Here is a 286682-nt window from a genome sequence, read left to right on the forward strand (position 1 = left end):
CACACCTCCAGGCGAGTTGCCCAACACAATGCATCTGAAATTCTCCAGGTGCAACTAACACTAGGTAAGACTGCAATCCAAATTGTAGCTTGCTACAGATCCCCCACCATGCCCCAAGGTTCTTACTACATCTTTCTAAACATACTGGAAAATATTAAGATACAACCAAACACCCTAATACTGGGTGATTTCAACTACCCTGCCATTAATTGGGAAAACTACTCGGGTACCAACTCCTTTTCCCAATGGTTCTTGGAATTCATAAATTCCAACGCCCTGAATCAACTAATCCATTGTCCCACCAGGGGCTCCAATATCCTAGATCTGGTCATTACCAACATGGGAGATAGATGCTCCACACCAGTGGTCACCCCCTCATTGGTCAGGTCTGACCATAAGCAAATCACCCTTGACATCCACATCCCACCCCCACCCCCCAGTAAGAAAACCTGCTTAAAAAACTTCTCCAAAGTCAACTTCATGCTACTGAAGTCAGAAGTGACAAACTTCACAACACCCACACAGACGGGATCTGGAAGTTCGACTGCAGAATCCTACACTAAGGCAATGACCGAGCACATCCACTCGTGCATGAATCGTGCCATCCCAAATAGAACCAAGATGCTCTTCTCCAAAAAAAGGAAGCCAATCTGGTGGTCCCCTGCTATAAACAAACTATACAACAGAAGGAAGAAACTGTTGAGGAAAAGAGGAAAATCCCAGGATGCAAAAAACTCCCTCACCAGCCTCAGTAAGAAGCTGAGATCCCCTCATAAAATCCTCAAAAGCTAGTTACAAAAATAAAATTGCCAAATATTCCAAAGAATCACAAGGCATGCTATAGTTATGTTAAGAATCTAAATGGCAATGCTCAGATCTGCTCTGAGCTACAACAGAATGGCATTAAATATACTGATCCCAAGGATACTGCCAATATCCTGGCAGATCAATTTAGTGCCAACTTCACCCCCCGCTCACCCCCTAAAGGGCCCATCTCAATACCAAAAGATTGCCAAATTCTGATAATCACGGCCACACAGGTAGAAACTGCACTCTCCAAAGCTAAGAATAAAGCATCCATGGGACCAGATGACATTCCAGGCTGTGTACTACATGAACTACAAAATGAACTGGCACCTCACCTAAGTGCCATGTTTAATCATAGCCTCACCTCAGGCTTCGTGCCCACTGAGTGGCACACAGCTACAGTTATCCCACTCCACAAGGGAGGATCCGCCTTGGATCCCGGGAACTACCGTCCCATCAGTCTGACAAGCCTGATCTGCAAAGGCATGGAACACATTATCATGGAACTTATAAACAAAGACATTGGCAACCTTCAAACACTGGACCCCACCCAGTTTGGGTTTGTGAAGGGCCGATCTTGTCTCCTGAATCTGATTGACTTCTTCGCATCAGTCTCCAGAGCTGTGAACGAGGGTAAGGCGGTCCACACAGCCTATCTGGACCTCGCCAAGGCCTTCGACACCATCCCCCACTCTGGAATCATAGATAAACTTACTAAGCTGGGCATAAATCCCTACATCACTCGATAGGTTGCCAACTGGTTTACTTACAGAACCCAGACTGTAAAAGTAGCCAACTCCAAATCCAGCTCCAGACAAGTGACAAGTGGAGTACCTCAGGTTTCAGTCCTGGGACCACTCTTGTTTGGCATCTACTTCTCTGAAGTACAGGCCAACACTAAGGGACTCTGGCTAACAAAGTTTGCAGATGACTGCAAACTGGGAGCCATTACTGAATCCCCAAATGATGTGGATATTCTACAAAGGGCCTTACAGAAACAGATGCCTGGTTCCAGAGCCATGGGATCAAGCTTAATGCCAAGAAATGTATAGTTATCCCCTTTGGAAAAAAAACATGTACCCATGAATTACCACATAGGTGGCAGGACACTAAACATTGAAAGTGTGATGAGAGACTTAGGGACACAGGTGGACAGTGGTCTCACTTTCGATAACCACATCACCATAACAGTCAGGAAATCCTTCTATGTGGCACACATCATCACTAAGGGCTTTTCACCCAGAAAAAAGGAGGTCATTGTCCCACTGTACTCATCCCTCATTAGACCCATTATAGAGTATAATGCCCCATTTGGTATGCACCTCACAAGACATCTGCAACAGCTGGAAAGGCCACAGAAATACCTCACTAAAAGAATCACAGGCCTAAAGCAGATGCCATATGCTGACCGTCTAAAAAAACTCCAGCTATACTCTGTGGCATATCGTCTACTCAGAGGCAATCTCTGCTTAACATACAAGGCCATGTCAAACCCTGAGCTATTGGACATGCCCCACTTAAAGAAATCCCAATCCCTCAGAACCACATGCTCCACGGATCTAAACCTTATCATCACAATGAACAAAACATGCTGGAGGGATAGGTTCCTGACCCAGAGACTCCCCATACTCTGGAACAGACTGCCCATACATGTCAAGCATAGCGCCTCATTGGCCCTCTTCAAAAGGAACCTTGATGATTGGATGGGAGATAGGAAATTCACCCCGGGGATCATGTCAGTTGCCCAGCTAGACAGGGGCCCAGAGAAGTAAATATTGTGGGAAGAAATATCCAGGGAATTGTTATGGCTAGGCTTGCATAGGCCTTAGGGCCGATAGCTTAGTACCAACCTATGAACCTATGAACCTATGAACATAAACCCAACATATTACTCATAGGAGACTCCATTGTGAGACACACAGATATGCCTCTCACCAGGTTGGATAAGGACAAAGTCAAGATTACTTATTTGTCAGGTTCCAGAATCCGCCATATCACACATGCACTCAAGTCTGTCCACAACAGGTACTGTTATGACTTTGTCCTAGTCCATGTCTCTGTGAACGACTTCAGACGTACCTCCCTGGACTATAGGAAGACAGACTTGATTGAGCTTGCTGAATAAGTGTCCCATGCAGGTATGTTCCTAGGCTTAAGCAGCATTCTACCATCACCCAGAATAATGCCTCAACAGAAACAGAAAATGATTGACATTTAACAATTGGCTTACTTTCTGGTGTCATCCCAGGGGGATCCAGTGCCTGACAGCCTGGAAACATATGACTGGCAGACCACGCTGCTTTGCTAGAGATGGCCTGCATCTGTCTCACTTGGGCTTCAGGTTTATGGAAAAGGCCCTTGCCTCCCCCATAGTGCCTTTTTTAGGGAAAGTCATGAGGTTGATACTACCAACATAAAACTCTCAACAAAATGCAAATTAAAGGTCATGCTGCTAAACGCTAGGACTTTAAACATGAAACTGCACTCATTGCAAGCATTCTTAACCCTGGAAGATGCTGACATTTGTGCAGTCACAGAAACCTGGGTCACAGCTGTGGAGAGCAACACAACTTACCTGGTCACTCATCCTATCACACAGCCAGACTGCAAAATATGGCCAGCAAAGCCAAAGGAGGTGGAATATAAATATATACTAAACAGACACACACCTCCAGGCTTGTCAAACAGTCTGATGCACACAAGACACTCCATGTGCAATTACCTCTTGATAAGACACCTATTCAAATTATAGGTAGCTACAGGCCCACATATGTGACTCAGGATGCCCACTCCACCTATCTTGACCTCTACAAATCTATCAAGATTCAACCCTTTACCCTGATCCTGGCTGACTTTAATTAGCCAACTATAGACTGGAAAAACTACTCAAGCCAGAACAGAAAAGCACAGAGATTCTCCCATTTTATAAATGCAAATGCCTTGGGACAGCTACTTGATACCTCCACAAGATGCAATACATATCTTGGACTTGGTAGTAACCAACATGATTAACCACTGCAGCACCCCTATGGTATCATCCTCCCTGGCAAGATCCGACAAAAAAGCAGTCACTTTTGATATCACCATCTCCCCTGACTCCCTTCTAGCTATGGTAAAAAGAAAAAATCTCCATAGTTGATTACAACCACGAGGGAAGGTATAAACAGCTGTGCAGCCCCCTCCCCCACTGTAAGAACAGGCACCAATGTCCAAATGTACACCAAAGTACTATATGAGCATATATATACAGATGCATGGAATCAGGAATACCTAACAACATCATCCACCACAAGGAAGAGTAAGCCTGTCTGGTGGACATCTGCAATAAAGGAACTATATAAAAAAAGAATAACATTCCTGTCCAGGACCAAGAAAGAGCAGGTGCCCAATTGGAAGCAATCTCTCCTTAGCCTGAACAAGCAAATAAGAGCACCAGTGAAATCCTCTAAAGGCAATCTCGAGTCCAAATTCCCCACATATAATAGAGGCAATCATAAGGCCATCTCCTCATATGTTTGCAGTCTCAAAGGAAGCTCCTAGATCTGTTCAGACCTGGTGGTCAAGGACACCACATACACAAATGCTGTAGATATAGCCAATCTACTGGCTGACAGATTCAGTGAAAACTTCTCCCCTCTGTCCCCTCATCAGTAAATCAGGACATCCCAAGTACCTTCCCCCCACACCTTATCTCTAAGGAAGAGGTCATCACTGCCCTCTCAAAGGCAAAAAAGACAGCCTCCATGGGACCCAACAACATCTCAGGCTGCATCCTGCATGAACTCAGGCATGAACTTGCAGCACCATTAGGCACCCTAGTCAACCAAAGCCTGAGTACTGGCTTTGTTCTAGCCGAGTGGAGGACAGCCACTGTCAACCCTTTACACAAAGGTGGAGCATCCACCGATCCAGGAAATTATAGACCCATTAGCCTAACGTGCCTGATCTGCAAGGCCATGCAACTGATTATCATGGACCTCATTAACAGGGATATTGGCAAACTCCAAATATTTGACCCCACACTGTTTGGCCTTGTGAAGGGGAGGTCTGTTAAATTATTTGGTTGACTTTTTTGAGGCAGCCACCAAAGCCATGGATGAGGGAAAGATGGTGCACACCACCCACCCTGACTTGGCCAAAGCCTTCAACAATATTCCCCACTTGGCCATAGTAGATAAACTTGGTCAACTAGGCATCAATCCATATGTTACCATATGGGTAGCAAACTGGCTCACTGATAGAACCCACCTAATCATATTAGGGGTAGCCAACTCAAGCAGTAGACCTGTAACGAGTGGCGTACCCCAGGGATCAGTCTTGGTGGCCTCTGTTATATGGGATATAATTCTCTGACGTGCAGGCCAAAACCAGTGGCCTATGGCTGACAAAGTTTGCAGATGACTGCAAGCTGGGCACAGTCATCAATTTCCCAAGTGATGTGGATGTCCTCCAAGAAGGTCTCACCCAAACAATTGACTGGTGCCAGAAACATGGCATCAAACTGAATGCCAGAAAATGCATCATCATCCCCTTTGGGGAGAGTGACATCCCCACATATTATCACATTAAAAACAATGTCCTACGTATACAATCAGTAGTGAGGGGATGTGGCCACCCAGGTTGGTAGCAACCTGACCTTTGACCACCATGTTGCTTCCGTTGTACGGAAAGTTTTCTACATGGCCCACCTCATAAGTAAGGGTATGTCATCCAGGGACAAAGAGGTCATAAGATCCATGTATTCTACACTTATAAGGCCAATTATTGAGTACAATGCCCCCTTTGGCATGTACCTCACAAAGCACATGCAGCAGCTGGAAAGGCCACAGAAGATCCTCACTTGGAGAATCCAGGGCCTCAAACACCTACCCTACACAGACAGGCTAAAAGCACTGTCCCTCTACTCAGTTTAATACAGACTCCTCAGAGTTGACCTCTGTCTGGCATACAAAGCCATCCCTATCCTGCCTTAATGGGACTGCTGCATATCTGGAAGTCAAGCTCCACTTGAGCAACCTGTAGGTACAGTATCAACCTGGTCTGTGATATCAGTAGGACTTGTTGGCATGACAGATATGTGTCCCACAGACTCCCCCATCTGTGAAATATACTCCCTGTCCATGTTAAGCAGAGCGACTCAATAGCTCTTTTAAAGTGCACCTTGGATAACTGGATGGGAAACAGAAAATACACTCCTGGGATTCCACCTAAGTCCCTGCTGGACAGGGGCTCTGGGTGCTGAGATGTCTAAACATGGGCTACACTCTTGTCTGCTATGGTTATAAGGGCATCAGGGCCAATAGCCTAGTAACCTCCTATGAACCTATGAACCTATAAACAAATATTTGTCAGCGGTTCACCACATTACTCTATACTGCTCTGCCACTGACATACCAGGAAATCACAGTGCTATGTAGAATATACCACACATATTATGGAAAACTCTGCTCAGTCCAATGCACTCTAGGATACCACACAACCAGGAGATCCCCAGCCAGTATATCACTGAGGTATTGGACTGTTTACACAGCGTCATCAGCCATTCAGCTGTAGCCATACCTTTTAACTGCCCAGGTTTTCACAGAATTTCCAGAGTTTTAGCTCATATTTTTGGTCTGTTCCTCATAAAATTTGTATTTTTCTGGTAAATCACTGGGATGATCTGAGGATGTATGTCAGTAAATAATGACATACATTTCAGTTTCAGACCACATATCCTTCAGAAAATGTATGCTAAAACAAACCTTGTTACTCTAGCAACTCTCTAAGTTTATAACAGCAATATGTAAACTATGTCCCTATTTCTGGGCCATTGTCACCCCATTTTGACAGGCTTTGTCCAGGTTTCTTGCACTAAGAGGCTGACAGGTATGGTTGTAGCACACAAAACCCTGGACCGGAGTACAGCTATCTCTGAAATTGACTCCCACTCCTACTATAGAACATCATACTGGGCATGCTCCTACACTTAGAGAATTACAGCCCATGTCTAAACCCACATTGGATTATACAACTCTATTGTGCATATATGTCTTTGCATACAGACAGCTTTGTACACCTTAACTGTCTCTCCCCCACCCCCATCACACAGGATTACCCTCAGATATCTGTAGGTGGCCTACATGTGATATATCTGCATCTGTTGAGTCTGACACACATTCATATATATGGGCAACATATACAAATACATCAATCATGCACAGCAAAAGACAGGGGTAGAGACAGACAGGCAGTGACAGAGACAGAGAAGGAGACACAGAGCGAGAGAGCATCATAGAGAGAGAGAAAGAGAGAGAGAGAGATACCCTGAAAGGCACAGAGTGATGTCCTGCTGCAGACAATCGCACACCAGTTGTAACTAGTGGCATATGCCAGTATGAAGATGAGCTCCATTGTGTAATATTAGTGAGGTAGTGGTTGTATTCTGACATCACCTGTCTTTGTGTGTGTGTGTGTGTGTGTGTGTGTGTGTGTGTGTGTGTGTGTGTGTGTGTGTGTGTGAGAGAGAGAGTGTGTGTGTGTTTGTAGGTTAATGTATTTTGAGGCCTTTCACACCCAGTACACTTCCCATTGCCCTACTTTACAAGGCCTGCTGATGTCATTGTCATTCACCTTAGAAGTACCTTTGGACACTCTGCAGCTCTATACGCTATGTGGCGCATTCAACAACTACCTAACACTATAGTACCAATAACTAGATAGGTAGGGGTTCTAATCTCAGCACTGGCAATTTTGTGTGTGTGTGTGTGTGTGTGTGTGTGTGTGTGTGTGTGTGTGTGTGTGTGTGTGTGTGTGTTTGTAGGTTAAAGTATTTTGAGGCCTTTCCCATACAGTACACGTCCCATTGCCCTACTTTACAAGGCCTGCTGATGTAATTCACCTTAGAAGTACCTTTGTACACTTTTCAGCCCTATAAGCTTTGTAGCATGTACGATAACTATGTAGCACTGTAGTACAAATAACTAGATAGATAGGGGTTATAATTTCAATACTGATAACTGTGTGTGTGTGTGTGTGTGTGTGTGTGTGTGTGTGTGTGTGTGTGTGTGTGTGTGTGTGTGTGTGTCTGTTCCACTCTGTTGCCTCACCCATTGCCAACCTAGTCAGGGCCCCTACAGATGTCATGCACCTTACAAGCATAGCTACACATTTTCTAACACAAAGGTACTGTGGCACATGCAATAGTCATGTCAGTCTGTATTGTACATAACTAGATAGGTAGGTCATCCAATTGGGAAGTGTCAACTCTGTGTGCATGTGTCTTTCAGTGCATGTCCACATGCAGCAGTGTGTATGTGTTCCAGATGGCTCTACCATGTTAAGGCCCTGTGGACCCCCCATTGGCAATCCTAACACCCCTTGCAATTGTCACCCACTTGAACAGTAGTGGCAGATACTGCAACACTATAGTAGCTCTGTGGTGCTTGTGTTATGTATATAGCACTATCATTTGTAAAACTAGGCAGACAGAGGTTCTACTATCAGCAAGGGCAGGTCATGAGTGTGTGTGTGTGTGTGTGTGTGTGTGTGTGTGTGTGTGTGTGTGTGTGTGTGTGTGTGTGTGTGTGTGTGTGTGTATCCTTTTGCAGCTGTCTGTGTTATGGCCACCGGCATACCTCTCAACCCCTTACAGAAAGACATCTGGTTAAAGACATATGGAAAAGTGGGCCAAAGACCAAACATTGAACACAACCATCACATATCACTGTGACACTCATGAAAAGTAGATACAAGAACAGGTTGTGCATTTCAATGCACTTTCCAAAGGGTAGGTGTTGTTACATGATAATATCCATCATTAATCTGCAATGTTAGTCTGTCATGATTTTCCAACAGTTTGCCAGAAAACCACAATGTTATGACAGACGGAAAGAAACTATGTCAAACATCAGGACAATCTGGAGACATATGCAGAGGTCACAGGTATGGCCACCATCTGTACCACCCTGCAGGGTGCAGTCCATGTTTGGCAAGGTGTGACCTGTGACAACAACTGAAAGAATAAAGAGGTTCTGAGAGTGTAGGACAACAAACATTTCATACAGTTGTCTACTGATTGCATAGAGCAGGTATTGCACATCGAAGTACCTTAATGTTATGACAAATAGCATAAGCTAAGGTAATGTCACACAAATAAGGTGTCATATTAGCAAATCAAAGCAAGTCCTGTGTGTTCCATTTGCCGTGGGTATGGTATGTCCTGCCAGCTTTCACATTACAAGATGTGTCCGCCAGTCCACATTTGATAAGGTGACAACCACAATCTGTGTTGCCTATGTGTGTGCAACATGTAGATATGTGAAGGCCCTGTGACTACCTGCTGCCCCCAATAACCCACATGTATATAGGCATGAATGCTAACTGCCACCACCCACATACGTAGGTACAGCCTAAGGCTGTGTCAACTATAAGTACTGTGCAGTCTGCCATTGAGCCATAAACTGCTAACACACTGCAGTGGGCTGTACAGTGGGTATGGAATGGTGTCAAGGTCCTAGCCTCAAGCTGAATGCAGACAACAGTGTCAGCATGCCATGCAACAAGGACATGTCCCCAGTATTTCCACATCAGCACCAACACCATAAACACACAGACTGCAATGACAGACCTGGGTAGTCAGGATGGCAACAATGCTGCATGCAGGCAACAAGTAGTGGCAGTGGTCAGGAATTGCTTGTATGTGGTTCACCACATAGGTAAAGGGACCTTATCCAGACAAAAGGTGGACATTACCTCTGAATAGTCCTCAGTCAGTACACCAATAAATTAGCAACATGCACCTATGCAGACATCTGCAGAAACTGTAAAGGCTATGTTAACAGCCACAAAGGTCAGCCATGGCACTCAACACCTGTTCCACGCAGACAGTCTGTAATCATACTGCCCCACTGGTTACTGGTCAGGTTGTCCACAGGTGTCTGTGACATGCCAAGATGGCAATGTTGTGCTCAGCCCTGCCCCAGGTACGACAATATAACTCTGTGCACATTACCAGCATGACAGGCTTGACTCACATATGAGATATCAGAAACACATACTGGAGATCCAGGTTTGGCTACCAGAGCCTGACTTGTGTCAGGACTACACTCCCCAAACATGTTAAACACAGTACCATGCATACCCTCATCAACTGCATCAAGGTTGAGTGGATGTGAAAAAAATACCTCTGTCCCTGGGGTTCAAACTATGTCCAGCAATAATCAGAAAAAAACAGAAGCAAGTGGTGTCAAAAGTCACAAATAACATCCAGAAAAGCACACCACAAAGGAAAGCACCCAAGAGCGTAACTCTTGTGCAAGAAGGCAATCTTTAATCCAAATGAATGCACCGACCAGTACAAATATGTTTTCATCCTCAACAGACTTCATGAGATAACCCACACAACTCTATCCTCTCTAATATATGTACTACTGACAATATCACAAACCAATCACAGTTCTTATTCAGTCATCCCTAATTAAAATAATAAAACTTCAATGAATGACCTAAACGTCTCAAAACACATCAAAAACATATAAAATGCTTTTAAAAGTCCTATTATTAATACATAAATAAAAACATCAATAAATAACCTGTCAAACAATTATTCTAAAATTGCTAGTGCTGTAAAAATTCTCATACATTATTCACCCTTTAGTGGACATTTAAAATATGACAACTCTTTAGAAAAGCTTCATGTCAAAAGACAACAGAGGTTGTCTTCCTAGTAGGAATATAGAGATTTTGGTGGACTCTTTTTTACAATTGTAACTCCACAGGTGTGATATATTTGCCTGTTTGTGGTCCATGTGGGGCATTTTATATTGGAAAAACTGAAAGGAGGTCAAGAACCCATATTTATGAGCATTATGGGGTATTAGTACTAAAAAGGATAGGAATGCCCTTTATAAACACAGCAAAACCCTCAAAATGGCAACGTTCACGTTTTTTATTCTAGAAAAAATTCCTGTGGACTTGAGGGTGGGGCATGGGAAGGCAAATTGAACTATAGAGAGCTGTTTTGGCAAATAAAACTTGAGGTCAATAGCTTCCCTGGTCATATTAATATAGCCTCAGTGTTAAAATTAAGGGCTGCTAAACTTTAAGTACTAATGAGTACTGGCAGTTCATTTATTTTTTAAAATGAATCTGTTCAAAAGTCAATATTTGTTACTGCAGGAAAGCTGGACAATGGAGGGACAGGGGGCCACACGTATGGACAGTACACAGCTCTGAGTAACCTACACAGTGCCTAGTAGAATAGCAGGTTGTGACACATCAGTTTAGCGCCATGATATAAAGGCTGCCACGTTACTGTGTCAGTACTGACAACAAGTCATTGGGCGCCATTCATGCCCCCTGGAATGACAAGGTTTCACAGAATGCCCACATCTATGCCTCATATATCTGTTCTGCTTGTCATAACATTGCATTTGCCTGGCAAACTATTTGCAAACCAATAAAGGTTGATGTGCAAACATGAATGACAGACAGTTGAGATGCAGATGTCATACCCATAAGAAAATGCAAGCTAATACAAAACCATTCTACCAACTGTCTACATTTGGAAGAGCAATATTAAGACCCTGTCCCCATGTCTGGGCCTTTATCCAACTGTTATATATGGGCCTGTCCAAATGTCTGTCTGTAAGAGTTTGAGAGTTATGGCCAATTTGTAGCCTTATAATAACAGTGCAACACAAACCATCTGACAATGATGCACAACCTGCCAAACAGGTACAGCCAGAGGTGTGAGGTCTATAACCCTGTGTGTGATGTTACAGCTTCTGCCCCACTCACACCATAACTACAAATACATAACAGCAGCAACTGTGGACAAAGGCTGTGACTGGACTACAGAAGGACAAAGAGACACATATAAGGGGAAGAGGAACCACTGGCCAGACAAACATAGAATGTGCAGACTAGAACAATTTGTGCTGTAACACAGTTCCCTGCAGTGTATGGAGTCAGTAAACAAATGTCTGTCAGTGCTTCCTCACATTACTCTATACTGATCTGCCACTGACATACCAGGAAATCACAGTGCTATGTAGAATATACCACACATATTATGGAAAACTCTGCTCAGTCCAATGCACTCTGCACCCATGCCAGGACATGACTCAGTTAATAAGGATAGCACACAGCCAGGAGATCCCTCAGCCAGTAAATCACTGAGGTGCTAGACTGTTTACATAGGTTCATCAGCCAGTCAGCTGTAGCACGCAAATCCTGGACCGGAGTACAGGTAGCTCTGGTCTGGAGTCCCACTGTTACTGCTGAAGGTCATACTGGGCATGTTCCTACACTTAGAGAATTACAGCTCATGTCTAACCCCATATCTGACTATAGAACTGTGTTGTCCGTATATGCCTTAGCATACAACAGCTATGTACACCTTAACTGTCTCTCACCACCCCCATCAGAAAGGATTACCCTCATCTATCTATATGTAGTACATATAAGATATATCTGTATCTGATGAATGTGATATACATACATATATATATAGGTAACATATACAAATATTACAATTATAGACAGGCAGACACAGAGGGAGAGAGAGAGAGACAGACATAGACAGAAAGAGACAGGAAGAGACAGGAATAGACAGAGAGAGAGAGAGAGAGAGAGAGAGACACACCCTGAAAGGCATACAATGAGGTACTGCTGCAGCCATTTGCACACCAATCGGTAACCAGTGGCACATGCAAGAATAAACGTAAGCTTCATTGTCTAATAATAGTGAGGTAGGGGTTGTAATCTCACATCACCTGCCTTGTGTTTGTGTTTCTGTATCTATACAATTTACAGCAGAATACACATGCCCAACAGGCCTATGTCTGTGCAATGGTTAGCCATTTTATTGCCCTGATACTAGTGTCATCCACAACAGTGGCCTACCTGGCAGCAGTTACTGATGTCATCCACTCCAACAGCAGTGTCAGGCACTCTTCATATGAATCAGCCTTGTGGTGCATGTGATAAGTATGTAGTACTATAGTGGTGACAGTTAGATAGGTAGTCGTTCTAATCCCAACAGTAACAAGTCAGTCTGTGTGTGTGTGTGTGTTCATGGATATTCCATTGTGGCTGTCTGTATTTGCTGCCTATGTGTGTGCAATGACAACACATTTTAAGGCCTGTTCCACCCTATTAACCCACCGTTGCACTACTGTGTGGGCCTGTACATGTCATCCACCTTAGAAGCAACATTGGATACTCTACAGCCTTATAAGCTCTGCTGTGGCCCATGCAATAAGTACATAGCACTATAGTACATACAACTAGCTAGGTAGGAGTTTTAATTTCAACACTGATAACTGTGTGTTTGTAGGTTAAAGCATTTTGAGGCCTGTTCCACCCAGTAAAACTCCCACTGCCCTACTTTACAAGGCCTGCTGATGTCAATCACCTTACAGGCACTGTTGTACACTCCTTACTTATATAATCTCCGTGGTGCATGCACAAAATACATAGCAATATAATACATGTAACTAGATATGTAGGGGGTTCTAATCTTTCAAGTATGTGTCTGTGTTCATAGGTTAAACCATTCTGAGGTCTGTTCCACCCTATAAACCACCCACTGCCCTACTTTACAGGGTCTGCTGATGTTATCCACCTTAGATACAGCATTGGACACTTTGCAGGCATAAAAGCTCTGTGGCGTACTCAATAAATATGCAGCACTATAGTGCAATAAACTAGACAGGTAGGGGGTTTAATCTCACGACTGCCAACTGTATGTGTGTATGAAGCATATCCCCTGTGGGTGGGTGTGGGTTGGTTATACCCTCATGACACCCCCATTGCATTAACTGACATGGTCTGCTGATGTCATCAACCCCAGATGCATTTTTCACACTCTGCAGGCCATACTTCTCAACTGTATATGGTTTTGAAGAATGTCCAGATGATTGCCTCATATACTGTGTGTCATAAACGTATGGTTTCCTGGCCAATCATTGGCAAAGCATTAAGCTGAAGTCAGACAATAATAACTGACATCAGAGTGTCAGACTTTATACCCTTTACAAAAGTAATATTAATATGAAACTGGTTCCCCTATCAGTTATGAAAAGTAATTTTAATATGAAACTGGTTCCCCTATCAGTTATCTACATTTGTAAGAACAATATGTAAAACCTGTCCCTATTTTTGGGCCTGTATCACCCCATTATTGAAGGTGTTGTCCACATGTATTGTTCTAACAGGTTGAGAGGTATTCCCCAGGCATATCAGCTCCATGGCATATGCATTAAGGACATAGCACTATACTACACACAACTAGATAGGTAGGGGGTGTAATCTTTATACTGACGACTGTGTGAGTATGTGTCTGTGTATGCATATCCTCTGTAGCAGCACGACTGTCTTGCCTATGTGTGTGTGTAATGCCTATACCATTTTGTGTGCCTGTGCCACCCTGTTAACCCCAGAATAGTAGTGGCAGGCACTGCAAACTGTATAACCTCTGTGGTTCATGCACTATGTATATTGCACTATCTTATGTATAACTAGCCAAGTAGAGGAGCTACTATCAACAAGGGCGGTTGATGAGTGGGTGTGTGTGTGTGTGTGTGTGTGTGTGTGTGTGTGTGTGTGTGTGTGTGTGTGTGTGTGTGTGTGTGTGTGTGTGTGTGTGTGTGTGTGTGTGTACATATGTATATCCCTTTTTAGCAGTGTATCTGTGTTATGGCCACAAACATACCTCACATCCCCTTACAGAAAGATATCTGGAGAAAGCCATACAGAAAAGTGGGAGAAAGCCCATATATTAGGATCAATCTTTAAATATTGCTCTGACAAACATACACAGGAGATATCATAACAGGTTGTGCATTTGTATGCATTTTCTGAAGGGTATGAAGTCTGACAGGCAAATATCTGTCAGTATTGTGTAATGTCAGTCTTTAATGAATTCACACAACTTTGCCAGAAAACCACAATGTTATGCCAAACAGAACAAAAATATGTGGTAAACATCAGGACATTGTGAAAACATCTGCAGAGGTGGGGGGTTATGTCCACCACCTGTCCCACCATGCAGGTTGCAGTCCATGTTTAGCCAGGTGTGACCTGTGGCAACAACACAAACAATACAGAGTTCCCCAGAGTGTATGACAAAAAACATCTTCTAAGGTTGTCTACTACCTGCATAAAGCATTTACTTCACATCAGAAGCACTTTACTGGTATGAGAAATAGCATAACCTATGGTGATGTGACAGAAAGAAGCAGTCATATTGGAAAACAAAGGGAAGTCCTGTCTGGTGCACTTGCCATGGGTTATGGTATGTCCTGCCAAGTGTCACAATACTACAAAACGTGTCTCACATTCCACATTTGATAAGGTGACAATCCTACCCTGTGTTGTCCATGTGTGTGCAATATGTAGACAAGTGTATACACTGTGAGTAGCCTCCATCCACAATGACCCACATGCATGAAGGCATGACTGCAAACTGCCACCTCCCACGTGTGTAGGTACTGCCTAAAGGTGTGGCAACGTTGAGTAGTGTGTTGTATGTCATTGACCCACAAACTGATGTTAACACACTGCAATGGGGTCATACAGTGGGTATGGAATGGTGGCCAGGTCCTGGCCTCCAGCTGAATGCAGAAAACAGTACCATTGTACTATATGGCAAGGACATGGACCCACTATTTCCCACATCAATGACAACCCCATAAATGCACAAACTCTGTTGACAGACCTGGCTACTTAGGTTGATAACACTGTTGCATTCACCCATGAAGAAGTGGCAGTGGTCAGAAAATGCTTGGACATAGTTCACCACATAGGTAAAGAGAATGCATCCAGACGTGGACATTACCTCTGTATAGTCCTCAGTGAGTACAACAATACATTAGCAGCATGGCTGGTCTGGTATGTACCTATGCAGACATCTACACCAAATGTAAAGGCTATGTTAACACCCACAAAGGTTATCCATGGCCTTCAACACCTGTGCCATGCAGACAGCCTCGAATCAGTACTGCCCCACTCAGTATTGGACAGAATGTCCACAGGAGGGCTGTGGCATGCCTAGATGGCAATGTTGTGCTCAGCTCTTCAACAGCTACCCCATATATGCCAGTATAACTCTGGGCACATTGCCAGCATGACAGGCTTGAATCACATATGACACAGCAAAAAAAATAGCTGGAGAGACAGGTTTGTCTCCCACAGGCTGCCCGGTGTCAAGAATGCATTCCCCAAAAATGTCAGAGTACCATGCAGATGGCAGGGGCAACAGATGCTGATAGATGATTCTGTTGGGGATAAAGTACTGAATAGGCTTGTAAGGGACCCAAGGCCATTATTGTAGTAACCTCCTCCATACCTATGAACCTGTGATTCTACAGAACTCCCAGGTGACATGTATCAAGGGTAGCATGCTGTGTCAAGTGGTATCCATGCAAGGTACACTGTCTGCCCCCATTGTCCCTCACATACTGTTCCACACATACACACCTAGGTAAACATGGACATATACAGCCATACCTTGGCAATGAAAAGGTCTCTGTGTTGCCACTCCATCATCCTCAGCTCCTGTAATGGCAGAAGCCCACCATGACTTAAGACACACTGATACCTAGAATGGAAACAGAATAAGGTCTGTTAGACAACAGTCAGTCAGCAGTACTAACAGTAATAAAGCATCATGGAACAAAGGTATGTACACTTTGATGTGTACGCATGAAAATTGCCGACAGACAGCACCTTACAGGCCATAACACTACTCACTACCATTACCTGTACTATATTCACCCTGTGCATCAGACACATATTAACATGTCCTTGCATTGATGTTATGGATAACAGGGATGTGGCACAGGTATCATCACAGAGACAGGGTGAGGTGTGGGGTTGACAAAGGCCTAGGCTGTGCCATACAGTTGATATTATGTGTGTGTCTGGAGGGGTTCTGGTTAGCTGGGCCATGGAGAGGAGCTGTGTGGGTCTGTTGGTGACCTGCATGTGACAGTTATGTGTGAGTGTGTGCATTCTCACAATCAAGCCATGTGCTAGCCCTACATGAGGGTATGTTGGACTGCCATGGACCATACATAGCAGAATGTACAGTTTACTGTCGCTGGCTACGAACACAGGAACTGGTTCTGCCACGTGTGGCACTGGCAACACCATGCCCAAGGCTAGATGTGGTACTACTTCCTGACGGTGACCAGGGTCTGCTGGGTCTGTGTCCGTCACAGGACCACCCAGGATTACATGCCAATGGCCTGCCATGTTGTGGTGTGGACAGAACCCTCAAATCAGTAGTGCTGGTGGTACTGCTACTACAGGAGTGTGACTGTGCATGACCATGTGGGCTTTCAGCTGATGTTGTTGCTGACCTACATCCACGTGCCCAATGCCCTATTCTCACCACATGTTCAAGCAGACATTGCACAGTTAAGGACTGACAATGTCTCACCCCACCGTCTATCCACTATATCAGCAAAATGATGTAAGGCATCACCAGTGCCATGGAGGGTGTCATGCATGCCAGGCAGTGTGTCATCCATGACCCTGAGCATCATCTGGGTACTGTTCACAATGTGCCTGTGCCTCCATGATGGACAGAAACATGCATAAGGTGACACATGCTGTGACACCTCTGACAGGTGCTGGATGGGCATCAGTCCTCCTTTGAGCACCCCTGTCAATCTCCCTGGGTGGGACCTCACCAGATCTCTGGCTATGGCTAGTGTCTACAGTCATAGATGCCATAGTCCCCACACTCCCCTGTTCAATGCCACCACCCTCTGACTGCCCAATATCTGTGGCTGCTGGGGACTGAGTATGTGTTGGCATACTGACTGTGTGTGGGGACATTGGGGCTGGAAGTGTGATGTCAACCAGTGGGACAGATCCAGCCCCCAACAACCCTACCTGTGCCTCAAAGTGGTCACCATCATCATCAGAGTCTGATAACACACTGACACCAGGTTGTGAGGGTGACACACTCCAACCTGCACAGTCAGCTGTGAGGGGAAGATAACATGACTACATGAATACCTGCACAAAAATGTTTGCTGATACACACACACACACACACACACACACACACACACACACACACACACACACACACACACACACACACACACAAACACAGGTGAGGTGCCACAAAGGCAGTACACACAACACACCTTCTGACTGATGACATGGACAGCACAACACACAATCAGACCATGACAGACACACTCTGGACAGGCCCTGAACAACATGCAGTGCAGCTACATGCAGTTAATGTTGGTAGTACTATACACCTGTGAGATACATGACAAGTCAGAGTATGGGATGGACCTTAACCTAACACACAGTGCACCCGTTTACACAATAGTAATGCACTCATGTATAGCAGATTGGCTGCAACTAAACAAAACTACTTGTTAATATGTTACAGCTCCTTCAGATATGCTACTGTGATTACCAATGTGATGCACTGCACTGAACCCCACCACAAGTGAACATGGTTGTATTACAACATGGATATGCTTAACAGTCATGTGCATGGCAAAATGGCAGCCCTTAACATGCCCAGGGTATAGGTGAGCCATTAAATGACAGTTCCACACTCTTTGGCCATAGGTTGATGTTCCCTAGCCACACTAGAGGTACCTATGGATTTGTGGGGGAGAGATATTGTCAGGACAAACACATGTGGCATCGGTGCAGGATAATATGTGCATTTATCAACATGTACAGTACAAGCTGTGATACTACCCAAATTTCTGACATTCACAATATGTGTGACGTGTGTGCATTATACATCCCCAGCCACAAATGCTGATTGACCTCACATATGCATACAGGTATGCAGAAGCTGCCACTATGAATGCTGCAATATTAACGTGATGACCACTGGAGGCATACCTGGATGCTCCTCAGCTGTGGAATCTGTGTCACCTATCTCCACAACATATGTACTGATTGTTTCCTGTGAGCTGGTGGCTGAACCCAGGTGTGCCAGGAACTCCTGTGTGGCTGACAGTGGTGGTTGTGTAGCAGGCCTGCCCCCTGTGCCAGCACGGTCCCTGACCACAGCTGTACCCTTTGCCATGCATGTTGTATGACATCAGTAGCATGTTATTGGACATGTATGTAGCTCCTTTTCGGTGGCCCACATCATTCACTGCTGCTACCAGGTCTGCCCACAGTGCAGCACTTTGTTGCTAGTTGTGGCAAAACCTTGACAACAGCACCCGTTGATGGAGTCTCAGGAGATCATGAATTGCAGTGGCCTCAGCTTCTGAGAAGGGTGGGTTGTGATGTCTGTACTATTCACCTGACAGATATGAACAGGGGAACACATCACAGGACTGCATACATTGCTCACCATTATGTACAGACCCTGCACATCCACTTTTGCTAGCACTATCCACTGCTAACCCCCACATCATAACCCTGCCATCTATCAGCACAGTATGTCTTGTTGGCTAGGCTTACATAGTCTCTTGGGCTGATAGCCTAGTACCTACCTATGAATCTATGAACCTATGAACCTGTTCATAGCCTGTCTACATGGTCTGCTGTGTTGTCAGCCTCCTACTGTATTAGTAATCACGTGGTCTGTAGGCCCACCCCTTAGGTCTCCCTGGCCTTCCTCCCTCAGATTCTGGACTATATGGCTGACAATGTCCTACAGTTTCCCCAGCCAGTGTGATTGATATGGGTGTCCTGGCACTATGTACCACCTGCCTCATGTGCACAGATGGACAGCCATCTACAAACACTAGCAAGGAACACACTGTGTGAGAAATGCAATGACAGTAGTAACCTGCAGTCCATGCTCTATCCCTGTCAAGGCACACATCTGTGCCCAAACAGGATGTCAACACAATCAGTACACCTCACACACCAGCCGTTACCTACACAACACACAAAAACATCTGCAGTGGTCCTCAACATACACATTCACAAAGAAAGTGGATCTCCGAGGCAGAGTCACACATGAACGGCACAGCCATACACAGCACATACCACACATGGACACACACCTGTGTCTCACAGCCACACAGGCTTTAGCCCATGTCAAACATGCTACACATATGGAACACACTGGTGTGCCTCTGAGCTGGCTGTGTATGTGGATGGTCATAGTTACTTGTGTGTCTCATGGCAAGCTCCACCATATTGCATACGCAGTGCTGTCTTTCACCAAAAGGTACTGTCATGGGACTGTCACAGTACATGTTAGTGTGCCTGACCTGACATGTACATGACTGGACTATATGCAGTGAGACATGAGTGAGCACACTGGTTATGTGTCACAGGCAGGTATGTCCCTAGCCTTACACTGCATTATGCTGTCACCCAACAAGGATTCCAACAAGGCATAAATCAAAATAATGTTAACATTGGTATATTCGCTATGTTTTGTTAAATACATCCTCACCATTTCTATACCTTTGTCATTAGGAATAACAGTAAACAGTGAGCAAATATCCATGGTGACAAGGTAATGTTTATCAATCACAGTGCCTTGATCTAAATTCTCATACAGACTCCGCAAAACATGTTTTGTATCCCTCAGTACAGATTCTGTCTTATCTAACACTGGTCTTAATCTCTGCTCCACAAATAGGGAAATATGTTCTGTTAGCCATCATATGCTGGATACAATGGGTCACATAGGGGGGTCTATATGGATGTTTGTGTATCTTAGGCAAGCCATAAAGCATTGGTACAAGTGGGTGTTCTACCAAAAGAAGAATGTAAATCCCATAGCTGATCTGTCTGCACATCAACATATCATCAAGGTCAGATTGTACATTCTTAATAATCTTATCAACATTGCTATGCTGCAATGATGTATATGTAGTGTCATCATTTAACATTTCATTCATCTTTTCAACATAATAAATTTTATCCAGTATTACAGTTGCCCAACACCCCCCCCTCCCTTTATCAGCAGGGCATATAAAGATCTGATCATTCTGCTGTAACTGCTCAGTGCTACCATTTCATTTTTGTTTAAATTATAAAAGTGTTTACTCTGTGTAAATCCTCTTCTATAATTAACAACATCGCAGTCACAAGTCCTTAAAAAGGCTTCTTGCATTGGATGCAACTGTGGTACAAACAAGCTACATTTCTTCAAAATTCTGTTATCTCCAGATTGCTCACTTTCATGATGTAGATACATTAGCATTGCCTGTCTAGTAAAAAGTCTCAGATCCAAAATTCTCTCTGAAACATCAAACTGCATTGCTAGAATAAATGACAAACCATGTTCCAGCACTGCTAATTGATATACTGTCAAAGCAATAGATGATATATTCCAAATGAGTGACTGCTGTGTCAGACCCATACCTTCATGTTGGTCATGTTCTGTGGCTACTCACCTGAAGATTTGCATCTCTTCATACCCCAACTCTGAGAAAGAGGCCCTCGCATGTAATCAAGTTCCTTCAGGGGAATGGGTAGGGAAGGAATGTGGAAAAATCCCTCAAATTCCCCACTGCCAGTTGGTTGGTAGCTACTTTCATCTGAACATCAGGTGGCTTAGCTGTTTGGCTGTTGGCTGTAGAAGCACCCAATCCATGTGCTAGACCGGAGCCTACTTGACCAGTAGGCTCGTTCACCTTTTTCCAATTTCTCTGCGGTGATTCACCCTCATCTGCAGATTGATAGCTGGATACTTGACCCTTCTATGCTCGTGCCTTGGGCCAGGAAAAAATGTGTCCTTTGGTAAAATAAGCATAATCGCTTTCCAGATTCCTAGTTGTTATCACAATGATGAGGTTGATGGGTGACACAAAATGGGGAGGTATTATCATTACCACCAGAAAGTGCATGTCAGGGTGACACATAATAGGGGGGTATTATCACCACTACATAATGAGGTCCAATGGGTGACACATAATGAGATTGTATTATCATCAGCATATGATAAATTCCAATGGGTGACACATAATGGGGAGGTTATTATCATCACAAACTGAAAGTGCATGTCAGGGTGACACATAATCATAATGAGCTGAAAGTTCATGTCTGGGTGGCACATAATGGGGGGTATTATCATCAGCACATGATGAGATCAGATGGGTTACACATAATGGGGAATATTACCATCACCACCTCAAAGTGTATGTAAGGGTGACACATAATGGGGGGGGTATTATCATCACCGGATGATGAGATCTGATGGGTGACACATAATTGGGGGGTATTATTATCATCACCTGAAAATGCATGTCAGTCTGACACAGAATGAGGAGTATTATGATTGTCACATGATGAGGTCTGATGGGTGAAACATAATGGGGGGTATTATTATCATCACCTGAAGGTGCATGTCAGGGTGACACATAATGGGGGGTAATATCATCGCCACCTGAAAGTGCATGTCAGGATAACACATAATACTCCCTATTATGTGCATGTCAGGGTAACACATAATAGGGGGTATTATCATCACCACATGATGAGGTCGGATGGGTGAGAGATGATGAGTGGTATTATCATCACCACAACTTGAAAGAGCATGTCAGGGTGACATATAATTGGGGAGGTATTATCATCACCACCTAATGAGGTCGGATAGGTAACACATAATGGGGATTATTATCATCTCCACCTGAAAGTGCATGTCAGGGTGACAGATAATGAGGGGGTATTATCATCACCACATGATGAGGTCTGATGGGTGACACATAATGTGGGAATATTATCATCACCACATGATGATGTCAATGGGTGGCACATAATGGGGAGTATTATCATTACTACCTAAAAGTGCATGTCAAGGTGACACATAATGGGGGATGTATTATCAACATTACCACCTGAAAGTGCATGTCAGGGTGACACATAATGGGGGTATTATCATCACCTGATGATGAGGTGTGCTGGGTGACACATAATTGGGGGGTATTATCATCACCACCTAAAAGTGCATGTCAGTCTGATACAGAATGCGGGGTATTATCATCACCACATGATGAGGTCTGATGGGTGACACCATCTTCATTGTGCCTCTGCTTTAATGAAGTGGGAGTTTGATATTTTGAGTGTTGACAAAGTGATATTCGATAATATGGGATTTCGACAAAGTCAGGTAGACCCATATATATATATATATATATATATATATATATATATATATATATATATATATATATATATAGATGTGTGTATATATCTCATAGTTACATCTATTATATATTTTTGTAGAAAGCTGCTTAGGAAAGGTGCTATTTGTTTTAATTGTATTAACCTCAGAGTTAAATCTTTTAAGTATTTTTGTATAAAGCTGCTTAGGAAAGGTGCTATTTGTTTTATTTTAAGCCTCCCGGGTCCAGCGAGTTTAAGTGGAGTCACTAGCGGCGTTTGATTGCTTATCTAGGTATTTAATCTCATAGTTACATCTATTACGTATGTTTGTATAAAGCTGCTTAGGAAAGGTGCTATTTGTTTTAAATTGTATTAACCTCAGAGTTAAATCTTTTAAGTATTTTTGCATAAAGCTGCTTAGGAAAGGTGCTATTGTTTTACTTGAAGCCTCCTGGGTCCAGAGATTGTAATATCTTCCACCCAGTGAATGCGCACGTGGAGCCACTAGCAGCTATTGTTTTTTTTTTTCCCTTTTACCTAGGAAGGCTTTAAGAAAATAAGATACCTCTTCAAGTTTTAGTGTTCAGGAATGGCGCTTATGCTTATTGTAGCCTGCTGGATCTAGCGACCATCATATTTTTAATCTAGTAAAGGCTTAACTGAGTTAACGCCACACCAATTAGAGTTTGAAGATCTCTTGGTTGGTGGGTTGTTCCCTATAGGATTATAGCTGCTTTAGCACTGCGTCTTATGTTTTATCTTAAGGCCATAGTTCTAGCGACTATTGCATATTTGATTAATGATTACCTTAGCTTTTTGACTTCAGAACACATTTGCTATGGATTATTTAGTATAATTAGCTACCCCCTGTTTATAAGTGATGTTTTTGAGATATGTTTAAGACTTATCTAAAACCTGATGGAACTAGTGACTATTCTCTTCCTGCCCAGTGAATGTGCAGTATTTTAACACCATAACTTCCTAGTCTACAGTTCATTGATAGAATTGCTAAACCATATTAGGTAACAGTTGTTAGAAACGGCGTTTAAGTTTTATTTTAAGCCTACATGATTTTTTCTGTTATGTTTTCTGTATGCTGATTTGTATTGGCCAGAGTTACCTGGCTGCAGCAATTCTTTTTTTGTGATTATACTGAGACTAGCCTCACTACTGTTTTACTACATTAACTTGTGGATTTCAACTGTTCAATTGCTAGTAGGCAAAAATTGTTTTACTTTATTTGCTGTTTACAACAACCCAAAGCATAGTATTTTTTTCTAGTGTCTTTCTAGGATTCTTACTGTAATTTTAAGGCCCTTGTTACTAGAGCCAATTGCTCCCCTGCCTGCTACAGTATAATATTTGTATTTTACTTCATTAAGGTGTGTAAAATGATAGTATTTTTGCTTATGCCTAACACTCTTACTGCATTTTTAAGCTCTTTCTAAAGAATGATTTTTTTTCTTTTCACTACAGCTCTTTTTCTCTGTCCCAAAGTTCCAAGCTCCTCAACCTTGCACATCCTGAACTAGGAAGCTAAACACACTGCTTGAAGTAAAGGAACCCAGTAATAATCTCCTACTGCCTCATCTAACCACCTCTTATCTCTGTACCTTCCAAGAAAGGAAGTCAGAAAGTATGTAATTTTTCCTACAAACCTGGCTACTATGCGTTTACTGTAACTACTACTTTCTAGCAGACTAAGGTACACTTCCAATCCTAGGTCAGCCAGCAGCCATATCCCCCCCTCTGCCCTCTGTCCCCTCTCTCTCTGTACAATTTATAATGTATTGCCTGCAATACTGTGTCTTCCCTATCCCATTTAAGGTATTCCTCCTATATACAGTGTTTTTATTTCCAGACACATAGGATTTTCAAGTATATAATTTTCCTACCACCTCCATAAGGCTATTCCCGGTGCCCAGACCTTTCCCCTCTAATTTCCACTATCATTTCCCATAGTAAACTGTTTTGTCTCTTACTGCCTCCATTATGGCATCTCCTGACGCTATCCAGACTGGTAAATTAATCTCTCCCTCTAGAATTAAGCATTTCACTGACTGATTGTTTTTTTTTTCTATATGCCAAACACTTCTCTTGTTTCTACCCGCTCCGTTCGCCCTGCGAGCTCACTCTGCTCCCCTACCCTACCCCCAAATTTCACCCACCCCAGTGCACCTGACCTTATACTTCCTTAGCCACACCCCCAACCATAATCTACTAATTACATCTCCTCCCAACTCTATATCAATTAACAAACTTTGGCTCCTTTTGGCTCCACCCCCAGTGCACCTGACCTTATACGTTCTTAGCCATACCCTCAACCCTAATCTACCATTTACATCTCTACACAACTCTATATCAATTAACAAACTTTGGCTCCTTTTTGGTTAGCCTTAACTTTCACACCCACCTTGTCCCTCAATCCCTCCACAAATCACAACTAGTCTTCAGTTTCCTCTTCCATTTAGCCTAACCTCCTCCACCCTACATCTCCCACTATGTATAACCATTGTAGGCCTTTTCACCTTAACATGCTTTTTTTATCCATTGGGCTCACCTCATTACTTATATCTCATTGCCTAACTTCCTATGAATCCCCAGCTTTTGCTACATTTCTTCACCTCCCAAGACAAACAAGCCCTCTCTCTTCTATCACCTCCCTAATACACTGTAACATAACATCCTGTTCATCCTTCATTCTACCACACTTTCATAGACTAACCCATATTAAATATCTCCAAATGAAAAAAGGACACCTTTCTCTCTGTAAAATGTTCAAACTAATATGTAACCCTCAAAACTGCTTACTACTGCACGGTGATATCCACCCAAACCCTGGTCCTAACTTCACCACTCCAAATACTCTTTCAGCCCCTACTATCACTCCCCTCAATGTCCCAAACAGTCTAAACTCTCTACTTATAGGTCACCTCAATATAAGAAGTGTTAATAATAAAATTACCCAGCTACATGCCCTATTAGACATCTATTCCTTTGACATCTTATGCCTTACTGAAACGTGGCTCAAACCTACAACTAAAGACAATGACATTCTCCCTCCTGGCTATAACATTCTCAGACTAGACCATCTAAATAAAAAGGGAGATGGAGTAGCAATACTGTTCAAATCTGAACTGAAGGTGACATCATTAGATTTACATCCTCCACCACCTAACAATGCAGAAATGTTAACGTCAAAGCTCCAAATTAATGCTAAGAAATCAATATACATTATCTGCTCTTACATCCCCACTGGGAACAATATCACTACTCTAGAAAATACACTAAGCTGGCTGTCCATGTCCCTACCACAAGAAACCATACTCCTTGGTGACTTTAATATTGATTGGAATAGTTGTACCTCTGACACTCCAACTACACATATAAACCTCTTTGGCTTCCACCAAACCATTACCTTCCCTACCAGATCCCACAAGCCTAGCAAAAACAAACTATATTAGATTGGATACTAGTAAATAATGACCCCCATACTTATCAAACAGATATACTCCCCGACAATATTAGTGACCATTCTCTTACTTACATCTCTAGATAAAAGACTCACATTCATACTCTAATAGCTTTTAGAACTACCAGAAACAAAAAAATATTTCAACCCAAGTAATTTTCAAGCTGAACTCAAAGCTTGCAGTTGGTCTCTGCTAAAATACCTACCTCTTGACGAAGCCATTTCATACTTTAACAAAAGATTTTTGCAGATCCTTGAGCACCATGCTCCCACTTGTACTGTTAGAACAAAAAATAAACCAGCCCCCTGGCTGTCTAAGGACACAAGCCTAAACATACGATTAAGAAACAAACTCTGGTCCAAATGGAGAAAAACTAAAAACCGAATTGATCACCTAAATTTTAGACAAATTCGTAATACCACTAAAAAATTCATAATCCTGGACAAAAAAAAAACTACTACCTCAAAATTCAACAAAACCAACAAAACAATCCTCAAAGGTTCTGGTCAGGTATGAACAAACTACTCCACCCAGGACAGTCCAAAACACCTACCCCCTCTAATCTAAGCCAAACTCCTCCCAACCAAATTGCTGACACATTTAACAAATTTTTCTCTGAAACAGTTCAGTCTCTTGCAACTACCTTACCACCTATTACCACCACTAAATTTCCCACATCAACCAACCCACCCCAGTCTTTTAACCTTCACCCTATTCCAACATCTTTAATACATTCCTTGCTTCTTAAACTTAAACCATGTACACCATCAGCTGATCTTCTCCCAGCTGAATTCCTGCAAATTGCAGCTGGTGTACTTGCCTACCCTGTTTCTATCCTAATAAACAGAACCATCTCTGAATCATACGTCCCATCCATCTGGAAAATCTCCTATATCATCCCTCTGCATAAGGGAGGTACCTCAAATGAATTATCAAACTTCCGCCCAATAGCCCTTCTCTCTCCCCTTGCAAAAATTATGGAGAGATGTATCCACGGCAATTACTTAGTACCTCTTACAAAACAACCTACTAGTTGACTGCCAACACGGTTTCAGGTCACACCATAGTACTACAACAACTCTCCTATCCTTTACAGACTGCACTAATAAAAACAGGAATACTATCTTCTGCACTCTTCTTAGACCTCTCAAAGGCCTTTGATATGGTTAACCACCAACTATTGATAGGTATACTTGAATCACTCTCCCTTGATCATCAACTAGTAAAATGGTTCCAATCCTACCTTGAAAACAGAATACAAGCTGTCCTGTGGGAAAACAATCTATCTTCTCAGCTTCCTATCACCCTTGGTGACCCTCAAGGATCCATTCTTGGACCTCTCCTTTTCACAATTTTCATTAATGATCTAAAAACCTCCCTTCCCCAAACTACATGCATACAATATGCAGATGATTCGACTCTGATATGTGCTGCATCCTCCCCTGCAAAATTACATACTAACACGCAAACAGTCTTTACTTTAGTTGAAAACTGGTTCCATCAAAGATGTCTCCTCCTGAACCCGAAAAAAACTAAATTACTACTATTTACTCCCACACAGAAGTCCCCCTCGATCAATTTCATAGTGAAATCAAACAATGGCACAGAAATAGCCCCTGAAACTACCACTAAACTCCTCGGTGTAATAATAGACAACCATCTCAACTTTGACACACACATTAACTCAACTATTAAATCAGTAAATAGAAAACTTGGATTCCTCTATAGAATCAGACCATTTCTTACAGAGTCAGCAAAGATTTCAATTGCCCAAACCCACCTCATCTCCACCCTACTCTACGCCTCCCCTATCTATATGAATCTATCCAAAAGCAACCTAAATAAACTAGCAACCGCCTACAACATAGCCAAATTTGCCACTGGCGCTCCTTTCCATACTCACCATTGCCTTAATCTTAAACTTCTAGGATGGCTGGAAGTACAAAACCAACTAGTTTACCAGCAACTCATTTTTATTCACAAGATTTTACATCATCCTACAAATACTCCCATACTATGTAGCCTAGTTAATTCTTATAAAAACCTTCCTACCCTAAGATCTGCTAAAAAGCTACAAGTTGCCACCACTAAATCCTTTAACAAATCTGGGGACTGCCTATTCTCAAATGCAGTTGGCAATACTTGGAACAAACTTCCAACTGAAATAACATCCCTTACCTCCACCAACCTTTTTAAGAAAAAATTGAAAAACACCATTAAAACCCAATGGCTTTGCCCCTGCTCCAAGCCTGACTGATACATTGTGCCTTCTTTCTATTTCTGACTCCCTAATTTAATTCTTTTTGCTGAGACTTTTCTACCTTCTATATATGACGTGATTAAACATTTTTTCTCTTGTAACTCCCACTGTGCTATGTAAATTTTTTATGTCCTCTTTTTGTTTTGTTTTTTTCTTTATATACTCATATATTTAATTGTATATATATTTTTTTATCTATATAAACTGAATCAAGAACAATTTTCCTTGTATACTTTCCTAAATGGTAGTAAAAAAAAAAAATAGTTTTTCTGCCATAATTATTGCTGCCAATCAATTTTATACTGACGTAATTATTTTGTATATCCGCTTTTTTGGTGGACTATGTAATTATTTTTTATATTTCTACTGTTCTTGTGGACTATTTGTATATATATTATATATATATTTTTTCTTTGTAATGTCTCAGAGCTTTTCTCCTCAGGGATCTACTGAAAATGGACATATATCCAGTTAGACTAGCCCAGTCAACAAATCTTAAAATAAATAAAATATATATGAAACCCTTACCCAGTTCACATAATGGTTAAGGTCTTCACCTGCCATGCGCAAGGTACAAGGTTCTGCCCTGACCTCCAACCAATGCCTATTTGGAGTTTGCATGTTCTTCCTGTGATTCTGTGGGTTTCCTCCCACCTCTGAAAAAAAAAAACATGCTAAGTGCTTCCAACTCAAACTCATCAATGAATGGCACTGTGAGCAGCAGCACAGACTCAATATGGTGCCCTATAGGGGGAGGAGTTGTACAGACCAAGCGCTCTGGGCATCTACTGTGGTGCACAGGATCCTAAGGATAGGAGGACATGGATCACAGATTGCACACAGTGGCAAGGCTAGCCACTTGACAATGTAAAAATAGGGTTGTAGGTGATTGGTCATGTTGACTAATGTTGCCAAATGGCATAGGTGGTTACCGGTGATAAGTGGGTTGAGGACCTGGCCTACTCCGACCTATGCCAGGAACCCATTGCTAACCGTGGGAGGGGTGTATGTGACCCTATTGCCCAGTGTGTGTTTGCCATAAAGCCCAGCAGCCCTGGGTAAATAAGCTACTGGCTGACCAGTGCCTAAGTTGCCCAGCCTGGGTTACTTGGGATAGCTCTGTTGAGGAAAAGCTGGACATAAAACCATTCAACCTGCCAAACATGAACTAAGAATTTCTACACTTAACAAATTCTTCCAGCCGTGCTAAAGTCCTGCTTACTCCAAAAACAGCAATGCAAAAAGAAAAGTGGCAGGACACTGCTGCTTCACAGTAAAACCTTTTAATAAAAAACTTTAAAACAATATAATCTGGAAACAGATAAAAGTGAAGAAGTGAGCGCTTTCGGGTTACACCCTTCATCAGACATCAAATACTTTTCACATCTTCTTTTTATACAATAGTCAACCAATAAACTTCTTCAAAATTTAGTGAAGCACACGCCTATTCAGAAGTGTGGGTTTTAAAGGGATAACATCATTAAGGCCAGGGGGTATATGTGCCATTAAGTCTATAATCCATTTGGTTTCATCCAGGGCTGTCTGCAACTTAACATCCCCCCCCCTGGTTGTTCAACCTAACATTGACAATAACTCTAAAGGAGAAACTATGTGTTGGATATTCATGTGTATGCCTATATAAAGCATTACTGTCATCCCTATTCCTTATACTTCCAAGATGTTGTAGGATTCTTACCTTAAACATATTTGTGGTCATTCCCACATAGAAACTTAAACATTTTGTGCACTCAGCCAAATAAACCACATTAGGAGTCCTACAGGTGGCCCTACCTTTAAACACAATATTTTTGCCTGTTGTTCTATGTACGAAATTGACCTCCTTATTGATATAACTGCATGCTTTACACATGCCACATGGAAGTGTCCCTGCCGTGCTCTTAAAAGGCCTATCCACTTGAAGACTTTTCTCTTTACATAAGAGGTCACTCAGATTCCTGTTCCTTCTATATTGGAAATGGGGTCTGTTATCAATAAGCCCCTTTAAATTTGTGTCACTAGTAAGGATATTCCAATTATTTTTAACAATTTTACAGATGTCACCAATATTACTTCCATAGGTGAACATCATCTTTGTGCCTCTCAACGGTGGGCCATCCTGCATGCTCTCTATAGAAGTCAGGTCCTGATGCCTTTTAAGCCAGGGTCTATATTTGGTCTGCCTATAAACTTTACTGTCATCTATGGCATTCCTAACCATGTTCTTCCCATAGCCTCTCTGCTCAAAATAACCTGTAAGGTTAACTAATTCTTGTTCAAATTGCGTGTCTTCTGTATCAATCCTTGAGGCCCGACTCACTTGTCCTTTGACAATATTGGGAAAAAGATGGCGCGGGTGCATGCTGTCATAAGACAGCAGGGTATTTAGAGAGGACAGTAAAGGGGCTGTGTCTGACCAAGTTTGCAGATGACTGCAAACTGGGTGCAATTATTGAATCCCCAAATGATGACAGTATACTTCAGGAGGATCTTACGCAGACCAACAACTGGTGCCTTAGTCATGGTTTCAAACTGAATGCAAACAAATGCGTAATCATTCCCTTCGGTAAAAACAATGTCCCTTCATACTGTCAAATTAACAACAATACTCTATGTACCTATGAGGTGGTAAGAGATCTGGGATCACAAGCAGACTGCAACCTTAACTTTCACCACCATGTGTCTACTGTAGTGAGAAGAGCTTTCTACATTGCACACTTGATTAGTAAAGGCATCAACTCTAGAGCAAAGGAGGTTATAACCCCTCTATACTCATCACTAATCATGCCTATAATTGAGTATAATGCCCCTTTCAGCATGTACTGTACAAAGCACCTGCAGCAATTGGAAAGACCTCAGAGGTTTCTAACTAAGAAGGTCAAGGGACTCCAGCACATGTCTTAAACACACTGACTAAAGTCCCTGTCACTATACTCAGTATCCTATAGACTTCTTAGGGGAGACTTATGCCTGGCTTACAGAGCAATCTCCAACCCAAACCTAATTAATTTGCTGCACACCTGTAAATCAAATGGGACTAGAGTTACCCATTCCAGGGATCTAAATATGACCTGCGACTTCAATAGGACGTGCTAGAAGTACAGATTTATCTCCCAGTGACTGTCGCGTCTGCCAATTCATGTGAAGCAGAGCACCTCTATGACACATTTCAAAAGGAACCTGAACGAGTGGATAGGCACCATAAAGTCTTACCGTGGATAGGCACCATAAAGTCTTACCAGGGATAATGCACACAAGCCTCCTGGACATGGGCAGTCATTACTAAATACAGTTGTCATTTTGTGTCAGCACATGAATAAACAAGTCTTCATGGGTTCTGTTTAAGCAGCTTCATTCTATACAAACACATTACTGTAAAGGTTCATTGACTATGACTAACTTATATACAAACTAACTGCTGTGATCATACATGCTCACTCACTGGCTGCTTTTACAAAATGGCACTAGGAATTGCAAGTGTCTGGAATTTCTACGTGCACGCAAAGCCTTACATGCTTCTTAAAGACATAGCACACACACGCTACACTCTGATCTACATCCTCTCTCTTTGAGAAATAGATCATGCAATTTGTCATGAGATTATTTATCATGCAGAAATCACAGAGAATCTAAAGACATGCATTATACAATATTATACAATGACCCCCCCCCCCATTAATATTCCAAAACGTGCACGCTGATTGGTCAGTGTGCCCATTGTAAATCAGACCTATTCTAATGGAAAAAGGTCCGGTCGCCCGGACTTTTTCCATTAGTTTAAGTCTTTACTTTTTTTGTGTGTTAGGCAGCAACGGAGAATGGAAGAGCTCAGTTGCTGTAATCTCGCTATGTTAAATGAGTTTAACATAGAGAGATATCTTAAAAAAAAGCAACGGAGATCTTCCTTTCTCCATTGCTTCCTCTACACACAGCTCTGATGCACTGCATAAGCATACGCATGCGCAGTACGTCAGAACTGCTCCAGGATACTGGACAGCTTCAGAAGGGCAGCATGGAGGTATTATACAATGCCATTATTTAAGAAAAGTAAGTATTTTTTTCTTAAATAATGTCATTCTATTATTTATTATTTATTTATTTTTATTTTACATTTGTTAACCGGGATAGTCCAACTGGAGACAAGTCCATTTTCAGTGGAGGCCCAGGGAGAAAAGCTCCACATTGCAAATAATTGACACTTAAGTATGTAGTTACATAGAAATCAACACATTTAAGAAATCACTAACAATTTATAATCAAGGTTCCATTATAATTGAAGCAAACATTGTGGGTTTATGGTAGTCATACAGAGATAACATTATACATGTTAGAAGTGTATAAGAGAGAAAGACATGTATTTCAAGGTTGAATGTAAGAATGCTAGTTAAGATAAAAGGTGGATAGCTAAGAAGGAGAGTTTTTGTGAATAGAATATAGAGGGGGAGAAGAGTGTAGGCTCAGAATGGGTAGGAATCAAGCTATATTCCTGATAATAGGATTCTAAAGTTTGTAGAGAAGTGTATGTTGTTTGGGTTGGGGAAGGTTATTAATGGGTATTTCACCTCTGTGAGCTAAGTTTATCTTACCTTTGTCATAAAAAAAATATATATATATATATATATATATATATATATATATATATATATATATATATATATACATTTTTTTTTAGTCTAGGTGGAGACATGGACATAACTATGTATTTTCTTACCTATTTGTTATTTTTTGGTTAGTCTGGGTTAAGACATGGACATAGCAATTAGCAACAGATCAGGAATAGTTCCATTTTTAGCAGTTATAGATTCACTATCCTAGCGAGTTGTTGTTAAAGATTGAGCTGGCCAGGGATGAGGGACAACATGAATTGGGCATTACTAGACTTGGAGAAAGCATATGACAAGGTCCCAAGAAAGCTAATCTGGGCAGTGTTGTGGTGGTTTGAAGACCAAGAAACATTGGTAGAATTAGTGCAGGCTATGTCCAGGAACCCAATGACTCAAGTACGAACAGTGTTTGACCTCACACAGAGGTTCCCAGTGGGAGTGGGTGTACACCAGGGTTCAGCTCTGAGCCCACTGCTGCTCATACTGGTGATGGACTACATTAGCAAACAGGTTGGAGGGGTCAGATCAGCAAAGTTGCTGTATGCAGATGATGTGGCATTACAGGCAGTCTGAGCAAGAACTTCAGCAAAGGATAGGGGAATAGAATGCAAAACTAAAGGTACTTGGGATGAAACTAAGCAGAAATAAGACAGTGGTAATAGCAGCAAACTGGGGAAATCAGAAGAAGATGAGAATTGAGATAGAAGGGAAGACAGTAGAACAGGTTAACAGTTTCAAGTGTCCGGGAGAGGTGTTGAGGAAAAGGGAAGTCTGAATGAAGAGTTCAAAGCTAGAATCAGAGAGGCTGCAGCCAACTGGCAAAGAGTGTCAGGTGTAGTCTATGACAGAAGAATGCCAAAGAAGCTGAAAAATAAGGTGTACAAGACAGTGGTGCAACCAGTACTACTGTATGGTACAGAAACCTGGGCAGTAAAGGCCGAGCAGATGAAGAAGCTAAAGGTGATGGAAATGAAGTGCCTGAGAAGGGTGGTATGATGCATTCTGTGGGACAGATGAAGAAATGAGGACATAAGAGCAGAAGCCAAAGCAGCTCCAGTTGCAGAAAAGATCACAGAGAACAGATTACAGTGGTTTGGACACATGCAGAAAAGCAGAAGACAATCTGGTGAAGAAGATTTGGGACAGACAGAAAGAAGGTAGGAGGAAACGAGGACATCCAGCAAAGAGCTGGATAGATTGCATGAATGAAGATCAGTGACAGTCAGGCGTGAATGCCGAAGAAGGCAGGAATGTGGCATTGAATCAAGAGAGATGGCGACAATTAACACGATTCCCTGACTCCATGTAGAAAATGGGAAAAAAAGGGGGCTGATGATAATGATAATGTTTACCCTTCCAGATAGGAGCAGTTGCCCAACTTGGCAGCTGCACCAATAGGTGTTATCTAATATGAAATTAAGGTTACCCATGCTGAAGCACTTGTTACAACCTGTATTCCCAAGTACACTGATTGCAATCTGTTCTTTTTCTATCTCTAGTTCCCTCCCAGATATGGAAAACTGCTTGCATGCTTTCTATAAATGTTAACTTTTATCCCTAAGAAAAATAGCACTGTCTACCATTAAATAAATGAAATAAATTGTGCATTGTTGTATTAAAGTATGCAGGCTGCTAGGAAGGCAACTACTTGTTTAACTTACTTGTTTCGCACATTTTCAAATTTGATTTATTTTTCACTGGATTACCGAATGTTACATTGTACCTTGCAGAATTCATCCAGCAAACTGTGTTCGGACCATAATTGCTTGCACATGCAGATTTCTCATCTCCAAGTTAAAGTATTTAGTAACAACAAAAATGGATGGCTTGTAAATTCAGAAAATAATTTTTGTAAACATTACTAAAACACACTGCTCAGCCCACTCATGATTAATTGCTTGCACCTATAGACTTGTTTCCTTCTGTAAGTTTTGCTAATGGAAAAAATAACTAATGACTTTGTAAATACATATAAAACAATAGATTTTCATGCCTTTCGTCATTGTTAAGTCAACAAATCAGTGGCACATTGAACAGAATCACCATCTCACAGTAACTGATTCTCTACTTCAGGTTTCACTGTGTCAGTATGGGTTTTGTTTGGGTGCTCTGATTTTCTCTAACTTCCAAAGATGTGGCACATTCAAATTGGATTTCCTCCAATTTGCTTGTAGGGAAAGCATGTTTTGTGTGTATGTATGAAAATAACACCCATCAGTTTTATCTGTGGACACACACATTATAGTATGTCAGAAACATAACTCTTGTGGCTAGCTGATAAAAAAAAAAAACAGTTAACAAGAAATTGCCTTTCAAAAATATAAAGCATAAAAGTGATCACAGGATATATAGATACTTAGATTTTCTGTGCGAGTTTGTGAATGGAACTGATTGATTCCAGCTGTTGCTTGAGCAGAGGTAAATGGTCATTGACCTGTCATAATATAACCTCACTATTTGTTTCCTGTAGTACCCCCTCCTCAGCTTTGTTATCACCAGCTGATACAGATGCTGATTCTGGCCATGCACTAAAGCCTACAGTTCAGATTCTGTTCTAAGTTTATTCTGGTTTGATACCGCTCTTTCTATGTAATTTGATACCGCTCTTTCTATGTAATTTGATACCGCTCTTTCTATGTAATTTGATACCGCTCTTTCTATGTAATTTGATACTGCTCTTTCTATGTTATTTGATACCGCTCTTTCTATGTAATTTGATACCGCTCTTTCTATGTAATTATTTACATGCTTGTACAGGGTTTTCATAAACACTTTCACATAGGCCACAGTATTCTCTGGGTATGGGATGGCTTGGAATTTATCCATGGTATCGCTTAATGGGAGGTTGTTAGCCTTGAAAAACTTCTTAGAGGTTCTCGGGGTTGCTGGAAGTTCAGGCTTTATATTTATTGACCACTTTGTGATTTGATCTGACCAGTAAGAACATTACAAAAAGGGGGGAGGGGGGGTGTAACATTCCCTCAGAAGTTCAGGCCAAATCTAAGGGGCTGTGTCTGACCAAGTTTGCAGATGACTGCAAACTGGGTGCAATTATTGAATCCCCAAATGATGACAGTATACTTCTGGAGGATCTTACGCAGACCAACAACTGGTGCCTTAGTCATGGTTTCAAACTGAATGCAAACAAATGCGTAATCATTCCCTTCGGTAAAAACAATGTCCCTTCATACTGTCAAATTAACAACAATACTCTATGTACCTATGAGGTGGTAAGAGATCTGGGATCACAAGCAGACTGCAACCTTAACTTTCACCACCATGTGTCTACTGTAGTGAGAAGGGCTTTCTACATTGCACACTTGATTAGTAAAGGCATCAACTCTAGAGCAAAGGAGGTTATAACCCCTCTATACTCGTCACTAATCATGCCTATAATTGAGTATAATGCCCCTTTCAGCATGTACTGTACAAAGCACCTGCAGCAATTGGAAAGACCTCAGAGGTTTCTAACTAAGAAGGTCAAGGGACTCCAGCACATGTCTTAAACACACTGACTAAAGTCCCTGTCACTATACTCAGTATCCTATAGACTTCTTAGGGGAGACTTATGCCTGGCTTACAGAGCAATCTCCAACCCAAACCTAATTAATTTGCTGCACATCTGTAAATCAAATGGGACTAGAGTTACCCATTCCAGGGATCTAAATATGACCTGCGACTTCAATAGGACATGCTAGAAGTACAGATTTATCTCCCAGTGACTGTCGCGTCTGCCAATTCATGTGAAGCAGAGCACCTCTATGACACATTTCAAAAGGAACCTGAACGAGTGGATAGGCACCATAAAGTCTTACCGTGGATAGGCACCATAAAGTCTTACCAGGGATAATGCACACAAGACTCCTGGACATGGGCAGTCATTACTAAATACAGTTGTCATTTTGTGTCAGCACATGAATAAACAAGTCTTCATGGGTTCTGTTTAAGCAGCTTCATTCTATACAAACACATTACTGTAAAGGCTCATTGACTATGACTAACTTATCATACATGCTCACTCACTGGCTGCTTTTACAAAATGGCACTAGGAAGAATTGCAAGTGTCTGGAATTTCTACGTGCACGCAAAGCCTTACATGCTTCTTAAAGACATAGCACACACACGCTACACTCTGATTTACATCCTCTCTCTTTGAGAAATAGATCATGCAATTTGTCATGAGATTATTTATCATGCAGAAATCACAGAGAATCTAAAGACATGCATTATACAATATTATACAATTACTCCCCCCCCCCCATTAATATTCCAAAACGTGCACGCTGATTGGTCAGTGTGCCCATTATAAATCAGACCTATACTAATGGAAAAAAGTCCGGTCGCCCGGACTTTTTCCATTAGTTTAAGTCTTTACTTTTTTTGTGTGTTAGGCAGCAACGGAGAATGGAAGAGCTTAGTTGCTGTAATCTCGCTATGTTAAATGAGTTTAACATAGCGAGATATCTTAAAAAAAAGCAACGGAGATCTTCCTTTCTCCATTGCTTCCTCTACACACAGCTCTGATGCACTGCGTAAGCATACGCATGCGCAGTACGTCAGAACTGCTCCTGGATACTGGACAGCTGCAGAAGGGCAGCATGCAGGTATTATACAATGCCATTATTTAAGAAAAGTAAGTATTTTTTTTCTAAAATAATGTCATTCTATTATTTATTATTTATTTATTTTTATTTTACATTTGTTAACCGGGATAGTCCAACTGGAGACAAGTCCATTTTCAGCGGAGGCCCAGGGAGAAAAGCTCCACATTGCAAATAATTGACACTTAAGTATGTAGTTACACAGAAATCAACACATTTAAGAAATCACTAACAATTTATAATCAAGGTTCTATTGTAATTGAAGCAAACATTGTGGGTTTATGGTAGTCATACAGAGATAACATTATACATGTTAGAAGTGTATAAGAGAGAAAGACATGTATTTCAAGGTTGAATGTAAGAATGCTAGTTAGGATAAAAGGTGGTTAGCTAAGAAGGAGAGTTTTTGTGAATAGAATATAGAGGGGGAGAAGAGTGTAGGCTCAGAATGGGTAGGAATCAAGCTATATTCCTGATAATAGGATTCTAAAGTTTGTAGAGAAGTGCATGTTGTTTGGGTTGGGGAAGGTTATTAATGGGTATTTCACCTCTGTGAGCTAAGTTTATCTTACCTTTGTCATAAAAAAATATATATATATATATATATATATATATATATATATATATATATATATATATATATATACACATTTTTTTTTAGTCTAGGTGGAGACATGGACATAACTATGTATTTTCTTACCTATTTGTTATTTTTTGGTTAGTCTGGGTTAAGACATGGACATAGCCAATCCCTGTTTAGATATATCTTTAGGGATGTTTTAAATTGGGGCAGGGAGGATATAGTTGTTAGTTCAGCAGGAAGTAGGTTCCATTTTTTTCCAGCAGAGTTGGAGAATAAAGATTCACCAGCTGAGTTGTTGGCTTTGGTTGTTTGTACTAGCATTTTGTTAGATGAGCGGAGGGATGCTAGGTTGGTGTAGGGGGTAATAATATTAGACAGAATGGGAGTACTGGTAGGTAGATAGAGGGTTTTATGTATAACTATGAGTTGGTTATAATGGAGCTGATTGGGTAGTTCTAGCCAGCCTAGTTTGTGAAGATTTTGACAGTGGTGGGTTCTATAGGCTGACCCTGTGGCAAATCTAGCTATATTGATATAGGAGGTATTGATTTTGTTGAGGTTTGATTTACTTAGATTTGTAAGGATGGGTGAGGTGTAGAGAGAGCGTGTATAATAGAAATAACCCACTTCTGGGTGTGGGTAATGCTGGATTTACCCACGATTGTCTTTGTTTGGCCACTCGGGCTTCGCCCTCGTGACCAAACCACACCAACTGTGGGTAAATCCAGCATTACCCACACTCAAGCATGGGTTATTGCTTAACTAAGTACACACACACACACACATCTATATATATATATATATATATATATATATATATATATATATATACACACACACACACGCACAAAATCAAGTCCAAGTTGCTGTTTATTTCACACTAGGCTTAGAAACCCGTCCTTATCGTGTGACATAAAATTGGGAATCAGATTTAGCAAGTGGAACAGTCTCTGCAAAATGGGTGACTTGTGGAATGTTCAAATTACTTTCTGGAATAGGATCAGACTTTTGAACACATTCTGGTCTGGAAACAATGTCTGACTTAGTCTTTGACTTAGAGTCTGCATCACAGATACAATGTTGTGATTGCAATGATGATGATTCTGGTACACCCTCGGAGCTTACCCAACAGGATCTTGGCTAGGCACAGATGCCTATTATCTGTCCTATTCGATCAAAACATTTAATTGTCTGAACTTGTGCCATCTCTCCTTCCCTCAACGAATGAAGTAATCTGCTCGATCTGTAATAACTAGATTTATGGATATTACACTTCTTCAACAATTGAGCCTTGATGGTTTTATTGTTCTTAGAGTTAGGCTGTAATAAACTTGATGAAATAGGTAGCGTAGTTCTAGCTTGTCTGGAAAGCAGTCTTTGAGCAGGTGAGCCAAGAATATCGCCACAAGGTATGTTTCTGAAATTAAGTAAATTCAAGAATACATCGCTATTGTCACGCATTGACTTTTTAAGTAATTGCTTTGCACTCTGTACTTCTCGTTCAGCTAGACCATTGGATTGAGGGTATTCAGGACTACTAATGACATGTACAAAGTCCCATTCTTTTGCAAATTTCTGAAACAACTTGCTAGTGAATTGAGTACCATCGTCAGAATAAAGTTTGTGTGGACTACCATGAACTGAGAAATGACGTCTTAACTTAGTGATAACAGCTGTTGAGGTTACATTTGGTAGCAGATCAGTCTCAAACCAATTAGAGTAAAAGTCTACCCAAAACAAATAGTGTTCCATTCAAAGATAGTTGGATTTAGCTGAAGCGGTTCTCTTTGCAAATGCACTTTCATACTATTACATACGGGACAAGAAAAAAGAACTCTAGCAATGTCTTTTGATAAGGAAGGCCAAAATACTAGTTCTCTTGCCCTTCTCTTAGTGGATAATAAACCTGGGTGACCACGATGCAAAATCTGAATATATTCTTACTGTAAGGAAGCAAGAACAACAATTTTAGGGCCTTTGAAAATAATGCCATCTTCCATCAACAATTCATCTCTGTAAGGAAAATACAGGTGCACCTCAGGTGATACACTAGGTTGTTTTGATGGCCATCCGATACTGATGTAGTGATTTAAGCTTTTGTGAAATTGGATCAGTCATAGTGTGATCTCCAAACTCATCAAATCTAGTGGTAGAAAAATTACGTGCTGACATTACATCAAAGTCAAAATTTGAGCATCACTCTTTGTAATCATGCATAAGCTTCTTTAAAATGGTAACTAGAGGATGATGATCAGTTTCAGTTTGGATAGTTGAACCATAAATATAATCGTGGAACTTGGAACATGTTAAAACTATTGCCAAAAGCTCTTTCTCAATGTGAGTATATTTCAGTTTGAGTATGTGTCCTGGATGCATAGGCTACTGGTCTGGCCTCTTGAAGAATAACTGCATGAAGACAAAATTTGAAGCATCAAATGATAGAACAACTGGTTTATTCACATCAAAGTACCTTAATGTAGGGGGGGGGGGGTAGCAATTTTCTGCTTAAGGTAATCAAACGTCTTTTGATGATGTTGCAACCATGACCATACAACATTTTTGCAAGTTAGTTCTTTCAAAGGTGCTGTCATCTCACTGAAATCTGGTATAAACTTGCCTTAATAGTTGACCATGCCCATAAAATACCATAAACCTTGCACATTATCTGGTGCTGACAACGCTAAAATAGCTGTTTGTTTGGTTAGGTCAGGTCTCAAGCTGTACTTGTAAACAAACGTCCTTCGTAGGTTACGTCTGGAAGTCTGAATTTGTACTTCAGAGGATTAAGCTTCAAGTTTACTTCATGTGCTCTGTCTAGAACTTTCTTGAGGTTTTTGTCATGCTCTGCTTTGCAATTGCCTCCAACTAATAGATCATCTACTATTATGGCACAAGGATAACCTGAAAACATTTGTTCCATTGCACGCTGAAAGACTTCACGTGCAGAATTTATTCCAAATGGCATCCTTAGGAATCTATATCTGCCAAACGGAATACCAAAAGTAGTTATAAATGAGGATTTGTGATCAAGCATCACTTGCCAAAATTAACACTTTGAATCTAAAACAGAAAATACAGTGTCATTTGATATTAGAGCTGCAACTTCCTCAACTGTGCGCATTGGATGATATGGCCTCTTTAATGCTTTGTTCAAATATCTAGGATCAATACATATTTTGATTTTGCCTGAGCCTTTCTTGTGAGCGGCTACCATGGACGACACCCACTCAGTTGGTTCTGTGATTGGGCAAATCACACTTTGCTGCACCATCTTATCCAACTGAGCTTTGACTTTATTTTTGCATTGCTATTGGAACTCTTCTTGCTGGTCTGACTACTGGAGTGACCTCGGGATCTAACTTCCTAGAATATACAACTGGAAGTTTGCCCAATTTATCATCGAAAACAAAGGCATACTCTAAAAAAATGGATTCTGAAAAACTTGAACTTGGAACTGCACTCACATGATGAACTTCTTTAGCAAAAGAAAGCAGATTAATTCTCAAACTATCTTTGAGACCCAGTAAAGATTGCACTGGTCATTGGACTACATAGAATAATAAGTTGTAACAGTTCTCAGTCAAATAACATGAAAGTATTACTGAACCTTCGGTTTGAATTTCTTCACCTCCATACGCAGCAAGTCTTGCACTGCTGGTTACATTAAGTTATTCGTTGGTTCTCACTTTTGCAGATGTGTCTGCTGATATAACATTGCACTTTGATCCAGTGTCTACTTTGAATGGATTTCCCATTTATCCTAACCATACAAAACACTTCACTCCTTGTCAATAAGTTTACTGAATCAACTCTTTCTCCCAGTACTGATACACCATCCAGATAAAAAATCGGACTGTTTCGGCTCTACTTGATCAACATACTATTTTGTATGACCTTTCTGAGTGAGGCTTACTTGATTTGCAAAACTTTTGAAAGTGGTTCCGTTTCTTACACTTGTGGCATTGCTGACCATATACTAAAGACCTCTCTTTTAGACTCACGATTTGCACCACAATTGCGACAGTTAACAATAAAGCTAGATTTGGATTTTGCTGACTCACATTTGTGTTGCACTGAGCTGGCGGTGGAGCTTGCATTTTTTCCTAGAACTTTGGAAAGCTTTGTACCTTCTTTGGAAACCCTGTGGCTGCCTTTTGCTTAGGCCTGTTTCTGCTTCCCACATGTTGCATACTGTCTGTGTTTGCTCTGGAGCTAACTGAAACCATGCTTTTGTCACTTGCAAACATGTTCGTATGTCTTTCTGTCATCTCATGGATCTGACAAATCTCTATATCTTTGCTTAATGTCAAATCACTGTCATGAAATAAAATCTTTCTCACTGCAGCAATATTAATACCACACACAAGTCTATCCTTTATCAGCTCATCTTTCAAATCACCAAACTGACACATTTTATCCTTGTTCCACAAGTCAGTTATATAAGCTGCAAATGTTTTCCCTGGTTTCTGATTTTCCACAAGTCAGCTATATAAGCTGCAAATGTTTTCCCTGGTTTCTGATTTCTTGTGTAAAACAAATGCCTCTCTAATGTAATGTTCATCTGGGGGTTGCACATTTCTCTGAACTTATGCTTCAAACACTCGGGGTCTTCTCTGGACTCAGCTTGCACAACAATATGGCGGTCTGCACCTTCACCTTCATATACTCCTGGTGCATATACAAATGAATGTTCTCTTTCTATGGCCTCAGATCCTGCTAGATTTAGCAAAATGAATGTCCTTGTGCGTGTACCTATCTGCATAAGCTGCTTGTATAAAAATATCATACTCTTGTTCAAATATTCTCCAGTTCTCTGCAATATTCTGATCAAACACAAATGGCTGAGGTTTTCGAAATCTGTCTGCCATATTAGCACATACCAGCGAAGGGTCTTGCAAATATGTACAAATATACACACAAATACACATGTGCATAAGTAACTGGCATAAACACAATTTGGTCAGTGCTTTTGTGCTCTGTACCTGTACTTTCTCTCTTTAAGCTTATTGGAATTGTGCGAATGAATAACCTTGCAGTGTTTTCAGTTAATTGGACTTTGCAAAATAAACCTCTCGGGCTTCTCAATGCTTTATTGCACTTTACAAAATAATTTTTCAGATTTCTTGATGCTTCACTGTGCTTTGCAAAATAGTTTTTAGGTTTCTCGATGCTTTATTGTACTTTGCGAAATAACTTTTGAGATTTCTTGATGCTTTATTGTGCTTTGTGAAATAACTTTTTAGAGCTATCACTACTTTACGAAACTCTGTCAAATAGCTTTTTGAATTTTTTAATTCTTTACAGAGCTTTATGGAATAATTTCTCGAACTTTGCAATGCTTTATGAAATCTTTGATAGGTAAAGGCAGAAATGCTAAAATCATCGACTTTTGGAATTGGTAAAGGAAAAAATGCTAAAGTCATTGATCACCACTCACTATGCTTGCGAAATCTGTAAAGACAGAAATGTTAAAGTAATTGCTTGAAATTTTATCGATAAAGGTAGGAATGCCATAGTCATGCACCATCACTTATCAAAGTCATCACTTTAAGAAACATTTGAGAATTACAGTGCAACTGAGCAATTCATGAGCACTGTAATACTCTTGTAATCTCTTGTAAGAAACTCCTTTTTCTTAATGCAAGAAACACATCAATCAACTGCACAATGTGAATAGTTGGAATTTTGTTGCCCAAATTCAATATCTTTTGAGGTATGTACATTTTGCAAATGACGAGATGTAATACACTGAAATACCCCCAAAATGGCGGCACCTTGCCTGGCAACTCTTTACAGTACAAGAAGCGCTCTGTAATGGAAGCATTTTGCGATCAGACACACCCAGCACAAGAACTTCAAATAATCATGCTTTGACTGAATTACACGAGATCATTGCACTTCACACACAGTGAACTCTTTGAAGTACATGCACAGTAATAAGCACACACTATAAGCACTTTTACACACTCTGAGATACTTCAGGTAACTTTCATTTTGCCTTTGATACAATATGAAGTCGTAGTTATGCCCAAACATAGCAGTCACCTTGCTTTATTTTTGCTTACTGTGCTCTTTTATTTTTCGTATTATATTCTTTTTGCTCATTTAAACCCTTTTTCTTTTCTTTTTAATTTTTGCCCAATGTACTTTCTTTGTGCTTGTTTTACTCTAAACATACCCAATTCTGCCTTAAACATGTTCGATTTGTACTTTAAACATGTTCGTTTTGTCAAATACCTTTATCTTAAACATTTTCTTTAGTTAAACTTTTTGTGCCTTCCGCTTGCCTGATAATGTGGCTTGTGCCCTTGTAATGTCTTTTCTTACCTCTTTGCATTGAGTAAATAATTTGTATTGCTTTTTATTACCTCTGATTCTTTCTAGTTGCGTTTGCACTGTTTCTTCTCGATTTTTCCTTCGCTGTCATCTCTACATCTCATGGCATCAAATGTTCTTCTCTTTTCCATCTTGGTTCTGACACAATGTCACTTTCGTGTTAGTAGACGAATAAATGAGCCTTCATGGGCTCTATTTAAGCAGCTTTATTCTATACAAACACATTACTGTAAAGGCTTATTGACTACGACTAAATAACTTATATATAAACTAACTGCTGTGATCATACATGCTCACTCACTGACTGCTTCTATAAAATGGCACTACGGACTGCACATGTCTGGAATTTATATGTGCATGCACAGCCTTGCATGCTTCTTAAAGACATAGCACACACACGCTACACTCTGATATACAACAGTCCTGGGTATTGACTAGCATATCTGTGGTATTACATTGACATAAAACGGTTAGGCTTGAAATGACCTCTGGGTTGATAGCCTAGTAACCTCCTAAGATCCTATGATCATATTTTTGAGTGCCAGATCCAGGATATTTGCAACCCTAGTAGGCGTGCAGACTAGCTGTTCCAGGGTGTTTGCATTAACAAAATGCAGGAATCTTTGAGCCTGCATGTTAGTGGTTGTGTATGATTGCAGTTTACGGTGGGATAGATGAAATCAGCCATGAATATGGTGTCGGGCTGCATTGTTAGACTCCAGTACTTTCAGGTATGTGGTATGTTTATCCTGGGTGCTAGACAGGTACCAATAACTAGCAAGTATATGGCACTGGATTTTACCTAAGGTTAATTGGACATTGCTTAGCACAAACCTGTCATATTATTTGACCATTCTTGAGGTGTGCTTACTTTTAATGTAGATTGATACCTCCTTGTGCTGTAGCTGATCTAAATGTGTGGAATGCATTATAGGCCTGCACTGCCAGGCTGCTTTCCCTGGCTTTAAACCATGTCTCAGTAACTGCACAGATGTCAACACTCCCAAGAGTGATGAGTGTTTCCTGGGATTGGAAGTACTTGTTGAGACTCCTGACATTAAGCAGTAACACCTTTAGTTTATCTTGAGTAGAATTTACTATTTTGCAAGGTTTATCAGACTGGCATTGTCTAAAAAAGGCATTATAGAGGTGGATGATGTTTGGCCAGGTATTTGTGATGTTACCAATTTTGTGACCATATAGATGGCCACTCAAGATAGGGTAATTTAAGGTATTGTACACTAGGTTGAGGCATACCACAGAAGTCAGTGAGACAGAAAATAACATAGGGTTTGAAGGCATTCCGCACAGGTGACAGAAATTGGTCCTTTGATTTTCTTAGTGGTGAGCAGTTGGTGGTATTTCAAAATGGATCGTGTGCCTGGATAAGTACATATCAAAGGGTGTGTTATGTTCTCTCACGGAACTAATATGAAAGGAGTAGACATGTGTCAGTGGCTCAACTCAGACTATCGAGTATTTTCCCCACACCAGATACTTGGATTCATTTTCTTATACTGACACTAAAGTACAGTATAGGAGGGTGCTTTATTGCTTTGAGTGTTGTCCTTCAGATGAGAAGTTAAACTGAGGTTCCATCAGTCTGAGTTGGTTGTAGCAGGGGTGAATGTAAAAGATCCCATAGCACTCACTGAAAAAAAAGTACAGTAAGTTCCCCAAGTGTTCTGACCAAATTTCTTCAAGTCAGTATTAATATAACCTGGGGTCTCCCCTTAAAAAGAGGGCACTGGCCTAGTGGGACTAACCCAGTCACCAAAGAGTAAATAAATGAATGACATCTCTAGACCTAGAAGAAATAGATTTGGCAATCAGCATGGTTCAGTAGAAGGATTTTCTAAGGGCAGTAGATATATGGTGATCGAAGGAGAGCTCATTGTCCAGAAAAGTGTTCATTTCCCTAACTGCTTTGAGTGGGGTGTCACTTTTGTGGTATGTGCATGGGTGTTTTCATATTAAAGAGCATGTTTTATACTTGAGATATTTGTTTCTCTGGTTTGTTTGGTTTTATAGCACTATTTTTACCACTGTGGTTCTATTTGGCTGCCTCATTGGGTTTTTTTCTTTGATTTGTATGCGCATAGATGCTCATTTTTTTCATAGAACATGGTATACCCTTCTTAGCATTTAAGTTTTAGTCATTCTAATACTATGTGTTTGTACATGTTATATCACCTTGCAGGATCAGGGAATTCTATGGAGAATTGATGATAGCTCTAAGTTTGAAATAACCTGTGAACCTAGCCAACAAGAGACTCCTGACATCAGCTTGGACATAGGGAAAGTAAATACCCACATAATCAGATGAGTCCTAGGGGTCAGTCCCACTCATAGTGAGCTTTTCAGAGGAGACAATCTGTCCCCATCCTGATTTGTTATGTTCTGCTTGTGAGCCACTTCTACTAGTCGGAAGGTAAAATTAGGATTTACATTTACTTTGATTAGATTATCTATAATGTCTTAGTGTTTATTGGTTTGGAAGATCTTGGGTAGGTCAAGGTGCATTATGTGTATAGATTTTCCCTTGTGCAATGCTTCTGTGACTTATTTAAAGAAATTCACTAGACTAAGCAGCCAGGATCATCTTTTCACAAACCTAAACTGGTTTTGGTCATGGGATTGTAAGCTGTCAATATCTAGGTTTATGAGATCCATAATGATGTGCTGCATTATCTTGCAGATAAGGATAGTAAGGTCTATTGGTCTATCTCTGCACATCTGACACAAAATCATTTGAGAGGCTGAGGTATTTTGTACTGATAAGGAAACATCCCAGCACATTTTCAGGGCTTCCTGAACCTTAAGTCTGAGACAGCATTTAAAACTTCCTCAGAGTTGATCTTTGGGGTGTATGTATGATGTCATGTATGAAGAGGCTGGGAGAATGGACTAAATTTAACTTATCAGCTTATATGTTGGGTATGTCCATAGGGGCGGAGTGGGAAATTCAGCACAGTATGCTTGGTATTGGTCTTCTACTTTCCAACAGCTGAATAAGGACCATGACTGTTATTGCTAGAGGTTGTAGCTTTCAGTTCATACTTGGGAACAAACTGAAATACAACAAACTAAAGTTTTTAGAACAGATTTAACATGTAAGAATGAGGACTTATTTTCTTTTTTCATACAGGTTCTTTATACTAACGTTCCACCACAGGGGTTTCCTGGTAAACTTGGTACTCTACTTGTCTGATTAGTATAGATGTCTTGATGTAGTTACTAAGGTGACACTAGAAACTCTCTGCAAGTGCAGAGATTTTGGCTACTTGGGTGTTGAAGGACAAGGGCTATTGAACCACTTCAGGTCTTTAGCTCACTTCAGTAGCTTAATCTTAGTGACATCCCTAAAGATGGTATAAACTGTGGTCACTTTTTTGGGGGTCTTTACCATGAAGGTTACTGAATAGTGGTCAGATCTGACAAGTGGCTATATGTGTAGAACACAGTGGTCTTTTACCTGAGATGACCAAGTCAAGTAAATCTGATGCCTTTTTAGGGCGGTGCACTATTTGATTTAGTACTAATGACATGTAAGAAGTGTTGTTTGTATATTTTGTACTGGAGTATGTCTTCCTGTTTAAAAATGGATAGTTGCAATCTTCAAAAAATAATAGTGCTTCATTCAGTGGTGAGAGACTCAAGCTTGTTTAGATATGCCTCATGGGTAGTATGTATCATTGAAGTGGGGTTTGTAATTTGGTATGATATGATAAGGGATCCTGTTTATAGTTATGAGAATGTAGAAGAGTTTAGAATCTTGCTGTACAAGGCTAGATGTGATAAACTTGCAAAAGCATAAGGACACACCAACACCTGTAACAGAGACACCTTCAGTAGAGGACTGAATGAATGGAATACATTTAATTTGTTGTGTTATCACTGCACACATGCTTCAGTGATGATGCAGATGTCAGTACTTTCTTAGGTCAGGAAGTCTTCTAGGGAGGGCATTTTCTGAGGCATCAAGCATTGAGCAGTATTACTTTTATACTGTCCAGATTTGGTCTGGCTCAGATGGCATCTGGAGCAGACTACTGCTGTTTGAAAAAGCACTTTGCTGGTAGAAAAAGTGTCAATATACAAAACCCTGCAGGATAGTGATGCAGGCCATCCCTTACAAAGTAGTGATGTCTTTGTTGGTCCAGAGGTAGTAACTGTTGACCATCTACTTCCAGGCAAGCATATAACACCCATTTGTTAACCACATAGGCCCAGTGGATAGATAGTCCCTTTTCAGGGGAGAACACAAAGCAATGTCTGGTTAAGTGACTTGCTCAAAGTCACAAAGCAGGCAAATGAGGGCTGAGGGACTCAAACCGTGTACAAAAGGAACAACAGGTCAGAGCCTTAACCCTCTGCACCAACTGCCAGGCTTAGCACATATCTGATACCCTTGGAATGACACCAAAATCTGACCAGTTATTCAAGTCAGTTATATTTGGTTTATATTGTGGTAAAAGGTAGGATGATACTCAAACTTAGTTATATATCATCCACATATGCATACTCAGACAGCCCTACCATGTGTCCCTTCATACAGTCAAAGAATATGTGCATCTGGTTGTTCACACCCACATGAACATCATCCATGTGGTATATGTGCCTAGGGTTAAGTGCTTTGAGTGACTAGTAACCTGTCATATCCTTGTGCCTGAGAGGCAGTTTACCATCAACATTTCTTTGTTCAGCCTAGTGAGCTGTGTGCTTGCATTTCTCACAATAGAGTACAACTATTACTCGGGCATTTGCATGCATGGTGGGTGATCCAAGAAGCCTTAACTACTTATGTATACCCTTCTTGGATGGTGTGTTAGATGGCTCATTACATGCAGCTGCTAAAGTTTCTTTCTGCTGTTGAGGCAGCTGTGTTACAGGCGTATGTGTTTTACTTGCTGTATGTACCTAACAGACAAGTGCAGGTAATATAACTGAAATAAAAAATAAATATAGAGTGCCTTGCAAAGGGATTTCTAAATTTGCCCTAACTAATGGGGAAATAGAAGTAAAATATGATTATAATAGGCTAACCATTCGGATAGCAGGAAGGAATTCATATGTTGGCTAAATACTTGGTAGAGGAATTACCAGCAGAAAGATTTTTTTCTTTTTCAGGGTTCAGCCTGTCCAAATGCCTATCAGTGGTATAAACAACAGATGTTAATTGAAAGGAGCCTTATCATATAATGTATACAGTACATCTGTTTCTCTTCTCAGCTCTTTAATTTCATTTTCCCCTCCCATCATGCCTTGTGCCATTTAAATAGTTCCCCTGGCAGCTTACACCATCTTTCTAGCCTCTCCTAGCTGGTCAGCTCTGGTGGTGTAACATATCCTAGCTTGCTATTTCTACTGTAAATACTGGGCTTAAGAGGATACATTTGATGCTATAGGTAATACCGTTTACTGTATGACTCACTGGGCTTCTTCTGTTATGAAAACTGCTTTTTTTATAACTCCAAGCTTCACTATTATTTGTTGCTGGCATTTGCTGGTGCAATTCATCTGCTGCTTGTGATGGTTTGAGGGATTTGTACTAGCCTAGGAGCTAGATTATCCTATTATGCCTCTTGCACATGCAGAAAGCTTATATTGAAGCACCAGTACTATTTCAACACAAAATTGACAGTAATCTGAAATAGGTATGGGTCTGCTTTCCTAGTCAGATTAAGCATTGCATCTAAGTGGTCGCTACCTTTCTATCGCCTGGTAGTCTCATGTAAACAGCAAATTCATGCATTTATGTGGTCACTATACTTGTATGGCTTGATAGTCTCATGTAAACAGCAAATTCCTGCATTTAAATGGTTGCTATACTGATATTGCTTAATAGTCCCAGTTAAACAGCTAACTTCTTCTTCTAACAGTTAATTACAGGTATTTCTTTTCTAATCACAGCTGTTAGTTGCAACTTGCATTGCAACCTCAGCTCCACAGTGTCTCTAACTTTGGATATTGTATTATCTAGGTGAAAGATATGCGCATCATTGAAAGCTGTTTGCAGGCTTTGTCAGCAGTTTACTGGTATAACTGTGCTACATTGTATAGGTGAAAGCTATATGTAATTGTGAAAGTGGTTTTGCACAGTTTACCTGCCTACAATTCAAACTTTGGTGCATACAAAACATAGCTTATCATACAGAATTCCATAGGAGAAAGTAATCGTGCTTGAGAATGTAGTTTTCAGGTTTGGTATTTCTATTTCAATCTCAACCTTGGTGCATTCATTATTCTAAAACTGCCATACATGTCTTCTCTCTGTATCCAAGAATAATGGAATTTGTGGAATTGTGCAAGATTGTATAAGCTAGCTTGTTTCTAACTTTTTCTTTACCTCCTACTGTCTTTCCTTCTCTCTGTACTGTCCTCTTTTTTAACCAACTGCCTTTCATTTGCATTCTGCTGTCCTCCACACACCTAAAGCTCTTCCTCCCTGACATCCACATTTCTACCTACTCTATTCCAACTTGTTTACCTCAGAGCAAACAAGATCTCTCTTCACAAACTTCTCTCCCTCTTCCCTCTCCAGGCAAGAAAACTATTCCAATGGCATGGACTCCCCCCTGCCCAGAATACAGAGATAATCTGCTTACTCAAGCCTGACTAATATCTATTTTACTACACAATTGTTGAATGTACATAACCTTGCTTAATTTGTACGCCAACTTTGCCTGTATTATATCATAGCAAGAGTACAACACTGGACCAACCCTACCTTTCTTGTTTGCCGTCTACTCTGTTTAACTCTTTACATCTTCGTTTGTTCCCTATTTTTCCTACCAGCCATGGTAGCAACAAAATAATCCCTCCATGCACCCACTCAGCTCTCATCCTCCCTTTACTTCTCTCACTTATCTTTTCACTCAAGGTTATCAAGCAGCTACAATATGGTTTCCTGTGCACTGCTCCAACCTGCTCCATTCATCCTTACTACACTCGGGCTCACTTTGCTCCCCTACCCTACCCACATTCCTACCCACCATTGACTACATTATATTTATAGTTGACTAAGCTCTTCCCTCCTCTAAGCACCTCCTCTTCCTTCCTCTACCAACCAATCACTCACTTGCTGCTTCCCTCCTTACCTAAACTCTTCTATCAACCACTACCCTACCAAATTAACCTTTCAACTGCTCTCCTCCTACACTCCTCCTTTAACCTCTTTCCCATCCTTACTCCTCTATTTTCTTACTTCACGTTTCACCTTAACTACTCTCTACTCTCAAATTCTAATTATCCACTACTTTCCCCCTTTAACCACTACCTTTCATCTACTTAACTCCTCATCTGCACTAACTCACTGTCTTTCTACTTACATTCAAACTGTCTGGCACTACCCCCCTTTCCTCTTTTTCTCCACCCCACCAAAGTCTCTTTCCTCCATATCTCACCTAAAACTCTCAACATACCTCTTCACCTAAACTCTCATCGCCTCCACAACTTCACTCACACTCATACTACTTCCCTCTCACAGAAAGCCTCTCCTCTCTAAACTCTTCTCACCCCCATCATGTTCCTTACCCTAATCTTTACAGCTTCTCTTCTACTACTCCTATCCTATCTCTCCTCCTATCACATCCCTATTAATCCCTTCCACTACTCACCTACCTCCATTCAATACACTCTGAACTTGCAAACCCAGTACTCTTTTACCATATCTCCAACACTATTAACTACCTTCAACCCACCTCTTCCTAAAATCAACCCCTCACCCCCACACCATCCAAAAACTAAATGTAAATATCTCTACCACCCCTTAAACTCTCCTTCTGTACTCCACCCATACAAATCTACACTCCTTTCAGCAGACATCCACCCTAACCCAGGCCCCCTCTCCTGCAACACTTCCGCTTACCAACCTACTCACCCTAGCTCCCTTCTGCCTAACTTTGCATCTAAGCATCTAACGTCCCTCTCTCTTAACATTCACAGCATTCTAAACAAAATCAGTGAATTCCATGCACTGATGGACAAATATTCTCCTGATATAATAGCTCTCACGGAAGCCTGTCTTAATCCGCACATCTTAAACAAAGAATTTCTTCCCTCTGGCTACAACATCATTTGACTTGACAAACCTAAAAAGGAAGGTGGAGACATTTCCTTAATATACTCCCAACACTTCAACCTGTATCGTATAGCCAACCCATCCCCTCAGTTTCTCCCTGCAGAACTAACTGTGAACTGCAAACTAAATGATTACAAAACACTTACCCTAGCTGCAATATATATTCCCCCTGGCAACAATATCCCAGTATTAGAACACATTCTCTCCTGGTTCACACACAATATACCCATCACACATAATATGCCCAAGAGAACTACACTCCTAGCAGACATCATCAGTTGGCTGTCCCCTACCTCCAACTCCCCTAGCTCTAACATCAACCTTCATGGCTTCTCACAACTCATCACCACCCCTTACCCATTTCAACAAGCCAACCAACTCATGCTCCATCATAGACTGGATCTGGGTATCAAATCCTGTCTGATATACCATCCTGAGTCTCTACCAGATTCCATTAGTCACCACTCTCCCATCTGCATCCAAAGATTCATTCCACACCATCTACGGCCTCACAAATTTAAAGATTGCTGTAGCCTCTCAAACTTCCATCCTGACATACTAAATAGCATACTCTCCTATATAAAATGGTAGTTCCTATCATACTTACCACTTGATGATGCAGTACTAAAATTCAGCAACATTTTCTTAAGCATACTATACTCTGTCACACCTCTCTGGAAAATAAGAGTTAAATCTCTCCACTCACCGTGGTTATTGCAATCCACTCATGCTCTTATGCAGAAAAGAGACAATGCCTGGAAACTCTGGACTAAGACTAAATCCCCCGTCAACCTACAAATCTACAAAGAACTCCACAACCTTACCAAAAAAAAAAAAACAAGTCAATTATGACAAGAAAAACTTTTACCTCAAACTTCAAACAACCCAACATAATAACCCCCAAAAATTCTGGAACTATACCAACCAAATCCTGCACCCTGGCAACCCCCATAGCACCTAACCCTTGTCCAAATAACACCCCCCTTGAAACTGTCACCATATTCAACTCCTACTTCACTGACACTATCTATAAATTAATGCAGGTCCCTAACGCCTCCTATCAGGCAGATCCCTCCACTCCCTCAACCAACAACCCCTCTCTGCAACCAGTTCCCACCAGCTACATAAAAAAGGCTCCTACTTAAGCTCAAGCCATGCTCTACATCTTTGGATAACATACCTCCATCCTGCCTTAAACTAGCCGCTAACTCCATAGCCCACCCCATCTCCATTCTTATAAACTGATCTATAAAGTGAATTCACTGTATTCTTGATCTGGAAACAATTTTTTACCCTACCTATCCATAAAGGCGGCAACTCCACGGAACTTGCTAACTACCAGCCCATAGCAATACTTTGCACCCTCTCCAAAATACTCAAAACATGTGTACACAAGCAACTCATGGACTATTTACTCCAAGAAAACTTACTCACTACCACACAACATGGATTTTGTCCCAACCATAGCACTACTTCTACCCTCATCTCATTCATTAACTCAATCTCCCTAGCCAGAGACAACAACAAACTTACTTCTTGTCTCTTTCTAGACCTCTCCAAAGCATTTTATACTGTTTCTCATCCTTGTCTACTTTCCAAGCTCAACAGCCTCAACTTTTCCAGTACTACCATTTCCTGGTTCTCTAGCTATCTCTCTATCAGACAGCAATCAGTTAAATGTCTCTCCACAATGTCTCTCTTTCTCCCCATAAAAATTAGAATTCCTTAAGGGTCAGTCCTTGGTCCCCTACAATTTAATATCTTCACTAATTACTTACATACTTCCTGTCCCTACTCCTCTCTTATATAATATGTTGATGACTCCAAGGTCATCTCTACCTCTGACACTCTCTCCGACCTACATGCCCTCACCCAAAACTCCTTTAGCTCTATTGAAAATGTCTCTCTAATAACCAACTCATCCTAAACCCCAAGAAGACCAAGCTTCTTTTATTCCTACTAAAATCTCTCACACATCTTAAACCTTCCTTCTCTATTACTTCTCTTAACAACACTGTCATAAATGCAGAAACTCACACCAAACTGTTTGGAGTTACCATAGATGACCGACTCAGATTCAACCTTCATGTCCACCATTTCATAAAGAAAGCACATGAAAACTTTGGCTTACTTTACAGAAATAACAAATTTCTCACAAAGGACTGTAGGTTCTCTCTTACCCATGCCTTCCTTCTCCTCAATCTCCTTTACAGTTCACAGATATTAAACAACTTACAAGCCTCTCTTCAAACTAAACTTGAATCTACCTGTAACAAAGAAGCAAGATTTGCTGCTAACCACATCTCAGCTACACATCACTGCCAGTCCCTTAAACTGTTAAACTGGCTAGAGTTCCCCCACCAACTTCTTCTCTCCCAACACCCTATCATTCATTCTATCTTCAACAGGTCCTCAGCTTGTCCTTCTATAGCCTCACTCATCTCACTTTATACTCCTTCCAGAACACTTGGAAGCTCTGACCAACAACTTTCGGAAATTTACAAGCCCAAAAAATCTATCGGCCAAACTCACTACAGCTACACTCCTGCCCTAGCTTGGAACAAGCTACCCTTGCACATCAGAAACTTATCCCACAAACATCAATTCAAAAAAGCTCTAAAAGAACACCTGCTCATTGCCTGGACCTGTCACTGTAAAAAAGCTCAGTCTAAACCACCCTCCCTAATTAACACAACTCACTCCTACCCTTAGTGTCCTCTGGTACTACTTCTTTTAACCTCTCTATTACAGTCTCCCTTACACTCTCCCTATCGTAAACCTACTATGTTTACAACTACTCTTTTAACTTATACAACTAACGAGCATTATGCTGAATTCTGATCAACCTGCCTTTGAGAAATGTATACCTACATGTTTAACTTACCTCATTTTTGCATCTGAACTCAAATGTTCATACTTTCTAGACTGTGTGGATTTAATTCTAATGTATTGTACTTGTGTGTATTTATTTCTTTTGGATACATTCGTATAACCTTCTTGAATACTAAACAATGTTCATTCTGTAATGTTCTCATTCATGCTGTGTATGTAACATTGTTTTGTTCTTCTGTGGAGCTTTTCTCCCAGGTCCTCTGCTGTAAAAGGGCTATAGCTCAGTCAGATTTTCCTGGGCAACAAATGTCAAATAAATAAATAAAATTAATTAGCAGTAAACCAAACAAATGTTTTGCTGGAATAAAATGTGCACACGTATGTGCACTCGTACACATACACACACACACACACACACACACACACACACACACACACACACACACACACACACACACACACACACACACACACACACACACACACACACACACACACACACACACACACACACACACGTGTGTGCCTATGTGTGACTGTCAAAGAATGAACTACTTGGGTACAAACAAGAATCTACAGTACTCTTCCACTGGTGCAATAAGCTTTACAGAAAAGTGATGTAACCTCATTCAGGAAGAGACTATAAATAAAAGCAGCACACAGAGGAAGCTGTTACGATTCCTGCTATGCCAATAACCCTTCCCGAAAGATAGTGAAACTTGAGCTCTTACTTGAAAAGCTGTCGGAATATAAACAATAGGATCACATGATTTAAGTACCTATGAAAACAATTAAACAGTTGAAAATTTGTGGCACTCTCCCTTTAAAAGTACTTTAATACCTCAATTTTAAAAGACTATCTCTATAGACTTCTTTCTACTTTAACATCACATAAGTGCTTTCTACCATCACAACATATTTCAATATTAAAATCATGCAATTGAAGCTACTGATAAAATGAACACTTTTTAGGCAAGCTTGTACGCTTTTGCTTTATAGAACAGTTGGCATATTGAGTACAATTCAGATCATTGTATTAATCAGATGTATTCTTAATGCTAAACCCCTCTTAGATGGCTGTTTTGTTGCATAAAGCCTAGTGAAATTATTAATTTGCCATTCATTGCTGTATGCAATGTCCAGTGAGTACATTTTATTGCAGTACTAACTGAATGGTTCTGAAATAATGTGTTTATGCATTTAGACTGATATCACATTGTCATTAGTTTATGTGCTGAAAAATAATATGAGAAGATATTTGAATGACTTGATATTGCAAACGACAGCCACGTCTATTTATTGAAAACAGATATGACCCATTTGACAGAAAACTACAAGTTTTACAAAGAGCACAAACATAATATGTGGCAAGATCATGTACAGTGTCCTAACTCAAGAGTTAATGAGCAGTGTATAGGTACACATGCACCCTATTACTGATTGAAACCTCCTATACATTAGCCTTGAAGAGCATTATCCTAACTCAGGAATACTTGAGAGTTACGAGCAGTGTATAGGTACACATGCACCCTACTACTGATTGAACCCTCCTATACATTAGCTTTGAAAAGCACTGTACTGAGTTCCACTCCTGCCTAAATATCATTCACTGAAACTGCAAGAAATTGTTTACTTCTGTAGCTGTTTATGTCCTCCATCCCTGTAGGTGATCAACAAAGAAGTTCTCAGAAGTGCTGGCACAAACTCTGGGAGCTATGGTTTTATAATTAAAGAATACATATATGGTTTGATGCACTAACAGCCTGCGCACACTGCACCAAGCCACAGGCCTCCAGGAAGTGCAGCGATAACTTGATTTTGTATCTTCAAGGTGAGAACTGTGACGCTGCCCAGTCAGTAAGTACTGCAGTTGGAAGAATGCCAAAGAGCAATTCTTTTGAATGTTCAGAAAATAATTAAAAAGCTACTGAACTTGCTAAAAGGAATAAGTGAACATCAGAACGACCATATAGCTTGATCAGCCTGCTGTTTCACAATTCACTGCATGTAAAATTTCTATACCTGTGATATTTATATAAATTTTTATAACATAAAATTCTTTTCACTAAGGTGACAAAACTTTTGATTTATTGTGGATCTGCTTCACACATCCACTTTTTTGGTAACTGCTGGCAAAGTTCTCCTGAACTTGTCTATAACAAGTATTTCCATCATGGTATCTTTACTATTAAAACCCTATGGGTCTAACCACAGTTTAATAATATGCTTTTGTTCAAACAATTCTCTTCTTCCAGTTTTGTTACTAAATAAATTCCAAACAAGAGACTTAAAGGTTTGAGTCTCAGAAGTGATTCCCACAGTTGCTAGCAGCTCTTTGATACTTTATCATAATCACTATAGTATGAACTAGACATATCCATGTAAAAATGAGGATCACCCCCGTGAATTGTGCTGCCAGTGTGTGAGCCTGTCTGGAATTATCTCAGCCCTCTTCATTGGCTATTCTCTTGAATGTTACTATCTAGGCTTTGAGGTCTCCTTTATTGTTTAGTGGCTTGAATGAAGGTACAGACCTCATCTGAGCTACCTATTTGGCAACCACTGATACTCTCTTGGCAGTAGTTGCCATCAGCTTCAGCAGCTACTCTACTGTAGTTTTCCTCAGGGACTCCGTTTCCCCAGGCTCTCTGATACACCACTAGATTGTTGAGCAGCACAATCCGACACCAAAACATAGGATGAAAAAAATTCTTTCTACCCCCTAAAGGAAATTATAGTCAGCACTGGGTGGCAAAAGATGCAATTGGAACTTCAGGGTTTGCAACTTAAGTTTCACTTGCCAGCTGCATCCACTAGATGTGACACTTTAAGCAGTATATACTCAACATGTTCTTACAAATAAGTAGTTTTTTTGTCCAAACATTATGAGACAAGTTTTACCTGGAGCAATAAAATAAAGTAGTAGTTCAGGAAAGAGGTAAGTCTATTAAAATGAGCACTTCAGTCACTCATCTGCACTAGTGGCATCATTCTCATCAGGTACAAACAAAACATTTCTGTGCTGAAATAACTCAAAATGTAATGCACAAAAACAGAAAGTAAAGGCTTGGTCAGCAATCTTAGGTAATGACTCAGAGTTTCTGTCACCAGGACTTTCACTGGTACTTGGACATGATCTAGGTGAATTCCTTTTCTAGGTTATCTGCTCTGGCCTCAGTGCTTCTCTCCTTCTGCAGATATTCTTCAATATTATCTGGTTTCTCACTTCAGCATCTTTACAGCTGCTTCCCAAAACTTCCAAACTGCTTGAAAACAAGGTGCAAACTTGCAGTCCATTACCTTTCTCTCTCTGGTAATGTTGGTTACAGGAACTAGTCCTTATTTCCCTTCCTAACCATGATTCCCTTGTGTATCTGTTTCTCCACCAGATAATACATCTACTTCCCTTATAGCACTAGTTCAATCTAAAAAAACATATGTAGCACACCCACAGGTGTAGCTGAAGAGATATGGGTTCCTTCCTACCTGACTTTGGTGACACCCCTATTAGGCCCAACACACCAAGGTGGCAAAAGGGACAGAATTTATTCTAGGTGACATATCTAATTTAAAAAGGTAATAGCACAACCATAAACAAATTATTTCAATAGTGGACCAGTTAGCAATGAGGCAAGGTGAGATATGCATGCAATGAAAACATACATTCACCCTCTTCCCCAGAACTCAACAGAAGATGGTCTTGACATTCAAACATGCACAAACAAGGCAATATCAATGAGCAGTAAAGCTTTATAATGCAGCAATACAAACATAGGGAAAAATGCAATGTCATTAAGCAATAAAAGAGTCATAATACAACAATACAGATATGAGAAAATGCAATGCCATTGAACAGCAAAATTCTTGAAGGCATCAGTACTAACACGAGCAAAATGCAATGTCATTAAACAATGAGGATTTATAATGCAACAATACAAATATGAGAAAATGCAATGTCACTGAACAGTAAAGATTCTTTAAGGCAGTAGTACTAACATAGAAAATGCACTATCATTGAACAATAAAGATTTATAGTGCCACAATACAAATATGAGAGGATGCAATGTCATTTAGCAGTACAGACACCCTCTACCCCCTTGATCAATGCTAAACAGCTAAACTATGAAACACTCTATTATACCCTGTTCACTGTCCAGTGACTACTTACAGTATGGCTGCCAGCATGATGGGGCAGTTGGAGCTCATATGGGTTGCAGTTATTTGTAATCCGCAAAGCACTTGGGGGGAGAACCACAATCTTATAAAAATATAAAATGACAGCCAGAGCCTCTCACCACTCTGTCAAGAATATCCTAGTGGCCAGGCGCCGTGGTTCCTCTTATGAGAAAAGTAGGAAATCATGTACCAGAATTCTGGTAATCATCTATGGATTCTCGGTAGTAGGCCCAAGGGAACTCCTTTTCTTGCTGAATCATAGCAGGCGTGGAAATACTGGTTTCAGACTTCTCTCCTGATTCCACAAAATACCATCATCCAGGATTTCAGCAAGTGACAGACACAATCTGCTACTTCACTTCCCTGTCCCAAAGCACTAGAAAAGAAAATCCAGTCATGCTGCAATGCCCTTTTTTCCTTCAGCTAAGTGTTTCAGTCTTCCCTCTTTCAGCTAGTGTTCCAGTCTCTTCTTTCACTTTCGAAATTGTCTTTTATATTCCAGAAAAGGAGCTCCACCTTGTGGTGTAATGCAAAACTAATCTATTACTTCTACAATTAAATACAGTGGGAGCTACACATACTAGTGCCTATTTTATGATTCACCCAGATTTCATACTGATGGACACTATGCTACTATACCTATATATATATATATATATATATATATATATATATATATATATATATATATATATATACACACACACACACACACACACACACACATGGGTCTACTTCATTTGCCCTAACTTCCGATATATGTATATATAAACAATTATCCAGCACTCTGTGATAAAATGAACTTTTATTCCCCTGTACAGATGGAAAAGCAACATAAACCAGTTCCATGTATAAGTGAAAGTGGATTATCTTGTTTTTCCAACTGCATAGTGGAATAAAAATTCATTTTCATCATGCTGGAATGCAGATTTATTATTTTGTTATGTGAAATGTTTTTTTCCATGCACCTGGATTTGAAACTATTCTGTGCAAAATTTTTTATAGGTATATGTCTATCTATCTATCTATCTATCTGATCACAGTTCACTACAGCAAAGTGCATGACTCACACTTGATCAATGCCACCACTTCAAAACCCACAGTAACTCAAAAAATAATAAAGACTCTACATGGTTAAAAAAGAAAAACAAATAAATGTTTTTTTCCTGATAGCTAAACTCTAATCCTAACACTACCTACATTTTTTTGAATACTGATACTACTAGTGAAAGAGTTTTTCTAAGTTATTGTGTAGGGTTAGGGGCAGCGGCAGGGCAAGATTTAAAGCCAGTATGTATGAGCAAGATAGTCAGGAAGGTTTTGCCTAAGACACATGGACACACAGAAATGCAGCAAAAAACATGGACATCACTGCAACTATCCCCTAATCCTACCCTTAAATGTAACCTACACACACACACACACACACACACACACACACACACAGACACACACTCGCAAATGCGCAGACACACGTAGACACGCACACATGCACACATGCACACACACACACACACACACACACACACACACACACACACACACACACACACGCGCGCGCACATACACAAACTTGAAAACAAAACTCCAACCAACCCTACTCCAATCTGACAAAGGACTTAGAAACACATGTAAAAAAAATCTTATCATCAAAGATAAAAAATCATTCTTCACCTTCAAACACTGCAGCCCTCATACTAACCCCCCCAAAATTTTGGTCCACTGCAGTTTTGGTTCGGAAGAAACAGCTAAGGAATTTTGCTCGGAAGGTTTGACACGCACATCACATTCAATGTCCAGTTCTTCAGCAGGCATATTGTCTACTTTTAAGATCTCCTCTTGTATAACTTCACTTTCGTTTTCCATAACAGTATGACTGTCCCCAGCACTATTTTCTGAAGCTTGCATAGCAGGGCCTCCATCAGTATTAGGTTCTGCAAGAGGCACAGAAACATTACTTAGTTTATTGTTAGGTCTGGGCTGTTCAAAATGGCAAGGAATGAATTCCGGTGCATTTACATTGAGATTACAGCCCACGGGGTCTTGAACATCCTCATAAAAAAGTTCACTAAAACCCCAGTCATCATCACTGTCCTCCTCTCCTTCAGCAGGAGGAAGCATAGGTTCTTGAATATAGTTCCTCTCTGCCTTAGCCTTCTGGATCGCCTTGAGTTAGGCTTTCACTGAGCCATTCTGGGTTCTGGATTCATGAGTCTCACTGATTTTGCCAAAGGAATTAAGTTGTTTCAGTGCTAGGTTTTAATGTGTCCTTCTTTCCCCTCAGGGCAAGCTTGGTAGACAGGGATATTAGGTAGCTGAGAACAAATTATGTAAATCTCAGATCCCCAGCGGTCAGCTAGTTTATGCTTTCCTTGTCGTCCCAAATTTCTCAAAAGCACTCTTTCTCCTGGCTGCAAGTCATACATCTTTACTTTTTTGTCATAGTAAGCCTTGTTTCACTGATGTCTTTGTCCTGCTCATTTTTCAGCAAGCTCATAAGCTTGTCTGAGGTTCCTCTTGAGTCTCTCCACATAACTGCCATGAGATCGCACTGGTGTATCATCAGCTGTGACTCCAAAGGTGACATCAACAGGAACACGAGCTTCTCTTCCAAATATTAGGAAGTAAGGCGAGAATCCTGTAGCATCATTTTTAGTTCTGTTGTAAGCATGCACCACTGTGGCTACATGTCTACTCCATTGACTCTTCTTCTCAGCAGATAGTGTCCCCAACATGTCTAGCAAAGTTTTGTGGAAATGCTCAGGCTGAAGATCCCCTTGAGGATGATAAGGAGTGGTGCAGCTTTTTTGGACTCCCAACAGAGTGAGTAGTTCATGGACACGCTTGCTCTCAAAATCACATCCTTGATCACAGTGTATTCTTTTTGGCAGGCCATAGTATACAAAGAACTTCTCAACTAGTAGTTTTGCCACTGTAATAGCTTTCTGATCACGAGTGGGAAATGCTTGAGTGTATCTGGTATAGTGGTCTGACACCACCAGCACATTACTGATCCCGCCTTCATCTGGTTCAATGCACAGAAAATCTATACAGACCAGTTCCATGAGTCCACTACTTTCCATTTGACCCAATGAGGAAGCTCTGGTCAGCAGAGTCTTTCTCTGAATGCAATGAAGACATGTACGACAATAATCCTCAACATCTTGCTTCATGCATGGCCAGTAGAACCTGTCTCGTACCAGACCCATAGTTCTGTCATAACCAAGATGACCATGTTCATCATGCAATGACTGGAGTACTACTTCTCTATACTTCTGAGGAAACAACAATTGCCATTTTTCACTGCCGAGTGCACTTGGAGATCTTCTATACACTAGTCCATTCTGTATCTGGAGTCTGTCCCATTCTTTGGCCAAAAGTCTTGCCAGAGGATGAATATCCATGCAAAGCATATTAACTTGTTTCTTCTCTAAAGCAGCTACCACCAGCTGACCTAAGGGGTCTTCTCTTTGATCTCTCCTGAGGTCACTGTTACTCAAAGCTGGTAGCGATGAAGCCTGCAAAGTGACCAGATTACAGTAAGCTTGGGGTATGCTTGCTGCAGACAGACCCAATTTCTGGGCTCAACATTCAGTGTGTTGATAACAGGCTGCAATCTGACACATAGTTCTCACCCCTGGCATTGGAATTTCCACCCATTCATCGTCGGGGTGTAAGTCTCCCTGAGGTCTTCTGGACAGACCATCAGCATCTCCATTTTCATGTCCTGGGAGGTATTTCAAACTGAAATTATAGTTGCATAGAGCTGCCATCCATCTGTGGCCAGTAGCATCTAGCTTTGCAGTGGTCTGATTGTATGTCAGAGGACTGTTGTCAGTCTGCACTTCAAATTCAGCCCCATAGCGATAGTCATGCAGCTTGTCCACTACCACCCACTTTAAGGCAAGGAATTCCAACTTGTGTGCAAGGTAGTTTCTTTCTGTGGGGGATAAACTCCGACTGATAAAAGCCACATGTCTCAGCTTCTTGTCATACTCCCGGTAAAGGACTCCTCCTAGGCCATCCCTGCTAGCATCCACATGTAAAGTGTATGGCTTTGTTGAGTCAGCATATGCCAGCACAGGGGAATGTGTGAGGCAATACTTAAGCTGTTCTGTTCAAATGACTCTTTGCACTCAAGAGCCCAATGACTCTCAATGAGTTCTTTAGAACCTATCGGTCCCTTAGGCTTTTTCACAAGGATATCTTTCGGAGCAAATGGTTCAGGGGTCTTGCTATCTTTGAAAATCCTTCTACAAACCTTCTATAGTAACTGCAGAACCCCAGGAAAGATCGCAACTCTGTGATAGTTTTGGGTCTGGGCCAAGATGTCAACACTTCGACTTTGCTGGGATCTGTGGATATTCCATTTGTAGACACTACATGCCCCACATAGGTCACTGAAGGTTGGAAGAACTTGCATTTGTCCAATGACAATGTCAGGGCATCCTTCTCAATCCTGTCCAATACCTTCACCAGTCTTTCTTCGTGCTCCTCTAGGGTCCTCCCAAAGACAATGATGTCATCCAGCTAGACTAAGACTTCCAGGAGATGTATGTCTCCAACTGTTCTTTCCATAATTCTCTGGAAAGTTGCCGGTGCATTTGATAAAACTTGAGGTAAGCGATCAAACTCAAAAAATCCCAAAGGGGTGATGAAAGCAGACTTCTCTTTATCTTCTGGATGCATAGGGATTTGATAGTATCCACTCCTTAAGTCTAGCACACTGAACCACTTACTGACCACCAGGCAGTTTAGAGCATCTTCAGTCTGGGGAGTTGTGTACTGGTCTGGAATGGTTCGCTGATTAAGAGTACGATAGTCAACACACATGCGAATTGACCCATTCTTTTTCCTGACAATGACAATGGGAGAGGCATATGGACTTCTTGAATTATCCTTGTGGCTTTTAGTTCTTCCAAATGTTTTCTTAAGTCCTCCAGGTCTCCTGGGGCTACTCTTCTGGAACGTTTCCTGAAAGGCCAGTCCTCTTTTACTCTTATTCGGTGTTCTGCACTTTTTGCACAGCCCACATCTAGTTCACTAGTAGAAAAACATTTTTTCTTTTTCATTAGTAGCTCTTTAACTCTGGTTAGCCACACAGGGGGCATAAGACCACCTCCTATATCAATATCTTCCAGCTTCAACTTGTTGGCTCTGCTCTCATTCCTTGTCAATACAGAAGCAGGTAAGAGAGTGGCAGCATAAACATTTCCCAAATGCACTTGTGAATGCAGGACAATGGGAGTACTTCCTTTATTTTTCAACCCCACAGGCAAAGTGTCATAAGGATGCTTTAACTTGTCTGCAGGCCAAACATCTGGGGTAGTTCCAGCCCCGGTGGCAAGTCACTTTCTGGATCCATTTCCATCATGAGATGAGAGGAAACTGTTTGTCCACACATCCTCACTTTGGATCTCAAGCAGGTGACCTGACCAGGATGAAGTATATGCTCTTTCCCAGACAGGGGTCCACACATGACCAATTTCTTCTTTCTTACTATCCTTCTCCCTTTGAAGGATACAGAAAACTTGTCTCAGAAGAGGATGCAGTGTTGGGTGTTCCTGGGTCAACTGAGGCATTAGCATTCTTCTGACAAGGTCAGTATTTGTCGCCACTAAAACAGATGATGAATCCTTTCCTTTTGTCCTGGGGCACACAACAGCGAGTGTTTCAAAAACTTCTGTTGACCCAACAACCGAAGTGAAAAATTCTAACTTGAGTGAGACATAACCATCATAAGAGACCTTCGTATCACTTAACACCCAGATCTCCAAATCTTCTAACTTTTCAAGTGGCAAATGCTTTAAATATTTTTGGTAGTAATCTCTGTACAGAATGGTGATTTGTGCACCAGTATCCAACAGTGCTTTACTATACACCCTTTCTATTTTTACTGACATGACAGGGGACAGTCCATGTAGGCCATCGGGTAGTTTCTGTTTATGGTGTTGTTCAGCTGTACGGCAGTCAGCATGTGGTTGAGATACCACCGGTTGACCTAGCCATTTTAACGGATAAGATTCTTGCTTAGTAATACTTTGCCGTCTCAGATGCTGAGACTTTGGCTGAGATGGCTTTCCAATTCAGTTGTTCACCTCAGATGAGCTACAAGTGTGCATAGTAGGTAGATTCTCTCCCCTATTACAAGGGTTAGTGTGCAAAGGAGCTCTCGGATGCTGTCTCTTGATGTTAGATTTTATGGAGCTCTATGTAACTGGGCACTCAGCTGGCTCCTTCACTGAGGCCCTTTGAAGTTTCCCTGCATTGCACTAGCCAATAATAGTTTGTTCACTCTTTTCAAGTTCTCTGCATTAGGACACTGTCACTTTATATGCCCTGCATCTCCACAGCAAAAACAAAATCCAGTAGGAACTCTGAGCATTGGGTGATTCGGTTCTTCCCTGAGTCCTTTTGTGGGAGGTTCTTGCTGATGTATTCCTCCCTTCAGCTAACGTTACCACTGCTTTCTGCAATTCTGCAACTGTCTTGCTGACACTTGCATCTGCAATGTGACACCTCTACATTGCGGACACGCTGGGCCACAACTCCTGTTTGAGTAGTGAGCACAGCTATAGGCTCCTGCTGGTGTTCACTCACTGTTTTAGTTGCTGTTGAACACTGACATTTGGCTTCCAACAGGGCTTCCTCTTCCCTCACCTCTTTAACCAACTGAGAATAAGTTAGAGGCTCTTCCCTATTTCTCATCCTCATTTTCCACACAATGGGGTCCATAACTTGAGCTCCCTGTAAAATTTGTCCGATCCATGCTTGGTCAGCTACGTTCGGATCTATCCCCTTCTTTAGGATGATCTGGTGGAGCATTTTATCTAATCGCTTAATGTAATCAAATAGCTTCTCACCAACTTCTTGGTATGTATGTTCAAACTGATACAGTAGGTCAGCAGCCCTCTTGATCCTTCCAGACACATCCTGCAGTACTCCTAAATAGTCCTTGGCCATGCAATCTTGCTTAACCATTCTTAGGTTGCATATGGTATCCACAGCTAATCGCTTTAGACTTTCAACTATCCGCTGCTGTTTCTACGATTCTGGGATATCCCACTGCTCTAGGACTTGTGAAGCCTGATCCATCCAGGATTCAAAATCTTCCTCTCCCTGAGGTGTGAGTTGTTTGCCAGAAAAGAAACGCAATTTGCAGTAGCCAAACCCAGTGAATGGCTGTGTAGGCTTTAAGCATTTTTCTACAATACTTCCCAAAGCATTGTGATCTGTAGTGAGAGTAGGGAACAGGTGGAAGAGACCCTGGAGAGATGGAGATATGCTCTAGAGAGAAGAGGAATGAAGGTCAGCAGGAATAAGACAGAATATATGTGTGTGAATGAGAGGGAGGATAGAGGAATGGTGAGGATGCAAGGAGTAGAGGTGGCGAAGGTGGATGAGTTTAAATACTTGGGGTCAATAGTTCAGAGTAACAGTGAGTGTGGAAGAGAGGTGAAGAAGAGAGTACAGGTGGGATGGAGTGGGTGGAGAAGAGTGTCAGGAGTGATTTGTGACAGACGAGTACCTGTAAGAGTGAAAGGGAAGGTCTACAAGAGGGTAGTGAGACCAGCTATGTTATATGGGTTGGAGACAGTGGCATTGACAAAAAGGCAGGAGTTTGAGCTGGATGTGGCAGATTAAAGATGTTAAGATTTGCACTAGGTGTGACGAGGGTGGACAAGATTAGGAATAAGTATATTAGAGGGTCAGCCCAGGTTGGAAGGTTTGGAGCCAGAGAGGCACAATTACGTTGGTTTGGACATGTGCTGAGGAGGGATGCTGAGTATATTGGGAAAAAGATGCTAAGGATGAAGCTACCAGGTAACAGGAAAAGAGGAAGGCCTAAGATAAGGTTTATGGATGTGGTGAGAGAGGACATGCAGGTGGTTGGTGTGACACAGCAAGATGCAGAGGACAGGAAGAAATGGAAACAGGTGATCTGCTGTGGCAACCCCTAATGGGAGCAGCCGAAAGAAGATGATGATGACTTCCCAAAGCATTCAAAACTTCAGGCCCTATAGTATTTATGGGTAGTGAAGCTGCAGCTTCTGGTGTAAGGTTCTGACCTGCTTGGATAGCTTCCACAGGTATTTTCTCTGTTGCTGAGGTAGTGCGCTTCTCAGGGATTACCACACGGACTGCACTCTCACCTGAAATTTGTACACTCGAAGGTATGTGCTCATACACGAAAGGACTTTTCCATTCTAATAAGGCCAAAGTGCTCTGCTCGGTAGGGTCCACAGTGCTGTCCAACAAAAATTCACGCCCCACAACTGGCAAGGATCCTGTGACAATGTATTTGCATATCAGTCCATGTGACCCCTGGCAACACCAGAACTGGGAAATGCTCTGACTGATCAATGTGCTGTTTGCACCACTTAGCGTCTTCTTCTGGGTTCATGTTTCTGCTGGATTTGCTTTCCACATGCACAAGGGAATAGGGTGGAGTCCAAGGCAGTACAGGCAATCCCAGACGAGCCCCCAAATGTAGCGCACCAGCAAATGTAGCTGAAGAAATATGGGTTCCTTTCTACCTGACTCTAGTGACACCGCTATTAGGTCCAACACACCAAGGTGGCAAGAGGGGCAGATTTTATTCTAGGTGACGCATCCAGTTTAAAAAGGTAATAGCACAACCATAAACAAATTATTTCAACAGTGCACCAGTTAGCAATGAGGCAAGGTGAGATAAGCATGCAATGAAAACATACATTCACCCTCTTCCCCAGAACTCAACAGAAGATGGTCTTGACATTCAGACATGCACAACGAAGGCAATATCAATGAGCAGTAAAGTTTATAATGCAGCAATACAAACACGGGAAAAATGTAATGTCATTAAGCAATAAAAGAGTCATAATACAACAATACAGATATGAGAAAATGCAATGTCATTCAGCAATAAAAGAGTTATAATACAACAATACAGATATGAGAAAATGCAATGACATTGAGCAGCAAAATTCTTGAAGGCAGCAGTACTAACACGAGCAAAATGCAATGTCATTGAACAATGAGGAATTATAATGCAACAATACAAATATGAGAAAAAGCAATGTCACTGAGCAGTAAAGATTCTTTAAGGCAGCAGTACTAACATGGCAAAATGCATTATCATTGAACAATAAAGATTTATACTGCCACAATACAAATATGAGAGGATGAAATGTCATTTAGCAATATTAACACCCTCTATCTCCTTGATCCATTCTAAACAGCCCAACTATGAAACACTCTTTTATACCCTGTTCACTGGCCAGTGACTACTTACAGTCCTGCTGCCAGCATGATGGGCCCAAGTTGGAGCTCAGATGGATCCCAGTTATTTGTAATCCACAAAGCACTTGGGGGGGACCACAATCTTATAAAAATATAAAATGACGGCCAGAGCCTCTCACCACTCTGTCAAGAATATCCGAGTGACCAGGTGCCGTGGTTCCTCTTATGAGAAAAGTAGGAAATCATCTACCAGAATTCTGGTAATCATCTATGGATTCTCGGTAGTAGGCCCAAGGGAACTCCTTTTCTTGCTGAATCATAGCAGGCGTGGAACTACTGGTTTCAGACTTTTCTCCTGATTCCACAAAATACCATCATCCAGGATTTCAGCAAGTGACAGACACAATCTGCTACTTCACTTCCCTGTCCCAAAGCACTAGAAAAGAAAATCCAGTCATGCTGCAAGGCCTTTTTTCCCTTCAGCTAAGTGTTTCAGTTTTCCCACCTTCAGCTAGTGTTCCAGTCTCTTCTTTCACTTTCGAAATTGTCTTTTATATTCCTAAAAAGGAGCTCCATCTTGTGGTATAATGGAAAACTACAGTCTATTACTTCTACATTGAAATACAGTGGGAGCTACACATGCTAGTGCCTATTTTATGATTCACTCAGATTTCATACTGACTGGCACTATGCTACTATACATATATATATATATATATATATATATATATACATATATATATATATATATATATATATATATACATACATATATGTGTGTGTGTGTGTGTGTGTGTGTGTGTGTGTGTGTATATATATATATATATATATATATATATATATATATATATATATATATATATATATATATATATATATATATATATAAATATATGTATATATAAACAATTATCCAGCACTCTGTGATAAAATGAACTTTTATTCCTCTGTACAGATGGAAAAGCAACATAAACCAGTTTTATGTATAAGTAAAAGTGGATTATCTTGTTTTTCCAACTGGATAGTGGAATAAAAATTCATTTTCATCATGCTAGAGTGCAGATTTATTATTTTGTTAAGTGAAATATTTTTTACCATGCACCTGGATTTGACGCTATTCTGTGCCAAGTTTTTTATAGGTATATGTCTATCTATCTGTCTGATTACAGTTCACTACACCAAAGTATAAGACACACACTTGATCAATGCCACCACTTCAAAACCCACAGTAACTCAAAAATAATAAAGACTCTTCATGGTTAAAAAAGAAAAACAAATAAATGTTTTTTTTCCTGATAGTCAAATTCTAACCGTAACACTACCTACATTTTTGAATACTGATACTACTAGTGAAAGCTCTTTTTCTAAGTTAATGTGTAGGGTTAGGGGCAGTGGCAGGATGAGATTTAAAGCCAGTATGCATGAGTAAGATAGTCAGGAATGTTTTGCCTAAGACAGATGGACACACAGAAATGTAGCAAAAAAAACATGGACATCACTGCATCTATCCCCTAATCCTACCATTAAATGTAACCTACACAAACACACACACACACACACACACACACACACACACACACACACACACACACACACACACACACGTACATACACAAACTCCAAAACAAAACTCCAACCCCTACTCCAATCTTACAAAGAACTTAGAAACACATGTAAAAAAAAATTATCATCAAAGATAAAAAATCATTCTTCACCTTCAAACACTGCAGCCCTCATACTAACCCCCCCAAATTTTGGTCCACTATCAATAAGATTCTCCACCCTAGTACCCCTCCTACCCCAAACCCCTTCCCTCACAATACTGCCACAGAAAATGCTACCCTATTTAATAAGTATTTCATAGACACAGTTCAAGGACTAACTCAACACTGTCCCACCCCCTCTTCCCTGCTCCTACCTTACAGACCTGCTTCCTCTAACACTTTCTACTTTCATCCTCTTCCCATTTCCTTTATCAAATCCCAATTAAACAAACTCAAACCCTGCTCTCCCTTGGTTGACAATCTCCCCCCTCACTTTCTTAAAATTGCTGCCAGCTCTATTGTCTACCCTATTTCTATCCTTATAAATCACTCTATTAACGAGGCTCTTGGCCCCAACATATGGAAATCCTTTTACAAAATCCCACTCCACAAGGGAAGTAACTCCACTGACCCATCAAACTATCCCCACTATAGCTATACTATCTCCACTATCCAGGATACTTGAAAAATGCATTCACTCACAGCTACTCAAATACTTGCTTGAAAATAATCTTCTATTCCCCTCCCAACAGGGTTTTAGACCTCACCACAGCATATCTACTGCACTTCTGTCATTCTCTCAAACAGTGGCAGACGCCCGTGATAATAATCTACTTCTCTCCTGTCTATTTCTTGATCTCTCCAAAGCTTTTGATACAGTCTCCCACTCTAAACTGTTAACTAAACTTTCAGACCTTCACCTCTCCTCCCTCTCCATATCCTGGTTCTCTAGTTATTTATCTAACAGACTTCAATCTATAAGCTGGCAAACCACCACCTCTCCTTTTCTGCCCATCACACTGGAGTTTCCCAAGGCTCTATACTGGGTCCCCTCTTGTTCAACATTTTTACTAATAACGTACACTCTGCTACTAATCTCTCAACCCTTTTACAATATTCTGATGACCTCACCCTCATAACTACAGCCAACACCATCCCTGAACTCCTTTCACATACCCAGAAAAGAGAATTTGTGTGGACAAAACTGATATGGAGAGTGAAGTAGACAATCTGGAACAACTGTTTTTGGACAGAGGCTACAAGAGATCCAACATTTGTAAAATAAAAGATGAAGTTTTTAATGGTACAGGAGATTTTATCTCTGGAGAGAGCGTGCCATCTAGAGGATTAAATAAATAGTATTGGAAAGGTAGAGTGCATTTTGTCACGAAGTATGCCAATGACAATAATAAGGTATGCGACATAATTAAAAAGAATTGGCATTTTTTTAATGGCAGATAGAGATACAGGAACACTCAGAATTTGAAAGTCTCTTATGTAAAGAAAGACAATAGGGGTTGATTCAGGGACGTAAGTTGGGTACGTTTCATTGCATGAAATGTAGAATGTGTGTTATATGTAAGACTCAACACTATACTCACCCTGTTTTGAATTTTGAGTATGACATAAAACACATTCAATAAAGTGCGCATTTGATCTGTTTATTTATTTTATTTATTTTACATTTGTTGATCAGGATAGTTCGACTGGATACATGTCCATTTTCAGCGGAGGCCCGGCGAGAAAAGCTTCAATCTTACAAACAGATAAAGACAAGCAAGTTACAGTATATGCACAAACATATTATATTAACATACAAGTTACAGTCTCACATTTCAAGCCTATGAAGAATACAGTTTATATTCAGAAATATATACAAATATATTACAGTTTCTCTTATCAAACCTATAGGTCAGCTTATATACAGAGCATCTGCAAGGATGTTACAGTTTCTCTTTTCAAACCTTTTAATGTAAGAGGTTAGTCGTCGTGAATAAAAAATTGCAGGGATATGGAAGTAGATGAGGCTTTAGTCAGGGTTAGAGCAAGGACATAACCAGTGAGTTTTAAAATACTGGGTTAGATTTTTTTTTTAACTGATTAAGGGAGGGGTTCAGAGTAAGGTGAGATGGGAGCAAATTCCAGGTTTTGCCTACCGAATTTGCAAACAAAGATTCTCCAGATAGGTTGTTAGTTTTAACAGATTGAACCAAAAGTTTTGTAGTGGAATGAAGTGGCCTAGCGATTTTGTAGGGATGGATAATGTTTTTAAGGGAGGGCGTTTTTTCTGGATGGTTATTAACCTTGAATGCTACAGTAAGTTGATTATATTGAATTAGCCTGGGGAGTTCTAGCCATCCTAAGAGGTTTAGGTTTTGACAATGGTGTATCTTGTAGGGAGTTCCTGTGGCAAACCTGCAATTTGATTGCAGCAGCTAGAGAGTTTGCTGAGATCAGTTTTGTTCACGTTAGTGAGTATTGGCGAGGCATAGAGTAGAGTTGAAAGCAGATGGGTACAGGCAATGGCAATCCTAGCAAGAGGGGTGAGAAAAGGTTTGTTTTTGTATAGGGAGCCAAGTTTTTTTATTAACGGTTTTAATAGTTTGGTTTACATGCATATCATATTTGTGGTTGTTGTCTATTATAACACCCAGGAGTTTGGTATACATATCTGGTGAGATTATGGTCTCATTGTAAGATGTTATAGTAAACGAAGGGGAGAAGAGCAATAGCTTTGCTTTATTAGGGTTTAATATCAGCTGTTGATTAGAGATTCAGTTTTCCACCATATTAAAGTTTTTTTGCTTTAAGCTAAGGAGATCTGTAGGGGTAGAGGCTGAGCAAATCAGGGTGGAGTCATCGGCATATTGTATACAGGTTGCATCTGGGATTACAGTGTGGACATCATTGATAAAGAGGGAGAAAAGTAGGGGACCTAATTTGGAGCCTTGAGGGACACCAAGGGTAACGGGGAAAAGAGTGGAGAGTTTGTCCTGCCAAAGGACAGCCCACTGTCTTCCACTAAGATAAGATTGAAACCATTGTATGGCATGGTTGTTTAGGGATATTTTATTTAGGGTAAGTAAGAGTAGTTGGTGGTTAACCATGTCGAAGGCCTTAGAAATATCAAGAAACAGGGCAGTAGATAGTTTGTTGTTGTTATGGCTGGAATTTATGACATTAGAAAAGGAGAGGAGAGCTGAGGTGGTACTGTGCTGTGGTCTAAATCCATGCTGGGAGTTGGCCAGAAGATTATGTTGAATAAGGTAGTGTAAGAGTTGTTTTTGGATATGCTTTTCCATAATTTTAGCCAGGGGGGAAAGGATAGCTATTGGTCTATAGTTTGACAGCTCAGTGGAGCTGCTTCCTTTGTGGAGTGGTATGACATGATATTTTCCAGATAGAGGCTTCAGTTATGGTTCTGTTTATAAAAATAGAGACAGGGTATGCTATAACATCAGCAGCTTTTTACAGGTAGTCTGCAGGATGGAGATCAACTGAAAGGGTGATTGGTTATAAACCCAGACACACTGTGGAGCAAACTGCTTTTCAACCATATGTCAGTCATCTATATCTATATTTATATTTATCTCTATCTATCTATCTATCTATCTATCTATCTATCTATCTATCTATCTATCTCTGAGCACAGTATATTTGGTCAAACCTATCCATTGCCAATTAATTTGTTGGTGTCAGAATTGTTCATATCTTTGGCTTGTCGAGAGCAGCAATAGCAGAAGTGGTGAACATCATATGTAATGCAAGTGGTGTATGATACAATGCTGAAATGTCCAGTTATGGCACTGGGGTTAACGATATGTGTGTGCATGTGTGTGTGTGTGTGTGTGTGTGTGTGTGTGTGTGTGTGTGTGCGTGTTGGCTAGAGCAGGGACAAGTAATGATGGTACACGTTTGAAGAATGTTTGTGTGTGTGTGTGTGTGTATGTTATATATATATATATATATATATATATATATATATATATATATATATATATATATATATCCACAAAAATGTGACAGCACTCAATAGAATAAAGTTAAATAATCCTTTATTAGGCAATGAGCTCCAATCTCACAGCACACTTATTATCAAAGTTTTCACATAAAGCTTTGTCAATATTGTGAGAAAAGTGAATCAATCTCTTAAATAAAGATAAACTTGTCACATGACCAATGTTTTGCCAGTCATCCCATGTGAACAATAAAAAATATATAGTGACATACAATACTGGAATATCATGAAATGTATTTTGTAATATTATTCAAAGCTAAAAGACAGACAAGGAGGTTCCAAGCACTAAAATGTAAACACACCAAACATCTCATTTCAACAACAAAAAGTGGTCCATATATTATGGCAAGAAAATATTTGGATAGTATGTTAATAAATTATGTTCAGTTCATCTTAAATTTGGGAAAGTGCTTCTCATATTTGAACTGTACCCCAATATCTATCTATCTATATATATGTATGTGTGTGTATGTATATATCATATATATATATCTATATATATATATATATATATATATATATATATATATATATATATATATATGTATGCATATATATATAGTTCTTATGCATTTGGTCAAATGTACATTTCGTTGACAAATGCAAGGTGTGCTAGAAATTGTTGAATGTTCATACAGACGAACACTGGTCATCTCGAAAGTATGTTTCATTAAGACAAGTAAGTGGGGCTTGGAAGGAGGTGAGAGCAGTTCTACTTGTTTAGGTGTTATAGTTAGGTTCAGTAAGAGCATAGATATTGTGTATGTGACAAAAGGAGGTACTGCCAGCCCAGCTATCTGGAATTTTGTAAGTGGTTGTGTGTCATTCGTGAATATCAACATGATTCATATGCTTGTGTTACAAATGTATTAGAACTGTATGCTGTCTGTATATCAAACTGCTGGTACTGAAGTGTGTGTTAAAAGGGTTTGTAAAGTACTGAGCTTAAAGATGCAGCCACAGTGTACCCTAAAAACATCATTAGCCCCTAGAGTAACCTCAGGCCACTTCGCTCATAACAGACTGCTGGGTCAAACATTCAAAACCAGTAACTCAGCTGGGGACTCCCTGTTTGCCAACTCTGCCGGCAAAACTTGGAACTCCCTTCCTACTGATCTTACTCTAGTATCCTCACTAACTCAATTCAAAAAAAGTCTCAGACAACATTTTAAGACATACTGGTTATGTCCTTGTTCTAATCCTGACTAGCTCCTTTCTATAAATTGTGCGCCAAACAGTACTTTATACTACATACAAGCTGTGACATAATTGTTAGTTTAGATACTTATATAAGTTTAATAATGATCGAATGTATAACTTGCTTGACTGCAGAGTCTGTAAACTGTTTGCAACATGTATTGATATTATGATTTTTCCTGTATTATTTTTTCTGTATGTTGTGTTTGGAGATTTTCTCCCCGGGCCTCCGCTGAAAATGGACATGTATCCAGTCGGACTATCCCAGTCAACAAATGTAAAATAAAATAAATAAATAAATGTATATAAAGTATTGTAACTGTGTAAATGTAGATATTTTAACAGTGGGAACTGGAACACAAAAGGTTAACTTGCAAAACGTCAGAAAAATAGATGAAATTAAATGATTTTATAACTGCACCATAAAAGATGGTTTCAATGCAGCAAGGAGACAGGATGTCTAAAACTAAGGAGCCTTCTGCACTGTCTTGTAAGTGTTTTATTGTATTATGTCTTCCAGCAGCTGCAAAGATCTAGCGGCTATGTATTTTTCACAGGTAGATGATAAAGGGTGGCAGTTTCTAGCAATGGGGGTTTAGCTTGGGAACTAAAGTCAGATGACAAGAAGTGATGTCATTCTGCAAGCTAACCCAGCAGTAATATTTGAGATATTAATTTAAGAACTCTCTGAGGGAGACATAGCATTTTACATTTTGTCTTTGACCTGACAAGAACATCCACTCACCATATCTGCCAGCTCTGCAAGTAAGTTAACTAGGGTTTAGTAATTACTTTTAGTTACAGTCAGGAATATAACTGAGCTTAATTTAGATTTTTTTATTTATTTATTTGAGACTGTCCTGCAAGGTTGTTTTAAATATTCCTGTGATTTTGAACTCTGATGTAACTGTGATTGCTTACTGAGTGTTTTCTTGTTCTTTTATTATTTATTATTAAATATACTTAAATTTGTCATTGTGGCTGATATTTGTGAGACATATTTAAGCTCTGAGAGTACTTGCATATTTATTTGGTGACGCTGTATGGCCACTCCTAATAGCCTTCCTCTTGGTCAAACTGCCCTTTGGATTAATAGTAACATTACACAGTAAGATTGGACACCCTTTGTTAAGGGCCTTAAAATAGCTGATAAAGAGTTGGCTGGTGGCAATAATAACTACCTTATAGTCTGAGCAAAAGGGGTCATAGCTATACCTATGCCAGACTTCCCCAGAAGTGTGTGTGGGTGTGTGTTTTTGTGTGTGTGTGTGTGTGTGTGTGTGTGTGTGTGTGTGTGTGTGTGTGTGTGTGTGTGTGCGTGTGTGCATGTGTGTGTGAGTGTGTGTGCGTGTGTGTATGCGTGCGTGTGTGTGCGTGTGTGTGTGTGTGCATGTGTGTGTGTGTGTGTGTGTGTGTGTGTGTGTGTGTATGTATAAATCAAATCTCAAAGAGTGTGTGTGTCAGCTACTTGGGCAGGGACATGAAGCACTGGTTGGACAGAGAGGGTGCTGGAGGTCTTGGCTTGGCCACTCAGTTGAGATCTCAACTCTATAGCTGTGCCAGTGGGGACTCTTATTGGGGATCTGGAGAAAGAGAGAGAAACCAGCCTCAGACTAACTGTGGTCTCTGTGTGCTCTTAAGGGAAATTGCACTGGATGCAGAGAGCTGCATCTGGAAATACTGTGTATGTAACTTGTCATCCTCCCAATGTGTACATCCCCCACTGTTGCCAGTGGTGAAGATTTAAGCTCCTTGATTAATGGGTCAGTGGTAGGGTGTCACAGTGTATTTGTTCATGTGTCTGTGTTTATATTTTAGGGTCAAGTTTAGGCAAGTAAAAGCTGCACATTAGAATGCAAGTGACTGTATTTTAGGGTTAGGATACGCAATAGATGAGTGTTTGGATGCAAGTTTGTGCATATTTTATGGTAAGGGTCAGGATTAGGCAAGCCAATAAATGTGTGTTTAGGTGCGACTGAGTGTATTTTTGGATTAGCTCAGGGGTTTAGGTATGCTAATAGATGTAAATTTACTAGAGTGTGTGTTGGCACATTTTTGGGTGTCCAAGTATGTCTTCTGTCATGGTTCATAGGTTCATAGATAGGTACTAGACTATTGGCACTAGGGCCTATATATGCCTAGCCAAAAACGTACCCGGGCTTTCGCCACCCAAGAAAATTACTTTCCTGTGCCCCTGTCGAGCAGAGCCACAGAGGTGATCCCTGGGGTGAATTTCCTATTTCCCATCCAATCATCAAGATTTTTCCTGAAGAGTGCTAATGAGGAGCTTTGTTTGTTATATATAGGTAGTTTGTTCCAGAATATGGGAAGTCTCTGGGACAGGACTCTATCCCTCCAGCATGTTCTGCTTATTGTGGTGACAAGGTTTAGGTCCCTAGAGTGTGTAGCTCAGAGGGATTGGGATTTCTTTAAGTGGAACATGTCCTACAACTCTGGGTTTGACATAGCCTTGTATGTTAGGCAGAGATCGCCTCTGAGTAGGCGATATGCGACGGAGTAAAGCCGGAGTTTTTTGAGACAGTCTGCGTAGGGCATCTGTTTGAGGCCAGTAATACTCTTTGTGAGGTATTTCTGCGGCCTTTCCAGTTGTAAATGTCTTGTGAGGTACATACCAAAAGGGGCATTGTACTCTATAATGGGTCTAATGAGTGATGAGTAGAAGTGAACAATGACCTCTTTTTTTCCTGGATGAGAAACCTTTTGCGATGAGGTGTGCCACATACAAGGATTTCCTGACTACTGTGGCAATGTGATTATCAAAGGAGAGACTACTATCCACCTGTGTCCCAAGGTCTCTTATCACACTTTTGGTGTTAAGTAGACTACCACCTATGTGCTAGCTCATGGGTACAGAGTTTTTACCAAAGGGGATGACAATGCACTTTTTGGCATTGAGCTTGAGGCCATGGCTTTTTGACACCAGGCATCTGTCTCTGTGAGGCCCTTTTGTAGGATGTCCACATCGTTAGGAGTTTTGGTTATGGCTCCTAGTTTGCAGTCATCTGCAAACTTTGTTAGCCAAAGACCTTCTGTGTTAGCCTGTACTTCAGAAAAGTAGATACCAAACAGGAGAGGGCCCAGGACTGAACCCTGTGGTACTCCACTTGTCACTGGTCTGAAGTAGGATATGGAGTCTGCTACTTTCACAGTGTGGGTTCTGTCAGTGAGCCATTTGGCAACCCATCTTGTGACATAGGGATTTATACCTAGTTTAGTGAGTTTATCTATAATTCCAGAGTGGGGAATGGTGTCAAAAGCCTTGGCGAGATCTAGATAGGCTGTGTGAACCATGTTACCCTCGTCTACGACTTTGGTGACTGCTTCAAAGAAGTCTATCAGGTTTAGGGGACATGATCTGCCTTTTACAAACCCGAACTGGGTGGGGTCCAGAGTTTGGAGATTACCAGTGTTTTTGTTTATAAGATCTATGATGATACGTTCCATGGCCTTGCAGACCAGGCTCATTAGGCTAATGGGGTGGTAGTTCCTGGGGTCTGTAGTGGCTTCCCCCTTGTGGAGTGGGATATCTGTCGCTGTGTGCCATTCAGTGGGCATAAAGCCTGAGGTGAGGCTATGATTGAACATGGTGCTTAGGTGGGGTGCCAGTTCATTCTACAGTTTATGTATAACACAGCCTGGGGTGTTGTCTGGTCCCATGGATGCTGTGTTCTTGGCTTTGGAGAGTGTGTTTTTTACCTGTGCAGCCGTAATTACAGGAACTTTGCATTCTTGCGGTATAGAGATTGGCCCTTTAGGGGTGAGAGGAGGGTAAAGTTAGCACTGAACCTATCTGCCAGGATGTTGGCAATATATCAGTTGGTTCTGTATATTTAGTGCCATTGTGCTGTAACTCAGAGCAGATCTGAATGTTGCCATTGAGATTCTTGACATAGCTATAGAATGCTTTGTGGTTGTCTTTAGAATCAGTGGCGATTTTGTTTTCGTAACTAGCTTTGGAGGATTTCATGAGGGATCTCAGCTTCTTACTGAGGCTGACCAAGGAGTTCCTCCAGTCATGGGATTTTACTCTTTTTTGCAACAGTTTCTTTCTTCTGTTGTAGAGTTTGCTTATGGCAGGGGACCACCAGATTGGCTTCCTTTTTTTGGAGGATAGCATCTTTGTTCTGTTAGGGATAGCACAATCCATGCACTCGTGTAAGTGCTTATATAGTGCATTTGTGTAGGATTCAGCAGTCGTACCTCTATTGTCCTTCTGCATGGGTGGGTGTTGTGAAGTTTGCCACTTCTATTTTAAGAAGCGTGAAGTTGGCTTTTATGAGATTTTGTAAGGTGAAGTATGGGGTTAAGTGTTGGGGGCAGGGTTAGGATTAGCACTGGCCCGCTGCACTATCTTAGTAATGAGTACTAACCCTAACCCTGTCCCTGCCTCCAGCACTAACCTTCATTTTAACTTAAAAAAAATCCTATAACACTACAAGTACTCAGACAAATTTGAGGGTAGTGTATAGGAGGGTTTAGTGTAATGACTGGGAAACAAAATAGTTTTCCTTTCTTGATCTTTTGCAGGTTAGTTAATCAGGGGTTTGATGTTTATGTATGCTCAGACTTCTAGATGGTGCTATTTACTTTTGACATTAAGTATATTTGATCATACATAATGGAAATGTATGTATGCATGTATTTATATATATATATATATATATATATATATATACATATATATATATATATATATATATATATATATATATATATATATATACATTCTCCTATTTTGTCTTTTATTGCATTTATTGAGGTTTTCTTTGCCTATGTAAGTCTGCAGGTCTGTACTGCATGCTGCAGCAAACCATGTTGAACATATACACTGCATATCTATGCATTACACTTCTCTTTTTCTTGTGTTTTGTGGAACACCTTTACAAATACCAACCAGATGTAGCACTGACCTATGAACTATAATGATTGCAGGCTTTATTACTAAAATATAAAATTCAATGACGCATAACATGAAACTAACAAGGACACGTACAATACAACCAAGCAGTCCTTTCTGCACTCCTTAATTTTTTAAAAACATATCTCAGAATTTTTTCATCTGCTTATAAAATATATATTTTGTGTCATTACAGTGGGATGTAACGTCACCGAATAATATTAATCTTTAAAACTGTGAATATTCTATTTACTATTAAAAATGTGGCTTACTGTAAATGCTATTAGTCTGTTAACATTCAAATGGAACAACATAAGAAAGTTCCTCAGCTGGGCTTTTTTTTCCTGATTAAGCACAGTTTGATTCTAAGGAATGTATTTAGAAGTAAGTACTGATTAGCTTGCTTTGCTTTTGCTCAAGTTATGATAAAATTAAGATAGGGCAGCAGAAGGCATAGTGTTGTATTTATACAAGCTATTAAATAAACAAGTGACTTTGCCTTTAAGATCTAACTACATCATGATGCATGCCTCTCAGAAAAAAAAACATGCAGAGGTTTTCCATTTGCAGATATTTTTTTCTTACAGAGTAGTCACTGAAATATGATTCTGTACTTATGAAACCTTTTGTGGTCTCCAGTGTGTTGCCTTCAGATTTAGTTTAGAATTTCCTTCACCTTGTATCAAATCTGCCTGCAGTAAGAAATGTTTACTGCCCAAAGCTTCATACAGTATCACATGACTGCTGTAGTCAAACTCCTGAACCAGGAAACTGATCCTCAGTTTCATTTCTCTCAGAGTTGCTCTTTCCTTTTCTAAGTCCAAAAAAAATGACCTCCTATGGAACTTTCTTTACAAAGGAACAGTTTGTCTGTTCAATTTGTTTGGAAGTATTTAGGGATCCTGCTACTATTCCTTGTGGCCACAGTTTCTGCATAGCCTGTCTGAAAGCATACTGGGATCGAGGTGATCGTGAGAGTTTGTACCTTTGTCCTATCTGCAGAGAAGTGTTCAAGCCCAGGCCAGCTCTCCGCAGGAACAACATCCTGAAAGATGTTGTGGAGCACTTCCTATCTTTTCAGCCAGAGGTCAGTCAAATCTCACACATTCCCACTGATGATGACATTTTCTGTGACTTCTGCACTGATGTGAAACAGGGAGCAGTCAAGTCTTGCTTAGTGTGCATGGCTTCTTACTGTGAACAGCACATACAGTCCCACTATCAAAAGGCTGTTCTGAGGGCACACAAGTTGGTGTGTCCCATGAAAGATTTTGAAGGACATCAGTGCAAACTTCATGCTCGACCCCTGGAAATGTTTTGTCGCACTGATCAGGCAAGCATCTGCTATGAGTGTTTGGGTCAAGAACATAAAAATCATGAAACAGTGACTTTGGAACAAGAAAGAGCTCTAAAACAGGTATGCGCTTTTCTGCCACATTTTCTAGTTACAAATAGTTTTCTGGAGAGTATTGTAAAGCTGCATTTGGCTGTTTGATCTGATTGTGTAAAGATTATGTTTTAAAATATCTGTATGATAAAACAGAATTTTAAAGCAGAAAGGAAACATTAGAACTGTGTTAAATGTCTTTGAAATGGGTTCAAAACAAAATACTGTTGATTTTTTTTTCTGTTATGAAATGGGTATTTTAAATCATATGTGTAGTATTAAGGATTAAATTAGTTGCTGCAAGTCTATTTATTTGTGTAATAAAGTATGACAGGTAGTTATTTAGCAAGGTGACACTCAGCTATGCCTTGTGTCACACTGTCTGTAGGAATTGATTAACATCAACATTAGAATAATCCCTGGAAATACTCTACTGCCATATTTGTAATTGTGTCTGTGGTTTTAATTCAGACTCTTACTTGGGGGAACAAAGAGAGATAAACAAGTCCTCTTCATGTCTTAGGGCTAGAGTTTTAGATTTAGGCGTAATATTAATGTTTCAAAGTTAGGGTTAGTGTTTTAAGATAAGGGTTAGAGTTTTAGGGTAAAGGTTAGTAGTTTATAATTAAACTTTTAGGGTTAAGGTTAGGATTTTAGCTTTAGAGAAACTTAAGTTCCTTAGATTACATTTCCTAGGGGGACCACAATAGTGAAGCACACCACCATATTTCTCAACTGCCCAGAATTACAGATTGTCCAGATTTTTGCTTCATATATTTGTCTGTTCTGGTAATGTTTGTGTTTTTCTGGCAAATCATTAAGAATTGCAGTCACTAAATAATGACAGACATTTGACTTTCAGGCTTCATATCTTTCAGAAAATGCATTCTAATACAAAACATGTTATTCTACAACTTTTAACAACAGTTTATAAGAGTAGTACTTAAAATAAATCCCTGTTTGGATTTATTTGTAGAATAAAAAATAAAAAACTTAAGCACTTTCACGATAATTCCTATCGCTTCATCAGACCTGATGTCTGATGAAGCGATAGGAATTATCGTGAAAGCGCTTACATTTTTTATTTTTTATTCTACAAATAAATACAAGTTTGTTAGTGCAAGACTGGTGCATTATAGCAATAACCCATGCCTGGGTGTGGGTAATGCTGGATTTACCCACGGTTGGTGTGGTTTGGTCACGAGGGCGAAGTCCGAGTAACCAAACAAAGCCAACAGTGGGTAAATCCAGCATTACCCACACCCAGAAGTGGGTTATTGCTATTATACAATGACATTATTTAAGAAAAAAAATAATTCATTTTCTTAAATAATGGCATTGTATAATGCCTCCTTGCTGCCCTTCCGCAGCTGTCTGGTATTCTGCGTTAGTTCTGATGTACTGCGCATGCGTATGCCTATGCAGTACATCAGAGCTGTGGGCAAAAGCAACGGAGAAAGCAAGATATCCGTTGCTTTTTACAGACTGTTTCGCTATGTTAAATGGGTTTAACATAGCGAGACAGCTTTAAAAAAAGCAACGGAGCCATTGCTTTTTTAAAGCTGTCTCGCTATGTTAAACCCATTTAACATAGCGAAACAGTTTGCAAAAAGCAACGGAGAAAGCAAGATCTCCGTTGCTTTTTACAAACTGTCTCGCTATGTTAAACGCGTTGCGAGACAGCATTAAAAAAAGCAACGGAGGATGTCCGTTGCTTTTTTTAATGCTGTCTCGCTATGTTAAAGGAGTTTAACATAGCGAGACAGTGTGAAGCAACGGAGATCTTGCGTTCTCCGTTGCTGTAAAAAAAGAGTTATAGTAATGGAAAAAGTCCGGGCGACCGGACCTTTTTCCATTACTATAACTCTGATTTACAACGTGCACGTTGACCAATCAGCGTGCCCATTTTTTGAATATTAATGGGGGGTCGTTGTATAATTTGTTTGTTTTACAGTTCTGCTGATTTTGCACCTTTCCCTACCCTGAGCCATTTTGTTGGTTTCTGTTTCTATTATTTTGGATTTGTCTAGAATTCTTGAGCAAAGACATTTAGAGGCTTGCACAACACTTTTTTTTACTTTTTTTTTTTCCATTTCACACCAGTTCTCATAAGTGGGTTTAACACATGTACTCAATTTAAAAATTCTACTAAGTAAATGAGTCACTGCAAATAACCGATGCCATGATATTAATAAACTGAGAACACTGTCATTAAAGAGCACAAACATCAGTATAAGGCTAACCTGTCCAGATGATTTACATGAAAATTTACAGTACATTTTTTTCATACTGTAAGCAATAATACTGCAGTCAGGATTCTTGGTGCTTCACTTCTCGTATGAATACGTTCATTATATCCTTGCTTTATTTACTATAAATATGTTAGTAACATACCTCTCAACCTCTTAGCGCAAGAAATCTGGACAAAGCCTAACAAAATGGGGGAGAAAGGCCCAAAAACAGGGACATATTTTAAATATTGCTCTTATAAACTTAAAAAGTTGCTAGATTAACAGGGTTTGTTGACACATTTTCTGAAGGATTTGAAGTCCGATACTCAAATGTATGTCATTATTTAGTAACATCAATCCTCAGATCATTCCAGTGATTTGCAAGAAAAACACAGATTTTATGAGGAATAGAACAACAATATGAGGCAAAAATTTGGATATTCTGTGAAAATCTGGAGAGCTGAGCGGTATGATTAGTAAAGAATTAAGTTTCATTATTTGCCGGAAGGTTAATATCCTTATGTTGTTATGTTTATTAAGAATACTATACAGTCTAGTTACTTGTATACATTACATTATTTTTTTCTCTTAAATGTGTCACTGAATGCAGGCTGTGTGCACAAGTAAATAGTGCAGGCGTTAAGTCCTTAATTGAAAATATCCACATAAGTTACAAATATTTATGCTTTCATATAGTCAGAAATGTTTTTGCAACAGTTTACACATATAATTACCTGTGTAGTTATGTTTCCCATTTTCTTTTCTTTCCTAAGGTAGCATGCACCTTTTTTGATATCAGTTCTGTAAGAATGAATTTCTGCTAGCTTTTCTCTGGTTAACATAACAGAAAAGGCCATTCTATAGGCAAAGGTTGAAGTGACCATCTGCCAGGCTAGACTGAAGAGATTTATGTGATGAATGAGGTAGTAAAGGGGGGGGAGTTTTTAACCGTTTAAAAATAAATATACATAGTAAAAAGTAAATAATGGCCATTTCTAATTTGTCTGTGTATTGTGGCATCTGAGCTTAGAGCCGCGGTGGTGGTGCTGCGGTAGCGTTGTCGCCTCACAGTAAGACGCTGTTCGGTTCGATTCTCAGCTAGAGCGTCTTCTGCGTGGAGACATGCGTGAATGGGCATACCTTCGTTGAAGGTTGTGCGTCAGGGCTGGTAACTCGGCACATAAAAATCAACTGCCAATCATTAGCAGACCGGAGTTCTGCTGTGGCGACCCTAACCGGGAAAAGCCGAAAGACACAAACATTGTGGCATCTGAGCTTGCAGAATGTAGTACCCATTAATGGGATTGTGTCTGTTAGGATTGCTTTTAAAAGAGGGTATGTTGTGGAAGTAAGATACAGAAAAGGTAAGTATATTAGAAAGAGACAAGTCTCTATAGCAAACAGATATGTTTGAGGGATATAATGACCACTACTAATGCAAGAAAATAGATTCCTAACCTCTAGGTGTAGAGGGGACTATATGAAGTTTCCACAAGGTGACCAATGATCACAGTTTTTCCAGGACAGTCCCAGTTTGGAAGTCTCTGTCCTGGAATCCCAAACATTGTCTTTGGGACACAAAAATGTCCCAGTTTAGACCACTCAGTCTGAATGGTGACTTGCCTTCCCAGGGTGGCCATTCCCCCTGCATTCCCATCCTAAGCAGCTCTGGGGACTTTGTGATTTTTCGGGGATGTCTTTGCTCTGGCAGGAGCCATCCAGGCCCTGTTACCATCAGTCACTCCCTCAAGGACTTCCATCGTGGGGGGTTTGCTTGATCCCACTCACCCAGGTAGGAGCTCTCCAGGCCCTACACCCATCTGCCTGGTGCTTCCATACTGACTTTTGTCAAGACCAAACCCTACAGTCCTCCCCTTCGACCTGGCCAAGAGACCTTCCCCAGCTGTGGCCCCCCATGTCAGGGGACTTTGCCACCTGCATGTCTCCTGCAGGCTTGCCAGATTGTGCCAGATCGCTCATGCCCTCGAACCCTCTCAGGGGAGCTTCCCTCCAATCCCGTCCACTCCTCCGGAACTTTCCTCGGCCGCTGAGGGCCAGATCCGCTCTCATGAAGGCTTCAGAGTCTCCCTGCTTTCCCATCCAGAGCAGCTCTGGGGACTTTGAGATTTTTTAAGGATGCTGTCAGTTATGGGGTGAAGTTGGATGCCTTCGCCCTGGCAGGAGCTCTCCAGGCCCCTCTGACATCCACCCTGGTGCTTCCTCAAGGACTTCATCATTGGGAGCTCTGTCTGACCCCACTCACACAGACAGGAGCTCTCCAATCCCCGCTGCTGTCTGCCCCAGTGCTCCCTTAAGGACTTCTGTTGTGGAGAGCTCTGCCTGATCCCACTCACCCAGGCAGGAGCTCACCCAGGCAGGAGCTCACCCAGCCCTGCCACTATCTGCCTCTCTCCCCCTTCCAGACTTCTGTCCCAGATGGGGCATGGTCCGTACCCCCTCACCCAGGCGAGAACTGTCCTGTACCTGTCACTTTCCATCTCTCTCTCTCCCTTCCAGACTTCCATCGGGACTGACCCCTCCACTTTTACCCAGGAAAGAGAGCTCTTTTCAAGGGATACATATCACCTAACTGCTGCCAAATCATGCAGTGTCATGCGTGCTCTTGGAGTCTCTCAGGGGATCTTCCCAACCTCATGGAACTCTGCTGAGCCACGAAGCCTCAGACTGCCCCTCAGCCAGACTTCTGTGACACTGGGTCTCCACTTAACCTTACATCTAGGGCTTTAAACCTCACAGGGGAGATGGCCCTGGGTCCCCCATCTCTGCAGTTTTTGCGGCACACCTCACTCTCTCACCCCCATGGTGCCAGGCGCCAACAAATGTGCATCACTTCAGGCTTCCTGGCATGTGGCCTCTTGCCTCCTGGGTCATGCTATTTTATTTTTATTTTACATTTGTTGACCGGGATTGAATTTAAATTGACTTATCATAAATCAAGGATAGTATTTCTCGATGTAGAAATCATTAGGAATCAGGATAACACTCTATCCTCCAGGATGTTCAGAAAATTCCCTGAATTTAACTCAATATTACATGCTACCAGCTTCCACCCACAACATGTCATCCAAAATATACCAAAATCCCAGTTTCTTAGAGCCAGGAGAATCTGTTCTAGCCAACAATCCTTCCTTGATGCCCAAGATGATTTGACTTGTAGATTTATTAAGAGGGGATATCGTCCAGGTTCGGTACATCTTGCTAAAAGATCTGTGTCTAGCTTAAATAGGGAAGATTTATTAATATATAAAGATAAGAGCAATTGCCAGCAGTTGCAACCTTTACGTTTGGTAACTACATACGGACGTAATACACAGGGCTTTAAAAACATCATACAGAGACATTGGAACATTCTTAAAGTTGATTCAAAACTTTACTCTGTGTTGCCAGATCATTGTTCTTTTTCATTCAGAAGGGGACAAACCATTGGTTCAAAATTGAGTCATTATAAGAGAGTGGGTGCAGATTTTTCTGAACCAATTCAGCGGTCTATTTCAGGGAAACCCATTGTTGGATGTATTCCCTGTGGGCATTGTTCATTTTGCATTCGTGTTTCACGCACTAATGAATTCACCAGTAAAAATACCTCACAAGTTTTTGACATAAAGTTTTGGGCTAACTGCAATACTGAGTGGGTCATCTATTTGGTGACCTGCACTTGTTCTGCTTTCTATGTTGGAAAGACTTCTCGAGCTTTCCGTTTCAGAATTTGTGAGCATTTGAGTGACATCAAAAAGAAACGTATCAGCAATGCTTTATACAAACACTGTTTGCAACATGTATCTGCTTCATACAAATTTGTTGTTATTGATTGTATTAGGGGGAAATGTAATGATAAACAGTTCTGGCAGGAATTACTTAGCTCCAAGGAGAAAAAATGGATTATCAAACTTGGAGCTTTGTTTGCACCTGGTCTTAATGACCAATTGTGAATCCTGTGTTTGGATTGGACCGTGTGTTGGACCAATCCATATATATGTGTATGTATTGTGATATTCTGTTTTTTCATTTTTGTATTTCTCTGAAGAAGGCTCAGAGGAGCCGAAACCGGTTTGGAAATTAATCTTGTTAATAAATGCTTTTTTGATATGGTTACTACCAACACTTGCTGGCTTTTTTGTTGGTTGCCCTCCACTTTTACCCAGGAAAGAGAGCTCTTTTCAAGGGATACATATCACCTAACTGCTGCCAAATCATGCAGTGTCATGCGTGCTCTTGGAGTCTCTCAGGGGATCTTCCCAACCTCATGGAACTCTGCTGAGCCACGAAGCCTCAGACTGCCCCTCAGCCAGACTTCTGTGACACTGGGTCTCCACTTAACCTTACATCTAGGGCTTTAAACCTCACAGGGGAGATGGCCCTGGGTCCCCCATCTCTGCAGTTTTTGCGGCACACCTCACTCTCTCACCCCCATGGTGCCAGGCGCCAACAAATGTGCATCACTTCAGGCTTCCTGGCATGTGGCCTCTTGCCTCCTGGGTCATGCTATTTTATTTTTATTTTACATTTGTTGACCGGGATAGTCCGACTGGATGCATGTCCATTTTCAGTGGAGGCCCGGGGAGAAAAGCTCCAAGGGTAAGCAGATACAGCATTACATAATACCAGCATTACATATTACAAACAGACTATTTACAGAGATTACATAAGTAAGCAAGTTAAACAAGTTCCACAGGTTAGAGTTAATCCCGAGTGTAAGTCAGGATTAAATTAAATTACACAGTAAACTGGTTAACAGATTTTTACACATTCTAGATAGAGTTAACCAGGCTTGATACATTGACATAGCCAGTTAAGTGACAAATGTTTTTTGAGTCTAGTTTTAAATTGACCTAAGGTGGAAAGTAAGGTAATATCAGCTGGAAGAGAGCTCCAGGATCTACTTACAAAGTTTGCAAAGAGAGAGTCACTGGCTGCGTTATTAATTTTGGTAGTCTGAATTAGTAGTTTGTTAGAGGATCGAAGCAGTCTAGGATTGTTATAGGGGGTGATAATATGTTTAAGTGCAGGAATATTGTCCAGATTATAGAGGATTTTATAGGCCATAATCAGTTGGTTATACTGGATTAGGCTGGGTAGTTCAAGCCACCCAAGCTGATTTAGATTGATGCAATGATGTGTCCTAAAAGGCAGCCCAGTGGCAAATCTGGCAATGTAGTTGTAGCAAATTGAGAGTTTGTTAAGGACAGTCTTGTTTAAATTCGAGAGGAGATGGGATGCATACAGAAGGGCTGAAAGAAGGTGAGAGCGAGCTATGGCAATTTTAGCTGGAGGGGTTAGGAAGGCTTTTATTCTGTAAAGTGACCCTAGTTTTTTATTGATGGTTTTGATAGTTTGGTTAACATGTAGGTCGAATTTTAGATTATTATCTATGATGACACCTAATAGTTTTGTAGAGGGGTCAGGGGAGATTATTGTGCCATCATTTGAATTTATGGTAAAGGTGAAAGCGGTAGACCTACCTGTTGGTGAAAATAACAGCATTTTAGTTTTCTTGGGATTTAGGATCAGATGACATTCAGAAAGCCAGTTTTCTATTGTATTAAAGGTGGTCTGGGTAGCTGACCATAACTCTACTGGAGATGTGGCCGAGCAAATCAGAGTAGAGTCATCAGCATATTGGATACATCTGACTTTTGGGATGACAGTGTAAAGGTCGTTAATGAAGATGGAGAACAGCAAGGGCCCTAGTATAGAGCCTTGTGGTACTCCAAGGGTGTTAGGTAGAAGTTTAGAGAGTTTGTTCTGCCAGAGAACAGCCTACTGTTGACCATTCAGGTAGGGTTGAAACCATTGAAGGGCTCTAGTATCTAGACAGAAAGTTTGCAGGGTGTGGATTAAAAGTTGGTGATCAACCATATCGAATGCCTTGGAAAGATCCAAGAAGAGGGCTGAGGATATATAATTATTGTTGCGATTATGGTTTATGGTGTTGGTAAAGGCTAGGAGGTTTGAAGTAGTGCTGTGATGAGGACGGAAGCCATGCTGAGTGTCTTCCATAAGGTGATTCTGGATTAGGTGTTGCATGAGTTGTCTGTGAATACATTTTTCCATAATCTTTGCAAGTGGAGAGAGTATAGCTATTGGCCTATAATTGGAGAATTCAGTAGAGCTGCCTCCTTTGTAAAGTGGGATTACATAGGATATTTTCCAGACGGTGGGAATTTTAGCTTCTACTATGGTTCGATTGATTAGTATTGAGATGGGGGTAAGCAATAGCATCAGCTGATTTTTGTAGGTACTCGGCAGAGAGTTGATCAGCAGAAAGTGTAGTTGGTTTTAATTTTTTTGATCAAGGTACGGATAAGTGAAGTGGCGACTGGTTGGAAGCTGATTGCGAGTAGGTTTCTAGGGGTGCTACTTTCAGGACCAGGGGAGCTAAGAGGTAATTGGCTAGCTAGGGCTTGAATTGTCTCAGTAAAGAATCGGTTAAAACTGTCAGAAACATCTTCAGGAGTTTTATCAATGGTAGCAGCAGGGATTGGGGTTGAAGTTTGTCCAGGATGTAGTAGATTATTTAAACCTGCCCAAAACTTCTAAGGGTTATTTTGATTTACTGTGACATCCCCACAGTGCCTGCTGAAGGCCGGGAGGCCAACCTGCCTGCCCCAGTGTGAGATGACATGGCTGCCCTATCTCCACTCCCATGGGGGCTGGGAGAATGGGATTGCAGACCTGGCTTCCCGGGGTGGCCCTCAAGTGTCCCAGTTTAGGTCCTGTAACAAAATGGTCACCTTGAGTTTCCATGATAGTTTGTGTAAAGGAAGAAGGCTGAGTTGTGAGGCTGAGGTTGAGAAGTGAAAGAAAAGAACCCATTCTGTGCATGTTCTTAAGTGAAACAGATGTTTGAACTGTGAGTGAATACTATAGACACAATGGAAAGTTGATGGGGTTTATTGTAGTGCAGGGACACAGAGAGACAGAAGTCTGTCATCCCAAACACCATTGTGGACTACCTAATGAATAAGGCACCATACAGTTTAAAACTGTTTTATCAATGGGCAAAATAGTTAAGCCAAGCTGTTATTTTATTTCATGTGTCTATGTTAAGTCTTTAAACTGCATTTAAGGCTGAATTATTGATATAATTCCACTTGAAATGCTACAGCGGTGGCTGTAGGTGGCAAAAGAATATATATGTATGTATCTATGTATCTCTATATTTTTCTCTCTCTCTATCTAATATATGTATATATGGCTCCCTATTACGCTGTCGCAGACTCAGGTTGTCGAATGCATCTTTATTGAACTGAAAAGCGCAAAAAGGCAAAATAGCGAAGCAGCTTTTCAGCAAATTCTTTCCCTGGGAAAGAATTTGCTTGGCAGCTTTCGCTACTTTGCCATTTTCGGCACTGTAGTGCGATCTCAGAGTTGGTATACAGGTTCATAGGTTGGTGCTAGGCTATCAGCCCTAGGGCCTATACAAGCCTAGCCATAACAATTCCCTGGCTATTTCTTCCCACACTATTTACTTCCCTGGGCCCCCTGTCTAGCAGAACGACTGACGTGATCCCCGGGGTGAATTTCCTTTCTCCCATCCAATCGTCAAGGTTCCTTTTGAAGAGGGCCAAAGAGGCACTCTGCTTGACATGTATGGGCAATCTATTCCAGAGTCTGGGGACAGGCCCCCACGTTAGGGGTTGTAATGTTTTACAGCTTTTTTTTTTTTTTTAATTTCGGAACAGCGATTTTTTTTTCCCTTGGGAAAAAAAAATCACTGTTCCAAGGTTTCGATGCTGTAAGCTTTCACTTAAATGGGGTCGATTATGTGTCGTTCGCTCTTCTGAGTGTGCGATATCATAATATAGACCAGTATATACACACGTGTGTGTATATGTGTCTGCGACTTTTTCTAACTACTTGCTCTGCCTGAGTTTTTCTCCACCCTGAAAGGAATGAAAGCCTTCGGAGTAAATACTACTTGTTAATGATGTAGTAGGGAACCTGTAGTGAACTGAGTGCGCATTTTCTTGAGTGGTGAGTTGATAAATTGGGGAACTGTTAAAACCCTTGTGGCTTTGCAGGCATTTGATCTAGGCAAAGAGACCATCATGACTGTTAGTTGTTTTAAAGAACTATTAAAAACTCTGGTGCCTATATCAAAATTAATAAAAAAGGTTCCTTATAGCAGTGAAAATGGTTCCTTCTCTTGGTGAAACTTTCCTTTGAGGCCTATACTTGAGTACAGTGAAAGTATACTTGTTTTTTCTATTGATAATAATCTTATAATACAAAGCCAAATGCTTGTACTTAAAGTTTATCTAATCTGCTCTCCTCAAAATTGAAAAAAAAAAAAAAAATCAAAGCTTTGGTAAGCTATAAGGTTTTAGTGACCTTGTCTGCAGCTCTTCATGTAAGATGTGGAGGCACTGACCAACATCTGTATTGCCTTCAGCAATAGATATTGATAGTGAACCAACTGTCCACCTCACTGGGGATCAACAAATTTATTGCACCTCTGAGGAAGCTCAGAAGAGAAGTGATGTGCTGGTTTATTCAGTGGTTTTTCAGAGACAAACAGCTACAGAAAAAAAATGATTTTGTGATGAATGTGCCAGAATACTGCCCTTCTGTCTAACTGTGGACTTGCTGAAGGCTTACACAGACCACAAGTATGCTTATGCACACAACTACCAGAAACTGAAAAAAATATTTTGACTAGGACTGCAGCTTTACTCAAGGCACAGTCACTTGCATTTCACACTATGGACAGACTAGTAAGATCAAAACTGGGTAATGAACTGTATATTTCGAAACTGTGGCTAGATCCTAATGTAAATAATATAAATAAAATGTTGAAATGTTGGCTGTAGATAAATTTAGAAGAGCACTCCCTACCTAGCAAGTTAGGTATTTCAAGATAACCCTGTGTCTTCTGAACAAAAAGTAGTGTTTCTTAGCAGAATATGTGTTGTTAACCGAAATCGTAAGCCTTGAGTCAGACATGCATGCTGCAAGGGCTAATAAGAAGCCATCACCTAAGTATGTTTCTTTTCCTGTCAACAAGAAAAAATAAGTGCTATCTGAGTTGGTTTGGTTTAAATATTCTAGAAAAGGGTACATAACAAAGTAGTACAGAGTTACTGACAGCAGTACAGCTCGTGCAATAACTGTTACTGCTAGCCAATAACCTGTACCTGAATGCAGATTTATGAAATGGGATAATGCTGAACTTTTAACCACTAGATATATCACATACAACGTCTGCTTTTTGCCACAGTACTGTGACTAAACTTGCTAAATGTAATCCTTTGATGGAGGAGAAAGAGATGAAAGTGTTGTTTGATTCAGGAAGCATGATGACATTAGAGAGTATCAGTTATGTCTTCAAGCATAAAACATCTGGTAAACAGAAAATTGAAGTAATGTGTGTGTGTGTGTGTGTGTGTGTGTGTGTGTGTGCGCAGCGTGCAGCGTGCGTGCGTGTGTGTGTGTGTGTGTGTGCGTGTGCAGCGTGCGTGCGTGTGCGCAGCGTGTGTGTGTGTGTGTGTGTGTGTGCGTGTGTGTGTGTGTGTGTGTGTGTGTGTGTGTGTGTGTGTGTGTATGGAGACAAAAGGGAGCAATCTGTAACACAAACAGACATACAAACCCCTTTTAGGTAAAGTGTTACACTTCGTAGTTCTCTAGTCCCTAAGTTAACATATAATGTGATAAATGGCCAAGAATTTCCCCAGTTCTAAGAGCTACAGAAGTTATAAGGGAAACTTCAATGAGATATATTGCCAGAAATACATATCCCAGTAAAGAAAGGGAAATGGGAGTGGAATGCACAAAAAAACTAAGATTTGTCTCTTGGCGAAAGGGTTACATATATCTGATCATGAGTCATGTCAAAAGCCTCCAATTATTGAGGTAATAATCAATGTGAGTGCAAGCAGGGAAGGGTCCTAATTAAGAATACACTAACAGATGTAGGTGTAGAATATACTCCAGTTGTTAAAGTTTTGGAGACTTGGGAAGGGGCCCATTGTCGAGGACACATTAATGGATGTAGGTGCAGAACTTGAAGAAGAGATGGTTGAATCATATGCTGAAGAAAAGTCAGGGACCTGAACAGAGTCTTGAGCTTCTCCTTGCTCCAACAGGCAGAAGGATGGAGAGAAACAGAAGCAAGACATTAAGCGTGTAGAAAAATAAGCTGACTACTGAATTAGACAAAACGAAAAGCACAATTGTGTAAGTAAACTTACCATAAGAGGTGATATTCAAATACTCACTGCTGCAGTAGCCCAAGCTATATCTTGCTAAGGATATAAAAGCTGGACAGCTACCAAAGCTTCAGAGCACTTTCCACATACCCAAAGCATTAGTCAGCTTGAGATGAGCTAGCTAAAAGTCAGGTTTTGGAGTTTTCATGCCAACAGAGAAAGGGAAGTTACAGCCCTAAGAAGGACAGTACTATGAAAATAAACATAAATGTTCACACCCTGGCATAAAAAAAACATACAGAAATAAGAAGGATGGAGGGTGGGAGTGGTACTGCAAAAGTAATTATTCGAACATCCACTGTTATGTTACATTTACTTACACAACAGTACAATATTCTACATAAGAATTGCTGCTCCGGTAGCCTAAACTATGAGTAGATTACCATAGCTTAGATAAACTGGAAGGAGGAAGGGTGAGAGTGCAGGAGCTACTGCAGAATGGTCTTAGCAAAGCCTGTCATTGACCTGGACAAGGAATCTTGTTTATAGTGCTTTGTAAAACTATGCACAGAGGACCGCATTGCTGCTTCTAGAATATATCTAGAATCCAACACTGTCCAAAAAGACACAGATGAAGCCAAGGCCCTGGTAGAGTGAGCCTTAACCCTGCATAGAATAGTTTTGTTGTGGTGGGTGTAACAAAAAGTAATAGCATGAGACGGCCATTTAGAAATAATCGTTTTTGACACTGGTTGTCCTGTTTTTTTTTTTACCTTTACAAGAAATGAACAACTGATTGGAAGTTTTGAAAGATTTTGTTCTGTCAAAATGGTATTCGAGTTGCCTGTGGACATCTAAGGTCTGCAGTTATTCTTTCTCACTCATTTTTAGATTCTGAGAAGACAGGGATATGGACAGCTTGGTGTAAGCTATGCTTTGATACTTCTTTAGCTATACAAGAAGGATTAGTTCTTAAAGAAAGCCTGTCTTTGTTGAAGGTGAATTAAGAGTGACCACTCAGATACTATTCTTACAGAGGTCAGAACCATAAGTAAGACTGTTTTCCATGTCAAGAACCTGAGGTCCTCCCAATCAGCTTGCTCAAATGGAACAACAGTTAGTTTTACTAACACAAAAATATGATCCGAAGGAGGAGGAACCACCTGTTTTCTAGGAGGCTTCATATACAGCACTCCTTTAAAAAAAATTTAACATGAGACCGCATTAAAAGAGAAGGATCCATGGTCAGACATGCTGAAATGGCCAACAAATGAATCTTAGCTGAGGACTAAGACTGGATGCTAACTCACACAAATACTCTAGAAAAAGAGAAAAACTGGCCTTGAATGGGTGCTGGTTATTTTCTTGGCAGCAATAAGAAAGCCTTTTCCATTTGCTAAAATATGATTTTGTAGTAACAGGTTTTCTTTTCTGCTGTAATACCACTTGCAAATTCTCAGAAAATAAGCATCTAAAAGGTAATAAGAGTCTGTTATCCAGGCAGTTAGTTACAGTTGTTTGGGGTTAGGATATATCGAACACCCTTGGTCTTGTGTGAGTAAATCCAGTCTATGAGGAAGCTTGTAGTAATTGTCCCTATTTCCAGAAGAAGGGAGAACCACTGTTGCCCTGCTCATAAGTGAGTCACCACAATGATTTTTCCGGTGTCCTTCTGAATCTTCAGAATTATCCTGGATATTAGTGGAAAGGTTACATTCCTGTCCAAGGAAAATAAAAAGCATCTGACTTCCAGGTCTTTTTGCATGATGTCTTGGAGAAGAATCTTGCCAATTGATTGTTCAGAGAGAAGACAAATAGACCTACTTGGGAAACTCCCCACAGCCGGATGAAATCTTGGAAGACCCCCTGATCTAGTTTCCATTCATGAGGTTGTGCCCTTATCTTGCTCAGCTTGTCTGCCACACGGCTTTGCTCTGATGCAATGTGGGATACCTGCAGAGTGAGATTGTGCTGTGAAGCTATATCGCAAGCTAACATGGCTAACCTGAAAAGGGGATATGACCTGATTCCCCCTTGGTTGATGATGTACCATATGACTATGGAAATGTCTATAACAACTTGAAGAGATGCTGGCAACTAAAGATGGTTCAAAGAGTTGAATGCCATGATCAGAGCAAACATCTGTTTGATATTCATTGATTCTCTCCTTGATGTCCCATACACCTTGCACTTTTATTTCTACTGAATCTGCTCCCAAAGCAACGTCTGAGGCATCTGTGGTGATAGGCTGCTTTGGAACAGGGGAGGGAAAGGGAAGACCTGGATTCAAGGATGTTTATTTTTCCACCAAGTGAATTCTCTTCTGAGAAACCATAGAACTGGGATTTGAAAAGACAAAGGATTTTGGTGCTGGGACCAAAGAAATGTCAGGCACCATTGTATCTTTCTCATGTGGAGTCTTGCCAGAGTATGAGAATCACAGATGCCACAAGATGCAAAATCCTGAGGTATTGCCTTGCAGTGAATGAAGTCTGAGTGGAAAGCCTTGTAAAAAGATATATGGGTCCCCTTCAAAACATCTAAAACTCATAACATCTAATTTCATAACATTGAGACCTGAACATCTAAAGCCCATACTATTGAATTTCATAACATCTAACAGTACAAATCACATGAAAATAACATCCTCTCCACATATAATGATATATAATGACACCAAACTACCAAACACTTTTTACTATGTTTCTGCAGGGGGGCTTGATACAGTGAGGTTAGGAAATTAACTTTTTTCCACTGTAGTGCGATCCTGGAGTTGGTATATTTAATTTATGGGGGGTGTCCACATGGGGGGTGCAGGGGGTCTTGCCCCCTGCAGAAATGTAGTAAAAAGTGTGTTTGGTAGTTTGGTTTCGTTATATGTGGAGGGGATGTTATTTTCTTGTGATTTGTAGTGTTAGATGTTATGAAATTCAATGTTATGGTTTTTAGATGTTTTGGGTTTTAGATGTTCTGGTCTCAATGTTATGAAATTAGATGTTATGGGTTTTAGATGTTTCAAAGTAGACCCATACATATATATATATATGAGAGAGAGAGAGATGTTTGTCTTGTGTGTAGCTCACACTTTGAAGGAGTCAAAAAAAGACTTTTGAATGTTCTCTTGGAACCCCAGCTTGTGCAAAACATCTTGAAAAAGACTCTCTAAGGGTAAGCAAGTCACCTGGATATCAAAAATGTGGATACCCTGTAGCCTGCAGTGAGCTATAACTGAAGCTGGGCACTTTGTAAACACTCTTGGTGCAGTGTGTAGTCCAAAGGATAAGGTAGAGAACTGATGATGTGATCAAGACACAAAAAAACTTTAAGAAATGCCTAAAGTCTGGATGAATAGGGATGTGATGACAAGCGTCTTTTAAATCTTTTAAATCTATCATTACTTGGAAACTGAAGTGACATAATTTTCAACTTGGGCACTATCACAATCAGGTTTAGGAAAGAAAGAAAGATCCTGAACTAGTCTCCAAGCATTTTCTTTTGATGGCACTAAAAACATCCTTGAATAAAAAACGTTTCCTCTCTTAAGAAGGAGGAAGTGTTTCTGTCACTTCCTGGGACAACTGCTGATGAAGGACAGGTGGAAATAAGACTCTGGTGTGGCTGATGACAGTTCCTGACCCCCTTACTCCATGGTAAAGCTGTAACTGTTCTGTACAAAATGTCTGACGTTGCATGTTTTGATTATACTGCTGTAAAGAAATGTCTTTAAGAGCTGTTTAAACTAACACCTGAAATATATAGGAAAACGTTTTGTGAGCACAGATGCAAGGCAGATGAAAGTGTGTGAATATGTTGCGGAATTGAGCACTTATTCCATAGGTGGGTGAGTGGATGTCAGGTCACCACTTTTGAAGGGCTGGCAGACTTTTTGGTGAGGGAACAAGCCCTTAGCACTTTGCCTGAGGACATGGGGATCTGATTAACTGATAGACAATGTGCTACTTCAGATGAGTTGGGGAAGAAGGGAGACCTATACCTGGCAAGCAGGGCAGCCCTGCACAGGAAGGGGACCCCCCAGTACTGCTCATGGTTTTAAAGGAACCCATGGTGGGCAGCACAGAGTGCCACAACAGAATCTGCCAGTAGCAGGGGAAACCACTAGTCCAGGTACACATCCAGGAGCTAGGGTTAAATGTTTCGAATGCAAATAGTGGGGCCATGTGGCTTACAGGTGTCCACAGAGGCAAGGTGGGGAACAAAAGGTGAGGACGCCAGTAAGTCGGAAAGACAAAATGCCAATAGTGGGTTGTCTTGAGACAACAGGGGTACTAAACTACCATCCTGCAGATGTTCTGAGAGGGAAGGATTTGGATGAGGCAGTATCATGTGCTTATGCAGTTACACAAGGTCAGGCTAGGAGACAAGCATGTGGGTCTGGTAGCCTGGGGAGACTCAGACAGACTGCATACTTGCAGCCAAGACTGGTGAGGTGGTTACTTCAGCAAGTAAGCTATGCTGTAGCAGTGAGACTAAAGGTGAGCCACAGCTGCTTGTGGGTGCTGATGGTCCCTTGGACAGGGTGACTGCAAAGGTAGAGGTGAGTAGTAGTACCCAGGCTGACAGTGAGGCACCACTGTCAGAGGATGCCAGACTTCCTGTGGAAGGGGAGCTGGGAAGGGTTACAAGGCATGAGTTGAGACAGGCTCAGTTCTCAGACCCTACATTGCAAGGCCTGAGGTAGGTAGCTAGGGAGGCACCTGATTCTCAAGGAAAGGGGGAATCTGTATACTGGGACAAAGGGTTACTATGCAGAGAGTGGAAACCCTGAGGAAGGGCTAGAAGGTGAGAAAATACAGTAGTTGGTAGTGCCTAGAGCATACCGTCTGGCACTTCTAGCCATAGCCCATGATATTCCCTTTGCAGGTCATATGGGCATAAAACGTACAAAGAGTCATATTATGCAGAACGTTTATTGGCCTGGAATTTCCAGAGATGTAACAGGGTACTGCAGGACCTTTGAGTAGTGCCATAAGGTAGGCAAGGCAGGAGACAAGGTGAGAGCTTCTTTGATGTCTTTGCCTGTGATTGAGGAGCCATTTCAGAGGGTAGCTATGGATATTGTGGGTCCTCTGAGTACCCCAAGTTCCACAGGGAAAAAGTATATCCTAGTGGTAGTGGATTATGCTAGACGATACCCTGAGGTGGTAGCTTTGTCCTCCATTGAGGCAGAGAAGGTGGCAAATGCTTTGTTAGAGATCTTCAGCAGGGTAGGTTCCCAAAAGAAATACTGTCTGACAGAGGTGCCAATTTCATATCAGACCTGCTGGCTTGTCTGTGGAAGTCCTGTGGGGTGAAGCACATGAAGACCACCCCCTACCATCCCCAGACTAATGGTGTTGTTGAGAGGTTAAACTCTACAATCAACTCCATGCTACGGGCATTTGCAGATCAGTTTAAGTGATAGTGGGACACATATTTGCCCATCTGTTGTTTGCTTCCAGAGATGTTCCCCAGGAGTCCACAGGTTTTTCACCTTTTATGTTGCTGTATGGGCATAGGGTGAGGGGACCTCTAGATTTAATTCAAGATGAGTGGGAAGATGAGTGCGAGTCTCACAAGGCGTCTGTTGTGGCTGATGTCCTAAACCTCAGGACAAGGCTCAGGGAACTCATGGGCTTAGCCCAGGAGAACCTGGCAGAAGCCCAACAATAGAAAAAGGTGTGGTATGACAGGAATGCTCAAGCTAGAGAGTATGCTGTGGGGCAGCAGGTAATGGTTCTCATTCCTGTCACACACAACAAGCTGCAAGCAGCTTGGGAGGGACCCTACAAGGTGGTAAGAAAGGTAAGTGATGTCAACTTCATGGTGGAACTGCTAGGCAGACAGCAGGGGCACAAATTGTACCATGTTAACATGAAGAAACCTTACCATGATAGGGAGGCCCTTGTGCTGAGCATTTGCAGAGGATTGCAGGAGGAGTCTGAGGGAGATCTGGGGACTGATCTCCTCAGTGAGGCTCGGGCTGACACCTCAGTGGAAGGGGTAGCAATGTCCCAGCAGCTGTCTCCTACCAGGTTCGAGAAATTCAAGCAGTGTTGCAGGAATTTGGGGACATGTTCACTGGGAAATCAGGGTGCACCCACCTGGTGCAATACCAGGTGGATACAGGACCCCAGAGGCCTATTAGGCAGGCCCCTTATAGGGTGCCTGAGAGAGTCAGACAAACCCTGAGGGAGGAGGTACAGGAGATGTTGGAACTAGGGGTGATTCAAGAGTCCAACAGTCCCTGGGCCTCCCCAGTGGTGCTGGTGCCAAAGAAGGATGGCAGCACCACGTTTTATGTGGATTACAGGAAATTATATAGTCACAAAGAGTCGGATGCTTACCCCATGCCTAGGACAGATGAGGCTCTAGAGCAGCTGGGTGGGGCTAAGTATCTTACAACCATTGATCTTACCAAGGGTTACTGGCAGGTGCCCTTGACTCCCAGTGCTAGAGAGAAGTCAGCCTTTGTGACTCCTTTTGGCTTGTATGAGTTCACAAAGATGCCCTTTGGGATGAAGAATGCCTCAGCGACTTTCAAGAGGCTGGTAGATCATATCCTAGTAGGAACCATGGGGTGGGAGCTGTACTTAGCCAGATTTCTTCAGGTGGGAAGAGGACCCAGTGGTTTATCTCAGTTGTAGGCTCCAACCCAGGGAGGAATGCTATGCAGCTGTAGAGAAGGAATGTCTAGCCATAGTGTGGGCACTGCAGAAACTCCAGCCTTATCTGTATGGAAGGAAATTCACTGTTATGACAGATCACAACCCCCTAACATGGTTAAACAGAGCTAGCCAGCAAAATGCCAAGTTACTAAGATGGAACCTGGGGTTGCAAGCATATGATATGTCACTGCAGCACCGCAGTGGGATTAGCAGGGAATGGGGTGAGGTACACTCAGATAGACCTAACCCTCTCAAGCGGCGCTTCTCAAGGGTCACTTGAAGAACTAGCTTGAGTTCTCTGGGGGGGGGGGTGTGAAGACTGGTAGAGATGGGTGAAGGCTGCCAGCCTAGCCAGATAGAATTTTATAGATAATTATATCATTTGTAAATATGAATATGAATCACAGGCTTGTTGTCTTAAATGAAAAAAAAAATGCTGTTACAAAAATGTGGCAACAGTGCTCACTACTGACCCAGTAAAAGCATGTTGTGACCCTCTGATCTAAAGTCGGCTCCAGTCTGGCTAGATGAAGGCTTCCTGCCTATTGTTTTAAGGCTAAAGTTAATGACCAGAATTTACCTGTGGAATGTCCTTTATTGCTCTAAGTATAAAAGAATGTAAATGCAGTTTCTGTCAGCCTTAGAACACCAGGAAAGTGTGAAATGATGTAATGCTTTAGCAGAACTGCAGTTTAAATTTAAACAGTGAGAATCAGAGATTATTAAGCATTTTTGTCGTGATATCCAACTCATCAGCACTCTGCCTGTTGTTTTATGTAAGTTATCTTAGACTTGTGCTTTCTTTTAGAGAGCTAGAAATTAGAAAGTTTAGACTGTGTTTTTCTGTGATGTTAGAACTGTACTGCTGAATTATTTTAAGTATTTCTGTGTGATCTCTGAACTCCTGACTAGCACTGACTGTGTAGTAAAATGTATTGCCTTGTGGTTTTAATTATTTATTATTAAATATTTTAAAACCTTTTAACTGTGACTGGTTTGTGTAGAGAAAATGTAAGCTCTTAAGAGTACTTGCATGCCTTTGGTAAAACTGTACAAAGCCACTGTAATAAGCTTTGAATCTTTAGTCACATCTACCAATTGGATAGTAAGATTGCACAATAATAATTGTACACCCTTTTAAGGGCCTTTGAGTAACTGATAATTATTACTGGGTGGTGGCAGTTGATACTACCGTATAGTCTGGGTAAAAGGGGCACAGCTGGAGAACCTGTGCCAGCCTTCCCCAGAAGTGTCTGTGTGGCTGTGTAAACTCTTATCTCAAAGTGTGTGTGTGTCAGCTACTTGAGCGGGGACATGAATCACTGGTTGGACATAGAGGGTGCTGAAGATTTTAGCTTGCCCACTAGGCAGAGATCTGGACCTTATAGCTGTGCTAGTGGGGAGTCTTATTGGAGACCTGGGGAGCAAGGGAGTGACCAGCCCGGACTGACTGTGATCTCTGTGTGCTCTTAAGGGAAATTGCACTTTACTGTGTGTATTTGTTATCCTTTCCTCATATATAAGATGCCCTCTCTAGTGTTAGTGGTGAGGATTGAGGCTCCTTGATTGCTGGGCCAGGGCATGGGCGTCACATCAGCTTACCCCTTTCATCACACTTTTCGATCACCTCTCAGTAGAGGAGCCAAAAATGCAATTTCTACCCAAAGAAGAATTTAAAATCTCATTTTAACATCATTTTGGAGGTTCTGAGAACGCAGCCATGCAAACCTCTTAAAAATAGTGCCAGTGGCCATAGCCCTGGAAAACCTATCAGCTGAATCATACAAACACAGTGAACAATGATTGTGACTTGTGAAATGGATGAAACTAAATTATTTAAAGCAGATTTTTCCTCCCAAGAACAGACTGCAGACAAAACATTCATCATACTTTCACAATTAGTTAAAAAAAACTGTAACATATGATTGGGCCTGACAGTTCAAAATTCTGAAAATCAGAGTTGCAGAAGCATACACTTTTTCCCCATGCTTATCAATAATCTTCCAATCCTTGTCAGAAAGAGTAGGATGGAAATTAACTAAGTGTTTAGCAGCAGTATGATTAACTAAAGGTATAGCTGTTGGATCAGATTTGTGAAGAGTGTATAAAAATTTAAAAGATAGAAGAACTTTATACATTCCCTCTCTGACTTTTTATGGGCAGCTGGATGACTATCAGGAGAATTGTAGGCAGTCACACACATCCTCCAAAGCTGACAGAACTGATGGGATGGGAGATGGTTCTGGAAATTCCTTCTGTATCAGCTCATTGTATTTTCTGAGAGACTGAGAAACCTCACTGTTTTCCCACTGAAAACGCTGCCACATTCTAGAAACAGTTTTAGAGAAAGAAAAATCCCCACAGAGAGAATCAGAAACTGAGTTCTTCTATGAGCCTGAATCAGAAATCTGAGAAGAAAAGCCTGTATCTGTCCCTTCATCTTCCTGTCCAGATTCAGAATCTTAAATCTCTACAGGAAAAGAGGAATACCTCTTTGTTTTTACAGAAACTACTTTATAAGAAGGATCAGTTGCCTGAATTAAGCCCTGAGCCAGACCCAGTAAAGTGCTCCTGTCTAAGGAAATTTGAGGTCAACATGCGTTTCTGTTTCTCTTTCTGACAGGAAAAATGGGGCCAACATTGTTATTAATGGCAACAGCAGGTTTCCTAGAGATGTGCACAACATCCTGACAAAACAGGGAAGCCTTCCCTGTTTCTTCTGCCTGGATTGACAAGAGTAGCTTTCTCTTTCCCACTGAGGGGGCCTCAGCAGTGGCAGATGACATGGCTAGCCCCAAAATAGCATAGTGGCTGCAGGTGCTATACCACAGGGATTTGGGGTAAAAGATGAGTGGTCTGAGGTACAGCTAATGGCCAAAGTTGAGTCACCTACCTGTGGCAGAGGCAAGCTACTAGGCTGCTGTGGTGGCAAAGGCTGTCTGCTTAACTTTTTCTTTTTATTGCTGGAAGAAGGACAGACCTTAGGCCTGATAGTTTGTTCCACGTCATGCTGAAAATGGTGCCTCTTTCCTGGAGAAAACAAACAGCAAAAGCCAGTAAAAATGTACAGTTTTTAAAGTCACCTTTTCACATTAAAATGCAACCAAAAGCATTTTAAAATGCTTTGAGAACCCCAAAATGTAAAATAAACTCATTTTTTCCCACAGAAAAATGTATTTTAAATACTTTAAACAAATTTTAAATTGACAGGAAAAAGAGTGCTCTCATTTAAAACTACAATAAAGTCTCATGACAGTCCATTAAAACACAAACTCTTAGATTAAAAATAACTTTCCTGAACAGGAAAGTGTTATTAAATAAACAATTTTTAAAGTAGAAGTTTTTTTTCCCCAAAGGAAAAGCATAAGCCAACTATCAATCCTTGAAAGCCCCAGAGGAAGACAATATTTGGCATTAGAAAAGCTCTGAATGGCTTGGTGCCCAAACCTGCCATTTTAGTCATCTCGACTGATGGTTTGAGTGTGAGTAGGGTGCCTTGAAGCTTTGGAAACTGGGTGGTGGTTGTATCTTTGTTAGGATATAACTCATATGGCTAAGGCTTAAGGAGCAGTGATCAATATGAAGGCTTAAGGAGCAGTGATCAATATGATGAACATCATATAACAATAATATTTGTTTAGAGAATTCAAGGCAATACAGCACTTGTGTTAGAGTGTTGAAACCAATTTCCTTGCAAAATGGAAAAAAAAAACATTTGATACTGTAGGAAAAAATATGTGAAGTAAATTGTAGAGCAACACAACCAGGAAAAAGAAAAAAACAGAACAGTTATGCCATGTAGATGCTCTGAAACCTTGGAAAGAAACTGAAGTTTCTGTAGTAAATTTGATTGCAGAAGAATTTAAGATTCCCATAGTATGTCCTGAAATCAGAATAAAGAAGATATCACCAAAGTCTCAGAAACAATAAGTAAAGGAATTTGTACTCGGGAATTGGAGCATATTCTCTGAGTTGTCTAGTAGGACAGTTTAATCCAATATAATATAGAAATTGTGTCTGGTGAGAGAATAAGTTTGAAATTGTACTGCATGCCAGAATCCAAGTGTCAACTTGTTAAGGATGAAATGCAGCAAATTTACAAACTTGGGGCCACAGAAAAACCCCATAGTGAGTGAGCCCCATTGTACTGATCCCCAGGTTAGATGGATCTGAAAGGTTTTGTAAAGACTTCAGGAAATTAAATTGCATACCTACTTTGATTCATATCCTATGTCTCAACTGGACAAACTGATTGAAAAATTGGGTAAGGATAGATTTCTGTCTACTTTTAACCTAATTAAATGTAATTTGCAAATTCCACTAGACCCAGAAGCTAAGAAAAAATGGCATTTTCTGTACTAGATGAACTCTTTACTTACAGAATCCTACATTGTGTTCTCTATGGTGCACCTACAACATTCCAGAGGCTTACCCCCTTACCAGATATGCAGCCTACCTAGATGATGAAGTAATATCCTTTGAAGAGTGGGAATGTTGTGTCCCTAAATTTAAACAGTTCCGGATTCCCTGTATTAGGTAACGTTGAATGCTAACTCAGCTAAGTGCAAGTTGGGTACGTCAGAAACTCACTATTTTGGCAAGGTAATAAGAGAATGGCTAGTAAACCACAAGACAACAAAATAAAGGAGTACAAAACAGCCCATGCCAGCTACTCAGAAACAGACTTTTTCAGACATGGCTAGTTGCTGTTGTAAAGTTTTTACTAATTTTGCTACTATTGCTTTCCCCTTGACTGATCTAATCAAGGGTAAAGTTCCCTTGAAGGTTAAGTGGATAGTTTAAACAGAATGAACCTTTAGTAAACTAAAAGAAATGCTTTATTCAGAATCACTACAGACTTTTTCAAACAATAATTATTGCACACAGATGTGTGTTAGGCAGAGCATCAGCCTTTTTTTAGGTTAAAGATGAGGATGATCATCTCATCTATTATATAAATAGAAATCCCAGCAATGCTAAGAGATGTTATTCGGAGAGACACAGAGAGACAGCGAGACAAAGAGCAATATTCCTGGATAGCTACATGCTAAAGGGGCATTATATTTTGTAATAGGCCTGATAAGAGAGAACTAGACAGGGATAATAACTTCCTTGAACCCGAAGGATATGGTCTTTGTAGCTGGGCCAAGCACACACACACACACATATATTTATTTATATATATATATATATATATATATATATATATATATATATATATATATATATATATATATATATATATACATACATACACACACACACACACATATATATATGTGTGTGTGTGTGTGTGTGTGTGTGTGGTGATTGAAAGAGTGTTTGCCTGTGAATGTGTCTAGATCTGTAATGAGAATATCTATTTTGAAGTGGAGTGACATTTATGCGCTTAATGCAGGAGTGTCATTTCCTAAAGAGAAAAATGCTACATTTCTTTGCACAGAGTTTTAGTCTATGGTCCTCTCCATGAATTCATAGAGTTTAGGCCATTTTGAAGGATATAGTTGCTTCTGACAAGCTGATGATAGCTCTGAATTTGCAATCATCAGCAAGAGATCCCTGGTGCCAGCTTGGACATCAGTGAAGTATATGCCAAACAGTAGCAGTGCCAGCATGAAACCCTAAGGAATATCACTGATGGTGACCCTTTTGGAAGTAAATGTGCCATGAACCCTACCTGAGTAGCTTGTCTCTGTAAGCCAGTTTACAGCTGGAAAAGATTTTTCTTTATCTGGGTTAGTATTCTCTCATCAGCACTTATTGAAATAAATAAATTCACAAGTCATTTATTAGTGCAGACAAACATACATTTCTTTCTCCTTTAAATGGGAGTGTCAAATGCCAGAGAGAGACGTACATTACATTCCTTGGGGAATACATAACTGCACTTTTTCTCTGGATACCTTGTGTCCCTTTTGAGTTAAAGAAATGAGCAAATGTATGGTGTCTTCTTGCTTGCTTGATTCCAAGGAAGGAGGAGCTAAAAGCAGGCCATCTATGTACTGAATAAAAACAGAACTGCCTATGAAAGCAATTGTATCTAGATCAACTTTTAAGTTCTGAGAAAACAATAGAGCATGACTCCATATACCCCTGAAGTAACCTTGTCCAGGTGTGCTGCCTTTCTTTAGGTAAAAGCAAATAGGTACCTTCTATCCAGATAGACAGCACTAGAGAATAAATCTGAACATAGATGAGTTACTGTAAAGAACCAAGCCTTTGGTGGTATACAAGAAAGAATACTAGCTGGGGTTGGAACAAGTGGAAAACTAGGATTCACTACCTTAATTACTGCTCAGATCAGAGGTCCTGAACAAATATGTTGGTTTACTTTCCTAGCTTCTTACAGGTAAAATGGGAGTATTACATGGACTTTGAGGTGCTATTATTCTTCCTTGTTCCATTAAAGAAGTAATAACTGGACCATTTCCTTCTGCTTCTGGACCCAAAGGGTATTACGGTATTTAAGATAAAGCAATACTAAGATCAACATTTAATTTTCCTGGAAATGCTATATGTATTTCACCCACATCATTTGAATGTGATGCCCATAAGGATGGGGGAACAGATTGAAGGTTTTCTTGTTACAAAGGGTTTACTTCTACTTTTATAACATGGGGCTGTTCAGCTGACAGAGCCAGTACAGGAAGTCCATTTTCTACTAGAATTTATAAACCTAATCCATCAGATGAAAATTATGTTGTACAACCTAATTTACACAATAAATCTCTTCCAAGCAAGTTAGCTGGGACAGAGGAACTAGGAAGGCGTGCTGTGCTGAAACAGGACCTAAGGAAACTGATAACGTTTGTCATACAGGGTGTGAAAGTATTAGATTAGAAATATCAACTGCATTTACAGTTTCCTCAGATTTAGGGATCTCGTGAAACTGCTGTATTCTCCGTACAGATGTAGTAACACCAGTGTCTACCAGGCATTCAGTGGGCACTTTATTTACCATGCATGTTATATATAGTCCTGTCTAGCTTACAGGGAAAAAAGGTTCAGCAGTCAGGTTGCTATTTCCCAGGCTGTTTCAGTGTGAGTGACTTGGCAGAGAAATGGGCCACGAGGGGGGGGGCTCAGAGACTGACTGTCTCGCAGTTTTGTGCCTTGTACAGCCTGTAACTGAGAAGGTGGATGATTAAAACACTATGCATTCCAGTGTCCCAGGATTTTGCAACAAAACCAAACAGATTCACCACTGATGTTTACATTGTCTTTCCATACATTTATTTCCCTGAGGCACTTCATACACTATACAGCCCCACCCCCTTTCCCTTTCTTCATCTTTTATTTTTTTTCTATTTTCCTACATTCTTGTGACAGTTAGATGTAACTGTCAAAAGTCTTCTCTCATGCAATCTATCCACCTATTGTCTGGATACCCGCTTTTCTGTTGCCTTCTTCCTGTCTTTCCCAAATCTTTTTCACCAAATCGTTTGCTTTCCTGCAAATGTGTTCAAACTGCCATAATTTGTTCTCTTTGACTGTCTGTGTAAATGGCTCTTCTTCAACTTCTGCTCTAATATCTCCATTTCTTCTTCTGTTCTAGAGTGTGCATCTTACCCAGGGTTGCCAGATTTCTGAAGGGCCAGGTAGGGACAAAAAAAAGGTCTTTCCCACAAGGTCTTTCATTCGTGCCGAACAGCAGGCAATTCCGCATCAAGCAGAAGTGGATCCACTATGCGATTTTTGATTGGCTCGTACACTGGTATACGAGCCAATCAAAAATTCGCACAGCGGAGCCTCTTCTGTTCAGTGCATTGAACAGGAGTGTCTCTGCTTAGCGATTTATGATTGGCTCGTATACCAGCATACGGGACAATCATAAATTGCAAAGCGGATGCTGTTTTGCTGGGAATTTAACCGGCAATGTGGGGCTTGAGATTGGGCTGCTGATCCTGGTACAGTCCCACTCATATAGGGACGTCTGGCAACCCTAATCCTACCACCATTTCAGACATTTTGTCTAGATCTTCTCGGGGTTCTTCAGCTGCTCTGCCTTCACTAAGTTTCTTTTACCATACAGAAATACTGGTTGTACCACTGTTTGTACATGTTATCTTTTAGCTTCTTTGCCATTATTCTGTCACACACTATCCCTGGCTGTCTGTGCCAGTTGCCACTAAATTAGACTTCCCTTTTCAGACACTCCCAGATATTTGAAGCTATTACCCTGTTTTACTAGTTCCCTTCTTTCTCAAGTTTTCGGAAGTTCAGTTTGAAGAGTTGGGGAGGGTGAGAAGAGGGGACAGGGAGTGAATTTTGAACTAAAATTGTAAATTAGCATAAGAGATATCCTTGGGCAAAGTAGGTGGTACCATTTGAGTATGGATCCCTGGAGATACTTCAGGTGCAATTAACTGTTGGTAGGATACCTATGCATGTCATTGCCAGCTACAGGACCCCCTCCTTGAATCAGGACACCCACTTTGCCTATTTGGACCTGTCGCTCATCTGGTCAGGATAAAACAAATGAACATTTGTAGGTTCTGTTCAAGCAGCTTTATTACACACAAATGCTTCAGAAATGAAGCTTGGTAACTTAAATAAACTTATAAACAGACTGACTACCACACTCATGCATGTTAACATTCTGGCTGTTCTCTCAAAATGGCACTGCTGCCTGCACGTGCTCTGTATTTATATGCATGTGCTACATCTGGAAATGCTTCTTAAAAGTACATACACACACTCAGATCTACATCCTCCCTCTTTGAGAAATGGTCCTTATATGAAATGACAGTATTTGATGACATGCAATTTACAGCAATGATCTTTTGACATGCAGTTATACAGATCTAGTTATTTGACATGCAGTCATACAAAATTAGACACATATAAACTAATGTCCAAGTTGCTGTGTAGTTTACACTAGGTCTGTAAATACGACTTGATCATGTAACATAAAAGTCAGAATTGGATTTAGCAACAGAGTCTGTCTTCAAGGAATGTTCAACTTTGGGGGCAACTGGGACATCATCAGGAAATGGAATGGGTACTTTGACATGTTCTTTGGTACGAACATTGTCTGGGTTGCTGTGAGATCTAGAGTCTGTATCACAGGTACAATACTGCAATATCGTTTCTGATACAGGAAGAAGATGTCTGCAGTTTCTCCTGTACTGTATACCCTCAGATTCCATTAAATAGTATCTTGGCTCTGCACATATACCTCTCACTTGACCAATTCAACCAAAGCCTTTCACTGTTTGTATCCTCACTGTCTCTCCTTCTTTTAACAGAAGAAGAAATCTGCTCCTTTTATCATAGCTGGACTTCTGAGAAGAACACTTCTCAAAAAGTTGGGCTTTGATTGCTCTTTCCTTTTTTAGCAGAGGCACTGACAAACTAGAACTGATAGATAAGGTTGTTCTCTTTTGCCTAGCTAGAAGTCTGTGAATGGGCAAGCCTAGTTGGTTGTCACAGGGTATATTTCTGAGATTGAGTAAATTCAAGAAGATATTGGTATTGTCACGCTTTGACCTTTCTAATAATTGCTTTGCACTTTGTACTGTACGTTCAGCTTGGCCATTTGACTAAGGATATTCAGGAATGTTAGTAACATGGATAAAGCCCCACTCTTTAGCAAATCTCTGAAACAATTGACTGGTAAACTGAGAACCATTGTCAGAAATAACTGAGTGGACTACCATGGACTGAGAAATTATGTTTCATCTTAGTAATAACAGCACTGAACTTTAGGTTAGGTAGCAAATCGATCTCAAACCAGTTCAAATAAGAGTCTACCAACACTAAGTAATGATGAATGTTCCACTCAAATATGTCATTTGCTACTGTTGATCAAGGTAGTTCAGGAATTTGGCTTAGCTCTTTTTGCAAATGTGGCTTAGTATTGCTGCACACTGAACAAGAAGAAAGCACTTTATCAATGTCTTTGGCTAGAGAAGGCCAAAATACTAGTCCTCTCACCCTTCTTTCGGTAGATTCAGAACCTGGGTGGCCACAATGTAAAATCTGAATGTATTAATGCTGTAGAGAAGTAGGAACAACTTTTGGACCTTTGAAAATGATACCATCTTCCATCAGCATCTCATCTCTGTATGGAAAGTAAGGCTGCACTTTTGGTTGTACACAGGATTGCTTTGATGGCCATCCTATATTGATGTAGTGGTTGAGCTTTTGCAAGATTGGATCAGTCTTTGTATGATCTCTCAGCTCATCAAGTCTTGTGGTAGAAAAACGACGTGCTTCCATGACATCAAAGTCAAAATTCTCTGCATCAAGCTGTTCCGTTATATTTCTGGGCAATCTGGATAAAGTATCAGTCAGATGGGTCTATATTATAGTATCAAAGTTTTTAAACTTCAAATGCTATAATATCGACCTGTTTTGTCAAAAACTCAAAATAGCGAAGCCACAGAACTTCGAAATCTTACCTAGGGTAAGATTTTGGTTGTTCGTTCCATGGCTTCGCTATTTACTCTACTGTGGTGGGAAGGTTACAAACCGAGGTAAGGTAAGTATGCAAACGGAGGTTACAGACTGGGTTAAGGTAAGCGTGGGAATGGATCGGGGTAAGGTGAGTGTGCGATAGTTAGGGACATTAGGGTTGGGGAGCGGGTAAAGTGAGTGTGTGATAGTTAGGGACTTTAGGGTTAGGGAGCGGGTAAGGCGAGTGTGTGGTAGTTAAGGGCTTTAGGGTTAGGGAGCGGGTAAGGTGAGTGTGCAGTAGTTAGGGGCTTTAGGGTTAGGGAGCGGGTAAGGTGAGTGTGCAGTAGTTAAGGACTTTAGGGTTAGGGAGCGGGTAAGGTGAGTGTGCAGTTGTTAGAGAATTTAGGGTTGCGTTAAGGTGAATGGATAGGTAGTAGTTTAGGGTTAGAATTATGGTTTTGTTAAGTGTATGTGTGTGGTTTATTTATTTTGGTGTGCTTGTGTTGTGTTTGTGTTTCGGAACAGCAAATTTTTTCCCTTGGAAAAAATTTGCTCTTCTGTATGCTCAATATTTTGTGGTTTAGATATTTTAGGTACGATGAAATAGCATTTGCTATTTAAATCATACGATAGGATAATATAAACGCAGTCAGATAAAGAAGTTTACTTTTTGTACAGACCATTTTGAAATTGTACTTTTGTAATTTGAGCATCATTCTTTGTAGTCTTGCTCAAGTGGAATGCATAGGCTTCTTTAAATAGTAACTAGAGGTTGATGGTCAGTTTCTATCTGGATTGCTCGGCCATAAATATAATCTTGGAACCTCGAACATAATTGCCAAAAGTTCCTTCTCAGTTTGAGCATACTGCATCTCAGTTTGGGTAAGAGTTTGACGCATAGGCAACAGGTCTGCCCTCTTGAAGAATAACTGTGCCAAAACTGAACTTTGAAGCATCACAGGAAAAAACTACTGGTTTGTGGACATCATAGTATCTTAATGTAGGCAGGTTAACAATTTGCTGTTTGAGGTTATCAAATGTTCTCTGGTGTTGTTTTAACCATGACCATGCAACATTTTTGTGTGTCAGCTCTCTTAAAGGTGCTGATAACTCACTAAAGTCAGGGATAATTTTGCCCAAATAGTTAACCATTCCTGGAAAACGCTGTACAGCTTGGAAGTTGTCCTGAGCTGACATCTCAAGAATGGCTGCTTGCTTGGAAGGAGCTGGTCGTAAGCCTGTACTGGTAAATAAATGACCTACGTAAGTACTTTCTGGTAGTCTGAATTTACACTTCAGAGGATTGAGCTTTAAATTCACTTCATGCACTCTGTCCTGAACTTTCCTGAGGTTTCTGTCATGCTCTGCTTCACCATTACCTCCAACCAGTAAATCATCAACTATTATTGCACACGGGTAGCCTGAAAAAATTTGCTCCATTGCACGCTGAAAGACTTCACTAGCAGAATTTATTCCAAAAGGCATCCTGAGGAATCTGTATTTACCAAATGTGGTACTGAATGTAGTCAGTAGTGAAGGTTTGTGATCAAGCATCACATGCCAAAATGAACTCTATGCATCTAAGACACAAAAAACAGTGGCATTTGGCATGAGGGTTGCAATCTCCTCGACTGTACGCATAGGATGATGAGGTCTTTTTAATGCCTTGTTCAAGCCTCTTGAGTCAATGCCTATTCTGATTTCTTCTGAATTTTTCTTATGAGCAGCTACCATGGATGATACCCACTCAGTTGGTTCTATGACTGGACAAATCACACCTTGCTGCACCATTTTGTCTAACTAGACCGTGACTTTGTCCTGCATAGCTATTGGAACTCTCCTTGCTGGTCTGACCACTGGACTGACCTGTGGGTCTACTTTCATGGAGTACACAACTGGAAGTTTGCCTAAGTTGTTGTTGAACACATCAGCATACTCTGAGAAAATAGCATCAGTGAAGCTGGAACTGGGACATGTGCTTACAGGATGTATTTCTTTGGTAAAAGAAAGCACTTTCATTCTCAAACTGTCTCTGAGACCTAATAATGACTGCAAGGATCTTCGGACTACATACAATTGCAAGCTGTAACTGTTCCCAGCCGAATAGCATGAAAACACTACTGAACCTTCGGTTTGAATCTGTTCACCTCCGTAAGCAACAAGCTTTGCACAGTTGGCCAAATTAACTTGCTCACCATCTCTCAATTTAGCAAGTGTTTTTGCTGACATTACATTACAGTTTGAACCAGCGTCTGCTTTGAGCTCTGTGGGTTTACCATTGATCAGGATAGTACAAAATAATTTCTTTTTTGCCAGTAAATCTACTGCATTAACCTTTTCACTGACCACTGATACACCATCTACATAGAAAGTAGGATTGCAGCTCTCTATGTGATCAACTTGCTTTTCTGAGTGATCTTTCTTAATAACTGAATGAGGCTTGCTTGATTTACAAAACTTTTGAAAATGGTTCCATTTTTTACACTTGTGGCATTGCTGACCAAATGCTAAGCACTCCTCTATTTTAGACTCATGGTTGACACCGCAATTATGACAATTAACAATAAGATTTGATTTGGGTTTTGCTGACTCACCCTTATACTGTACTGAGCATGCCCTTTTTACTGAGCTAGTCTTGGACTTGCTAGAAAGCTACGAGGTTTCCCAGGGGAACCCACAGGGGTTGCAGCTGCCATGTGCTACATACTGTCTGCATTTGCTCTAGAGGCTGTTGAAACCATAACTGTATCACTTGCAAGCATACTTGTGTGCCTTTCTCTGAGCTCATGGATTTGACAAATCTCTATGGCTTTGCTAAATGTTAAATCACTGTCACAAACAAAATCTTTCACTGTAGCATTATTAATACTACACACACAAGCCTGTCCTTTATTAACTCATCCTTCAAGTCACCAAATCTGCACGTTTTAGCTTTAGTTCTCAAGTCAGTGATATAAGCTGCAAACGTTTTACCTGACTTTTGGTCTCTTTTATAAATAAGTGCCTCTCTAATGTAACATTTGTCTGGGGGTTGCACATTTCTCTAAATTTATGTTTTAAGCACTCAGGGTCTTCCCTTGATTCAGCCGGTACCACCGTATGACAGTTTGCTCCTTCTCCTGCATATACTTCTGGTGCATACACAAATGAACACTCTCTTTCAATAGCCTCTGACCCAGCTAAGTTAAGCAAAATGAATACCCTTGTATGTCCATCTATGTCAGAAAAAGCTGCTTGTATGAAAATTATCGTATTCCTGCTTGAATACTCTTCAATTCTCTGCTATATTATAATCAAACACAAGTGGACTTGATATGGCAGAGGCATTTCGCAGACCAACACACAGCAGTGAAAGTGTTTGAAATTATGTGTGAACATACACACACAAATATATATTCCAGAACTTTATGACAATACTTGTAACGTGTTCCTATTAGATGACCGAAGACACATTCTTTCGAAATGCGTCTTGGTCGAACTTAAAAAGGCAAAATGACGAAGCGGCACATAAGCGAATCCTTTCCCTGGGAAAGAAATCGCTTGGCCGCGTCCGTTATTTTGCCATTTTCGTCACTGAAGTGCGATCTTGGAGTTGGTATATTTAAGTAGAGGGGGGTTTCTGTTAAGTTTTAAGTGTTTGTTTTTTTTTTTTTTTTTGGAACAGCAATTTTTTTTTCCCTTGGAAAAAAATTGCTGTTCTAAGCGTTCAAGTTTGTAAGCTTTCGCTTACATGGGGTCGATAAATCATCGTTCGCTTTTCTTAGCGTTCCATGATTTAATATAGACCCCTTGTAACTATGCCCAATGTTGTGTCTTTCTGCTTTTCCCGGTTAGGGGTTGCCACAGCTGAACTCCGGTCCGCTAATGATTGGCAGTAGATTTTTCTGTGCCGAATTGCTGGCCCTGACGCACAACCTTCAACGAAGGTACGCCCATGCATGCATGTCTCCACACAGAAGACGCTCTAGCTGAAATTCGAACAGGACAACGTCTTACTGTGAGGTGACAACACTACCGCAGCACCACCACCGCATGCCCAATAGCACAACAAATTCTTTGAAATAACTGCACTTGCCAAATAAATCTCCGTAGCACAAGAACACTTTGAAATCACTGTACTTTATGAAACCGCTCCTTATCAGTGTAAGAAATGCTTCGTAATGACTGTACTTTCCTAAATCAACTGTATACAATGGAAAAAGCTCAGAGTAAGAAACACTTTGAGATGAAGGCAATTTGCAAATAAACTGTACACAGCACAGAAACCATTCATAATGGCTGTATTTTCAGAAATAACTGTACAGTGTAAGAAACACTGAAATGGTAGCTTTCTCCGAGTAAATGCACACAGCACAAGAAACTTTTCAAAATGGCTGTACTTTGCACTTTTCAATATAATTGTACTTTGCATACAGCATACCCTTTGAAATAATTGCACTGTAACAAAACACACACTCTGTAAACACTTTGCGTGCTCTGAGATACTTTAAACAACTCTAGTTACGCTTTGAATGGCTTTGGCCAACGTGTAATAGTAGTTTGTGACCAAACACAGCCTTTTACTAAAAAACATGCAGTCTCCTTGCTCTTCAAACTTAATTTTGCCCTTTATTGTACTCTTTCTGCCCTTATCATGCTCATTATACTTTTCTTGTGCCTGTTTTACTCTAAACATGCTCGTTATGCAAACCAAAGATAGTTCTGAGCACCTTATGAATATCTCTGCTAGTTTTATATTGTGGTTTCAAACATTATATTGAATTAATAATACAGTCTGTGCCTTTTGTTTGATTAATAATGCATTTTTCTGCTACTCGTTTGATTAATAATGCGTTTTGTGCCTTATAAATGGTCTGTTTCATTTTCTTTGCCAAATAAATAATTTCTGCGGTTTTCTTTACCTTTAGTTTGTTTCTGGCCCTTTTTCATTTGTCTGTTCTGCATTTCACTCAACCTGCTTAGTCTGCCTTCACCTTCAACTCTGCACCTCATGGCTCGAAGAGGTAGCTCTTCTAATCCTGGTTCTGACACCATGTCACTTATCTGGCCAGGATAAAACAGATGAACACTCATGGGTTCTGTTCAAGCAGCTCTATTACACACAAACGCATCAGAAATGAGGCTTTGTAACTTAAACTTAAACTTATAAGCAGACGGACTACCACATTCATGCATGTTAACACTCTGACTGTTCTCTCAAAATGGCACTGCTGCCTGCACATGATGTGTATTTATATGCAAGTGCTACATCTAGGGAAATGCATCTTAAAGGTACATACACAAGCTCTGATCTAAAGGCTCTACTTGAATATATCAAGATGCATCCAAACACCATGGTTTTGGGTGATTTTTAACTACCCAGCCATTGACTGGGTAAATTTCTCATGCTCTAACTCACTTGCCCAAAGGTTCATCGACTTTAACTCCAGTGCCCTGGACCAGCTGGTTGACACCCCACAAGGTGTGCCAGCATCCTGGATCTGGTGCTTACCAATATGGGGGACCACTGTAGCACTCCCACTGTGAGGTCTTCCCTAGTGAGATCTGACCACAAATCATTCTCATCCAAAGTAACTGTCATACCTGACCCCACCCCCAGTAGCAACTAAACTAAAAAAATTCTCCATAGCAGATTATAACCTCTTATGGGTTGGTATAAAAAGCTTTACTGCACCTCACCCCTCAGATGGAACTGGCAACTCTGCTGAGTTCTACACCAATGCTTTAGGCACACACCTGTATAACTGTTTTGACTCGGCCGTACCTGATAGGACCAAAACAAGCTCTTCAAGGAAGAGCAAACCTACTTGTTAGACAACTGCCATTACCAGGCTTTACAATAATAATAAGAAATTGCTTTCTAAGAGTAAGAGGGAGCAAGCACTAAACTGGAAGCACTCCCTCCACAGCTTAAACTAGCAAATAAGACTTCTTGTGAAGTCCTTCAAAGCAAACTACATATCCAAATTAGCTTCCTCAACTAAGGACATCTGAAACCTAAAAGGAAAGGCCCAGATTTGTGCCAAACTGGTAGTTAATGATACCACATATACTGAGTTTGTGGACAAAGCTAATCTGTTAGCTGACAGGTTCTTTGCAAACTTCACTCCCCTGTCCCCACCACACATACCCCATGACATCCCTACCACCTTTCCTCTACTTTGTATCTCTAAAGAGCAGGTCATAAATGCCCTGTCTAAGGCCAAAAACACAGCATCTATGGGACCTGATAACATCCCAGGTTGTGTTCTACATGTGCTCAAACAAGAATTAGCAACACCACTGGGTATTCTTTTCAATCATAGTCTAAGCATCAGCTTCATCCCGGCTAATCCCTTTGCACAAAGGTGGTGTTTCCACTGACCCCAGGAACTATAGACCTATTAACCTGACTAGCCTTATTTGCAAGGCCATGGAGCAAATCATCATGGACCTTGTCAACAAAGATATAGGTAATCTCTAAATACTTGACCCTACTCAGTTTGGATTTGTCAAAGGGGAGAGCATGCCTGTTAAACCTGGTGGATGACTTCTAGACAGTCACCAAGGTCCCGGAAAAGGGGAAATCTGTGCATACAGCCTACCTAGACTTAACCAAGGCTTTTGACACTATCCCCCACTCAGACATCATTGACAAACTCATCCAGCTAGGTATCAACCCTTATATCATTAGATGGGCCACTAACTGGCTCACTGATAAAACCCATACAGTCAAAATAAGGGAATCCACCCCCAACAGCAAACCTGTAACCAGTGGTGTTCCACAGGGATCAGTCTTGAGAACTCTCCTGTTTGCAGTCTATTTCTCCAAAGTACAAGCTAAAATGAAAGGTCTGTGGCTGACAAAGTTTGCTGATGACCGCAAACTGGGTGTGGTCATAGAATCTCCAAATGATGTCAACATCCTACAAGAGGGTCTTACACAAACAAATGATTGGTGCCAAAGTCATGGCCTCAAATGCAGTGCAAAAAAAAATGTATTACCATCCCTTTTGGTAAGTGCATATTCCTGCTAACTACCACATCAATAACAACACCCTAAGTATGCACTCATTGGTGAGAGACCTGGGTACACAGGTTGACAGCAGCCTTACCTTAGATCACCATGTTTCCATACTGGTAAGAAGGGCAGTCTATATTGCTCATCTCATAAATAAGGCCACTGCATCCAGAAAAAAGGAAGTTATAACCTCTGTGTACTCTTCCCTCATCAGGCCAATAATTGAGTGCAGTGCCCCTTTTAGTATGTACCTTTCCAAGCCCCTACAGCAATTACAGAAACCAGAAAGGATCCTAACAAGGAAAATTCAAGTTCTTCAGCATCTGCCCTATGTGGATCATCTGAAATTACTGTCACTTTATTCTGTTTCATACAGACTACAGTGATCTATGCCTTGCATATAAGGCAATCTTTGACCCTGCTTTATTGGAAATGCTGCATATCCGCAAGTCAAATGGTACACGGGTTACTCTCTCTAAAAACATTAACCTGGTATGTGACATTAATAGAACCTGCTGGAGGGATAGATTTGTCTCCCAAAGGTTACCACACCTTTGGAACAGACTCCCACTTCATGTCAAATAGAGCAGCTACTTGGCCATCTTCAAATCCAGTCTGCATGATTGAATGGGTAGCTGTAAATTCATCCCAGGAGTTCCACCTGTGTCCCTCTTGGACAGGGGCAATTAGTGCTGATCGTGGAAATAAGGGTAGAACTTTGCTAGACTTGTAAGGGCCCTAGGGCTATTAGCCTAGTAACTTCCTATGATCAGCTCAGTGAAATGCTGAATATTGTTTCTGAGATTCCTCACATGCTTAAAGAAATCTTTATATGAGATGGCAATGTTTATTTCATACTTGACTTTGCAGGTGTTAACCTTTCACCAAAGTACATTTATTTACCTTTTTGAAGTTAGTTTTATAGTGGGGGATTTAAAATCTGTAGAATTTACTGATATTGGGATTCCTGTTCCCATATTTTGCAATGTTCGTGGTGGAAACAAATGTTTTGACACAGAAATTAAGTTGTACAAATCAGTGACACTTCTTAACTATAAGGTCTTTTTGTGGTAGGGATCTTTTAAATCTCCTTAGGTTTTCAAAGAATGCTAGAAGATTGGCATGAGGGAAATCCTAAAAGAAAGGAGGGGTGTGTATCTTGAGCTTGGTCCTTATAGAGAATATGATGCTACTGTGGTCTAACTTGAACAAGGAAGGGCAGCTTCAGGTGTGGAACATTTTGGTGCTAGGCTTATAAGAACTGATAGAGTAGATGTCAGACCCTAAGAACTGATAGAGTAGATGTCAGACCCTAGTAGGGGAGGGCACTATATGTTTGAGAGAGTCAGCTTTAGTAACATGATGAAGAGATATTCTTGTATTCCTTTTTGTACACACATTGTAAATATATTTTTAAAGTGCCAACTGTTTTCTCATGACTTTCTCATATAACAAACATCTAGTTTCACCATCTTGCAAACTGTATTTTACATATGTAGTCCTTGCTATGTGGATAACTCCACTAGGTGCATTTTTATAAGGATGACCTAGTATGTCTGTCCTGGTTAAGTTATTTACTAAAATTCACACAGTGTGAATGATAAAGTTAATAGAAGTACTCCAGGTCAGAAGGATGAAATGGAAAAAAACATTTCAGAACTTTAGAACCAATGCCAATCTTTTTGCCCAAGGTGTGAATTTGAACCCTGAATGTATCATGGCAAGTTTTACATCACTGGAAAAATCATGTTTCGTGATACCTGATGGTATGTGTACACTAAATTTAATTTGATGTCTGGCCAAGCTGCACACATTTCAACTGAATGAAAGTAAGAAAAATATTTTTATGTTGCTAATTCATGGCAAAAATTAGGAGGTGCAGCGCCCAGCAGGATAAAAGCACTCTCATCAAACTAAACAAACAATTTGAGAACAAGTAAAGTCTACCAAAGCTAAATTTGAGGTAGGTTTGGCCTCCCACACCAAGGAAAACTACAAAACATTCTTTAGCTATGTCCGCAACCTCAAAGGTACTACACAATTGTGTGCAGAACACGTTGTTAATGGAGCCACCTATACTGAGCCAGAAGATATAGCAAACCTCCTGGCTGATAAATTCAGCTCGAACTTTACCCCTCCCCCCCCTCAACCTTCCCTCAGGAAATATCATCAACTATAACTCCCCTACTATCACTAGGGAACAGGTCCTTAATGCTCTCTCTCTAAGACCAAGAACACTGCATCAGTGGGCCCAGGCAATATGCCAGGATGCAGTGTTCTTGATCTTAAAGAGAGCATTAAGGACCTGTTCCCTAATGCTCTCTCTAAGACCAAGAACATTGCATCAATGGGCCCAGGCAGTATCCCAGGATGCCTTCTAAATAGCATGAAGCATGATCTATCAGGGCCTCTGGAATTACTGTTTAACTGTAGACTCCAAACAGGCTTCATGCCTCATGAATGGAGAAAGGTAACAGTCATCCCTCTGCACAAAGGTGGGCTGTCTACAGACCCTGGAAACTACAGACCCATAAGTCTCACTAGTCTTACATGTAAAGCCATGGAAAGAATTACCATGGGGAGGATCAATAGAGATATAATAAACTCCAGACACTGGTCCAAACCCAGTTTGGTTTTGTTAAGGGCAGATCATGCCTACTTAAACTGCTGAACTTCTTTGAGAAGGTCAGCAAAGAAATGGATGAGGGCAAAATCATTCACACTGCCTACTTTGACCTGGCCAAGTTATTTGACACAATACCCCACTCAGGCATTGTTGACAAACTCAAGTGGTTAGGTAGAAACCCATATGTCACCAGGTGGGTAGCCAACTGGCTCACAGACAGGACCCAGGAATTTAGGATTGGGGAGTCCACTTCTACAAAGAGGCCAGTCACAAGTAGAGTCCCTCCAGGATCAGTCCTTGGACCACTCCTTTTTGGCATTTACTTCTCAGAAGTAAGGCCAATGTCAGTGGTCTCTGTCTGACTAAAAATTTGCAGATGGTTGCAAATTAGGAGCTGTCACTGAATCTCACACTGACACAAATGTTCTCCAGGAGGGGTTGGCACAGACAAACAACTGGTGTTAGAGCCATGGACTAAAACTAAATGCCAAGAAATGCATAATAGTATCCTTTGGGAAGTCATCCATCCCTGGTAACTATCATATTGACAACACACCCCTTAGAGTTGACCCAGTAGTCAAGGACTTAGGGACACACATAGCAATATAACTTTTGACCACCGTGTGTCTACAATGTTGAGGAAATCATTCTATGTTGCGCAACTTATAAACAAAGGTATGGCATCTAAATCCAAGGAAGTCATTGCTCCACTGCATTCAGCATTCACCAGACCTATCAATGAGTACAATGTCCCCTCCTTTGGTATGTACCTAATCAGGCATATCCAACAACTGGAGCGTCCACAGAAGTTCCTCACTAAAAGAATACAGGGCTTAAGTAAAATGTCCTGTGCAGATTGCCTTAAGGCCATATCTCTGTATTCTGTCTCCTACAGGCTTTTTAGGGGAGATCTATGCTTGGCATACAGGGCATTGTCAGACCTCCACTCTGATGGACCTTCTGCATATCCACAATATAAATAGGACCTGCTGGAGAGATAGGTATGTATTCCAGAGGCTACCCCGTCTATGGAACAGGCTCCCCACCTATGTGAAGCAGAGTTCCTCCCTAACCCAATTCAAGTGCAACTTGGACAATTGGATGGGAAACTGGAAATTCATCCCTGGTTTGGCACCTGTGTCTCTAATGGACACAGATAACCTGTAAATGGTTCATCTCCCAGGCCCATGCTTACACTTGTCAAGGGTATCAGAACTTGTGAAAGATTTGGGGTGCATGGCTAGGCTTAAAAAGGCCCTTGTGGTTGTTAGCCTAGTAAACATCTGTGAACCTATATAATTACCATAACAGTAGTTTATGTTAATCAAATGACTGTTAAAAAAGAATAAAACTGGATCAAGAGTTGTAAGGGCCCTCAACTTATACATCTCATTACTTCCAGAGACACCTTAACAGCTGATGTTTTTACAATAAAAACAATAAAAATTCAACAGCCATTCTGTATTCTTACTTTGCATACCTACTGAGCCAATCAAGGGCAATTTCAAGATGGAGAATAACGCTAGTCATAAAGTTATTTATGTGTTAACCTTACTACTGTGAAAATAACCTAGCACTAACTTGCACCCTTGGCTTTCAGTCTTTCAAATCATTTGTTTGTGTGTCTGTTTATAGCAAAGACTCTTCTCTGGGCTATAGCTAGTTATTTACTTTTTTTAACTATCTCAGTAGTGCTTGCAGGCTGGATACAGCCTAAAGGAAGTTGGCCAAGCCTTCTTTGCATCATTTCTCCGATTACCTGCATTTCTCTGCACTAGATGTACAGAATGTTAGTTGTTTTGTGTGAGGAACATTTTTATGTAAGCATCAGTGCTAGACAAGCATTTTAGGGGACTAATGAATTACACAGTCATGTTGTATGACTTACCAGATCCTTCTAATATTCACAACTGTCTTCTAATATTCACCCTGGATTGCACTATTACACTTAGAAAATGACAACAGTAATAATTTAGTAGTGTTAAAACAGACAATTTGATAAAATAGATTTTTCCTCTTAATTGTTTTCTAGTTTTGGAGAAAAAGGGTCCATAACTCAAGTTAAAATGTTTAATTGAATAGGAGATACCACTATTTTATTGGTCAGTTAGACCAAATGTTTATTGCTTCTGTTTGCTTTAAACATGAAAGCATGACCTGCAGTTGTTCTGCATCCTATCGAGCATGCACACTATTTAAAGATATTCTTTGTATCTATCATGTTTGACATTTATACAAAACTCTTGCTACCTTCCACTTTTCCTGACTGATTTATCATTAATATGCTTTCCCTGTCACTGTGTAACAGAGTCAGCTCAATTATTGCAGTATTACAGTAGAAAAAATAGACAGATGCAAGAAATTAAGGTGTGGAAAAATGTGGTGCTTATAAGATCTGACAGAGTAGATGTCAGATCCTAGTAGGGGAGGGTACTATCTACTTGAGAGAGTAAGCATTAATAACATGATGGAGAGATTCTTATATTCCTTTTTGTACATGTTGTAAAATATTTACCCCATTTTATATTACTCCTGTCCACTGGAGCACTAAATGCTCATACCACTCTTACCAACCATTCCATGATTCTGCCATGTAGCGACTGATTGTTCATCTCAATGGCATATTGATCCTGTGAATGATTTGATATCAGTACCAGGTTTAAAGGGCAACTAAAGAGAATGATACAGTAGCAGGCAAACGGCAATAAAATGCTGACTACAGAAATGAAGAAAAGTGGAAAGAAAGGCATTTAAGTGAGTTTTAGTTATGCTTTGTTAACTGGGTTAGTCCGAGTAGGGTAATGGTTGTGTTTCAGGGAAGACTCAGTCTGTTTTTTTGCAGTATCTAGGGGAAATTTGCACATGACATGGGGGAGCTTCCCCTACTGGAGAGAAATGGTAGAAGAAGTGGAAGGCATGATGGGTATGGGGGAGGATTTTCAGATGTAATATGGGAAAAAAGTATATTTAATAGTCTTACTTTCTAGATAATGCCTTGTAAGGAAGGGGATGCATTTCCAATAAAGAAGGAAAAAGGGTTGTTGGCGATTGTGTTTATTATGTGGGGAATAAAGTTTAACCCTATTGTAGTGCACCCGTAGGTGTAGCTGAATAGTGTAAGGGTTCCTTCCTACCTGATTCTGGTGACACCCCTATTTACACCCAACACACTAAGGTTGCAAATAATAGCAGATTTTATTCTAGATGGAAACTCTAGTCGTAACAGGCAACAGCACAGTAGCAACAAATTATTTTAGCAACACAAAGTTTAGCAATAAGGCAATGTGAAGTATGCATACAGTGAAAACACCCCCTCCCAGAACTTAATAAGAGAGGTCTTGTCATTTCAAATATGAGCAAAAATGCAATGTCATTAAGCAGTAAAGATTCTATATTGTGCAATACTAACTGCAGCTATAATTGTGATCAGTTCTAGTCAAACCAAACTGTGAAAAAAATGTTATACCCTGTTCACTGGCCAGTGACTACTTACAGTCTTAATGCTGGCATGATGGGGCCCAAAGTTGGAGCTCATATGAAAACCCGGGTATTTGTAATCCACAAAGCATTTAAGGGGAAATCCACACTGAAGGGTGAGTAACATGAGATCCACAGAATGACAGCCAGTACTATTTTGAGATAAAGCTAAACAGTTTCAGTTCAGAAAAGGAAAAAGAAAAAACCTAGGCATACAGTCCCAGTCAAAGCTATAGCACAATCCTATGAAAGTATAAAATGGCGTCCGAAGCCTCCCACCACTCCATCGATAATACTCTGGATGTCAGGCACCACAGTTCCACTGATGAGAAGTGTAGAGATCACCCAACAGCCATCTGGTAATCGATTATGGCGTCTTTATAATAGGCCCAACAGTATTCCTGTCCTTGCTGATCAGATGCAGGCATGGGACTACTGGTTCCAGACTTCTCCCCTCATTCCACAGATCACCATCGACAGGTTTTCAGAGGCAGACAGACACGATCTGCAACTTCACTTCCCTGTCCTAGACACTAGAAAAATCCGATTTTAATGCAAGGCCCCTTATTCCTTCACCCTCTGTTTCAGTCTCTCCTCTTTCCCTTTCGTTTTTCTTTTGTATATCAAATGAAAAAAGAGCTCTACCTTGTGGCGTATCGGAAAACTGCAGTCTGGTAACCATACAGTGAAATACAGTGGGGCTGCACTATTAAAAGGGGAGTTTTGTACTGTGAGAAAAGATGCTAGAGGTTTAGGTTTAATGAACTCACTGAAATATATGTCATTTTTTCAGCTGGATGATATATGACAGGAAGAAAAAGACATGTTGGGAAATGTTTTATGAAAAAATGTGAGATATTTGGAGAGAAGCAAATATTAAAAGAAAAAGCACAATAAATTACGATGATTGAATATGTGAATAAAATCATGTTGTGCTAATTAGAGGTAGGGACATGGAATTATAAAATGAAGGAATGGTAAAAAATAATAGTGGAAAAAATTCATGATGATATCGATGTATTTATTTTATTTATTTTATTTTTATTTTATTTTACATTTGTTGACCGGGCTAGTCCAACTGGATAATTTCCATTTTCAGTGGAGGCCCGGGGAGAAAAGCTCCAAGATTAAAACAAGGTTATAAAAATAATACATTTACAATAATTACCTGTGTTACAGACATTGAGCAACAATGCTTACATCTTAGTCTAGGTCAAGTAATAAAAAGACATAGTACTATACACATATTGAGAGAGACAGTAATTCTATACAGTACAATTATGTGAGGATGGGATATTACATATTTTAAACTGTATATACATAGTTGTAAAGGACATTTGTGTGTTTTTTTTTAGCAGTACAGTCATTAGGTCCTTTGATATCCCAGAGAAAGATTGCAATTTAGAATTCTGGGAATATGATAGTAGAAAGAAAAAAGTAGATTAGTCTGGATTAATCTAGTCTGGAGTAATAAAGTTCCTCATTAGCACTCTTCAAGAAAAATCTTATTGAGTGGATGGGAAATACGAAATACACCCCAGGGATCACTTCTGTGGCTCTGCTCAACAAGGGCACAGGAAATTAACTTTCCTGGGTGGCGTAAGCCAGGGAACCTTTTTGGCTAGGCTTACTTAGGCCCTTGGGCCAATAGGCTAGTACCTACCTATGAATATAATGATATCATATAGATATATATGATTTTATAGGAGAGGGGGAGGGGAGAATAATAACTCTGCCATGTCTGTTTTGACAGGTGGGCCCTTCCTCTCCTGGGACTGAATAGCTTTAGCAGTACCTCTTGTGATATATCATCATAGCCCCTCACAAGGACAAGAATAAGGAGGGAATTTATCGGTAGTAAAAATTTTACAGCCCCCCCCCCCCCCCAGCTTGACAAGAATCAGGAGGGAATATATCATGTCACAACCTCCCAGAAGGACGAGAATCAGGAGGGAATTTATCAGTAGCGAAATTTTTTTTAAAGTTGAAAGTTTTCATCCACAAATTCCAATTTTGCTACTACTAATTCCATTACTCCCTTTACATGATCATATCCAAAGAACAAAATTAAAACAAATACAAATTGCTTCATCTCCTGATCAGAAGGTGATTAATTCCGTATAGTCACAGGACATGAAAACTACTAAGACCATCTAATCTGCTTGATTTTCAACTTGCTGCAAGTGCCACACTTCTGACATACGTTGTTTCCACCTTAATAGCAATGTAGTTCTGTTCTTCCATGTTTGTTCAAAGGAATCCTAATAACCTCACCATGTTTTTTCTGTCTCATCTACTGAAAGTCTATTCTTGCGTCCATGTTTGTGAAAGAGTTGTAACATGTGGTCTGGACCTATACTATGCAAAATAGTTTTCATGATGCTTTGTGTGATCCTTGGCATTCCTGTGTTGTGCAATGGAACACAGTGATGCTAGGTATTGATTTCCAACCTGAAAACATAATGATGATTCAAAATCAGCTACTATACAAGATATCTCAGTTAGAGAAAATAAATCTTTATGAGGAGACCTGCTTTTTAACCCCAGCTGATATACCACGTGCAAAGCGTTTTCATGTGCTGCTTTCTGCAGTGCTTTAGGTTTCACATGCTGGCTATGAAATGGTACAAAATGGTCCAGAAACCTGCACTCTGTTATAGATGTTGGAAGAGAAGAGTAGTAATACAGGCTTGTGTGACCTCTATAACATCTTGAATTTTGTTTTTCCTGAGATAATGGTTCTGTATGGCTTTAATCAGACATAGGAGAAATAATATGATTGACAGGAAGTTATGGATTTTCCTCTTAAAACAATTGTAGGGGAACCAAATCTTAACCAAACTACCGTACTCCAGCAGCTGCCTGAAACAGCATTAGTGTATGTGCCATTAAGCCAGTGTTTACTGTTGTGTGCTATTGTTTTGCCGTAAGTAGCATTGTTATAATTGCTGTGCTCCTACTTGACTCAGGTATCAAGTCACCTATTTCCAGGCCTGTTACCCATTACTACCCCATTTGTTCCCATGTGTCAGCCCTATTATAAGAAGGTCTGAAAGCTGCAGGCTACAAGAATGCAGGAATTGTCGGGAGGGGTAATACTTAAGGGCTTACCTTATCATAGAAAACTTATAAGGCAGTACCATGTTTACATGTGCAATCTCACTTATGATGCCAAACACCAAGTCCCATTTTAAGCTGCTCATTACTAGTCTGCCCCCATCCTCTGCCAGCAGGCAGTAAAGGAGATCACAGACTCTACCCCCCCAACTAACAAGGAGATTAGGCCATGTGTCACTTGATCCTGCTACTTCAACCCCACCCCGAACTTGGGACACTGAGTCCAGGAAAAATATGGTTTATTGAAGTAGAAAAGATCATCCATTTTCTTTTGTTTACATTTCAATATCTTGACACCTGCTCAGTCACAAATTATGCCACTGTTTGTGATTTGCTGGACTCAGAGGAAGAGGTCTAAGGGGTATTTCATGTTTTTGTCCACTTCCTTCCTTTTCTTCATGTTTATAGACCCTCATAATTCCTATAGATAAATATTTGAACTGTGGGGGCTTGCTTCCACATCAAACGTGCGGGGAAGTTTGACCCCTAAAAAGGGTATATTTCTGTTTATTGTGATTTTTGAGTGTCATTATTTTGAGTTTGTAACCTCCAAATAATTTAGACATTTTAGTTTTGTTTAATGGCATCTTGCTTAAATGAGATAAGGTTACGTATAATGGATTCTGAAGTCAGATCTCCAACAATACAGACAGAGCACTTCATCTATCCCAACAGGCCTTCGGTTTGATATTTGATTTCCAGTGTTACTCAGTGTATTTTTATACTGGCGAACTGAAGGCGCCAGCCATTCTCAAGATGCAAAATAACTCTTGATGCAGTCAAATACTTCAGTTTTCTTGCTCATACTCTTTCATACAGACAACTCATCAGAAGTACTCTTCTGTTTCAAAACAATGAAATTTAGTTTGTAAAACTGGGGTATATACTAGTATCTTGACATAAAAATTTATAATTATAAATTTATGTTGAATTAGGATGAATTGTGACTGTGCAAATAGGAGAAATATTTACATTATTCTTTAAGACATGATAGGTGTTCTTGGGGAAATAACAGGCCTCCCAGGGTTGTTTTGATGCCTGAGGCCTCTTCATCCCTTGAAGGTCTAATATTGCACCTATAATCCTCACTCTGGAGTGCATTGTTGCACTTAGATAATAGACTATCTGTTAAATTGGTTTGTATTTGTTTTACTGTTCGATATTTCTTTATATTTTTGATGCAAAATAGTTCCTCCACCTAATGTATCATAGCTGCTGATGGGTATGTAATTGCTCTTTGAGGAGGACATATTTTACATCCAAAATACACATACGCACACACACACACACATGCACACACAGAGGGAGTCTCTAAGAATGACAGTGTAGAATCCTCAAAATACGGAAACATTCCTACAGTGAGGTCAGGCCAGGCCCAGGGGGAGGATGGCCCTCCCTGTTGTAGAAAGAAGCAGTCCACAGAAATCATAAAAATTGATAGGCCAAAGAAAAGCCATAAAGATGAAATAGTGGACTATTTAGGATAAGAAAGAAATTATGTATTGTTACTATTATGCAAAAAGCCCAGAATTTCCAGACACAAGGTATTCAGAAAGATTAAGAGAGAAGTTAGAGGAAAGAAAAATACTTCTGCAAGAAAAACTGTCAGAAGCTTCAAATAAAAATTTGGGGTCATTAATACAACAGATTTTTGAAAAACAGTATATAGATCAAGAACCTTTGATCTGTTTGGGAAAATAAGCATCTGAAGAAGTATGAAAATGTAAACAAAACCTAGGTATTTTTGAAAAGGATTAAAAAAATATATGGACATGGAAAGAAAGAGAGATTTGATATGGTGCAATATTTATGCAAAGGCGAAAGTCAAATTAATCAACATAAAGAAGGCAGCCCCAAAGATATTTGAAGAGACATACAGACAGGCAAAGGCATCCAGGTATGGAAAATTTCATATTAAAAAAATAATATCACAAATAGGAAATGTAGAAAAGATTAGTAAAGTAAAAGTAAAAAAACAGAAGTTGAAGTTATGGAATGCCTGAAAAGTGAAGGATTTGATGTAGAAGTTCTAACACAGGTTACATCATAGCATGATGGAAAGAGTCCCCAAAGTAAGGAGAAACAGGAAGATCAGAAGACATCTGATGAAGAAGAAATATGGACATGGGAAAGAAAAAGAGATTTAATATGGTGTAATATCTATGCAAAGGAGAAAGCAAAACTAATCAGTACAAAAAGAGCAGCACCAAAGATATTTGAAGAGAAATACAGGCAAAGGAATCCAGACATGGACAATTTTACAATACAAAAAATAAGAAGACAAAGAGGAAAAGTAGAAAAGGACATCAGTAATGGAGAGGTTAAAGATGTAAAAACTGAGGTCATGAAGTACCTCCAAAGTGAAGGATTCAGTCTAGAAAATCTAATTCAGAAAGCAGCACAGCAGGACAGAGCAATGGAACTCCAAATTAAAGGGAAACCAGTGGAATGGGAAGCAATTGGTCAAGTGCCATATGAAAATATTCTGGAGCTTTCCACAGAAAACCAGTATAAACATCCACTTGAATCTGGACAGCAAGGAAAGGAACAGGAAACTGTGGAAACTGTGATGCAGTTAATCTTGAGGGGTGATAGTCCAGTGAGTTCTCATATGACAGAACAATGGATGCCGCTGGATGAAATTGAAGAGAATGTGCCACAGGAAGGTGTAGTAGAACTTTCTATAGAATGCCCACAGGAAATGAAAAACAAATTTGCTCTCAGTCTAGAAGAAACTGAGCTAAGAAAAGAGTTGATTGACTTAATAGAGATAGATAGACATATTAAGATCAATTAAAGAAATAGACTGCAGAAGGTCAATAAAAAGCAAAAGTCAGAAGTTTGATAAAACAAATGAACACAGTAATTAGGACTGTCCATAGAGATTCATGCGATATAACAGAAGTAAACATGATATATTAATGTGCACCTAAATTAATAATTGATAAAGTTCTACCACAAGAACACAGGGTAATGAAGAAGAGAAAGTGGAGAAATCAAATATCATCATGGAAGTATTGAACCGAGAAAATTATAAAGCAACTAAGACAAGAAGTGCCACTATTAGAAGAGTATACAAGAGGGAACAGATCAACAAAAATGCTCAGAAAGATAGACGTGATAAAAGCAATATGCAGTGTTAGAACAGATCAGGATCTATCATGCACTATTGCAAATGATAAAGTAAAAATGTCAGCACAGGCGGAAAAGCTTAGAAAATACGTAGACAAACATAAAGGAAAAGTACAAAATAAGCAGTTTATTGATGACCCAAAAAAGTTTTACACAGAATTGGAAAATAAGTTAAAAGGAATTGAAAGACCACCAAAAAAAGAAGAAATAGATACATTTTGGAGAGGTGTCTATGAAGATCCTGTGGAACATAACAAAGATGCTAAATGGACAAAAGAATTAAAAGAAAGAATAAGAAGTTTAAAGGTACAGGATATGAAATGGGATGAAGTAACAGCCAGAGAGATGGAAACAAAATTAAGAAAAGCCTCTAATGGGAAAACCCTGGCCAGATGCATTACTTAGCTTCTGGTTAAAAGTATTAACATCTTTGCACAGAGATTTAGCCATGAGTAATGAAATATTTATATGCGCACCCCAAACATACACCAACCTGGCTAACAACAGGAAAAAAATGCTCCTACTTGAGTGAACCTGCAAGCTACCCTAAAAATTATAGACCAATAACGTGCCTTCCTTCGATGACGTATAAACTATACACTGGAATTGATGCCGACAGAGTTTATAGTCATTTAGAAGAAAACTCAATTGTGGCAATAGAGCAAAAGGGCAATAAAAGAAAGTCATATGGAACAAAGGATCATTTGTTGTTAAATAAAGTCATAGTGGAGAACTGTAAAAAGGGAAAGAATTTAAGTATGGCCTGGATTGACTACAAAAAAAAGCATTTGTTAGTATCCCACATTCATGGGATTCATGAGTGCTTAAAAATGTATAAGATACACCCTACACTGATTGATTACATTACAGTGACCATGAAACAGTGGCAGACCACTTTGCAATTAAGCCATGACAAAGAACTATTTATTATTCCAGGGATAAAAATCCTAAGTGGAATATTCCAGGTGACTCTCTGTCATCGCTGCTATTCTGTCTTGCCCTTAATCCATTAAGCTGTCTACTTAACAGCTTAGGTCATGGCTATAATTTGGCTCCTAGAAAACAACAAAGTGCAAAGACTTCTCTTCATCTCTTTGTCGACGATTTGAAACTGTATAGCTCATCAGATGAGGAACTGAGAGCACAACTGCAAGTTGTTAAAACGTTTTCAGATGATATAAGGATGTTATGTGTTCTTAATACATGTGCAAAAGCAACCTTTAAAGCAGGAAAACTGCAGCATCAAGAAAACATCAGTTTTGGGACAAGAATGTGATATTAAAGAACTTAAGCAAGAGGAAGCATATAAACATCAACGAAGAATCAACAATAAAACATGAAAAAATGTGAATAAAACTTAGTAAGGAGTACTTCAGAAAATTTAAATTAATCCTGAAAACAGCTTTGACATCTAGGATCAAAATCCCAAGCTATAAACCAATTTGCTCTTACTGTCCTAACTTACAGTTTTGGAGTGACTGACTGGACCCAAAACATGCTGGCTAGATTACAGAGAAAAACAAGAAGGATGCTTCATGCTCACCAAATGATTTATAAAAATCAGTGCATACCAAGATTATATATACCCTGTTCTGAAGAAGGACGGGACCGCAGACCCAGCTTCCCGGGGTAGCCATCAGCCTGCCCGCGTTGACGGCTGACTCCGCATACCAAGATTATATATACACCTTTCTGAAGGAGGGATAGGCCTCCTTGAAACTGATTACATGTATAGATCTGCAATCGTGGGACTCCACACACATCTGCTGACCTCATAGACCCAAACGTATTGAAAGTTTTGAAACATGAAGAAAATAAATCCAAGATGACTTCCCTGCTTAGGCTAGCAGAAGCATAATGGCGTCAAGCAGCAATGGAAATCAAACCACAAGTAGATAAAAATCAGGTAGCAACTAAATGTGCCAAAAGACAAAAGGAAGAATATAAGGTGAAGGACCAGATAATATAGTTGCAAGTATAGAAGAACGAATGCAGAAGTGGTTAAGGAGAGGTGAATTTAAACCAAGAGATGAAAGGTTAATATTGGCAGCCCAAGATAGTGGGCTATGTACACGTTGGTTTACAAAGTCCATTGAACATGTGGAAGAAACAGACAAATGTAGATTTTGTAAAACAGAATTGGAAACAGTTGCACACCTTGTTGGTGGTTGCAGCATACTAATGGCAGAAGGACTGTATACTGAAAGACATAATAATGTGGTGAGACTGCTGCACTGGGGATTGTGCAAACATTATGGTATTGAAATGGCTGAAAAACACTGGAAAAACGTCATAGAAACTGGTGAAGTCTACATCACATGGGATCACCCATTACCAACAGTTCAAAAGATAGATGCTAGAAAACCAGATATAGTGGCCCAGGAAAAGAAGACTAAAGTAGCATTGATCATTGTCTTCTAAACCATATCATTGCCTTCACTATCCCAGGACATTTAGCATTTTAAACTTTAGCATTGGCCACTATATTAGACTTATTAGAAAGCTTTGGACAATGAGTATAGAAAGTAAGACGCAATACACATGGAGTGCTCAGGTATTCATAATTAGGAATATCACATCCTGAGGCTAGCAAGCTGTGTGTTAGGGAGCAGAAGCACTACAAGGGCTAGCTCTGTTTAGGATATTTTTGTTGGTAATAATCGTACAACATATCATACAAAAATACAGGCAAACAGCTTTTTCATTAAATGTGTTGTCATCAGGTGCAGGAAACCCAGCTGGGAATTTACAGCATTTTAGTGCTGTGCCCATTCAAAATCTGTGGACTTTAATTGTAGTCCTTGGGAAAAGATTTTTTTGTTGCAAATGGAGGGGGGATATATATTAATTTACAGACTGTATTATCTTGGAGTATCCCTCCCTCTCTGAGTTATACGATCTTTGAGTTTGTGTGTGCAAGTAAAAGAGGTGTGTGGGCTCAGAGTAGCAAAATACATTGAAAAACATTTTAAAAGAGTAACGAATTTTGAAATTCATTGCTTTTGTAGACCTTTGTGTTTTATTTTTTTAACTGGCAGGACTCACAGCATTGGGGTCTAGCATTTCTGATATGGAACCAATAATAATACACTGTTGTAACTTGTGATGCCAGTACACTGGCCCGGTAATCAAGGAGCCTCAATCCTCACCACTAACACCAGTGAGGGACGTGCACATTGGGGGGATGATGAGTACACACACAGCAAAGTACAATTTCCCTTAAGAACACACACAGAGATCACAGTCAGTCCGGGGCTGGTTTCTCCCTTTCTTTCCAGATTTCCAATAAGACTCCTCACTGGCACAGCTATAGGGTACAGGTCTCAGTCTAGTGGTCAAGGTAAAACCTCCAGCACCCTCTCTGTCCAACCAGTGCTTCGTGCCCCTGCCCAAGTAGCTGACACACATACACTTTGAGATATGAGTTATATACAAACACACAGACACTCCTGGGGAAGGCTGGCACAGGTTCTCCAGCTATGCCCCCTTCTCTGCCCAGGCTCTAAGGTAAAAATCACTGCCACCAGCCACTAATATCAGCTACTTACCAAAGGGTGTCTGATTTTACTGTGCAATATTATTATCCAATTAGTAAGTATAACGGACAGCAAGGCTTATTGGAGTGGCTTGGACAGTATCACTATATACATGTAATGTACTCTAAAATTAAATTATCTCTACACAAAACAGCCACAGTTGAAAGGTTTAAAATATTTAATAATAAATAATAAAAACACAAGACAAATCTCCTCAATTCAACACAGTGCTAGTCAAGAGTTCAGACACAGGAAAATGCTTAAAATAAGACTAAAATAGACTGACATAAATATAGAAAACAGCTAGACTAAACATACTATTTTCTGTCTATTTCTAAGAGAAACAATGTTCTAAATAACTTACATACAGAGCAAAGGCAGAGTATGGGTGAGTAAATGTGCTCAGGTTCAGACAAAATCCAAAATGCTCTGATTCTCTCTCTCTCTCTCTCTGAGAAAGTCTTAAATTGATAATATATCACTGCTGACTCATTTTAGATGACATAATTCCTAACAGTTCTGATTTAGTGTCCCAGGCTAACAGAAACTAAAAATTTACATTTATTTTTGTAATGTGCTCCTGCAGGAAGCCACAGCAATAAAAGACATCGTACATGTAAAATCTAGCAATCAACTCCGGTCTCAAAACAATAGAAAGAATTTGCTGTCCCAGACATCACATCTCCGAGTTTGTGATCAAACAGTCATACAGTGCTTGACTTAGCTTTCTTCCAGCAGAGTGCACTGTGGTTACATTTTTGAAGCTCAGTACAACATATAGTTTAATCATAACATATAGTTCTCTTTTATATTTGTAAAACCAGCCTGTGGATTATATTAATATTTACAAATCACATAGCATTATTTACAAGATTCTATCTGGCTGGGCTGGCAGCCTTTCAGTTTTTCCCATAACTTATCACAAGTATTCCGGTACTTTTCTGTTAACAGGACAGACGTCATCACCAAATATAAAAGTTGCCGTGAAAGGTACAAGTAAAACTTCCTGGAAATTTTATCGTAATTACATCTTCACATTTCACCCGAAGTTCCTATTTTTTCAAAGGCATTCATCTGCCTTTGCAGTTCACATTTCACCATATGTTTGGTTTTTCAAAAGCCTTTGTCCCTGTTTTCACTGTCTGTAGGTTGGCAGATATGCCTCACAGCATTACAAATGTTAACACACTCACCGTTAAAAAATCAGAAGATGCTGGGAAGTGGAAACATGAATGCAACACTCTCCAAACCTTTCATAACTTAATTTTTAGTACTGATAGCAGAAAACACCAGTAGTTATGCCATACAGTTTATGACTGCTGAATTACCGTGTGCATCCAACCACTCAAAACAAGTATGGGGTATAACCTATGTGTTTCAAATAATCACTCACATAGTCAGTAATAAACATGATATACTCTTTGAGTTTAAAATAAACAGTCGTAGCGTCAGATAGTGTTTCATATGTAAAAAAAATCATTCTTCATTTCAATCCTGTAATAAAAATGAGTGCTTTCATCCCTCAGAAGAATTCATCATATCTTAACGCAAGCATTCAGTTAAATCTTTAGCTTACAATTCCTTGTGTTTGTACAGTTTGTACTGTACTAAGTTCTTTAATATTCCATGCACAACATGTATTTGCATTTTTCGGTTATATTTTATTGAAGTCCCCCCCCCCTCCCCCCCGACTACATTTGTAATGTTAAGTTTGGAAATCAGCCATTACAGTGTGTGTATTTAATTTGCCAACTATAAATAAGCACCTAAAGAAAAAAGTGAAATAACAGACTGCAGAATTCGGTAGACGACTGCTGCCCCATTAATGGAAAAGTACCAGTATTCCTAACCTTCATGTACATTACATGACAATTACATGAGTTAATCACATAGTTCAGAAAGATAGTTCAACATCCCACACTCCTTCAGTCTTGACAGCAGCAGTAGTAGAGTAGAAGGAAATCATTTTTCTATATCAATTTCATACCCTAGCATGGCATAAACAGGGTGAGCACAACCTTTACCATCTGTTCAGGAATACTTGGTAGTGTCCTCACACCACAAATGATTCCTTACTGTTTCAATTGAAAGGAACCACGGCTTCTACCTTAGCTTTTACTAATGTAGTGATTCCAAACCCCTAACCACCATGTAATTTTCACTAGAAAATGAGCTTGGAGAATGAGCTATTCCCCATTGGACACTGTGATCTAGAATGGGGTAGTAGTAATGTGTAGATAAAGTCCAGCAAAAAGAAGTATAGCATATAATCTAGCACAAAATCTGAGTGCTGAAACTGAAGTTTCCTTGGTAGCCACCAGCTCCTTCCCCTCACTAACTGTAGCTCTTAAAAATTGTACAGTTAGCAAGAGGGAGGGAAAAGCAAAATGAACACAAAACGTAACTAAGCAAGTGTAGCAGTTACAAGGACCTGTCTTTTCCTTTTCCTTCAGAAAGTCACTTTTAGCCAGAAGGAATGAATAAAGAAATGGATTTAACACATAGAGTGCAGAGAGAGAGGGAGTGTGTGTGTGTGTGTGTGTGTGTGTGTGTGTGTGTGTGTGTGTGTGTGTGTGTGTGTGTGTGTGTGTGTGTGTAGCCATAGCTGAGGTGAGGATAAAGGATGTTTAGAATGCCCCATAGGTAAGCTACTAGGGTGTGAGATCACCAGTGCCATTTGAATGGACGTGGAATGCCAGCATTCAGTAAAGATCTCAGATTGACTTTGATGCTGTTATTCATTTAAATAATCAGTTGCAGCTCTGAAGCTGTTTAAACGAGTTAATGTATGAATGTGTAATAGTAGTGTGAAGCAGACAACCAGACTAAAAGATTAAGAGCAGAACAGAACAGCTTTTCTTTGCTGCTGTTTTTGTATTACTCTTCAGCTTTGGAGAGGAGATTTGTCTAGCTTCATAACTGCAGTCTGAGGGGGTGGCACCAGTTTACCTAGCTGCCACACTGTGGAACAAATTCATAAAATGATGTTGCTTCATGGTAAGAGAATTTGCATGAGTGGCCATGTACATGGTGTTTGATATTCAGAAAATCCAAAAACATGACACAGTCAGATTAAGTGTCATGGTCTGCTGTGTTATATGCTAATGATTGTATAGTGAAGAGCTGCATATGATAATGAGGCCAAATAACAGGGCAGAGCAATTCAGAAATGTTTAAATGCCACAAAGTGATGTTGTGCCAGCTTAAGGTCTGTTTATGGCCATGTGCGCATGATCAGGCAGTATAAGTTAGTATGCAATGTTAGGGTTTACCTCATCTGTTGTAAATGTGTATCTGTAAGAGGCTCTCATAGTAGCCATTGCAGCCGAAGGTGCTCAGTGCCGCCTATGTAGGGCTGGGTCTTTCTGCTGTGCTTAACATTTCATGCTGTCCATGATGGTTACATAGTGGGCCGGTACCATGTACACAAGGACACCATGTAACAAACAGTGAACATATGTCAGCCTCGTCTGCAGGCCCGTGGGAGTTATGGAGTACCTATCCCATTGGATACTAAGGTATGTGTGGCTTAACATATATTACCTACAGTGACCCACTTGAGGCACAGTCGGGATATCTCGGACATCTGCCTCGAAAATACTCCACAAGTTCCTCAATGACATGTTTCAGCTTGTGGGGGAACATATGTGGTTCCCACATACAAAGGAGAGAGCAAAAACCACGATGGGCTTCTATGTCATAGTTTGATTCTCTGAGGTACTGAAGGCCACAGAATGTACCTACACTGGAATAAAGGCCCCAACTGGTGAACTGGGAAGGGGGCACATGATTCTTTGAGGTACTGAAGGCCACAGAATGTACCCACACTGGAATAAAGGCCCAGACTGGTGAACTGGGAAGGAAGTACATGAACCATAAATTGTATCACTCCAATATCTGTTAGGTGATCTGTAATGCAGAAGGTATCATTTACAATGTATGTGTAGGCGTACCAGGCAGTTTCCATGGCTGTCACATATGAATCACAATTAGAAATCCTCATAACCAAAAAACCATGGTTGCAACCCTGCCCTAGCTCAAACCGGAAACATCACAGAAGATGTGTTTGGACTGCAGAAGTCATGTTTTCACTACCTGGGTACATATAGTGGTGACCTGCAGTATGACCCCACCATGTATGCAAAAATAGTTAGCATGTGTACTTTTTTACACAATATTATAATGAGGAGGTAGTTATAGCACAGTGGCTGCATGCAACAGCCACAGTTCAGAACATCACAGGCAGTTACAACTAAGACAGACAAGGAGTCAGAGGAGGATCCAGCAAAAGGGGATGACCATGTAAGATGGAGGTGGGCACAGTACATCATGGCTCTAGCAAAGAGGCAGTACACTGCACATAGGTTTACAACATAACTATACAAGACTTAAGCAGATGCACAACAGTAAAAATGATGTATGCAAAATACCAGATTGTGCTTACCCATATGTAGGCTGGCTACTCAGTGCATCAGACATATGCATCACACATCACAATGTACACAGGGCAGGGTACAGTTATCATCATATGCACAAGTGGACAAGGGAGTATCAAAGTGTATGTCTGTCATAGGGGAGTATGTAAGGGGGACTGCTGAGGTATAGCAAAAAAAGAGCATATACTGGTAGTGTCAGACTTTGGTGTGTGGGGGGGGTAATGTGCAGAAGGGCCAGGTTCAGTGGGTGTGTGGGATATGCAGGCGGCTGTGTGTGTGTGTCTAGCTCTGTGTCTCTGCATAAGCACAGCCTCAGCACACGATGCAGCATTGTAACTTGGCACGTTAGTCAGGTTCAGGGTACACATGACAGAGGGTTCAGCTTTTCATGCATGCATCTGTTCTTGATAGCTGGCCCTGACAGGAGTTGCACTGGCTGTCCCATGATCTTGGCTAGATGCCAGTGGGCTACCTGACCATGACTGACATCTGCTGTAGGATGTGCCAGCATGATCATGATTAGGACCATAGGGATGGCCTCTCCTTGGTGCAGACACATCCACAACCAGTCTTGCAGTGAAAGTGCTGGAATATCAGACATCCATGGCCAGACTGGCTAACATTCAAGGACATAGCAGATAACCAGATGTGAGGACAGTCCCTTGCCCCTGACAGATGACCCAGAGAAGACACTGCACATTTCATTGTGTGATTCATTCTATCAAAAGAATCACACATATTGGTTATGTTCTCCCATAAGTTAGTTTGCACAGCCTGAATCACCCTCACAACCTCTGCTGTGATTTGGTGGTACTTGCCTCTGCCTCCATGATGACCCTGCACATGTGTTGAATGACAGCTACTGGCACACAAACATCAGGGGGTAGGGCAATAAGCATACCTCTGGTGAGTTCCATTACCAACAACCCCCCTTGTGGACTCTCCTGCCCATGATGGTTGAGTGCAGACTGATACCTGTCTCTAATGGGGGCCACCACATTTCCCTTTGCTACAGTGTCCACATCAACCTGTCCATTCTTAGATGGTAGTGTGTCCTGGATGTTGACAGGCATAGTGACTGCTATCCTTACTCTGTGGAGAGCATGTCAGGGTCATACTCCCTGTGTCCAACACATATTCTGCACCCCTGACTGCCCCATATCATCCCCATCATCATCAGAGATAATAATTGCTCCAACATCAGACTGGGGTAGTTCCACAGTGTTGCTGCCAGAGAGTGATTCACCTCTGATTACACTAAAACAAAACATATCCAATGTAACTATAACCCAGCACCACAACTACATATGCTTGTGGTATCATCACAACTGTAAAAATATATCTAGTTATAACCCTGCCCATATCTTGTGCAGGGGGATGCTGCACCTGAATGCCAGATATGTGCCAGAAGTTTGATAGGCATTATAACAAACTGTAATGTGAGTAACAGGCAAACATTGGGGCAGATAGTGATAGTAGGAATACATACCTGAGGTATCATTAGTTTAAATTTACTGGGGCATATCCAGCTCTGCCTCAACATCCAGCACCACACTGTGGAACTCTGTGGAGGCAATACTGCATTTAAGTGAGACTAGGAACTCCTTCTCCATAAGGGGTGGTTCAGTAGACTGCCCACTCCCATTGCCTTTTGTTAACATGCTATGATTTCTGCTATCTGGGAGCCAGCACAGATAACATCAATTGCTCTTTGTCAGACCATATCATAATTATGTTCCTGACCTACCCTTGTACAGAGATACAGAGTACAAAGGATTAGTCCACATAAAATCATTTGCAGATCTAGGAAACTCTCTCTCTCTCTCTCTGATACCCTCCTTGTGGGAGGAATAAAGATGTCTTGTTGAAGTTTCCAGTAGTTTATTCAGTTCATACCTGTCAACCTCTTAGGGAAAGAAGTCTGGACATAGCATTAATATTGATGACAACTTTCTACCAGGAATGGTCACGAAAGGGCTGGTTAGCAGAATGAACCGTAAAGAGCCATATACCAAGGAGACGGAGGAGCTCTAGTACTACCTCATTTTCAGCCTGTATAAACTTGGGCTTGTGGGTGGATGTAGATTTCTGTGCCTATTTCTGAAGTATAGCTTTGTTAGTATGGAAAATACTGTAATTAACAGCTGTGGTCCTACATAGGTCTTAGAAATTCTAACATTAATACTGCTCTAATAGCCCATCTGCTACATTAATACTATTCCAATAAGCCATCTACTACAGTTTAGTAGGGCCTGGCACTACTATATGAATATCCACAAAACAATTGTTACCTGAATGTCAGATGTTATTGCATCATAAGCACAATCACCCCACCTCTTGAAAATACCAGAGCATGACTGAAAGTTGAAAAACACTTCGCTTAACAAGCACATGATCATTAGCCACAACCTTTGTAAAAGTACATTGTCATCAGATATATTTAAGGTACTGAACATTACATTGATGTATGGCACACTTACATTGCTATGACCTACTGTGATGTGCCTACATGCATGCTAGTATGGCCAGTATACTTTCAATGTAGCCCTTCAGACAGCTTTGGCCAATACATGTTGATACACTGGAAAACTGATAGCACATCCTGGCCTATCAGTTAGTAACAAATAAAAATCTACCCTTGTACAGAGATACAGAGTACAAAGGATTAGTCCACATAAAATCATTTGCAGATCTAGGAAACTCTCTCTGTCTGATACCCTCCTCGTGGGAGGAATAAAGATGTCTTGTTGAAGTTTCCAGTAGTTTATTCAGTTCATACCTGTCAACTTCTTAGGGAAAGAAGTCTGGACAAAGGCACAAATAATGGGGGAACAAAGGCCCAAAAATAGGGACAATTTTTAAATATTGCCCTTACAAACATAGAAAGTTGACAGCATTGCAGGTTTTGAATTAGCGTGAATTTGTCAGAAGAATATGACATCTGAAACTGAAATGTGTGCCATTATTTTCTGACTTCAGTCCTCAATGATATGCCAGTGATTTAAAATACAGCAGTCAAGGAGAGACACTAAACTAAGTGCTTTTGTTCCACTTTAATATATTTGAGCTAAAAGTAATATGCTGATTTAGACCCAGTTAAACATCTACACTGAGCCGCAATTGCCATTCAGTTTTAGATTACATTACATTGACCTTAACAGTTTTGTGGGTAAACATAATGTTCTTTTAGCATGCCACAAAGCTGAATGGCAGTTGTGGCTTAGTGCATATGTTAAACCAGGTATAAATGTGCATATTAATAAAATGTTTCCTTTTAGCTCAAAGATATTAAATTTTTGTTTGGTTACACATTGATTTTTATGTGATTTTTATATTATTCTTGTGTTGAACTTTAAGTACGGCATGCTCTTTTATGACGTTGGCTCTTTAAATTTCAGGTAGCATCCGATGGGTTGCTCCGGACCTTGGATATGCTCATTGATAAATTTTATTCATTAACTTCCCTTTTTACTTTATTGTTCAGGTAGTACCATGTGATGTGGAAGATGTCTTTTACCATGTGATGAGGAAGATGTCTTTTTAAATGGTTTCAAAGTTTCTATGTGCCTTGGAAAACATTTTTCTGAAGAAGTTCCTGTGTATAATAAAGTGGAACGAAAGCACTTAGTTTGGTATTGCTCCTTGACTGCTGCCATCCATATTTTGGGTTTTATTAGTTTATCTTTGGACTTTTTGTTGTGTTATCTCCCAGTGATTTGCCAGAAAACCACAATTTTTATGAGAAACAGACCAAAATATGAGGCAAAAATCTGGACATTCAGTGAAAGTCTGGACAATTGAGGGGTATGCTTCAGTTAAGCAGGTAGGTCTGTGTTCTTGTTCTAATACATTACATTCATTAGGTCAGTTATTTAAAGACAGTTGCATTCAATGGTGTGAGGGTCCAAGAGAGCTGATTATAGGAACATTTGGGATATGGAAAAACAAGGAGGCAATCTCAAAACTTGAAGGTTAGTCCCTTCTTTGAATATTCCTGAAAGACCAATGAGGATTTAGCAGCTCAGTAGCTGGCTGTGGAACCTCATTCTATCTTAGTTAAAAGGTTTTTATTTTTATTTTTAACAAACAAAGCTTGGCAACACACCATGAGTTAGCACTATAGAATTATATTTAAGAAAACACTTTTGCCTGAGCTTCATAAAGTCCATCTAACGGAGCGGCTTGTAGAGTTGTTTACACTTTGATAATTGAAAATGCCTGTGCTTTTGAGGCTATCACCAGACTATACAAATATGTCAGTGTAAAAAATACCATGTACCTTATGTAAGCAGATAATCTTCTGTTTGTCTTCTATTGCATAATTAGGGTCTGTGGTTCCTGTCACACTTATTTCATGTAGATAACTCCTCCTAGGCACAATGATTATGCTAATTAGTGTTCATCTCTTTATTGTTTCTGAATCACTCAATTTGCATAATGAACAAAACTTATAAATATTGTGTTGATTTCTACACAGTGTTGTGTACCTGTTTGAACAAGCAAAGGAAGCCCAGATTATAGGAGTGACAAATTGTCATGCTCGTTTCTCTCAGGTGTACTGCATTCTAAGGAATGGTCTTTATTTCATGTTTTAAACAGCCATATTCCTCCTAGTTCCACACTGAAAGGGTCTGCCACACATTCAAGTGTAAGTCATTTGTTTAAGTGACATCTGTGGTAAATAACGCTAAATGATATTAAGTCATCAAAAGAACATTTTATAAATATAAAATGGCACATTAACAATGCTGTGAGCTGTATAGTTGAAGCTGTTGATAAGCTGTTAGTAAGTACTCCAGATGTTATCCATTTTTCAACATTAAGAGAGGTGGTGCTCCACAGTCGATAAATAGAAGGAGGAGAGTAATGGTCATGCCTTCTTGAGCCACTGTGTAGCATATATTCTCATCAGCAAACAAAGAGATGGAGGACTCCCTTGTTTCACACCTTAAAGTACCACTGGAGCCATAATAATAATAATAATAATAATAATAATACCATGCACTATATAAATGAGATAACCTTCCATGTCCGTCAATGAGTGAAGGATGGGACACATGAAAACTGTTTTGCATGCTAATTCACTGGCATTTTTTCTGAGATCTTTGAAGGTGAGACAAGTATGACTGGAAAAGGTAAGGATAATGCTCATTTCAGAGCATAGAGGTGGTGTGAGGAAGAGTCCCAAGCATTACAGGTGGAGACTCCTGCAGGAGGGCTATACAGGGTCACAGTTTTAAGACTGATGCCTAGAATAGTTTGGCCAAGGCTGTCTGCGTCCTGTGTGCTGGGAAGCAGTGATGTCGATACTACAGTGACTTGACTTCACACAAGCCTGACCTCCTTGTCTGATGGTAGGCAGACATTAGGGCACACTCCTCACCTCATTACTGTAGGTATACAATCTTTTAGGTAAACAAATGTCCTGCATGCCACCACCTAATATCACATTATGCCCTGTGTGATGCCCCACCACTGGACCAGTAATCAAGGAGCCTCAGTCCTCACCCGTGGCAACAGTGGGGGACTTGGGAGGATGACAGGTGCACTTACAGTATTTCCAGATGCAGATTTCTGCATTAAGTGCAGTTTCCCTTAAGAACACACCCAGAGACCACAATCAGTCTGGGGCTGGTTTCTCCCTTTTTCTCCAGATCCCCAGGAAGACTCCCCACTGGCACACATATAGAGTTGAGTCCCAAGCCAGGGTTCCAAGCCAAGTCCTCCAACACTCCCTCTGTCCAACCAGTGCTTGTGTCCCTGCCCAAGTAGCTCACACAGACACTCTTGAATATTTGTTTTACACACAACACACACACACACACACACACACACACACACACACACACACACACACACACACACACACACACAAACCTGGGAAAGGCTGGCACATATTTGCTATATATGCCCCCTTTTGCCCAGACTATAAGGTAGTTATCACTGCCACCAGAACCCCTTATCAGCTTCTTTAAGGCCCTTAAAGGTTGTCCAATCTTACTGTGTAATGTTACTATCAATACAAATGGTAGTTTGACCAAGAGCAAGGCTATTAGGAGTGGCCCATAGTGTTACCTAATAAATATGCAAGTACTCTCAGAACCTAAATATCTCTAGACAGATCAGCCACAATGAAATGTTTAAATATATTTAATAATAAATAAAAGAACAGAATACTAAATAGTTATTTACAGTGACATCAGAGTTGAAAATCATAATAAATATTTAACAACATTGCAGGACAGTCTCAGATAAATGAAGAAAAACATCTAAACTATGCTTCACTATATTCCTGACTAAACCTAAGAGAAGTACTGTACCCTAGTTAACTTACTGAACAAGGCAGATGTGGTGAGTGGATATTTATGTTATCAGGTCCAAGAAAGAATAGAGAATGATGTCTCTCACTAAGAGTGATTTCTAAATTAATATCTCAAATATTGCTGCTGTGATAAGTTGCTGCTTGTCATTCATGGCAGCTGGTAGCATTTAGCATCTACCTGTGAAAATACATAGACCTCAGATCTTATGCAGATGGTAGAAGTCATAAAACAAATGCATCCCTTTACATTTCAAAACTGGTAATGATTTCACCTTAAAGACAAAAGAGAAAGCTCCCTAGTATAGATATTGTGTCTGTTGCTGCACTGAAACTGAAAGATGACATCTTTTTATGGCCTGGCCATAAAGTAATTTCATTTTTGTTATTTTTCTGAAATTAACCTCCTGTATTCCAATTTAAACAGTTACAGTAGTGCATGTACATTTCTGTTCTTTTCCAGTAGGGTACACTGTGGATACATTTCAAGTGATTTGCAAAAACCCTTTCAACACACACACTTCTGTATCAGCAGTTTGATATGCTCATGACATACAGTTCTAATACATTTGTAACACAAGCCTCTTATATAAATCATGTTGATATTCACAAATGACATATAATTATTTACAAAATTTCAGCTAGCTGGGCTGGCAGTACCTCCTTTTGTCACACCCTGTTTATGTCTGTAGCACCTGTAGCGATAGAAGGGAACAGAGAGGTGAATATGATCAAAATATAATGCCTAACAGAGTGCCAGGGTAAGTATATCTGCTGTTTTAAAAGATGTGTCTGTCTACATATTATTAATTGTGGTTACTAAATAGCTCCTGCAGTTATTATGCTGTTATGTCAGACTGCATGAGATGATGGCTTTTTCCTTAGCCTCCCTAAATATAATACCCAGACAAACAGTTTGATCTCATACTTGTGTTAATCTTCCTATTAAAAGGTTATTATCTTAACTGCATTAGTATCAACATAGTTAAGAACGCAGTTTCATTATTTTGGTGTGTCTCTTTTACTAATCTTTCTCTTTCATGCATTTATTTATTTTTTATATTTCTTCTCAATTTAATCTATTATATACAGCAGCACAGTGTTCTGCACCAACCACACCAGCACAGCTTGCCCCCCCCCCCACACACAGGTAAGAGCAGCAGTGCCACTGCCACCAGAGCCACCCAGCACATGCGGGTCCCAGCCTGTCAGAGCTGCCTCCACACCTCCTTCCCTACCTGCATTAGGTAGTCCTGTACCAGAAGGTGGTACAGTGGTAACTGCTAATCGCAGTGCAAGTGGAGATGACATTTTTATCATGTGTCAGGAGCTGGCAAAGCTTGTGGGGGTGATAATATATAGGTAGGATGCCCACATCAGCTGCATAGAGACCGTGTTCCAATGACTTGGGTTGTGTCCCTGTCCAATGCTGCCTCCAGCGTCTGAAGCAGGACCCAGTGGTGACAGTACCCAGGGTGAGAATTGATATCCCACTATGTCTGAGCATTTCCAAACACACAATTATAGCTCCGAACTCAGTGCTTCTCTTCCTTTTGTGTCTGTGCCCACCCTTGTACATTGTACAGCCCTGTCCTCACCATTGTATGCCTTCTGTCTGATGTCACTTTTACCACTCTGTTCCCCCCTCCCTCTTAGTGTTACCCACACCCTGTCAGTCATGTCTGTGTTTCCGTGACCTATCCTCTCCCTCTTACCCACCTCTTATTTCCCTGACTTCTTCTCTAACTTTCTGTTCTTAGTAAAAAAGGGCACCTGTCCCATGAAAAATGCTCCCACGTATACTGCTCAAATTACTCTATATTACAGTAATGTATACATAATTAGCTGCACTTATTCATCCTACAAAGTGTAGTTGTCTTTCAAATCACTTATAATTACAGTTATTGCTGTAGATCAACATCATTTTTAAGCTAAGAAGTTGAGAGGTATGCTTCTGTCTCACCTCCATCCTGCTCAAGTCTTACTTGCTCACCTTGTGTTGTGCCCTCTGCTTGCTTCCCCTTTTCATCTTTGTCCCAACCTATGATATGGTCAAAAAATAGAAGAAAACACAATACCCATTTGCACAGAGGGTTTGTAATTCAAAATCATCTTCTTGTAGTCACACTTTGTGTGACATTTGGCATACAGCAATGTCAGTGGTCATCTATAACCACAGGGAAAATGATAGTTCCCATCCCATGGTTAAAAATGAAGAAGAGTCCTTGAAATGAGCAACGATCTTGCCATCAGTTGTGCAAATGAGCTGAGAGTAGGTATGCATCACCAAGCACAAAATATGGTAAAGTTAATACATTGCCTATAATGGTTTCTCTAGCTCAATGTATTCATGATGCAACGAGTCTATTCGGAGTGCAGTGGTACAGGTTCCTAATCCCCTAAGCCTAGCATTATGTTTTACAGTATTACGTTTTTATCATACAACTGCATTCCATTCCCCTGCACTTTTTTTTACCTTTCCTCTGGGTGCTTTAGTTGAATACCTGGTTAACGCCCTGGTTCAGGTAAAATGAGTAACACAGGTATAGGTTAAAATCTATTTAGATGTATATATCTTTTTTTGCTATCATATGTTCCTTTGTCCTGAAATGTATTTTACACAAAAGTTATGTATTTACTATAACACTAGATCAGTTTGGTCTGTTTCATCTAGTTCATCAGCTGGGTTATCAGATCTGACTGGAACTAACCTTGGTGCTTTTTCAAGAGTGTGGATCCATGGGTCTGATTCCTCCCCTACCCATAATTCCATCTGGTCCTCAGATCATCTCAGCTTAAGTTTGCTTGCCAAGTTTCAATCCAATAAAAAACAAACACAGACCTAACTGAGCATCATAGCTAATAAAGACAGCATGTGAAAAACAGTGAGGAAGGCTGCTCTAAGAGACAAGGCCCCTTATGAGATATAATGGTTCAGCTGGGAGTCCAAGAATAATAATTTAGGAAAGGGAAATGGAGGAGGGGATGTTGAACTGTTTGAAACGAGACAACATGGCTCCAGTACTATGTTAAGTACTTAATGTCTGTATCCCATGTTGTTTTATTCATCCAATTCAAAGATTCCCAGGGTACCTGAAAACTCAAGTAAGGGTATTCCCAAGTATGGTGGAACCAAAGGATGTACAGGACCTGGATTGTACATCCAACTTGTAGTGTGACTCAAAGGTATGAATGGTAGACCAAGTAGCAGCAGTACAAATCTAATCAATGGGAATTCTGCCTAAGAAAGCGGTAGATAAAGTCAATCCCATCTTTTCATAAACAAAGGCGATGCAGTTGGAAAACCACCTGTAAAATGTTACTTTAGAAACTCCTTGACACAACTTAGCTTTTGAAAAGACAAGGAAAACTGTGTCATACTTTCTGAAATCCTTCATCCAGTGTAAGTAAAACCTGAGTTGAGAAAGAACATTTATTAAATGAAATATATATTCCTGTTTGTTTGAGAACTTTGGAAAGATGACTGGAAAGTTAATTATTAGGTTTAGGTTTCATTCAGAGACCACCGTAGGAAGAAATTGAGAGATCTGAAGTAGGCAGACTTCATTTGGATGCAACCTGTGGGTTTCGGATCCGACCTCGGATCCGAGCCGGCATTTCAAAAGCTTAGGATCCGAGCTTGTTCTGGCGGGACTTCTCCCTCCAGATGCGGCTCCGGCCTCTGCCCCTACTAGCCAGCAGCCTTCCATGGGTGCTGCGGTCTCCCCTCCCCCGGCAGGGACTCAACCTCCCACCAAAAAGCCGGAGGAGAGGGAGACTACAAGGGAGAAAGAAAAGAAGGAGAGACACAAGGAGAGGCACCACAAACGGAGAGCCGAGACCTCAAGTTCGGCTCCTCCGTCTAAGCAGGCCTCCCCTGTGTCTTTTAGATCTCCTCCTCCTCGGCTCCACTCCCCTCGGTTCTCTTCTGGGCCCGAGGAGGAGGAGGCTAGCCCTTCAGTGAGGTCCCCAAGGCGGCTCTCTAGGTCCGCTTCGGTGGCCTCATCTAGATCCACCTTTTCTATGAGCGAAGCAGACATGGACCGGATGATGAGGCATTTCATCCAGGCCCAGATGCAAATGGGAGTGCTCTTAGCCCCCCCCATCCGGGAGGGGCTTCGACCCCTTTTTTCGCCCCCTTGACTCCTTCTCCGACCCACACCCCAGGTTCGGAGCAGTCGGCGCCGGGTAGAGTTGGATCCGGGGGTGGGTCGGATCCGATAGGTCGGCGCACCTCGGATCCGACCCATCCCTTGAGTGCTTCGGTGCCGGACCCGACCTCTCGGAGCCAAGGGCCGAGCCTCGGATCCGAGGGAGCTGGTGTGTCTTCGGCTCCGTCTAAGTCGGAGCACACCGGTCTCTCGGATCCGACGGTTTAGGCTCCGACTCCGGTCCGTGCGTCGGATCCGAGTGGGGGTCGGCTCTCGGGGCTTAGAGAAGCTGGCTCCCCCTCGGCCTTCGACGTAGTGGAAAGGGCGCTGTTGAGGAATACCGGACCCCCGGTCCCTGCCACGGCTCCACCCCGCACTCCCTTGCAGCTGGGCCAGGCTCCCATCAGCCGGTCCCAGGGACAGCCCGCCTCGATGTCCCAAGTAGTTCCCTTGGAACATCTAGCTGCTGAAGAGGACTCCTCGGACAGTCCCTCCGCGGAAGTGCCTCGGAAGCGTAAGTGCAAAAGGAGGCACATGGACTCCCCAGAGTCCATTACCGAAGACACAGACTTGGATGAAGGGGAGGGCTCCCCAAGATCACCCCCGGAAGACGTCTCCTTTGGAGACATTATGGAGATGTTAAGGATCAGGGGGGGTGGTTTGCCCCCAAGGCCTCCTCAGACGAGTCTGTGTTCTTGGAGGCATTCGAGGCGGATCCATCTACCTCTTGGGTGTCCCCTCCTGCCGATCCTCTGGTGGACCTTATATCCACCAGAGCATGGAAGGATCCGGACACCGTTGAGCCTGTACCCAAGCGTCCGGACCGTATCCTGAGCCCCCCGGCGGACCGCACTCACTGGAGCAAGGGCCTCCTGGTAGATGCCATGATGATGGCTGCAGCCACGAAGAGGGAGTTAGCACAGAAGAGTCCCTCTATGCATCCTCCGGGCAAAGAGTCCCGCTCGATGGATCGCATTGGGAAGCGAGTTTTTAGTTCAGCAACCTTCTCTATGAGAGCGCTGAACTACATGGCACATGTCATCAGGATGCAGCGGGACCTGATTAAAGAGTACGCTGCATCCCCCCCAGAGTCCATGTCGGGTGAGGACAAGCAAGTGTACTCCACCCGTATGGCCACTCTTAGAGCAGTTTCCAATACTTCTATGCGGCTACTTTCTCACGCTTCCGAGGGAGCCGCTAGAGCTAGTGGACCGGGCCTAGTCATGAGACGTCAGGCCTGGCTCCGCCACTGTGATTTCGCAGAGCCCTTCAAAGCGACCTTCGCGAATGCCCCCTTTGATGGTTCTGCCTTGTTTGGCAAAACTGTTCGCGAAACGTCAGTCCAGAGCGAGAAGGACGGGAAGACGCTGTCTGCCGTCGGAGTCCGCTTCTCAGCTCCCCAGAGGTCCTTCTCGAAGAACCAAAAGGGACAGAAGAAGATGTGGTTCCGGAAGTCGCAGCAGTCCCAACCTGCTCCGGATAACCAGTCCTTCCGTGGCAGAGGAGGACAGGGAGGTCGCCGTCCTAGAGGCAGAGGGGCTCCTAAGAACTTTGGGTCCAGAGAACCTTTCCCTGACAGACCCACGCAACAGCCCTGAAGGGTTGCCCGGCTGTCCGTCTCTGGAGGCAGTCGGGGGGCGTTTTTCGAGGCACCTGACTTCTTGGGAGTCAATCACATCAGACCGTTGGGTGCGTCGTGTGATATCCAGAGGTTATGCCATTCCCCTGAGCAAAATCCCCAGATCCCGCAGCCTCCCCGATGTACCACCCGACCAAAGGGAGGCAGCAGCTGTCGAAATCGAGCAGCTGCTAGAAAAAAAGAGACATCCAGCGCGTCCCCCGAGATCAAACCGGATCAGGGTTTTACTCCAGGTTCTTCTTGGTGCCAAAGAAAACAGGGGACTTAAGACCGATCTTAGATCTTTCCCTGCTGAACCTGTCAGTAACCAAGCAAAAGTTCCGGATGGTCACCCTACAATCTATACTCCCCCTTTTGCGGGAGAACGATTGGATGTGCTCTGTCGACCTCAAGGACGCGTACTACCACATTCGGAAGGACAGACGGTCCAGGAGGTTCCTTCGCTTCCGGCTGGGAGCCAGCCACTACCAATTCAGGGTCCTCCCCTTCGGTCTCACCTCTGCCCCCAGGGTGTTCACCAAGGTACTAGCAATAGTAGCGGCCCACCTGAGACTCCAGGGATTACAGGTCTTTCCGTACCTGGACGACTGGCTCCTGACGGCATCATCAAGGCATCTACTGTGCTCAGCCAGGGACTATTTCCTTCTTATGGCCCCAAGGCTGGGCATCACCATAAACTGGGAAAAATCTTTACTGCACCCCACACAACTTATAGATTTCATAGGAGGAAGGTTGGACACAAGATCAATGCGGGCCTTCCTCACCCCACACAGGCTGTCCAGCCTGTGGTGTCATATCACAGCACTCCTGCAACCGTTTCCCACGGCGGCTTCGGTCCTGAGGGCTCTGGGTTCAATGGCAGCAGCTATTCCACTTCTTCTTCATGCTCGCTTACACATGCGCGTTCTTCAATAGACCCTACAGGTCCAGTGGTCCCCGCTATACTCCTCTCTCAACAGCCCGATAGTGGTCAGCAAGGCATGCAAGGACTCCCTGTTTTGGTGGCTCCAGTCTCCGGAGCCTCTGGCAGGGACACCCTTTTGTGCAACATTCCCCCGAGCCACGGTGACTACGGACGCTTCTCGCCTCGGGTGGGGGGGGCATTCTGTGGGCAAGATTGTCCAAGGCACATGGAACAGTTCAGAGACCTCGTTGCATATAAATGTCCTGGAGATGAGGGCGGTGCTCCTAGCGTTGCAAGCACTTCACAGCCTTCTTCCTACGGGGACTATTGCGATCCAGACAGACAACATGTCTGTAGTCTGGTACATCAACAAGCAGGGGGGAACCAGGTCCTATCCCCTTTGTCGAGAGGCCATGAGAGTCTGGGAATGGGCAATTTCCACCAGACGCTTTCTCGTAGCAACGCACATTCCAGGAAAATCCAACATCCTTGCGGACAAGCTCAGTCGCAACATTCTTTCCCCGCACGAATGGTCTCTCAATCCGCTGGTAGCGAAGAAGATTTTTGCCGTCTGGGGGCAACCCTGTTGCGATCTTTTTGCTTCTCACTCAAACGCCAAATGCGACAGTTTCTTCGCTCTACTTCCCCCACCTGGGGAATCCCCGAGAGACGCTCTGGTGCATGCTTGGCCTCCCGGTCTCCTTTATGCCTATCCTCCACTACCTCTGATGCAGAGGCTCTTGCAGAAAGCCAACAGTTTGGGGAGCAGAATGATTCTCATTGCCCCGTTCTGGCCTCGTCAGCCCTGGTTCCCTTATGTATGGTCTCACAAAGTGAATCCGCCCTGGATTCTGGATCCGATCCCGGATCTCATCTCCCATCCTCTAGGACTCCGCTTCGAATCTACACACCCTGAAATTGGCAGCCTGGCTGCTCCAGTTCCATCCTTGATTAGGACTCCCGGTATCTCGTCACCTGTCAAGGCCATTTTAGTGGCGGCTCATAAACCTTCCACTAGGAAGGTTTATCGGAGCAAATGGAAAAGGTTTTCTATTTGGGCGGTCCAGAAAAATGTTGATCCTTTTTCGGCACCTATGTCTACGGTACTGGACTTCTTAACAGACCTCTTTCATCAAGGGGCGAGTTCTTCCACGGTAAAGGTACAAATGGCAGCGATTTCCCATTATCATATGGGTCATGAGTCAGCTCCCCTCATGACTGAAAAACTTTGCAAGACCTTTCTTAAAGGAGTTTTTCTGTTGAGGCCACCGGTCAAAGAAGCTGTACCACCTTGGGACCTATCCTTAGTTCTACAGGCCCTTACTGCTTCCCCCTTTGAGCCTGCAGCTTCTGCAGATCTAAAGTACCTTTCATGGAAGACTGCTTTCTTGGTAGCCATCACATCAGCCAGAAGAGTGTCGGAACTTCAGGCTTTATGCGTCAAACCGCCTTACCTCTCCTTTTTTCCCAATAGGGTGTGCCTCAGGACCAATCCATCCTTTCTTCCAAAAGTTTCTTCGGAATCTAATATTAATCAATCAATCAACTTACCTGTGTTTTTCCCCAACTATAAAAACAAAGGAGAGTATAAGCTGCATTCTTTAGATGTTCATAGACAATTGCGCTTTTACATTCACAGAACGGCTGATCATAGACAATCAGATCAACTGTTCGTCTCCTTTGCTAAATTTGCTATGGGCAAAGCAGTTTCCAAAGTCACACTGTCAAGATGGATTGCTAATTGTATACTGCAGGCTTATGACACCTCAGGTAGGTCTGCTCCTCAGAGGGTTACTGCTCACTCCACTAGGGCAGTTTCCACTTCAGCCGCATTTAAGTCCCAAGTGCCATTGGATGATATCTGCGCGGCAGCCACTTGGGCCTCGTCTCATACCTTCATTTCTCATTATAAGGTGGATGTTGTTTCCAGGGGAAGAGCATCCTTTGGCTCAGCGGTGATCCGGAACATCCTTCCATGACGGCCGCCCAAGATTTAGGTAGCTGGGGACTCTGTCCCACAGGTTGCAGACAAATGAAGTCTGCCTACTTCAGATTTAGAAGTTATGTACTCACCATAACGTTCCATCTGAGTAGGTGACTTCATTTGGATGCAACCATCCCCCCCTCCATCCCCCTGACCTTTATACAATAAGAGTTTATTCATCTATGTAGATACTTTTTATTCTAGTATTATATAGGCAAACTCAATCTGAGGTCAGTTAGGGCTTGGCAGGGGATTATGGGTAGAGGGAGGAGCTAGGAGCTCGGATCCTAAGCTTTTGAAATGCCGGCTCGGATCCGAGGTCGGATCCGAAACCCACAGGTTGCATCCAGATGAAGTCACCTACTCAGATGGAACGTTATGGTGAGTACATAACTTCTAATTTGTTCTCAGAGATATTCTATCTTTATGAAAAAAACAGATTTGTGAGGTTTGTAGGACACAGCTTGCAACTCTGAAATTCTCCTGTCAGATGTGATTGCCAGGAAAAGATTGTCTTACATGAAATAAATGTTAGTTCTACAGAAGAAGCAGGGTCACATGGAGTCTTGGTCAAAGCTAGGTCCCTGATTGGAGGATTTAAGAGAAAGGTAACCTTTAAAAAGGGCTTAGAAATGTTTAAGAAGGCAACAAAAGTCTGATTCCGTCCCACATGAAAACTGGAAGCGGCTGCTAACTGAACTTTCATAGCTGAAAAATTAGAGCCTTTTTGAAACAGTTCTGCCAAAAAGTCCAAAACTGATGCAAGATGAGCACTAAAGGGGGCCCCAAGCCTTTGGAACAGGCCAATAATGTAAATCTTTTCCACTTGCTAGGGTAAGCTTTCTGGTATTTGGCTTTTGCAAAGGTGATAAAATTTGAATAACTGGAGCAGACAACCTGACATCTCTGGTCACCATTAAAATTGAAGAAACCATGCAGTCAAGTTTCAGGATTTTTCAGTCTCTGTGCTGTTTTACACTCGTCAGTATCTACTCTGCAAATGTACTACATATCTCTGTTATGTCTTCTTAATGACCCCATACAATGTTATGGAGAATGTGGCTATGAAAGCCTCAATTCCAATCCGGTGAATATTTTTTCTTCTTATTGCTATCATTCTAACCACTATGCTACATTTCTCCTGATATGTGTGTTTGATTATCCTTTTTAGTTTGATTGCTTCACTGGCTCCCCTTCCTAATGCTCTGTTATGATGATGTCCTTCTTTACCTACCTCCATCCTGTTTAATCCTTATCTCCTCACTTTGTGTTGTTCCCTTTGCTTGCTGCTGTTTTTTATCTCTGTCCTATACCTCACAACCTTTAATCTTTTTTTAAACACCTATATTGATTTATCACTTAAGCCATAGGCAAACCTACATTTATGTATATAAAACAAACCATATTAACATATTCCCAGTTGCAAACATTATACACCTCATATATTCTTTTGTATATTTATCATCAATTCAACATTACATAAATTGATAATTCCTGTATTGTTCCCACACTATCCTTATTTTTTTCTATATAATTTGCTCCTATCCTTTTCTGATCATCCTACCTCCAGTTATTTTATCTGTTTTACTATGTTCACTACCTCTAATACAATTGGTTTAGACTTTGATTTCCAGTTTCTATTAATTGCATTTTTGGCAGCCATCAGAATTAAACTCAGCAAGGCCTTACTATATCTAGGCAATTCAGATCCTGTAATGCAGTTACAAATTCTTTAGTTACACCTATTTATTTAACCAATATTCCTGAAAGGGTACTCTGTATGAGATTCTTAAAGTCTGCTAACGTATTACACTCCCATAACATATGTTCCCAGCTACCTTGTTCTTCCCCATCACACCTGCAACATTTGCCTTCTTCTACCTGAAGAAAAATTATTTGGAGTCAGTTTGGTGTAATAAAATACCTAAGCAAACATTTCCAAGCACAAATCCCAAGTCTTCTAGACTTTTTTGCATATTTAGGAGCCATACATATGCCCCCCCCCCATTGTTTCTGTGTGATTTGCTTATCCAATCCTTTCTAACCTCCTCTGATTCCTGTAGTTATTGTGCAATATTTTATATGCCCTTCTAATTATCTCTTTTTAACAGCAGCTTCTGTTCTGCATTCAATTAAAAACACTACCAGAGCATGTATTTCACTTAGGATTCCACTGTCCTTTTTCTCTAATCCGATATCAGCCAAATGATAGGGAAGGCAGTCTCTCTAGCCTGCAGTCCAAATGTCTTCTTCCCATTCTATTGTCTTTCAGTGTCTATTTATTTCCTCCCAATACCTTGGTTCCTTTGACAGTTTTCTCCAACAAATTCCAGACCCGTCTTGCCTATTCTCTGTACCCATAATTACTGTCATCACTATTGTTAAAATCTCCTCTCTCCATTCTAGAGTTAACTTAATTCTTTCTGCTATTTTATGAATATAATAATCTGTGTGACTGTTGTTACTCATCTTAAGGATCTGCATCCAGAATCCCACTCTCTCATTTCTTGAATCCCCCCACTTCGTCATCTTTCCTTTCCACTTTGAATTAGTTTTCTGCTTGTGTTATGTTACATATATGAGTTTAAACTGTGTAGCTCTAAAATATCCCTTCAAATCAGGTAATCTTAACCCACCTTTTTCTATTGGAAAGATCAGCTTATCACACTTGACTCTTGCCTTTTTCCCCCTCCCAGATAAAATCCTTCAACTCTTTATTAATTACTGCCCACAACTTCTCTTCTGGTTGATAAAAATATGCTGCATATAAAACTAAAGGCACTAAAAACATTTTTACTGCTTGTATCTTGCTATCCACGTCCACAAACAGGAGCTTCCAGTTGCTCAGTTTTTGAATTATCTTTTGTTTGATCTCTTCCCACATATCCTTAGCTGCCATAAAATAATCCCTTTTAATCTGTACTCCTAAAAGTTAATTTTATGATTTCCCCATAAATATGGGCATTGCTGGAACAATTCACATATCCCCACAAGCTATAGGTAACCCTGTATGTCCCTAGAATCCAATGGCTCATGTCTAGACCTAATAGTGACACTCAACATTAAACCAAATACCCTATTCATGGTAGACTGTAACTACTCATCTGTAGACTGGGAACCACACACTGCCTCATACTCACAGGCACAATGATTCCTGGACTTTATTAACACAAATACCCTTGATCAGGTAGGGCTCACACCCAGGAGAGGTTCAGACATACTGGACCTGTATTCACAAATATTGGAGAGCCCTGCACCCTCTCCCCACCAGTGCCATGTCCTCACTGGTAAAGTCAGACCGCGAATAAAAATCAACTCAGTAACCCCAGCAAAAATTATAACAGTTAGGAACTATTCCAAAGCAAATTACACCCTATTAAGCGATAGTTTATCAAAATTCAGTGCCACTCTCAACCCAGAGTTCACAACAACCAATGTAAAATTGCTCACAGAGACCCTATACAACCATGTAAATGGCTGTATAGAGGATGCTGTACCTATTAGAAGTAAGCCCAAAACAAACTCTAAAAATAAACTACACTGGTGGAATCCTAATCTTAACAGGGTATATAACAAAAGAAAAAAAATCATAGCTAAAATCAGGAAGAGTAACTCTCCTAATGATGGAGCTCTCTAATTAAACTAAACAAGAAACTATGAGGACTAATTAAGTCCAACAAGGCCAATTATGGGGTCAAGATAGCTTGACAGGCTAAAGGCAACCACAAGGCCTTCTACAGCTAAGCCTGAAACCTCAAAGGCAGCATATATCAGTGTGCCAAACATGTTGTCAGTGGTGCCACCTTCACTGAGCAGAGTGACACAGCAAATTTGCTGGATGACAAATTCAGCTCAAGCATCATCCCCATTTCTCTCACTTTTCTTCATGAAATACCCAGTAGCATAAACCCCAACTATTAACAAGGAGCAGGTCCTGGCAGTGCTCATTAAGGCCAAAAGCACAACCTCAGTAGGCCCAAACAGTATCTCAGGATGCTTCTTAAACAGCTGGCAACATGTTCTATCAGGACCACTTGAGTCACATTTCAACTTTAGCCTCAAAACAGGCTTTGGACCATGATAATGGAGGACTGCAACTGTTATCCCACTTCACATGGGTGGACCATCAACTGACCCTGGAAAATACAGACCTGTTAGTCTGTCTAGTCTAATATGCAAAGCCATGGAATTAATTGTCATATTTTCATGGAGATGATAAACAAAGACATAGGCAACCTTCAGACATTGGACCAAACCTAGTTTGGTTTTGTCATTGGAAGATCATGCTTATTAAACCTGGGGAACCTCTTTGAGAAGGACACCAAGGCATTTGATTGGGGGGAAATGGTGTATACTGCCTATCTGGATATGGCTGAGGCATTTGATATAATACCACACTTGAGTACAGTTGATAAACTTACATAACTGGGCATAACTGCCTACATAATTTGCTGCATTACCAGCTGGCTCACAGACAGGACCCAGGAAGTCAAGACTGGTGATATCATCTCGACTAAGAGACAGGTCACCAGCAGGGTACCTCAGGGCTCTTTGCTGGGACCTCTCCTATTTGACATCTACTTCTCAGAGGTAAAGGCTAACGTCAATGGCTTTTGACTGACCAAGTTCACAAATGACTGCAAATTTGGGAATTGTCATAGTTTCTGTCCCTGACAAAAGCATCTTACAAGAAGGTATAACACAGACATATGACTGTGCCTAATTCATGGACTAAAACTCACTGCCAAGAAATGCATTATAGTGCCTTTTGGAAAACTGCCACCCAGGCTAATTACTCCATTGATAAGACAACCCTAAGAGTTGACCCATTAGTCAGGGATCTGGGAACATAAGCTGACCAGCATATGGCCAAGGTAGTAAGAAAATCATTTTATGTCACTTAATTTATAAGTAAGGGCATATCATCCAGGTCCAAGGTAGTCATAGTTCCATTTTATTTGGCCCTTATCAGACCCATTATTGAGTACAATGCTCCCTTTGGCATATACCTGACCAAACATATGCAACAGCTGGAATGCCCAAGGTATAATCGGATTGTCATATATGGATTGCCTTAAAGCTCTATCTCTATACTCTGGCATCCTCTGATCCACAAAATGAACAGCATCAGACACACTAGATCCAAGGATTTAAGTTTTGCTTGTGACATAAATAAGACATGTTGGTAAGACAGACATGTGTCTCAAAGGATCCCCATGCTCTGGAACAGACTCTATGTCCATGTGAAACAGAGTCCATCCCTATCCCTATTTAAGACTAACTTTGACCAATGGATGGGTAATTGGAAATTCACCATGGGGTCTAGCCCCCTTGTGTCTGATAGACAGAGGCAGACAGTAATACCCAAATTAAAAGGCCTCCCCCACATAACTTCTAGAAACTTTCTAACTAACATACCCCCTTTTAATAAGTGCCCATGATACACAGGGACACAATTGGGTAGGATTGCATGTCTAGGCTTATAAAGGCCCTGTTAGTCATTAACCTAGTATATATCTATGAACCTATAATCATGGTTTAAAATTGCAATTGGCGTAAATGAAGCTGGGTCTGATGGGTCTTTATCGTCTTTAGGTATTATAGCCACCACAGCTTTCTTCTAGGATACTGGTGCTTCCTTTTTTTTAAAAATACAGCAACAAAAACCTTCCAGATCTTTATCACTTTCTTCCCTCCTAGCTTCCAAACTTCGACAGGAATACCATATATTCCTGGAGACTTTCCTGCAGATTGATTGTACATCACCATTTTTATTTCATTTCCTCCTATCTTAACTGTTAATTGTTTTGTCTCATCTACCTCTGACCTTGGCATACTTAAGTCTTCCATAAATGTCTGCATTTGTGCTCTTTCTTGATTTCCACATTTCTCTGCCTTATACAAATGTTCATAAAATTTTGGAAATATCTCTAATACCTATACAGGCTCTGGTTATTTTTCTTGTTATAGGCTCCCTAAATTTGGCAGTAGCCCTCTCCACTTTCTGTTGCCTAAGTCATTGTGCTAAAAGTTTTTGTGCTGTGGAGGTATTATCAAAAATAATAACAGTTGCTTAGCAGTCTTTCTAAACTTATGCATATAATACAGATGCTCCCTTATTTTCTCTTTAACACTCTGCAGTCGTGACTTTTCTTGTTCTGTGAGATTCCCTTTATTTTACAATATTTTAACCTTTGTCAGCCCCTCTAAATAATCCCTGTTACTTCTTAACCATATCACTTTTCTTTTATTTCTACGCTTTCTTTTAAAATCCATTTTCATTTTATCCTACTCACTAGCTATATCTTCTGAAGACATTTCTGTCTTCTCTAATAACTCTCGAATAATTTCCACTACCCATTCCTTAAATTCCTCTCTTTTGTAACAGGTAGGTGTGGAAGTGCCAGTTTCTTATCCTTATTTCATTACTCTGCATTTTTATCTTAGTTGTTATTGGCGCATGATCTGAAATAGTTATTGGATGTGTGTTGAAGCTTTCAATTAAATGCACATGCTCCTGTGAAATATAATTTCTGTCTAGTCTAGCACAGTTATTGTACCTTGGGGGATAATATGCTAATTCTCTGAGTTCCTACTTCTGAATTCATGTCTTCCATACCAAATAGTTTCATAAATTTATTAGGAAATCTACCCTCTTTTGTTATATTTTCCCTTCTAAGTCACCCAGATGCATCCTTACTGTTGCAAATCAAATGCCTGTCCCCAACTATAAACAATATTCTCTTCTGAACGCTAATTGTTTCTCCCCAAATTTTCTTAAGCTGTATAATAGCAGTTTTAGATGGAATATAAATCCATCCATCCATCCATCCATCCATCCATCCATCCATCCATCCATCCATCCATCCATCCATCCATCCATAAATGCATGCCATCGTAATGCTCCTCGCTTGACAGTAGCCTGTTACTACCACAAATCTACTATTATTTTATTTTTCCATCTTCTATTACTTTTGGAGCTCCTCCATCAATGATTGTAAGTACTCCTCTTTTCCTTTCTCCCCATGATACTCTGCGGAATATCTCTCCTGAAATCCTTTCTTTATCATATTCACATGCTCATTTCTTTCCGATTGTCTCTCCTGTAAAATTATTTGCTAATAATTCAGTACTATTTCCTTTTGTCTCTACCTGTGAGGCCGTTAACATTTCACAATAATGTAGACAGTGCAGTCATTATGATACAAACTTATTATTCCTGCTTATATGACAGCTTTTATAAATCTGTTTCCAGCTTTTGTGTTACATGTACCAACTAATGTTTGGCAGGTTGATCTTTTATACAGTTGTTTCTTGTTATCTCCCCTGTCTCTGCATTTTCTATTTATTTTTCATTCATTTTAAGGAATAACTTTTCTCATATTCCTTGAAATATGTGTTTTCTGACAACTTCAGTACAAGAGATGTCAGTGAGGCAGGAAGGGGTTCAGATGCACTGAGACCTACTTTTAGTCAGTCTGCAAAAAATATCCAAATAATGTGCGAATCACTTACAAAGTAAATATCAAACAAGTTAAACATAATACATGTATGGAACCGTTTTGCAGTGATGGGTGCATTGTCAGTATACTGTTTGGAGTGTTTTACTCACTTGAAGGTTGTATCTTGTTTTACAGTGTGCAGTTTTCATTCATCAGCACTGTTCTAACATTCCCCAGAAATGTATTTTTTAGTATCTGTTCCTCTGTGCGCTGCCATGGCATGCCATGCTAGTGCACTGGTATACAGAATACCAGTAACAAAGGCATGGGTTCAGTTCCATTCAAGTCTATGTCTCTTTTCTTGCTATCATGGACTTCGTACCCCTGAAGTGAAACATTGCTGTCTTCAGGCTGTAGATAATGTATAATGTAAGTGGCTTGGAACTTTGTAAACACATTTATATAGGGATTTGTGTACCATTGTTCAACTTAGAAGTTGAGAGATATGGGCCCATATCCCATCACCATCTCGCTCATTCCTTGGTTGCTCACCTTGTGTTGCACTGTCTGCTTGCTTCTTCTTTTCATCTCTGTCCTGTACTCCCATTTACAGCCAACAAGATGGTTAAAACATAGTTAGAAACAACACACGCCTCAAATAAGACAGTCAAAATATAGAAACAAAACACATACATCCATGATGGGCTTATAAAAACAAAAGTGTCATCTTTCTGCAGTCATACATTGTGCAACAACTGGTAGAGAGCAACATCTGTGGCCATCTATACCCGTAGCTGAATGTACTCCCACGTTCTATGGCAAAACTAATGTAAAATAAAACATAATGTACAGATAATGCCTTTATTCTAACCCATTTAATTGCTCAGTGTACTTGTGCATGTATTTTTACTGTGCCAGTGCAGTGGTGTTGGAGGGATTGAATCCCCTGGAGGTTGTATGCTGTTTTTGTTTTACTGTGCTCAACTTGCATCTTAAAGGTGCTATATTTCTCTAATATATGTGTTTTATGACTGTTTTTAATCAGAATGCAAGCTACCCTTATTAGGAAACGTTAGATATAGTAGCATGTGCACTATATTGATGAATGGACTCCCCTGAGGGTGTCATATTTTCCTTATGTAATGACAGTAACATTGTCACTACACTGCTCACATGCTGATTTTGTCAGGACTGGTGCAGGTCAGCACATGAATGTTACTTTATTTTATCCCACCTCTCTTATGTAGATTTCACAGAGTTCTTCATTTTATCACTGCTGCAGTAGCCTAAGTTATTATGGGTTATATCCTACAAGGATAAAACAATCAGACAGCTTTCAAAGATTAAGGGCACCTTTCACATGCCCAAACTGTAAGTCATCTCAAGGTGAGCTGACAAAAAGATAGGTTTGGGTGCCAAGCCTCTTAGGACTTTCCTACTGCCGAAGAGTAAGTTCCTCTGAGGCTTTGAAGATGAAAAGTTGGCTTGTACTCTTCCTTTGCTGTGCTGACAGTAGGATCTTAATTCCCTTTAGGCACCTGATTACTGATGACATGCAGCAGGTACTAATGGAGGTAAGAAAGCCTGATAACAGAACATCATATACTGGCAAATGGAAAAGGTTTTCTAAATGGTGCCAAGAACCAACATAACCAGTACCCATTCAGGACTAGTTGTTCTCTGGTTTTAACAATATTTGTGTGAATTTCTAGCCCATGGCCTTTCATTTTCCAGAAGTTAGATACTGCGGTCGTCATTGTTTTAGTCTTATGATGTTATAGTCCTGTGATTTTTGACTTTCAGGATTTTATTTTCAATGTTACCATAGTAAATTTTATATATATATATATATATATATATATATATATATATATATATTTATATATAGTTATATATTTATTTGTATGTGTGTGTTTATGTATTCCGCGGTGGTGCAGCGGTAGCGTTGTTGCCTCACAGCAAGAGGTTCTCCCGTTCGATTCTCAGCAAGTGTGCGGGGAGTGCCTTCTGTGTGGAGTCTGCATGTCCTCCCCGGGGGTCGAGTGGCGTTCCGAAAGACATGCGTGAATGGGCTTGCCTTCGCTGAAGGTTGGGAGTCGAGCCGGCAGTTCAGCACCGTGAAAATCTACTGCCAATCATTAGCGGACTGGAGTTCCGCTGTGGCGACCCCTAACCAGGAAAAGCCGAAAGAATGAAATTTGTATGTGTGTGTTTAGATAGATAGATATAAATGCATATATAGATGTATGTATATATTATGGCAGTACTGTGTGTGTGTGTGTGTGGGGGGGGGGATCGACAGCAGTTAGTGAACCACATGTCATTGACTGTGCAGCTGATTAACAGATGTATGAGATAGCACAAGGAGAATACACCCTTAGCCTATGTTTCTGCAGTCTCAAAGTTAGTATATGTAATTAGTAGGTGGTTTGGTTAGTGGGTATAAGGGGATTGTCTCCCTGCAAAAATTATGTTGTTTTTTTGTAATAAAAATAAGAAAACAGGATTCAAGCTGGTAGTTTAAACAATTGTTTTTTTAAGTTAATATAAGTAATGAGAACTTTTGTCCTTCTCAGAGCTTCACTGGATCTCATGAAGCTCTGACAAGGGCCAAAGCAGTCATATCTCGTTTTAACAAAGTAAATCAGAGTTGAAACAAGCAATACCAACTTGAATCTGTTTTCTTATTTTTAATAAGAATGCAAAGTGATCTTTGACATGGACCTTAAATATGAAGTACTGACTACAGTCTATTTCAACAGTCTATTTTAATAATTTGTTTGCCAATGTCAGAAGTAATTCTTCCTGTACAACTAGTTTACTTTTTTTATATGTGTACGCACATATATATTGTTTTACATTGCATCAGCGTTGTAAACCTGTGTGCATAAACTCACAAAGACTTGAAGAGGCACTCACACACTCTAAAGGTTTACTTGTGCAGTTTGTACTTGACTAACCTGAGGTAGCTGTGGGGCTTTGCTGCGGCCATGATGAAGGGCTGCTCATCATGCACACTGGCCTGGTTGCATGCATATATGATTCGCATTACTGCTAGTCAGTGTAAATAATGCTTACTTGATTGCAGATGCATTGTTTATGAGTGTGTGTGTGTGTGTGTGTGTGTGTGTGTGTGTGTGTGTGTGTGTGTGTGTGTGTGTGTGTGTGTCTGTGAGAGACAGCCAGTGTTTATTTGTTTGTCTGAATGTTTTGCACTGTATGTATCTGACAATAAAGCCAAAACAAAAGCAAAAAGAACAAACTAAATCCAAAAAGTGCCACCAGTAATAGAAATATTTTGTGATAAATCCTTTATTGTGAAGCACTTTTCGTCTGGTAGCTTCACCAGACTTCATCAGACAATCTTCCATTGCACTCATCACTGTTTAAATACACTCCCACTCAATCAATTAATCAATTAACAGCACCCAGTTCTATTTATGCAACTTATTAACTACTCCTACTTATTACATATTAAAAATAAAATAGTACATAAATACATACAAGTGATACTACCCTATAAAAGCACCTAATACATACATTTATTAATTTAGTTTCTTAAATAGCGTAAAAAAACTTGACAACTATTTTATGCTAAGGAAAATTACTACCTCCTGGTTATGCAGACATACAATAATCTACAAAAAAATCATTCGGTTATTACAATAACACATACAGTATCTAAAAACATTCAATTTAATACTACAGCTTATCCTACATTCTATCTATTAAGACTTCTTAATTTTAATATACTAGAGATGGACACTGCTTCATTTAAACCAGCCCATCTATTGGCATCAAAACGCAATTGCCATATCACTTCTTGTTTTTCTACTAAAAGACTTGTATATCCTCCCCTGTTATTTGATCAATAACCCTGGATTTAAATGCATGGCCTTGGTTGGCAGATACATGTCTTGCTAAAGCATTATCTAATTTCATTTTGTTTATACTAAAAATATGTTCATATGTTCTTTCTCTCATTTTTCTGTCTGTCTTGCCCACATAAAATGCTGGGCAAGACTGACACTGGGCCACATAAACAACTGATTTACTATTACAATTGTATCTTCTCTCATTTTATAAACTTTATTCCTTATTTTATAGGATTCTCCAGTAATCATATGTCTATACATACTGCAAGATTCACATTTGAACATTCCTGGTGTTTGTACAAATTTCTTCCTGTTGTATTCTACAATTTTTTTAAGGTTTCTACCTTTTTTAAAAATAACTGCTGGTTTTACCCCCAATCTAGTTAAAAACTCATCTATAGTAAAAATTCTCCAATTTTTTACAATAATTTCTCTAATAAAATAAGCTTCACAGTTAAATTGTGTGATGAAGCTTAATCCATAATTTTTAAGTCCAAAATTCTCTTCTAGCAGTTTGACATTATTAGAAATGGGCATTTCAAAAGTTGGGTTTACTGGTCTAACACTCATGTCATCAGGTATATTATTAGCTTCTGCCCTCACTTGTTGGCATAATAAGGGAATATATATCCCTTTACTCTGTTTTTCCTGTATTTCTAACACAATATTCTGAACAAATTCGTCTGGATATCCCCTATTAATAAACATTTGTCTTAATACTTCACATTCATCTTTAAAGTGCCCATCAAGTGATACCATCCTGGCAGCCCGTACCAATTGGCCTTTCACTACTGATTTTTTCTGATGTACGGGGTGGGAACTAGTAAAGTGCAACATAGTGTTAGAGTATGTCTTTTTCCGATGAATTTAACAATCTAACAACGTAAACTCTTATCCTTCACTAGGAGTACATCTAAATAAGTAATACTTCTGTCTCCAAAGGAACTCGTGAATTTAAAAAAATTAGTACTCCTACTAAATTTCTGTACCAGTTCATCAGCTGCCAGGATGTCACCCTTAAATAACATAAACACATCGTCCAAAAAATGGGTAAAAAGGTGAATGTTCTTCATCAATTCGTTATTGTTAAACACAAAATGAGCTTCCCAGTGGGCCATCATCAAATTAGCAACACTGGCCCCACACGAGGAACCCATTGTTACAACCACTTCTTGTAAATAATAATCACCTACAAAAATTATATATATTTTCTACTTAGAATTAAGTCCAATAATTCCTTTACTAACCTAATCTCTTCTCTGGGTGCCCTATGGAATCTCATCCTCTCAGATACCCACTCCACCCCTATTTCATGAGGTATTGAAAAATACAAATCAATTACGTCAATGGTTAAAAAATTCCTACTATCCTCATATTTCATTTCATTTATATTCATTAAAAATGTCCAAGAGTCTTTACAGATATGTTTTTCTATAAGGACATACTTCTTTAAAATACTGTCAACCAATTTCGCATTGGCATAATTAATCAATTGCCTTGCATCTACCAAGGCACGCATAGGGGGATCTTCCAGACATTTATGGAATTTTGGGATTCCAAATAATGTTTTTATTCTCAGAGACAACATTCTAAGATAGTCCAAAGTTGCCTTATCTATCAGGCCATCAATAAATAAGTCTTCTAAATAAGCATAAATGTCCCTTTGGGCTCTACTCACTTCATTCAAGCTTGTTTCCCGATAAATGCCTCCTTCTAGTACTTTCCTGATGCGTGTATTATATTCCGAAGTATTCATGATTACCAGACCCCCTCCTTTATCTGGTTTTAACACCTTTACAGGTAGGGATCTCAGTTGATCCAATGCTACTTGTTCGTTATGGGTAATGTTCGTCATTCTTTCCTTATATCGTTTATTTACCAAATCTCTAAGATCCAATTCGCACATAGTTTGAAAGCACGTCAGCCAAGGGTGTACAGGTGGATTATATGTGCTCGAAACTTTCATGTCATTCCTTACCCCTGCATTGTTTCCATAAAGTAACTTTAAGTTGAATTTACGTGTGTACATTTTTAAATCTATAACTGCAGGTAAGCTATAGTGCTTAGTTGGGACAAACGTCAGCCCCTTAGCAAATAGTTCCACCAAAATAGGGTTTATTTCAAATTCAGTATAGTTAAAAACATTAAAATCTCCTGCTATGTTAGTTAGCTTCTTAAATGTAGATGGTCTTACTTCATTAAAATCAGTGTTATCAGTAATTACCTCTTCATCTTGTTGGTATTGGCACTGTTGTAATTCCTGGCTGCCCCTCTGGTGTTGTATACTTTCTGTACATTTCCACTGTGGCCCTGTTGAAAATCCTGCTGTCTGTTCCGCTGATTGCCACTAACTTTATTCCAACCCTGGTTATTTCTACTCATGTTATTATTATTATTATTATTATTATTATTATTATTATTGTGCTGTATTCGCCCTTCACTAGGACCTTCCCCATTATTTTATTCTCTCCGTTGCTCATCTACTTCAACTTCTCTTCTCTCGATATTACTTTCATAATGGGATTCCCTAGGTCATACCAATTCATTTTTAGGTGTGGGGAGTACGGGTTCGGGTACGCTATTCCTTCTCTATATTCATTTAAATCCCTGTTCAACTTCTTCATCTTTGTTTGCATATTTTTCAATACATGTTGACCAATGGAGGAAAAAATCCTCCTATAATCGTATGCGTATCTTCCGAAGTCAGTATGAGCTTGAATCTCCCCATCCATCTTCGCCACTTCCACTGTTAGTAGTTCAATCTCTTCCTGATAGTGTTTAGCCATTAATGCTATCAGTTCTAAGCCATGTCTATTGAAAAGTAACAGCAGTTCATCATGAAACACGGAACTGGCCTGTAAGCCATTAGGAAATTCCCAGGACCTTAACCCTTTAGGTACCACTTCTTCTTTTCTACATTCCTCAAAGTAACCCACTTCGATTTGTAATTTCCTTAGCTTGAATAGCTTCTTGTCATAAATAGAAAGTTTTTCTGCTAACATCTCGTGTCCCCCAGCCGGTAGCTCTTCTCTACTTGCTTCTGCAGCCTTTTTAAAAGTTGGGGCTGCTTTAATCCAATTGGCAACATCTAGAGTTCCAGTAAGCCCCGGGGACCCCATGTTTCTTGTACCCTCTACATCGGGTACAATAGGGGAAGGCTGTCTCACCTCCTGACGATTCCTCTCATCTAGTTGGGTGCTTAAAAGGGGGGATGACGTCTTCTGACTATTGTTAAAACTGTTCGTGTTAGTAGGCAGTAAAGATCCACCCTGCTGACTTAACGTATCAACTCTTTGAGTTAAGTCAGCAAGATGCTGGTTCATAATAGAGATTAGAGCAATCAATGATGAGTGCAATGGAAGATTGTCTGATGAAGTCCGGTGAAGCTACTGGACGAAAACGCTTCACAGTAAAGGATTTATCAGGAAGTATTTCTACTACTGGTGGCACTTTTTGGATGTATCTGACAATGACCTGAAATAAATTACTGGTGCTATTACCTATGTATTTCTTCATTTGATACTTCTAAAGTGTTCATATTCAGTAAAGTGCTAGGTACTTTGGAGTGTGTGTGCATGTGTGTTTCTGTATATGTGTGAGATATTGTCTCTCTGCCTCTGCATTTGCCTGTTTCTGTGTATGTATTTCTGTGTAAGTGTATGGGTGTTGAGTATGTGTATGTAGACATTATTAAATACTTACATAACCTATCTAAAATACTTCCTCACAACAGTTCTACCAGAAATATAAAACATAATGAATATATTAATAATAATATATAGCCTATTTTAAGCACAGTAATGCCCTTCACTGTGGGGGTTACAATTAAATAATGGACTTTCTGGGGTAGTATGGACATGTGCCATTGACTGCTGAACAGATTCCTTAATGGTTTGTAGTCAGTTCTCATGTGAAGTAATATTCAGAAAAATCCATCTGAGAGTAAGTGCTTTTTAAAAAGGATGCTACATATAATCTGTGCAGTGCAAACTGACTTTGAGTTTGTCAGGTTTCTGTCTACAGCTTTAAAGTAAGAAAAAGGCAGGTGTAACCCATCACACATTTTCATCCAGCACACTCAGATGACCAAGAGCTTCATCCTAGAGTTTTTTAAGACCGACAGTTGACATGCATATTAGGTTGGACACAGGTGTCTCATCTACACCTATAGGCTTCTGTTTCTTATTACCACCATTATATTCTGCAAGAGTGAGAGAGAAACTGTTAGTAACATTCCATGCAGTGTATGTGCACATACTAGCTTCATATATGACATCAGCAGTAACAAAGGCTGTGTCCATATATCTGATGGCAAAACCTAAGATGCGGCCTTTCCTACAACACAAAGACTGAGATCTTTGTCTGTGTTTGTCCTTCACCAGATTGATTTAAGTGTGGCTAAGAAATTGAAATGAATATGGAGTGGCTAATTTTTAGAGTAACAGAGCCTACAGGTAAAGCTTGTATGCTACTCATGAAACCATAAGAGAAACATAATTTTCCTCATTAGGAAACATGGATTTCCATACAAGTGTTCCTATATTACAGTACTTGAGATCTAAAAATGCTATTATTTTCTGTACTGATAGATGATAAAAAGACATCACAGGCCAAGCTGCTCCGATTTGTTCAAACATGCATGTAAAGTATATGGGGACAAGGAACAACTTTGTGAAATGTACTTAGCAGTGTTAGAATCATGCTCATAACATGTTCCTTAATAAAGGAATACCTTTAATGAAGTTGCACATCCTATGTTGCATTTGAAAGCAAAAAGTGATGAAAGATGTTAAAGTGCTGAGGAAATAAAACCAAGCAGCTCCCTTTAAAATGTATATTGAGTAGTAAAGCCCTTTGGATTGTATGTCATTTATACCCTTGAGGTAAGCACTGACATTAACATGTGATGTACTGCTTGTAGGAGGAGGAGTAAAATAGCGTTGTTCTCCCCTTGTATGGACCCTAGCCTACAGATGTGTATCATAAAGGAAATTTTTTTCCAGTATGTATATATACATCTCTGCATGTATGTATTTCTGTAATTTGTATTTATTTTTCATCCATTTTAAGGAACAACTGTCAAAGATGCAAAATAAACTAGAGGAGCAAATACAGCAAGTGGAATCTAATATTCAGAAGATAAGACAAGCAATGGAGTCCCTAAAAGTAAGAAAGTCTATTTGTGTAAATCTGTAGTAGCACTGTAGGACCAGATGCAATTTTATTTAATGTTTCAATACATCTGTCTTTTTACCATTAGATCTCAGCATGCTTGCAGAAGGAGGATATTGTAATAAAATTTTCGAAGCTTACAGCTGTCTTGGAAGCATTTCAAAGAGAGTTGCTGCAATTTGCTGAGGATGAGGAAGGAGCAGTCCTTGCAGAGGCAGAAGGCAGAATTCGTGAACTGGAGAAGAAGGCTGCTGAGCTCAAAAACAACAAGCACAAGTTAGAACTGCTTCCAAAGGAGGAAGACAGCCATCTGTTTTTACAGGTATGGCCCAAATGGTTATTTACAAATATCTGTGTCGCAGTTTTTGTGGTATGCTGATGAGGTAATATAATTTTGAAATTCATGCCCGTATTTAGTTGAGCCTGGCTTGTTACCTTTTTGAAGCCTTGAGCCAGTGTACTGGAACATTTGTCATACTTCTGATCACTGTAAGAAGATAGTTTTAGAGCACTGCACTACTTGTTCTGTACTGGATGGACAGTAATCTTTTATCTCCACACATTGTTATGCAATAATATAGTAAATAGACCAGCATGGGTAAGATGAAGCATAAAGTGAAACCGCCGGGTTCTTAGAATTAGAAAATGTAATGGTGTATCTATTTTATTTGTTCTGTTGTGGTTTATTATGCTGGATCAGTAAGTTGTAAGCACTTGAGTAAACAACAAATGTAAATATGACCATCACATAATCAGTTGGGTGCTATTATGTCAAGTAAAGCAAACCACTTACACTGCAATAAGCATTCTAAAAAAAAACATAAATACTGCATCTGCTGGTTTCTGTGATTTCATGAAAAGGCTGTCAAGTGCTGAAACCACCTAAAGGAGGAAAGAGAAAGGTCTATGATGTGCTAAACACACACAAATGTATGTTGTGGCTAATGGGAAAGGCTGGAGGCATGAATGGATTACCAGCAACTCACTAGCATTTGGAGAGGTTTTTTTTTTTTTTTTTTTTTTAATTTTCAGGTGGAATATGAGTAAAACAGCTACATAAAGGAAGGTACAATGACAAAGAAATTACCATCTGGTATAATTACATAGACAGTGGCAAAAGTCATAGCCCTCAACCTCTTGGTACAAAAAATCTGGACAAACCCAAAAATAATGGGGGGACAAAGTCTTAAACTTAGAAAGTTGCTAGAATAAAAGGTATTGTTTACCATGCACTTTTTGAAATATGCAAAGTCTGAAACTCAAATAACTGCCATTATTTAATGAATTCAAACCTCATTGCTTTGCCACAGAAATCCAGAAAATCACAAATTTAATGAGAAACAGACCAAAAATATGAGGCAAAAATCAGGAAATTGTGCGAAAATCTGTACAGTTGAGAGGTATGGGAAAATGCACTCAAAGAGACAGGACATTCCTGGAGCAGTGGTGATCAAGCAAAGTGGAAAACTTTTTAGTGGGCCCTAAAGTTTCTGTTCCTGGCATCCTGGTATTATTAGTCCAGAAGATGATAAAATGTATGGTCGATGTTAACATGAGCCAGACTGGGGCATCCATCTAGAGGGTCCCATCAGTAGGATTAATGGAAGGATACAGGATTATCATTTCACATGCTTTAAATAATGACATATGGTCAAGAAGACAATGCATGAGAAACTTTCATATTTGATACTATTGTTTTTTAGATTTTCAGACTAAACTAGACTCATAAGGATAAATGTCTGCTAGAAGATGGTAAGGAAACTGACTCTCTTACCCCCACAACAAACTCATCCACTTGTTTCATGTCCTGTGTAAGAAGGTGAACAATTTTCAAAAAATGCAAATAGTATTAGTGAAGCTATTCAGCAGTTACATTTATTAGGTCAGAACACTATGAGGAAGTACATGGCATATGTTGGAAGGGCTTTTGAAATGGGCCTAGAAATAAAGATGGAAATAGTGGGAACACCAGAGGCTGAATCTCAGCAAGTTAAAGAACTACAAGGAAACCTGAACGTATTAGAAAACACAACAGTCTATTTAACAAGTGAAAATGGTCTAATAGGACAACAGAATAAGGGGATTTAGTTAAAGATCGCCCGTAATCAAACAGGAGTCACTCAAGTTAGAACATTGTATCAGGAGGGTTAACCCAATAAGTGCTTGTATACCTGAATAGTGAGATTCACTTCAAACTTTATATATATTTTTGGTTAATTAAGTATTGGCAGAACTTTTATCAAAGTCAGATAATGTGCAGATAGTAATTAAACCAGACATTGTACTTAGATTAGGACCACAGTGCTACGGCTATAACAAAAATGATTATTTTACATTTATTGTGTGTAAAGGATATAAATACCGTTTTTCAGGCTGCCATAAGAAACTCAGATTTTTGGTCAACCAAATTTGTATTTCAGTTTATCAAGACTTTGCAACTCAAACTGCCAAAATTGAAATGTTTGCAGGGATTAGAAACCATCTATGGCAAAACAGTATTAAATCATATGTTCAATTCTGTGAAGGTTTGAAAATTTTTATATGAAGGCTTATACTGTTCTTTGACACCAAGGAAGAGATAGAAAAGGATGTATGAGCACAAGAATTGCTACCCAGGCCTTGATTTTAAGTCATTGTTCCTTATCTTTGGTAATATATTACTCTCTGGATCTTTCCTTTTGTGGATAATCTTATTTTTTCTCCCCCCTTAAACTGTAATTATTTGCAAGATTCTTTTGGTTTGCTTTTTGTTTTCCTTCTTTGTGGAGGGAGGGAGTTGGGGGATTCTTTCTACTGAGGTTAGCTGTTGCTATTGTTACCATGCTAATATCATCTTATAATGTTAGTGGTGTGAACCATCTTATAAAAAAGGAATATGATCATTTATTTTCTTATATTAGTTCACACATTACATGTATACTGGAGATGCATTTAGCTAGTAGCAAGCATTATCTTTTATGAGGAAAGTCATGCAGACAGATGTTTCTTAACTCATTTATTAAATCTGCTGGACTGGGAATAATCACACACATTATAACACCACCGTAAAAAAGTACATGATGATGCAGGGTAGAATTCGCAACAGGGGTAGCCAACCAGAGGTGTGAACATTGGCTCCAGATGATTGCTGCTTTTGATGTAACACTTTGATCCCATGTGAAAAATGGGGAAAAGGGTTGTAACACTTTGACCCCATGTGAAAAATGGGGAAAAGGGTTGTGGATGTATAGATGACTGGAGATATAAATTTATAAAGAATCTTTGTCAGTAATATTCTGTTTGCATTATATTATTGTCTCAATATATGTGCAGCTTATCTTTTGCTTTCTTTTAAAATGACACTGTCTTATTAAGCAGCTAGGCCCAAGCCCAATTCTTCTTGCTGAAGACACTAATATCAATCTGGATAATTCTAATTCCCATGATAATCTTAAAGACAATGGAGGGACTTCAGAAATGCTTACAGAAATGCAGAAGCCTAATCTCTGATGGTTTTTGCATAGCGATAAGCCTTCTGAGCCTGATGCTACTCTACAGCTAAGGTTTTCCACTTACCTGTCCATGGGACAGAGAAAGGTCTGTCCGGGAAAGTAATGCAAAAGAAGCATTCTGTGCACACTTCTACCCCTGTAACTAAATAAACTAAATTCAAACCTGTACAACACGGGGGGAAAGGTGAAACTTCCTTAACCTGACAGTTGTGTATTCTTGCTCACAACACTGCTTTTTAATTTACGTAATCAGGATTTGACTAAACCTTATTAAGAAATTGTATTCCAATTAAATTCACATTTTGTAAATAGCCATTACTGTAATAATTAACCTAACCAGGTTCTATAATGTGCAGCCTTCCATACAGTAACAAGTTTTCTCCTTTGTTGGAATAATTTGGGAAGAAGACTGGCAGATTGATGCATTTATTAATGTTGGCGTGTGATACCACCTTGGGCAAAAAGGATGCATTGGTTCATAAGGAGATGGTATCCTTATGGAAAATGAGATAAGGAGGTTTCACCGAAAATGCCTGAATTTCTGAAATTCATTTAATGGAAGTAATGGCAACTAAGAATAATGTCTTCCAACACAAAAATTAAGGTCACAGTCATGGGCAGACTCGAAGGGTGGAAGAATCAAGGCCTGCAGTACTAGAATCAGATTCCACAGTGGCATGGGATCTTTAAAAGGAGGTTTGAGAAGAACCGTGCCTCATAAGAAAGATTTACATAGCTTATGAGAGGCTAGTGAACCGCCATCAAAACTATGTGGAAATTAGAAGTTGCTGCCAACTGTGTTGAAGAACTGGCCCCTTAGTTGAATAGCAGCATTAGGAACTCCAGCACATGACTGCCCGGGGGCAAGAAAGGGTCTACATGCCTTTGAAAAGCCCAGTGTACAAATCATTTCTACTTAACTAACACAAAGTTTCCTAGTGAATGGCTTAAGAGAAGACAATGAGATGTGATGAACAGGGAAAGAGAGCATCAACTGTCTGGCTGTTATTGGAATTGGAGAAACCAAGCTGTTAGCTTGAGGTTTGGAAGGTCTGGATGTCTCATGCCCATCAGGTGAGACAGGAGATCTGGAGCAGGGTCCAGAATCCAGAGCTAGCGAATTAAATGACACCACAGGAAGGGAAACCAAATATGTCAGGGCCAAAATGGGGCAATGAGAATGACCTTGGTCTTCAACCTGGCAACTCCCTGAAGGAACTTTGGAATTAGGGGATCTGTGTGTAGTAATCAGGGGGGGGGGGGCATCTCTGTGACTCCCCCATGGGGGAATTAGGGTAAAATATCTGCTGCACTTGTTCTTTAGGAGAGACACAAAGAGATTACAGCAAGGCTGGTCCCACTTATAGAAAATTTATTCTGCAACTTTTTGGTTGAGGGAACGTTCATGAGGTAACAGAATGCACCTGCTCAGCTTGTCTGCTAGCACATTGGACTTCCCTGGAATGTGCATTCCTAAGAGAAAGAGGTTGGAAGATATTGCCCATTGCCACACCCTTAGTGCTTCTCAACATAGGAGGTACAATCTGGTTCCTTCTTATTTGTTTATGTACCAAACCACTGACATATTATGTGTTTGTATTGCAGTCATTCCTGATGGGAGAGCATGCTGAAAGGCTTTCAGTGCTAAAAGCACTGCTCTCAACTCCAGTACATTAATATGCATATTGCCCTCTTTGGGGGACCACATGCCTTGGACTGTCTTTCCCAGGTAATGCTCCCCCACTGTAACTGGGACGTATCCATGGTCACTATGGCCTTGGGCTGTGAGGGGATAAATGTACGGCCATGTAGCAGTTCCAGTTGGATCCACCACATCAGATCTTTCTTGCATGAGTTGGTAATTTGAACTGGAGCAGACAAGGATAGTTGAAGAATCGACCACTTAGATACCAGTATCCATTGGAGAATCCTCTTATGAAACCTGGTTAGAGGAACAAGGGTTATTGCTGCTGCCATTGATCCTAGAGCTTGTAGAACTAGGCGAGCTCTAAGATTGTGGTACTGCAAAGTATTTTGTTGACTTATGACCTTAAAATTTGAACTCTGGAAAGGGGAAGAGAGGATGTTGTTGACCTTGTATCGAGTAGCGCTCCTATGAATTCTGGAATTTGAGTTGGCTCTAGATTTGACTTCTCAGAATTTATGGTTATTACTAACCTTGTGCAAGTGTGGATGACTTTTTCTTTTGCCATGATGAGTTGATGCCTGGTTGGAGTGGTAATGAGCCAGTTATCTAAGTATGGAAACACATGGAATCCTTGAAGTCTCAAGTGAGCTGCTGCAACTGCCATACATTTGGTGAACATTTTGGGGGCTGTGGTGAGACCAAAGTGCAGTGCTCTGAACTGATAACGACTGACTCCCAGTCTGAATTGTAAGATCTCCTGGATTGCCTATTTATTTTTATATTATAGTATGCATGCTGGAGATCTGTTGAGCACACCCAGTCGTCCTTTTCCAAAAATGGAAAAATGGACTGAACTGTGACTATCTGGAACTTTGTCTTTCAAACAAATCTGTTCAGGCTGCTGAGATCCAGAACTGGTGTCCAGTCCCTTGTTTTCTTTGGCACTAAAAAGAATCTTGAGTAAGTTCTGCATACTTTCTGGTCTGGGGGGACCTCTTGGGTGTCTCTTTTGTTTAGCAGCTTTTGTATTTGAATGGCTGCTTGATCTCTGTAACTGGGTGGAACATCACAGATTTTCCTGGAAACTGGAGGAGGAAGGGAAATCAGAATCATGTATCCTCTGGATATGATCCTCTGCACCCAAGTATCTTTTGTTATCTATAGCCAGGTTCTGTGGTGCAGGGGCAAATGACCCCAGTTGCCTCCAGAGGGGGACAATCAGGCTTCCATTAAGGAGACCTGGAAAGGTTTGCCAAAGAATGGTTCTCTGGACCCTGGATGTTGCGGGCCTCCTCTGCCTCGAGGGCAGTGTCTACCATTTGAATTTCCCCCTCTGCCTCTGGAGGAAAACCCTCCACATGTGTCCTGGAAAGATCCTTCTGATTTCCTGAATGACATCTTCCCACCTCCTCGATGATTCCTCAGAAACGATCTTTGGGGGCTGGAAAAACGCATGCCCATGACAGAAAGGGTCTTTCCATCCTTCTGAAACCTGGACAACAGATATTTCACTTTGGGGCCAAAAAGAGAGGTGTCATCAAAAGGAGCATTGACTAACATAGACTTAAAAGGCTCCACAAAGTCACACAAGTGCATCCAGGTGTGTCTCCTAGTGGCTAAGCCTGAACCCACTGCCCATGAGGTTCTTTCTGCCACATTGGAAATAAGCCTCATGGATGAGTTCAGTATCAGTTGTAGGGTCGCCAGCTGTGAGATGACAGAATCCTTCACCTCCTCAGACATGGAGACCTGAAGGCAAAGGTCCCTGAAGTGCAGACATGCTTCCATAACCTGTCCATTGACCATGACTCCTTGTCAGGGGGATGAACAGAGGAACTTTTGTTGGCTAATGACTTTCTGGTGGCTGCAGCTATGACCATGGCATTAACAGGGGGCCCCTTGAACCAGAACTGCTTGTCTTCCAGAGAGGTCATAACTTTATCAGGCTTTGTTGGAATGGGCTCAGTGGTTTCAGGCTCCTTCCATGCCTGCCACGAGACCAATTCGAGGAGCTCATCGACAAGTGGAATCACTCAAGAAGTAGATGGGCCCAGTACCAAATGCCTGCAGGAGCATAGATTCCTCTGACAAAGGGTTGCTGGGCTTCCAGCCACCTCTCTGTTTTTGGAATTAGAGGATGTCTCCGAACGAGACATCCATAGGAGGTGACCATGGAGACCCTTCCCCCTCATCAAAATCTGTTTCTTCTGTGACAGATTTAGGAGAATCCAGATGCTTCCTCTTGCATGTCCTCTTCTGAGGGACCTTCTCAGTGGGATAATCTGGGGCAGGTATCAGAAGAGGTGGAAATACACAGTTGGGTGTCCTGGGGTTTTGGCACTGGCTGTTCCTGTGGGAGGGTTAGCTGAGACTATTGACACAGAGATGGGAGTGATGTAGATGCAGAACCTGAGGGGATAGGACTTGTCTGGATCATGGTAAGACTGATCTTACCGGAGAGGGACAGGAACCCAGGTCTGAAAGGACAGCTTTCTGATCCATAGTCCTTCCCTACTCTGAGGAAAGTCCCTCCGAGGCAGAAGTCAGAGTGAATTAACCTTTGGAGAAGCTCTGAGGTAGAGACACCTCCAAAGCTTTTGGCGTTGACTGAAACACCTCCAATCCGAAAGGGTAGAATTGGTTCCAAGAGATCTCCAGATCTGATGGTATGGAGGAGCACAGAGCAAGCTTCGGAACCAAGGATACAGCTATCTTCAGATCCGAAAAAGACTGGCCTGGACAACTCAGATTCAAGGGCTCCAAAACCACAGAAGGAGTCAGAGGAGGAAGAGTTAGAGGTGGTATCGTGGATGTATGGGCTTCCTGACCCAAAGGGGTAGGAGCCAAAGCAGCAACTGGGTGGCTCTGTGCCAAGAGGATCTGTCTCACTATTCTCTCTACATCTTCCACAGTGAGGCTTCTAGAAAAGTAAGAGGACTCTTTGGCAGGAGAATCTGGTCTGTAAAGGAAGGGAGAAGGTACTCTCGATGGGACCAGGTCCACAGATGGGGATTACCTTGTCTTGGCAGATCTGACGTCTTTGGATCCGACGAGTTCTTAACTTTTTGGAGACTTTGGATCCTAAGAAATGGCCTGATTCGATGACAGACTTTTTGTCTTTCTCTGATCTGAGGGGGTTGAATCTGACAGCCTAATTTTCTTCTTCTTCTGAGGAAACTGTAGGAACAGATGAGGGTCTTTTTGAAGTTTTCTCCGAGGTTTTTGAAGAAACAAAAGAGGAGCATGGAGAGGAGTGTGTTATCTATTTAGAGGTTTCTCCAGCTTTGGCATCACCAAAGGAGGAAGATAAAAGCCCCTTTACGATTAATTTGTTTTTTATGTTCCACTAACGGTTGGGGGGTTGAACGCATGATATTTGCGCAGCTCTCTTGGAGGTGGAGGGGCCAAGCCAGTAAACAAAGAGAGAGTGCGAGTCAGAGAGGGGGATCTCCTGACCTTACTTCCTACACTTTTTGAAACCTGCAGGGGCTTTTTCTTTTTCAGCCATCGTTTACTGGGAAGAAAAACAAATGGCTACAACTAACCTCTTCAGTACAACAAACATAATGACAACAATATTTAAAGAAAAGATATTTTTTTAAGTAGGAGAAGAAAAAGAGAGTGAGGACTACCTACAAAGGTAGTAAAGAACTACGATAAATGTAGAAGGGTGAAGGGATAAGGAGGGAGAAAAAGAAAACAGTAGTATCAAGAGTATGTTAGTACAAGAACAGGAAGACAATTAAAGAAAAATATCGGTTTGAGTACAGAGAAAGCAAGTACTTATCTATCCCAAAACTCAAGAGAAATCACCACATCTTTCACCTAATAGTGGCAAACAATATCTGAGGTAATGGGGGATGGTGCATTATGGGTAAGGGAGAAGCTCGAGAGTTCTAAGTTGCCACGAGCTTTTACAGCGGCCAATTTGGATCCGATGCTTTGGATCCAAACCCATCAGACAAGGATGGAAAGAAAACTGACATCATCAGATCTTTGTAGTTTCAAAGCCCCTCACACTGTCAGTTCAAGAGGCTATGCTCCTAGTCTTATAATTAACTACATGTTCACTGCACTTTTGGGATTATGAGATGTCCTGTCAGTCATGCAAACCTCTCTTCCATTTACACCACTGGGGGGGGGGGGGTCAATAAACTGAACTAATGCCTGTACTTAGATGATTTATCAGAACTGTTTTCCCACAGATAAGCTCCTCCCAAGGTCACAGCATAACAGCTCACAGCCATTTGTTTTTATTAATCTGGGGTATGTATTCAAGTGCAATAATGACTACGTTGTAAAAAAAAAAAAAAAAACTGTGACATTAACTGCATCCACCAGCATGATGATGTGAATATGGCACTGGTATCACAACTGAGAAACTGGTAGAGCTATGAAAGCATCAGTTTCCTGCCCCTATACGAGAGAATGGATCACCAGCTAAAAACAACTAGAAGAACTGTGGATGCTCCTTTTAGTCCAAGTTAACTCTGGTAACATATTGTGCAAGGTTTTGCTTTTGAAGCTTGAGCTTCTTTGTGCAGATGTGAGATCTTGCTCCTCCAAAACCTGACAGAAGCCAGGAGCACAGGTTTCTGAAGAGGAGGCTCAAAGAATGTAATTTCCCCAGAAAAGACAGTACTACAGCACACAGTTGGGGATTTATGGTTTATTTCAGAAGTACTGTTAACCATGCTTCTTAACTGAAACCCAAATGTCTTGTATCTGAGATGCTTCAGAGTTTAGGCTACTGCATTCTTATTTTGCCTTTGTCATTTATTTAGCTATATTCTGTATTCAGGGACTATGTGTACCTTTTTTGTTGACATAACACTGAGTTTGGGGAAATGGATGGCTGTATCCTTTCTTCATATGCTGAGTGGAAGAGCTTTGTGATGTTTAATTTAAAAACTGTGTAATATATTCATGCTTGATAAATAGCGTCTCAGGTACCTGCCTTATGAGTCATTTTAGTATTGTAAAGGCAGAGTCTCTAGCAGTAGGCTTTGCCTACCATATAGTTAATAAGGTGTGTTCTTAAAGTGGAAACTAAAGAAAAAGTAAATATGATGTACAGATCACTCACTCAGTGCATTAAATAGCATAGCTTTAAATACATTAACAAAAATGCTACAAGGAGGAACTTAATAAAGGTTTGCTATGTCTAGGCAATTCAGATTCCGTGTCCCAGCTCAAAAGACTAAGACTATGGTTCAGTAACAGCACAATGGCAGAAAGGAAGAAGCTGCAAAGAATAAGAACAGCAGAAAAGATTGTGGGCACTAGTCTTCCTACCTTTCAGGAGCACTTTGAACTGAGATATAAAAAGAGGTCCCACAAAATACTGAGTGACACTTCTCATCCAGCGTGTGGATGGTTTACTAAGCTTGCTTCTGGTAGAAGTTTAAGGAGTATCCACTGCAGGACCTCCAGATTCATGAACAGTTTTTATCCAACTGCAATAAGATTATTTACAATTTCAGTCACTTCCTTATGTGCAATATCACCCAATCTCACCTCTGTGTATAGTGTACTTTTCTTTTCATGTGTTAATTATCTAGTAGTCAGTGCTGTCCAATGTAATAAATAATGTACAGGCATGTGCAACAGCTACTTAGATATTTAGTTTTGTACTATAGTTACTGTTTATTCTTTAATACCTATCATGTCTGTCTTTTTGTGTTTATTTTCTCCTGTAAAAGAGCTGACACTCGAAATTTCGTTTAGGTAGCACTTGTGTTTTCTAAATGACAAATAAAAGTTTCTTTGAAGTTTTATATTTGTTCAGAATTCCTTGCTGCAGGAATGTGCTTTTAGTATTTTTTTTTCTTTTTTATTTTTTTTTTTTGCCTTATCTGTAACTGCTGCTGGCAATACATTACACACTACAGAAACTGTTTAAAGTTTTAAATTTAATTTATTGTACTTGTGTAATCATTTTTGAATTTGTTTATTTTTTTATGTATTTGGTATTTGGTAATGCGTAGGTGGACTGGTCCAAAGATCCTTTTCAGCATTGACCCAGGATTAGAGGCAATAAACATTGCAAGTAAACTTAAGTTATACACTTAGGTTTGCATAGTTGATAGCATCAAGAAAGTGTTTATACATTATAAAGTAGAATGTTATAGTTCTTATGCATTTCTAATAAAGAGGCAGGTTTACACTAGGCTTTATCAATTTACTTTGGTTTCAAAACAGTCTGTTTACAAAAACTTGCTTCTTAAAGGTTTAAAACTGAAGTTTTGAGAAGAAAAATTCAAATGGAAATGAGCTAAAATACATATTTATACAGGAATAAGAAGAGCTAATTGACAAAGGTGAACAGTGGAAAGACTATAAGCATTTTGGAATTTTAAGTCTTTAGAAGGCTTGTTCACCAATGACTGTTTTAAATGGGGGAATGGTTGAATGATATTAAGTTAGCCTATGAATTTCTTATGGAGAAAGACTGTTCCCTGATTGGGATTTTTCTTTTCAGAGAAGGACAGTAGCCATCATTTTTAATTTTATGTGGTAAGGCGCATAGAAATTAAGTGGACCTTACAGTGACAGGTGGAAAATTTAGGTAATTTAGAAGGTTGAAGTTATATACATGGGTGTCAATGAGTAGTACAGATCTAATAATTTTATTCTCAGTGACTTGAAGTCTTTGGGTGTTATATAACAAAAGCACAGGAAGACAGCATTCTAGTTTAGGGAGAAGGACATTTTTGGGCAGTGCTTTACCACCCACAATGATAACAACATTAATGAAGTCCTCTCACAACTAAACTCTGCTGTAGGATAGCACATCTGCTAGCTCCTACTACCCACAAAGCACTGGCTCAGTCAAGGGTCAGACCTAAGTATTTGTACTTGGTTATAAAAGGAGTCATGTGGCTATTTGAGAAAAGCAAGGACAGAAAGTTGAGAGTCTCTGTTAGGGCAGGAAAAAGGCATAACGCAGTGTTTTGTGTGTGGTTAATTTGGAAGTTATTTTGCTCTGACCACTGACAAAGATTAGAGAAGGATTGTTGAAATTGAAATTCTAGGACTGTAGAAGATCTTTTTGCCTGGAATAATAAAATATCATCTGTGCAGATGGTAAGGTTAATTTCAGGAAAGTCATCAGTAAAATTATTAATGCATAAAGGAAACAGCAATGAGCCTAGAACAAAACGGGGGGGGGGGCACCTTTTTTGTGTGTTCTATTAGTGGGCATATGGTTGTTAGAGTACATTTGAAAGGAGGCATGGGTCATACCCACAAAAATACTGGCTGTAAAGAGGCTGTCATATAGGTTACTACAGATAGTATTAGATGCTAGAGTATAGCACTAGTTGTTCTAAACCATTTCTGAAGTCATGCTGTCTATTAGATAGAAGCCCATAGCTGTTAAAGCGTTTAAGCATTTGTTTATAAAGAACTTTCTAAAAAAAAATTTGCAAGATTGCAAAGTGTGGAGATAGGTCAATGGTCATTATAGGTTTTGGGCTGGGGTACCTTAGGACGAGATATAACAATGTCATGTTTCACATAACTTCACTTTACTCCATTTTACAACAATATAACAATTGTTATATATTAATGGGAGGTGATTGGAACTCGTATCAAGATCCCAAGTTAGATAAATTCGGTTCATCTAAAGCTTTTAATAAACAGGCAGTGATAGCATTGAAGGAATTTAAAACCGATTTTAAATTATATGACCCATTTAAACATACAAATACACAAATTAAAGCAGAGAATTTTACTTTTTATTCAAGTTGCCATAAAATGTGGTCGAGAATTGATTTTTTTTTTTATCTCAGAAGTATTGATTGCTGCTGACCCATGTGTTTCTACCCAAGCTCGACAACTATCGGACCACTCAAAGATTACATTAACACTAAACAATAATAATATGAGTAACAGGAGACTTCGAGGATACAATTGGTCTTCAAATCCATATTTACTAAGGAAAGATGACATATTGAAAGAAGTTAAAGAAACACTTAAACAGTTACTCCATAACCTCCTCAAAAATAGACACCCTGTTGATATAGAATGGGTTACAACTAAAGCCCAAATAAGAGGGATTTTCCTTCAGAAAGCTACTTACTATAAAAAATGCAAAATTAGGAACTACAAGAATTAGAAACCAAAATTAAGTTACTAGACCAGGAGTTAATGAGGAACTACAATAAACAAACAGAAACAGACTTATTAAAGTGTCAAAAAGAATTGTTTTTATTACATAATAGTAAGCTATCATTTTATGAACAGAGAAATTTAGTAAAATACGCAAATCATATTCAGACTCCCTCAAAAGCACTAGCACGCATTATTAACCAAACGAAATCAACACTATTAATATCAGAAATATATTATAACAATAAAACATATACTAATAAGGCAGATATTATGAATACTTTTGAAACAATATTTAATCAGGTATATGGTGATCAGCAGACACTTTTACCAGATAAAGTTAGGAAAGATTTCTTACAGAAGATCACATTCCAGAGTATTGATAATGAGTCTCATAGGGATTTAATTAAACCGATTTCAGCGGAGGAGGTAACAGAAATAATTAAGCTGAAACCACATAAAGCCCCAGGGCCGGATGGATTGACCTCTGAATTCTACAAAACTTTTAGTGAGATTTTGAGTAGAATACTTTCACAGACATTTAATTATATAATTCAAAATAAAATTAATGATCCCCACTTTAATGCTTCAAAGACAATTTTGATACCGAAAGAAAAAAGTGATTCTAAAAACCCAGATAATTACAGACCCATTTCACTCCTGAACATAGACATGAAAATTATGACATCTATCCTGGCAAATAGACTGAAAAGGGTCACAAATTTAATAGTATCAGAGGAACAGGCGGCGTTCATGGATGGGAGACAGACCACTGATAATACATTAACGCTTCACACATTAATTTCCTATGCCAAGCACAAAAATCTCAATATTTATGCACTTATAATTGACGCACAGAAAGCATTTGACAGAGTTAATTTGGTGTATCTATTTGATATGTTATCATACTTTAATATACCTCAGGATTTTATCTTAACATTAAGGAAAATATATAATAACGCATACACAAATGTATTTATCAATCAAGAATGCTCTAAAAGAATACAAATTAAAAATGGTACCCGACAAGGGTGCCATTATCTCCTATTCTATTTAATCTTTATTTGGAACCATTATTTTTACACCTTAAACAAAATGTTTTTTACAATCCCCCAATATTATATGGGATGAAGATAAATCTGGCTGCTTTCGCAGATGATTTAAATATATACTGTACCACACCTGTGGTCAGATACTGAGAAAATATTAAAAGCAGTAGAAGACTTTGAGAAAATCTCTAACTATAAACTTAATTTTAAGAAATCCAAAATATTCCCATTAAAGACACCTACACCCTTTTCATTGCTACCATTGATAGGACAAGTAATGACGGAAGAAAGAACAAAATATCTGGGTATCATATTTTCAACTGATAATAGAGATTTTTTTTATAAATAATGTTAAATCAACTTGGGATCAAATAACATTAGATTTGAAAAGATGGAGTAAACTGAAATTACCAATGATGGCAAGAACTGCAATTATCAAAATGAATGTTCTTCCCAGAATACTATATATACTTAGAGCCACACATCTTAGAATCACGAGGACATTTTTTAAACAGCTTCATATAGGACTAGGGAGATTTCTTTGGGAACCTAGGAAAACGAGGATAACATATGAGAAACTGATGGCTTCAAAGAATAGGGGAGGTCTAGATTTACCGGATTTTGAAACTTATTACTTGGTAATTAATGCTAACAGAATTTTAAGGGCGATTCACTTTGATAGGGACAGTCTGAAATGGGCACCCAAGTGGTTGGTTTTAACTTATAGACATGTAACTAGAGTGGGAATTAACTGTAAAGCTTTACCCTTTTTGAATAGAGGAACACTCAGCAAATATGATTTAATGGAACATATAAAATGCTATATAACTTCAATTCAAAATCTTTTTACTTCATTAAACTTATTAAAGTATATGATGGTGTTTCAACCACTCCACAAGAACCCAAATTTAGTAATAGGTAATAAATTGATAGACTTACAGAAATTCCCTCTAATAAAAGATTTAATCATATTGGATTTCTACCCCTTGCTTGGGATATCAGTTCACGATATTTTAAAAGAGAAAAGTCTCCCTATTTCCTATCTAATTATCATGAGACATCTAAAAGATTTGGCTACAAATTACTTTAATAACTTTGAATTTAGAGAAGAGGAATTAAATATATGTCGTAATCTGTGGGAAGCTCTGATACAAGACAAAAAATATATAACTTCCTTATATAAACTGATAAAAGAGATGAAGTATAATAAACATATTCTCTTATCGAATTACTGGAGGGAAAAATTAACATTAATTGATGATAGTAAGATCTTGGAGGCATTTAAACTAACATTAAAGTCAGTATCACTACAAAAATCACTATTCACACAATTGATGATATTCAACAATGCCTACTATACCCGTCTTACTCTTCATAAATTTGACTCAAAGAACTCGCCTAATTGTCCATACTGCATAGACCAGACAGCTGACCTGTTTCACATGTTTTGGAGTTGCAAATGCATTTTTAAACTTTGGAATTCGTTAAAACTTCATTTACAGAAAATGGGCTACCAACAATCAACACTCTCTTGGGAATTTATGATCCTACATATTCCCCCAGAGAATTTAGATAAATCAAAAAGGATCATAATCATGAATATTTGTTTATTAATGAAACTATACATAGCTTCAAACTGGTTGAACTCAACCCAGACATCTTGGGAAAATTTTAAAACATTAGCAATAAGACATATATTAGCGCACAAACTGTTACTCAATGACCACAAGAAAAGCATAAATAATATTAAAATATGGGAGCAAATCTTTAATATTGTGTTGGCCTAGAGGTTCTTATCCACTGTTACTTAGGATATATATTTATAAGACTGATTCAATCTTAGATTAGATATAGATTGTAATAATACTACAGACTGATGGCATTTTTATGTTGTATTTCCTTTTAATAATTTGTGTTAATATACAATGTTTGTGTAACTTTTGGAAGCAATCATGTAAATATTGTATATACATAGTAGTGTGTAGTTATGTAATTGAAAAATAATAAAGACGGATTATTGAAAAAAAAACAATGTCATGTTTCAGGCTGGTGGAACAATTACTGTGGTGAGAAGTTATAATTGTAAGTTAGGGGGTTGACTATTCTGTCATCTACCTTCCTAAGGAAGTTAGGGTAGAGTGCAGTGAAGGCAGAGGTGAAGGCTTTCAAGTTTTTTAATAATCTTTTAGTTTCCTTCTCAGACACACAGCTCAGAAGTGAAAGGTGGTGGCATACTCTACAAGAATGTATATTTAAGCTGGATGGTTGCTTTGACTAGTTTGTTGGTTAGGGTATAGTTAAGAAATGTATAAGTGATGAGTTCAATGGAAGAGATAAGTACGTTTTTATAATCCTCCGATGGATTACTGCTAAAGAGTTATTAGGGACATTATTGGTAAGAGAGAGAGGTGGAGTTGGAGGACTGTATTGTTAAGTGTTTTACTGGATCCCATTCAGAAGCTTGACTCATCAGCAATTCAAACTCATATGGTCTAGACCATATAATCAACTTTCTGAAAAGTTAAACAATAGTCTACGTTTTTGCAGGGGGGCAAGCCCCCCTGCATATTATATATACCATCTCCAAGATAGCACTACAGTGGAGCAAAGGTAAATTCCCTGATCCTCACTGTACTGTGATCTTCATTCAAAAGCTTTGACATTTCAGAAAGTCAGTCATGTAGCTTTGACCATATGAAGTGAGACTTTCTGATGAGTCCAGCTTCTGAATGGAACTTATTTTGTTTCCTTCCGAAAGGTTTTTGGATTATTGGTAGCACACATTTGCTTATTTCTAAGATAGATGGCTTTGGCAGAGTGTGTAGATATTCTTGTTTGTTTGTTTTTTTAATGATACATAGTTTTCCTGTAGGAGGATATTCAATGGATTTTCTTTCTAGGTAGACCAAGCTTTAACCCTCTGTCTCATGAAAGCTGAGATTTTCAATAGTAAGCCAAGGGTATTTCTGGCCAGATAGCCTTCTGCGTAGACAAGGGAAGACAGAGTTCTGGATAGCCAAAAAGGTATCAATGACGTATAACAAGGCACTTTTAGGGTTATTGATTTGGATAAGGGAAGACCAACTGACAGAATTCCAGTTTATGTGGAGGGAAAATTGAGCAGTCACTATTTGGTGTGTTTTAGGTTACTTCATCATGTTCTGATGTTTGTGCTTCTTCTTCATTTGAACATTCCTGGGCAGTGGAAGTTGTACCTTAATGAGGCCTTGTTTGCCTTGTGCAGTGGTGAAGTAATTAACTAATTAACTAAATAACATTTGCAGTGGTATGGGTAGCAGAATGGCCGCAACAGAAGACAGGTTAGGAACCATTTAAAAAAAAAAAACTTGCTATATAGGTATCAGCTAGCCACTTTCTGGCCAATTTATTGTAAGTAAGAGTCAATAGTTTAATACTCAGCACCATCACAATGTAATAGATTCTGTTCTTATACCAACTGCTTGAATTCATGTTCTAATACTGATACTGCAATGCAAACTAAGGGGGTGATGCACATAGCAGATGCCATCCTTTGGATAAAATGTTAAAACAAGATCTTGTCTTGCTAAATTTGTGGTGGTTCAGATAGATTTAGATGTCTCAAACACTTACCAAAAAAGTAAAGGCTTTTATTAATATAGCTTTAAAATCATATCATTGATATATAATTTCTGTATGCCATCTAACTTCCAGCCTCCTCACAATTTGTAAAGTCCTTTTATTCATATATCTTCTGCATTCTCCCCTTCAAATAACCCATTTTTATACATGTCAAATTTCTAGCACTTATTACATTTGAAATATTTTATATATCTGTGCCATATCTTGTAGAATATTACACAATGACTGCCCATTAACATTCAAAAATGAGCACGCTGATTGGTCAGGCCAGCTAGCGTGCCCATTGTAAATTGAGCATATACCAGTAGAAAAAACTCTGGTCACATGGACTTAATTCTGTTAATATATGCTTTTAGTTTTCTTGACCGTTAAAAAAAAATTAATAATGTTTGAAATCCAGACAGTGTAGAAGTATGAGAGAGACGGGACAGAAAATAAAAGGAAATTTGGTACGTTATGCAAAACTCAAGAAACATACCTAATTTTCCTTTATTTTCTCTGTCCTGTCTCTCTCGTACCTCTCAAGTGTCCTGTCTGACTTCATACTTTATATAAAAAAAAAAAAAAGCAATGGAGATCTTCCTTTCTCCGTTGCTTCCTTTTCAAAGCACTGATGTACTGTGTAAGTGCAGGAATGTAAACCCCATACACGTGTGCAGTTTATCAAGAAAGCCCCAAGATATGAAAACAAAGCAGAAGAACACACCAGCACCATTATACAAGGACATTATTTAAGAAATGTAAGTAATTTTTTTCCTAAATAATGTCATTGTATAGTAGCAATAACAGATGGCTGGATTTGGATAATGCTGATTTACCCATGGTTGGCTTTGTTTGGTCACTTCCACGCCAACCGTGGGTAAATCTAGCTTTACCCACACCCAGCCATGGGTTATTGCTCTAGTAATCTACTTCTAACCACAATTTCAATGACATATTCATAATGTCCTCATCCATTTATTCCATCATTATCTTGTGTTCTTCCTGTAATTTGTAACATTGCATATTTTCAATAATATCATTTAACCTTCATATTATTAGACATGCTTCTAAGTTATTCTGAACTTCCCTCACTTTCTCACAGAATAGAAAGTGTTCTAAAGCTTTTTTGATGTTCTTGTAACGTTTATAATATTTTTGCTTCAATGTCCTCTTCACTGCTATATGCTTATGTTTTAACCTCCAAAAATAATTTGCCTTACATTTTCACTGATCCAATATAATCTCTTCTGAATAGCCTTATTAATCCCCTCTTCTTAACTGTTGCACCCACCATCTTAAAAATTTTGTTCCACTACTTCCTTGTACCATGTCTTTCTTTTCAAAATTGTTATAACTGAGTTTATGTGTTCTAATCTTCTTTGCAATTCCTCTAATTAAAATTCCAATAGTACAACCCTCCACTTTTTCACCATCTGCCACTTCTACCAAATTTCTTTATATTCTGCATTTTATAACTTTCCTAACCTATCCTCCTCATTCCTTATTTTACTTAAAAACGCTATCCAGAATAATACAAAAGTCATTAATGACTGCACCATATTCAGCCCATCTTCCTTTTTTATTTCAATGCATTACTCCTACCTTAATCAGAGTCATTGTACAATCCAACATGACCACACTTTTCTTCATTTTTCTGTGTGTGTGTGTGTGTGTGTGTGTGTGTGTGTGTGTGTGTGTGTGTGTGCGTGTGTGTGTGTGTGAAAGAGAGAGACACTGTTGCTGTCATCTTGCTCCTCTTCCTTTATACTGGATCAAGTTGAGATTTGTCACAAGTTCTTCTCTGAAAACAGGCATGTCTACAAGAGGTTCCATTTATTCCATAAACAATGTTCTGACTGAAAAGAGACAGAAAGTATGATGGCTTCCATTCAGTTTTCTGGCTGATATACTCTGACAACCTTCACAGCCACACATCTCCTGTTAAATTTATGCACGTGTGTGTATGTGTGCACATTTATGCAAGTGTGTGTGTGTGTGTGTGTGTGTGTGTGTGTGTGTGTGTGTGTGTGTGTGTGTGTGTAAGTGCATGCATGCGTGTGCACAGAGAGGTAGGTATCTCATCTAGGATTACTTCTCTGCCTCATGCCCTTTAAGTGCTAGAAGGGGTTCTGGATTTGCCACAGCACTGACTAAGATAAAGCTAATACTGAAGGATGAATACCCTATAGCCAGTATTAGCAGCAGCTTTAAATTTATAAAACAGTAAAAGCCGAGAAAGGTGTCATGGACTAGGTGGTCTGATGCTGGCTAGTACTTTAGCCTCTTGCCACAGTGGCAGCCCAGTTTTGTAATGGTCTCTGATCTTTGGGAATTGTATGATGAATGATGATCAGGCATCCCAAGTACACCTATCTTCTGGAAGATGCGTGTTATCAGCTTGAAGAACCATTTGCTATAAACTGTGGGATGGAGGGCATACTTGCAAATAACTTGAAGAAAAGGGCAACAGGCATGTCCTCAACATCAAGATGTTTCTGTTTGTGAACCTCAACTAATATTAAAGGAGAATAACACTGTTAAAAAGGAAACTCAAGCCAAACAACTTTTTTTATTGTCCATGCTATTTTTCTGTTACTTGGCATATCTGGTTGTATGATCTAGTCTGTGAAATAAATTTAATGGGTGAGTCTGAAGCCAAACTGTTCATATGTCACAAATATCAAAAATAAATAAGGAGGAAATAAAGTAAAAAAAAAAAAAAATAGCCACTAAAACAATGTGCAAATTCACCACATAAAATCAAAATGAAGGGTTTACTTGATTGGAAAGAGACAAAGTAGGATTTACTGTAAAAGAAAACAGTAACAGGATTGTAAACACATTCTTGCTTCTGTGTAGTACTGCAGCTTATTGAAATGTTATACCTTAGGTTTGACAGTAACTTCTTTTCTCTTCATTACCTGGATGCATCCCTGCAGGGATTCCAGACTTTGAAGGTATCAACAGACTGCAGACACTTGCCAAGATTCACTGCCAACAGAAATTTTCACCTCACAGCTACAGACCAGGTGGTTTCAGTAGTAACTGACCAACTAAAGGATACCTGCAAGAACCAGATGGAAAATCTATCTTCAGAAGGTGGGTGAGTTAGAGAGTGAGAGAGTAAGTGATTCCAAATCTGTGTGACTTTGTTGTCCTACAAGGAGAATAACCCTCTAAAGCATGGCTTGCTTTGTACAAGACTGTGACTTCTTTCAAAAATGAACTCATGTTAGGGAATGTGGGATGAAGGATTGGTGTATAGCAATGTAAAGACTCTGATGTTGCTGTAATATAATATGATGGCTGCATTACAATGGCATACTATTTAGACATGTTCACCGTTTTCTGTTATACTATATAAGGTGGGGGCTAACACATCCACAACCCCCCAAAACACCTTTTGGTATTGCTACACAAGAGAGGTGGGTCTTATGGTGGAGACCTAGACTACATGCTAACATACTGTTTTGGTGTGCTTATGCTTAGATAGTACTCACAAAATACATTTGCAGTACTTTGCTATACAGTCATATTACATTACATTTTTACCAGGGTTCAACAAGTGCAGGAGGAATCCAGCATAAGAGGACAAGCCTGAAATAGTGACAATGAAACTTATGTACTTACCATAAGGATAGATCCATGTTCAACCTACGGGTTATCGGAACTGACTCAGATCAGGTGTCTGACAAATCCATACAATCATATTACATTACATTTTTACCAGGGCTCAACAAGTGCAGGAGGAATCCAGCATAAGAGGACAAGCCTGAAATAGTGACAATGAAACTTATGTACTTACCATAAGGATAGATCCATGTTCAACCTACGGGTTATCGGAACTGACTCAGATCAGGTGTCTGACAAATCCATGAGACTTCAACTCACCGGGCTATGCTTCCCTACCCACAATCTCCTGCCCTGTAGAAGATACTTCAAATTGAGTTTGCACCTTCTCAATCTATCACTGAGGTATAATTGCAACATAAAGAAAGAGGATGAAAAACTCCAAGAAAAAAAGGAGCAATAAAACCTCTCCTACTTGGTCATAACAGGAAAAGAAACTTGCCAAAAAAAGGAGGTGGGGGGTTTAACCAGACAGAGACAGACAACACGAATCTATAGTTATGCTAAACACATACATTTTATATTTGATGTTGTCTTCTTCATCTGGCTTCAACATGTGACACAGAGTCCCCAGCCAAGTAAAGCCCCTGAGAGGATCTATGGAAGGATAGCCCGTAACACAGTGGAGCCTAAAGAAGCCCTAGACCTAGACTGAATGTCTAGCTTGTAGTGAGAAACAAAGGTGTGAGGGCTCACCCAGGTTGGTGCTGAAAATGTGTATGTATGTGTAGGGACAAATGTTATCTTTTGTCTCTTCTGACCCTGTGTAAACAGACATATCACATTAAGCAAAATACCGTTTGGATCCTGCACCTCTGCTTACTGCTATTGCCACTGACTACGGCACTTGATGCACATATACCCCAGAGTTCTGAAATGTCATTATGTCACCCTTTAAGTGCTTTGAGTGTTCATCTATTAAAAGTATCTAGACCATTCATATCTATGTAAGCATACTGTAAAGTTAAGACAAATCTTTCTAACTTCCTGTTTCAACAATGAATCTTTTTTTTTCTCCACAGTGAGAGGTCGAATTCCTTTTATTAGAGTGCCTACAATGTTGAGAAATCCGAAGACACGTGAAGATTTTTTGCACTGTAAGATTTGTTTATTTTATCTACAGACAATTATGGGGAACATGTTCCTGTGTGTGTGTGTGTGTGTGTGTGTGTGTGTGTGTGTGTGTGTGTGTGTGTGTGTGTGTGTGTGTGTGTGTGTGTGTATGTGTGTGTGTGTCTGTGTGTATGTATATATATGTATATATATATATATATATATATATATATAAATATATGTATATATATATATATATATATATATATATATATATATATATATATATATATACATATATATATACGTATATATATATATATATATATATAAAATCTGTTTATGTGTGTGTATGGATTTAATTTTCAGAAACTTGAAATTCATACAGCCGAGACCATGTAATAAAGTTTCTGAAAACTCAAATAAAAAAAAAATCGAATCTACATTTTTGCAGGAGACAAGCATCCCTGTGCCCCCCCCCCCTGCAAAATGTTATATACATCAAGTCAGAGATTGCACTACAGTGGGGAAAAGGATAAATTCCCATTGAAGCACTTCTCTGTAGATCTTGGTACAGTGGGGATTGGGCAATTTACCCGTTTCCCCCACTGTAGTGCGATCTTGGAATTTATAATGTGCAAGGGGTATGGAGGGTGCAGGAAGTTTACCCCCATGCAAAAACAGAGATTTTTTTTTTTTTTATTTCGAGTTTTTGGAAACTCAGTCATGTAGTCTCAACCATATGAATTTACAGTTTCTGAAAGCTTGATGATGTGTATACACATATATATATATATATATATATATATATATATATAAAGAGAGAGAGACAAAAAGAGAAAGACAGTCCATCATTCAAGGTACTTTTAGTCCATCATTCAAGGTATCTTTAATATCTGGCTTTTCCCCCTGGCTGCTGTGCATTCCTGGCCCTAGTGTTTCTTCTCTCTTTCCAACTTCCCAGCCTGCAGTAAGACTTGTGAATCTAGCTGCCTGGTCAGTAAGGACCCTTACAAACTATTTCAGCTATCTCATCCTCTAACTAAAGGATTCATGCCGTCCTACTTCAGAACCCTGTCACCAAAGGAAGCAAGATTCTTTCCAACCTCCCAGCCTGCAGTAAGACTTGTGAATCTAGCTGCCTGGTCAGTAAGGACACTTACAAACTGTTTCAGCCACCTCATCCTCTAACTAAAGGATTCTTGCCGTCCTACTTCAGAACCCTGTCACCAAAGGAAGCAAGATAGTATGTTGTTCCTAGACCTAGCTGTAAAGCTAATCTGTTACTAAATAACCTGTTTGTGTATTTAAAACATGCTACCTAGCCAGGATACCCAGCAGCCATACCCTTTAAGAAACAAACCTTTATTTCCCTTCGTGTTTCCTTCCGTATATTTAATTTCCGTAAAATTTGACATTCACATATCCATGACCATAAAAAAAGTCCACAAAAAACTAGGAGCGTTATACAGAAATAAGCAACTTCTCACCAAAGCAGCGAAGATTTCATTAGCAATTTACCACCTTATCTCCACCCTACTTTATGCCTCTCCAATATATACCAACCTAAGGCAATGTGATCTAAACAAGCTAGAGACCTGCTACAACAAAATCGCCAAATTCGCCACAGGGGCATCCTACCTTGGTCACCACTGTCTCTCACTTGCTGAACTGGGCTGGCTTGAACTCCCTCACCTCCTTCAATGGTATCAACTCTCACTCGGCCACAAACTAGTAAACCATCCACTGAATGTCCCATCCCCCCAGAATCTACTCCAACCCTATCGCATCACCAGACCACTAAGATCCAGCAACAAAAATCACTTGCAGATCACTAAAGCCAATAACTCCGCTGGTGAAGCACTATTCTCTTGCACCATAGCCAAATTATGGAACTCCCTCCCACCCACAATTACCTCCATACCATCATGCACCCACTTCAAAACATTACTAAAAACACACCTAAAAACATGCTGGCTATGCCCTTGCAACTCCCACACTAATATCACCCACCCCATCCAATCACTACCTTTCTTTTCACTCCACTAACTACCTTGATTATAGCAAGCTCAGATGCTCATAAGCCTAGTACTTATTATACAGAAGGAACTTCTTATTGTAACATTTGTTAATGTCTGTTATGTACTTCACAGATAAAGATTCTAGTTGTCTACTGATGTACTATGTTCTTCATCTGTAAATATGTTGTAAGTAATTGCAATGTAAACTGTTAATCGCTATGTAATCCAATGTAACTACTGTCTGTTTATATGTTCATTCTAGGCTATCTGCCCTAGGGCATTTATAAGCCTAGCCAGAATGTGTTTGGCTTTCGCCACCCATTTTAAATTTATTTTGCTATGCCCTTTTTCGACTTTAGTATACTGTGCCTCTGTCTAACAGTGACACAGAAGTGATACCCGGGGTAAACCTACGATCTCCCATCCACTCATCAAGATTCCTCTTGAAGAGAGTCAATGAGGGACTCTGCCTAACCTGAACTGGGATTCTATTCCAGAGTGAAGGGAGCCTCTGAGTTATGAATCTGTCCCTCCAGCATGTCCTATTTATTTCAGTGCTGAGGTTCAAGTCTCTCGAGCGCGTAGCTCGATGGGATTTGGATTTTCTGAGGTGCAGCATGTCCATTAATTCCGGGTTGGACATGGCTTTATACGTCAGGCACAGATCGCCTCTGAACAGGCGGTATGCCACTGAGTAGAGCTGGAGTTTCTTTAACCGGGCAGCATATGGCATCTGTTTGAGCCCTTTGATCCTCTTGGTGAGGTACTTTTGGGGTCTTTCCAGTTGCTGCAGGTGTCTGGTAAGGTACATCCCAAAAGGGGCATTGTACTCAATTATGGGCCTGATGAGGGATGAGTAAAGAGGCACGATGACGTCCCCTGATCTAGATGTGAATCCCTTCATGATTAGGTGGGCTATATAAAATGTTTTTCTAACCACTTTGGCCACGTGGTTGTCAAATGAGAGATTGCTATCAACTTGGGTCCCCAGGTCCCTAATTACTTCTTCTGTACCTAATGGATTACCACCTATGTGGTAATTTGTGGGCACTTTGTTTTTGCCAAAGGGGATGACTATGCGCTTTTTGGCATTTAGCTTGAGGCCATGGCTCTGGCACCAGTTGTCTGTTTCTATGAGGCCCTTTTGGAGGATGCTTGTGTCGGCTGGAGAGTCGATTATGGCGCCCAGTTTGCAGTCATCTGCGAACTTGGTCAGCCACAGTCCTTCCGTGTTGGCCTGTACCTCCGAGAAATATATACCGAACCAAGAGAGGTCCCAGGACTGAGCCTTGTGGGACACCACTTGTAACTGGTTTGGAGTCTGACATGGCTCCAGCAATTCTAACCATGTGGGTTCTGTCCTTGAGCCAGTTTGCAATCCATCTAGTGACATAGGGGTTTATATTTAAGCTGGTGAGCTTATCTATAATGCCCGAGTGGGGTACTGTATCGAAGGCTTTTGCGAGGTCCAGGTAGGCTGTGTGGACCACCTTCCCCTCGTCAATGGCCTTGGTGACTGTTTCAAAGAAATCAACCAGGTTTAAGAGGCAGGATCTGCCCTTAACAAAGCCGAACTGGGTAGGATCCAGTGTTTGTAGGTCCCCAATATCTTTATTTATGAGGTCCATGATGATCCTTTCCATAGCTTTGCAGACCAAGCTAGTCAGGCTTATGGGGCGATAGTTTCCAGGATCCGTTGAGGCACCACCTTTATGGAGAGGGACCACTGTTGCTGTATGCCACTCTTTGGGCACATATCCTGTAGTAAGGCTGAGATTGAACAGTAGTTTTATGTTTGGGTTTAGCTCTTCTTGGAGTTCATGTAGGACGCAGCCGGGACACCGTCTGGTCCCATTGATGCTGTGTTTTTGCTTTGGAGAGGGCGGCTCTTACCTGAGCATCTGAGATGTCAGGGGCAGCACTCTGCTGGGATAGATATTTGCCCTTTTGGTGGGGAGGGGAGAAGTTTGCGCTGAACCTGTCAGCTAGGATGTTGGTAATGTCTGTGGGTTCGGTGTATTTTTGTCATTTTGGACTAATTCTGAGCATATCTGGGAATTACCACCCAGGTTCCTAACATAACTAAAGAAAGCCTTGTGATTATCCTTAGTGTCCTGTGCAATTTTTCTCTCGAAGCTGGCCTTAGACAATTTTATGTGTGCCCGTAGTTTTTTGCTAATACTGATCAGTGATGCCTTCCCTTTTTGGGATTTTGCTCTATCATTTAGTAGCTTCCTCCTTCTATTGTATAGTTTGTTTATGGCTGGGGTCCACCAGACAGGACGTCTGCCTTTGGAGGATTGGGTCTTGGTTTTATTTGGGATCGCATGATCCATGCATTCTTGAAGGTGTTCATAGAATGCATTTATAAAGGATTCTGCGGTCTGGGCCGTATTTTCCACAGGCCCGGGGGCTTTGAAGGATTCCACCTCAGATGTTCTTCGTTCCCCATTGCTGCAGTCCTTACTATTGGGTATAGTCCGCATCCAGTCGGCCCGAATACCAGAGTATAAGGCTGACGTCGGTCAGGGCGCATTAGACTGACGTCAGTACGTCAGGGTACTAATGCGCATGACCGACGCCATATCCTCAGTCTTTTTTGCCGCATGGTCCGATGCAGAAGCAGTTTTGCGAGTGCAGGTTGGCGTTCTGAAATATTTCCGAAACCGGAGTTTCAGACCGAAACAGAGTTGGCTAAGTACCCCGTTGGGGAACATTTTGGTTTTTTCTTGCCTCAGTATTTAACCGGATGTCAGAAAAAGTGAATAACTGTATTTCTTGTGGGAAACAGATACCTCATAGGGATTACCATACCTTGTGTATACCTTGTTTAGGGCCTGAGCACGGCGTTGTTGGTTGCCGCTCTTGTGCTAGGTTTAACAAACGCACTATTAAGAGGAGGTTAGACTGTGCCAGGTTAGTGTTTGGGAAGCGTTGCAATTATAAAATGCCGTCGGATGCTCCGGCGCCCGCGCTTCCAAGAAGCGCAAGGACAAAACAGCGAAGCCTAGGGTTGATGAACCGCAGTCCCGGACGTCGGTTCTTTAGAAGGCTCAGTGGAGCCAGAGGTTTTGCCAGGAGTTTCCATGGAGTCTCAGGCAGAAACTTTACTGTTACAGGATGTGCCTTCTCAGGAGGTAGGCTAAGCTGAGGGGGCCTCCCAGGTATCTGTTCTTCCCTCTCTTCCCAAGGTAGTTAGAGCCTCTCCTTCTGTTGCCAAAACTTCTTTGAGAGGTAGGCCTAGTTCAGCTTCAGTGGGGGCTTCTCCTAGCATTTCGGGTTCTGTACCTAAGAAACATATGCTTAAAATGGCAGAAGATTTGATTACTATGATTAGAGGTTCTATGCCCCCGCCTGATAAGAGGCCTAGGGTGGAACCGGAGTTTGATAGTTTTGAACAGTGTTCAGAGGCTTCAGAGTCTTCTGCGGAAGACTTGCAGGAGTATCCTACTTATTCTGATTCTGATGGGATGATTCCACTCCTACAGCTTCTCCTCCTGAGGATTTCTCATTTTCAGAGACTCTGCATTCCATGAGGGAGCACTTTAAATGGGAAGGCCAGGATTACTCTGATTCCAGGAAAAGGCTTAGGGAATTCTTGTTTTTACCCCAGCATAGGCCCTTAGCTATTCCTCCTGTGTTGAATGTGGTGGAAGATGTTTTGCAGAGGCCTCCCTGAACCCTGACTCTTTGCCTCCTGCTCCTGTTAAGCCTGATAGGTATTATAGGGTGCCCAAGCTCATAAGTATTTGTTTAAGAGTCCTAGGGCGGACCCAGAAACTATTTCTCAAGGGCCTAAAGGTGTTAAGGCTTCTGTGGTTAAAAATCCTGTTCCCACTGATAAAGAGGCAAGGGCTTTGGATAGGTGGGGAAAGAAAGTGTATACTTCTTCCACTCTAGCCATGAGAGCGTTGAATTGTCAATTTCACATGCTAAAATATCAGAATTATCTCCTTTCCCAATTGAAATCTAAGGTGGATGCTTTGGCGGAAGGTATTGAGTGTAAAGAGTTGCTGGATTTGGTTCATGTGTCTGAACAAGTGGGTAAGCATTCTTTGCAATGTGGTTTTGATGCTGTACAGGCCTCCTCGAGGGTGGCTGCTACTAGTTCTGTTCTTCGCAGGCATGCCTGGTTGAAGGATCAGAATTTAGCTGAGCATGTTAAGACAAGGATTTTGGATGCTCCTTTACAGTCTGATGTGTTGTTTGGATCGCCTGTGGAAGCAGTTTTAAAGAAAATGGAGGACAAAGCTAAATCTATGCAAACTGTTAAAGATTTTTTGCAGGTGCAACCACCGAAGTTTAGTAGAAATTGGCCTGCTAAGGGGTGGACATATCCTGCTTATGATTCCCAGTCTAGGGGTAGGTCTAGACGTGGTAGGGGCAGGGCTCAAGGTTCTTTCAGGCCTAGAACAGGGAGTTCCCCTGCTCAGACTTCTGGTGAGGGCAGGGGTCAGTCCTTTCGTAAACAGACCCAATGACCTGTCTTTTCAGCTGCCAGTAGATTCTCGTCTGGCAGCTCCTTTGGGAGGAAGACTGTCTCTTTTCAAAGAAAATTGGGATTTCATTACTCAAGACAAATGGGTGTTGGATATCATTCACCACGGTTACAGATTTTATTTCCACACAATGCCCCCTTTCAAAGGCATGCCAGACGTTCCTCCTCCACAAAGAAAAGAGGCTCACAAGCAAGTTTCTCAGTTACTCCAGATGGGGGCCATTCAGCCAGTCCCTGTATCAGAAAGGGGCCTAGGATTTTATTCTCGCCTGTTCCTAGTACCAAAAAAGGGGAACACGTGGAGACCAATTTTGGATTTATCTCTCCTCAACACTTTTCTGGACATTCCCAAGTTCAAGATGTTGACGTTACAACAGCTTTTACCTCTGCTGGGCAAAGATCACTGGATGGTAACTTTAGATCTCAAGGAAGCTTACCTTCATGTGCCTATAAGACTAAGTTGCAGGAAGTATCTGCGGTTTCGAGCTGGAAATTCTCATTATCAGTTCTCTGCATTGCCCTTTGGCTTATCTACTGCGCCCAGAGTATTTACAAAGGTTCTGGCTCCAGTGATAGCTTACTTCAGGCTTCAAGGAATTCAAATCTATCCTTACTTGGACGACTGCCTGATTCTGGCTCAAGAAAAGGAAGACCTTCTACAGCATCTGGAATATGTTATAGCAGTGCTAAGATGCCTAGGGTATTCTGTGAACGAAATAAAGTCCAGTCTAGTACCCTCTCAAGACATGTGCTTTCTGGGTGTGAGACTGAATACAGCAGCCCAGATGGCCTTTTTAACCCCGGACAAACAAAAGAGTCTATCACTTTACTTCCATCAACTATCTCATCAGTCCGTGCTGACTGCAAGGACAGTCCTTCAAGCATTAGGGTTCATGGCATCTTGTATTCTGGTGCTTCCCAATGCCAAACTGCATATGAGGAAGTTACAATGGTATCTCAAAAATGTATGGACTCAGCACTGCCAGGATTTGGACACTGTCATTCAAATCATATCTTGCCTTCAAAAAGAATTTTTGTGGTGGGCTCAGGAATGTCACCTAAACAAGGGACTCTCTGTGACCCGGCCAGAGGCGAGTCAGATTCTAACGACAGATGCCTCGGACATTGCTTGGGGAGCTCATCTAAATGGAAAGTGGATACAAGACAAGTGGCCTGCCAGACTACAGCATCTACATATCAACATGAAGGAGATGTTAGCAGTCCAATTTGCATTACTGGCTTTCAAGGAGTTACTTCTTCCAGGGCAGGTGTTGATTCTAACAGACAACACAACTGTCATGTGGTACATCAACAAGCAAGGGGGAACACATTCTTATCCTCTATGCAGGCAAGCAATGATTTTATGGGAGACTGCGCTAAGCTTACAACTAACTCTTCAGGCAAGGTTTCTGCCGGGAGCACAGAACTCCTTAGCAGATGTGTTAAGCAGACAAATCATGGATCCCCACGAGTGGAAACTGGATCTTCATGTATTTCAAAAATTGACAGTGTCATGGGGAACTCCAGACATAGATCTGTTCGCTTCTCCACTAAACCACCAGCTGCCACGGTATTGCACAAAGGGGTTTCATCGCACAGCTTGGAAAGTGGATGCTCTGTCTTTCAGTTGGAAAAACCTTCATGTGTATGCCTTTCCTCCTCTGCCTCTTCTTCCAAAGGTACTATTAAAGGTCAGACAAGACAGGCCACGGATGATTTTGATAGCTCCAGATTGGCCTCGGCAACACTGGTACCCACTACTACGGAGTCTGGTAAGGAAGCCTCCATGGCCTTTACCTCTGATTCCTCATCTGTTATCTCAGAAGGATGGTCATCTGCTCAATGTCAAGCTTCATTCTCTTCATCTAACAGCCTGGCATATTCTGTGTTGAAACACAGCAGGTCTCAACTTCCTCAACAAGTTTTAAATGTGATTATGGAAGCTAGAAGACCTAGTACAAGGAAAGTGTACGAGAAAAATGGAAGAGATTTTTATTTTGGAGTACAGCAAAGAATTTGCAGGTTTCTGAGCCTAATTTGAGTGTGGCTCTTCAATATCTTACTGAGTTATTGGACAAAGGTTTGTCCTTCTCTTCCATTAAGATTCATGCTGCAGCAATTTCAGCTCACTATGATTGTGACCCACCATTGTTTTCACATCCTTTGTTCAAGCAGTTTCTTAGAGGGGCAAAGAATATAAGACCCCCACGTGAGCTCCTACTCCTGCTTGGGATCTCAATTTTGTGTTGGAAAAACTTACTCTACAACCTTTTGAGCCTGCGGCTACTGCTGAATTGAAATACTTGTCATGGAAGACTGCTTTTCTGTTGGCTATTTCTTCTGCAAGAAGGGTGTCTGAGTTGCAGGCCCTTATGGCAGTAGAGCCATTTTGATTTTCCATAAGGATAGGGTATCATTACGTACTAATCCTTCCTTTATGCCTAAGGTGGTTTCTAGTGTGGCTTTAAACCAAACTATTCATTTGCCTACTTTTTATGCAGACCCCCAAAATAAAGGGGAAAAGATTTTGCACACTTTAGATGTACACAGGCAATTGCGTTATTATTTAAGCAGGACTAAGGATTTCAGGCAGTCTCAGCAGTTGTTTGTTTCTTTTGCTTTGAGTTCACAGGGCAAGCCTGTGTCAAAACAAACTATTTCTAGGTGGATTGGCTTTTGCATTGCATTTTGTTATTCCCATCATGGCAAGGAGATTCCAGCTGGGATTAGGCCTCATTCCACTAGGGCTACTGCCACTTCAACAGCATTTCTAAGGGGGGTGGCAACTAAGGATATTTTGGAAGCAGCTACTTGGAGTTCAGTGCATACTTTCTCTAAGCATTATCACCTTCCCATCTACTCTAAGTCTAGGGCTGGTTTTGCCACAGCTGTTTTGCAAGGCATGTTGTCAGCTCCTGCTTCTTTATGATTTGCCAGCCTCCCTTACCTCTGCTTTGGGATTCTACCCAATAGTAAGGACTGCAGCAATGGGGAACGAAGAACATAGTACAGTTTTGTACCTACCATAAATGTAGATGTTCGAGGATCCCATTGCTGCAGTCCAATTTACCCTCCCTCCTTCCCCTCTGTGTTTAGGGGTGGTTGTGTAGGTGAGGTTTCATGCTTGTATTTTTGTATATATTCTTGTATATATTGTACATATTTTTGGTGCAGGTATTTTGGGCCTTGTCTTTTTAGGGTCTTCTGACATCTGGGGCAAGAAAAGACTGAGGATATGGCGTCGGTCATGCGCATTAGTACCCTGACGTACTGACGTCAGTCTAATGCGCCCTGACCGACGTCAGCCTTATACTCTGGTATTCGGGCCGACTGGATGCGGACTATACCCAATAGTAAGGACTGCAGCAATGGGATCCTCGAACATCTACATTTATGGTAGGTACAAAACTGTACTTTTTGAGGAGTGTGAAATTTCCTTTAGAGAAGTTTTTCACTGTGGTTTTCTGGGCAGGGGGTGGGGTCGGGATGTGAATATCCAGTGAGATTAGTTTATGGTCTGATCTTACCAGTGAGGGATACACTTCTGATCTGGAGCATAGAGTCCCCATGTTGGTGATGATCAGGTCCAGTATGTTTTCCCCTCTTGTGGGAGTGGTAACAAGTTGTTCCATAGCATTTGAGTTTATAAATTCTAGGAACCTTTGGGCTAGGGTGTTGGAGCTAGAGTAATGCCCCAGTCTATGTTTGGGTAGTTGAAGTCGCCCAATATAATGGCGTTTGGCGAGACCTTCATATTTTCCAGTGTTCTCAGGAAGGCCGAGTGGGGTTCCTGGGTTTGGGAGGGTGGTCTGTAGCAGGCTATAAACTGGAAGGCAGTTTTACCCACTGTTAGTTGCACATGGATAGTCTCTGATGCTTCGTGCTTTGCCACCAACCTGGAGGTGTGGGTATCTTTGATGAATATCCATACTCCCCCTCCTTTTGTGGTTCGGTCCAAGTTTTGGGGCCAAAAAGCATGGCATGAGGTATAACCTGGTAGTGCTGGGGTGCTCTCGGGAGCCCTGAACCAGGTTTCTGTTACTGCACAGATATCGATGTTCTAAATGCTAAGGAGAGTTTCGAGTGCGTGCATCTTGAGGTTTAGACTTCTGGCGTTGAGTAGCATTACTCTTAGTTTCTTATCCCTTGTGATACCTATGGAGGTGGGTTTGTCTTTTGAGCCTTGCCTAAAAAAGGCACTATGGGGGTAGCAAGAGCCTTTGTCAATATCCGAAAGCCCAGGGGTGACAGGTGCAAGCCGTCCCTAGCGAAGCATCGTGGCTTGTCGAGCATATCATCCCAAGCTGACAGGCATTGGATCCCCTTTGAATGACACTAGTACTTAAGCCAATTGTTGAAATTGATCATCTTGTCTTCATATTGTGGCATCATTCTTGGTGAGGGTAAGATGCTACTCAAGGTCAGGGTCATACCAGCCTGGGCTACATGCTCAGAGAGCTCCTTTATGTCTCTTTTCATGTAGTCCAGGAGAGTGCGTCTCAGGTCATTCACACCAGCATGGACAATGACTGAGTCATATTTGTACTTGCCTTGGAGTGACCTGAGTGTTTGTGTTATGTGGCGGATCCTAGCGCCCGACAGGCTGCTCACCGTGACCCTCTCCTTGTTCAGCCTGGTGAGCGGGACGTCAGTGTGCCTGACGATAGAGTCACCTATTACAAGTGTATCAGGTGTGTTTAGTCTTAAGGGCTGTGACTGTTCGGCACACTGGCTTTGTGAGATATGTGTTGCACATGTTTTGTTTTGGGGTAGCGGCTGCTTGGGTGTCTGCTTTGGAGGTCTCTGCTGCTCGGCAGATCTTTATTTAGAGCCTCCAGTATGTTTTATGTGATTATGTGTTTGGTTTGCTGTCGTGGTAGGTCTATGTGAGACTGGAATTGTAGTGAGTGTGGTTTCCTTCTCCTCCTGACTGGTTATGCCAGTACTGAGTTGAGAGAGCTTAGCCTCCAGTTTGGCTATATGGTTGCATCTCTCACATGTGTTGGAATTTGTTGGGAGGAGGAGAGGGTTGTCTGTGTACATGAGGCAGTTGTAACATTGCCTCAAGATTCCCAGATTCACCAGCTGGACCGGAGAGGAGATTGACAACTGACCTTTGGACATGCTAGAATAATGTTGGGAATTCCTTAATAATTGAAAACCAGGGCCAGTGGGGAGTGAGGGTGTAGTGCTTTTAATTTTTAGTGCTGACTTATATAATTGCTTTAGTGAGCAAGTGCCAGGTAACTTAAGTGCAATGTGTTACAGGTAACTTAAATGCAAAAACGACAAACAGTAACTTTCTTTCAAGTGAAACAAGGAAATAAGTACAGTAAGCAATGCAGATATCACTAGTGATCCACAGAAGCTGAGAAGCCTCGTATTAGGTGGAATTAGCGTTCCAGGGAAATAACAAGCAAACAAACAACAAGCATATAAACAAAGCTAGATTCAGCAGGCCTGGATCTAGTCTATGCTACAGCAAACAAGGTGTACCAATTTCAGTAAGATACAGTTCAAATATTCAGGCACTATAAACCTTTAACCAGAAATTCCCAGCTCAGAAGGGCAGAGTCCAGCCTCTTCTCCCACAAGAGTGCAGACCACAAACCTTCTTAATGTAAAATAACTGGCCTGAAGCCCAAGTGCTTAAACCAGAACTAATACACTTTAAGAATAACAGACACTGGGCTCTCAGTCAGCAGTTCCCAACTTAGAAGGATGAAAGCTACCTGTCCTGCCACCACAGTGCATGCCACAAACCTTCCTAATGTAAAACAACTGGTCTGAAGCCCAAGTGCTTAATCCAAAAGACTTAGAATGATAGCTACACTTTAATCAAGTTACTACCAAGCAGTAATAAATACAATTGAATACTTTAGAGAATGCCTGGATTAGTGCTCAAGTTACACAAACAAAGCTAGATCCAGCAGGCCCGAATCCAGTCTATGCCACAGCAAACAAGGCACCAACTTCAGTAAGAAGCAGTTCAGATATGCATGCCCTATAAGCCTTTAACCAGAAATTCCCAGCTCAGAAGGGCAGAGTCCAGCCTCTCCTCCCACAAGAGTGCAGACCACGAACCCTCTTAATGTAAAATAACTGGCCTGAAAGCCCAAGTGCTTAAACCAGAATTAATACACTTTTAGAATAACAGACACTGAGCCCTCAATCAGCATTTCCCAACCTAGAAGGATGTAAGCTACCTGTTCTGCCACTACAGTGCAGACCACAAACCCTCTCAGTGCAAAACAACTGGTCCGAAGCCCAAGTGTTTAAACCAAAAGGCTTAGAATGAGTTACACCAAGCAGTAATAAATACAATTGAGTACTTTTAAGATGATGCAAAAGTAAAAAAAGTAGGTAGAAACACAAGTACAGTAAAAGCAGATGAATTTTTTTTTTTTTTTTTTTTTTTTCTGAACAAGTGCTGAGATCAAAGAAACAGATTTGAGTGCTGAAACTAGAAAACTGGCTAGTTATAAGAAAAAAAAACTAAGCTAGAAGGCTTCCCTCCAACACAGAAGGGCTTGGGGGCTCAGAAGCCTACAAATAGTCTATACCACTTAACTTATTATACAGCAGGAACTTCTTATTGTGACATTTGTTAATGTCTGTTATGTACTTCACAGATAAAGATTCTAGTTGTCTACTGATGTACTATGTTCTTCATCTGTAAATATGTTGTAAGTAATTGCAATGTAAATTGTTAATCGCTATGTAATCCAATGTAACTACTGTCTGTTTATTTTAACTGTGGAGCTTTTCTCACCGGGCCTCCGCTGAAAATGGACCTACGTACAGTCGGACACTCCCGGTCAACAAATATAAATAAATAAATTAATAGTATATATTATCAGAGTCATCCCTAAATCTTTACTAGCTATCCTATTCTCTAGCTTCTGCTGCAATATACCTTAGCCCACTAGGTGGCACCCTAAACTAGACTTGTCTTGCACTCTCTATCCCCTCTCTCTAATAGCATATCACATATTTTTTTTTGCTGTCTCTGACCGCTCTTAACTTCCCACTCTGTTAGATGAATTCCCACTCTACCAGCTAAATTCCTCTGTTTTCCACTCAGCTTCTCCCCTATTATCCCGACCACTGCATTTTCACCTCTACACTTACCTGTGTCTACTGAACGCTCCTCAGTAGTCAGCTGCTCACAGATTGTTCTCTCAGCACTTTCTTCCTTTACGTGTCCAAACCCTGCTACTATTGCCCCTTTTTTCTCTGCCTCCTGTGCGAGTCTCCCTCCTACTACTCTTTTATTCTCAATCATTCACCCATCCTTATCCCCGCTCGTTTCCCTGCATCTCTCCTTCCCAACCTATCTCCATAGGACAACCCACCAAATACTTACTCCCCCATCTAGGGTCTTAGCCTCTCCTTGGTCTTACCTGTCTGTACCTCCTCACCCCTCCCCTTCCCATTTCACATCCTTTCCAAATACATAAAGTGGTGTAGCTCTGCAAGGCGCCATCTTTAATATCCAGCTTTTCCTCCTGGCTGCTGTGCGTTCCTGGCCCTAGCATTTCTTCTCTGTAAGTTATTTTTGCTGCTTTTAATGTTTTCAATGTATGGTGAATGGCAAATCATTAATGATTAACCTGTGTTTGAAATACCACCTAAAATACAAAGAAGTCTAGGCTATTATACTTATCGTTGATACCTTAATGTTACTAGAAATGGCTTTCTGTATCTGTGCTTCCCACGTGGAGTTCATGTAAGCTCCCCCACTTCTGAGAGAGAGAGAGAGAACGCAGTATTTCTCGCAGTGTTCTTTCCATTTGTTGAGGGATCATTTGTTATCATACTAGTGGTTTGTGCCATGCTGGGTTTATGTTGTACGAAGCTACCCTAGCACTCTTGATAAACTCTGTAATTCTGGGTAACCAGTACTGTACAATCTCAGGGTAATGTGTGCATATATTTCACCCGAAACTACCTCCATGCTGATATGATACGACTCATACAATACTCTTATGCTAGTTATATTGTGTTATTTACTGAGGTAATCTAAGTTATATTCACTTTATTGGATCTGCAGTGCTTTTAATAACCAGCGCTCCTGGCGCTTTAAGGATACCCTATGCTGATGTAACTCGCACAATAGTCCTATGCTAGTTATATCCTGTTATTTGTTGAGGAAATCTAAGTTTTAATCACTTCATGGAATTGAAGCGCTTTTCATAAACAGCTCTTGGCGCTTTAAGGATACCCACGTTTAGCTTATATAGCTCTGTATATACATTAACTGATATTGTAGTATAGACATGGTCATTGCAGTATGACTAATATATACACTGTGCATGGGCAAAATGACTCAGAGCCTCCTTTCTTCATCCTAACTTACAGTGGATATCTACAAACTGGATTTAGACTACTCAAGGTCTTAGTAGTGTTTGTTATACCCTGTACGTGGGCAGAATCAGCATGTAGCCTCTCTTATTTGAACTTTATTCCCAATGTGGTGTCTTTAAAATTGGGCAATAGCTCACGGCACAAGTAATTCATGTAGCCGTTCCTAGTTCTCTGTGATATATAATATTGACCTAATTAAGTTTGTTTCACCCACTACTGCCCTCTATGCTGAGTGAAATTGGTGTTTGTTAATCGCACTACAGCCTTCTATGCTAGTGTAATTGATGTATTTGACTTGATGCGTTTTTCCCTTTTTCCTGTACTGTTGAAGACATATGTGATGAACTAGTCGGTACTTAATTACCTCTTGTAACTGCTTCTACCTGGTCCTATACTGCAAACGGCCTACGTTTCCCTGAATTACTTGACTATATTAATTGGGACTTAGCAGGATTTAGTTGCAACTTGAAATGTTTTCCTAGCCAGTTTGTGTTAAGCTACTTGGAATTGCGCTCTCTCTCTCTCATTATTAAGCCTAATTTAGTGTGAATTAACCTGGTGGCCTAAAGCTCTAGCTACCGTAACATTCCTGAGCCATGCGTTCGCTATTTTACTAGATGTATGTGTTTAGCGTTGTTCACTGATATGCCTGTGTTTTTAACCTAGTTATGTAAATACAAAAAGGAATTACTGTTTTCTTACCACTACTTAGTTTCTTTCTCTCTCTAACCTACTTAGCTTTCCAACCTCCCAGCCTGCAGTAAGACTTGTGACTCTAGCTGTCTGGTCAGCAAAGACTCTTACAAACTATTTCAGCCATCTCATCCTCTAACTAAAGGATTTGTGCCATCCTACTTCAGAACCCTGTCACCAAAGGAAGCAAGATAGTATGTTGTTCCTAGACCTAGCTGTAAAGCTAAACTGTTACTAAATAATCTGTGTGTGTATTTATAACACACTACCTAGCCAGGATGCCCAGCAGCCATACCCCTCTCTACCCATTAAGAAACAAGCCTTTATTTTCCTTCGTGTTTCCTTCTGTGTATGCTATCAGAGTCATCCCTAAATCTTTACTAGCTATCGCTATTCTCTAGCTTCTACTGCAATACACTTTAGCCCACTAGGTGGCAACCTAAACTAGGCTTGTCTTGCACTCTCTAGCCCCTCTCTCTAATAGTATATCACATATTTCTTTTTGCTGTCTCTGACCGCTCTTAACTTCCCACTCTACCAGCTAAATTTCTCTGTTTTCCACTCAGCTTCTCCCCTATTATCCCTACCACTGCATTTTCACCTCTACACTTACCTGTGTCTACTGAAAGCTTCTCAGTAGTCAGTCGCTCACACATTGTTCTTTCAGCACTTTCTTCCTTTACTTGTCCAAACCCACTCCGTTTGCCCTGCAGGCTCACTCCGCTCCCCTACTCCCAAATACCACCCACTCCCACTGCACCTATTTTTATATTTTTGTAATGTAACCACACCCCCATCCCACATCATCCAGTCACTTACTGCTTCTCTTTAAAGTACAAAGTATTAAGCATCCAATTACATACTGCTGATCTTTAAATTACTAATACATTACATAGGACTTTCTCTCCTATTTCCCTCTTTACCTATCCCTACCACCTTCTTATATACTTACTTCATTCCCCTCAAAATGCCCTTATTATACATATCAAGACATATACAGCTATTTCTCTTATATGTACTCTTACCTACTCTGTTTGTACCCTATGTCCTAACTGCCTATGAACACATCACCTACACTAAATTTTACTATCTGCTCAAGCAAACATCACTACTAACTCATTTATCCTCCCAAAAACCACATAAACACAGCATCTACATCCATCTATCTACTACCAAAGTATCAAAGACTAGCCCGCATTACTTATCTCCAAGCCAGGAAATCCCAATACATTTTCTATAAATTCCTAAAGCTCACCCATAGACTTCAACAACACCCCCTACTACATGGTGACATTCATCCCAACCCTGGCCCTAACAACAAAGAAAGAACAGACCCCCAAAAACTAAACCCCTCTACCACTTATACCCCCAGAAGAATACCTAATTCTCTCTTTATAGCACATCTCAACATACGTAGCTTAAACAATAAAATTGTTCACCTTCATGCTCTCGTAGACATACATTCATTTGATATCCTACGTTGTACTGAAACATAGCTCAAACCTGTAACCCAGGACAATGAAATCACACCACCTGGATACAATATTTTGAGAATTGACCGCAAAACAAAAAGGGTGTGGGCGGGTGGCAATTCTTTACAAATCAGGGCTACAAGTTACTTCACTAGATGCACAACTACCTTCAGATAGTAATGCTGAAATCCTTATCAATAAATGTCAAATCAATGCCTGCAAATCCATCTACATAATATGCTCCTACCTTCCTCCTGGCAATAACATCAGCACCCTTGAAAATATGCTTAACTGGCTCTCCACTTGCTTCCCACAAGAGACCATAGTGCTGGGTGACTTTTAATATAGACTGGAATAGCTGTACTTCAGCCAAACCTACTACCCATATAAACCTATATGTTTCTTTCCTAAACAATTACCACCCTCACCAGAATCCATAAACTCAACAACAAAGAAAGCACCTTAGACTGGATTCTAATAAATAGTCATCCCCTGACCTACAAAGCTGGCACCCTCCCTGATGACATTAGTGACCACTCACTGACCTATATAATTAGACAAAAGATCAATATCCCCAACCCAAACATTTACAGAACTACCTGGAACAACAGAAATTTTAACCCAGAAAGCTTCCAAATTGAACTTAACAAATGTGATTGGTCACCCCTAAAACATCACCAATTAGAGGATGCAGTGTTATACTTTAACACCAAATTCTTACAAATATTGGACAGCCATGCCCCTACTCGCTCTATCAGAACTAGGACCAAAACTGCTCCATGGCTCACAAAAGAGGCTAGACATAAAATCCTACTAAGAAATAAAATCTGGGCCAAATAGATAATTACAAAAAAACCAACAGATCATCAAAACTTTAGACAACTGAAAAATACTACTAAAAAATTAATACTTCCAGACATAAAAACTTTTACTTTCATCTCCAGCAAAACCATCAACTCAGACCGCAAAAGTTCTGGACAGGTATGTTAAGAATCTAAGTGGCAACTCGCAGATATGCACTGAACTACTGCAAAATAACACAAGATATACTGAACCTACTGATATTGCCAACATCCTGGCAGATAGATTCAGTGTAAACTTCACCCCCCCCCTCACCCCAAAAAGGGCCCACAACAATACCGGAAAAGTGTAATGTCCTGGAAATCACAGACGCGCAGGAGAAAACAGCCCTTTCAAAAGCCAAAAACACAGCGTCAGTGGGGCCAGATGGTGTCCCAGGCTGTGTCTTGCACGAACTACAGAATGAACTAACCCCCCCCCCCACCTAAACACGCTGTTCAACATCAGCCTCTCCACAGGCTATGTGCCCATAGAATAGCGCTCAGCAACGGTTATTCCTCTCCACAAAGGAGGGGCCACAACTGACCCTTGTAACTATCGCCCCATAAGCCTGACTAGCCTGGTCTGCAAGGCTATGGAGTGCATCATCATGAAACTCATTAACAAAGACATTGGGAACCTCCAAACACTTGACCCGACCCAGTTCGGCTTTGTTAAGGGCAGATCATGCCTACTAAACCTGGTTGACTTCTTTGAGACAGTCAGCAAGGCCATAGATAAGGGAAAGGTGGTTCACACAGCCTACCTTGACCTCACCAAGGCTTTCGACACCATTCCCCACTCGGGTATTACAGAAAAACTCATCAGCTTGAACATAAACCCCTACATCATGAGATGGGTTGCCAACTGGCTTACAGACAGAACTCACATGGTAAGAATAGCAGGCTCCAGGTCCGACTCTAAACCAGTCACAAGTGGTGTCCCGCAAGGTTTGGTCCTGGGACCCCTACTGTTCGGCATGGGTTCCTATGAGTACAACGAAAATGCATTATGTCGAATGCGTTTTCGTCGGCACATGTAGAGCGAACAGGCAAAACAGCGAAGCGGCTGTTCAGCGAAGTTTTTCCCTGGAAAAGAAGTCGCTTGACCGCTTCGTTGTTTTGCCGTGTTCTGAAGTGTAGTGTGGTCCCTTGTCCGGTATAGCTCCCGAGCATGATTGTGCAACAGTTACTGACCTTATGGTTAGGGTGCGGGTTAAGGTAAGTGCATATGTATGAATGTGTTTACTGTTTTATATTTTATGTTAAATGTATGGTTCAGTTACATGTGTATGTGTTTTCAGTTGTTTACTTTTGTTTTGGGGGGGTAGAGTTAGGGTTAAGGTAAGTGTGTATGTGTTTGGAGCTGTTTATGTAAATGTGTGAGAGTTACTGACCTTAGGGTTAGGGTGCGGGTTAAGGTAAGTTAAAATGTTAAAAGGCTTAAAATGTTTACTGTTTTTTTATGTTTGGGTTATGTGCATATGTGTATTTAGTTGTTTACTGGTTTTGTGGGGGGTATAATTAGGATTGGGTATGTGTGTATGTGTTTGTAAGTGTGTAATGTGTTTTTTTTTTTTTTTTGCGGGGGTTGGAACAGCGATTTCTTTCCCTAGGAAAGAAATCGCTGTTCTTTGGATTCGACATTTTCAGCTTTCGCTGAAAATGTGTCGATGTAACATCGTTCGCTGTTTTAAGCGTTCGATGTTGCAATATAGACCCGTTTGGCATATACTTCTCAGAAGTACAGGCAAACACAGGAGAGCTATGGCTAACCAAATTCACCGATGACTGCAAACTGGGAGCCATAACTGACTCTCTGGCTGACACGGACATCCTCCAAAAGGGCCTTACTGAGACGGACACCTGGTGTCAAAGGCATGGCCTCAAGCTAAATGCCAAAAAATGCATAGTCATCCCGTTTGGGAAAAACAAAACACCCACGAATTACCACATAGGTGGCAACCCCCTTAATACAGAAGAGGTAATGAGAGATCTGGGGACCCAGGTAGACAGTAATCTCTCCTTTGACAATCATATTGCCAAAGTAGTTAGGAAATCCTTCTATGTGGCCCATCTAATTACTAAATGGTTCGCATCTAGAAATAAAGAGGTTATAGTGCCCCTCTGCTCATCAGTCAACAGACCCATCATAGAGTACTATGCCCCATTTGAGATGTACCTCACAAGACACTTCCAACAGCTGGAAAAACCACAAAAGTACCTCACCAAGAGGATTACTGGCCTCAAACATATGTCCTATGCAGCCCGACTGAAAAAACTTTGGCTGTACTCAGTGGCATATGGCTTACTCAGAGGTGATCTCTGCCTGACTTACAAAGCCATGTCCAACTCAGAATTGATGGACATGCTCCACCTAAAGAAATCTAAGTCACTGTGAGCCACGCGCTCTAATGAGCTAAACCTCGCCACAACAATAAATAGAACATGCTGGAGGGATAGATTCCTACAAGTTCTCATCTATGCTGTACAAGTCATGAATGATGGATAAATCTAGGATGATTTTGCAGGTGGCTTGCTGTCTTTCTGCACACATGCCTTATGCTGAAATAACTGCACACTGCCAACATAATGTCTGCAGTTTTAATTCCAGTTATTATCCAGGATAGTCAATGTGGCTCTGTGCAGAAGATGTGTGCAAAAAGAAAGAGATGCAAAGTAGTTACAGTAGCCATCTGTTTTTTCATGTCACTCTGTAGGTTCAAATGATGACAGGAATTAAACTGCACAAATATGGTAGAGTGTGACCATGCCAGGACAGGATTTCTTACTATTTATACCAGGACAAAATTCCTTAATATCCATGTCACTTCTATAGCAAGAACTGCATCTTTTTAGTTATCAGCAGTTTAAATTACATTGAGCCAAAGGAAACTTTGTTAGAGGACTCCAGTGGACAGACTTAAACAGCACCAATGTTCCACATGATAAACCTTTAAACAGTTTATTTATTGTAGCTAGTCAACCAGGGAGTACGTGGATGACACACCATGGATGTGGAAAGGAGTATGATGGTTGTATCCAGGCAGTAACTGGAGAACAAAATCAAACCTAGACTCTGGGAGTGAGAGGCATCAGCACTAATCAATGTGTTTTCATGAATTAGGATGTCTAGTGCAAATAAAAAAGTTGATAAAATTTGAATAACCTAGGACACAAATAAGGAACACTAGAGTGAGAATGTTCATGAACTGATCAAGGGAACTGTTTGGCATAAGCCCCCAAAATAAGCCAGTGAGAGTAACACCCCTCAGTGTGCCTGCATTATCGCCTTTATATGGTGTGCACCTCAACATTAAATAGTTTAAGTAACAGAATTACCTATCTTAAAAAGGTCTTTATAATATGCAGACGTTAAAACTTGCTTTTTAAGTATTAAAAGACATATTTCCATTGGAATGCTATTTAGTCCTTTTATTGACTAAATAATACAGTCTAGAGAAGTTGTTATTTTATCATCTTTATACTAAAATGCCAGAGGCTGGAAAAGCTTTACGTGTTCATGGCAAAACTGAATGTACCATTTCATCATTAGAAGATGCAAATAATTTACCCCCAGTTTTCAACATTCTCATCTAAGGTTTCATTTGGTTGCCTACTATGCCAGCACTGTGTAGGTCTATTCCAAGGAGTGATTCTGTTTTGCTGTGTGTCACTGTAATGGAATTATACAATGGCATTACAATATATAACGAGTTGGAGTTTCATAGAAAAAAAAATTGGGCCTTGAAGTGGAACATTGAGGAATTAAATGGGAAGGTATATACATTGTCTTTTGTGCTAGTGCACAATTGGCAGTTATTAATAACTCTCCACCACATTTTCAGAAATCATGCCTTAAGGTTCTCTGTTGTAAGGTATGCTGTTGTGCACCTTGGTCCAAAAAGGTGTTTCACAGTGAATGATTTAAATTGCCATTTGTGACAAAATACGCAAAGACAGATACAGTTTTGAGAGTGGGAACCACCAATGAACATTAGAAATCTTAGCATAAGATGTCAATAAATTGCCAATTACATTTTTTGCATATATCATTGTAGACTATGCAAAATGCTTACATTATTCTGTGATCACAGTCCTTGCCAAGAAAGAAGGCTCTTTTTAATTTTTAGACATCTGCAATTAACCTAGTTTTCTGGAGGTAAGTTTACTATTTACAGCTGTTGTGTACAGACATTATGTTTATATTATTAGGTAGGGGGTGTACAGTTGTATAATGTAATATTACCAGATTTAAAAAGGAAGGCTGTTGTTTTTAGCTGCTCCTTCACTCTGGCTATAAATCTTTCTGTATTAATGTAGGCTTTCAGTCCTTGACAGCTGTGCTTTTTCAGACACTGTGTCTTTGTACCTGTTAAATTCTACACTTTGTAAGGTATCCTGAACTTGCATTTCAGGAATTTGCTGGCAATGGAACCACATTTTCTGCTGTGTAACACAACAGAATGTTAATTTCCAAGTCTGCTGAGTTGCCTAAACAGTTTGGAGTTATAACTGACATGCCTCAAATGTAACATAGCATTAACATGCCACATTTTATAGGTTCATAGGTTGATACTACGCTATCTGCCCTAGGGCATTTATAAGCCTAGCGAGAGTGTGTTTGGCTTTCGCCACCCTTTTAGATTAGTTGACAGTGCCTCTGTATAGTAGGTCACAGACGGTAGCCCTTTTAAGGTTAGTTTACTGTACCTCTGTCAAGCAGGGATTTTCAAATACTGCCAGATGTTCTTCATTCAGAATCATTATAAATCCCACTTAGGCTTGCTGTTAATAGCAATCTGCATGCAGAAATATTACCCTTTGAATGCTAGCATGCCAGCTTAGCTCCATGCCATAGCCACTATTTTATGTGTCACACTTGAAGGATACACTGCCTAGAAGGTAGAGTATACTGTCTGAAGATGGACATAACTCCATTGCTCATGGGGATCTAAGAGTTTGTATTTTTTTTTTTGGAATGCTCTAAACATGTCTGATGGCGCAAGATTACATGAAGTAAATGACAGAGACTTTTAGCTGTGAGGCAATAGCCATACAATGAAGGTAGGGGAGTATAGTGATGCTGGGGAAGGGCAGATTGTTCATTCCACCCATAATCCCTTACTGAATCAACAATATGAGGGGATTTAGCAAGGTAGCTTTGAGTATAGTTCAGTTATTTCACTGACTGACAGCAACACAAGGGAGATTTTGCTGAAAGCTACATTCAGTAAGCAGTAACTGCTAACTTTTCTTCACTATTGTACAACTGTGAAGTTGATATACATAAGCTAGGGGGTTACTTCTCTCCCACACAAAAAAGCTTTCACTGTTTGCTGAAAGTGGCTTTCACTGAATATTTTTTTGCACTATTATCTGTTAGGGAAATACCGTGTGATAAATAATCATGAATCTGTTTGGCAGCTCAGTGATACAGAGTAGTAAAGTCCTTACTGCACTCTAGATGACTGATATTAAGAATAGCGGAACAGGCACTAGAGGGGCTGCAGGGAGAGGATGGAAGTGAGTGGCCAGCATCAGCTTGTTCATGCTTGTGGGATGTTGACAGCATAGGCTTGCTCCAGTAAACAGTGTTAACAGCTGGTGAGCTTTGTGCCACTTAAATGCTGAGATGCTTAGTCAGGAGGTTGCACGTGCAATGAAGCACATGTGTGTATCCCAAAGGCAGTAATTGTGGAGCTTACAAGGCTGCTGTGAGGGTGGCAGGAGTTCGTACACATTCCCCAGTATCAGTATGATGCTGCACCATCATACTTAAGCTCCTCATTGGTCCTGGAGATAGGTTGGGTTGGGTCTGGGGGAGGATAATGTGGGTCCAGTAGACCCAGTGAATGAAGTGAGGAGCTGGTGGCAGCTGATGGTTAGCTGTGGGGAGGGAGAAATGTAAAGGGATTGGGGACGCTCTAAAAATATAACTTTAAAGAGGTCTGTGTTTGATAGGGATGGAAAACTACATTTGATGATAGAAAATTTTATTTTAACATCTTATAAGATTATCCTTGCAGTTGGAAGATTTTATGATGCTGAATGTAAGGGGGTTGATATTCTGGTTCACAGCGGGGAGAGTCAAGAGAGTACTGAAGATATGAAAGAAAATATGCTTTATTTCAGAGTAGAAAACATGGGACATTTTTGTTACTTCAGGCCCAATTAACATACAGGCCTGTGCTACTCATGAGAGCACACAGACAGTTTTAGAATAAGTTGCCACCCCCACCCCCACCAGTGTCATTGTACATGGGTCTGTGTTCAGTCAGAAGGTTAAGTAAAACTATTGTTGGTGGATAGGAAAGGCTATTGATTTTACAATTAAATGTGATTATATTTGCTGTGTGATTGCATGCACGTGGAACACTGCTTATTTTGTTAACAACAATGGCTGCTCTTAATAAACTTAGTAAAGGTTTCTGTTTATGTGCTGTCACCAATTCGACATTAACGAAGAGCTGCAAACCTTTCACACATCTTGATGTGATACTGCTTCTTTCTCTTTTAGTGGCAAATTTTACTGAATTTGTGCTTATATAATCATCACCACTAATTTGTCACAAACGTAGGCTAAATGCTGTGTACATCATCCAGCACAGAGAGCCTTGAGCTAAACCTGCACCTGGAGAAATGTAGCCTTAGGGCAGGAGATAGGCGAACCTTCACAATAAGTCCCTCTGTTGGCATGTAGACATTAACATAACGGTACAAGAAATTTATGCAAGGAATTTCAAAAGCTGTTGTTATTACGACACATTGATCAGTATGATTAGGAAGTTAGTACAGCTTGTTCTGATGTGTCATGGTGTTCTGTTGGGATGCCTTTCCCACGTCATACCCACACCTCCTACTTGATTCACCATGCTTGTTGTTAGCTTGCATCCAGTTAAATTTACTGCTTTATGATTATGGATGCTTTGTCTCATTTGTTAACTGTTTCCCTTCCTTTTGTGCCATGGAATGTCTACTAGATTTTTTTTTTCCTGGTGACTTCTGGAGCTCATCCTAAACACAAAAATGATAAAACAGAAAACCATGGTACATTTGCAAGACATTAAACATCATCTTCTGGGTCTTTGCCTCCTCATAATCTGACTGTATTCACCTGTGAGGACACACAGCCCTTACGATGGATAAAATCCATATTCAACATTATTCTTAAATATTCAAAGTTTGATGATGTTCATCGTGTTTGACTGTTGCAGTCATTACACTTGGGTTATACGCCGGCAGGCTACCCGCAGTCGGCCTGAGTTCCAAATTCTTGGTCCGGCGTCGGTTGCTGTCGCCTCTTCCCTGACGTCAGTGCACCAGGGGTGTAAAAGATACAACCGACACCATTTTCTTCAGTCTTTCTTGTCGCACGGTGCCCGAAGCAAAAGCAGTTCGCAAGTGCCGGTCGGCCGACTCCTGAGATTTTCTAAATTGAGTTTCAGAACCGAAGTCTTCAGTAAAGCTAAGTACCCCGTTGGGGAAACTTTTTCTTGCTCCAGACCGATGTCAGTAAAAGTTAATAATTGTATCTCTTGTGGGAAGAAAATACCTCATAAGGACTTTCACTCTTACTGTATTCCTTGCCTAGGCCCTGACCACGACGTTACCAGTTGTCGGTTTTGTGATAGATTCAATAAACGCACTATTAAACGTCGATTTGATTTTGCTTTACATTATTTTGGCCGAAGGTTTAATTACATAATGCCGTCGGAACAACCGACGACCGGAATTTATAAAAAACGCAAAGACAAAGAAAAGGACAGGCATCCGAGGTCCAAAACCGACGATGAAGCCTCTTCTAGGCCAGTAGCTGGTTTGCCGGTTATCAGTGAGGCGCTTTCGCAGCCCCTGACACCCGCTACCTCAGAGCCACAGGCCATATCCAACAGCCACATGGAGACACCGAGGCCTGTGGAAACTCAAGGTATTGGGCCTATGGAAACTATCCCCTCAGATGGGTCCGGAGCCGCTGAGCAGGCATCGGCTTCTGAGGGTGTTTTCAGACCTTCACAGCTTACAATTAAGCCCACTACAGCAGCCAAGGCAAAGTTAAAAACACCGTTAAAGACAAGAAAACAAGTACAGCATTCTACTGAACAGTCATCCATGCCAAAGAAACAGATGCTTAAAATGGCCGAAGACCTAATTACTTTAATCAGGGGTTCCCATCCCCCTCAAGACAAAAGGCCTAGGCAAGACACTGACTATGATTCCTCTGACCAGGTTTCTATTTCTTCTGATTCCTCTTCTGAATCATGGATATTCTCTCCCTCCCTATGAAGACTGTGATGCAGAAGAGTCTACACCTTCAGCCTCTCCGCCTGAGGATTATTCTTTTGGGGAAACCCTGCACACCATGAGGGAGCATTTCCATTGGGAGAGCCAGGATTATTCAGAATCCAAGAAAAGGCTCAGAGACTTTCTTTTATTACCCCAGCACAGGCCCCTGGCTATTCCCCCTGTGCTTGATATTGTTGATGATGCTTTCTCTGAATCCAGTCTGACTCCTGATTCTTTACCCCCTGCACCAATCAAGCCAGACAGGTACTACAGGGTCCCTAACTCTCATAAATTTCTTTACAAAAACCCTGCTGCAGATCCAGAAACAATTTCTCAGGGTCCTAAAGGGGTTAAGGCTTCCACTGCTAAAAATCCTGTTCCCTCGGATAGGGATTCCAGAGCTCTGGACAGATGGGGGAAAAAAGTTTACACTTCTGCTACTTTAGCTGTAAGGGCTTTAAATTGCCAGTTTCACATGCTTAAATATCAACAGTACCTCATGTCATTGTTAAAGCAGAAAATGGTTTCAATCTCAGAAAGTCCTGACAGTAAGGAAATGCAGGATTTATTACATGCAGCTGAACAAGTGGGAAAGCATACTTTACAATGTGGTTTTGATTCATTAGAGGCTTCTTGTAGAGCCGCAGTTACAGGCCGTGTTATTCGAAGGCATGCTTGGTTGAAAGAACAAAGTTTACCTGACCATGTTAAAGTAAAATTATTGGATGCTCCACTACAGCATGATACTTTGTTTGGTGTTAAGGCAGAAGAGGTGTTAAAGAAAATGGAGGATAAAGCAAAATCAATGCAGACAGTAAAGGATTTCTTACAGGTTCAACCATCTAGGTTTAGCAGAAACTGGCCTTTCAAAAATTGGTCCTTTCCGGTGTCAGACAGGCCACAAAGAGTCAGATACAGACGCCCAAGGGGCAGATCTCAGCCCCAAGGCTCCTTCAGACCTAAACAATGGGGTGCTTCAGCCCCCAAAGGAGGGGGAAGACAAATCACAACCTTAAAGGAAACAGTCCCAATGACTTCCCTCTACAGATGCCAAGCACATACCTTTTAGCAGCACCCCTAGGAGGAAAGCTAGCACTTTTCTCAAAAAATTGGCACATAATCACCCAGGACAAATGGGTACTGAATATTGTTTCTCAGGGTTACAGGTTCCACTTTCACACGCTTCCAAAATCAAGAGGTATGCCGGACCTGCCACAAAACCAATGGGCAGTGGCACAAAAACAAATTGCTGTTCTCATGGACATGGGAGCTATTCAAAGAGTACCACAGCAAGAACAGGGACAAGGATTTTACTCAAGACTTTTCTTAGTACCCAGAAAGGACAAAGCCTGGAGACCAGTACTGGACCTGTCAATCCTAAATACTTTCCTGGATGTTCCAAAATTCAGAATGTTAACACTACAGCAGCTTCTACCCATGCTGGGCAAGAAGGCTTGGCTAGTTACTTTTGACCTCAATGAGGCATACCTGCATGTCCCTATCAGACAAACTTGCAGAAGATACCTCAGATTCATAGCAGGCTCAATGCATTACCAATTCTCTGCACTGCCCTTTGGCTTATCTACTGCGCCCAGGGTCTTCACAAAATGTCTGGCAGTAGAAATTGCATTTTGCAGACAAAAAGGAATTCAAATATATCCCTACTTGGACGACTGCCTTATTCAAGCAGAAAGCAAGGACATTCTACTAAAGCATCTGGCGTTTGTAAAAAGATTACTGATTTGCCTAGGGTACAAAGTAAACGAAAAGAAATCAAAACTAGTGCCCTCTCAAGAGATAATATTCCTGGGTGCAAGCTTAAATACAACTGCCCAGATGGCTTATCTCACGCCAGACAAACAAAGGCAACTGACTCAATACTTTCAACTGATGGCAACAAAGACCCAGCTCCCTGCAAGAAAAATTCTGCAGGCCCTGGGCTTCATGGCGTCCTGCATCCTACTAATTCCATATGCAAGACTGCATATGAGGAAACTACAATGGTGTCTAAAAAGTGTTTGGACTCAACGTTGTCACAGCCTGGAGACAATTATAACTTTAATTCCCTGCCTACAACAGGAGTTTCGATGGTGGTCCCAGGCCTGTCACCACAACAAGGGACAGCCTTTCACCTTACCCACAGCCAGGCAGACAATTACAACGGATGCATCGGATTATGCCTGGGGGCACATATGGCAGGAAAATGTATTCATGGCACGTGGCCCAAGGAACAAATGCATCTTCACCTCAATCAGAAAGAGATGCTAGCTGTACAGAATGCCCTGACAGCTTTCAAGGACCTACTACATCCAGGACAACTACTAATAAAGATGGACAATACCACAGTTATGTGGTACATAAACAAGCAAGGGGGCACACATTCCTACCCCCTATGCAGGCAAGCCATGACCTTGTGGAACACAGCACTAACCTACCAGGTACATCTGCAGGCACAATTCCTGCCAGGAACAAAAAATACACTGGCAGACGAACTAAGCAGAGATCTCATGGACCCTCACGAATGGAAACTAAATCCACAAGTGTTCAGCATGATAACAAGGAAATGGGGACAGCCAGACACAGATCTTTTTGCCTCCCCTCACAATTGCCAACTACCAAAATTCTGCACAAGAACTTATCACTCTCAAGCATGGAAAGTGGATGCTCCATCATTCAGCTGGAAAGCCCTGACAGTCTGTGCCTTCCCTCCAATGCCTCTTCTTACCAAGGTGCTCCTAAAAGTCAGACAAGAAAGGCCAAAAATGATCCTGATTGCCCCAGACTGGCCACGCCAGCAGTGGTACCCAGTCCTAAAGAGCTTGTCTCAGGGCCCAGCTTGGCCTTTACCTCAAATTCCTCATCTTCTGACTCAACAAAACAATCAGATTCTTGACAGTCAACGCAGAACCTTAAATCTGGCAGCATGGCAGATAGTGTAGCCACTCAGACTGCACCTCTCTCTAAAGCTGTTATGGATGTCATTTTTGAAGCCAGGAGGCCCAGCACTAGGAAATCTTATGCAGAAAAATGGAAGAGATTATGTGCTTGGAACCAGGCACAAGGGCTCAAACCACTTGTTCCAAATATACCTCAGATTTTACAATACCTAACTGAGATGCTGGACAAAGGCCTATCTTTCTCATCAATTAAAATCCATGCCTCTGCCATTTCAGCTCATTACAATACGGAACCACCTATTTTTTCACATCCTCTACTAAGGCAGTACCTCAGAGGGGCAAAAAACATAAGACCCCCAAGGAGAGCACCAATACCAACTTGGGATCTCAATTTTGTTTTAGAAAAACTCACACTGCCTCCTTCTGAACCAGCCAGCACAGCTGATATAAAATTCTTATCATGGAAAACTGCTCTGCTCCTAGCAATAACTTCAGCAAGAAGAGTATCAGAGTTATTTTTCACCAGGACAGGGCTTCTCTCAGGACAAACCCAACATTCATGCCAAAAGTAATTTCCAATAGTAAAAGATTCCTGGGATCTATTAAGGAATTTAAAGCAGGACTGCTTTGATGAAAATGTAATGTTTATTACACTTGATATAATAGATTTGTTCTCGTCTATTCCGCACAAAGAAGGGATGGAACTTTTCGAGGAAGCATTGATTGAATATGGAAAGTTTTCCCATAATGATTTTTGTTTGATCTTGACCTTGATGGATGTTGTCTTGACAAATAATTTTATACATTATGAGGGGAAGTTTTTCAGGCAAGTACAGGGGGTCGCGATGGGCGCTCGATGTGCGCCAACCTATGCCAATATTATTCTGGATATTTGGGAACAAAAGTTTATTCTTAATTCCAGGTTTAGAAAGTGTTGGAAACTGTATAAGCGTTACCTAGATGATATATGCTTGTTATGGATTGGTTCCGAGAAAGAATTTTTAGTTTTTTTGATTATCTATCTGGTACCACTAACTTCCTTAACTTCACCTTTAATATAAATAAGGATTGCCTAAGGTATTTAGATATTTTTGTAGGGAAGAAGGAAGGGAAGTTTTTTTCAAAAGTTTATCGAAAAGATAATTATTCGAACTCCTACTTGTCCTATTTTAGTGCACACCCTCACCACCATAAAAAGGTATTATTAAAGGCCAGTATGTGAGGGCTAGCAGAATGTGCTCCAGGATTGAAGATTTCCTAGAAGAATGTAAGAAACTTTTGGTATGTTCCTTGAGAGTGGCTACCCTGATGTTCTGATTTCAGAAGTGGAAAAAGAAGTGCTGATTGGGAGGGCTAACAAATTTCACCCAATTTTAGGAACAGACGAAGTTGTGAACCCAGGGCCGGATGTAGACATTTTTGATAGTTCGAATAATTTGGTTTTGGACTATAATGGGGAAGCAAAATTTATTTTCAATTTAATTAAGACTGAATGGGAGAAATTTGGTGAGTTCTCGGACTTGAATGGGCTATTTGAACAACCTTTGAAATGTACCTTTAGAAAGGGAAGGAATCTTAAAAACTTCTTTGAAACTAAGGGTAGGGGTCATCTACCGAAGAATGGCAGAATAGGGACCTTCAAATGTGGTAGTTGCCCCCAGTGCCCATTCATTCTAGCCCGAGATTCAGTTCATATTCAGAGTAGGGATATCTTAGTAAAAAGTACTGTATATGCGAATTGTCATACAAGTGGAATAGTATATCTGAGCTTGTGTAAAAAATGCCAAGCTTTTTATGTTGGGAAATCCGAACGGAAACTCAAAAATCGGATTTATGAGCATAATTATGATATTAAGAATGGAAATCCCAACAATGCTTTGGCTAATCATAAAGGGATATGCTCAGAAGCAGAATTCCATTTCTATGTTTTGGAAGTAGTTAAAAAAGATATTCGTGGGGGACCATGGGAAGATACGATCGAATACAAAGAACTGTTGTGGCAGTTACAGTTGGAATCGTATAATAAACCAGGTCTGAATAATGTAGTATCCCTTCTACCTGTGTTGAAATTGAGGGCTGCTAAATTATGAGTGACATCCTATATAATAAACTTTAAAATTGTATTTATTTTTTATTTTTTATTTTTATGAAAATGTATGATTGTAAGAAATTGTTTTATCAGAGTTCAACAATTCGTACTTATCAAGTAATATGTAGGACATTCTTTTATAAATCTAGGAAGTTAGTTTTTAGAATTTAAATTTAATTTATATATAAAAGAATTCTCGGTATATAAGTGTAATATTCCTTTTTGTACACTAGAGGGAGTATGTGCAATGATTAAATGATATATCCCTAGGCAGAATTTTAATTAATGTTTTTCCTTTATAAATATGTTGAGATTGTTATTTTTATATATGAATTTGTTCTAAGGTTCTTTTTAAAGTTGTTGATAGTAAGGAAAAGTGTGTTTACAGTTTTTAATTATGAGTTTTTAAACAAAAATTTTTTTTAGTTTGGCTTAATACGATTTGTATTAATTATTAGATAATTAATTATCAATTTGGTGTGGTTATTTGCTAATTGAGCTGATTTTATAAGTATATATAAGGCATGCTAAAATTTATTGATTTGTAGTGCATCTGAAGAAGTGCTTGAAACGAAAACGCAGGTGTGGAGACATAGCGTTTGTGCCTTGGAGTGTACTGTATTCGTGGTGACCAGCCGTTGTGGTAATAAAGATTTTTTACCAGAAAGACTTTTTTGCCTTCCTCCTCTAGTGCTTTTTTGCAAGTACGTTTGGTTTTGGTGCTAGCCTCCTGTTTTGTTGGTTCTGGTTGAGTTATGGAGGTGGAGGAAGGCATTTCAGCACCGATTGAAAGTGGAATAGTGCTGGATACTAACGTAAAGTTAGACAAACTGGCTGGGCAACTAACGCAATTAATCGAATTGATGACCAGAGGAAGTGGCGTGTCGCAGAGTTCACCTTCAGCATTTCCGCTGAACCAGGAAGCCCTACCAAGGAGGGAGAGGTGTCGATACAGGCAGCGTTCTAATAGTCAGTCAGACTATGAAGGGTTTTTCGAGGAGAGACCTCCTTCTTGTGCTGGAGCAGTGGACAGTAGTGATTTTGGCAATGGTGTTCCGGCGTGTTTCAGGTCGTTGCAGAAGGAAGATCAACACCCAGGGGATAGGCAACGCGCTGAGGCTGTGAATGGAGCTAAATCTAAGCAGCAGGGTGTTAACGCTAGAGGCTTGAATGATTCCAGAACGAGCTCCCAACAGGCAGGTACCAGCCTTAAAGACACTAATTCTGGACAGTTGGACTTTGTTACTGTTCTAAATGTTAAATATTGTTTTAATTCGAAGAATCTGCCTAGTAATAAGGATTTTGAGCCAAATTGTTCGTTTAAACAGAATGTTGATCGTTTTGATGAAATGTTATTTCGGTTTAAGAGTTTAGAGCTGGAGAATTCCTATTTGAAAGAATGTATTAGTCTAAGTATTGTCCCGAAAGGGTTAAGGATATGTAAGTATCCAAATAAAGTTAAAATAGGGTCTGATTTCCACCATGAATTGTTGAACATTTTTAATAATTGTGGCCTGGATATTTTAAGAGCGATAGTAAAGGAGAACTCTAGGGAGATGGAGGGCCTGAATTTAGAATTAGGAAAACTTAATAAAGTGATAGTGAATGATTTATTGTTCTCAATGGAGGAAAATCGAAGAAATTATCAGAATATGTTAAATAATATAGAGAAAAGCTTATCCAATGTTTTTGAAAGGAAGTGTAAAAAACTTGGAAGGGACAAGGAAGAATATAAACAAAAAACTAATTATCCTAATCCAAGAGGTACCTACATGAATCATAAAAATAAAAATTCTAATTTTTTATATAATCAAGATGTTGGTTTTGAAGGGGCAGAACAAGGCCAGGGCAATGTTGATTTGAGGGATGAAGAAGAGTTCCCTGAGTTGAGAAGATCTGAACGTATTAGGAATTACAATCAAAGGAATCATCAAAAAAACTTCCAGGGGGGGGGGCCCTACCAACGTACCCATCACAGGAATTACAATCAGAACAACCGGAAGTGGTAGAAGGTGTAGATAGTGAGCATTCATATGAGGCTAGTATGGATGTGGTTGTGAAGGAAGGTGTAGTTAATCAAAGAAATGGTTATACCATATACAATTACAGTGCTCTCGAAGTCAATGAAGTATTTTTTCAATTGTTCACTAAGGGACTCAAATTTGTACCGAATAAAAAAGCAGATGTTAGTAAGGTCCTCATAGATTTGAAATTATTCATTCGAAAGAAAAATTTTGAACTCTTCTATCAGAAACAGAATGAAAATGGTATGAAAGTAGGTATCCAAAACCTAAGGAAAAGAAGTATTTTTAACCCTCCCATAAATCAGCAATTAAAAAATTTTGAGAGCTTAGTGGAGAAAAAAATTAGGAATGAACTGTCCAATAGAAGAGTTACCCCAAACTTGACATTGGATGAAAATAGGTTATTGCAACAATTAGTAGGGGATAGGAATATTCGGATATCCAAACCGGATAAGGGAGGAGGCACTGTTATGATGGACCAGCTAATGTATGATTCCAAAATGATGGAATTATTGCAGAATGTGGATAGATACGAGAGGTCGTCTGTGAATGAGATCAATTTGGGTAATCAAAAGGTGGGGATAGTGCTTAATGACCTGCTTTTGGAGGGTACGATTGATATTAATACTTATAGGTACTTGGTAGTGGATAAACCTAAAGTACCAGTAATCTTTGGGGTGCCGAAGGTTCATAAAAACATCAATAACCCCCCTATGAGACCAATTGTGGCATCAGAAGGCTCAGTTACAGCCCCTATAGCCAAGTGGTTGGATGTCAAGCTGAAAGAAGTTATAAAAGAAGGGCCAGGAATAGTAAAAGATTCCTGGGATCTATTAAGGAATTTAAAGCAGGACTGCTTTGATGAAAATGTAATGTTTATTACACTTGATATAATAGATTTGTTCTCGTCTATTCCGCACAAAGAAGGGATGGAACTTTTCGAGGAAGCATTGATTGAATATGGAAAGTTTTCCCATAATGATTTTTGTTTGATCTTGACCTTGATGGATGTTGTCTTGACAAATAATTTTATACATTATGAGGGGAAGTTTTTCAGGCAAGTACAGGGGGTCGCGATGGCCGATGTGCCAACCTATGCCAATATTATTCTGGATATTTGGGAACAAAAGTTTATTCTTAATTCCAGGTTTAGAAAGTGTTGGAAACTGTATAAGCGTTACCTAGATGATATATGCTTGTTATGGATTGGTTCCGAGAAAGAATTTTTAGTTTTTTTGATTATCTATCTGGTACCACTAACTTCCTTAACTTCACCTTTAATATAAATAAGGATTGCCTAAGGTATTTAGATATTTTTGTAGGGAAGAAGGAAGGGAAGTTTTTTTCAAAAGTTTATCGAAAAGATAATTATTCGAACTCCTACTTGTCCTATTTTAGTGCACACCCTCACCACCATAAAAAAGGTATTATTAAAGGCCAGTATGTGAGGGCTAGCAGAATGTGCTCCAGGATTGAAGATTTCCTAGAAGAATGTAAGAAACTTTTTGGTATGTTCCTTGAGAGGGGCTATCCTGATGTTTTGATTTCAGAAGTGGAAAAAGAAGTGCTGATTGGGAGGGCTAACAAATTTCACCCAATTTTAGGAACAGACGAAGTTGTGAACCCAGGGCCGGATGTAGACATTTTTGATAGTTCGAATAATTTGGTTTTGGACTATAATGGGGAAGCAAAATTTATTTTCAATTTAATTAAGACTGAATGGGAGAAATTTGGTGAGTTCTCGGACTTGAATGGGCTATTTGAACAACCTTTGAAATGTACCTTTAGAAAGGGAAGGAATCTTAAAAACTTCTTTGAAACTAAGGGTAGGGGTCATCTACCGAAGAATGGCAGAATAGGGACCTTCAAATGTGGTAGTTGCCCCCAGTGCCCATTCATTCTAGCCCGAGATTCAGTTCATATTCAGAGTAGGGATATCTTAGTAAAAAGTACTGTATATGCGAATTGTCATACAAGTGGAATAGTATATCTGAGCTTGTGTAAAAAATGCCAAGCTTTTATGTTGGGAAATCCGAACGGAAACTCAAAAATCGGATTTATGAGCATAATTATGATATTAAGAATGGAAATCCCAACAATGCTTTGGCTAATCATAAAGGGATATGCTCAGAAGCAGAATTCCATTTCTATGTTTTGGAAGTAGTTAAAAAAGATATTCGTGGGGGACCATGGGAAGATACGATCGAATACAAAGAACTGTTGTGGCAGTTACAGTTGGAATCGTATAATAAACCAGGTCTGAATAATGTAGTATCCCTTCTACCTGTGTTGAAATTGAGGGCTGCTAAATTATGAGTGACATCCTATATAATAAACTTTAAAATTGTATTTATTTTTTATTTTTATGAAAATGTATGATTGTAAGAAATTGTTTTATCAGAGTTCAACAATTCGTACTTATCAAGTAATATGTAGGACATTCTTTTATAAATCTAGGAAGTTAGTTTTTAGAATTTAAATTTAATTTATATATAAAAGAATTCTCTGTATATAAGTGTAATATTCCTTTTTGTACACTAGAGGGAGTATGTGCAATGATTAAATGATATATCCCTAGGCAGAATTTTAATTAATGTTTTTCCTTTATAAATATGTTGAGATTGTTATTTTTATATATGAATTTGTTCTAAGGTTCTTTTTAAAGTTGTTGATAGTAAGGAAAAGTGTGTTTACAGTTTTTAATTATGAGTTTTTAAACAAAAAATTTTTTTAGTTTGGCTTAATACGATTTGTATTAATTATTAGATAATTAATTATCAATTTGGTGTGGTTATTTGCTAATTGAGCTGATTTTATAAGTATATATAAGGCATTCTAAAATTTATTGATTTGTAGTGCATCTGAAGAAGTGCTTGAAACGAAAACGCAGGTGTGGAGACATAGCGTTTGTGCCTTGGAGTGTACTGTATTCGTGGTGACCAGCCGTTGTGGTAATAAAGATTTTTTACCAGAAAGACTTTTTTGCCTTCCTCCTCTAGTGCTTTTTTGCAAGTTCAGCAAGAAGAGTATCAGAGTTATTTTTCACCAGGACAGGGCTTCTCTCAGGACAAACCCAACATTCATGCCAAAAGTAATTTCCAGTGTGGCCCTGAACCAAACCATTCATTTACTACTTTCTACCCAAATCCCCAGAATAAAGGGGAGAGACTTCTGCATGCTTTGGATATACACAGACAGCTATGATTCTACTTGGACAAAACAAAAGCTTTCAGAAAGACTGAGCAACTGTTTGTAGCCTATGCTGCAGGATCACAAGGAAAGCCTATCATAAAGCAGACAATTTCTAAATGGATAGGACACTGCATCCGCTTCTGTTATGCACAACATGGCAAATCAGTGCCTAAGGTCATTAGGCCACATTCTACCAGAGCAGCAGCCACTTCAGCAGCCTTTCTCAGAGGAGTACCAACCAAAGACATTTTAGAAGCTGCAACCTGGAGCTCAGTGCACACTTTCACCAAGCACTACCACTTGCCTCACTACTCTAAATCCAGAGCAGGCTTTGCCATTGCAGTCCTGCAGGGCCTGGTAGCCTCTCCAAATCCAATTCAGACCCAGCCGCCCAACCTCAGCTTTGGGATTCTACCTAAGTGTAATGACTGCAACAGTGAAACACGATGAACATAGTACAGTTGTGTACCTACCATAAATGTAGATGTTCGAGTGTATTCACTGTTGCAGTCCAGGTTACCCACCCACCATCCCCCTTTTCATTGCTGGGACTTCTCTGTACTTCTCAACTCTATACAACCTATGTGGTGTATTTGCTTGTAGATGAAGGAAATGTTTATATCAGTACATGCATGCTTTTTGGCATAATTTTATTTTTCCAGCCTTCCTATCTGGGGCAAGAAAAACTGAAGAAAATGGCGTCGGTTGCATCTTTTATACCCCTGGCGCACTGACGTCAGGGAAGAGGCGACAGCAACCAATGCCGGACCAAGACTTTGGAACTCAGGCCGACTGCGGGTAGCCTGCCGGCGGATAACTCAAGTGTAATGACTGCAACAGTGAATCCACTCGAACATCTACATTTATGGTAGGTACACAACTATACTTTTCTGCTTGCCATTTTCCCGGATTTTCATTTGTTTCTCTGCAGCTGTATTTCTCATATGATGAAAACAGCTGTCTTGGGGAGGGCTTGGCTTGTTTCAGAAGCGGTGCAATCAAGCTAACTGTTGCTTAAAGTGCTAACTGTTCAGCGTTTTCTTCATGTAGGCTCAAATAATGCAGAATTAAAATTTCTAAATAATATGTGTATCTGAATATCAATCAATGGAAAATAAAGGCTACATTAACTTAAATATTGGTTATTTTAAATGTGTCAGTTGGCAGAGGAGTCCAACTTTTGTACACTGTGACATATGTTTTTTTTTGAGGAAGTGCAAAACACTATTTTGATATCTACAAGAGGACTAAAACTTTTCTAAGGCTGAGTGAGGCTCACTGTAACAGATTCAGAGAACTAATAATGCTCTGCAGTTATGTATCTTGCCAAAGTGTAACTATTACATAGGTTCATAGGTGTGTACTAAGCTATTGGCCCTGGAGCCTTTACAAGCCTAGCCCATAGGATTACCCTGGCAACGTACCACCCGACCTTAGTTCACAGTGCCTCTGTCGAGTAGAGCCACTGGAGTGATCCCCAGGGTGAATTTTCTATTTCTCATCCACTCATCAAGATTTCTCTTGAAGAGGGCCAGTGACGTGCTCCTCTTGACATGTATGGGAAGTCTATTCCATAGCATGGGCAGCTTCTGGGTTATGAACCTGTCCCTCTAGCTAGTTATGTTGATTGTGGTAATGAGGTTGAGGTCTCTGGAGCATGTAGTGTGGAGGGATTGGGATTTCTTTAGATGTAGCTTTTCTAACAGAGCTGGGTTAGACATGGTTTTGTAAGTCAAGAAGAGATCGCCTCTATGTAGGCAATATGAGACAGAGAATAGTTGGAGTTTTTTGTGTCTAAGTGTTTAAGGCCTAGGATTCTCTTTGTGAGGTACTTTTGTGGCCTCTCCAGTTGTTGCAGGTGACTAGTGAGGCACATGCCAAATGGGGCATTGTACTCGATAATTGGCCTAATGAGGGGAGTAGAAGGAGACAATGACCTCTTTCTTCCTGGATGCAAAACCCTTAGTAATGAGATGTGCCACATAGAAGGACTTTCTGACCACAGTGGCAATGTGGTGGTCAAAAGAGAGGTTGCTGTCAACCTGTGTTCCCAGATCTCTTATTACATCTTCTGTGTCAATGGACTACCATCAGTGTGGTAATTCATGGGAACTGGGTTTTTCCCAAAGGGGATGACCACACATTTTTTGGCATTGAGCTTAAGGCCATGGTTCTGATAGCAGTCATTGGTCTCAGTGAGGCCTTTCTGTAGGATGTCAACATCACTTGGGGAGTTAATTATGGCTCCCAACTTGCAGTCGTCTGAGAACTTTGTCAGCCAGAGTACATTTGTGTTGGCCTGGAGTTCAGAGAAGTAGATACCAAACAGGAGAGGACCCAAGATCGAACCCTGTGGGACTACACTCGTGACTGGTCAGCAGTCTGACTTGAAGTCAGCTATTTTCATACTGTGGGTTCTATCTGTGAGCCAGTTTGCAACCCACCTAGTGATATAGGGGTTGATGCCTAGCTTAGTGAGTCTTTCTATGATTCCTGAGTGGGGAATGTTATCAAAGGCCTTGGCCAGGTCAAGGTAGGCTGTATGAACCACCTTGCCTTCTTTTACAGCTCTGGCGACTGACTCAAAGAAGTCGACCAGGTTGAGCAGGCATGATCTACCCTTCACAAAACCAAACTGTGTGGGATCCAGAGTTTGAAGTTCCCTATATCCTTGTTTATTGGGTCTATGATGATGCATTCCATAGCTTTGCATATCATGACTTGTCAGGCTAATGGGGCGATAGTTCCCAGGGTCTGTAGTCACTCCTCCTTTGTGGAGAGGGATGACTGTAGCAGTGTGCCATTCGGTAGGGACAAAGCCTAAGGTGAGGCTGTGATTGAACAGGGCACACAGGTGGGGGGCCAGTTCACTTTGTAGTTCATGTAGAACACAGCCAGGGATATTGTCAGGCCCCATAGAAGCTGTATTCCTGGCCTTGGGCAGTGCTGTTTTAACCTGTGCAGCAGTAATACTGGGTGCCTGGCAATCTACTGGTATTGTGACTAGTCCTTTTGGGAGGGGAGAGGGGTAAAGTTGGCACTGAATCTGTCAGCTAGTATATTGGCAATATCTGTTGGCTTGGTATGGGAGATGCCATTGTGCAACAGCTCCGAGCAAATCTGGGTATTGCCGTGGAGATTGTTTACATCATTATAGAAAGCCTTGTGGTTGTCTTTACTATCTGCTGCAATTCTGTTTTCATAGCTAGCTTTAGAGGATTTGATGAGGGATCTCAACTTTTTGTTGAGGCTGATAAGGGAGTTTTTCTAATCTTGGGACTTCACCTTATTTCGCATCAGTTTCCTCCTTCTGTTGTAAAGTTTGTTTATGGCAGGGGACCACCAGATTGGCTTCCTTGTTTTGGAGGAGATTGTCTTGGTTCTATTGGGTATGGCAAGATCCATACATTTGTGTACGTGTTCATACAGGGCATTAGCGTGTGATTCGGAGGTCATGCAGCTGTTCTGCAGTTGCATGGGTGACATGAAGTTAGCCACCTCTGTTTTAGGAGCCCAGAGTTAGCTTTGGAGAAGTTTTTCATGGTCGTTACCTTTGTGTGTGTGTGTGGGGGGGGGGGGGTGGATTTCCAAGGTGATTAGTTTGTGGTCAGATCTAACCAGGGAGGAGTTGACTATTGGTATAGAGCAATGGTCGCCCATGTTAGTAATGACCAGGTCAAGGATATTGCTACCTCTAGTGGGGGTAAGAACGAGCTAGTCCAGGGCATTGGAATTAATGCATTCCAGGAAACACAGGGCAAGTACTTTGATACATGAGTAGTTTTCCCAGTTAATGGAGGGGTAGTTGAAGTCACCCAGTATGAGAGTGTTAGGTTGAACCCTAATATTCTCCAGGGTGCTTAGGAATGTGGAGTGTGAGTCTTGTGCCATGGTTGGGGACTTATAGCAGGCTATGACCTGAATCGCTGTCTTACCCATATCCTAAGAAAAGTTTTAACTGCATTTTAACCTGAACCCAGAATGAAAGTATTCAGAAGCTGAGACTATAAGGTGGGCTTCTTATTACATTGCTGTTTTTTTTTTTTTTTTTTCACTTTATTAGCATATGAAGTTACCAGTTAACTAATATTACTGTCTTACACATCACATGCTGTCTGTTGGTCTTCTCTTCCTCAGCATCCTGTATAGTTTGCATTCTAGTGTGTGGCACACTTCCCTGCTGGAATTTGAGCATGGGGTCAGTGCAGCATTTGGTCAGCGCTGTTTGGCTTGTACATCAAAGTAGGTATCAGTCAGCTATTCAACACAGATCCCTTTACTTAGGGAACAGCAGTGCATTAGAGGGGAAACCTGCCCTTCCTAATTAGAGGGTATGTCTAAGGAGTATTCAGACCACTCTTTTCTGTAGATTCACAGTGTACTTGTGTAAGAGTTGAAGTACTTCTGCAAGCAATCCACTAATGTTACAAACAGAAGCAGTACCACTGTAGTGATGAGCTATGTAGAAACTAATCACTGCTCTACTAAGTTTAGAAGAGATGTCATTGAGACTTATTTGCATATGGCTATGGCAGTGTATGTCCAACAGTCATTGGTGTTATTTGGACAAAAGCTTTTGGCATATACTGTAAGATAAGCTATTTAATCTACTTAGTAGGCACATACTTGCACCAAAAAAAAAAGAAATTATGTTTTACCATAACGTTCCATCTGTGTTGTTGATCTTCATCCATTCATCACTGATGGATTATCGGTTCCATCCTCGGAACCGAGTCGGCCTTATACCAAGCTTGCACCAGCCAAAAACCTTTGAGCTAAACTTTTACCCATAATACCTTTCTCCCTGTTACCTCAGATAAAGTTTGCCCAAAATTAGTAAAGCAGAGACTGTGTCTGAGCAAGAAACCTAATTCAGGAGTTGGACCCAAAGTATCCCCCAGGAGCCTCTAGGAGGGGAAGGAGGGTGAGACGTGATGAATGGATGAACATCAACAACACAGATGGAATGTTATGGTAAGACATAACTTCTTTATCTGATGTTTTAATCTTCATTCCATTCATCACTGATGGGATAGAGTCCCCAGCTACCTTGTGTCATTGGGTGGCCCTTATGGAAGAATATGCCTGAGCACCATTGAGCCAAATAAAGCTCTTCCCCTGGAGACCAGATCTATTTTAATGAGTGATAAAAGTATGAGGAGTAATCCATGTAGATGCTGCACAGATGTCATCCATGGAAGCTCTAGAGTGGAACGCTACAGAAGTTGCCATTGATCTACTGGAGTGAACTTTGATTTTTTTGTGGTGTAGACTTTCTCTGTGGTGATAAATGAAAGTTATGTAGTCTCTAAGTCATTTAGATAAGTTCACTTTAGAAACTGACTTTACCATTTTAGGACCAGAGAAGGATATAAATAACTGGACTGATTTGCAGATTGTTTTTGTCCTGTCTAAGTAAAATCTCAGTTGTCTGTGGATGTAAGTGTAAACAATACTCTCCTTTGTTTGAAAATTTAGGAAAGAAGACTGGTAAGTCAATAGACTAATTAATAGAGAACTCAGAAATTACTTTGGGAAGGAAGGAAGGACTGGTCCGTAGTGATACTCTGTCCTTATGGAAAATCAAATAAGGATGCTTCATGCATAGAGCATGGAGCTTGGAAATGCGTCTGGCCGATGCAATGGGCACCAGAAAAAGAGATTTCCAAGATAGAAATTTGATGTCATAAGTGGCTGCAGGCTCAAAGGGAGGCCGTGTTAAAGACTGTAAAACTAGTGTGAGACTCCATGGTTCTATCGGCTGCTTAATTGGAGGTCTGCAGTGATAGACTCCTTTCAAAAAGGTTTTGCTTAGGCGATGTGAAATTAAGGAGGAGTCACCTAAACCATTATGAAAGTTTGAAATGGGAGCTAAATAAACTCGTATAGTTGATGCTTCGGCACCCTCCTCCATGACGTTTGATAAGTAAGTACTGTAGTACGGCAGAGACCGGTGCTGAGTATGAATCTAGTTTTCTCTGTCTAGACCAAATTGAACATTTTTTTCCATTTGTCAGCATAAAGTTTCCAGGCGGATGGTTTATGCAAAGCCAGGATAATGTCACGTACTGAAGAGGAGAGATTACAATGCCTGGCAGTCATTGGAAGTGGAGAAGCCAAACTGTGAGTTTGACACTGGTCAAGTTCGGGTGGCTCAACCCTTGGGGGTGAGAAATCAGATCTGGAGATGGATCCAGGATCCATGGTCAGTGAAGGAGGTGAGGCCAGAGAAAGGGGAAACATACCTGTCGAGGCCAATAAGGTGCTTTGAGGATCACTTTGCTTTTCAACCGAAGAGCTTGCTTCACAAATTGAGGAATCAGAGGGATGGGGGGATAAGCATATAGAAGTCCCATGGGCCAATCATGGATTAGAGTGTCCCTCGGGGACTCCTCCTGCGGGAGAATTAGGGCAAAGTAGTTGCTGCATTTGTGGTTGGACAGGGAGGTAAATAGGTCACAGCAAGGCTGGCCCCAATGTCTGAAAATCTTTGCCGCTATGTTAGAGATGAGAAGCCACTCATGAGGCAAGGGAATGTACCTGCTCAACTTGTCTACAATTAAGTTGGAATTCCCCGAGATATACATTGCTATCTGAAAGCAGTTTTGTTGCTATTGCCCTTTGCCAAACTCTCATGGCCTCTCGACATAGGGGGTAGGACTTGGTTCCTCCTTGTTTGTTGCTATGCCAAACTACTGTCATGTTGTCTGATTGCATAGCAATTGTCCCTGAAGAAAGGGCAGACTGGAATGCTTGCAACGCCAAAAGCACAGCCCTCAGTTCTAGAATGTTTATATGTAGATTGGCCTCTATCGGACCATTTGCCTTGGACTGTCATTCCCTGAAAATGCCCCCCACCCTATCAGGGAAGCATCCATGGTCACAGTGGTGCTGGGCTGAGAGGGATGGTCGGCCCCAAAGTTCTGTCTCTGACTTCATCCATAAAGTTAGATCTTGCATCAATTTGTTATTCGAATCTGTAAAGACGAAGGATGACGGCTTGGATACCATATACCACTGGGTTGATAAAAGCCATTGTAGGCATCTCATGTGAAGCCTTGCAAGAAGAAGTATTAATATTGATGCTGCCATTGACCCTAACAGCTGCAGGACCTCTCAAGCTGAAACCATGTTGTGGCAGAGTATCACTCAGAGCTGGATCCTTAGTCTTTGTAGCCTGTGATCTGGGAAAGAGATTAAGCAAGAATGGGTATTGAAAATCACCCCTATAAATTCCAAAGACTGGGTTGGAGTCAGATTGGATTTCTCCCAGTTTATAGAGATTCCCAGAAGATGTGCCAAAGAGAGGTGTAATACAAGGCTGTTACCAGTAGGCATTTGGTGGGGACAGTAAGGAGCCAACCAGTAGGTGCTTGGTGGGGGAGGTAAGGAGTCAATCGTCTAAATATGGAAACACTCAGAATCCTTGTAGTCTCAAGTGAGCTGTCACTACTGCCATGCATTTGGTGAACACTTTGGGGGCTGTAGAGAGACCGAAGGGCAGAGCATGGAATTGGTAATGATTGGCTCCCAGCCAGAAGCGAAGAAATCTTCTGGAGCGTTTTTACATTTTGATGTAGTAATACGCATCCTGAAGGTCTGTCGAGCACATCCAATCGCCTTCCTCCAGAAAGGGGAGGATAGATGAACCATGACGATCTGGAATTTTGTCTAGGTGACAAACTTGTTTAAACTGCTGAGGTTCAAAATTGGTCTTCAGTCCCGTCTTTTTTGGAACCAAAAAGAATCTTGAGTAGAATTCGGATCCGATCTGGTGGGACTTTTTGGATGACTCTTTTTTGATACAGCTTTTCTATCTCTAGAGCTGCTTCTTCCCTTAGACTGGGTGGAACGTCAGGAATTTGTTTTGGTGCCTTTGGGTAGGAATCCAATGGAGTTTGGTAACCACTGGTTATTATCTTCTGCACCCAAGAATCGGTGGTAATTAATAGCCAGGCGTTGTGGTGTGCAGAGAAAGACATCCCCCAATTGCTTCCAGAGGAAAGCAATCAGGCTGCTCTTCAGGCGCGCTGGTAGGGTTGTTCAGAGAACAAATCTCTGGAACCCTGATTATGCGGAGCCCGATGCCTCTATAGGGGTGCCTTCCAGAAGAGTTGCCCCCTCTGCCTCTGGGGGGTGAACTCACCACGTGTGTCACAAAAAGGACCCTGAGATTTTTTGTGCACAATTTTCCACTTTGCTGGTTCCTGGAGAAGGAATGCTGAGGAGCGGAAAAACGTACACCAACATCAGACAGGGTCTTGCCGTCCTGCTCACACCTGGCTAGCATGTCTTTCAGTTTAGGGCCAAATAAGGAAGATGCTTCCACTGGAGCATTAAGGAAGGAAGACTTAAAAGGATCTGTGAAGTCACAAAGGCGCATACAGGCGTGACTTCTCATAATTACACCTGAACCCGCAGCTCTTGCCATCCCTTCGGTTGTATGTGAAATTAACCTCATGGACGAATTAGATATTGATTCCAGGATTCCTAGCTGCGAGGCTACCTTGTCATTTACCTCTTCAGACATCTGTCCTGAGAGAGTACCAGAGAGTTCGGAGATTAAGTCTCTCTGCAGAATGATGAAATGTGCCAGGTAGTTCAAGGACCGAATCGCAAAGGTCAATGAAGCAAAAACTCGCTTTCCCAATCTGTCCACCACTCGGGACTCTCTGTTAGGAGGGTGAACAATGTGGCTCTCCTCAGCGAGCTCTTTCTTTGTGGCCGCCACCACCATCGCATCTACTGGTAAACCTTTAGACCAATGTTGGTTTTCTTCAGGGGGAGAAGAGAAGAGAATCTTGTCTGGTCTCCATGGGATTGCCTCAACAGAGTCAGGGTTCCTCCAGGTGCGCTGCACCACAAGCTGAACTAGTACTGCAGGTGGGGTCACCCAAGAGGTAGATGGTCGAGCACAAAAAGCCTGCAGGAACACTGATTACTCGCAGGAAGGATTTTTGGGCTTCCAGTCACCCCCCCTATTACAATATCTCAAGGATGTCTCCAAAGGAAACATCTTCAGGGGGTGATCGTGGGGACTTTTCCCCTTCATCGTAATCCATATCTTCTGTAAGGGACTCCTCAGGGGAGTCCACGTGCTTCCTTTTTCAGGATTTCTTCCTTGGAACTTCCTCTGCGTGAGCTTCTGAGAAGGACCCGGAGGAAAGGGCACACTGCAATAGGGTCTCCTGGGGCTGTCGTATTCGATGTCCTGGGATGGTCACCTGTGACAGCTACAGCTCAGGGGGAGGACACGGTTGGGGTTCTTATGCCACAGGCTCGCCTACAGAGGCAAGGACCCTCTCCATTGCTTGGAATGTAGGGCTGCCTGAAGACGGGTGGGAGCCTGCAACTGAGAAGGACAACCTTGGAACCAGGGTCATTCCCCGCTCCATTAAGCCCACTCCCAAGAATGGAGCCTCCAGAGGGATCAGTACCAACAGGACTCCTGGCACCGTGGATGGCACCATAGACAGGGTCAGCACCGAACTTGGTACCGAGGACCCTGTAGTTTAATCCTGGGTCTGAGGAAGACCTGGTTCCGAAGGAGCCGAAGGCCAAAGGGTCGGCTCCGGGGCCAAAGTGAGATCCACTATTGACACTGAAACTGTGGGTGCCAAAAGAGGCATCAGTGTCATGGGCTTTGAAACCTGCAAGGAGGTCAAAGGAGGAGAGTAAGACAGAGTGTGTGAAGCAATATTTCCAAGTCCAAGAAGGGATTGCGTTTTTGAATCTGTAGGAATCCCTGTGCATGTCAGCAGCTGGTCCACAAGACGCACCACATCTAGTTCAGAGAGGCTCCTGGTGGATCTCATGGATATCCCCGACGGGGACTCTGGTAGCTCTGAGAAGGGGCTATATACCGGCTCCAAGAAAGGATCCACAGACTGGGAATATCGGGTCTGTGCTTGGGTGTCTAATGGCACCAACGTCTCCAGTTTTGAGACGATTGAGCAATGTGGAAGTCAAAATCTGTGATTTAGGCATTGCTGGTGCTGTAGACATTGTTGGTGCCGAAGGAGGTGCTGATGATATCGTACTAGACGGTACCAAAGTTGGTGTCGTAGAAGCTGGTTTCTGGTCTGGAAGGGAATGTTTTGCCATTTTGTGTTTAGGCTGTCTCTTCTTTTCACCAGAGGGTGAGGAGGGAACTGAATGTGGCCTCTTTTTCTCTTTCCTAGGAGGAGGTGAACCCTCCGATGCAGAGAGAGCCTCTGAAAAGGGCGATTTAAGAAGGCCCTTTAGTATCAACTTATTCTTTCTTTCATTCAACGTATGGGAACTAAAACCCTGACAAATAGAGCAAGGCGATTGAACAGAGAGATGAGGCACTCCCAAACAATGCACACAGTCATCATGAGTGTCACTATTTAGCATTTTTCTCCCACAATTCAAACATTGTTTGAAGCCTGAAGTGACCTTTTTTTCAGACATGTTAAAATACCAGTACTATCAAAGGCAGAGCAAGAAACAAGTAAATAAAATAAAATATTAACATTAATATTATATAAACAGTTAGGCAAAGAACCAGAAGGAAAATAACAACAATGGTACTAGAAGATTACCACAGCTGGTAGGGAAGAAGGGTGTGTACCAGCAATGGTACAAAGATTAGTAATAGGTAGTTTGACAGGAAAGTTTTGGAAGAGAGGGTAGAAACTTAGCAATAGTTTTAATAGGGTAGAAATTAATAAAATATCAGATGAATAAACTATCCAATAAGCACTGTATATAAAAAAATATAAGACTTAGCTGAGAGCTGGCTTAAATGTGGCTTTAAGGCTACACAGCAAATGAGATCTGAGGTAACAGGGAGAAGGGTATTATGGGTAAAAACGTAGCTTGAGAGTTTTTGGCTGGCTTGAGCTTAGTATAGAGCCGACTCAGTTCCGAGGATGGAACTGATAACCCATCAGTGATGAATGGAATGAAGATTAACAACATGAGATCAGGTATTATGGAACATATTCCTTCATCAGAAAAATGCTTGGTTCACAAGAGCAATTTAAAAGTGTGGTTGGCTAATTCCCAGAGTAGAGTCCAATAAATAGATTCCATATTGTCCACCAGAGTGCAGTTTTGTGTTGCGATTAAAAACTACTGCTTATAATGGCAGTGCTCCACAGGACAGATGGTAGATGCGCATTGGTCACCCTGAATCCCATTGGTATTAATCTAGTCTGCATCATAGCCCTTGATACTGCAATAAACTGACAGCTGTGTGATATTGTAATGGTAAAAAAATAAAATATTCTGCACAGAGTCTGTGTGTGTGAAATATTTCAAGTAATTCCACTTTGCATCAAAAGCAGTTAAACTGTGGTAGAAGCAGAATTTTTATGCTTCTTTGCTTATTTGCAAGTTGGTGTAGAAGTTACAACATTAAATGCCCATTAGACCCACAATACTAATATTTGTAAATGTTTTTGTTGAAATCCTGACTGCAGCTAATTACATTAAGACATATCCTTGCAGTTTGGTCCATATTTATATGTTTGTTTTTTTTTCCTTGCAGATGTTACTGACCTGACTCTGGATCCTAGCTCAGCTGATTTGTTCCTACAACTTTCTGAAGAAAATAAGCAAGCTGCACGAACTGTGACATCCCCGGCTGATCCTGGGACTCCGGCAATAGGCAGTCAAGGAAGTAAAGTACTATGCATGGAGAGTCTCCAGGGAGAACGATTCTACTGGGAGGTTGAAATCAGCAACAGCTGGGTTGGACTGGGAGTCACAACTCAACCCACAAAAGATGAGGAGACTTCAGGTCAGATTGGTGCTGACAAACTGTCCTGGTGGCTGCAGTGGAATGGGTTTAACTACATTGCCCAGCATAGTTCCACTGAAGTGGTTATAGATCAGCGGTATTTTAACAAGATTGGCATGTACTTAGATTGTGAAGCAGGCACCCTGACATTCTATGGTGTTACTAATGCAATGGTCTGCCTGCATCGGTTCCGAGTAACATGTACTCAGCCACTGCATCCTATCTTTTGCCTGGAGTCACAAGATTCTTACATAAGAATATGCAGCTTTAACTGAAAGCAGTATGGGGGAAAAGTAAATATGATGATTTATGATAAGAGAAAACAGATGATGATTTATATTCTAATTTAATTCAGTTTCATGTATGAAAACCCTTTTTTGCTTCCTTTTATACTGGACATGTTGTGGACATTTATTCAACTGTCAGTTAAGTTTGGAGGGAAACCTTGTGGCTGGTTAGTAGAAGAAACAGATTTTATGGACCTAAGCAAAAGGTAGTGAATAAAAATAAGTTGAAGAAATTACACTGCATATGTCTTATAACGCACAAAAATTAAATAATTTTTTTACATTTCTATAAAAGTTTTTTTTTTTCAAACATCTGATAAGACCAGATCTTTATGATACCTCAGTAAGCTTAATAAAATATGGGAAACTCATACTGCATTTAATTTCCATAATTATATTTTTTTGTGGACAATTTTGTTTCACTCTCCTCCAAAAATATCATGCCAATGCTATATAAACAGTGTTCGTATATGGGGCCGAATTCCTAATGGTTACCTCGAGGTGTATATGATGTGTACACATCGAGGTAACATTTTGGAATTTAGTGACAACCCTACCGTGGTGCTGTTGCACAAGGATGTGCAGCACCCCCACTGGGCTGTCTCCATGGCAGTGCTACATGCTAATGATGCAGTCTGGAGGAGAGGTGTATGTTAGTTAGCCATGTGCTGTCCCCTGCAACTAGTGGTGGTAAGGCATTTACATAGCTGTGTGGATTAGCATGGCTATTCTTGCTTCTTCACAGTAGTGAACATGGTCAAATGGTCGTGTTCTTCTGCTGTAGAGAGATTAGTTGTAAGGTAGTGGTAGGGTGTATGTGCATGGGTATATGTAGAGGGATGCATGTGTGTGTGCGTGTGTGTGTGTGTGTGTGTGTGTGTGTGTGTGTGTGTGTGTGTGTGTGTGTGTGTGTATGTGCGCATGTGTGTGTGTGTGTGTGTGTGTGTGTGTGTGTGTGTGTGTGTGTGTGTGTGTGTGTGTGTGTGTGTGTGTGTGTAAATAAATAGATGAGTATGTCTGAGACTGTGGGTGGGTGAGGAGGGGTCCGTTTTGTGTGTGTGTGTGTGTGTGTGTGTGTGTGTGTGGGTAGGTGTAAACAGATAAGTGTGTCTGAGAGTGCAAACACAGGGAAGAGTCTGATTTTTGTTTGTGTGTGTTGTGATGCCTATAATACTTACATACATCCCTAGATTAATGAGAAGAGCCTGCAGAAATGGATGGGGGACCAATAGTCAAAGGAAAACCTCCTGAACCTCATGCCTGAGTGAAACTAAAACACAACAGGGACTGCAGGTTGGGGAACCCCTAGCCTCCAGGTATACTACTTGAGCAGCACTTAGAACAAGGATCAGGGTAGAGGAACCACAAATCATCAGGGATGAGTCGTAAGGTAGCTGCCTTAATGGGACAGAGGGCTGGGGGTGGACACTAGACACCAGGGATTACTCTGCATAACATGCCTGAAAGACACTTTAACACAACATGATACACAAGATATCAACCAAGCATGGCATACCTTACAGGCACATATTTACAAAACAAATATATTTATACATGTGGCACTTGGAACCACTATACACAAGAGATAAGTAGCATGCCTTAAAAGGCATTAAAAAGATTCTAATTCTTTACTCTATCACCTCCTACATAAGGCATTAATCATCTTTGCCAGTTTCAGACATCAGGGATAACATGTTAAAAAACAAGTAACTGAGGGGAAAAAAAAATAACAAGTAAGAAGGAATTTGAATCCTGCATTCTTGACGCACCAAAACAAAGCATTAACCAACTCTGCTAACTGACAAGTTAATGCAGCAGGTTTTTATTTCTTCATTATTTATTTATTTATTAACATTTGATTACCAGGAAAGTCCAACTGGGTAGAAGCCAAGTTTCAGCTGAGGCCCAGGGAGAAAAGCTCAGAATTATTACAAAACATTTTAAGAACAATAATTATTTAAATCTTTAAAAATAAATCTAAAAGTTTAAATAATTATAACAAATTAGACATAATATAAAAACATTGGTTACAAATCAATACAAAGGTATATGAAGAATCATTTAATATTTAGAGAAACTTTATTTTGTAGAGAAAGCAAGGGTCAGTTAGTCTAATACAAATAGAAACGGCAATATGAGTTGAGGGAAAACAGGCTTATGGTATATTTAGACAGAAAGTCGGAGAAGAGAATTAAATAGCAGTAAGTGAACAAGGGAGAGTAGGGAAGTATAAGGAATGAAAATATACTTGTTCACATTTAGAGATATAGTTTATCCTGGATTTGAGCAAGAACAGAGCATAATCTTAGCTAGGAAGTATTTCTGAGTGGTTTTGAAAGATGAGATTGAGGGTTTAGCCTGATGGATACATATATTGAGATCTTGGGCATTATGCAGTGCCTGTAGCAGTCATGGCTTATGAGGCAGGATGGACAAGAACATTAAGCATACCTCATAGTGCAAGACAATGGGACAAAATCATGGAGGGATTGTAAGTATTTCTCCAATAAACATAGGAAGTAGTTAATATAACAGCTTTTGCACTGCCCTGCATTTACTCAAGGACATGAAGTGTGAAACTTGCATGCCTGGCATTAAGGACTGATTGTAATCATTTACAAATTACAAGGACAGGGAGGGAAAAAGGAGACACTGAGGAAATTCTAACAACAGGGATAGGTACGGGGATGTGGTGTGTGCGTTTTTATGTAGGAGATTGACTGTGGACTGCTAGCTTGACGTAGCCACCACTGTTAACTTCTGCAATAAAGTACTGATCTGCACTCATGATAGTTAACTATAGTCTACAGATGTGCACATTAGCCAGTAATGAGTTCTTTCCTCATTGCGGCCAATGTGTCTCTGAAGCAGAAATCTCCATATTTCAGAAGCCAGGGCCTTCTTGCTGTAGCCCTTAACAAGGGTTCTGTTTGGCATAGTATAGCATGGATTTTGCATATTTTACACAATTTACAACTGCCCGGTAAAAGAAACCTCATTTTGGCTGAACTTCTCATCCTCCGTACCCTGTTATCCACAGCTACTAGATAGCTCCTCACATCTCCCTGCCTCATATTTCTCTTCACTGTCTCATTAAAATCTCAGTAAAAATCATATTGTCATTTGCAAAACAGCACATACTCCCAAACACCTGAAGATATACTCCTTCTGGTAACCATCTTTGTACATTGTAGATCAAATTCTCAATACCCAGGAAGAAGAGGAATGAAGAAAATAATCATCTTTTAAATTCCCGCTTTGCATCATAACTAATTCTTGTCTGCCCTTATTAACCAAACTTCATTCATGGTTCCTCTGTGACATGTTCAATTCACTTCCCTGCTGCTTGGCCCAGCAACTTAATTAGAATATTCAAGCTTACAGCATCAAATCCCCTTTGAATATCATGTAATAACACCCCAGCCTTATCCTACCTTCCACCGTTGCCCATTTAACGAAACTTAATACTGTCTTCCAGTGGTCTGAAGAGGCTGCTTCATTCGCAAACCCTACCTGTTTCTCTTCAATTATATCATGCAAACTCTTAGCAAACCTCCTTTTTAAAATGCTGGGAATTATCTTTACATCTGCATAATTTACACACAGAGATTGGCTTATAATTACCCAGCCGCCCACATCAACTTTCTTAGTAAATAGTAATAACTTATTCAGTTCTGGGCAGGTGGAGGGTAATTAATCCCCTTCCTTCCTGAAATTTTCTAAGCCAGGAAGGGTCTACTTCATAGGATCGAAAGTCCAGAACATTGAATCTCTAATTATCAAAAACCAGAGGACTGAAGTTCTGAAATACAGAACCTACAAAAAAAAAATCTAAAAAATGAAAACTTCTTATTTCACATTTTTGCAGAATTGCAATCGCCCCTGCTACTTAAATATACCAACTCTGAGATCGTACTACGTTGAAGAGACTGGTAAAGTTCTTGTTCCCTACTGTATGGCAATCTCCAGTCACAAGGTTCGATATTTCAAAACCTCAATCCTGTGGTCTTCACTGATCAGAGGTTCGATATTCTGAAATTTCAGACTTTTGAAGGGATCTGCCAGGAAACCATTTGCTTCCTGAAAGTTTTCCTAAAGAATCCTGTGCTGGAGACACACCCCGTAGGATATGCAATACATCACAAACAATGTAAGTTAAAAAAAAAATGTAAAATACAATAGCCTTGTCAGACAGTGGACTGCACACTACTGTTATTGTCAAAGGTCAGTCTGGTGATGTTTATTTTGTATTACAGATTTATGACTGAAAAATTTTATTTCTATCATTGGTGTTTTATGTGCCCCAAATTGCTGATGATGTGGTCAAACAAAGGGTTATACCTCTGTAAATATGCAAGTGGCACCAGTGGGGGAATTGTTCTAGAGCTTTTCACTGATGTATGACAGAATGGGACGCAGACACTTGTTTTGTGATACTGAAGAACATATATAAAATGTTGCTATCATATTTCACAGTATTTCAGAACAACAATATCAGTCTATAAAACTATGCATGTTAGCTGGGAAATATCAGATACAAAATTGTGTGCAATAATATCACTGAATAAATAGGTTCATAGGTAGGTAATAGGCTATTGGCCCTAAGGCCTGTATAAGCCTAGACAGAAAGGTACCCTGGCTTTCGCCACCCAAGAAAATTATTTTCCTGTGCCCCTGTCGAGCAGAGCCACAGAAGTGATCCTCGGGGTGAATTTCCTATTTCCCATCCAATCATCAAGATTTTTCTTGAAGAGTGCTAATGAGGAGCTCTGTTTGACACAGATAGGTAGTCTGTTCCAGAGTATGGGAAGTCTTTGGGACAGGAATCTATCCTTCCAGCATGTTCTGTTTATTGTGGTGACAAGGTTTAAGTCCCTACAGCGTGTAGCTTAGAAGGATTGGGATTTCTTTAAGTGGAGCATGTCCAACAGCTCTGGGTTTGACATAGCTTTGTATGTTAGGCAAAGATCGCCTCTGAGTAGGCGATATGCGATGGAGTAAAGCTGGAGTTTTTGAGACGGTCTGCGTAGGGCATCTGTTTGAGGCCAGTAATCCTCTTTGTGAGGTATTTTTGTGGCCTCTCCAGTTGTTGTAGATGTCTTGTGAGATACATACCAAAAGGGGCGCTGTACTCTATAATGGGTCTAATGAGTGATGAGTAGAGGGGAACAATGACCTCTTTTTTTCTGGATGAGAAACCTTTTGTGATGAGGTGTGCCATGTAGAAGGATTTCCTGACCACTGTGGCGATGTGATTATCAAAGGAGAGACTATCGTCCACCTGTGTCCCAAGGTCTCATCACACTTTCTGTGTTAAGTAGACTACCACCTATGTGTTAGTTCATGGATACAGCGTTTTTACCAGAGGGGATGACAATGCACTTTTTGGCATTGAGCTTCAGGCCAAGTTAGGAGACATGCTCTGCCTTTTACAAACCTGAACTGGGTGGGATCCAAAGTTTGGAGATTATCAATGTCTTTGTTTATGAGTTTCATGATGATACGTTCCATGGCCTTGCAGACCAGGCTCGCCAGGCTAATGGGGTGGTAGTTCCCAGGGTCCGTCGTGGCTCCCCCTTTGTGGAGTGGGATAACCATCACAGTGCACCATTCAGTGGGCACAAAGCCTGAGGTGAGACTATGACTGAACATGGTACTTAGGTGGGGTGCCAGTTCGTTCTGAAATTCGTGTAGAATGCAGCCTGGGATATTGTCAGGTCCCATGAATGCTGTGTTCTTGGCTTTGGAGAGTGTGTTTTTTACCTGTGCAGCCGTGATTACAGGAACTTTGCATTCTTCCAGTATAGAGATGGGCCCTCTATGGGGTGAGAGGGGGGTAAAGTTAGCACTGAACCTATCTGCCAGGATGTTGGCGATATCCGTTGGTTCTATTTAGTGCCATTGTGCTGTAACTCAGAGCAGATCTGAGTGTTGCCTTTGAGATTCTTGACATAGCTATAGAATGCTTTGTGGTTGTCTTTAGAGTCAGTGGCAATTTTGTTTTTGTAATTAGCTTTGGAGGATTTTATGAAGGATCTCAGCTTCTTACTGAGGCTGACCAGGGAGCTCCTCCAGTCATGGGACTTAACTCTTTTTTGCAACAGTTTCTTTCTTCTGTTGTAGAGTTTGTTTATGGCAGAGGACCACCAGATTTGCTTCCTTTTTTTGGAGGATAGCATCTTGGTTCTGTTAGGGATAGCACGATCCATGGACTTGTGTAAGTGCTTATAAAGTGCATTTGTGTAGGATTCAGCAGTTGCACCTCTATTGTCCATAGGTTCATAGGTTCATAGGTTCATACTAGGCTATCTGCCCAAGGGCATTTATAAGCCTAGCCCATAGTTATGTGGCTTTCGCCACCCCTTTAGTTTGAATAAAAACTATGCCTATCATTTTTCTGTGCCTCTGTCAAGCAGTGACACTGAAGTAATCCCTGGGGTATATCTGCGATCTCCCATCCATTGGTCAAGATTCCTCTTGAACAAGGCCAGCGAGGTGCTCTGCCTCACATGTACCGGGATTTTGTTCCACAGCATAGGGAGTCTCTGGGTGATGAATCTGTCCCTCCAGCATGTTCTATTTATAACCGTGTCAAAGTTTAAGTCTCCCGCCCTTGTGGTTCTGAGGGATCTAGATTTTTTGAGGTGAAGCGTATTCATCAAATCTGGGTTTGACATGGCCTTATATGTCAGGCACAGGTCACCTCTGAGCAAGCGGTATGAGACTGAATAGAGCTGGAGTTCTTTCAGTCGGGCAGCATAAGACATATTTTTGAGACCCTTTATCCTTTTGGTGAGGAACTTTTGGGGCCTTTCAAGCTGCAGCAGGTGTCTGGTCAGATACATTCCGAACGGGGCATTGTACTCAATCATAGGTCTAATGAGTGATGAGTACACGGGGACGATGACCTCCCTTGATCTAGATGTGAATCCCTTCATGATCAGGTGGGCGATATAGAAGGTTTTCCTAACTACTTTAGCAACATGAGTGTCAAACGAAAGGCTACTGTCAACTTGGGTCCCCAGATCCCTGATGACTTTTTCTGTGCTCAGTGGATTGCCACCTATATGGTAGCTAGGGGTAACCTTGTTTTTCCCGAAGGGTATGACTATGCATTTTTTGGCGTTTAACTTCAGGCCATGGCTCTGGCACCAGTTATCCGTTTCTGTGAGGCGCTTCTGGAGGATATCTGTGTCAGATGTGTTTTCGACTATGGTGCCCAGTTTGCAGTCATCTGCAAACTTTGTCAGCCATAACCCTCCTGTGTTTGCTTGTACTTCAGAAAAGTAGATGCCGAACAAGAGTGGACCCAGGACTGAGCCCTGTGGGACACCACTTGTGACAGGCTTTGAGTCTGACATGGCTCCAGCAACTCTGACCCTGTGGGTTCTGTCACTTAGCCAGTTTGCAACCCATCTTGTGATGTATGGGTTTACATTCAAGCTGATGAGTTTTTCGATGATATCTGAGTGGGGTATTGTGTTGAAGGCCTTTGCCAGGTCAAGGTAGGCTGTATGGACTGCCTTTCCCTCATCAATGGCCTTGGTGACTGTCTCGAAAAAGTCAACCAAGTTTAAGAGGCAGGATCTGCCTTTGACAAAGCCAAACTGGGTTGGATCCAAAGTCTGCAAGTTCCCTATGTCTTTATTTATGAGTTCCATTATGATCCTCTCCATGGCTTTGCAGATAAGGCTTGTCAAGCTAATGGGGTGGTAATTTCCAGGGTCTGTGGAGGCACCGCCTTATGAAGTGGGACCACAGTCGCGGCGCCACTCCTTGGGTACGTATCCTGAGGTGAGGCTAAGATTAAACAGCTGTCCTAACTGTGGGTTTAATTCCTCGTTGAGTTCTTGAAGCACACAGCCGGGGACACCATCCGGTCCCATGGATGCTGTGTTTTTGCCTTAGTGAGGGCAGTTCTCACCTGGGCGTTGGACATTTTAGGGAATCTACAATACTCTGGAATAGATATTTCAGGTGTTGGGGGGGAGAAGTTTGCACTGAACCTGTCAGCCAGTATGTTAGCAATGTGTGTAGGTTCAGTAATTTTCACATCATTTTGAACTAATTCTGAGCATATCTGGGAGTTTCCTCCTAGGTTTCTAACATAGCTAAAGAAGGCCTTATGATAGTCTTTAGAGTCCTTGGCGATTTTTCTCTCAAAATTTGCCTTGGATGATTTTATGAGAGCTCTTAGTTTTTACTTATAATGATCAAAGGTGTCTTACCTTTCAAGGATTTTGCTCTATCTTGTAGTAGCTTCCTCCTTTGTTGTAGAGCTTGTTTATGGCTGGGGTCCACCAGACTGGACGCTTGCCTTTGGTACAGAGAGTCTTAGTTTTGTTTGGGATTGCCTGATCCATGCAGTCCTGTAGGTGCTGGTAGAAGGCATTTGTAAGTGATTCAGCGGTTTGAGTAATGTTTACCACTGGCTCAGGGGCCTTAAAGGAGACCACACTAGTTTTTAGAAGTGTGAAATCGGCTTTTGAGAAGTTTTTCACTGTGGTCTTTTTGTTTCAGGTGGGGCGGGATGAGGACCTCCAGCGAGATTAGTTTATGATCTGATCTCACCAGTGAGGGTATACTTCGGTGTTGAACATTTTGATCCCATGTTCGTGATGATGAGATCAAGTATGTTTTCTCCTCTTGTGGGGATGGTGACTAGTTGTTCCATGGCATTTGAGTTTATGAACTCCAGGAATCTTTGGGTTAGAGTGTTCGGGCTTGAGTAGTGTTCCCAGTCTATATTAGGGTAGTTGAAGTCACCTAGTATGATGGTGTTTGGAGATACATTTATCCCTCCAATGTTTTCAGGAAGGCCATGTGAGGTTCCTGAGTTTGAGAGGGTGGCCTGTAACATGCTACAAATTGCAGAGCAGTCTTGCCTATGGTTAATTGCACCTGGATGGTCTCCGATGCATCGTGCATTGCCACCAACCTTGAGGTGTGGGTGTCCTTTATGAATATGGACACCCCCCCCTCCTTTCTTGGTGTTGTCCGGATTTTGGGGCCGGAACGCATGATATGAGGTGAAACCTGTTAGTGCTGGGGTGCTCTCAGGAGCCTTGAACCAGGTTTCTGTCACAGCACAGACATCGATGTTCTCCATATTGAGAAGGGCCTCGAGTGCGTGCATCTTGAGAGTGAGACTTCTGGCATTGAGCAGCATTACCCTTAGTTTTTTCCTTTTTGGTGTTCTAGGGTGGTAGGTTTAGAATTTGAGCCTTGCCTAAAAAGGCACTATGGGGGTGGCAAGAGCCTTTGCCAATATCCGGAAGCCCAGGGTGACAGGTGCAAGCCGTCCCTTGCGAAGCAGCGTGGCTTGTCCAGCATGTCATCCCAGGCAGACAGACATTGGATCCCCTTTGAATGACACCAGAATTTAAGCCAATTATTAAAGCTGATCATCTTATCACTGTATTGTGGCATCATTCTAGGTGAAGGTAGGATACTGCTCAAGGTCAGGGTCATACCTGCCTGGGCTACATAATCAGAGAGCTCCTCGATGTCCCTTTTCATGTAGTCCAAGGAGGTATGTCTCAGGTTGTTGACACCAGCGTGGACAATGACTGAGTCGTACTTGTACCTGCTGTTGAGAGACCTGAGTGCTTGCGTTATGTGGCGGATTCTAGCGCCCGACAGGCAGCTTACTGTGACCTTCTCCTTACTCAGTCTGGTGAGTCTGTCATGAAATGAAGTTTGCCACTTCTGTCTTAAGAAGTGTGAAGTTGGCTTTGGAGAAGTTTTTTATGGTGGTTTCCGTAATGGGGGGTGGGGGCAGGATGTGGATGTCTAGGGTGATTAACTTGTGGTCAGATGTGACCAATGATGAATTGACCTCTGGTGTGGAACACCAGTCGCCCATGTTGGTAATGACCAGGTCTAGGATATTGCTACCCCTGGTGGGGGTGTGAATAAGTTGATCCAAGGCATTGGAATTTATGAATTCCAGAAAACATTGAGCAAACGAGTTGGTACACGAGTAGTTTTCCCAGTTAATGGTGGGGTAGTTGAAATCGCCCATTATTAGGGTGTTGGGTTGTACCCTAATATTTTCCAGTGTATCAAGAAATGAGGAGTGGGAATCCTGGGGCATGGTGGGGGGTCTGTAGCAAGCTACAATTTGGATTGCCTTCTTGCCCACAGTTAGTTGCACTTGGATAATCTCGGATGCATTATGCTGTGCAACTAGCCTGGAGGTGTGGATATCCTTAATGAATATGGACATGCCTCCAGCTTTAGTGCTTCGGTCCGGGTTAGGTGGCCGAAAGGTGTGGTATGAATTATAGCCTGGTAATGCAGGGGTGCTCTCTGGAGCTTTGAACCAGGTCTCTGTCACTGCACAAATGTTGATGTTCTCCCTTTTAAGGAGTACCTCGAGTGAGTGCATTTTGAGGTTTAGACTTCTAGCATTGAGTAGCATTATCCTCAGATTTTGCTTGCTTGTACCTGTTACGGTGGTGAATTTGTCATTTGAACCGTGCCTAAAAAAGGCACTATAGAGGTGACAAGAGCCTTAGCCAGTATCCAGAATCCCAAGGGTGACAGGTGCAGGCTATCTCTGGCAAAGCATCATGGTCTTTCGATCATGTCATCCTAGGCAGACAAATACTGGATCCCCTTAGAATGACACCAGAAGCTTAGCCAATTGTTGAAGTCAATCATTTTGTCCTTGTACTGTGGTATCATTCTGGGTGATGGCAGGATGCTACTCAGGGCTAAGGTTATACCTGCCCGGGCTACAAGATCGGAGAGCTCCTCCATGTCTCTTTTCATTTAGTCCAGGAAGGTACGTCTCAGGTCATTCACACCAACATGGACAATGACAGAGTCATATTTGTACTTGTTGTGGAGTGACCTGAGTGCGTGCGTTATATGGCGGATCCTGGCACCCGACAGGCAGCTAACAGTAACTTTCTCCTTGTTTAGCCTGGTGAGTGGAACATCAGTGTGCCTGACTATAGAGTCACCTATGACTAGAGTGTTGGGTACGTTGTTATGCCTTATGGGCTGTGGTTGAGTGGCACACTTGAGAGATTGTGGGCTACGTGTCATTTGGCTTGTGTTGGGGGGGCAGAGTTTGCTTGCGTTTCTGCTTTGGGGGTCCCTATTGCTTGGGCAGGTTTTTATTGAGAGCCTCCGCGAATGTAGGTGTGTGTTTTGTGTTTCTGTGTGTGTGTTTTGGTGGTGTAGGTTTTGCCATGACACCATTGACACACATATGAAACCATTTGTTTGGCTGTAGGTCCCATTGCTTTTAGGGCTTTAATGCAGATATGAAAATACTGCTAATATTCATAGTAGTATCTTAGAACATCTTCACATTACCCATCTTGTTGTAATGTTACTTCTTTACTAACATCAACTGCTTGTATACAACATGCCTGACTTGAAGTATCACACTTCATTCTGTATTAATATAAATATGGAAAATATGTTATTTTTATAACTTTTTGAAAACACTCCTTAATATCTCCAGCCATGGACATCCCACAATGATCATTTCATTTCACTTTTCTTGCATAGCAAATCATGTCAGATTGTACCTGTCAACTTGCTGCCTTTGTTATAGGTATACACCTCTACCAGCACTTCAATGATTAGACTTTGAGAACATTGCATACTCATCTCAGGCTTACTGGGAAATATTCTAATAACATTAGTATATTCTTGCAGGATGCACAAGATGAATGCAGTCCTTATACAGGAGTTTTAACTACCCAAACGTTGACCAGGTAAACTACACTCTGTCAAATAAATGGTAACTATCCTAATGAAAACAGTTTTGAAGAAACAATTTGAAATTCAGACTGAAACTGCAGTACATGAGATATTATGGACAAACCTAGGATCTTCCGGCTCTCCAGCTAATGTTATACAATCTGTAATTAATGCTGTTCATAACTCCTTCATCTTTAACATATGAGTGATATCATACACAATCATAAATTATATCATTCACAGTAATAAATAAATCAACCTGCCTAGACATGATTAATGTAAATTCTGATGTACTGAATGACACATCTATGAAAACAAATGCAGATACTATTCTTCTGTGACCAAAATATGTCTGCTGAGAATACTATCACTAAGTCCTAGGACATAAATAACCTGAGCTAATGAGCACATACTAGTAAAACAGAAATGTAGAGGCAAATAAAAAATTGTTGGAATCACAAAATAAATAATATATATAGTAGAAAGGAAAAGGTACTGCTTGCATTTAGAACTGGCTTTCAAAAAATTACCATAGTCTTAAATAAAGTTCAGATTAAGTAAAGTACAAAAAGTGCTTGTTTTTTGTGTCAGTTCTTCTAGATCTGAAAATAACTTCAGATACTATAAAAGATTAAAATCAATAATAAGATATTTTTCAATGTCATAAAACTGAAAGAGTAAAATTGTGACTATAACATTGTAAAGAAAGTGAAGTGATCACCCAGTGTTAGGGTATAACGTACGTTGTTTCAGAAAATGTTTCTGCAAAATTCACAGTAACTAATGAAGTATGTTAGAGGGGTGCCTAACAAAAATATGAGGACAACAGCTGTGATCCACAGAACAGTATAAATGAATTTAGGGGAATACATATTAAATTCAGTATTGCTATATTGGTATATCCCTATAGTGATGTACAGAAATGTTAGCATTAAGCACATATGTGGGATTTGGGAGCACAACCCTCCATGTTGGACATTACAAGAGGCACAGGGGGAAGAGGTGTAACAATACGCTTCAGAATTCACTGCTCCTAATCTAAATTTCAGTTTGATTTTCAAAGTGTTGTGATTTTGTAGGATCAGTTCTGGCATTCCTGATAGGGATCCATGTCACTGTACTGCAGATACAATAGGCATGGTATTCATATTGAGACAAGTAAACATAGGTTCCATGGGACTAGACAACATACTTGCAGGAATCATGGTAACCTTAACTGAACATCATTACTTCATGTTAAAGTGCTACTGTGTAGAAATGTATTTGACCTGTGCTGATAGGCTGTGGTAGTACCTTCTGGGGGAAGGGGCTCATATCAGGTTCAAACAATTTTAGACCACCAGTTTTGCCAGTAGTCTGCGAAATTCATAGACAGAATTATATAGTAACTCATCCAAAATAACACACTGGAGCTACTTTTTTAAAATCTTTCACTGAATTTAAAATTATACATTATCAAAATGTGCAACTCTTTCAATACGCATTGACATAGTTTTATATTTCAAACAACAACAAAATAAAACATACACAGACACACACTTGCACACAAAATTCTAACAAATTCCAAACTAACTCGTTTACAGTGGTTTACACAAAGTATTTCTGTATGCAAAGTACATGTTTCAGAAAATATAAAGTACAGCCATATTATCACTATCAAGATCATAGAGCATTATCTTGGTATTTTTTAGTTAATGTTAGTTTTATCCAGTTTTTATAATCAGCAGTAGTACTGTTCTCATTTTGATTGTACTAATTTACTTTTAATACACAACACTGGCAATATTCAGGAACTCAGAGATGGTGCTATTTCTTTTTTCCCCAGTTATTTATTTGTTCTTCCTGTTGTAAGCATATTCCAAAGAAGAGGACCTTGTGATTTATGTACATATGTTGGTATTGGAGCACTGAATAATAGTAAATGTTTAGTTAAGCTGAATGTATCTTACCATAATGCTTGGGAAATAACTATGTTACTCTGTAATTCTTTTAAACTTTCACAGAATGAATGTTACTAATCCTCTTTAATGAATTACACCTCCAACATTCTTATCTTTGTTTTTTTAACTGTATTTCTATTTTTGGGGTTAAATGGTTACAAAATGATCTATGCAAAAGTTTCTGAGTGAAAGTAGTCCAACATATTGCTGTTATTTTTTGTGACATTAATCTGTATTCCTTTCATAAAATATATAATTTGTTGCAGAAATTTCCAGAATGAATCATGTATTTTTTTACTGTCTTACTTATATATTTCAGATAAATTATTTGCTAAAATTTTGATGCAATATTAAATTAATCCAATAAAGACAGTTAATTCCTTTGTTTCTACTTCAGTCATTGTTTCTATTTTATGATTAAATAAATTGCTTGATACTTTGAATTGTTAACCAGTCATTTAATTGAAAATACTATTTACACATTATATCATCGCTATTTAAACATGTGGCCCTTTTAGTAATTAGTGCTAAAATACCACATAGTTATAGTCATCAAAATATTTTATCATTTTAGTCACTGGTGCCAAAATAGCAAAGTTTGTTTTTTTAAATCCTAACATTAAAAATAGAAACATGTATGAAGTCTACTGCAAATGAAATGGGAAATTTAAAGCTCCCTATTAGAATTCTCAAATATGAAATTTCTAAATGGTTTAGACTATTGCTAATGTTATTTGATCCAGTAGTTTATAATCATAACAATGCATATATTTACTTAATAATTACCAATTGTATTTATTTGTACATTTTATATATATATATATTTTTTTTTTTCCCCCCTGCATTTACCATTTTGAGTCATGTATTGTTTGATAGTTGAGTCAATTTGGTTTAGTCATAAAGTAGTCGTTTTAAAGTCTGAAGTTATTGACTATATTTCTATATCATGTATGCATATACCTCCTTGGTCCCAGTCTCTGATATTATGACTAAATGCTACTCTAGTTTTTCTATGATACCATAAAAATTAAGAAAATTATTAATTTATGTTAATGTGCTATCATTGTTTTTCTGTAACTGTATAAAATCATAACCAAATCACAATATTTTTTGAATGGACAATCCATAAATATTTTATCTTTCTGTTTCCCAGTTGTACTCTTTAGTTCTTCTGAAGAATGCATCTAAATGACAGTTAATTAACAAAGTGTTAGTTGAATGATGATTAACTTTTAAACATAAAATTAACTAAACCTTTTGTAAGACATAATGTATACATCTAAATAATACATTCATATCATATATTCTTAATGAAATATCAGCAAGTAACTGGATTTTGGATTTATAATTATCTTTAATTTTGAATCCCATTTTTTTATTTTTGTAATAAAATATACTAATTCTATTCTTAATGTTCTGTTAGTTAATTTTACATATTGAAATATATGAGTACTACTTAAACAGAAGACACAATGTTATATACATTAAAATCATCAAATTAAACAGCAAATCCAAAACTTAATAAAGTATAGTTTTTGTTTAGTCATTTAGTCAAATCTGACTCTTTGTGACCATAGAGACTTTACCATGTCATGCCTATCTGTCAAGAATTGCTTTGTGAGTTGTTGCAGATTCATATTCATTACTTCAGTAATGCTGTTCATCTAGTTAGCTTCTGCTGCCTCTTCTTTGGTCATTGATCTTTCCTGGCATCAGTGCCTTTACATGATGTAGTCAAGGTATCTGACTTTTAATTTTACTTAGATATGCCATTGATAGCAGTCTAATGGCTGAAAGTGAGTAAGAGTTGAAACGCCTGTTGGCTAAGGTGAAAATAGAAAGCACAAAATCTGCTTTGTTGATCACCATCAAAAAAGCTAAAAATAATATCATTTAGCCCTATGAATTTTTTGCAAATAGCTGGGGAAGATGGGGAGGCAATGACAGATTTTGTTTTCCTGGGCTGATACATATCTGCAGATGGTGACTGCAGCTTTGTGTCTTGTATGTGTCTTTCGGCTTTTCCCGGTGAGGGGTCGCCACAGTGGAACTCCGGTCCGCTAATGATTGGTAGTGGATTTTTACGTACTGGGTTACCAGCCCTGACGCACAACCTTCAACAAAGGCACGCCCCATTCACGTATGCCTCCACACAGAAGACACTTTAGCTGAGAATCGAACGGGACAACATATTGCTATGAGGCGACAACGCTACCGCAGCACCAGAAATTAAAAAATACTTGCTTTTTGGAGGAAAAGCTAAGGCAAATCTGGATGATGTTTAAAAAAATGTTAAAGCTTTGCTTAAGTATAAACAATTATTGAAATCAAATGCTTACTCCAGATCTAAACTAATACCAGCCATTAGTATAGTTTCTATTTTATCATTTTAATATTGTGTTGCTTGTGCCCATTCAGTATAAATATCATCTGCCCCTCATCAGTTAATGTTGGTAATATTAATTTTAACTTGCTAGAACTGACATAAATGTACCTTAAGTAATAAGCCTATACAAGTCACATACAGTTGAATCATTACCTTATTTCACTACTTTTGTAGTCTGTTAATACTACTAGCTAGAGGGTACATTAAATTTATTTTTACAATACTAAGTACTTTTTTCAACAAAATTATTATAATTTGCAGTTCACCAGTACGTACTGGGATAGCTGCCTATATGGGCCATTTTAGGCCTAGCAATTTCCTTTTTTTTTTTGCTCAAATTAACCTACTCATTTGGTTAGATATTGGCCTTACCCATCCCATGGTCAATAATTATATATTCCCCAATGAGAATAACAAGGGGATCATCATACCACAGATAATTTTAGGGGACCTATGCATGGACTAAAGCATTTAGGAGCTACCTGTGTCCATTAGTAATACAGGGGGCAGTTCTGGGAAAATACTTCTGTTTCCTATCCACATATCCAAGTTGCACTTGAATGTGGACAGGGATGAACTTTGTTTTATGTGGATGGGGAATGTGTTCCAGACCAGCAGTATCTTCTGCGGGATATACCTGCCCCTCCAAACCATTCTGTTGATGTTGCAGAAGAGGTTTAGATCCCTAGACTGGGCATTTATGATGCCATTTGACTTGCTATGTGCAGTAAATCCATCAGTATTGAGTTGTAGGATGCCTTGTATGCTAGATACAGGTCACCCTTGACAGTCTGTAGCATACCAAGTATAGTGACAGGGCTTTGATCAATAATAAATTAATTTATAACTGAGAATAATGCCATAATTGCCAGGAACATTGTTAGCTTTTGATTTGTTTTTAAACTTCAGTTTAAAAATGAATTTACCTCTTCTTCTAAAACCAAAAAAAACAAGTCAAACTGGAGCCGAATAAAAGAGATTTAATGTAAGCGCTTTCGGAACAGACAATACTCTTCCTTCATCAGACAAACAAGATGCACTTGGGTGTAGTTTTATAATGAGACTACGTGCCAATAAATCAATTAATGCAAAACGTGTAATACTTTAAAGTAAAAACACTGATTTTTAAATGGAAAAGTGAACAATACCGATATTATGAACACTGTTAAAAACCATGTTGAGAAAACATTGCAACAATACCCTATTCAGAATGCCTTTGATTATTCCATGTGTGTATCAAAAGAAAAATAAATATTAAACTACAATAAACAATACAATAATGAAAAGAACACTAGTTAAAAACATTGTGAGAGCAAATGAACCTAAATTTCGCTACATAAAGCAATACGCAATCAAAAAGTCATGCTCTCAAACAATACTAGTATAAAAATTATCTCTTTAGGGCTAGAAATTTAAGGAAGCATTTAACTGAAACAGTTTCATTAAGACCTGGAGGTGATGACAAAGATTTTTTTGATTCAGCAGATACTAATGCAGTAAACATGGGATTTGAAAGATGTTACACTGACCTAAACAGTACAATTGGTTTTGATTGTGTTAAAACTATTGGTAATGATTTTACTGATGTTAATAATTGTTCTGATGGGACAATATCAGATTTGCACTACGATACACAACAAATGTTGATTACTTCTTCATGTTTGGTATACTCTATTTGGAATGTTTCAGTTACATCATTTTTTAATAAGGAAGTTACAAGTGTTAAGTGTAATAACTTCAGTCATCCTGGTGAGTCAGAGAATTCTGGAATTGTCATTAACAACCCCATTATCAAATGTACTCCAAATCATGAAAACAATTGTACTATGTCTGCTGTTATAAGTGATAGTGGGGTATTGTATTAGAGGGGATAAAAGATATTACAACACACAACGTTTTAGATAGGTATGACAATTCTTGTATTTTTAATGACACAAGAGCCAGCATTAAAGGGGCTGGAACTGTGTCTCCTTCTAATCACCCTATTCTCTCTTCTTCCTTTTCTATCCCCCACACCAACACAGATGGAGGGGATCCTAATGGGGTACCCATAGCATTTAGTCGTTAACCTACCTTAGATGATAATTCACATTTCAGTGAATCCAGTGATGGAAATCTACTTTTGAATTGCTTCGAGCCTTTTAATGTGACTAAGGGGAACAACAGTCATCAAAATACAGAATCCATTAACATTGAACTAGCGGCTGATGAATCATGGTTTTTAGTTGTAGGGGATACAAATAGCAGTATGGAGGAAAATGATATAGGGCCTAGATGCATCCAAAATTCTACTAAATATTTTACAGTATATCATTTTTCCAATGCCAACATCTCAACAGAACATGCTGATGTTCTGAGTAAGGGTTTGAGTTTTGTACCAGACAGGAAATTCAATCTAGTTGAAACAGTCAATGATTTAAAATTATTTACTCGTAAAATAAATTTAGCCCTTTGGTTTAAGTTGACAGGTACTAACATTAGGGCCGACTTGAATACAGGTCTCAAGAAATCCAGTTCTTTCACCTCGCCCTTGAATAATGGGCTAGTATTGTTCAAGAAACTTTGTGAGAGGGAAAAATTTGAAAACTTTGCTCAAGGCCCCAATACTCTAATGTGAATGATAAAGTTAACCTATTAGAGAATTAAACAAAACTTTTAAGTGATCTTTGTAACAACAAAACAATCAGAATAATGAAACCCGATAAAGGAGGGGGCACTGTCATCACGGATGTCGAGGATTATAACAATAAGATGTTCAAGTTCCTTTTACTGACAGGTATCAAAAAATGAACTTAATATTAATTATTCTAAAATTAATGGTTGTTTATACGACATGGTCATGCAGGGACAAACTGACAAAAGTGCCTATGAATAACTATCTAATGAACACCTGCTGGTGGCAGGTATGTTCGGTATACCGAAAATTCGTAAAGACATCCGAAACCCACCACTGAGACCGATTGTGGATGCATGCAGGAGCAATACTTTCTATATAGCTAAATATGTGGATAATTTATTTCAGCCATCCACCAGTGCATTACCCATAACTGTAAAGACTCATGGGATTTTTTATTCAGATTAGCAAATTTACAATTAGCACCAGATTGTATACTTGTCACACTAGATGTACAAGATCTTTATTTGGTCATTCCACACAAGGAGGGACTTGATTGGGTGGAAAGTATGCTCTTTGACATAGGAATATTGAACAACAATGACACCAACACGGCTTTCACACTCATGTGACCCAAGCTTTGCCTACCTATTCATGGCATATTGGGAGAAACAATTTGTGTTCAATAGTATATTTGCTGACAGTTGGTCATTTTATATTAGGTACCTGGATGACATCTTTATCATTTGGACAGATTCTTTGATGAAACTGAACGATTTTCTAATGTACATCAATAATAGCACCCCTTTCTTAAATTTACCCACAACTTCATCAAGGACAAGTTGGTATTTCTTGATGTCCTAGTATCAAAAGATTATTTAAAAGGTTGATTTAGCCCCAACATTTTTCATAAGAAAACTTTTTCTAATTCTTATCTCCACTATGACAGTTGGCATCCCAAACTAAAAAAAAAAGAGCAGTTGTCAAGGGAAAACTAGTCTGACTTGCTCGGATGATATCTGATGATGCAGTATTTTTGGTGGAGATTGAAAAACTCTTGGATATGTTTAGCCACAGAGGTTATCCCCCAGATCTTTTGGTATCCATCAAAGATGAAGTATGTGACAAAAGAAGTAAAGGTCTGTACCATCCCCTATTACCAATCTGTGATAACTCCTGTCATTCCTTATCCTCAGCAGGGCCATTGACTTCTGGTGATCATAATTCAGACAGGTCATATGAACGAGCCTTGATTGTTACTTTTTTGTTAAACATCTACCACATTGTTGATGTGGTTAATCAATTTTGGCCTATTGTTACTTCCATCGACGATGGTAATGCACTATTTGGTTCCAAACCTAAGATAGCATTTAGGAAAGACAAATGTTTTAAAAGTTTACTGGAAAGGAATTTGGGTAACTTAGTACCAATAGACCAAAAGGCATGTATAAATGTAACCACTGTAACTACTGTCAACATATACTCTGTTGTATTTTTTCATCAAGGACAAGAAATATGAGGTGAAAAAAATATTTTAATTGTTCATCCAGGGGAGTGGTTTATGGTGCACTTTGCCAACAGTGTAAACCATTTTATATTGGCAAAACTGTTCGAGCCTTGAAAGAGAGAATATATGAACATCTCAATGAAATCAATAAAGGGAAGACAATTAACGCACTATACAGACATATTTCTGCCTATCCTGGTCACCTTTTTAAATTTGTGGTGATTGATTTCTTGGACCCAGATCCAAGGGGCTTTTACACTGATGAACACGTTCTCAAGAAAGAGCTCATATGGATTCTTGTATGTGACGCCCTTACCCCCTCCCGGTTTGAATGAATGTTGTTCTATTACACCTATATTAAAGCTAAAAAGTCTTAAGGGCTGGTTATGCCAGGTTACTCATACATTTGTCGCTGTAATACTGATTTTTTACTATTCCTATTCTCAATATTATTTTCATTTTTATTTCTATTTTTATTGTTCCACTTATGTTCATTGCTCATTTTTTATGCAATTTTAATTGACATTCACAACAATTTTTGTTTATGTTTTACTACTGTGTACCAAACTAAAGTTGTCATGTGAATGTTTGATCACATGTTGATCACATGATGTATTAGGATTATTTGAGGTTGGAGATAACCATGCCAAGCAGTTGTGAAGAAGTCTTTCTAAAGACAAAAGCGCTTGATTGCATATGGTCTGTTTTTGCTGTCAATAAACTGGATTTGTGGTTTGGACTTTGGTTTGTGTGGTTCCTGGGCCTCTGCTTTCATTACTTGTGGTTCTTGGTTCTTTTCTTCTGGACATATTTACATTATTTATATGGTTTGATCATTGTGGATGTATTAGCACATCTATGTAATCCTTTCATGGTGATAGAATATAAAGATAACGTGATATTTTTCAAACCTATTGCTACTATATGGACTAAAATATTCTGATAGTCTGATTTAACTTTTTTCATCAAGACTATAAAGTCTTTTTCCCTTCCAGAATTTTCAATTTGGCTTTGTTTAATTTGCTTTGTATTTCCAGCAGTTATTTATGTCACTCCATGCTTTTACTATAATACCATACTGAACTTCTATCATTTAAATTATTTATTTATTTACATTTGTTTACCAGGAAATTCTGACTGGACACAGGTCCTTTTTCAGTGGAGGCCTGGGGAGAAAAGCTACAGAGCAATAAAAAATATAGAAACTGTAATATACAATAAGACATATGATACCATAATAATAAATAATAAAAAAAATACAATAAAACAGGAATAGATTATGCAAAGTTTGATGGGTTAAGGGAACAGAACAAAATGAAATAAGATTGAAGAGTCAGAACTTAGATCACAATGCGTTGTAGCATATAGATAAGAGAGTTTAAAATATTACGAGAATGAGGATTTTTAGTCAGGAAAGGGGCATGGGTAGGGCCACTGTAATTTTAGACAAGATGAGAGAGCAGTCTTGAACTGATAGATAAATGGTAAGGAGGTTATAGAGTGGGGAAGGTTATTCCAAAGTTTGGGTATAGCATAAGAGAGTATAGATTCACCTGAGGAATTGTTGGGTTTGGTGACTAGAAGAAGATTTTTGCTGTTGGATCTTAGGGATCTAGAGGAGTAGTACATTTGTAGTAGGTACTGAAGTGATGGGATTTTATGAGGATGATTTATTAGTTTGTATGCAAAAGAAAGTTGGTTTAGGTGAAGAAGTTGTGGAAGTTCAAGCCAGTCAAGTTCCCTTAATGAGTGGTAGTGATGGCTATGGTAGGAAGCACCAGTTACAAATGTTGCTATCTTATTACAGCAGGTTTCAAGCCTGTTTAAGTCAGTCTGTCTAAGGGTTGTAAACACTGGTGATGTGTAGAGCAATGAGTTGGGAATTGGCACTAGAGGTTTTAGCAGCCTTGGTTAGGATTAGCTTATTTCTATGAATTGCCCCAAGTTTTTTGTGTACTTTTTTATGGTAAGAGATATATGGAGATCAAATATGAGTTTGTTAATTTCCACACCAAGAAGTTTTGTGTGATCTGAAGGGGAAATTATGGTATTGTCTTTGGCAATGATGCTGACGTGGGTGATAGTTTGGTTGGATTTAGAGGGTTGGAAGATAAAGAGTTTGATCTTGGAAGGATTAAGAAGAGGATGGGAGTTTGAAAACCAACTTTCGACAGATGTAAATGATTCTTGAGTGATATTTAGAAGTTCAGGTAGAGTGGGGACACTGCAGATGAGGGTAGAGTCATCAGCATATTGTATGAGGGAAACATTTAGTGGAGGTAAATAGATTGTTGGTGAACAGGGAAAATAGTAGAGGACCAGGTATGGAACCTTGGGAGACTACCAGAGAAATGGGAAGGTGAGATGATAGGGAAGCTTTCCAGATGGCAGATTGTTGTCGGCCAGTCAAATAGCTTTGGAACCAGATGGTGGCAGATTGGGAGAAGTAGAGATTATTGAGAATGGAGAGTAGCATTTTGTGAGATACTATGTCAAATGCTTTAGATAGATCAAGAAATATTGCAGAGGAGAATAATCTTTTGTTTTTATGATGGAGAATAGTGTTGCTGAAAGATATCAAGGTTGTAGTTGTACTGTGATATGTTCTAAAGCCATGTTGGGTTTTGGAAAGAAGATTGTTAGCTAGAAGGTAGTGAAGTACCTGAGAGTTAATGAATTTCTCCAGGATCTTGGAGAGTGGGGAGAGGATGGTGATAGGGTGGTAACTGGATAGATCAATAGAGGTGCCTCCCTTGTGAAGGGGAATAATGTATGAGATTTTCCACAGAGGGTACATAACTTTCTGAAATAGAGCTGTTAATTAGTATGGGGATAGGATAGGCTAAGGTGTCTGCTGCAATTTTTAGGTATTCTGAGGGAAGGTTGTCAGCAGCGGGTTTTGTGGGCTTACGTTTTGTTAGAAGTTTTTTTTATATAACAGGTAGGTACAGCAGAAAAAGAAAAGGAGGAGGTGGAAGAGCTTTGAAGCTGTTTGGCTAGGGATAGTATGGTTTCAGTGAAATGTTTATTGAAGGAGTAAGCAATACTGGTGGAGCTAGTGAGGAGAGAAGGAGAGGTGGTGTTTGCTTTAATTGGCTGGAGTGCTGAGTTTATAGAGGACCAGAATTGCTTAGGGTTGTTGTGGAAAGAGTTTATGCCAGTTAGATAGAAATGGGCTTTATCTGTTTTTATTTGTAGTTTAACCTTATTGCATAATTCAAGGAAAGATTGCCTAGCAGAGGGGGGTTTAGTTAAACACCAGTCATCCCAGGCTTTGTCTCTGATTTTCATTTTTAACTTTGGTGTATCTTAGTGGAGCATGAGTGTTTAAGATGTTGAGGAAGGTGCAATTGAAGAAGTGGACAGCTTCATCTAGACTGAGGTACTTTAGTGGTGTCCAGTTGCATTTTTGTAGCAAAAAGATGGAGTGAGGGGAGGGTTGAATTTTATTTTGTTACAGATCTGTTTATAAATTATGGGATTAGCATTGATAACATGATGCTTCATGAGGTATGTGGGTGTGTGGTTACTGAGACTGTCAGGAAGACAAACAGTTTTGTAGGAGTGAGGATCCATGCTAACTAGTATCCAATCAAGGATGTTATGTTTGTTGGGGTTTTTATTTATATGAGTGGAAGACTGTATTTGTTGAGAGAAACCACTAGGTTTATGTGTAAGTCAGGGTGTTCCTTAGTACAGGATAGCCCATTAATATTAAAGTCACCAAGGATAATGGTTTCTTGGGGTAGAGAAAGATTGGCCCAGTTCAGGAGGTTTTCTAAGGGAGGTATATTTTGGCCTGGAGGGAAATAGCAACCAATAACATTTTATGAATCCCATATGTCACTATTATATTATTATTATCCATATCATTTTGTATTTCTTTTCATAACCATTCTTTATTGATCCACGCTAGTTATAATATATGACATTACTGTATTAAAATGACTGTCTTTCATTGTGTTATATAAACTGAAAGTTATGATCAGATAAAGGGCATGAGATTACTTTTACTTTTTTTAATTTTGAGCATGTCATTATATCAGGTCTAGGAATTCGATATTGTGTCCTGAATGTATATGAATAAGAGCAAAAATATTGAATCAGAATTAAAAAATGTAATAATACCTTTTAGAGTCATTAATTTTATACTGTTTCTAAGGGCTTTTGCAGCAGCTGAAATTTTTGGTAGAATATTTGCACTCATATCGCCTGTAACTAATATACAACTGAAATCTCATCCAAGAAGAATACTTCCTTTTGTATTTATAGTCAAACATATCTAAATATTTTCAGTATATTGAGCCCCAAGATCTGGGATCATACCTCTCAACCCCTTAGAGCAAGAAATCTGTCAAAACAATAAATAAAAGTGTGACTAAAACCCAAAAATATGGACAATTTTTAAATAACCCTCTTACAAGCTTAGAAAGTTGATAGAATAACAGGTTTTGCATTAGCATGAAGTTTCTGAAGGGTATGAAGTCTTAAACGCAAATGTCTGCCATTATTTTTTCACTTCACTCTTTAATGATTTGCCAGTAATTTTCTACCCCCCCCCCCCCACAATTTTATGAAAACCGGACCAAAATATGACGCAAAAATCTGGACATTCTACAAAAATCTGGACAGTTGAGAGGTATGTCTGGGATCCAGTACATATTAATCAATGTTATAATTACTTTTTGATATTCCATTACCATAATGTTTTGACATCACTACACAAATATATTTGAGGCATAGGTGCATATTTTCTCCACAGAATATCTCTTCCTTTTCTTTCTTCTTTACATGAACAATGTATTAATATTGAATAGTCATTTGAGTTTAATCTTATAATTTCACTATCTAATACATGTGTTTCATTCAAGAGCCAACCTAAGTTTAAATTATTTTTATTTATTTATTTTTTATTTTAAAGTACTTACTCAGGCTTCCCGCTGTATTACTACATTTGTATTTAAAGAAATAAATGTTTGTGCAACCATTATTTATTGGAAATACTGGGGAACGAACCTTTATTTACATATAAAGTAAATACAAATTTAAAGAATATTCTGGAATATAGTTACCAAGGAAAGAAACAAAAGGAAGGGACACATAAATGTGGGGCTTGTGAACAATGTAAATACATTTTGGAGACCCCCAAAGTGAGATTGGGCCCCTTCAGGATTGAGATCAACTTGGTATCTGGCTCTTGTACCACAACAGGTTTAGTTTATTTAGCCCTCTGTACGGTTTGCCAATGTTACTACATTGGAAAAACAGAAAGAAGGTTGAACCGTAGGATTTACGAACACTGTTATAGTGTTACCAAAATGGACGAGAAAAATGTCCTATACAAACATATTAAAAATAATCCTACTCATGGTTTTAAGTTTGGTATCCTGGAAATAGTTAGTAAGGATCCTAGAGGGGGGGATTGGACCAATAAGTTGCTTAGGGTAGAAACTAGGTGGCAACTTATGGTCAACGCAAGTGAATTCCCTGGTATTAATGATGCTATTAGTATTAAACCTGAATTGAGATACAGAGCTAACAAAATAAAATAAAATAATTTAAAGTATAATATTTTATTGAATTTTACCCCTTATAGTTTTTTAAGCATCACATTCTCATCTTTTTCTATGTGTTTTTATGTTTTTCATGTGTCATCAAATGATTTTTTAAATTTTTAAATAACTATATACATAAATTAATAACACTGTTTTTTAGAATTTAATGAGTTCATTAATTGATTAATTAATTGATCTAAGGTATAAAAGCTGAGTGATTTCAGTAAACCATTGTTCTGAGGAAGTCTATTTGACGAAAGCGCTTGACTATTTGTTATTTTATATAATAAAGTGTGTGAATAGTGTTCCATGATCGTAGCACCTTTCTTGTCTGTTGATTTCACGTGAGTGTACGGGGACTAGTTATCGGCTTGGAAGTGGTTTTCTTGGTTGCTGTTTCTTTTGCTGCTTCCCCACCTATGGTTATTTCTCTGTGATTTTTGGTGGATCCTGAGCCTACTAGACCCGTTATTGTCAACCGGTATGGAGGATAATCTACTTTCCCCGGTGTTCGAGGAGGACTTGGAATCGGTACACTTTCCCTGTGGTCAACCCATAAGGGGGAATAGTGATAACCTATACGACTTAATTTTAAATTTAACGGAGAAGGTGTCTGAACTGCAAGCAGCGGTTCAGAATATCCAAAATTCCCACGGTACAGTCCTCGATAGATCTGGGACTGGTGGTGGTGGGATAGGTAGAGAGGTAACACCACCGGTAGTGAATAAACCTCTTCCTGTTGGCGGTAGGAGTATGGAAGCCATCAATACGGGATTGACGCGTTTGGAGAGTATGGTTAATCGGTCGGAAGGATTGGGAAACCGAGTAGAACCCAGTGGAACTTTCATTGCACACGATGGATTTAAAGATTGGAGCAAGAAAGAACACGTCTTTTTTGGCAACAACAATCCAACTAACACGAACAGTATGGACAGCAGATTAGTGTGCCTTGAGACTAAAATGCACAAAGTACATGCATTACAATGTGATAACACATACTTAAAGGAATGTATTGCAAAGAGACGTGTCCCAAAAGGGCTGCGCACTTACAGGTTCCCAAATGGGGTAAAAAAGGGAGAACCTGAATGTGATGAACTGGTACAAATGTTCGATCGACATGGAATAGAATTAATGGAATTCATCTTAAAAATTAATAACAAAAAGATTAATGGACTTTTTGAAGAAATTGATGATGTCAATAATGTAATTCTTAATGATGTTTGTTATAATCAATATTCCTATCGATATAATGTTATTTTTGATAGGGTTGAAAATGAGGTGAATAACAACATCAGTAGGAAAAAGACAAAGCTTATGAGAGATGAATTCGAGTACAACAAAGGTTTGGCCTACCCTTTTCCTAAAGCCTATATGGAAGGAGTTAATTCTGGAGATAGTACTTACAGTCATACTGAAAATCCCCAGGGGAACCAAGGGGCTTACAGAAGTAATAATATAGACAATGAATATGATAATGAATACCCCCCACTTAGAAGATCCGAAAGGATCTATAATAGAAATCAAACAAGACAAGGGAAAGATTTTTTAGAAGCCAGGGGGGAGGGGGCCAAACAGAGGTACAGGAATCCGTCTTTCAGAAGGAAGAACAGTTACAATTAGATTATGCAATTCATGATGATTTAAGCACAGATGAGGACATTTTTAGCAATGATGGCATTGTTTATTCCTACAAGGGGTTCAAAATTTACAATTATGCACAGTTCCCTCTCAACAAAGAATTATTTTATTTATTTATGAAGGGTATGAAATTTGTTCCCTCCACTAAGGAGGATTGTAGTAAAACCTTACTGGATCTCAAGATTTTTATAAGGAAATTAAATCTGAAAATTCTAAACCAAGGAAGGTCTGACCAAGTTGCTAGGGTGACACCAATTATTCATAAGAGAAGTTGCTATAACCCCCCTTTAATACCCATTTTAAATTCCTTTGAAAACATTTGCACTCAAGAAATATATAAATTATTACAAACTAGTAAAAACAGGAAACGCAATCTTTCTTTTAAAGAAAGAAAATTAATGTTTGAATTACGTGACAATTCCGAGACTCGGTTTATGAAACCTGACAAGGGTGGAGGTATGGTCATTACCAGTGTAGAAGACTATAACAATACAATAACTGGTATGTTGAATGATGGGTCCAAGTACGAAATAATTTCTAGGAACGAAATCAACATTTGTTTTAGGAAAATTAAATTTATGTTGGAAGACTCCTTATTTCAAGGGGTCATTAATGAGGAAGAATATAACTTCCTCAATGTTGAACATCCTGTTATACCTATAGTATTTGGTATCCCAAAAACACACAAGGATATAAAGGACCCTCCCTATAGGCTCATTATATCCGCCCATAATAGTGTCACCTACACTATAGGTATTTATATTGATCGGATTGTGAGACAGGCCTTAACACTTATTCTACACATTTTAATCGATTCCTGGGATTTCTTGAGAAAAGTGAAAGACGAATGTTATAGTAATGAATTTTTTTGTGAAATCTTAGTGGGTCATACTAATTTAAGGGGGAGTGCCATTAATTTTATAATACAACTCATGGAGATTGTTTTAAAGAACAATTTTTTTACATTCCAAGGAGAATTTTATAGACAAATCAATGGGGTGGCCATGGGTAGTAGTTGCGCACCCATTTTTGCTAATTTAGTCATGTACCAGTGGGAGAAAAGATACGTTTTAAATTTGATATACAACAACAATTGGAATTTATATTTTAGGTTTTTGGACGACCTTTTTATTCTTTGGAAAAATGTAGAGTCGTTCCAGTCTTTTATGGAATACCTTAACCAAGTGTGTGATTATTTTAAATTTACAGGTAATGGCAATTCAAATGAGATTTCCTTTTTAGATGTTCAACTTTCCAAGGATTCTGAAACTAATAAATTTCAATCCAGAATCTTCAGAAAACCCACGTTTTCCAATGATTATTTGGAATACTCCAGTAACCACCCCCCATATATTAAACGAAATATTGTTAAAGGACAGATGGTGAGGGTGGTAAGGATGTGTTCCAAGATGGAATACGTAGAAGAGGAAACCAGATTGGTTATGGATATGTTCCTGAATAGGGGGTATCCATTGGACTTTTTGGAAGAAATTAGATACCAGGTCATGAGTGAATGGAAAAGTAGATATATTCCATTATTAGGGATGGGTGAGGAAGTCATGGAAAGAGACCCTAAAGATTTGAAGGATTTTACCCAGGCTATGGTTCTAACCTATGGGGAAACATCTGAAGAAGTAAAAAAGATTATCAAGAATAACTGGGTTATGTTTAAGGGGAACAAGGAAGTATTGGAAATACTGGGGAACGAACCTTTATTTACATATAAAGTAAATAAAAATTTAAAGAATATTCTGGAATATAGTTACCAAGGAAAGAAACGAAAGGAAGGGACACATAAATGTGGGGCTTGTGAACAATGTAAATACATTTTGGAGATCCCCAAAGTGAGATTGGGCCCCTTCAGGACTGAGATCAACTTGGTATCTGGCTCTTGTACCACAGCAGGTTTAGTTTATTTAGCCCTCTGTACGGTTTGCCAATGTTACTACATTGGAAAAACAGAAAGAAGGTTGAACCGTAGGATTTACGAACACTGTTATAGTGTTACCAAAATGGATGAGAAAAATGCCCTATACAAACATATTAAAAATAATCCTACTCATGGTTTTAAGTTTGGTATCCTGGAAATAGTTAGTAAGGATCCTAGAGGGGGGATTGGACCAATAAGTTGCTTAGGGTAGAAACTAGGTGGCAACTTATGATCAACGCAAGTGAATTCCCCTGGTATTAATGATGCTATTAGTATTAAACCTGAATTGAGATACAGTGTTTTTATGTTTTTCATGTATCATCAAATGATTTTTTAAATTTTTAAATAACTATATACATAAATTAATAACACTGTTTTTTAGAATTTAATGAGTTCATTAATTGATTAATTAATTGATCTAAGGTATAAAAGCTGAGTGATTTCAGTAAACCATTGTTCTGAGGAAGTCTATTTGACGAAAGCGCTTGACTGTTTGTTATTTTATATAATAAAGTGTGTGAATAGTGTTCCATGATCGTAGCACCTTTCTTGTCTGTTGATTTCACGTGAGTGTATGGGGACTAGTTATCGGCTTGGAAGTGGTTTTCTTGGTTATTGATAACATGATGCTTCATGAGGTATGTGGGTGTGTGGTTACTGAGACTGTCAGGAAGACAGCCAGTTTTGTAGGAGTGAGGATCCATGCTAACTAGTATCCAATCAAGGATGGTATGTTTGTTGGGGTTTTTATTTATATGAGTGGAAGACTGTATTTGTTGAGAGAAACCACTAGGTTTATGTGTAAGTCTGGGTGTTCCTTAGTACAGGATAGCCCATTAATATTAAAGTCACCAAGGATAATGGTTTCTTGGGGTAGAGAAAGATTGGCCCAGTTCAGGAGGTTTTCTAAGGGAGGTATATTTTGGCCCGGAGGGAAATAGCAACCAATAACATTTTATGAATCCCATATGTCACTATTATATTATTATTATCCATATCATTTTGTATTTCTTTTCATAACCATTCTTTATTGATCCACGCTAGTTATAATACATGACATTACTGTATTAAAATGACTGTCTTTCATTGTGTTATATAAACTGAAAGTTATGATCAGATAAAGGGCATGAGATTACTTTTACTTTTTTTAATTTTGAGCATGTCATTATATCAGGTCTAGGAATTCGATATTGTGTCCTGAATGTATATGAATAAGAGCAAAAATATTGAATCAGAATTAAAAAATGTAATAATACCTTTTAGAGTCATTAATTTTATACTGTTTCTAAGGGCTTTTGCAGCAGCTGAAATTTTTGGTAGAATATTTGCACTCATATCGCCTGTAACTAATATACAACTGAAATCTCATCCAAGAAGAATACTTCCTTTTGTATTTATAGTCAAACATATCTAAATATTTTCAGTATATTGAGCCCCAAGACCTGGGATCATACCTCTCAACCCCTTAGAGCAAGAAATCTGTCAAAACAATAAATAAAAGTGTGACTAAAACCCAAAAATATGGACAATTTTTAAATAACCCTCTTACAAGCTTAGAAAGTTGATAGAATAACAGGTTTTGCATTAGCATGAAGTTTCTGAAGGGTATGAAGTCTTAAACGCAAATGTCTGCCATTATTTTTTCACTTCACTCTTTAATGATTTGCCAGTAATTTGCTAAAGCCCCCCCCCCCCACCACAATTTTATGAAAAACGGACCAAAATATGACGCAAAAATCTGGACATTCTACAAAAATCTGGACAGTTGAGAGGTATGTCTGGGATCCAGTACACATTAATCAATGTTATAATTACTTTTTGATATTCCATTACCATAATGTTTTGACATCACTACACAAATATATTTGAGGCATAGGTGCATATTTTCTCCACAGAATATCTCTTCCTTTTCTTTCTTCTTTAAATGAACAATGTATTAATATTGAATAGTCATTTGAGTTTAATCTTATAATTTCACTATCTAATACATGTGTTTCATTCAAGAGCCAACCTAAGTTTCAGTTATTTTTATTTATTTATTTTTTATTTTAAAGTACTTACTCAGGCTTCCCACTGTATTACTACATTTGTATTTAAAGAAATAAATGTTTGTGCAATCATCATTATATTTATTTCATATTACTCTGTTTCTGAACTATAGTTAGTGCAAGAAAAAGAATGAATTACAACATACTGAGCAGTTTACTTTATCATACATATACATTTAAACTCTTATGAAAAGACACACTTAAAAACACATTAATGAAGCACAAAATATCTGCCCCTTCCTCTTCTTATCTTCACAAGAAATGAATAATTGATTAAGAGATGTGAAATATATAGTTCAGTCAAGATAATACCTGAGTTTCTGTGGACATCCAAGGTGTGAAGTATCATTTCTCCCTCACTTTTAGGCTCAGGAAAGAAAACAGAGATGGATAGTTTGGCTTAAAATAAACTTGGATAGCCCTTTAAGCACAAGGACTAGTTCTCAAAGAAACCCTGATTCTGTGGAAAATGAGATAACAGCTTGCGATCAGAGCAATCAGTAAAACAGTTTTCCATGTTAAAAATCACAACTCAGCCAGATTAGCTAGTTCAAATGGAGCAAGTGTTAGCTGTGCTACCACAAACTTAGATTCCAAGCAAAGGTCACCAGTTTTCTTGGATGCCTCTTATGCAAAATCCCTTTAAAAACACTTTTACATGAGAATGCACTGAAAGTGGAGGAACCATGGGCAGACAAGCCGAAATGTGATAAATGAACCTTGACAGAGGAGTAAGAAACACCATAGGACAGTCACTCACACAAATATTGAAAAACCACAGAAACCCTAGCCAGCCCTGAATGGGTGGTGGTTATGCTGACACCAACTAGAAAACCTTTTCCACTTGCTAATATATGATTTTCTAGTAACAGGCTTTCTTGCCTCCATTAGTAAATACTAAAGGGAAATAAGACCCTATCATTCAGGACGTCAGTTGAAGTTAATATGGGTCGGAGTGTATTAAACACCTCTGATCTTCTGTGAGTAGATCCATTCTGTGACAAAACTTGTGACAATTTCCTCTGGCCATTTCTAAAAGAAGAGAGAACCACTGTTGCCTGGGCTAGAAGGGAGTCATCACAATGATCTTGGGAGATTCCTTCTGAATCTTCAGAAGTATACTGTATATCAGTGTAAAAAACATACTCAAACATTCCTTTCAAGGTAAGGAAAAGACATCTGTCTTCCAGGTCTTCTTGCATGGAGTCCTGGAGCAAAATCTTGCCAGCTGATCAGAAAGTAAGCAGATAGGTCTACTTGAGGAGCTTCCACAGATAGATCAAATCTTGGAAGAACCCCTGACTGAGTTTCCATTTGTGACGGTCTGCCCTTACCCTGATCAGCTTATTTGCGACACAGTTTTGATCTTTTGGATTGTAGGATGCCTGTAGAGTGAGACTGTGTTGTGAAGCTGCATCTCAAGCTAACATGGCTACTCTGCAAAGGGTGTAAAACCTAGTTTCCTCTTGCTTGTTGATGTAGCAAATGACTGTGGTACTGTCTGTAACAACTTAAAGAGGTCAGTGGGAACAAAGATGATTCAGAGAAATTGAGTGCCTTAATCAGTGCAAGCATCTCTTTCATGTTTATGTGCTTGTGTCTGTCTTTGGTGTCCTGCACACCTTGCAGTTTTATCCCTCCTGAAACTGCTCCTCAAGCAAAGTCTGAGGTGTCTTTGGTGACTGACTGCTTTGTAGTATGGAGAGATAAAGGCAGACCTGGATTTAGGGAAATGTTCTGTCTACATCAAGTGAATTCTATTCTGACAAACCCCAGCACTGAGATTTGATAAGACAAAGGACGTTGGTGCTGGTACCCAAGAGACTTCAGATACCATTGTATCTTTCTCATGTGGAGTGTGTCATGAGACACATAGATGCCATGAGACCCAAAATCCTGAGATATTCCCTCACAGTGATTGAAGTCTGAGTGGAAAACCTTAGAAATACATCTAAATATAGATCGGGTCTTTTTCTCCAGAAGAAAAGTTCCTTGAACTTCTTTAAAATGAGGTGTCAAAAATACTTTTTGAATGTTCTCTTGGAATCCCAGCTTGTATAAGAGATATTTTACCTAAATGAGATATTCATGACACTTTGAAAAAGACTCTGTAAAAGATAAGCAAGTCATCTAAATATAGATCTAAATATAGCAAAATGTGGACACCCTCTAGCCTGCAATGAGCTATAACTCAAGCTAGATACTTTGTGAACACTGTTGGTGCCATGGATAGTCCAAATGGTGAGGCAGACAACTGATAATGTTATTTAGACACAAAAACAAATAAGAAAAGTCTGAAGTCTGGATGAATAGGGATATGATGATAAGCATCTTTCAAATATCGTGTTACTAGGAAACTTAAATGAGTAAGTAAAGGTAACAGTTTGTAAATTGACAGCATTTTGAACTTGGGCACTATCACACATAGGTTTAGGAAATAAGCATTTTCTTTCTTTGTCTCTAAAAACAACCTTGAAAAAAAACTTTTTCAACTAGGGAAGGAAGAACTGGTTCAATCACTTCCTGATACTGCATGTGTTGAAGAAAAGGATGAAACAGAGAAGTGTGGTCTGGTGGTTGAGGAGTTAGCCCCTGGAAAGCAGGGATTTCCTTCCCACTCTCATCTGTAACTTTGAAGATTGATCTTCAGAACTTATATGTATGAAACTACCAAAGAAGAGAAAAATGGAAGTTCAGACTTTCTGGATGGGAAAAGAGACTGCCAGGGTGGGAAGGGGGAACAAGGTGCTTTAAATAGTCATTCTGACTGGTTGGACAGTCCTTGGTTTTGAGTTCCTGAATTCTTTCAAGAACCCCACTGCCATTTCTTCTTAAATGTGTTTATCTGCATTTGGGTGACACTGTTTATTTTGTTTTTTGCTGCAACTGGATCAAGGGTTAGAGAATCCCTTAGGAAATTTGGGAAAGGGGGCTGAAAAATATTACTGATTCCCCCTATCAATTTACCTCTTTTATCACACTTTTTGATAACCTCAACAACAGAGGAAACAAAAACTAAATCTTTGCTTAAAAAAGAATTTAAAATCTCATTTTTCACATCATCCAGGATGTTCTGAAACCACAGCCAAGCAAACCTCAAAGCAGTACTAGTGGCCACAGCACTGGAAGAAGTATTGACCGAGTCCTACACATACTGAATGAAATGTAACCTGCATAATGGAAGAAACTAAATTATACAAAGCAAATTTTTCCTTCCAAGAAGAAAATGCAGACAAAACATTTCTCATACTTTCACAATTAGCCAAAATAAACTTTAACATATGAGCCTGACAATTCAAAATGCAGAAACACATGCTTTTCCCCCTATACTTATCAATAACCTATCCAGTTGTGTCATAAGAGTAGGATTGGAATTAAATGTTTAGCAGCTGTAAGATTAACTAAAGCTATAGCTGTTGGGTCAGATTTGGGATCAGTGTATAAAAACTTAAAAGACTGGGGAACATTATACATTTTGTCTGCCTTTCTAGGGGCAGAGGGCTATCACAAAAATTGTAGGTAGTGACACACACCTCCTCCAAAGAGAAAGAACTTGAAGAATGAGTGAAAGTTCCAAAAATTCCTTCTGTAACAGCTCATAGTATTTCTTGAGGAATTAAGAAACCTTAGTGTTCTCCCGCTGAGAACACTAACACATTCTGGAAATACTCTCAAAGAGAAACCCACACAGGGAAAATCATAAACTGAGCTTTCCTATGAGTCAAAATTGGAAACTTGAGGAGAAAACCCTGTATCTGTCATAAAATAATATATATATTCCCCATTCTGAAGGAAGTATGTGCCTCTTTGAAATTGATTACTTGTATAGATCTGAGATTCTGGGACTGCATACCTATCTGCTGACCTCACAAGACCCAAATATAGTGAAAGTTTTAAAACAAAAGGAGAATAAGTCTAAGATGACTTCCCTGCTTAGTTTAATAGAGGCATATCAGCATCAAGCAGGAATGGAAATCAAACCAGAAGTAGGTAAAAGTCAAGCAGCAGCTGAATGTGTCAAAAAACAAAAGAAAGAATACAAGGTGAAGCATCAGATGAGAAGGCAAGAAATGTAAAAAAATGTATAAATATAGTTGCAAGTATATAAAACTTTTGGAACAACCGCATGTTGATCAGGATCTAATGCAGGAATGGTTAAGGAGAGGTGAATTTAAACCAAAAGATGAAAGTTTAATGCTGGTGGCCCAATATAATGGACTACAGTATGTAAATGTTTGTTTACACAGTCCATTACACTTGAGAGAAACGGACAAATGTAGGTTTTGTAAAAGAGAATTGGAAACAGCCACACATCTTATTGCTGGTTGTGATATACCAATAGCAGAAGCCCTGTATACTGAAAGGCATAATAATGTGGCAAGACTGTTGCACTGGGGATTTGTTGCACTGGGGATTGTGCAATCATTATGATACTGACGTGGCTGAAAACACACTGGAAACATGAGCCACAAAGCATTATTATAGAAAATGATGATCTTTATATTACATGTGATCACCCATTACCAACAGTTCAAAAAATAGATGCAAGAAAAGCAGATATAGTAGTCCATGAAAAGAAGACAAAAGTAGCATTAATCACTGAAATTGCTACACCCAGTGACTATAGCGTTTTATATAAAGAGAGACACAAAGTCATAAAATACCTGGATTTGCAGGCAGAAATGAGGTAAATGTGGAAGAAGGATATCCAAACAGTTCCAAGGGTAGTAGGAACAATGGGTATTATAAAAAGGAATCTACAATCATACTTAGATATGTTCCTGGTATAAATAAATCCATATGAATTACAGAGGAAGTCATTACTGGGCACATTGCGGGTGCTGTGAAGAACACTTCTGGTTAACATCAAAGATTGAAATAATACTAATTTCATGAAATTTAATCATACGTAAACTCCATTCCCGTCATGGTATTACAAACCCAAAAGACTTGGAGGAGTTAAAAAAAGAGTCTGAAAAAGAAAGATGGACATATGAAAGAAAAAAAGATTTAATATGGTGCAATATTTATGCAAAGAAGAAAGCAAAACAAAGCAAAACTAATCAATAGAAAAAGAGCAGCACCAAAGATATTTGTAGGGAAATACAGGCAAAGGCATCCAGGCATGGAACATTTTACAATACAAAAAATAAGAAAACAAAGATAAAAAGCAGAAAAGAAAATTAGTACTGGAGAAGTTAATGAAATAGAAATTGAGGTTATGGATTACTTGTGAAGTGAAGGATTTAATGAAGAAAATTTAACTCAGATGACATCTCAGCAGGATACAGAAATGGATGTTTAAACTATGGAGAAACCAGTGGAGCGAGAAGCATCTGATCAGTTGCTGTATGAAGCTACCTTGCAGCATTCCATGAGAAACTAGTGCAAACATTCAGTTGGAGTTGGACAGCAAGGGAAAGAACAGGAAACTGTGGCAACTCTGATGCAGTCAATGTTGTATAGTGATAATGCCAGTGAGTTCCCATATGAAAGAGCAACAGATGACGCAGGATGAAACTGAAGAGAATGTGGAACAAGAAGATGCCTATAGAATGCTCGCAGGAAATGGAAAACAAAGAATGTGCCCTCAGTTTAGAAGAAAATGATTTAGGAGAAAAGTTGACTGATTTAATAAACATGGGCAGACATATTAACATAAATGAAAGAAATAGACTACAGAAGATCACTAAAACCCAAAAAGTTAGAAGTTTGATAAAACAAATGAAATCAGTAATTAGGTTTGTCCATAGAGATTCAGGCTGCTTTTGCACATTTATCAAGACCAAATGACTTTCTTATATCATCTGAAAAAGTTTTGACAACCTGCAATTGTGCTTTCAGTTACACATGTTTAAGCACTGTTTTATCCATGAATGTGGGATACTATCAAATGATTTTTTGTAGTCAATCCATACCATACTTAGATTCTTCCCCTTTTTTATAATTCTCCACTATGACTTTATTTAACAACAAATTATCCTTTGTTCCATATGACTTTCTTTTATTGCCCTTTTGTTCTATTTTCATAATTGAGTTTTCTTCTAAATGATTATAAACTCTGTCAGCATCAATTCCCATGTATAGTTTATACATCGTCAGAAGGCAAGTTATTTGTCTATAATTTTTAGGGTAGCTTGCAGCTTCACTCAAGTAGGAACATTGTTTTTCCTGTTGCTAGCCAGGTTGCTGTCTGTTCTGGGTGCACATATAAATAGTTCTTACTCATGGCAAAATCTTTGTGCAAAGAACTTTTAATCAAAAGTTAGGTATTGCATCTGGGCCTGGGTTTTTTAATTAGAGGTTTTTCTTAACTTTGTTTAAATCTCTCTGGCTGTTACTTCATCCCATTTCATATCCTGTACCTTTAAACTTCTTATTCTTTCTTTTACTTCTTCTGTCCATTTAGCATCTTTGTTATGTTCCACAGGATCTTCATAGATACTTCTACAAAATGTATCTGTTTCTTTTTTTTTTTGGTTGTCTTTCAATTCATTTTACCTTGTTTCCCAGTTCTCTATAAAACCTTTATGGTCATCAATAAATTGCTTATTTTGGACTTTTCCTTTATATTTATCTGTGTATCTTCTATGTTTTTCCGACTGTGCTGAAATTTTTAGTTTCTTATTTCCGATAGTGCATCATAGATCCTGGTCTGTTCTAATACTGTGCATTGCTTTTATCACAGCTATCTTTCTTAGTACTTTTGCTGATCTATTCCCTCTTTTATAGTCTTCTAACAGTGTCACGTCTTGTCTTAATTGCTTTATAATTTTCTCTGTTCGATACTTCCATGATGGTATTCAATTTCTCCCCTTCCTTTCCCTCACTACTCTATGTTCTTGTGGTAGAACTTTATCAGTTATTAATTTAGCTGCACTGTAGTATATCCTGTTTACTTCTGTTATAGCGCATGGATATCTATGAACAGTCCTAATTACTGTGTTCATTTGTTTTATCAGACTTCTAACATTTTGGGTTTTATTGACCTTCTGCAGTCTATTTCTTTCACTGATCTTAATATCTGTCGGTTAAATCAAACAACTCTTCTCTTAGCTCATTTTCTTCCAAAGTGAGGGCACATCCCTTGTTTTCCATTTCTATAGCATCTTCCTGTGACACATTCTTTTCAATTTCATCCTGTTCCATCCATTGCGCTTTCATATGGGAACTCACTGGTTTATCACTCCTCAACATTGACTGCATCAGAGTTTCCACAGTTTCCTGTTCCTTCCCTTGCTGTCTAGCTTCAAGTGAACGTTTATACTGGTTTCCTGTGGAAGGCTCCAAAACATCTTGATATGGCACCTGACCAATTGCTTCCTACTCCCCTGGTTTCCCCTTAATTTGCATAGCCATTGCTCCATCCTGTTGTGGTGCTTTCTGAATTAGATTTTCTACACTGAATCCTTCACTTTGCGGTACTCCATAACCTCAATTTCTATTTCTTTAACTTCTCCATTACTAATCTCCTTTTCTATTTTTCCTCTTTGTCTCATTTTTTTTTTTATTGTAAAGTTTTCCATGTCTGGATTCCTTTGCCTGTATTTCTCTTCAAATATCTTTGTTGCAGCTCTTTTTGTATTGGTTACGTTTGCATTCTCTTTTGCATAAATATGACACCATACTGAATCTCTTTTTCTTTCCCATGCCCATATTTCTTCTTCAGATGTCTCCTGATCTTCCTGCTTCTCCTTACTTTGGGGACTCACTACACCATGCTGTGATATAACCTGTGTTAGACCCTTCTACACCAATTCCTTCACTTCGCAGGCACTCCATAACTTCAACTTCCATTTTTTAACTTCTATTTTACTGATCTTCTTTTCTACATTCCATCTTTGTGATATTACTTTTTTTATTGTGAAATTTTCCATATCTGGATGCCTTTGCCTGTATTTCTCTTCGAATATCTTTGGGGATGCCTTCTTTATATTGATTAACTTGGCTTTTTCTTTGCATAAATATTGCACCATATCAAATCTCTCTTTCTTTCCCATGTCCATATTTCTGTTTTATACTTTTCAAATATCTCTAGGTTTTGTTGTTTATATTTTCGCACTTCCTCAGATGCTTCTTTTTCCAAACAGATCAGAGTTTCTTGATCTATATACTGTTTATCAAAAATCTATTTTATTAATGAACACATATTTTCATTTGAAGCTTCTGACAGTTTTTCCTGTGGAAGTATTTTTCTTTCATCTAATTTCTCTCTTAATCATTTTGTATATCTTGTGTCTGGAAATTCTGTTTTTTTTTTTTTTTTTTTTGCATAATAGTAACAATACATAACATCTTTCTTATCCTCAATAGTCCACTTTATTGTCTCTATGGCTCATCTTTAGCCTATCAGTTTTTGTGATTTTTGTGGACTACTACTTCCTTCTACAATGGGGGGCATCCTCCCCCTGGGCCTGGCATGGCCCCATTGTAGGGGTGTTTCTGTATTTTGAGGATTCTACACAGTCATCTTTTCCACTCCTGGCTCCAGTGTACCTACCAGGACTGGGCACGTTTTTTCTTCTAAACATGCCATTTTGAACCATTTGGAAAAAAAATGTGTATTTAATATTTTAGGTGGTGTTTCCCTGCAACATTCAGAAAGCCTTTTTGGTGAAACCCTGGGTTTGTTGTAAGAGCACTCTGATTTTTTTGGTATTAATAAACAAGGTATTTTTCACCATATGAGTGCTGGAATGGGTTTGATACATACAGCTGGAATGTTCCGGTCATTTGTTTGTTCCTGTTGTGCAGTTGTACCATGTGTGTGTGTGTGTGTGTGTGTGTGTGTGTGTGTGTGTGTGTAGATATTATATTTATATATATAATGTATATATATATAAATGTGTGTGTGTGTGTGTGTGTGTGTGTGTGTGTATATATATATATATATATATATATATATATATATATATATATATATATATATATATGGTTCCCATTCAGAAGCCTGAAACATCATAAGCCTGAAAATCAAAATCCTGAAACCAAAAGCCTGAAAATTCAGAATCCTGAAAACTCAAAATCCTGAAAGCCCAAAATCCTGAAAGCCCAAAATCCTGAAACTCAAAATCCTGAAAACACAAATAATGCTAATATGTCACTATAAAGACACTAATATCTACCAACTGACCCTGACCCTAACCCTAACCCTAAGGCAGTGGCGGCTGGTGACTTCAAATCACAGGGGGGCTGCAGGAGACAGCTGAATGGGTGGGGCCAAGGGGAGGGGGGTGTGGTCAACCAGAAAGGGGAGGAGCTATGCACAAAACCACAAAAAACTAACTTTAATTAAATACGCTGCCCTGGGTGGCAAACCATCATTATGAAAGTCCAATCAAGACAAAAATAAGTGTAGAAGAATAAAAATATTTCAATGCATTGGCTGCATGACAGCTTACTTAATATCTAGATGGAAACAAAAGGTTGTGAGGCATGAAAAAATAAATTACTTTTTAAATACATTACTGGAATGCCAGTCAAAATCAAGTATAAGAAAACCAGAAGCACTCAACTCAAACCACTTCTCCTTGCACTGCAGTCCTAATTATAATATATTCAGCTTTATTAAAGTACCAAGTAACATGCTGAAAGTAGAAATCTATGTGATGCCCCCACTTGTAAAAATGTTTCTTATCCAAAAAGACCTGCTGCCTGACAACTTGTTTCATGGGGAAAACATGATAAAAGTAAAAATGAAAAGCAAACAAGAAACAAGCTCAAGATACATTGCTTAAAGGATTACTGTACAGGTTATGGACCACACATGATTGGCATTCTGTTTAGTTTACGGGTAAAGTCTGTAGAGATGACTGGAAGTCTCCAACAAGTGTAATGAGCTTTTAAAAATAATGGAATCCTGTCCTTTAATACCCAAGGCTTATACATTATGTAGTCAAGTATTCTCTGCATGGCAACAACAGAAAGGCTTTCAATGTTGGCAATTCTTTAACAGTATGCTTATTAAAGCTTACTTGCATCTTACGATCTCAGACAAGCTTACCTTATGGTCATTAAAGCATTGCTACTTAAAAACACAGAGCAACAGGCACTTTGAGTAATAAGCATAAATCAACAGTACAAAAATATGACAGAAACCAAACCATTCTGCAAAATCAAGGACAGATGAAAAGCCACTGTAGTACTTATGCAGTGTGTCCTCCCCATCCAAGGTAGATACAACTACTCCTTGCCTTGCTTGGACACATCCAGAGTCACTACATGGGGGAGTGGGGTGCAACAAGCATGTCACAATTTGAAATCTCTCTGGCTGACTGTGATGGCCCTGACACATTTGTCATACCTCTCAACCTCAAGAGCAAGAAATCTGGACAAAGCCATACACAGAAGTGGGACAAAGGCCCAACAATAAGGACAATTTTTAAGTATTGCTCTAATAAACTAAGAAAGATAATAGAATAGGTCTTGCATTAGTATGAATTTTCTGAAGGGTATAAAATCTGAAACTCATATGTCTGTCATTTTCTAACTTCAGTCTTTAGTGATGTCACTAATTTGCCAAAAAACACAATTTTATGAAAAATGGACAAAAACGTGATGCAAAAATATAAAATAGACACACAATACAGCTGCTACCTGTCAAAGAAGGGACACTTTAATATTAGTACTGCTACCTTGAGCAGCTGACAAAATATAAAAGAATCTACATGCATTTCAAGTAATCTATAACTTTGATTATTACAGTTATTTCTTAATTGTAAACCCTCCATGTTTTCTTCCAAAATTGCTATTTTGCGGAGGGATTATAAGGGGGAAGAGCAACATTTTGAGCCAAAAATTGTGGACAGTTGAGAGGTTGGCTATGCCTAATTCTATAAAGCAATTTATTTGCATGTACCTCTCAACCTGTTAATGCAGTAAATCTGAACAAGGCCAAATATATTGGGGGCACATATAAACAGTACTAAAAATTGCTCTTGTATAAATTGAGACAGTTGATAGAACAGCTCTTACTTTAACATGCATTTTTCTGAAGGTTATGAAGTCTGAAACTTAGAGTGACTTCTGGCAAATCATTTAGGAATTAAAACTACAAATTTTATGAACAAACCAAAAATAAGAAGCAAAAATCTAATAATTCTTTGAAAATCTGGACAGTTGGGAGGTATAGTTCAGCTGGGCCTGTCTGAGTTTGCTGCCATTCCCCCCCTGACAAAATAATGGTTGAATGGAGCCTCTGCAGCCATTCCAATGAACCATTATACTTGGCTATTTCACTCCATTTACCATAAACACTAATGTGCATACTGCTTTACTTCTATGATGAGTTGGACTTCATTTGAAAGTTTTATTTTGTAGTTTACAGCACAAACACTAAGTCATCTGTTAAACAAAGCAATGCAGTCTCACAATGAAAACTTAGCTTTAAAACTTCTCTGCCCTTGAAACTCACATTCATTGAAACAGCATTGAAACCCACATTCAAAGAAAATACATTTTGCCAGTGGCAGATAAAGATTAATTTTGGGCTGTTTTCAATCATAGGCTCCTTGCATATGAAACATACATGTGCTCTTTGATACACCTTCCTCATTGTACTAAAATTATATTCCTTGTACAATACAGTACACTTGTTACAGGATGTTTTAAATTTGTTTTGAACTTTTTTTCCAGTAAGCAATGAAACAAACCATATGCACCCATAATGGCAAAACTGCCCAGTTGAGAACATTTATCATAAAAAAGTCTACTCAGACTTCCACAGTCCACCATTATTAGTAAATATACACAATTCCACAGTCCGCCATTATTAGTAAATATGCACAATTCCACAGTCCACCATTATCAGTAAATATGCACAATTCCACAGTCCACCATTATCAGTAAATATGCACAATTCTACAGTCCACCTTTATCAGTAAATATGCACAATTCTACAGTCCATTATCAGTAAATATGCACAATCTCTGAAGTCAGTCATCTAAATAATTCCACATTAAAGAAATCTGTAACTAATGAAGTGGTTGCTGCTAGCAATCACCTTTATATTTCATGGTTTCATCGAAATATAAAGTGTCTGTTGCCCTCAGGAATAAATTGTCTATATTACATTAAAAATGATAAGCTAGTAATAATATTGCAAGAGGAAATGGATGGCAAACTGATAACGAACTCTTAGTTAGTATCTTCACCAAGGAGAACATTCTCAGTACGGCAGCATCTACCCCTAGTGGGAGTAGAACCCACAACCTTCTGCATCAAAAGCAAGTACACAGCCTGTTGTGCTATAGTATTAACTTGGCAAAGCACTAAACTTCTATTCCCTGCAGCTCTCAGTTCCTTGTAAAATCTACTCAATACTCAACTGCATCTCAACTGCAGCTCAAGAAAACTGGAAAAAGCCAAAATGTATTGGGGGTCAAAAGCCCAAAACAGGGACACATTAAACATTGCTTGTATAATCTTGGAAAGTTGCTAGAATAAAATGTTGTGTTGCCACCATATATTTTACCGCCAAGGTCCCTGAGCAAAAAACAGTCAGAGTAACATACCACTACGCCACATCAGCTGCTTTGTAAAGAGAGGAAGACTGAAACTTAAATGGCTATCATTTAGTGAATTCAGTTCTCACCATAGCTGTCAACCTCTTAGTACAAAACACCTGGACAAACCCAGTAATGAGGAAGCCCTCAAACATATTCAGTGAATTCAGTTCTTGCCATAGCTGTCAACCTTAGCACAAAAACCTGGACGAAGCCAATAATGGGGGAATACAGTCCCAAAAATAGGGACAAATTTAAAATATTCATCTTATAAACTTTGAAAATTGCTAAAAAAAAAAAAGGTTGTGCTACTATGTATTCTGAAGAACATGAAGTTGGAAATTCAAATGTCGGTCAATTTTACTGCGGACAGAACAAAAACAATTTTCAGCAGAGACGCAGGGATTAAAACTGCAGACACATCTTTGTAAAATGGCAGGGCACCAGAGCAAATCCACACAAACACAGGCAGGAGATGCACACTCCACACAGAAGCCACCCCAACCAAGAATCAAACCAGAAAACCTATAGCTGTGAGGCAACAATACTACCACCGCACCATCAATTATGCAAGGAATTAAACATTCAGAAACCTGAAGTCTGAAATTCAAATGCCTGTCAATTTTACTGCGGACAGAACAAAAACTATTTTCAGCAGAGACGCAGGGATTAATACTGCAGACATGTCTTTGTAAAATGGCAGGGCACCAGAGCAAATCCACACAAATACAGGGAGGAGATGCAGACAGAAGCCACCCCAACCAAGAATCAAACCAGAAAACCTATAGCTGTGAGGCAACAATACTATCATTGCACCATCAATTATGCAAGGAATTAAACATTCAGAAACCTGAAGTCTGAAATTCAAATGCCTGTCAATTTTACTGCGGACAGAACAAAAACAATTTTCAGCAGAGACGCAGGGATTAATACTGCAGGCACGTCTTTGTAAAATGGCAGGGCACCAGAGCAAATCCACACAAATACAGGGAGGAGATGCAGACAGAAGCCACCCCAACCAAGAATCAAACCAGAAAACCTATAGCTGTGAGGCAACAATACTATCACTGCACCATCAATTATGCAAGGAATTAAACATTCAGAAACCTGAAGTCTGAAATTCAAATGCCTGTCAATTTTACTGCGGACAGAACAAAACAATTTTCAGCAGAGACGAGGGATTAAAACTGCAGACACATCTTTGTAAAATGGCAGGGCACCAGAGCAAATCCACACAAACACAGGCAGGAGATGCAGACTCCAAACAGAAGCCACCCCAACCAAGAATCAAACCAGAAAACCTATAGCTGTGAGGCAACAATACTACCACCGCACCATCAATTATGCAAGGAATTAAACATTCAGAAACCTGAAGTCTGAAATTCAAATGCCTGTCAATTTTACTGCGGACAGAACAAAACCAATTTTCAGCAGGGATTAAAACTGCATACACGTCTTTGT

At 40.1% G+C, this 286682-nt stretch overlaps 1 protein-coding gene across 1 annotated transcript; it reads left to right on the top strand.

The window, feature by feature from the left end:
• The first annotated feature begins 81533 nt into the window (after window positions 1–81533).
• Window positions 81534–241947, top strand: TRIM47 (tripartite motif containing 47). The gene is made up of 6 exons (XM_044077223.1): window positions 81534–82121; window positions 170260–170355; window positions 170450–170683; window positions 191204–191363; window positions 192917–192991; window positions 240841–241947. The coding sequence occupies exons 1-6, from the start codon at window positions 81534–81536 to the stop codon at window positions 241365–241367; spliced, it is 1680 nt and encodes a 559-aa protein (XP_043933158.1). The 3' UTR covers window positions 241368–241947.
• Window positions 241948–286682: the final 44735 nt, after the last annotated feature.

The sequence above is a fragment of the Protopterus annectens genome, chromosome 7.part0, assembly GCF_019279795.1.
Source record: "Protopterus annectens isolate FY-2018-M chromosome 7.part0, PAN1.0, whole genome shotgun sequence".
Lineage (NCBI taxonomy): Eukaryota > Metazoa > Chordata > Ceratodontiformes > Protopteridae > Protopterus > Protopterus annectens.

Bases quoted from the DNA above. Each gene is read 5' to 3' on its own strand.
- TRIM47 (XM_044077223.1), top strand. From the start codon at position 81,534: ATGACCTCCTATGGAACTTTCTTTACAAAGGAACAGTTTGTCTGTTCA. The intron at 170,356-170,449 runs GTAAGAAAGTCT...TTTTACCATTAG, and splicing joins AAGCAATGGAGTCCCTAAAA to ATCTCAGCATGCTTGCAGAA. The intron at 191,364-192,916 runs GTGGGTGAGTTA...TTTTCTCCACAG, and splicing joins GGAAAATCTATCTTCAGAAG to TGAGAGGTCGAATTCCTTTT.